Source organism: Aythya ferina (genome assembly GCF_964211825.1).
Source record: "Aythya ferina genome assembly, chromosome: Z".
Lineage (NCBI taxonomy): Eukaryota > Metazoa > Chordata > Aves > Anseriformes > Anatidae > Aythya > Aythya ferina.
In genome coordinates this window covers 3107700-3352304 of record NC_140299.1, presented here as the reverse complement: position 1 = coordinate 3352304, position 244605 = coordinate 3107700, and the positions used below count along the sequence as shown (strand labels likewise).

General features: G+C 44.2%; 3 protein-coding genes across 4 annotated transcripts in view; 1 reads left to right on the top strand and 2 right to left on the bottom strand.

Annotated features, from left to right (window-relative positions):
* Positions 1–3841: 3841 nt before the first annotated feature.
* On the top strand, positions 3842–46285 carry ARK2C (arkadia (RNF111) C-terminal like ring finger ubiquitin ligase 2C). Its single transcript, XM_084503646.1, has 8 exons — positions 3842–4158; positions 31022–31331; positions 33719–33844; positions 37386–37515; positions 38577–38681; positions 39081–39176; positions 40091–40197; positions 41251–46285. The coding sequence occupies exons 1-8, from the start codon at positions 4098–4100 to the stop codon at positions 41366–41368; spliced, it is 1053 nt and encodes a 350-aa protein (XP_084359772.1). The 5' UTR covers positions 3842–4097; the 3' UTR covers positions 41369–46285.
* A 3594-nt stretch (positions 46286–49879) lies between these two features.
* LOXHD1 (lipoxygenase homology PLAT domains 1) lies at positions 49880–205636 on the bottom strand (the record flags this gene model as incomplete). The annotated part of the gene is made up of 41 exons (XM_084503075.1): positions 205473–205636; positions 175671–175785; positions 165029–165109; positions 164038–164222; positions 150354–150452; positions 148487–148635; positions 145823–145946; positions 143853–144103; positions 142965–143100; positions 140283–140443; positions 139243–139329; positions 135464–135599; positions 133301–133455; positions 130204–130364; positions 123212–123288; positions 122202–122398; positions 121639–121831; positions 120696–120856; positions 117651–117948; positions 116975–117129; positions 115553–115686; positions 114504–114652; positions 113154–113258; positions 112324–112452; positions 111542–111706; positions 107922–108103; positions 104929–105045; positions 100336–100498; positions 97394–97548; positions 96331–96540; positions 94806–94929; positions 90487–90692; positions 85930–86115; positions 83397–83524; positions 78897–79014; positions 72433–72610; positions 66410–66595; positions 55720–55890; positions 54461–54599; positions 52839–53000; positions 49880–50360 (listed from the first exon to the last, which is right to left on the bottom strand). Exons 1-41 carry the CDS (start codon positions 205501–205503, stop codon positions 49880–49882), a joined length of 6540 nt encoding a protein of 2179 aa, XP_084359201.1. The 5' UTR covers positions 205504–205636.
* A 7891-nt stretch (positions 205637–213527) lies between these two features.
* The window catches only part of ST8SIA5 (ST8 alpha-N-acetyl-neuraminide alpha-2,8-sialyltransferase 5), a 65860-nt gene continuing 34782 nt past the window's right edge, over positions 213528–244605 (bottom strand). For both annotated transcript variants that reach the window (XM_084504080.1, XM_084504081.1), the window contains exons 3-9: positions 243738–243845; positions 231941–232033; positions 229711–229797; positions 227099–227243; positions 224708–224820; positions 221121–221213; positions 213528–220117 (exon numbers count right to left, since the gene is read on the bottom strand). In XM_084504080.1, coding sequence (XP_084360206.1) covers positions 219649–220117; positions 221121–221213; positions 224708–224820; positions 227099–227243; positions 229711–229797; positions 231941–232033; positions 243738–243845 — 1108 coding nt within the window. In that variant the 3' untranslated portion in view covers positions 213528–219648. The remainder of the gene's footprint in view (positions 220118–221120; positions 221214–224707; positions 224821–227098; positions 227244–229710; positions 229798–231940; positions 232034–243737; positions 243846–244605) is intronic.

The window sequence follows — 244605 nt, the reverse complement described above, 5'->3', positions numbered from 1 at the left end:
TGCTGAGTGCTTCACCACCATTTGCTGAAGTACTGTTTGTTTTTTCCCTCTCCTTTTTAGGGTTGCAGCTTGTGAATGCCAGATGCTTTCTCTCCCGAGCATTGCAGGGACGGAGCTGCAACTTCCCCTCTGCAGGGACAGGGGCAGCCCTCCTGCAAAGCACCTCCTTGTGTACGAACACATCTTGTTTTACTTCCAGCTTTGGTGCAAATAAGGTGGCTGCTCTCCTTTTATTGGAACTAAACAGTAGCTTACAGCTGGAAAAACAAAACAAATTAGAGCTCTGCAAAATTCATTTTTCATTACTCTACACCACGCAAATTGAATGCAGACCTGGAGCCTGGCTGCTGCCTCTCACGGCGGGTTTCCTGCGTGTGGCTCTGACAAAATCCCATCCCCTACAGCTGAGGATCACATTTGCTTTGCCCACAGCTTCACCCACTGATAGCTTTTGGCTGGCCCCTGATCAAGGGCACCCAAACCTTTCCCACCTCCTTTCTGCTGGGTCTTTGTGTGTCTGCATTAAGGCTGATGCCACCAAACCCCACTGCCACGTCTCACTCCAGCTCATCCACTTCTTCCCCTGCTGGCAGTGCTGCACGAGCCCGCCTGCTCAGCAGTTTTCAGTAGAAATCTCCAACTCTACGCCAAGGTCACTCGTGAAAACACCGAAGTAGCGTGGTTTCAAAGCCGGTCTCTCTAGGGGAGCCAACAGCTTGCGCAGCCACAGCTGAACCAGGCATCAGCTTCCTCAGAAACTCACCATGGGCAGATTTAATTACTCGCATGCTAAAATATCCTGATTGCTCCTGTCATTGCCATGTTAACCCCCTGGGTCCCCAGCCTTTGGCAGCTGGGACCTCCAGGTCCTTCCAAGGAAGCAGGGTGCCTACAAAGCCCCCAGGAAGGGGGTTTCATGTTGGAGTGGTTGGGCTGGAGCGATGCTGGTGAGACCCTGATGAGAAACGTGTCGCTCTTGCAGTGTGTTAGTCAAAGCTCGTCTCACATGGCATGGAATGTGACAGAGATCCACAACGCAGTAATTTTACTGCTTTTCCCCATGATCACACTTCCCACCCGGGTCCATTTAATCCCACTCTCCTCGGACCGCGTGTGACAAAACCTCCAATACAAATACCCCTGGCAGGAGCTGTGCCCACTGCACGGCCCCAGCTGGGCGCCCCGGGTCTATTTCGGGACATCTCCCCAACACCCTCCTCCTGCCAGCTCTCACAGCTCTTACAGGATCTGTCATCTGCACCAGGAGCACAGGCGAGGCTCTCCAGGACATGGTGATGGGCTGGAAACCACCTCCTTCACTGGGCTCTCCTCTTGGTCAGCAGCACGTCCCTGAGATGTCCCCTCCTTGTTCCTGTGCCTGAGAGCTGTGCTTTCAGGGAAGGGCACCCTAAGAAAGCTGCTTTGCACTTAAATAAAGCAGTGGTGAGGGTTAATGAATAGATTTGGGAAGATGGGTAGGTCTTTTGAGCGGTTGGGCTTGGCTCTTGAAGGTGGGCATGGAAAGCTGGGGAGCTTTGTGGGGATCGACCCGCCTTAGGGAAGTGCTTCTCTGAGTGATCTGAATGATTTTGGCCCATCATGACCCCAGATTCCTGAGGAATTGGTCATCTCCTGGTGGCAACTGTGGGGACCAAGGAATGGAGGAGGCTCCCGGAGAGCTGCCTGGAGAGGGGCAGGGCTGGTGTGTTACTGAGACGGGAGCAGTAACCAGACGCCTGCCCTTGAATTATTGAGGAGCTGCGGCGTGTGCCTCCGGGGCATCGTGAGTCACAGCATGGTGAGCTGGGGTGGGCGGCGTGGTGCTGCCACCAGCGTGCTTCCAGGTCAAAGCCACGATAAATCCCGATGAAAAGAGGGGAGCCTGCAAAAGGCAGCTCGCGGCATGGCTGGGACAAGGCTCAGCGTGTTGAAAATGCAGTTTGGGTCATCTCCATTGCAAGGAAAGGTTCCTGGGGCACACCAGGCCGTCCTCCACGCCCCGTGGATAATCCAAGGACCTTTTCTGTGTCTGGGAAGCATCAGGCCTTCATTAGGAGGAATTATTAGGGAAATTTTCACAGCAGGCCAACCTGGGCATTGCACAAGGCGGGGAGCACGCTTACCAGGGGGGGCTGAGCTCCCCACAAGGCAAAAAAAAACGTGTTATTAAAGTGCCTCACAGGCCGGTTAGCGGCGGTTTTTAATCCAGTTTGGCCACCGACATTTTAGCTCGGAAAATGCGGTCTGGAAGCAGCCGGTGGAAGGCACTAGATGGCACCAGAGCCGGAGGCACGGGCTGCAGCCGCATGCTGCGCTCCCATCCCCAGGAGCAGGGGATCAAGGCTCCAAAAATCACGCCAAAAAGGGCTGGTGGGTGTGAAAGCATCCCAGGCATCGGCAGGGTTGGATTCGCACCTGGCTGCAGCATCCTGGCTACAGGAAAAGTGAGCCCAGCGGGATTTACCTGCAGCTGGACAAATACAGGGTGTAAATGCCGCCTTGCAGCGCTTGTGTATGTCCTGGGGCGAGCTTTGGCTAAAATGGGCACATTTAAACACTGAGCACACACAAAAGATGAGATGAAATTATGGAAATAGCAAAATAAATGTAAATTTAGTTGAGCATAAGCCTCAAACAAAGCCTTGGGGTGACCTGGGTGTCAAAGCCCAGCTGGGGCTCCCATCGCACTGGGCCAGGCTGTGGTGCCACGGCACCACCTCTCCCTGTAGGATTTCCTCTGATCACCACCCTCCAAGCCCAGCGGGGTGTTTAATCCCCCAGCAAGACCTTGAGAGCCCCAAAACCCTGTCAGCGTGCCACCAGGCGTGCTGGTGGTGTGGACACCACATCTTCCCATCTGCAACCCGATGGCATTGCTGCTGTGGGTGTGAGACGTCCTCCTGGAGCCGGCTGTGGCAATTTCTGAGGGAAAAAAAATAAAATTAAACGATACATTAAATAGATATATATCTATATATCCGTGTGTGTGTGTGTATAGGTGTTCACCAGGGCTTTTCTGCTGCTGTGGTGGAGGTCTGCAAGGAAAAGCCAGCTTCGGATGATGTTGGCATGTGGGGTTTTGAGCTGGCTGATCCCACTCCCCTGTCCTGGAGGGTTTCACCCCATTTTTGTGGAGATGGCAGAATCCCTGCCCTGCCATCCCTGCTGGAGGACAACTCGGGACCCCGAGACGGGGCTGCAGGGACCCCAGGGGGAGCCTGTGGGTGCCGAACTTCAGCCGTGAGGACAGGTGGGGACCCAGGCCTCACTTTAATTTTAATTTCATTTATAATGCCAAGCCGTGGTGTTGGGGATCGGGCTGCTGTGTGTGTGTGTGTGTGTGTGTGTGTGTGTACGTGCCGCAGCCCCAGCCCCCCCTCCACCACCTGCCACCCAGGCAGTTGGCGTTGGGGCAGCCGGCAGAAACGGGCGGAAAGCGACGATTTTTTGTGCGTGCGTTTTACTTATTTTATTTATTTATTTATTTATTTATGTATTTACTTATTTATTTATTTATTTCCCACTCTACCGTTACCCTGCGTGCACAAACGGGGCAGACCTGCCACAGGATAAAGATTAAAACCAGGATGGGTTTTTTAATCTTTATTTTATAAATGTAGTCAGGAAGCTGATTTAGCTATATCCCCCCCACCCCCCTCCCCAAACCCCCCCTCTCCCAAAAAAACTCCCCTCAGCCACACTGCGCGCGTGCCCGCGCCCCCTCATCATCATCCCCCCCCCCTTTTTAGTGGGCGGGCACGCGCGGGCCCGCGCCGCGCTGCCATTGGCGGCGGCCGCCTTTGTGCCCGCGTGCGCGCGCGCGCGGGCGGGGAGCGCGGCCCGGCCGCCGCTGCAGCTGCTGCTGCTGCTGCTGCTGCTTCTGCTGCAGCCACCGCCGCGGGAAAGCAAGCAGAGAGCGCGAGCAAGAGCAAAGGGGGCCGGCGGGAAAGCGGGAAAGCAGCGAAGCAAGGAAGGAAGGAAGGAAGGGAGCAAGGGAGGAAGGAAGGGAGGGGAGGGGGGTTGGAGCTGGAGCCGCTGCAGCCGCTGGAGGAGCCGCTGGGGCCGGGGCCCGGGCCGCGCGCCGCCCCGCGCGCAGCATGGTCCTGGTGCACGTCGGCTACCTGGTGCTGCCCGTCTTCGGCTCCGTGCGCAACAGAGGTACCGCCACGCCGCGGGTTCGCGTCCCGGGGCCGCCCGAACCGGCTGGGGGTGGGTGGGGGGGGGGTTAAATAGGGTGGGGGATGCTCCCACACCCCCCTAAAACCCCGAAAACCTTGCCCCAAACCCCAGCCGGGCCCCCACGCCCCCTCCCCTAATTCCCTATATTCTTTTGTTCCCCCCCCCTCCTCTCCCCAGCATCCCGCTTGTTCCTCCCCCCCCCCCCTTGCCTGCGCTTCCATAGATCCATCCCCCTTCTTTTTATTATTATTGTTATTATTGTTTTGTTGTAAACGCCGATTTCCGTTAGTTTTCGTTCCGTTATTTAATTCACCCTTTTTTTTTTTTTTTTTAACCTGCCCCCCACCCCCGCCCCCACTGCCCCCCACCCCTCCGCGTAGCCTAGCGGCCACCCCCTGCCATCTGTGCCCCCATCCTGTGCGGCTGAGGACATGGCACTGTAAATCCCTGCCCCGGGGATTCCTTTTGCTGGTTTTTTTTTTTTTTTTTTTTTTTTTTTGGGGGGGGGGGGCTGCAGGGGGGTCCCGCTGCCAAAACCACGAGAAAATTAAAAAAAAAAAATCCCCCAAAATTAAAAAAAAAAAATTTTAAAAATCACAATTCGGTGCGATCCGTAACATCCCGAATCAAAGGGGGGGGGGAGGCGGGATGGCAATTGGGGACCCCCCCCTTAAAATAAAGCCCCCCCCCCCTTAGACACACACCCCACCAGCAAAATGGATTTCCATCAACCAGGGATAACATTATTTTCTGCTGTGCTGAATTACTTCCTGTTCTTATTTTGTGGGTAATTTTCTGTACCGAATACCCTTTGGTTGTGTATCTCCACCTTTTTTCTTGTACTAAAACTAAAGCATGGTCTGTATTTTTTTACATTACCTAGTTTCTGATGTAAATCTCTCTGTAGAGACATACCCTGCTGAAAAGTAATGTGCTGTAGCCTATACATCTGCTCAGTGTACGCTGCTTTTGTTCTGTTGCCCTTCCATAGCATGGTGGGCCTTGCCTTTTTGTATTGTGTGCATGATGACATTGTTACACACGATTCCACTAATACTAATATACGATCTCTCAATAAAGAAACTAGTTTTCCTATATTAACCTAGTGTGCTTTTTCTATTGCTGTTTTCCCATTTATTGTCGTATCCTGCTGTTTAGATTTTTTCCTTGCTTTCCCCCTCACCCCCCACCCCCCTCATCGTGAGGTCTGAGTGAGTGGATTTCTCCCTGGCGCACATAGGGGGGCTTTTTAACATAGATACATTTTTTTTCCCCATCCCATATCAACCCTCAGCATTACTCTGTGTATACATTGCTCCCGCAACGCACGCTCTGTGCTGCCAGTGTGCCGATGCAGAATCCTGCCTGACAACTGAATAGCCAAAAAAAAAACAAAAACAAAAAAAAACATAAATCCAAGCTATTAATCAGAAAAGATGGATAATTAATGAAGGGTCCGCCACTGATTTTATCTTAGTTCTGTTACACCTTCCTTAGCAGACTGGTACCAAACCGAGGGACGGCCTCTGGATGGACGGGGGGAGTTCTCTCCCCCCTTAACTCTGATTAACAAGAGGTGAATGGCCCTGGGAAATAAAAAATCCCCCCTGCCCGTGGCCCTATATCTGAGCACGGATGCGTGCTCGCCATCTGCCAGGCGAGAAGTCTCCGTGCCTTGGTCCCAGGGCTGTAAATATCCCCGCCGGGGCCCTAAAACCGTCCCGGCTGCTGGTGCCCTGGCTGCCTCTTTCTGCTCCGGGCCCTCCATCTTCTGACGCCCGCTGTGGTCACGGAGTCGGCCCCCGGGCTCGTGAGACATAAAATCTGCCCCAGGCCCGCAGAAGGGTCCTGTAAAACCCTCAAATTTTGGTTGCAGGGCGGTGCATGGGTGCCAGGGCCAGCAGGAGAGGGGCTGGGGCGTGGGGGGGGGACCTTGTCCGAGCGGCGCCCTGAGGAGACGGGGAGCCGCAGGGCCGGGTGCTCATCCTCACCCAGGGCAAGGCGGATTTCGGCAGCTCCCAGCGCTGAAATCCCCTTGCCACCATCCCCACAGAGCTGCCCTAGCCAGCCAAACAAAAGCAAGCGGTCCGAGGCGCCCCCAGCACCCCTCCAGGAGCCGCATCATTCTGCAAAGGCCGTGCCTTTCCACCTCCCTCCTGGCTTTTCCCTCAGTTTTTTCTTTTGTTTTGTTTTTGTTTTTGTTTTTTTGTTTTCTGTTCCGTTTTTGAGTCACGACCTCCTCCTCCATACTTCCTCCTCTGTCTCTCTGGGTGCCTGTCGGGGCCCCCCCGTCCCTCAGCGGGCCCCCCTGGGTGCAGTGCGTGCCGTGCCCCTTTGTTCTCCTCCATCCTCGCCCCGGGCCAGCGCTGAGCTCCGCACACATGTCCCCGCGCACACCCCGAGGAGGGAGGCTGTGCTTCTCGCTTGCATGAAGGGAGACGTGCATGCCTGTTGGGGCTGATCATTTTCTGATGTGACCTTTTTTTCTTTTTATTTTTCCTTATTATTTTTCTTTTTCCCCTTCGTTTCTTACAGTTACTCAACCCCCCCCCCCCCTCCCCACCCACCCCACATGAAACAATGAGAGTTTTGGTCATGGTGTAAAACAACAGCAAAAAAATGAATCCCTTCCACCCCACCCTGCCCCAAAATCCTGTCGTGGATAAACCCTGTCCCCCCTGGACCTGTGGGTGGCTGCAGCCCCTGAGGTCCTACCCTACAAAGCGGTGCTGGTACAGAGCAAAAGGGGGCGGTCAGCGTGCTCTCTAATCACACCTCAGTAATCTGGTAATAAAAAGCTGCTGGGTTAATGGCGACATGTCCTAAGCTATTGATCACCCCCATCATATTTTGACCTGTCTTGTTAGAAACACATCCATAGGAGAGGAAACATCTCCCCCCCTCCAGCTCCCAGCGTTATTAGTCGGTAACCAGCGGGCTTCCGCGGCTCATAATCCATCAAACACATCTGCACTTTAACGACTTAATTCCTTTGACACCCTGAGTCTTGAAAAGCCACCTGGACAGAGAAAAATAATCTTTTTTTTTTTTTTTTAATTTTAGCATCTGCGGGCTGAGGAAAGCCCAGACAGATCCCGTGCGGGTGCTGCTGTGGGTGTGGAGGCACACGCAGCGCTTCTGTCCCTCCAGCACCAACCCCAGCCCGCGGGCTGCTCTAAATAACCTCTTTCTGTAACAGGGAGGAGGATAATCCCGAACACGGACAAAACCGGCTCTGAGATTGGTTTATGTAAGGGTTGTGTAAAGGTCTTAAACGCATCTGCGGGAATTTAATAACCGTGCTGCTGAAAGGGGGCCGGACCCATCTGGGCTCGGGCTGTGGTCACCATTTCCATCGTTTTTTAAGGAAAAGGTGAAGGGATGGTGGTCACGTTTTGCTGTTCCTCGTTTGGGGAATAATCAGCAAAGTCTGGTGAGTGTTGATGTGGACTTACCGTGTGGATCCAGCCCCATGGAGGTGTGTTAGTTAAGAAGTGGTGAGTTTGTGCCCAAGTGAAAAAGCAAATGTGGCTGGGATGGGATGGGAAGGGGGGTCCCAAAATCCCTCCTGGGGACCCCTCAGCCCTGGTGCTTGGTCACCAAAACCTGGCCCCATTTTTGGGGGGAGAGCAGGACCCCGAAACACCCACCTGTGGGCTTGGTCACTGCCTCCGCGAGCTGCCTGGAAGGAGCTCCACGGAGTAAGTGTGAGCTTGATTATTTTTGGATGGGGGGGAGATTTTTGTGGGGAAAATGTCTGGAAGTACAGAGCTGGGAGTATGTTGCAGGTCTCCTGTGCCTCAATCAGACTCAGCACCTTTAAGCCCCAAGAGCAGAGCTGACTTTGCAACTGGGGGAATCGTGACGGCACTGCCAGGCGTCAGGACTTTGGGGAATACCACGGGATTTGGGTGGTTTTACAAAACACGCAGCTCCCAGAGTCAAGCAATTACACCAGGGTTTGCTTTCCTGTTAAACGGGGGTCTCTGAAATAAAGCTTTGAAGCACTGCTTCCTGCAGGCTCCCTGCTCGAAGCCCAGGAGTTTGGGCCACCTGAAGTCTGGGACGGAGAAGGGCAATGTGTGGTTTGTGAGCACGATGTGTGTGGTGGGCTCGGGGCAGGGACAAGCACCCAGTGGGGAAAATGCCCGTTTTCCCCCGTTCTTGCTTCAGTTTGGGTCAATCTGCGGTAGGGCTGGGCACGGGGGTCACGGTTCCCCTGGCTGCCCACACAGGACCCCATGGGAGGCCCTAACTTAGTCCTTCCTTGGTCTCATCTTACTGCTGAACCTTCTTAGGGTGAAACTCAGGTCTGTGGGGAATGGCTCAGCTCTCCCTCTGACACAGCAGAGCCCCACATCGTGCTGGAGAGCTCGGGTCTGCAGAGCTCAGGGCAGGCAGCACTCAGATCAAGCTCACTTCTGCCCCGAGTCCCCTCTGCTTAACCCTTTTTGCTCCTCCTCTCCTAATTTTGCAGTCTCCAGGACCTTTTCTCACCCATTTTCCTGCCTGCTGCTCCTTTGCATTTCATGGCCCCAGCAGTGGCTGGGTTGTGCTGTGGGGCACATGCTATGGATGTCTCTTGGTAAGTGTCCTTAATCGCCGTCATTTTCTCTCCCTTCCTTTAAATGTCCCTGCAGGAAAGATGCATGCTTGTGGCTTGTAGCTCCTTAATGAAAATTATGGCTTTGGTTTGGGTGGATAAGCTGAGCAGGGTCCGCAGCAAAGCTGTGAAGGTTATGGGGAGAGGCAATTTGGGGCACCTTGGTGGGCTCTGACCCTTGGATGTGAGGATGTACCTGTAGGGAGATGTTCCTAAGAGGATTTTGTTAGCTTGGAGGAGAACCTTGGTGTCTCCATCAATAACTGAGGGAACACAACTTTGCATATGCCAGCGTGCACAAAAATCCTGGTGCTTTCTGGGGGGGTCTCCCCCTGAAGGAGGAATTGGAGGTGATGGCTCTGCCACCGTGTCCCCGTCCTCCTCCCTGCCTGGAGGTGACACCCAAGGAGTGGGTGCAGGGGGAGGTCTGGGTGCCCCTGTGCAGAGGACCTCTCAAAAGAGATGAAATCCATCATTTCAGTGAGAGGAGAGCCTCTTCCCTGACAAAGGACCGTCAGCCCTGCAGTGTTTGGCATCAGTAGATGTTGATTTCAGGTGGTGATCTTGGCCAGCTGCTTTGGTTTCAGATGGGTTTTGGCAAACGTTTCTTGCTCTGTGAGCTAACCGAAGCCAGGGATTTTCTTCTCTGCTTCGAAGAAACTGCTCTGAACGGTTCAGAAGGCACTGAGCAGGGACCCTGTGGTCTAGCAAAAGCCTCCTTTGAGTTTTATTGCTTCTGGGGATGGCTCACCGTGGGGTGATGTTTTGGGGGACTACCGGCCCTGATGGTGCTGCTGCCCATTGCTCATTTTCCTAGGAGGGCTCTGGTGATGCTGTGGAGCTGTTATCGTGTGTCTCTCTTCCTTGAATGGTGCAAGGAGCAGGCATTTCCCTAAAAGTGGAGAAAATGAGGCAATGTGTTCTTCATGGACATGGCCTTTCTTTGAAGGGCCCTCGAGGAGGACTCTTGGAGCTGGACAAGGCTGATGGTGGCTCTGGTGTCCAGGCACCCAAGGCTGGCTTTGGGTTAGGAGCTGCTTCAGAAAACTGCTCTCATCTTCTCCAGGCATAGGGAATCTCCAAAAGACGTCCAGAAGCAGAGTGCCCTGTGCTTCTGCCATGCTGTGCCTGCTCCCAGTGCTGGGCTCCTCCCGTGGGGGTCTCTGGGCTTCCTCACCCACCTTCTGGGGGCATCCAGCTCTTCCTCTGCTGCGCTGCGAGCCCAAACACGGATGGATATATCCAAAGGGATCTGGGTGGTTTTGGAAGCTGTGGATGTGTTAGGAGCCACCACTCGTGAGCACCCCAACCTGTTTCCATGATATTCCTGCTTATAATCTGGGCATCTACAGAAAAAGGAGGCTTTCTCCTGGTTTTGTTTATTTGTTTGCTTGTTTGTTTTGCTGGTGAGGCAATGCCTGTTCTTGTGCAGCCCTGCAGGGCTGGATGGGATCTCATTTGTCTGTGCCCCTTGGGCACTGGGGGACATTTGTCTGCTCCATTCAGACCATTTGTTGGCAGCTGGTGGGAGGTGAGGCTGAAATGGGCTCAGCTGTGAGCCCCAGACCTCAGAGAGGAGAAGCTGGAGCTGGAAACGAGTTTTGGGTTGGTGGTGAAGCTGCTAGGACACGGGACCTGGCTCTAAAGGTCTGAGCGTGCTGATACGTGCATAAAATCAAAATTACCCCTCAACCTTTAAAATAGTTGCTTGGGATTTATAGTGGGGTGAGTAAGATGAGAATCTAGTTTCAGGTGTTAAAAAATAATTGGCAGCAAACTGGCCCCAGCCTAATTATTTTGTTTTTGTGTGAGTTTGGCAGTCTTTGCAGGACTATCGGCATATTTTCAAAAATCATCTAACATTTGCTGGCAAATTTGAGCAAAGGAGCCCTGGGAGGAGCTTTTTAAACCTCAGAGAGTGTCTGAAGGTACTGGAGATGCTGGTGCTCGAGGAGAGGTGTCCATGTCCCCTGGGTGGCAGATGCCAAGTCTGCAACATGCCCAGTGGGAAGGGAGCTGTAAATCCCATGCCCATCGCCACGCTTCTTCTTCTTGTTGTTGTTATTGCTAAATCCACATTTCTCTTTCTTCTAGCCTGGCCTTTAATATTAATACCTTAATTTCATTTATAAATTCACTTATCAGCTTTCATTAGTCATCCCATTAATGATCCCCGGCAAGAAGTTTGTCACTTGACGTCAAAAGGCAGATTAAGGGACTGGTGGAGCCTTGGGAAGCGGCTTCGCTCCGCACCAGCACGACAGCGGCTGGCATCTGAGGCTAATGCCATGTATAATTTGCATCTGCTGCTCGGGGGGTGAGCGATTATTTCATATATTTAGCCGAAAACAAGAGCGTTTCTCCATCATGAATGGTGCTACGTCTCCCCCAGACTCGGCGGTGCTGTGAATCACCTGCCTGTTAGCATCCTGCTGCTGTGGTCAGCCCCGAGGGGATGGATCCTGGCAGCCCCGGAGGGGTGCTTTACTGCAGCAGCTGCTAATTGGAATTAAGAAGCTCCCTTGGTGCTCGGGACTGGGAGAGGATTAAGATCTGCATGGCCAAAATCAGGCGTCCTTGGTCTCTGCTCCTACCGGTGGGATGTAGGGTTTGGAGATGGGCATCTTGAGGCGTGAGAATGGGGGGAAAAATGCAAATTTTGCTCAAAGCATGTTGAAAAGAGCAGGGTTTCGGACTGGAAATCGATGAGATACAGCATCCCCTGGCACAGGTCTGTTCGGGGCCATTGTGGTGAGGCATTTTAGATGCTAGGAGCTGGCACGTTGGGAAAGCCTTATCTTGTCCAATCATTATTTGTGATATCCCACAGATCTCCAGGGGCCGAGATAAGGAACGAAGCAGCTTTCTGCACAGAAACAGCATGACATGAGCGGGCTTGGACGAACAAGCCCAGAGAACACGTTTTCTAATAGTTATTATCTCAGTTGCATGCAAGCCTATGAGAAAAGGACCAGAGCAGGGAGGTGCTGGGTCTGCACAAGGGCGACCCCAGCTCAGCGCCCCATTTCGAGCCATGCAGGCTGGTTTTGTTCAGCCCTCATTGACCTGAAAGGGAACTTCTGCATTGAGGGGAGATAATGGAGTATTGTGTTCTCTGGGAAGAGCCCTGCGGCCACAACGAACCCGGTGTGGGGCATTTTGATCACTGCCTCGGGTGGGAAACGGCAGTGTGGGCCAGCCTGGTGGGCAGGAGGCAGCTGGAGGTTGGGGATGAGGGGACACGGAGCCCCTCAACCCCAAATCTGCAAGGGCTGAAGGGTGACCAAGGGAAGAGCTTGGTGCTCTTGCTGAAGCAGCAGCACGCCCATCACCCGTCCTTGCTCAGTCTCAGCTCTTTGGCTTCTTCCTGCGTTAAATTCATTGCTGGGGGCTGGATGTGTGGCTCCGAGGTCACTGATAATGATGATTTTCCGGTCCACTGGCTGAAAACCTATTTTCCTGGCTTTATTTTATTTTTATTTTTTGCAATTTTCAGCAAAATGACAGGTGCTTTAACACCCTGTGATGCCATCCAGGCTTCTCCTGTAGGGTGCAGGGGTGTCCCTGGGCAGGACAGCATTTCCAGAAGGCTGTTACAAGCTTAGAAAAATGGGATGTGAACCAAGGGGAAGGGGGCAAAGTGAATCCCCCGTTCCTTGGCCAGAAGGAGGTTCCTCCTGAGCAGAGCTGGTTGCAGATCTAAGGCCAGAAGTGCTCGTTACCCTTGGTTAGTGCAGGGATTTGGACCGGGCAGTTTGGCAGCCAAACCCACACCACCCCGTGCCAGCGCAGCCGTCCTGGCCAGCACTGCTGGTGGGTTTACCCCCACGGTGCTCCCTCACCTTCACCTCTTTCCCATTTTTTAAGCACCTGCCACGCTTTTCCCTCTGGATGTGGTGGGTTTTTCTGAATTGCTGTCCATGGCACAGTGTGTCCAGGAGATGGGGAACCTCCTGGGGAGCCCTGTGTGGGCTGACGGGATGGGGAGGCTGTGCTTGCAGAGGCTGCAGAAGGAGCACCTGCCTTGGGAAGGGTGATGGATGCTGCACTAGCTGGTGCTGGGAGCACCATGGGGATGTTGGAGGCTTGCTCGTAACCTCAGTGCCAGCTTTAAAGTGTGGGCATGTTGGGCACTTCTAGAAAACGCTGCTTTTAGAGGAGGGAGGTCTGGACAGGTGCTTTCTATAAAATAATTTTGCAAAAGCGCTGCTGCTTTTTCACCACATTGAGCAGGGGGTGCTGGTGCCTCGCCTCCCCCCACCTCTTGGCACACTGCTGTTGTTGGTCACAGATTTTTGGTCTCAGTGATAGGAGCAGGGAAGCAGTGAGGGCCCCTGCCCAAATCCCTGCAATTCAAATGGGAAATGTAAAGATGGAAATCCTTTGCAGAAACCCAACTCACCAGCAACATCCCTTGATGGGAGGTGACATCCCTTGGAGGGAGGTGGCATCCAAGAGCCAAAAGCCTCAAATTGGTGAGTCCCTCCTGCAAGGGATGGCCACAGGGAGGAGAGAAGTGCCAGGGCACCCAATAACCCCACCTGGAGCTGCCACTGCTGCAGAGGACCTTGGTGAGTCCTCTCCAAAGGCAGTCCAATGGAGGTAAGTTCAATGTGGGCGTGCAGAGGTGGCACCCCAAAATGCTCCTCCCTGGATAGACCCAGCTCCTGGTTGCTTTTGTTTTTGTTTTCTTTTTTTTCAGTGTAAAGCCCAAGTCTGTTCCTAGCGATGCCGTGACGCACGCACTCCTGCACCACGCCAGGGAGCTGGAGCTTGGAGAAAGCCAACAAATATAATGAGACTTTGTGATTTAAAAAAAAAAAAAAAAAAAAGGGAGAGGGGGATAAAAGCCCAAAACACAACAGTAACATGAAAATGCAAATTGTTTGCCAAGGTCCAGGCACCAAAAGGCTAATGAAAAGGTGCTTTGTTCTTACTCATGCCTGCCGTGGGGGCTGCTCCCCGCGTCTCCCTGGGGTCTGGGTTGGCTGTGGTGCAGCCCCTAAGGCTCAGGAGTTGCTTTCTCTGTGTGTCCACACGCAGGATGCCTTCCCAGCATGGAAGGGGACTTTCATGCTCTTGTCAGGGCTCAGAAATCCTGGAAATCTTGCAGCTGTGGGAGAGGATTTGGCTTAGCCTTGGTGTGGCTTGGAGAGCCGTGGGTCTCCACCACGTCCAGTGCTGTGTTTCCACAAAACGCAGCGAAGTGGAAACTTGTCCGAAGTTGCTCTGAAGGACTGGGCAGCTCGGCTGAGCTGGACACAGCTCTTCACTGAGAAAACGAGGCTTTGCCCGAGCTGCATCCACAGTACAAGGGCATCCCAGCCTCCACAGCTGTGCGCAGGTTAATGCCAGTGGGGGCCACGCTGCTGTGCGGCTCTCCAAATCCCAGAGCAGAAACCCATACACACCATCAGAGCAGGAGAGCAAATGACCCGAACCCAGGGGCCCTGGGAGGAGGTTTTCCATCAGTACAGCTTGTGTTGTTACTCTGAAAACCAGAACGATCCCTCTGTAAAGTGTCAGAAGTCGAATTTTCTGCATGAGGGCACTTGGGGCTGGGGACAGCCCCTGGTCTCCTCTCTGGGCTGGAGGTTTGCAGACCTGCCACATCGTGGGGGATTTCTGAGCCTGCTGGCACCTCCTCGTGGGGCTCGGGTTGATTTGCTTGGTCAAAATGCTGCTTCTAATTGGAGGAATGGGCTTTTGTGCGTTGTAGTTTATCTTTCTCAAAGAACACGAGAGAAATTTTAGAAACACAGTGTGCAGCTCGGCAGTGTCCTAGGGACAGCGGGCTTTAATTAACGTAAACTTAAAAGTTCAGGTCCCAGCTTTAATTCCTTTTTGTTTGTTACTGAGAGCTCTGTGGAGTCAACAGGGTTTGTGGCTTGAGCAGATGGTATTTTTCCCCAGAGCTGGGCTGGGTCTGAAATACCGCATTGTAATCGCTGCTTTTCTCTCTTCTACTTGGTATCTGCCAGAACCACCAACCACCGGGCATTGCTTGGGTTGGTATCGCTTGTGCCCTCTTATTTCAACTCAGGCAGAAATGAGTTCTGCTCTGGGATTCAGCAGTTAGCACCACAAAAAAAAAACACAACAACAAAACAAAACAAAAATAAACAACCACCAACTAACCAACCAAAACCACTTATAATCTATTCCTGCCTTCCCTAAAGGTTCAGGTACGCTGCGAGCTGGTGGTATAAATGGAAAATGCACACCTAGTGCTATTTTTATTCCAGTCTTTGAGTGAAATCTGCACTGCTCATGATGCAGAAGTGCTGTGCTGCATGCAGGGGTGTGCAGTCACAGGCACGCCCCTTGCAGATGAGGAAGAGGAGACTCTGCCGTGCTGTCGGTGCTTTTGGGGCAGTAATGGGGAGGCGCACACGCCGCTGCCCCATCGTGCTGCTTGTGGGTGCTTTGTGGTTTTGCTAGAGCATCTTCTGCCAGCTGACAGAGCTGCTGAGTAATTAATTTGGGAAGGGACCTCTGGAGGTCTCCAGCCTCCTGCTCGGGGCAGGGTCCTGCCCAGCCAAGGCTGGGATACGTGCAAGGATGGAGCTGACAGCACCTTGCTGCTGCCTGCTCCTGGGCCAGTGCTCCCAGGGAGGACACCTTCTCCCAGGGCTGGCTGGGTGCAGTTTGCACCTAGGGCATCTTCCCCGAACCAAATGATTAAAAACATGATGGAAAAGCAACCGTTTCCCCCAATTCCCACCTCCCAGAGGGCAAAACTGAGCCCTCCTCTCTCTCCACCATAAAACTCAGCGTAGGACACCTCTTTCTGCTTGGCACCAGAGTCCAAACAAGGGGAATCCCCATGGGGATCCACAGCCACATCTGCCCAAACATCACCTGTGGGCGGGGTGGGCAATGGGTGTGTGGGCACGTCAGGCTGAGCCCAGCTCTGTGGGACCCTCTGGGCTTCCCTTGTGGTCTCCCACCTTCTTGCCTCCCCCTGTACAACATGTTGGTGTTTGTCTTATAGACCACCGGGTGTAAAATTTGGGGAAAGCGTGGATGAGTCTGCTCCTTGGTGGGTAAAGTTCCTGGGGAAAGGCAAATGGGGATGGGGAAAAGTGGATGCCTGGTTTTCATCCTCCTTTCCATGCTCCTCATGGAGGAAAGATAGAGGAGAAAGACTCTTCTTTAAAGAACGATTTTAACCTTATTTTGTTTTAATCCGAGGTCACGCATTTTCCCATTATCACCTATTGCAGCAGCTGGAAGAGTGACTCAGGCCACATCTTCTCTATGAAATCTGCTTAAAAATAATGATCTGGGGAAAACCCAGCTGCCAGCAGCAGCAGCCGTGTGACTTCCTCACCCAGCCGCGCTGATCAATAGCTTTGCTTTCCTCGTCTGGCCGACAGATCTCGGCTTTTTGAGCCCGACTGGTGCGGAGCCTCGTGGGCACCTCTCCATAGCAGGGGATTTGTCCAAGTCGATCAGATCTGGAGCCACCGAGAGGGAATTAATGCGAAATGCCTTGATGTTAGTTTTACAGTCTCTTTAATAGGCATAACTACGCTATTAAGCTGATCTGCCTATATTTAACTCTTATTTGTACTCAAGTGGAATAAATGTTTTGCTTTAGGAAGGATGAATTTTACGGAGTAAAAGAGCTATTGTAAATCTCCCAAATGCCTCGGCAGTGACAACATGACGGCTTCCAGCCTGCAACCCAGGCTTTCCATGCTGTGGTACTGCCCCAAGGCCCTACCTCCTCCTCTCCCCCACCTCCTCTTCTCCCCCTCCCCGATCACTCACAAAATGCCTCTGAAATGATGGCGTTGGGCACACGGCTGATTAGACGCTGGGTATCACAAATGACTAAAGTTTTCATCCAGCCCAAGGGGGCCCCAATTTTGGTGGCTGCCGGTCTGTGAAAAGCAGGTGGAGAATAGCAGCCTACAGGTCTGAGTGGGTGGGCATATCCAGACCCAAAGCCCATGAGTCCAGCAACAGGGGGGAAGCTGAAGCACCTTTAAATCCCCTCTGCCCTCTTTGTGGCAAGCAGGAATCTAACAGCAGGGTGGAAAACCTTTAACTTTGCTCATAAAGCGAGGGGCAGAAATTGAAACAGAACAGCCTTGCTGAAATCTGTGTCTTGCTTTTTCTCTCTTTCTTTATTTTTTTGGTGTTTTTGTTTTCCTTCCTCTCTTGGCTCTATCTTCCAGCTGAGGCTCGTGCTGATTTGTCACAGGTCAGGAAAAACGAAGCCGTGGTTTGCAGAAGATGAATGGACTTTTTAAATCAATTGCGTGGTCCCAGTGTCAGCAGGGTGCCAATCGCCCTGCATGGCGCTGCCTGGTCCCTCTGCTGGTGTCATTAAGGGGCGCGGGCAGCATCCATTACGTGGGGGCTGAGCCTCGCCACCCCGTAATGGAGCTGAGCTGCCTGACCTTAATGTGTGACTGAGATTTAATTTGAAGCTTCTCTGAGCACCATCAGGCTGTAATGGAAACAACGCCGGCCCAGCTCTGTGAAGCCGTAGCCCTGAGAAGACAGCAAAATAAATTAAATTTGGCAATCAGTAAAAATGCTTGGGGCTTGGAGGTCACACGCGGGGCTAGAAAAGGTGTATTTTTTTCCACTTCAGAACTGCAGGTTCTTGGTAGGCTTCTGTGTGCTGCTGGGAAGAGCGTGGCACAGTCTGTTTGCCCTGAGCTGGTGGGAGATTCCTCCAGGCTGGGAGCAGCACCCGGGTTTGTTGCCTGCTTGCTAAGGATGGGCTGTGGCACATCTGCTGTGGTGGGACGGGAGAGGCATGGGGCCTTCCAGAAGTGGGCTCCTGTGGGAGAGAGCAAAGCTGGGGAAGGAGTTCAGCATCCCAGCTGCTTGGCAGGAAAGGCTCAGTCCCTCCTCGGTCTGCAGCAGAGGGAGACGTCTCGCTGGAGCTAGGATGAGGCTCTGGGGTGGCAAAATGCCAGATAAAAAGGTCAGGTTACAAGTCCCTAAAGGCTTCCTGAACATCCAGGGCTGATGCTGTAGAAGGTGCTCCGAGATGCTTTGGGATGGCTGGGCCTTCACCCCCTGAGATGCAGGAGTGGCACACGGAGGTGGAATCGAGCTCTCGTGTCTGTAAATCCACTGCCCCCGCCCAGGGCTGACCCAGATGCTCCTGGGGTAACTTTTCCCATTCCTGGGCACACATCTGTATGGCTTGCTGGGCAGAAAACTGCCTGAGGCTGAGACAAAGGGGGAGTGTAAAGCAAAAGGGGCATCAAGCTGCTAATGGTAGGAACCCAGCCCTGCTGTTCTTCTTTGGTTCCTCTTACTAGCCATGGTAACACCCAAATCAGTGTTAGCATGGCCAGGATGGCATCCCTAAATGCAAACATGGGTGATGTAGGAGGTCTTGGCTGGCCATAGGAGAAAAGGTGGCTTTGGTCCTCGCTAAAGTGGGGAAGGGGATTGCATGGCATCAGCCTGTGGTTGTATGAGCACTTTCTCATTGGAGGTACTTGATCCGGCCACAGGTGTACCACCACCACCTCTGCTGCCCAGGCCAGGCTGTCCTCTGCCCCTCTCCTGTCCCCTCTGCAGAACAGGGTCCATAAACCAGCTTGGTCTACACCACACTGGGCAGGAGCTTTGCCACCTCCCTGTGTTACTTAAGCCCAGAATCAGCCAATTTGGGTGCGCTGTGATTTGCCACAGCACGAAAAATCCGCTTGAAGGTCCTGCGGAGGAACTGAAATCAAGCAAATTTCAGATGGCCTCACAAATGGAGCTGAAAGGTCATTGCAATACCAAGCAGGAGGTGGTGTGCTGCGCTGCAAGCCTCTGCTAAATATCAGCCAAAGATTAGCCCATCCCCTCTGAAAGGCCAAGAGCTGCAAAGGCTCCGAATTCTTCCTGTTGTGCGTTCGAGCTCGCGGAGTCTAAAAATGGCACCAGCCTCCTTATCAAAGGGAGATACAGCTTCAGGAACAGCAAATTCAAGGGAAAATGTCAGGCCGGTGAGGTACGTGAAAAGGAATTTGGGAGATTCTAAAATTTTTGAAGCCAAAAGGGAAGGTGTAGATCGTGTGGCTAGCACTAATTAACTTGGCATTGTGCTGATTAAACTTCATTCCAGTTTAATCAGCAGCTGTGGAGAGGAGCATTGTCGCTGCCAGCCTCCCGTCCCAGCTCCTGCTCCACTTCCCTTGGCTTTGATGGATGGACAGCCACGCTCAGAGAGGAATTTTTGGGGGTGGAGGAAAGCTTGAGCTGCTCTGAGGTTTATTCACTGCCCGGCTGAGTCTGCGATGAGATGGGAGCAGTCTATGGGCAATGATCTGCTGTAGGGTTGGATCTGCATGGCCATTTTGGGATACCCACCAGACGCATCACCAGATCTTATGTTTGTTTGGAAATCTGTTTTTTTAAAGGCTTCACCATACCTACATGTTGCCAGTTCAGGGACTCTACTAAATACAGATTTTATATGGGAAAAGCAGCATCAGAGTGTCAGTTTTACCAGGGGATAGGCTTGTGGAAAGAGCTCAGCAAGGCTGCAGGTGTCTCACCCAGGCCTCCAACCTTCCCTAATGGCATTTTGTTAATTTACCTGGCAAATTCCTCACCTCTTGTGCTGGCATGTCTGGCTGGTCTAACTGGGCTCAGCGGTTCTCCCCACACCCAGTTCCTGGTGTCCGACACTGGGGCCTCCTGCCACCGCCAGAGGTACAAGACCAAGAGTTTGGAGAGCTGCTGAATCTCACAGCAACCAAAGCCACTAAAAGCCTGGATGAGATAGTTTGCAAACGTGAAATAACCCATCTGCATGATGGAAATCTCACCTCCTATGTGGCAGGTAGTGCCTGGCCCCCCAAATATGTGGGTTGATGCATCAGTTGGGTTAAAAGGTGCCTGTTGTGCCAGCATCAGCAGGGCAGAAAGCCTGGGGAATGCTCGCCCAGCCCCGGCAGCAGTTTTGTTTCTCAAAAGCTTTGGGAAACGAGGTAAGAGCAGCAACCTGGTGTTGCTGACAGGCTTCCCTTGGGGGAGAGCTGGCTGAGGGCTGCAGGGCCCTCCCCTGCCCGCCGTGCCTGTGGGCTGTGCTGAACGGCAGCACGCAGGTTTCCGAGGTGGATGTAATAAAACAACATCCACGTGGGAGAGGAAAAATGTTTCTGTCTGAGCGGGCTTGGCAAAACCGCTGTCAGGAACAGTAAAACTCATAACGGGAGGTCAGCTCGGGTGCCAGGCAGGCGGCTCGCTCCCGCGCCGCACAGCGGGAGGAGGCCGTGCTTTAAAAGGAACTGGGAAAGGGAGATAAACTGGGCTGCCAGCGCCTTGGAAACCCTCCCTCCAGGTGACTTGAGGCCACACGGTTTGGCTTGTGTCCCTTGGGAAGTGCCTTCTTCTCCCAGCAGCTCCTCTGCTCCCCAGTGCTCTCCATCCCACGAGGTGCCCACCGTGCCACTGAGGCTGGTGCAGTGCGAGCACTCAGGACCCATTTCCCACCCCTGTGATGGATTTTCCAGTTTAGCTCTGCCTCACCTGGCTGAATCGTCTGACGGGGAGCAGGCTGCTGGAGGTTGTGTTTTGCCCAAAGGAGAGCACAGACCTTGCTGCTGAGGTCCTCCTGCTCCTCCCCATGCACCCTCCCCGCCTGCTCAAGCCCCTGGCTCCTCCCGTGGTAGCAAGGCTTTTCCCAGCCTTGGACCACGGCTGGTGCTTTCTTCAGAGACCCTTATGAGATGTCTTATGTGAACGAGAGGTGGGAAGACCCTGCTGTGGCTGGAGGTACCTCCAGGAGGTTTTTATTCCCTCTGGGGCAAGAGCAAGCTATGGACCTTGCTGCCAGCCAGCAACCTCCTGGTCCCTCTCTCTTGCAAGCAATTCTCCCCTGGGTCTGCCAGGATTTGAGGTCAGCAAGCTGTGGGGTAACTTCCTGGGGAGGTTCTCTGTGTGTTGTTGGGTTACAAGCCTGGCTTTGAAGAGGGGAAGCTGGTGGGAAGTTGTTTTGGGGGAAATTTCCACTATGTAGAGTCACCTTCAATCCTCACCCCAGCAAACAGGGACATGGCTCAGAGGGGATGAGGGATGTGACTCCACACCAAGGAGAGGACTTTTTCCTAAGGCAACACCTGCAGAGTCCTCCCCAGGCTGTGCTGCATGACCCTGAACCAGCACAACCTTCCCATACTCCTCCAAAAAAAAAAAACAGCCCTACAGAAAACGAAACATTCAAATAACAGCACCAGCTGGGCAGCAGCCCAGCACCCCGCTGGGGACGCTCTGACATCCAGAGCTGACCTCCTGAGCAAAACCACAGCTATTTCCCTCTGTCCCAGCTGGGGTGGACTTTCAAAGCCTGGCCAAGCCTTTGGGCTGAGAGGCTTGGAGCATCTGTTCGGCTTTTTGGCCGCTGGAAAGTAGCTGATCGATGTAGGGTAACCTCTGAGTGTGGAGTAAATCTGGAAGTGCTAAAATCCTGTCAGGTGCGTGGTGGAAACCGTGGGGCTGGGGTGCAATAACCAGAGAAGTGGGGTGTCATAGGGCCACAACTAAAACAGAAATCCTTCTCCAGCATGTTACTGACATGGATTAAAAGGCTTGGGGAATTTTGCTGTGTGGTAGCTCTTCCTGAACACCAGGCAGAAGGTGCTGGAGGTTGAACCACCCGGTGCTGCAGCCACTCCTGGAGGTCTCGGCCGAGCAAAGAGCTCTGGCAGCAAAGCTGGAGCTGAGCTGTGCGAAGGACATTGATCCCGCTGCAGGGTTGGGATTCAAAAGGCCAGGCCTTTGAGAAATAACACTGTAGGTCGTGCTCATCTGAAAACAAAAACAAAAAGCAACACCCTGCCATTCTTCAGAATAAGCTGCTTTTTCAAAATTTTCTGAACACAGCGAAAAAAATCCCAAGCATTTCTGATTTCCCATTTTACATTCTTAAGCTGGAAAAAATAAAAGTGGCTTATGAGGTTTAAGCTATTTATTACCAAATAAAACTGCATTTGGGCCGTCTGCTTCTGTGCCAAGTTTTGGTCTCCCGAGAGCAGGCATATGGAGAGTTACGAGCCCCTCTGAAACGAGGCTGATGACAGGAACATTGACTTGGTCTTAACTCCGTCCAGGCTGTCAGATGCTCCTGGGCTATTTTGGAAGCCCATCATGGGGACACCAGAGGCTGCCTGTGCTGTGGAGCCGTCCCCACAGCATCCCACCAGGATGCTGCCTTAGCATTATCCCTTATCCCCAGCCATCTCCTCTGGGTATTGCATTTACTGGTGAAATCGTGTATTTCTCTCTAAAGCTGTGTGTGAGCTACAGAGAAAGGATATTCTTGGTGGAATAAGCAGGAACATGATTTCTGTTCCCAGAAACATGATTTCTGTTCACACCATGGCTGGAAGGCAAGTTCCTTGCAGTCAGCCTCCTTTGACCTCAGCGGGAGGGGAAAATATCCACAAGCGGGTGGATGCTCAAGGTGTAAGTGAGAGCTGTTGTCACCTACTCCGTCATACCATCCCAAAATTAATCCCTGCCTGCGCCAGGGGATGCTCTTTAGGAAACCATCCAGCCTCAGCTTGGGCAACCCTGGTGCCACGGAGGGGATTTTGGCTGCAGGTACTGGGCCAGACCTGGTTTTGTTGGGCTTATTTGTTAGACCCAACCCATGCAAGGCACCATTTAGGCTGTCCTAAGCCACATTTTTTCCTCTTTTCTCAGTGCAGTGGGGCTGCTGTGGTGCTGCCTGTGGGGTGCTGGGTGCGAGCCCCTCTCCAAGCCCCCTCCCCATTTCTGGCACCCATGCAAGGGGCTTGTTGCTTCCCCTGCGTGCAGCACCAGCCTGGCATTTCCTAGGTGAATGACTTTACATTTCTCCCCATGAAATACATATTTCTCACTGTCTGGGTAGAGTTTTCCGCTCTGTGTTATTACAGCAGGACTCAGGCATTAGCTCACACCAGGATCGCGTGCAGAAATGTAAAGTAAGAGTGATTTCCACCCTGAGAAACTGATATTTTGTTTGTGCTTTAAACACAGCTCTCTTTCCTAGAGTGACACATACCTCTAAAATCAGGACATTAAGTTTAATGGACAGCAGGCTTCCAGGATCTTTGATTTCAGCTGCAGATTTCTTATTCACAGAGCATAAAAGAAGAATTGCCTGGGTGTAGTGGGGTAGGACCGGGGTTTCCCAGCCCTGAGTTCACCCAGCTCAGCTCAGGGACCTGCTGAGCTGCCCTGACCCGTGCATCTCTGGCTCTTGCTGTGGTGCTGGGGGTGCAAATGGGCCCCAGAACATCCCCTCCAGAGGATGCACGGTGATGGTCTGACCTGCAAAGTCCTTTTGGTTAATTGAGTGAGCAGGTCGGGGGGTGTGGGATGCTGTGGGCAGCAAAGTGTATTGGGTGTTGGGCACTTCCACAGGCTGGGGAGCCCTTTGGCCACAGGGCAAGCAAGGAAATATCAGACATCTGAGTGTTGGACTTGCTTCTCCAAGCAGCTGGCAGCACATTGCTGCCTGTCACAGCGGGGCACAAGCACCCAGACTTGTACATCACCAGCCCTGATGGGGACAGAGCTCACCTTGAGAGCTCCTCACTGCATGCGTGTATCATCATCTTACCTGCTGCTCTGTGCAGGCAGAGACAAGTAGCACACCTCTGGCATGTCAGGACTTTTATTATTTTGTTTTTTAAGTTAGGGGTAAACAAGCTCCCTAGTGTCCCAAAAAGGTGAGCATGGAGGAACAGGCAAGTTTATTGCCTCAGTTATCCCAAGTGTTTTCTGTCCCCCTCCAATTTATTTTATTTTATTATTTTATTTTATTTTATTTTATTTTATTTTATTTTATTTTATTTTATTTTATTTTATTTTATTTTATTTTATTTTATTTTATTTTATTTTATTTTATTTTATTATTTTATTTGGTGAATTGGGCTAATATCCCAAAACCTGGGGAAGAAATTTTGGGCCCAGGTGCCTGCCAATAATCTGGGAAAAACTCGTTTGCTCTGCCTTTCCTGCTGTATGGAACATAGAATAGGCTGGGAGACGCTGCAGCCCCCCTGCCCCTTAGCTCCCCCCCATGCTCCCCCTCCTTCCTCGCACCCAGATGGAGTGACATCAGGACCATTACATCTTGGGAAACATTTTTTTTTTCAGCTCATTTTGGCTTTTTATTGGTGTGATGATCCAAAAAGCATGCATACACCCTCGAACGCGAGGCATTAGAATAAAGCTATAATTAAAACATAGTGTGAAGTACAAAAGCAAAAAGACGACTTAGAGTGTAGCAACACCACCAAAGTGTTTCGCTTTCCTCCTCTGAAAACATTGCTGCATTCAACATGTTCTTGCAAAACAGCATCTTCAGTGGAAGGTTTTTTCCCTCCTGAAGCTATGGGAAAAATGTTGTAGGGAGAAAAATCATAGGAAGAGGTCCGGGTCTGGGCTGCCCGGCTGTATCTCATCACTGCTCTCACTGAATCTGGCTGCTCAGTACCAGTTCAGCCTTTCCTTTCATCCCTGATGGAAATGTGCTGAGGAGTGCTGGTTGTCACCAGCTGTAAACATTGTTTGCTGAATGCTGAACCCGGGCTCTGGAAGGAGTCCTGTCCTGGACTTTTTGGGGTCCAGCGGGGCTGCATGTGGTTCCTGCAGGAGAGGGGTTGCTCTGCGGGGGATGTGGAGGCTCAGGAGAGCTGCAGGGGTGTGGGTATGTGCATGAGTCTCTGCTCTGTTCCATGGTTTTGGGATGAAGTGAGCTCTGCTTTGCTGTGCCAGCACAAAGGTGTGGGGAGGTGGGATGCAAGGAGGATGGCAGCAACCACCAAACAATTAAAAGGCAACAAGGAGCCCTTTTCTGCCCATCTCAGTCCTTTTCCCCTTAACCCCTTTGCTGCTCTTTCCAACCAAATATGCAAGACCTTGAGAGGCACAACGATAAAGAAAACCCCACCCCAAAAACGTGGTGCTCCCACCCAGAACCCAACCACGCTTGACCATCAACCATCACATCAACAACGTGGAGCCCACCACGAGGGCTCAATCCCGACTGAGTCCTTGGTGCTGCACAGCACGGCCAAGCACATAAAGCAACCAAAAACCACTCCTTACCTGTCAGTAATGCTCACCAGGGCTGGAGCTATGGTCTGCTATGCTCGGCATGGCACTAGACGCGTGGGACGGCAGCCTGCGCCCTGGGCTGGGTTTGAGCCGGCTGCCTATTATTTTTGGCACAGCTCTTCCCATTTGCTAAACAAAATGACAAAGCTGTTGGCGAAGGTGCTGAAATCGGGACAGATTCCTTCCCATCTGATAAGCTCTTCTCCAGTTCTTTCCACCTCCTCGTCTGTCCTCCCCTCCCTGATCTCCTCTCCTCGCAGTTTGGTGTCCTACACTGGGAGGGAGAGGGCATGGTATCCCCTTCTGTGCAGGGACACTACATCTTTATGCACCTGAATATGTGGTGGTTTTGGCCTATAGATTTTAAAATTATTATTTATTTTATATTATATTATATTATATTATATTATATTATATTATATTATATTATATTATATTATATTATATTATATTATATTATATTATATTATATTATTTTATTTTATTTTATTTTATTTTATTTTATTTTATTTTATTTTATTTTATTTTATTTTATTTTATTTTATATGTTATGTTATATTATTATGTATATTTCTTCAGATTTATTATCTATTTGGACATTTTCATAAGGATTACATTCACAAAAAAAATTGCAAAGGGTTAAGACAAGACTGACAGCACTCACTCATGGTGCCAGGCAGTTGGTAGCTTGTTTGTAAACACAGTGTGAGCCCCGTGGCCACATGAACCTGAAGCTGCTCCCACAATTTCTGCCTTTCCTGGCCACAAACCGTCAGGACAGATGCTGACATCTGACCATGTCTCTCTCCATGGGGAATGTGAATACACAGCTACAGGCATGTCCAGGGAAACAAAGTGCAGGCACCGTGGCGGTGCTATTAAAAGCCTGGCTCTGGTTTTGGGGGGGTTATCTGCTTTCCCAGGAGGGCTCTAATTAGCCCCAAATGGCTGAGATGGTGTGTCTCTGGTCCTCATCTCGGCAGATTGCAAAGGGCAGACCTTCCGTGGTGGCAAAATTTGTCAGTGAGCAAAGCCAGGAGGATGTATAAATAACCCCAGCATCCCTGCCACCCCCTGCCCGCCCACCTCCCCCGGCCCCCACTGTTAGAGGCTCAGCGAGCAGGGCCAGGTTGCCTTTCCCAGGGGAACAACTTGCATGTACCGTGGCTGCTTAACCGCATCGGACAGATTTTGTTTTCCCTGCAAACGCTGCTGCAGCTGTCTGCTCGAGATGCCCATCTCCAGTGTGAGCTGCAGGTCCGATCCTGCCCAGTCCTCATTGCTCCAAAAATACCGCTGCCACGAGGAAAGGGAGTGGAAATTGTTCTGATTTCTGTTTTTATTTTATTTTATTTTATTTTATTTTATTTTATTTTATTTTATTTTATTTTATTTTATTTTATTTTATTTTATTTTATTTTATTTTATTTTATATTGTTCTTGTTTTTAGAAAGCTGTAGTATCTTCTGTCTCCCGCCACACATTACCCAGGGGCTTTGCATCTCCAGGGTGGGCCATCATTTAATTTTAATGAGCATTTGGATCCCTGCATCCTTACGAGGTGAAACATTGGATAAATCCACATGTGCATATGCACAGTCAAATCCTGCCTGCTGCCAAAGGAGGATCCCCAGGGACCGAAGCAGCCAGTAGCAGACCGGCACATTTCTAAGATTCGGTGTCACCTACAAAGCTGTAAAAATACATATGAGCTTGTCATTTGCAGGGGTTCACCTGGGAGTGCCAAGGAATTCACAGCATGTCTTGTTTCATGTTTTAATGAAAAAAAGGTCCAGGATGCTTCAAATAATGTATAGAAACAATAAATATAACTGTAGAACTGAGAAAAAAAATAGCTGTGGAAGAGAGAAAGAAGCTGTGAGGACACGATGAGTTTCCAAAACCAGATTTATATCTCCTAAATTTAAGTCCGCTGCCTGTAATGCCATCTTCCCACGAAGCACTGTGAGCACTTCCCAAATAGCTGCTGAGTGATCTTCCTGGCACGGATTTTGGGTTGAGATCATCTTCAGGGTGCAGGTAGGGAAAGGGGCTGTGGCATCACTGAGATGTGCAGCGATGGGACATACCCATCAATATCAGGGTCAGAGCAGGCCCAAGAATAAAAGTCCAAACTGCTTATGTCTTCTTTAACTCTCAGGAACCACCTTTTGGGCACTAACTTGTGCCAAAGAAAGCATCTGTGTAAAATCAACTGCATTCTGGTGATGTTCCCCTGTTCCTGCCCAGCCACCCAAACCCACGGTGCTGCTCCAGGGCTTGCTCCCGTGGTCACAGACCCAGACCCGTGCCGGGTCCTCAGCACCACTGCTGGGGGCCACAGCACCAAGGAGGTGAGCCCCCCTGGGGGGGGGACGCTGGTCTGCATGCCTGTTTTGGCAGCAGCAAGAGGTAGTGAAGTGCTGATTCCCCACCCTGTGGGCCCTCTCTGCTGGCCTTGGCTTTGGGGTGTGATGGAAGAAGCCAAAGAACAAGGAAAAAGTGCTTTTCTTTTTATTTTACTCCCTCCACTTTTCAGTGGCAAAGACCAATGAGGCTGGTGAACCTGCTAGGTGCCTTTGCAAAAGGTCATCAAAAACCTCCCAAGAGCTGGCCAACTCCTCTTCCTGCAAGGTCAAAGCATCCCAATGGAGAACCTAATCCTGCAGCAGGATGAGGACCAAAACTTGAGCCCATGGTGGTGGGGAGCTGGTCTCTGTCCTGCAGAGGGATGTTGCCCTCCTGCAGCAGCACTAGGACAGGCAGTGGGGAACAGCTTGTGGATGATGGAGGTGGTGGCTCTGGAGCTTGATAGACAGAGCTTCCAACTCATCGCCTTTGCTGTAGAAAAGTCCTCGGGGCTTAGCTGAGAAATGGAAATATCAGTCCTGCCTCTGTCACGGGGAATAGAAACAGAAGGTGAAGCGAGGTGCCTGGACTGGTTTTCAGTCAGTGATTGCTCTCTGCGGTGGCAGACATTACTGCCCAGATAAAAAGCAGATTAAAGACATGAATCAAATTTTCTTGAGGCATTTTATGGGCCTTGATTTTAAGTTAGAATGCAAATATGGTCTGGGACCAATCCGAGGCTCAGGAAAGAGAAGGAAGATGTGCTGGTGAGTAATCATTAATAGGCACGGACCAGGAGTGGGTGTCAGTGAGCCAGGCTCTTGTCTTGGTCACAGTGGGTTGTCTGGAGCAGTTCTGCTCAGCAGGGGTCACTGGGTTGTCCTCGTGTGTGCAAGATCAACTTGTGGCCTTGGAAACAAGTCTCCAAGATGCCCCCTCGCAGCTGGATATGACAAGCAGAACAGGGCAAACTTGACATAAGATAGCACAGGGATGAAATGTTCTTTTTTGTGTGCTTGTTGGCTTCCCAAAGCTTTCCAGGGTCCACCAGAGCTGTGTTTGGCAGCGACTGGCTCTGTTGTGCAGCCTGGCTCAGTTATGCCAGCTGCATGATTTGATGACAGCTAATAAGCACAGCTTTGCTGAAATATTCTCTGAAGACTTTGCTTTGCCATCAAAATCCTCATCAGCAATTGGATTAACTGTAGGAAATGAACAGCTACAACACAAGATAGTGAGTTATGTTAAGACAAATTGGTGGGGTTTATTTAATCATATGGTCTGCGTCTGGATAATATTATTCCTATGGAGTTAAATACATCATAGAACCTGTGGGTACAAGAAAAAAAAAACAACACTAAAAAATAGTTAATTCCAATGACTAGTGCCTAAAATAAGAAAGATTAACTCTATATCAAAAAACCCTACAGGGCTGGGCTCTTACCTTAGGTTATATTGGCTCTGCATGGGCTGTGCATGCCCTCCCACCCAAACATCAGAGATGTTCTGGACCACAGCGAAGGGTATGACCAAGTCCTTTGCCAAGATTGTTGGCATGGGAGTAAAAAATCAGGTCAAAAGCCCTGACTGCATGATCTGCCCACCCTGTGCCCTCTGGTCGTCATGCCTCTGGCATCAAAGACCCTGTAGACATTTTGCTAAGTCAGACTGAGGTTTCCCCAGACACAACAAAAGGCTGAAAATCCTTGGGTGATGTGGCACCAGACATCAAAAAAAAAAAAAAAAAAAAAAAAAAAGCCAGAGACACAAAGGATAAGAGACTGGCTTTTTCTAGTTTTATTTTGTGCTGCAAAATTTGGCTCAGTAAATGTGTGATGAAATATCTCTCAGCTTCATTGCCCTGTGCTTTGTCTGACCTACAACCAAACTGCTGCCCCAAGGCACAGGCTGGTCTGTTTGGGTCAGCAGTGGGATTAGCACTTTAACCTCCTCTTGCACCTTTTCTTGAGGCCCCATGAAGTCCTGAAGATGTTAAATCTGTCTCCTATCACTTGCTGTAGCTGTTTTCCATTGGGAGGAGCAGAGCTGAGCTATTCACCATGAGTGACTCTGCCAGTGTCCAGCAAACACAAGCGTTAGGAGACATCTCTCCATGGTGGTGGTGTTGCCCAGCTCGAGCGATGGGCCAGGTCCTCAATTCATTATTCATTTTTTACCTGGGAACTAGGGCAGCCAAAATAGCCTGTAGTATGGGGGGACAGGGTACACAGACACCTCTTGGATGGGGTTGGTAGCTCTGCCATTCAGGAATGGTGGGTCTGGTCCCACCTCCTCTGGTTTTAATTAATAGGGCAGTCAAATCATGCCATTACCTGACAGCATGAGAAATTATCACCTTCAGAAGCTCTGCTGCTGGTGGAACACAAATTTGTTCCCCATTGCCTCTCTCAGGGGGGCACTACGGAGGATGAGTTTGCATTTAAGAGAAATTGTGTATAATTACTTATGCACTGTTTTAAAAGCTTTTCATTTCCTCTAAATCCTCTCCTGTTCTTTCTTCTGCTGGCATCTGGCTTGCTTTGTGCACCCTCTGTTTCCATAAGGGTGTGAACAGAAAGAGCCTGGGGCTCTCCCAGCTCTTGTGCTGGCCTGGCCCAGCCCATGGGTGGAAGGGAGATGGAAGCAGAAGGGATCTGGGACAAGGAGGCATCACCTGCACACCTGGCCTGTGTCTTGGGATGACACTCAGTGTCTCACAGTGCTGTTACACCTTGACATCTTGTGCCAGTTCCAAAGATTAACAAAATTATAGGAATTTCCTTCCTAAAAGGAAGATGAGGCATTCAAAAAAGTGCATAAAAAGGCCGGTGTCCTATCTTGGGGCTGATACCCAGCAAAGAGCCTCTTCTAATGGTCTCTCTAGAGTCTCATCCTTCAGTGCTGAGCTGCCTCTCTCCTTAGTTCAAGAGCCAGAAGTTTTACCGTGGTGCCTGGAACTGTGCTGGGAATGTAGGAATTAACGTGCCGGGCTGGGCCATGGGCCCATCCAAGCAAAGACCTTGAGGGAGATGAAAGCCAGTGCCAGACGTTTGCAAAAAGCCTCCAGCACGGATATCTTTCACACCTCATTTCTTCCTCATCCCCACCAGCCTCACGGCTGATCTCACAGCAGCTCATGTTGTGTTTTCTGCAGCCATTCTCCATTTCCTGATGAGGCCGGGCTGCTGGAAAGGGTCTAGGCAAAGAAAAAACTATCAGCCAAAATCATAGCCCCTGCTTTCAAGGGAGGAAGGTGTCCTGTCCATCTCCTGCAGCCACTGAGAGGCACTTTCTCAGGGCAGAGATTATTTCCATGCTTTTTTAAGGGTCAGACAGGCAAATAAATACCTTTTTTAGACAGGCAAATAAACACTTTGATTTGCATGCATGGAAAGTCAGCGACTTTTGGGAAGTTCTGTTGGCTGTTAACCTGCAGAAACGCATTTCAGACAATGCATTTTTTCCTTCTCTAAAATGTTGAGCCTTTTGTTCCTTTTTTCTCTTTAAGACAGGCAAACCAAAACAAGCTGAAATTTTCCATCAGCATGCACTTCAGTTCAGAGCCAAAAGACTACTTTAAACCCAAACCCATATTTTGGTTCCAATGTTTTTTGGAGGAAAAAAAACCTATTAGTCAAAATCAACATTTTTTTTCCCCTGTGCAATCGACATTAGCTGACCTGCCCTTTTCCTCTGCCTTTTGGCAGGGGAGGCAAACAAACAGCTGCCTGCATAAAAATTCCTCTGGATCTGCAACTGGGTGCCTCGGCCACTGCCGGCCCCGGTGACGGCTGTGCTCTTCTCTTCCAGGTGCTCCTTTTCAAAGGTCTCAGCATCCCCATGCTACCTCCTGCCGGCACTTCCACCTGGGTCCCCAGCCTCAGCTCTCGGCCGACTTCGCCCTGCCTCACGCAGTGCAGCCCCAGCCGGGGCTGACCCCCCACATGGCCCCCGCGCACCAGCACAGCGGCCCCCTGCACCAGTCCCTGGCGCCAGTGCCAGCCCTGCCCTTCCAAGACGTGGCCGGACCCTCCTTCCTACCTCAGGCGCTACACCAGCAATACCTCCTCCAGCAGCAGCTCCTCGAGGCCCAGCACCGCCGGCTCATGCCCCATCCCAGGTAAGGTGTGGTCTGAAGGAGTCACAGGAACAGAAGGGGTTGGGTTGGGTTGGGTTGGGTTGGGTTGGGTTGAGTTGGGTTGCGTAGGGTTGGGTAGGGTTGAGTTGGGTTGAGTTGGGTTGGGTAGGGTTGGGTTGAGTTGGGTTGGTTAGGGTTAGGTTGAGTTAGGTTGGGTTGGGTTGGGTTGGATTGGGTTGAGCTGGGTTGAGTTGGGTTGGATAGTGTTGGGTTGGAAGGGACCTCTAAAGATTGTCCATCCAACCTCCTGCCATGGGGAGGGACACCTCTCACCAGACCAGGTTGCCCAAAACCCCGTCCAGCCTGGTCTTGAGCACCTCCAGGGATGGGGCATCCCACATCTGGGATGCTGGGAAGCTGTTAGGCTCAACTTTGCCAAGCAGCTTCTGGAAAGTCCTGTCAAAACTTGCTGATAACATTAGGTTGTCTTCCAAAGTTTGCCTGTGTTTTCCCCAAACGTATCCTCCAGGAGGCTGCAGGCCAGGATGCACTAGGGGGTGAACCCTTCCTGTGGGGATCCATGCCATGCTCACCTAGCACGTCCCAAGGCCACCTAGTGCCACCACTTGTAGGGGACTCACAGCATAACACCCCAGGGTGGCAGTGAACCTGTCCTGCATCCCAGAGAGAGGCAGACTGCATACATGAGCTGCTGCCTCAAAACCAAGTAGAAGATGAGATCCACGTGGCTCACAAGGTTTTGCACGTGCAGAGCTCACTCGTCTGGACCTAGGTGTGCTTCCCAGCTGTGATCCGCCTCTGTGAAGTGAGACAGAACAAAATCATTGATCTACAGCACATTCAATCAGGAAAAACAGCCTAAATTCAGACGGGGCTGAGGACTGCAGAGAGAATTACTGCAGCTCAGCAGAGGTGGGAATGGGTGCCCAGCCTCATCCTGTCAGTGTTTGTGGGGAGAGGGGTTTGGATAATGTGTAGGAGCAGCGTGCTTTTTTTGGAAGCATATGGAAGCTGCTTGTGGGCTGTACCCGTGCGCTGGGAACCAAAGGATGAGTCTTTGTGATAATACTTCGTTTGGAAAGCATGCTACAGACGGAAAATGCTTTCTTTCTGTATCCTTTCTGTCTGCAAATTGCGGATTCTTCTCATCCAGCTTTTGTTTTGCATAAGCTGGATTTCAGGTGGATTTAACGATTAGTTAATAATTGGGTAGCAAATATGTGCGAGGCTGAGGCACTGATGATACAAGTGTTTATCCCTTAGTCATAAGCCGAATTCAAACAAAACTACAGAGCACAGTTTCACATAGAAACTGCTCCACTACCTGCTGGCAGTGTTACATATGCAAACAGGTTGTCAGAGAAGAGGGACTGTGGTGTGGGAGAGGGTAGGAGCCTCTCACCCAGCCCTGTAGCCTGCTCCTGAAGGCATCCAGCACAGCTGCTTCACAGGAGGCTGCCAGAAACCCTTGGGTATGGGGCACGAGGTCCTGGTAATGGGAATATGGGGGTGCCCTAAAGATGAAGCCTCTTCATTGTGCAGTTTTCTTATGTGTTTGTCCAGTGTTTTCCTGTGGATTATCTTTGTGATAGCTCCGTTGGTGAGTGGGGACTCAGCAGAGAGTGTGGGGTCTTGGTCTGTAATGCAGAGCCTGCTTGTGCAGCCGCCTCGCATCTCTCCATGCACAGACAGTGACCAAGCAGCACATGCTCTTCCCCTGAGCGGAGAGTAGTTCAAATGGATAAAAATCACAGGAAGAAACTTGATTCCCTAGAAAAACCTCACTGTATTTCCTACTACTTACCTCTCCCTGCTCGCAAGGGTAGCTGGAGCAGAAGAAGCTGGGTCCCAGGCTGGCACTTCCATCACCCACAGAAATGTTGGCAAAGGCCAGCAAGAATAAATTCTGCTGTCAGTTACTCCTGAGTGATCCTGTTATGAATGAGGTTCCCTGGGAGTTTATGGACTGCATGGGGAGACAAGACAACCTGCCGCTTCCTCATGATGATGGATAACACACGTACCGGGAAGATGCTTTGTCCTGTCTGTTGTTTATGGGGCTGACTGTGGAGAAAAAGAAAATAGTGAGAGAGACACAAAGGTGCTAAGGAAGAAGTTTAGTCTCCTCTTTATTTTTTTTCCTTGTTGCCACCAAATAACAGCTCATGTAAACTGAGCACATGAGGATGATTCAGGGGGTGCAAGTGGAGGTCTGCATCATGTCAGTGGTGACCAAGAGCAAATGCCATAGCTCTGGGTTCCTCTTCCCATCATCCTTGACACCTGTCTGGGTTCTTCTGACTTGGATGCATGATAGCGATCCCAAATCTTTGGGTTTTCCCATTTTTTGTTGACTTGGGCTTGTGCCCACCCATTGTTAACTCGCTTCTGGTCTCTTCCTCCCGTAGGCGGGCTCAGGAGCGCATGTCCGTTCAGCCCCACCGCCTGCACCCCAGCTTTGACTTCAGCCACCAACTGCAAACTCCACAGCCCATGGGGCCCCAGCCCAGGTATTTAGCTGAAGGCACGGACTGGTAAGTCTTCCTCATCTCCCCAGTGTGTTGAACGAGGCACTTAAAAAGTCCCATGTGGTTTGCAAATGCCTTCATGGCTTGTGCTTCCATGAGAGCTGGTGGTTCAGTAGAACAGAAATAAAGTGGGGAGTGTGCAATGGGGAAACTCATCCCTGAGAGCCACAAGTCCATGCTAAAGCATTTATGCATGTCTACGATAACATCAAGGCATTGATATTGCCCAAACCTCTCCATACATGGATGCAGAATGCATCTAAACCATAATCTTCCTCAGGGGCTTGTCATGCTGCAGCCTCCAGGGCAGCACCTTCCATGGTCTGTTTCATCTAGACCAATATCTCTCTCTGAATGAGACCCTCTGCTGTCCACCAGGCACTCAAAAACAGTGTCCATAACTCTTCCAGAGCCTAAATTAGTGGGCACAGCCCTGTCCTGCCCCGAAGGGTGGGGTGAACGAATTAGTAGCTGTTAATCGTTCTCCCATCACATTGTCTGATGCCTTGGAAAAGCTGAGCAAAGCATCGATTGCTCTGTTTTCAGAGCAAGTTTTGAGCTCCTGCACATTTAATAAGGCACAGGGCCCTACTCGGAAGAAAAGGAGAATAAAAACATATTTCTGAGTAGCTCCTTGTTAGCTGAGCAAAGCCCATTCTGTGCGTTGAAAGGAAAAAATAGCATGTGAACATGTAATTAGAGACAATCGTAGTGTGTATGCACAAGGGGACCAAAATAAAATGGCACAGGAAATCTTAATTATGGCATTTCCTAACATCTGAGTGGTTTGCTCTGCAAATGGAGAGTTCTTTTAACACAGTTTTTCTTCCTCCTCTGGGGGAATAATATACAACCTAAAATATGGCCAGATCCTTCTGTCATTTTCTTCTCAGGTGTTCCCATTACTGGTATTGCCATGAGGTGAATTTGGCCGATGTGACATTGTTCAGATCAGGCTGCAAAGCGTTTCATGCTCCATCTGGGTAGAACCACTCTTTCTGCTTCTCTTTCTGTGCATATCGCTTAATTATAATCATTAGAAGGATCCGATAAAGCATCATTTAATCTTCCCCTCCTCCTCCCCTCTCCTTCTCCCTCTGTGTTGCTGCGTTGCCTTACAAAACCTAAGGAGTGGGCACGCCAGAAATCACATACAGTGTACACATATTGGGGTGACTCACTTCCCCTCGGGGCACATGTACAGTTTTGCCCAGTGATGGATATAAAAACTTCCCTCTGATGTGTTATCACCACGTGAGCTGTGACAGTGCTTGCTCAAAGGCAAGGGCAGCGAGGTGGGAAGTAGGGCTGGAAGCTGGGGCTGGAGGGTCATGGGTCATCTCAGACAGCCTAGCCTTGGTTAAAATCTTCTGCTGGAGGAGGAATAAACTCCCCCTGAGCTCCATTCTGCATAGGCATTTATTGATGACCATTCAGCCTGTTTTCTTGCCCTTATCCCTCAGTTTTTAGTTGTTGGCAGCCCACGGACTGTACGCATTGCAGCTCTTGAACCTCACCTCTTAACCTGATGATGCAGTACCTGTAGCACAAGGCAGAAGGTGATGGTTAGTTTGGGTTTTCTTTAGCTAACGTGCTCTGGATGCTTTACAGGGTTTGGTGCCCCAAACCCTGTAAAAACACTGTTACATGCAGTGTTCTGCATTCGGCAAGCATCACTTTAGGAGCTTCAGTGCTGGGCTTTTAGGATCCAGATGTAACACTGCACAGCAGTTCAGCAGTGCTGCTGTTGCAATTACTTGTGCAAGTTAATGATGCCCATTTGTCTTAAGGAAATCCCTTCAGCCCCTGGTCTCAAGGCGCTCTGCGGGTTATCACATCTGTCTGCAGGCAGGGAATATCAGCAGGCAGAGAGGAGATGGCTGGAGTCGTACATCAGGCCAGAGGCAGGGCTGCGATGAACCCAATATCTGATAATTTCCAGTTGAGCCTTTCATCCACCTGGGAACCATCTCAAGCAGCAGGATAGATCTCCAAAAATGTGACATGGGAGTTGGTAAATGCCCAGTCCTGTGGATTCCCACCCTGGCTCTGTTCCTGCCTGTCTCCTGCTGTGTCTTATCCTCTGCCAGGCTTTGTCTGTCCAGGATATGGCTAGCACACGGCCAGCACACAGCCAGCAAAGACAGACCCCCTCTTTGCTCCAATTTGATGTGGGGGGAATTATTAGGGGGCATGAAAGCACTGCAGTTATTACCTGGTATGCAGACCATGCTGGGTAAGAGATTTTTGCATTTAGAATCACAGAATAAAATTTACTGTCCCCTCCTGTCCATTAACTGCCGCTGGGCACACTGCTGCTGTTTCACAGCTGCTCCAGGACACGTCTGGGTTGCTCCTAACAAGCCGTGGCACTCGCTGCTGCTGTCCTCCGCGGAGAGAAGGAGAACTTCAGGCTGGAACGAGGAGCAACCCCTGTGCTCTAATTAGTTTTGCTTTGACAAATGCGAAGACAATAGCTATCAGAGCGCTGGCTTTTGTAATTACGATAAAGTGAATGACATTCGGAGCACTTGTTTGCTGAGAGACTCGGTGGCTCGGGGAGAGACAAGGGACCAGCTAATTGGGTTACAGATAGATGGATTATGGATAGGTGCTGTGCTAGGTCTCCTCCCATCCCATCCGTGCAGGCTGGGATGGGGTTTGCAGTTGTGGACTGGGCAGAGCTGCAGTGTTTGTTGGGATCTTGGTCACTTGAAGTGGCAGGGTTGAACTGGGCTGATTTCTGGAGGGACTAACCACCCAAACCCACAAAAATGAGCCTCAGGACAGGCTGTGTGCAGGGCAGTGGGACTGCCAGGGATGTCCTGCTTCACCAATGGTGATCTGCTGGTTGTGTGATGCTGTTTCCTACAGCTGTATCATCCAGAAATATCTTAGAACCTTTATTATTTTTTCTTTATTGTTATTACTATTATTATTGTTATTATTGTTATTATTATTTTGTACAAACAGCATTTCTGGGGTGCCCCGAGGCCAGGTTTGATGCATTCTCCCTTGCAGGCAGGGAATACCTCCCTTGTCCCCTCCAAACCTTCTTGTGACCTGGGCTGGGAGACCTCCAGAGAGGTCACAGGCACGGATGATGGGCCTAACAACCACCCAGAATGGCCCCTTGTTTCTTTGCCCTCAGGCATTTATCTGCATTCCTGCAAAATGAGGGCAAAATGTGATCATCTGCAATGATGGTGGCACAGGGAGGACCTGGCCAAGCTGAGCTACTGAGTCTGGGGATTGATCAGAGCCCTCAAAACACTGCTCTGCAATTTTCAGGCTACACCCTGCAGCTCTTGACCCCAGCTAGCACAAATGCTAAGTGCAATAAAATCATCCCCTTGCTCCTTCATTCTGCCCTGGTAGGGGGAAGGGTGATTGCCCAAATCCAAGGCTTTTAAAGCAGAAGCATCACCTCTTGTTGAGGCACCCCTGGCTGCTCAGAGCCCTCCCCTGCCGTGAGCGTGATTTATCACAGCCTGTACCATGCTGCTAGACAGCCACAGCTCCACCTTCCTCCTCCTCGTACCCACAGGGACCTCAGCGTGGATGCAGGCCTGACTCACGCCCAGTTCCAGGTCCGGCCGGTCCCTCAGCCCTATCAGCATTACTTGGCCACACCTCGGATGCACCACTTCCCCAGAAGCACATCCTCGACACAGATGGTAAGTGAAACGCCTTTACCGAGAAATGTTTTATGCATTGTCTGCCAGAAGGCAGTCAAAATAAAGGCTGCTATCTTTCTATCACCTGTCTTCTGCGAATCCCACTTATCTCCGGCCGTGGGAGGGAGTGTCTGAAAGGATAAGGTTGCATCATTGCACTCTGGGCTAGGGAAAGGAAAGAAAAGCTCAGCTGCTCTGGAAAGATTTGGTCCATTGCCTGCAGAGCACACACAGGCTGGTCTGCAAAGCCTGGGAGACTCAATAATTATCAATAATAATGTTATTAATGCAGTGAACTTTGGGTTCCTAAGGCTCCCTTTATGCAGAAGGACTGGAGTTAGGTGGCAATTCCCCTTGCCCAGCCCCCAAGACCATCCCTCCTCACATATTTGCCATCTGCATCAGCCTCGATGCCTCCTATTAAATTTGTGTGTGACCTGTTGCGCAGGTGGAGCTAGGATTTGACAAAAATATCTTAATAACATTAAGATGGGCAGACCAGGGTCATTTGCTGGTCCTTCTCCTAGCAGGGAGCTGCGTTTGGAGCTGAGCCACCCAGAGCCCCACTCATCTTTAAAGCAGCCTCAGAGATCCCACGAGGGTGCTCTTCTCTTGTACCCACAGTCCGACCCTGACACCTGCACACTGCTGCAAAGCTTTAAATACCAGAGGTTGGGTGAAGAGAAATCAACACATTTAAAAATGAAAATTAAATCTCTTTTTAAGCTAATCCATGTTGAGAGTTTGGAGCTGCAGTGTTATGGATGATATAGGAATAATTATAACAAAGAGTTTATTTGACATGTTTATAAGACATGTGAGTATGTTGTTATTATTTATAGGAGATCTACTTTTTTTTTTTTTTTTTTTTTTTTTTTTTTTTTTCCTAGTTATTAATCTACTCTTTCTTTTTTTTTGGTTATTAAAAGACTTCCATCGGGGAAGGTGTCAGCCTGCTCTCTCATTTTCAATTTTTGTAGCGCTAAATTTAAATCAGGGCACACGAGGGATTTCTTTGTGCTAGCACAGGTGGCTTTATTTTTCTCCCTCACTTCCTGCAGGTTGTTCATGAGATCAGAAATTACCCTTACCCTCAGCTCCAGTTACTTGCTCTTCAGGGACTGAACCCAAGCAGGCACACGTCGGCTGTGCGGGAGAGCTATGAAGTACGTATCTTGGGGACTGTGATTATTAAATTTTTAAGCCCTGGGAATCCATGCAAGCTCTGGCATAAACTCATAAGGCTGCCTTATGGCTTGGCAGCCGCAGATGGGAATGGGATGGAGACCTGCAGCCATTTGAGTAATAACCAGGCAGCAAAAGGGGTTGGGTGGCTTAGTGAAAGATGTTTTATTCCAGGGTGCCTGGGTCTGTCTCTGGCTGACTCTGGCTCCCTTCATGGCTGTAAGTGAAGTGCTGCAGTTCTACAGGGTTTTGTCTCCTGACCTGCCAAACGGGGCTCAAAATCCACCCCAGTTTCTGAAATATTGGGTATCCTGTGCTCCTCCACCACTGCCTCCTGTGAGCAATGCTGATGGCATTTTGCTGCTGTTCTTGTGCCGCAGGAGCTGCTGCAGCTGGAGGACAGGCTGGGCAGTGTGAGCCGGGGCGCTGTGCAGAACACCATCGAGAGGTTCACCTTCCCACACAAGTACAAGAAGGTGAGCTCCCCAAAAATATGGCATGGCTGCCACCCCCCTGCAGCTGCCCAAGGGTTGTGTGCATGGAGCGGGCAGAAGAAAGGATTTCAGGGGGTTGCAATCCTCAGGGGTGGCAAACCAGCCTCATTGACTGAAATATTCCCAAAAATGGACTGTGAAATCCAGAACTGGTGCTTTAGCATCTTGTGGGACTGCTGGGTTGACGTGGTGGTGTAGCTCAGCTCCCTGTCGATGGTGTGGGGGCAGCTTGCCCTCCTTTCTCTTTGCAAGGAGCATCTCCTCCATTGGAGCTGAACTCTTGCCCTTAAAAAACTCGATGCCAATTTTTTGGGGTAGTGCTAAAGAAAACAGGAAAATTGCTCATTTGGGTAGAAATGTCATGTTTGTCATCCCCTGTGACAATAAATATGTTTCATTGCCCAGGTTGGAAGGGACCCAGCTCCTGCTGCACTTATCTCTGACCACATCTCCAGTGGATGCAGAAAGAAAATAAGTCATTTGGAATGGGTGTGGGGGGAAAAGGAGAGGAAGGATCTGGCAGGCTAAGAGCTGCCACATGGTGCAGTAAGGGTCTAAGCCAGTGCCCTAGCTGACAAGGGGCACAGTGGTTTCTGTTCTTGCTGGCAGTGGTGACCCTACACATTTTGGGGTCTTCAGGAGAAGCACGCACCAAAGGAGACTGTGGCACTTCCATCAGCCCCACTGCCCCCAGTTCTGGGAGGAGGCGTGTGGCCCAGCAGCGTGCTGGTGGCATCCTCCCCCCGCTGGCTGTTTTGGCTGGGCTGGGTTCCCCAGGCTGGAGGATCTGGCTGATAGAAGAAGCTCTTACTATTTGCCTTCCTGCCACTACCCAGGCCTGGCAGAGCATTAGCAAATCAGTTCCCAACCAAATTATGTCTTTAACCTTGCTGCAGAGAAGACCGCAGGAGGGCAAAGCTGAGCAGGAGGACGGAGAGGAGTCGGACACTGATGAGAAATGCACAATCTGTCTGTCCATGCTTGAAGATGGAGAAGATGTCAGGTATGACCCTTCCCTCTGCTCCACTGCCTCTCAGTGACATCTGAGTTATGCTTATCCCAATAACACTGGCGTGCCTTGGTGGGGCTGTTCTTGCAGGGTTTAAGAAAGCACATGCCAATGTCCAACTGAAAGGGCCAGATTTTTGATTTTTTTTTTCATTGTATCTCCTGGGTTTGGATCACCTGCTTCAAAACCTTGTGTTGGGTGGCCAGATGTCCTAGGATAATGGGTGCCAGGCCTCAGAGAGCCATTGGGAGCTCATGGGCATCAATGTCTTGCCTTTACAAGATGATCAAAGTATGATAAAAGGGAGATTGTGTGTCAAGTACAGGGGAATGAGGCTTGTGGCTGGGGTGTAGCTGCTTTTTAACAGAACAAGGGAGATATCTCAGCCTGTATGGTCACAGCGAGCATCCGGGGCCACAGCAAAACCCCTGCTGTCAGGGTGCCCAGGCTCTTGGCTGGGTCAAGACTCTGCTTGATGGGGACAAGCAATTAGAAGAGCTGAGCTAGTGGTGAAGGAGCTTTGGGTGGGCAGTGCATCTGCACTAGTTGGTCCTGCTCCTCACCCTTTAGCTGCCTTAAGCTGTTGTGAAGAGCTCTGTTTTTTTTTTTGCTGTGGGCCCTTGTGGTTTAGGATCCTTCCTGGCTAATGAGAGTCACCAAAGAGATGGCAAATGTGATATGGATGAAAAGAAACCACATTGCCTGGGGCACACCAGACACATAAGTAGGAGCAGTGGAGACCCACTGACTGCTGGTGAGCCACCAGGATCAAGAAGCCAAGCGTATAACTTGACACTCTTGAAAGGATAAAAGCAGCAGCCAGGGTAGTTGGTCACTGCAACAGCTCAGCTCAGGAGGATGTGGGATCTTCTAAGAGGTTTTGGCCAAGGACACTATCTCTGCCCTTCTGCCCCAGGGTAAGCTAGTGTTCCAGTGCTGCTTCCCCATGATGAAAGCAGCCCCATTTGCACCTTTCTGGATGTCCTCAGTCCCCTGAACCCCCTCCACCCACGAGGTCCCTAACGGGTGGTGCTTCTCTCTCCACAGGAGGCTACCTTGCATGCATCTCTTCCACCAAGTGTGCGTGGACCAGTGGCTGGCCACCAGCAAGAAGTGCCCCATCTGCAGGGTGGACATTGAAACACAGCTCGGCTCGGACAGCTGAAAGGACTGGCTGGACACACCATTTTCCTTATCAGGTCGTATGGCCATAAACCCTTGCAGCAAAATTTTTGCCTTCTGAGCCATTTGATTGAGAGGAGAAGTCTGCAGGCACGTTAGAGAGGAGGAGGAGGAGGTGGCAGTACAATATCTAGCGGTAGGAGATATTGCACATACGCAGGATACGGGCCCGGTGAAAGGGAGCTGGCATTCCCGGAGCTCAGAGACCCCGTGCTGCAGAAGATTTAGTGTTGAACGTGAAGGAACTAGTTGTGGTAGTCTGGCCTGTCAATCCTGCATTTCATGAGGATTGTATATATACCTCTCGAATACGTAGAAACATGTTATAGGGGTCCTTTAGCTATTTCTATGGATGGCAGCTGGAGCATGTTAGCTTAAGAAATGTTGTGTTTGATGCCCTACTCATCTTGTGGTGGACATGTTGCTGTTACCTAATTTGCACCAAATATTTTTTCATAGATTCCTTATTTTGGTGCCTGATTAATACATTGCAGAGGGGGAATGAGGAGGTCAAGCTTTCCCACCCTTGGGGGGAAGAGGCGAAAAAGCAAAATCCTGTTTACAGTCAGAAGGGTTGCGCTCTTTGCCTCGGCCACGTGTGCTTCCTTTCCGTGCATTTACAGTGCTGCAAATTCAGAGACGCTTACAAAATAAAATGTAATTGGGAACAAAATGAGTGAAGCAATAGGGAAAGGCTTCCCTGTAAGCTTCCTGCTTATCTGCTGGTGCTGGATGCTTGCTGGAGGGGCACAATATCAATGGGGATGCTGTTTCTTTGCTTTCTGTATCTTAACAAAGTGGCTTGGCATGCCAAAATCTAAGGCAGGCCATGTGCTCTCTCCGTGCTTGCTATCTTCCATACTGCTTTCTCCTGTGAGCCAGGGGCTGGTTGGCTTCAGCACGCTGTGGCATGGCCCCCCTGGGGTTAGACACATCCCAGGCTCCTTGCTGGTCCAAAATGCTGGTTATGGAGCCAGCTCCTGTACCTGTGCTTTGGGGTATAATTGCTCAGAGGAAGCTCCAAGGGGACAAAGCCCAACGCCACATGATTTGGGGATATTGCTAACGCTGTGGCTGGGCTGGGGTAGAGCCGCAGACAAGATGCCCTGCTCCTGTTCCCCCTCCCAGCCCACAGCAGGGTGGGAGAAGGAGAGCAGGGCCTTTTTGTCACACACGGTCACCCTGCTTCACTGCTTCCCCAGCGATTTATCACAGCACAGGGAGGTTAAGCAGATATACGGCACAGGTGGGAACCTTTCTTTTCCATTTTTTTCCCTTAATCCGCTTGGGTTCATAGGCTGTGGGGTCTTTTGTGGGGTCAAGTCTCTCAGAGCAGGGATTGCAGAGACCCTTCTCTGATAAAGGGATGGGAGGAATTGTTGCTCATGAGACACCAGTGTGGGTGTTTTGGTGCAGGAAGGGAATGCCAGCTCTCAAGGGTTTGCTGCCTTCTGGAGGGGCTGGGTTTAGCCCTGTATCAGAGCATTGTTATACACAGATGCATTTCACTCCATATCCATATGGAGAAAAAGGTGATTATTAAAATGAAACCTAATTTACCACTTTCCATTATAAAAATGCACACAACTACATCAGGAGGCAGTCCTTAGAATAGAAGTATCACAGAACCATTAGGGTTGGAAGAGACCTCCAAGATCATGTGGTCCAACCATCACCCTACCACCACTGTCACCCACTAAACCATGTCCCTAAGCACCACGTCAAACCTTTCCCTGAACATCCCATGAAGGAGTGGGCCATTTTGACCCAAGCTCCCCCTGAAGTAAAGACCTCAGCTGCAGTGACACAGCTGAAAACCCTTTGGTGAATAGGCATTTACAACCAAAAAGCTTTTTTTTTTTTTTTTTTTTTTGGAAACTAGGAAAAGAGAGATGCGGAGGAGCCAGGGGAACAAATCCTGAACTTTATATATTTATTATGCAGATGTGGTGGAGCTGAATTGTGGCTCCCCAAGCACCCATTCTGCTGGAGCCAAGAGATGCTCTCCACGTAGAAATGATCATAAATTACCATCTGGGAGATTGCAGAATTCCCATGAGCTGTACCAGGAAAACACCGACCTCAGAGGACCCACAGAGATTAGTATTTTTATTTTTGCTAACCTGCTGATGAGAGTGAGGGAGGGGGCAAGGGGCAGCAGGCGACTTTCTCCCCTCTCACTGTGCCTGTGTCGGTAAAAAGGAGTGCAGGGGGGGTCACAGTGATATATATTTATTGTGGTGACATTTATTTGCCACCTGTGAGAGATGGTTTCACAGGAGATACAGTAGTCCCAGCCCTGATGTCCGGAGTGATGCGGACTCCTGCAGCAAGGAGTGACCCACTGGGACATAGGGGGCTTGCTCCAGCAGCAGCAGATTCAAGCAGCATTAAAAATAATCCTAATACTACCAATAACACGGACAAGAAAAGTGAGATGTTGTTCGTAAAGCACACTGTCAGCCGGGCTGGTGCACCCAGGTGTGAGCTGGGGGCGAAGCAGGGGAGGAGCGGGGCAGAGGGACCCTGGCTGTGCGGGGAGGGAAGGAGGAGCGCTTCCGAACCGCGCCTTTTCTTAAAGCCTATGCGAGAGTATTACTATCTGCCTAACGAACAAGCACAGTTTTTAGATATATATTTAAAAAAAAAAAAAGTAACAAAAAGACAAAAAAATCTGGTGAAGAAAAGCACCAAACTCCCGTGGTCTCGTGTGAGTGACTGATCCCGAGGTGCGTGAGAACCGTGTGTCAGGTTCCTCTTTGCATTGAAATCATTTCTACGAGTGGGTCGCGATGATAGGAGGAGTTTAAAAACAACAACAACAACAAAAAAAAACAAACCAACAACAAACAAAACAAATGAAACACACAGAAAATCTCTAGGAACAAAACATTGATAGTTTACAGGGTTTTGTGAGTTTAAATGCCTTATATTTAACAATCATAATTTATGACTAACTTGTAGATATTGTGGGTTCTTATTTAATTATTTTTATAGTTGTTTTTTGCATTTTTAATTATAATTTATTTATTTAGAAATTAATACTAATTTTTTTTATTACTCCTATTACCTCATTTTTGCATTGTTTCTGGGAATGGAATGCTTTGCATGCGTCGGTACTTAAAAAGAAATTAAACATGGGATGTGGGGGTAATGCTTATCTTGTCAAAAAAAAAAAAGAAAAAAAAAGAAAAAAATCAGGGTGTGTGATTACAAACTGTATTACTGTGGTGCTGTTACCTTGGATACATTCCATAAAAATGCAAACCTTTGATTCTGTATGCTGTGACATAGTGGAAAACTGCAATATAGTGACTGTGTTTAGCACATATATATGAATATTATTTGCACTCATAATCAAACTCTGGTGATCCTTTCACTCGTGTCCTTGAGCATTGAAGGCAGTTCGTAGTGCCCTGAAAAACCAAAATTTCAGTCAATTCCTGCCGCCACCCTGTCCCAGTGCCTGTGGTGATGCTCCTGCCCTTGCTGCATGTGTTACCTGCAATAACGCCTGCTGGGCCCCGCTGCAAGGCTGTGCTTGGGGCAATGCCTGCATTCAGTGCATGACTCTGCAAATTGTTTCAAAAAAATGCGGAGGGGAGTCCAGGTGCTGTGGTTCTGTTGTTTTTTTGGTGCTTGTTGGTCTGGCTGCGTGTCCCCTGCCAAGCCACCCCTGCATGCACCCAGCTGGGAGCTCCAGGGGGATGCAGGAGGGAACTGGTGGAGCCTGGGTTTGGACACCTCAAAACCAAGGGTCTGCCAGCAGTTTTTAGGGGATGACCCCCCTCCATCTGGTTTTGCATGGTGTGGTGCTGTCAGGGGAGGGTGGTGGGACCTCAGCTCCTTCACTGCTCCCAGACGGAGCTGGGAAATGGGGGCTGGATGGACAATTTGGGATCCTTTTGTCACACCAGGCCTTGACACTTGGCTATAATCCAACCGTAAAACATGCCTGGAGCAGAAGCCCTCAAAACTAACCTTCCTGTGAACCTTCCACTTGCTTTTGGCCCCTCTGTTGGGGCAGAAACCTTGACTTGAGGCTTGTTGAACTGCTGTAGGGCTGTGAGAGGTACTGGAGCCCCCCTGCCCTGTTACTCCCGGGTCATCCCCAGGGGACCAGCCCTGGGCTGATGTCTTGTTCCTGCAGCAGTGGCCAAGCATCCACGTCCCCATCCCCAGACACGACTGCACCGCTGCTAACACGCTGCCCCTTCCCAAAAGGCTCCCGAATATCCAGTGCTTGAACCATGCAGGAGGGTTTTAAAGCACCCCAGAAAACATTTTAAGCTTTAAGCCATAACTGCTGTGGGTCAGCACAGATGCTCAGCTGTGCATGAACGCAGAAGCAGGGCTCGATGTGTCCCCCCACCCCAAAAGGCTTTAGAAGCAAATGCCTTTTGGGGCTGAAAGGCACGACACGACTGTACCTTCATCCTTCCTCTTTGTCCCTTCAGGGTGCTGCTCTGCTTTGCTGCCTTTGCCTTACCCTGGGTTTCCGCGTCTTCCCTTGCTGCTCTGTAAATTTTCTCCCTTAAACTGTGTTTTTGGGCTGTATGGGGATAGGGGCTGGGTGTCACCCCACAAAGACACCATCAGAGGGACACGTAAAACATGGGGCAAGCAGACAGAAATCCTCCCCTTTAATGGCCCGGGCTGGTGAAAGGATCACCCACATTTTTGTACTCCTACTGCTGTTCTGTTGTGCTGTGCAACATTTTGCTACATAGACTATTTTATAGAAGAAAGCTAGAAAAATATTTATTATTAATATTAAAGCAATAGTGCATTGAAGAAATGAAAAGACATTAGAAATTGTGTAAATGCTTAGATTCACTTTTGGTGGATTTTTTGTACTTTATTTATAACTAATAAAATGAACTGCATTGCTAACTATAAACCTGTGCAAGCTGGCAGGACACTTGTATGGTCTTTATTTACCCCTGAATCCTGACCCCCACCTGTGGCCACCATGTGAAACCCACACAAGTGGGTGCCCAAAGCCTCCTGGAGAACCCCCCATTGAAGGTGAAGCCTTCAGCATGCAGAAAAGTGAACGCTGGTGGAGATTTTTCTGCCTCCTTCAGCCCTGAAGCAGGAGGAAAAGAAAAACCTACTGAAAAATGAAATAACAGTAATTAAAGAACTTTAAGGTGGAAAGAGTTGAGGGTATTTTCCAACCTTTTGTCACCCTTGGAGAACACAAGGGGTAAAACACTCAACTTCGCAACCCTTTTCATGGGTCCTCTTGTTTTTTTTTTTTTGCAATGAGTGGTGTCAGTCTCCCTCCTGCCTATTCTCCAGATGACTTTTCCTCCTCATGTGTTTCATGTCAAAAGGCTGTGACCAGTCTCAATTATGTGATTAGACCGAGCATGCCCTGGGGACAGACGCTGCTGATCAGGAGATTTGGTTCCTGCAGCTGGGCAGAACTGCTGGCTCCTCTAGCACCCAGTAAGGGCTGTGCTAGGGATGCCTCCTATTCAGGCAAGCTGAAACTCCTGTTATAGCAAGCTTTTACAAATTCTATCAGAAAGCAGGGAAAGCACACTTGCTCAACGAGATCTCGCTGATGTCCTTCAAAAGGGTTACAGCACTGAGAGCTGCTGGAGATCGCAATCGGTTTTGCTTCAAAGCTGCCACAGCAGAGCACAAATGTGCTGCTGAGATCTGATCACAGCCCCGCCAAGCACAACGAGCTGAAAGTGGCTTTGCACCCATTAGGGCACAACATCACGGCCACTGCAGGCATCCACTCTCCCCATTTACCTTTTTTTTTTTTTTTTTTTGTAGTAGTAGCTAAACCATCAGCTGGCCCAGGGGTTGGAGGTCAGAGCTGTACAAGCCCACAAGTAAATAGAAATAATAATAATAATAATAATTATTATTTTTTCAACGGGGCATCTTTTCTGTAGGGTGGATGCTTCACAGCCATGAGTTACCCTGACTTCATGCACATAGGGTTGGTGTGGGTGTACCAAATGCCATCGGATGTTTCACTGCTGCTTCCCAGAGATGCTTGGTTTAATTATCAGTGTCCTGCAACAAGAGACAGCCAGTCCCTACCCGTTAATCTGACACTGCGAAAGTCTCCTCGGTTATATTTGCTGTCACTGAGAGGACCAAAGTGCAGGATGTCATCGGGCTCCCAAAATGATGGGGACCACAGAGAAAACAGACAACCCATTTTTGCAGTTTCCTCCTGGGTGCCAAGTCCTTGTCCTGTGCCCTCACTTCTCATCCACATTCCTGTTTTTTTCTTTTTTTTATTATTATTATTATTATTATTATTATTATTATTATTATTATTATTATTTATTTATTTATTTATTTATTTTATTATTTTTTTTTGAAGGCATGTGCACTAAACCCACACCAATTAAGAAAAAAAGAGCAAAAAAAAAACAACGGTGGAAGGTAGGGGAGCAGAAGCTGTGCATCTGCCCAACACACGGCTTTGGGGAGCTCTGCCCCAGGAGGCAGACATGCCCTGAGCCCTGCACAAAGCACAGAGCTAGGGTGGTTTGGGCTTTTTTCCTCCCCAGTCTTCTGCTTGGCCAGGAATGTGTTGGGTTTAGCAGCTTAATGCAAATCCAGCCCTTGGAAAAACTCCACTCTGCTGATTACTTTTGTGGCGTTAGTAGTTGTAGCAACAGGATGACTCCCCAGAGCTGGGGTGGAGCTGGGTTTTGCACAAACAAAGGGTGTTTTTAGAGTCTTCAGAAGAAAAAAAGATTTTTTTTTTTTTTTTTTTTATGCTTTGCCAATATTGCCTTCTGGGGAGAGCGTGAAGTTGCTGACTCCATATCAGCAAACTCTCCCTTGACCCTCTTTTAGGGCAGCATAGCCTGGAGTTCAGCACAGATTTTGGGTTGAACGTGCCCATCCAGGGCTGGCAGGTGGTTTTGATGTCAGCCTAGGTATTTGCAATCCCTACACAGCAATTTGGTGGCCGCAAAGTTGCTCATTCCTGCTTCGACAGGACCTGTGATCTGTGAGTTGTGGCTGCAGCTACTTGTTACATGATTGCTTCCAGATGGAGCCTGTCCTGATGCCATGCCACCTCACAAACACGTCCTATGCGCGCCAAGGATTTCCCCGTTCTGCTTGCCCCACGCAGGAGGGTGTGGATCAGGAGGTGCTCCCAGGGGCTGGGAGCACGGAGCAGTGAAAATCCTACTCACACAGTAGTGAAATTCCTCCTGTTGCTGATAGAGGTCCAAGCGAGGTGCCCTAGTACACACTTCCAAGCTCGGCCATCAGTGCACGGGGAGTGGGGAGCACTGAGGGCTGCTGTTGTCCTTCCATCAGAGACCAGCAATGAGCTTTCCTGGGAGCACACACCCCACTCACTCTACTCCAAAACCATCAGTTTAACCCACTCTCAGCCCGTTTGATCCCTGTTTTCACAAAGGGATCCCCCTGGGAGGGAGAAGGAGCTCTCCTAGGACACAGTCAGGCTGTGAGGAAAGTCTTCTGAAGGCAGCTCAAACACTACAATCCCCATTCCAAGGTACATGTCCTACCACCTGGTAGGTGGACGACAGTCAGCTGAGTGTTGGTAGGAGGAAGGAAGCCTTCACCCCACCTGCTGAAGCTGCAACACTTGGCTGGGGGCAGCAGACCCCTTCTGTGGCTGCCTCGTTAACCATCCCGGTCTTGTTAGTGCACCCTGGGGGCTGAAGGTCTGCCTCCTCCTCCTCCTCAGCAAGCCTGGCTGCTGGGCAAACCCATTGCACTAAAGGCTGTGAGTTTAAAGATTAAAATGAATGACAGCTGCTTGGAAAAGGGGTTGGTGTTCAGGCTATTAAGGGTAAGATTGTCCCGAGCCGGCTTTGAATACAATTAGCACAGCTTCCTTGAAGAGGAATGGGTTGTCTGCTGGGTCCTCTGCTAATGTGCTCCCAGGAGCTGCTCTGGCTGCCAGAGCCCTTGGACCTTCTGAATCCAGCCTGGGAGCTGTGTCTGGCATGGGAGGAAAGCCCATGGGTGGAAAACAGCCCCCAAACCGCACCACCCGAATCCCAGGCAGTGTTCATATGTAGGAACATGTGCTGCAGTGATGTGAGACAAAACCAGGATGTCCCTGTTCAATTTTCTTAAATATTTTGTCTTAGTTTCATACTTCCCTTTATTCACCCCAAAAGGGAAGCAGACAGCGTGGAGGCCAGTGGGCATTTCCAGCCCCAGCAGGGCAAGGTGCTGAAAGCAGGAGGTGGCAGCTGAGCTGCTGCTGGGAGAGTTCATGGGCCAGCTACTGGCAACCTCCAATTGTAGATAAGAAAGAAATGAATTTATTTCGTTCACAATTTTATATCCATTAAAAAAAAAAAAAAAAAAAAAAGAGTATTACTTTTACAAAACTTTAGCCCAGGAAACACATCTTGCTACTAAAAATCTCTCCATACAAAAGGCAGCATTCCGAAAAGGAAAATGCAATATAAAACCACAAGGTGGGAAAAAAATGCATGTCCTGAATGGAGCAAAATGCTCCTCAGTACCTAGGGAAAAGCTCCCTCCAGATCAACCCATCGCCCCGGTTCTCATCCAGCCACTTCCCACAGGGAAATATGGTGGTGACACCGGTGGCCGAGTTGGTGATCTCTACCCGCTCCACCAGCCAGCCGGGTGCCAGCCCACTGTTGTCATGCTCGATTCGGACTTTTTTGAGCTCGCCCATGTCCAATGTCTCCAGGTAGAACCTGTTGGTTTTACCCCGCTCGAAGAGGTTCCTGAACTTCTGCTTCAGGGCGCGCTTGCCCGAGTCCCCGTTCAGCCCGAAGATGGTGATGAACACATTGGCGTCTGTCCCTGCCCCCTTCTCAAAGCCCGTGACCACGATGGTCTCGTATTTGACTGGCACCAGGCTGCGGGCTTTGCTGGCAAAGCTCTCGGTGACCTTGGCACACTCAAAGACTTTGTAGTCCCGTCTCTTGTACCGCAGCGGGATCTTCACATTGCACCTGAAGAAGTACCTGCCAGAGGGAAGGCACGTTAGTGGTGTGGTCACCTCCTTCTTGTGAGGGTGCTATGGACCTGTTGCAATACTTTTCCATCTACGTGATAGCACTTGAGTTCCCCCCCAGACAGACACCCAGGCTGAACACTGCAGCTGCTGGAAAATCCCCTATTTCCCTGCACAGACAAGGACAGGCTGCATTATGAGGGCTGGAGTGGGGCAGCTCTCACCTCTGCTGGCTGTGTGATGGCACGTCTAATTGCAGAGCCACCGAGGAAGGCAGCAATCAGCCCTGTACCTAGCACAGCCTGCCTCTGCAGAGCTCAGCCGGTCTCAGAGGTTGCATCCCTGCAGCAGCAGCACGTGAAGGGAGCTCAGCAGCAACCCTCACCCACACTGCAGTGAGGATTGGGTTAGGAATTGAGAAAAAAAGGACTGGGGAAGATGGGAGGAGGAGGTTTATATAGCCCCCTGTTCCTCCTCTATACCACCCAGCCCATCCTGAGCAGGCAGAAGAGTGCGGAGCATGGAGGTGATGGGTACCAGATGCTGAAAGCCCTCGGCTCTGTGCTGCTGCCCCTGGGGGTGTGCAGGGAGCACAGAACGGGCTCACAAATTGCTGCACACCTGGCAGCCAGCCAGAGGCTGGGGCACGGCGCTTCTAACGATGTATTTCATTTCCAGTGATGCAGATCATTTCCCAATGAGTTTTTCCCCCTCCTCCCTCTCCCCCCATGCCAAATTGCAGCAGGTCCTCCCGGGGGGGCAGCGTGGCTGGACTGCAGCACGTGTGAGTAAAACCAGCACCTGGAGGAAGGGTTGCTGCTGCTCTTCGAGCTGTAGTGCTTCTTAAGCACTTCCAACTCTTTTGACATTTTATGCAGCCAAAGAAAAGCTCTCTATTCCCTGGAAAGTGGGATTGTAAATGAAAAATTCTGCCGGGAGCAAAATTTTAGGCTCAGGGACAGAAAAATTGCATGAAAATGGATGGGGAGGCTGCCTGATGCTGCAGTTTTATTTCCTGAACTGCATTATTATAGTCTGGATTACGGTGGAGCAAGCCAGTCTTTAAGAGAGGCAGGAAGGAAAAAGATAATTTCTCTAGCCCTGGGATTTGGAACAAAAACCTTCCAAATACATACATTTTGCAAACTAACATTGAATACCAAAAGGAAAAACAAAACAAAACAAAAAAGCAGTATCATTCAAAACTATTGCTACAGCAATCTCATAACTCTTTTAATATAGTCTTTTTTATTATTATTATTATTTTATTTTATTTTTTTTACATTTGGAATCAGCAGTACCCAACATGAGAGCTCGCTCTCACGGTGAGATCTGCTCCAGTTGATGATTCGCAGCCTGCAAGCGCTACCTGTATCTCCTGGCTGCTCTCTTTTATATAAAACAACTTTCAAAGGCGTGGGTCTTTGTGAGAAAGTCTTTGTCCTCTTCAAAACATCCTCATTCAGCAGCTTCAGCATGTTCCCAGGGAGTTTCATGCGCAGACCTGACTGTGAAGCCAGGCACTGAGGGTTCCAGGTTTCCCCCCACCAGGAGAAAAGTGTTGTAGGTTATAATTGACTGAGTTTTCATTCAGCAAATGTTATTGTGGTTCTTCTGCTGCCTGATTAATTTGCTAGGAGAGACTCTCAGCATCTAAAAAATATATTCACTTCAAGGATTTCTTCTTAAACACTCAATTGTCTCAGCTGGAAAAAAAACCCTTACAGTTAAATTCCCTTGCAGCAGTGGAAATATCACAGTGCAGAAAAATCCATTAACGTTGTGGATATTTTCTCTGAAGAGGAGTTTGTTCTGCAAACAGCCAGTCTCCTCCAGTTCCTCCATATACCTCGTGCCATCTGCCCCACAAACCATGAACATCGCTCCTTCCACAGACAAGGATGTGTGGGCCCTGACATGCACAGAGCCCTTCAGAGATGTTCATTGTTCCAGCATGGAAGATTTCAGCCATATTTGAATCAGAGTAGCTGAGTATTTGTGAATCGGAAGCTACTTGTACCTTCCCAATGTGCTTTCAGATCATCCCAGAAGGATCATCCAGACTGATCTGAGGCTGAGGTCTTGTCTTACTCTCAACTTTCTTCTAGCAGCTGTATTTACAAGACTTACCTGGTGGCCAGTCTGTGCAGAGCATCCTTCACACCCCTTAAATTTCAGTCAGTATGTGTACTTCCTACAACCTGAAATGTTTGTCATAGCTGTAAGACTCAGCCCAGCTACCTTGTTCATGAATTTACTTGCATGTGCAAATGGCCTTGGTGACAACAAAATGGAACAGCAGGAGAGGAGGGGATATTGTCTACCTGACAACCCAAACAGCTTGCCCTTATCTTTCAGAAAAGGATTACGATTTTGTAAGAATTTCCACATTTGCTTAAGTTTGAGATGCTTTGGGAGGATGCATGCAGAGCTGCTCAGTGTCCTCCTGCCCTCCAGGAGCAGCTCCCTGCAGACAGCAGACACTTACTTGTTGCAAAGCTCCATCTCTGTTACGATAATCTCCTGGACATGCCAGTAGACATCAGCTTTTGCAGATGACTTCTTTCCATCCTTTGGACAGTGACCAACACAGATGGCTGCAATATCTCCAAGGTTCTTTGAAGAAAACTGAAACGTGTCTGTTGCTCCCCTATAGGAAACAGGGAGCAGTATCAGTCAATATCTTGAATGCTGGCAGTGCCTCGTCTCATATGGACATTAAGTAATTTGCACATGGCTATGGAAGATAGAAGATAAGCCTTCATTTAAAGTCATTTGAGTTAACCTACAATCATTCAACACAAAGTATAATTTCCATATTTAAATTCAGTATTTTGTCTGATTAGGGGTGACACTTTAAATTACTGCCACTAGGACTTTCTAGGATAAACTCAAGCAGTTCCACATACAAAATCAATTTGCCTCATTATAGATAAAGCTAAAGAATGACTAATTTCCCCTCCGGCACTTATTCATTCATTCTTGACAGTTACAGTATCTGTTACACATCTACCCACCATAGCTGTTTTAAATCTGCTAGTTCAGCCACCCTTCCTGCTTTAGGAGCCCAGACCAAAAATAGTTTAGAGAAACAATAGGTCTCTGTCAAACTCTTGTCTGGCTCCCCATCATGCCTCCTACATATCTGTTAGGTTTGTCTCCTTGGCTTTGGTCCTTATTCCAACCTGCCTCCAAGGATGGACTGTCACTAATGCTTTGAGGGATGGTGCCTCCAACTCCACTGTAGTCCCCAGCAGCTGAGTGTCAGGAGGAAACTCATTCATGTTTCCCATGAAATCTCAGCCATTCATACCAAAGTCCAGATCAGCTGTAATTTCACTTTCTACAGAGCTATAAAAAACAAATTTCCTCTCTGCAGAGCAACTGAACATCAGCAGCAGCTGTGACTTTGAATATGTTCTTGTCTCCTAAGGGTGTGCTGTGTCCTTAAACAAAAGAGAAAACCATCCCACATCTGGAGCACCTTGGCCCCACATGGGGAAAGGAACTTGCCCCACGTTACACAGATGTGCCTCCAGCCTGTCTGCACATGAGGCTGATACTCGGCTTTCCTCACACAACGGTGATCTTTCAGCCTTACCCCCAGATTTGGCTGGAAAGTCAGATCTGAGTGGCTCTGACAACATTTAGCCTCCAACTATTTTTACTTTCCATCTGATTCCCACTGCCAGTGAGATGCTGTAAAAGGAACTAAAACCACCTCCAGCTTCCTTCTGCTACTCCCTGCTCAAAAATACGCAGCCTCCCCAGAGGCTCACCAGAAGCCTGTTTGTATGTACTGATAAAAAAGGACACACATACACACACAGAGGTATGCATCATCTATATTGCCTTTTACCAAAGTTTTTTTTGTTTGTTTTGTTTTGTTTTTCTTGTCATTTTTAAAACCTGCTCTTCGTCTGCTCATCAAAAACTGATTTTACATCTTGCTTTTACTCCAGGTGACAAGTCTTTAGGCTTTTTTGAAGGGGGTTAAGAAAGAGCATGGCAAAAGTGCAGCTCTGTGGACTGTCCTGGAGAAGACATGGCATTTGTGGCAGACACACGGATGGTGAGGTATTCCTTTAGCCCACCACCCACTCCCACTACCTCTCAAATCTCCTTTTCTTGGAGGAGTTTTCCATTAGGAATTCTTTTGAGCGGCCCAGCTTCCCTTCTAAGATGATCCAGATGTTTTCCTTTGTTTCTGCATCCTCTCTGTCGCTTGTTACAGTGACAATTTCATAGGCTTTAAGGCATAATTAACACACGTGTTAAGCAGCACAGGAAGAGCAGATGGTCAAAGACATCTCTTCAGTTGACTGTCATTTTGGCTGAAAACCCTCTTCCTAATATTTATCGCAGCACACGAGACAGCATTTGCAAAACAAGGGTGGAAATGCACTGAAATCTGTGGGACTCATGACATCTTTGTGCTTAGGATTTTGTGCAGGGGTAGAGCACGTGGAAAACCTGAGTACTGCTTGGTCAGCTGGCAGGATTAAATGGAGCTGCTCTTGAACAAGCCGTGTCCAACTCCCTGCTGTGTGAAGAACCACTATTTTAACACAGCACAAATACTTCAGTTTTGGTGATACAGTTCCTAACAGCATAGAACAGCCTCACAGAGACAGTGAGGGTGTCCAGACACGCACAGGACGTGCTCAGATGCTGTGGTGGCATGTCATTACTCACGATGGCAGTCAGGGGGTTGTCGTTTTGCAGGGGCTGAGTGGAATCACATTGAAGTAATGTGATTCTCGACTCCCCGGGACTTTCCCGAAGAAAAGCACTGTGTTGCAGGAGTTTCTGAGGTGTGCTTAGCAAATTATCAGTGCGGTTAAATAACATTGCTCTTTTTCTCTCACTTGTTCACCACATTAGACACCAGTGTGATTACCTTGGAGCTGGTGGAGTTACCCAGAGCAGGGAATTACCCAGGTCTATGGGGTGTTAAGCTCAGCTGTCATCTTCAGCTGAGATATGGGAGTCTGTAGCCCACAGCATGTTCAAGAGGAAGCTGGAGAAACGTTACTTGCAATGCTTTAAGGACTGAACTTATTTTCCACCTCAAAGATTTTCCCAAGGCCCATTGTTTCTAATGAGACCGTAACCACGTATGCATACAGCTTACTGCTGGATTGAACCACAGCAGATGGGCCCTTCTTAAGTTTTCAGCCCAGAATGAGGTGTTTTTCTTCCTCATAAATCCTGATTTGTTTCTCTCTGATCACAGCATTGCACTTTTGAACTAAGGTGTACCTTAACTAATCCAACCTTCAGAGCCCCAGTGGAGCATCCTCCAGGAGATGTGGCCCTGTGGCCTCTGAGGACCCTCAGCAAACACCACAGGTCACCTGTAAACTTACCAGTCCGCTCCTTCAGTTCCAGGATGTCATTATTGGCACAAGCCAGTTCCCTTATGAGCTGCCCATCGTCTTCACCTTTAGCCAGCCAGCGGTCACACTGGAAGCGAAACGTCTTGTCCGTGGCAGAGTCCGTCACGTCGATGTATTCCAAGTGCCAACCCGGCGCAATTCCTTTGCAGTAAAACAAGAAAAAAAAAAAAAAGTTAGGATATTTTTCACATTGTTTGGGTAAGGAGGTGAGATACCCATTGCCAGGAGTACCTGACTGGCACTGGAAATGACTGGTACTTGTTTCAGATAACGTCACTGGTATACACAAGGTTCCTCTGATACTAAACCAACATGGACCGGCTCAAGACCATCATCTGATCCCCCTTCCACAATCAGGCCATGGTTTTGAGGGACTCACAGGCTTGAGATCAGACATAAAGGTGTTGGAGTGTGGTCCCAGAGAAGCTGGATTTCAAGGGGTCTGGGCAAGGGGCCATCCCTTGTCCTTGCCCAGCACGTTGCAGGAGATGCAGCTCTGCAATGAGGAGCAGCCTCTGCACCACTGTCAGCACATCACACCTGGGGATGTGGGGCAGGAGGAAGCCCTGCTGCAGTTTAGGGATAACAAAACCTTACAAAACCCCCACAAAATCAAGGCCCCACAGAACTGTTTGCCAGAGTGAAAAGAATGAAATCTCCTAAAATTCAAAGGGCTTGGAGCAAAAAATGGAGCAGCTTGTGTTGCAGAAACTGCTGCTGATTCTTCCTTCCACTTTAAAGGAAGTGTGAAGCCTTAAAGCCTAAAGAAAAATATGAGTACTAGATGGCCACAAACTGTAGGGTTTAATGTCTTTTCCTCCGGCCTGTACTACACCCCCATCCCTTCATATCTGCATTTGAAGGTCAGAAGGTAAATTATCACTGGCTCCTTTGACCCTGTCAGCTAACACATGCAAGGAAATCACCCATGCTATCCTGCTCTTGCCAAGCAACCAGAGTGAATTTACTAATGCTGTGGCTGGGCATGAAAGTAACACAAAGTGATGGATGCTCCTCCAGGGACTAACAGATCACCTAACTTTTGCCTCGGGTCCTTTGGAGGAGACATAGCTCCCTCTTAGTTTTCTATTTCCCCCCATTTAAAAAAAAAAAATATTATTATTATTATTTTATTATTATTATTATTTTTTTCCACAGAGGGAAGCAACTTGAAAATCAAGAACAGGGCATTTGGGAACATATTCCAGATTTCTTTGTTGAAATAGAAGAACCTCTTGTTGGTTTAGGGGGCATGGGAGGTTCTGACAGTTCTACTTACAAGTCTAGTTATTGTCAGACAAAGGGAGGTTATGTTCATGATGAGACATCTCTGCTGAATTATTACTTACATCCCATAGGCATAAAAGAGCTCTTGCTCTTCCAAGTGCTTAATGCCATGTGCCAGCTTCCTTAGTTTGCAAATATTAATCTTAATTAGCCTTTTAGCCCTGGAAGATAATGATGGCACCTTTCTGAGCTATGTCAACAAGTCACCCTGCCCTGTGAACTGCCATACAGTGTGTGTTAGCTGTTTCCTACCAGCCTCAGAGGCGTTCCTGATGTGTAATTTGGCTTTCTGAACCTTCTCTAGGCTAAGAAATCACCTTACAAAGAGCTCAAACCTCTACTGAAAACACTATTTGCTCTTTAAATTCCAATTTAAAGATTACAAGCCAGCTACAGGGGGTTGCTCAGGGCTGAGTTCAGCCAGGCTTTGTATGTCTCCAAGGACAGAGACTCCACAACCTGTCTGGGCAAGCTGTGTTTGATCACCTGTGTGAAAGGGAAAATAGCAAAAAACAAAACAAAACAAAAAAAGTCTGGCTCCATCTTCTTTACTCATCCCCATCAGGTATTTATACATATCAGTAAGATGCGCCTGGGCTTTGCCGTCTTGAGGCTGAGCCTCTTCTCACACAACAGATGCCCCAGTTCCTTCATTCTTCCAATTCCAGTCATATTCCTGGCCCTTCACTGAGCTTGCTCCAGTGTGTCCATGTGTCTATTGCATGGGGAGCACAGTGCCAAGGGAGCTGGGTGCACCTTGCAAACACGCCTGGCCCCATCCAGGCTTCAGCAGCAGAGCAAAGATGTGAAGGGTTTTTGGGGAAGGCCTGGCACATTGTACCCTTGCAGATCCTCATCAGTTTAGTGCCTGCTGGGCAGAGCTTATCAAGTTCCCTGGGGCTCCCACTGTGCTCCAGCCTGCTCTTTGGGGCTGGCTGGAAATTTATTCCGAGCACGTTGGCAGTGTCAGCCGTTAATCTTTTTGGCAGGCTCATTTCCATTTAAGTTGAATGAACATCTCTGCAGCATATTTGGGAGGCTGTTCTGCTTCCATCAAAACTTCAGTTAAAACAGTGCAGGATGAAAGGGAGAAAACATCCCATGGTTCTCCAGCGCGAGACATCAATGCCTGCAGACTAGGACGGAATAAATCGGTGATCTTAGTCCTGTTGCCAGCAGTGAACAGCTTGACAGCGGCGGGATCAGTGCTAAGCAGTGGTATCAGGAGATGGCTGAACGAGACCTGCATACCCTCCTCCCTTGTCTCCAGCCCAGCCCCAGCAGCTGCTCACCAGGAGAGCTGCAACAAACACCTGCACTTTTACCATGGGGAGAGATGGGCCAGGGCTGGCTTTCCAGCTTGTGTTGGAGTTAAGGGCAAAGAAAGCATGCAGTGCAACTTTTCCTGGTGTTCCCTGCAAAAAATGTATTTATCAGCTCTGGGATATCTAAAAAAAATCTCTGGGCTCTGTCAGGGGATTGATGCTGAAAAGCAAAAAACAACAGAACATCCCTTGCAGCACACGGGTACCTTGAGTCAAGGAGCTGGCTGGTCACCCTTAAAAAAGTGATGCTCCTGCTTCAAAGCATCCCCTGTCTGCTTTAAACAAAGAATGCTTCTCTTCTCTCTCATTAGAATTGCTCTTCAGTCTTTTCCTCTTTTCTTTCCTGATGATTAGCAGTTTAAATTAAATTGGGAGACCTGGAAGCTATAGACGTACCCTATGTTGCTTTCCAATCTTGAGAGAATTCACCCTGGATAACTTCTGTACTGCCAGCACCCAGGGCAGCACGTCTCCCTGCCCTGTCCTGTCCATCTGCCCTGGTGTCAGCAGTGGATGTCACATCAAGACCTTCAATGCCACAGCACTAAGCTTCATTTAAAACCTGATGTGAAAATGGAAGGATTTATCTGGGGCTTAAGAAATTCTGTTTTACCAGACAATTATTCTTCTCTTTTTTTTTTTTTTTTTTTTCCACACTGGGAAAAAATACATTTAATTTATTTTTGTATTGATCTAGAAAATAAATGCAAAGTCCTGTTATGAACAGAGTCTGAGTGTGAGGCTTGGCTGACCTGGCTCTGCGTGCCACAGCAGTGGAAGGAGAACACGGTTTTCTTGTCTGCAGAACCATTCCTCAGGTTGTGAAATCCTGCTTTCAGGAAATTCCTGCTTTCTGCACATCGGTGGCATTTGCAGAGCAATGGGCTAAGAGAAAGGGAAGTACACCCCATAAGGATGTAACCCCAGAGGCAGCAGATCTTCAGCACAAGCTGGATTATGGCATAAGCATCAGTCAGGGGGTGAGGAAGAGGAGACAGCAAAGTGCTGTGGGCATAGCCAAGGACTTGGCCACTGCTGGCAAAGCTGGAGGATCTCTTCAGCGATGGCTTATCGGCCTTTTCCTGGGTGCCAGGATGCTGCTGGATGGTGAACCACTGCAAAAGGCCACAGCCTCTACATCGCTCAACTTTCAGTGCTTGCACAAGAGCCAAAGCAGGTCTGTTCGTATCCCTTTGGCACCTCAGCCAACAGTACCAGGAATGCAAAAGCTCAGGCACAAAGCAGTGGCAAAAATGCCTCGGAGGATATCATGGGCTTTTCTGCAGGGACTCCAGGACAAACCAGGGCAACCACATTTGTCTCCGTTAATCTGTTATTTGACAGAGGGAAAGAAATAACAAATGTCTGGGCAGTTCCTGCTTGATTATGCAGGTCTTGGTCTTTAAAATAGTTTGGCCACCACTGTGCCTTTGTGGGTGATTCCCTATCTCTGTAACAAGTGTTCAATGTTTATAACAAAAGGAATTTCCCTCCAGGCCTGTTTCACTGCCATCGAAACCCCCAGCAGTAAACCTGCCCTAATAAAACCCGTGGCTGTGCCACGTAGACTCCTTAATGGTCCACAGTTGGAAGCGACATTTTCAATAGCATGCAAAACATTTCAAATGTAATTAGAGGAGGAGAAGAGCTTTGGGGAAAACAGAATCACTTTGCTTGCTTGACTCTGGCAGTTGTATAATTTAGTGTCATGTAGGGAAATGTATTCTCTTCCCAAGCGCCCCTATCCAAAAGAGCAGCAAGTTGTCCCATTTATCTTCCTTTTCAAAAGAGCCCAAGCTGGCAGCTGAGTGATGCTGGGCAGGGGTCCTCTGTGTACGTCTGCGAGGTCTTCACAGGAGCATCTTGCTTCTTTCCCAGGTGATGCTGAAAGCCCGTGCCTTGTGTAGTGAATTCCTTGCTAATTCACATCTGGGGGAATCCAATCTCTGCTGGTAGACCAGGGAGATGAACTACATCCAGGCTGGGGTGCCCAGGTGCCCATACAAATGAAAATCTCTCCCTTCTCTGTGACCATTCTCAATGATTTTCCTCCCTATCCCCTCTCTATTTGAAACATTTCATTTTATTTTTATTTATTTATTTTGTGAAAGCATTTGATGCCCAATTAAAGATAACCATTGTCATTACTGGTGTTTATGTTCTCGTATGAGTAAAAGAAAAATCCTCCTTGCGACACTGACTGCTCAAGGGTCAGTGCAGAGCTGCTGCTGCCTGGCTATTCACCGCCAGCAACCAGCACTGCTCAGCCCCTTAATTCCAATTTTTTCTTTCACTTTTCAGATGTTCTGAAACTCAAAGTAATGACCATTACAAATGCAGTTCATTGGCCTTGTGTCCTCTGATGTCATTTACCCCCTGCCTGGTTAGATGACTGCCCAGCCTTAAATTAAATCCCACCACGTGAGACATCACCCAGAAAGGGATGGGAGTTTTGATAGACATGCCAGATCACTAGAAAAAGGAGCATTAATTGTGAGGTGCTAAAATCATAGCATCTAGCTCTGCATCGGTACATCTCAAAACACCTTAGGAAGGTGAATAATTTTTATCCCTGATTTACATAATTGAAAATTAGGTACAGGGATGTGATTTACACAAGGTCATTCTGCAAGCCAGTGTCAGAATAAAAATAGATAATAGATGCATTTGTGTATTTCTCCTTGAGGATCATGTTAGTTCACACCACAACGTTTCTCATCAGAGCAGACAGGCAATGCAAAACCTCACGCAACCTTTGACAAAGCAAAAGCTTAGCACTCGGGACAGTTTTAGAAAATAGGTTCCCTGCCCCCCACCCGTGTTTTCTGTGCAACTTGTTCAGTGCGGGATTTGACTCAGGGCAAAAGCATCAGTAAATTACTCTCAGAAAAAAACAACACTAACAACAACAACAACAAAAACCACACATCTTACTGACAAACTACTCCTGTGCAAAAACACTTAACAGCTCAGAATGAAGATATAACAGTTTCTCAGAGAATATTCTTGTGATTGAAGCATATTTCACGTTTTATTGAAGCATACTTGATGCAAAAGCATTTAACAAGGGTGCAGGATAATTTGTCACCAAGAGGAGCAAAGGAGGCTTGTAGCAAAGGGAAAATTTTATGGAATTGATAATTTTACAGCTACTGGTTGGCCCTGTGGCCTCTTTCCATTCTGTAGTGAAGGGTTACAGGAAATTGGGATGAAATGAATGACTGTGCAAGGTCAACATTGAAGTCTTTGCCTTCTCTCCAAATCTGATGTTTTGTTTGCTTACATCTTTTATTTTTGTTTTTTTATTCTATTTTATGTCAACTCTGGACTATGAGATTTCTGCCGTGTCTTATGTTTCTGTTGTAATGACTGTAGCACATCTCTGTGATAAAACAGTTGAGTGTAAGGATGAAACCTGCAGTTGAAGAGATAGGAGGGCACATGGCACCTACAGGAAGGCTCTGAAGGGCATTTGCTGAGGACTGAGGATGGATTTGGGCAATCTGCAGGACTGAGCAGCCACAGCATGGTTGCTGGCATGTTACGCAGGTCTGTAGTTGGTGGACACCAACATGTCTTGTCTAAGGAGCTGAGTTCAGTCCATGCAGAAAGATGTAGAGTTTGAAGTTGCCTTCCTCTCTACTGAGCCATCAGTAAGACATGTGGGATGGAGCAGCCTCCTCTCAAGCAGCTCGGTGCATCTGTCTCACTTCCTCTTACTTTTTACTTAAAGCAGAAACTGTTAAACAAACCTGCCCCAAGGATCAGCAGAGTTTATGAAAGAACAGGCAAGCTCTGAGAAGAGGGCTTAAAAAGACCTTTTCAAGTCTGATAGCTGAGCCAATCTTTGTAGAGAGCAGAAAAGCAGATCTTTAAGTTTCTTTTAATAATTTATGCTCTACCAGTGCCCAAAGGGCTTGGAATCATGTCAGTGAAATGCAGAAACATATCTCTGGATGTGCAGTGTGCTAGGAGTTCAAGGCCTGGGCAATTTAAGACCTGGTCCTATACATTGCTCCTGAAAAAGGCAGTTCCTTCAGAGAAAAAAAAGGAAAAACAAGGGCATACTGACATTCCCCTATTGCATCCATCTCAAGAAAGGGGAATAGGATGCTTCCTTCTTTGGAAGATCCACCCAAAATGAGTCATTGGGGCAGTTAGGCTATTTAAAACTCAATTAGACAATGTCATTGCAATTGGTGTAATTGAAAGAAGGGCCCCGTTGAGGCAAAGAAGGAGTTGGGCTGCATAACCTGGTTATTTGCTTCTATCTTTGCTTTTATAATAACACAGAGAAGCCTGGTTTATCCATAATTAGACTGTTCCTGGCTCCCCTTGGCTGATGGCAACTGAGATAATCAAGAATCTGAAATTAATGACTTTAGAAAGACTGTTTATCGTCTGGGTTCAGATCTACTCAGGCAGATGAGGGAGCTAAATCCACATTTCCCACATCTCCTTGTTGCGAAGAGAAAATGGCAAAACAACACCAAAAAGTTTTTATAGTTAAATAATTTCATTACTGAGATACTGTGAAACTTTAAGCCGTTCTTCCAGAATGGTGATTTAGTCCTTAAACCGGAGGGGAAAAAAATGAGACCTACATTTAGAAAGCCAGCATTTCCACAGACCTACAGATACTGATCTTGCATAAATGTAGAAGTAAATGAACTGAGATATGAGAAAATACATAGTGCCTATCTGAGATCAGGAGATGGGGAGGCTGGAAATGATTAAATTTGCTCAGGGAGTCTAAATATATTAGATTGAACATCAGTATCTCAAAGTGAACAAGGGCAGGATAAAAAGACGTGGAGCAAAACAAAGCTAAATTTCATTCACATCAGTTCATTGTTACCAGACTTTTGCTGGTGAGCTCTAAACATCTGAAAAATCAGGAACAAGTTCCTTGAAACTGCAGTTGCCAAGTCTCTAAACAGCCTGTTTTCAAACGAGCACCAACTTCCTCCCTACTCAATCTTACTGGAGTGGGAGGAATTAGATGGGGGCTTCGTTCCTGCTTTATATCTCACACAGAGGTGCCACTCTGTGGGTTTGGTGGGGAAAGTGACATTTAAAAACATTAAAGTGGGTCTATAAAAACTGGCACTCTGATATGCTTTTCCTAAGGAGACAAATGTAGTGTTTATGTTTTAAAGACCTCCTGACAGCCTTTGCTATTGCAATTACTGTCTCTTCAACTCTGAACACTCCAGTACAGTCAAATTTCAGTGAAATGATAAACAAAAGGGGGATGTGAACTGCTGGCATATCGACTGCAGTGAAACTTCCCTGATGCTGAACTGGATTTCATGGCAAAAAGCCACCTTAGGCAAGACATTTAGGTGCATATTATCCCCAAATGGGGATCACCTGGTTGACTTATTGATGGGACCATACTATTTTTAAAAGAAAAGGAAGACATTGCTTAGCTGTTCCCTTAAGAAGCCCATGGGCTAGACTAGTAGCACCTAGTGTGAGTCAAAACAAGTTGATGCTGCCATTAAGGCTGATATATATCATAATATAATTGATATATAGATATAGATATATGGTATATCATAATATAATTGATATAAAGAAATTTAAGGGAAGAACATCATTCACATTCCAAGTATGCAGCCTGTGAAGAGTAATGGGATAGTCCAGCGTGAGGCTAAGTTTTCCACACAACATTGAGAGAGAACCATTTAGGCAAAAATAGGAAAAAAAATAAGGAAAGAATGAGCAAAATCTGATGCTTGAAATTAATGGTAAATATAAGCATATTTCTGTTTAATACCCAAAGTCCCCCAAGCATCTGATGAAAACCATACACGACCCTTGACCCCTGACCTCCCTACGCTTTTCCAAAAAAATGGAGCCAGGAATTTCTAACCAGTGGCAAAGCCAATCTATATAAATTATATAGAGAGAGCAGGCATGTATGCAAAGGACAGCTCTAGCCTGGGACCCCAGCAGTAATAAATACTCTACACACCCAACTAACTGTCATACTTTGTTGCGTGAAGCTGTAGATAGGATATGCCTTTCACATGACTAATGCAAGAACAATGAAGACAACATATGTTATGACTTAAACTACAGTTGTCCTCCTCACCGAGGGGAAAAACAACTACATTTATGCTGAACAAAACCTGAGCACATTGTTTGTCCAAGGCTTAACCCTACAGTCAGCTAGGTCTGGTAAAATCCTTATTAAATATTATTTATAAATGGAAACCAGAGATATCAGGGAAATAAGAGAATATGAGGTTTCAAAGTGTACTTATATTCATAAATATGCACCATTTTTCCAGGTTCTGGACACATGGTATACTATTTTAGGTGGTTTGTGGTGACTCTGACTACATACTCAGCCTACAGCAAAATTATACTAATTGAGACTATTTACTGCTTAGCCCAGGGCTAAGCTCTGTTAACTCCCTTTGCCACCAACCAAGAGTGTGTAAAAAGCAATTACCATAGCTCAGCTGCAAAGTGGTAGCTCCACAGAGTGCAACAATAAAATCACCAGTGGCAAGGAGAAGGTGAACCATGGTCACTCGTCAAGAAGGAAAAGGCAGCAGGTGTCCCATGCAAGACAAAGGGGAATTGCTCATCACAGAGCAGCGAGTAGACTCATTGGACTCAGTGCCATGGGTGCTAAATGTCTCCTGCAGAGTCTGGGTTAGCACGTGAATGAGAAAATCCACTGCACATTACTAAATGGACAAAAATGATAACCAGTGCAGGAGACGCCCTGAAGGATGCAGAGTGAGATGTGGAGGATGAGGCAGGATTACACACGCTTGCTCAGTTTCTTCCCCTCCTCAGGCACCCTGTGATGGCTGCTGTTGAAAACAGCTGCTGGGCTCGATGGCTCCTTGGTCTGACCCAGTCCTTGCCTTGCTACGTCCCAGCCTGTTCACGTGCCTGAGCCCTGAGGTTCAGCTCAGATCCGGTGGGTATATTTCATTCTGTTAGCATGATCGACCACTGGGAGCCACGAGGTCTCCTGAGGAAAATGCTCTCATTGTGGAAATTTTAGCTGGTAATATATTTACACAGGAATCTGCAAGTCCATGGTGGTTTTGTGCTGCTCTAAGAATGACATTGAAACCACCCCTGCAGCTGCAGAGATGCCTGTTTGCTGAGCTAAAACTCCAGTGGGAATTTTGATGGTCCTTTCCATTTCAGCATCAAAACAGCAGATTCAAAGAATTAAGTGTTTCTGCAACTAAGATCAGGTAAAACCAGCTCTCAAACCACCTAGTTAACACTGACTTGGTGGGTCCATGGGAGCCATCAACTTCACCTTTGGGCTGCAGCAAGGGCCTGCCATTAGCAACCCATTCATCATTAGTTCGTAATCACCTCCTTGAGACAAAGAATTCAGCTGGGTAGGGATGAGATGAGATGTCATCAGAGCAGTGTGGTTGATGCTTTTGTTACAAGATTCTGCCTGATACCTGAACACCACCACAAGTGACTATGGCAGCAGTACCAGGCACTGCTGCTCTTTGTGAAACCAGTTAGGGTGTCCAGCAGCAGGGAAACGTCAGCATCTCTCTCAGCAGGGCACTGCACACCCACCGTATGATGTACTGATTTTAATAAAGACAGACAGAGATCTTTATTTCTATCTTCCAAAGCTCACCGTGCTATGTCAGGCTGCATTACCCCATGTGTCAGCATCAGGCGGGGAGCATTAAATTGTGAGAAAAGTGCCATGCTGGCCTGTGACAAAAGTATTTCATTAAAGGAGCTGCTGTGTTGGGATAGCAGGCTGGATGCCCGTGCTTTGGAGGAGATATCATTATCTGTGCTGCAGCACTAGCTGTATGCTCTGAGGGAAGCTGGGGACCTGTTTGAGCAGATCCTACACCAGCATGGGAGGAGACAGACTCAGGCATGAAGTGAACAGGTCTAGATGAGCTAGGGCACAGGGTCCAAGGAAAATCCTTCAGGTTACCCAGTCTGCAGCAGAGCTGGGAACAATGCCCCCAGCCAACAAGGTGGCTGCCCCTCCTGGCAGGCTGTCCCAGACCCCATGTCACTGCCCTGACCTTTGTTGTCGTGCCAGATCCGCACTTTGCAGAGGTCTCCCAGGCTCAGCATGTCGGAGAAGTTGAATTCGTCCATCTGGTTCCTCTCGAACTTGTTGGACTTGTTGGACTCCTTCAGGGCAAGGATCCCGCTGTCCCCGTTCTCCCCAAATAGGACCAAGAACACGTTAGCATCTGTGCCTGCTCCTGGAAGACAGAGCAAGGCACATCATCACGAACTGTCCTGCCTACAAATGTATGGAAAGGGAGGCATCAAAGGCAGCCTGGAGCTGGCTGCAGTGAATCTGGGGTTTCTTTGGGCACAGCCAGAAAATTTCAGTGAATCTGTTCAGGATCCTAAAAGGAGGACATGCCATGGTATCTAACAAGCCAGCCCTTGGATCCTGTCCCCCAAATACAGCTGGAACATCTTGTCTTGTGGTCAAGGTATGGTGAGTGTGATGGTAACAGCACTAATTGTAGGCACAGATATGAACTTCTGACGGATTTGAAAGCAAAATGCAGATGATCAGCCAAAACACTGTGGCATTCTGAGGTCCACCCCCCTTTCCCTCTCCCATAAGCCTTCTCTGATATTCCCATTTCTCAAAATATTGTCCAAATTGAACCAATGGAAAAAGTCCCCTTTTCTCACACAACTCTCAGCCCTTCTCATGTACATGTACAGAAAATCCATTAAGATGATCTTTATTAACTAATATTGAATTTCAAATGTCCATATTTTGTAGAAGAAAACAGAAATGTTGCCAATTTTCATAATTTCTGGAGTCTATACCATCACCTGAAATGACCTTGCGAACATTTTAGCTGAAGACGTTACCACAGTTTTACAGGGTACTATTTAAAATTTGACCAAAATTATGAACTACCATTTTATTCCTTTTTATTTTTGATGCCACTATAAGGAAGCAGATTCATAGAAAGAAACTTGACTCCATGCGGGCAGATGTTCATTGGTATGTCAGAACTGAGACCCTTAAATTTTAGCAAATAAAAATAAGATCATCAAACCCAAATCTGGCTTACAAAGAAAGTCAGTGTCTGCTGCCCTTGGTTGGATATCCTAGCTCTGAAAACTCTAAGTGCCTGCCAAACCTTTCTTATATGACTGTATTGTAAATCCACTTTGGGCCACACAGACAGTATTTCCCACAGCTCCATTCAAAACACAACGCAGAGACAAAGTCAGGGGGGCTGAAAACTTTTAGACAAAGTTACCACTTCTTCAGGATAATCATTTGTATACTTAAATTAGGAAGAAATCACCACTTTTCTTATAGGACTAAAAAAATGCTAAAATAAAATTAAAAAGTGGGGGGAGGAGGTCATATGGACAAAAGGTAAAGCATCATTTGATGTCCACACGAAAAATTGTGTATGTTAAATTGGGGTTAATTTTCAGCAGTTCCCTGGAAAGGACTTAAGAAGGAAGATAAAACATCAGGGATTCAGGCAGTTCATCTGGCAGCATCTTTTATGACCCTAAAGCTTGTTGAGATGAGGGACAAAGCAAACTAAAGTCCATTTCCTTCCAAGGAGCAGGCTCCCAATTAATGCCAGGTCTCAAAAAGCACAGAACCAACCGTTTCCTAGCAAAACCTTCCCAGCAGGAAGAAGCTTATGGTGGCCTCATGCTGTGACATTTCCCTCACAAGCAATTAGCAGGAGATGCGAAAGAAAAGAACAGAAACTGCTGAATCAATGTACATTTCACCTATTTTGGTCTCTCTCTCCCTGCTACCCTCCCCCACTCCCCACCCCTCCTCCTTTTTTTTTTTTTTAATTTTAATTCCAGGAAACATCAGGCACACTTAGGAACTGTAACAAATTTGACAAATGAAGGGATGAAGGCCCTGTGGTTGCACAAGCTTTAGCTGGCAATGAGTGCAATAGTGCAGGGGTCGATACTGGGGTCTGTACCACTGAACTTCGTCATCAACACCCTAAATGATGACAGAGTGTATCCTCAGATTTGCAGATGACATTGGATCTGGGGCACTGAGTTACACACTGAATGGCAGAACTCCAACCCAAAATGGACCCTGAGAAACATGAGGGCCAGGCAAGTGGAAATCTCATGAAGTTTGGAGTGGAGAAAAGCAAAGTTCTGCATCTGGGGTGGAATAACCTCTGCACATGGGTGCGCTGGGGAGCTGAAGAGGACTCAGAGGTCCTCTACAACTCAAACCAGTTCTCAGTGTTCAATACAAATATGTAGCCCATAAATTGGGCTACATCAGGAGGAGTGACCAGCAGCTGAAGGAAAGATCTTACTCCTTTTGCTCAGTGCTGAGGAGCCTCCACTTGCACCGTTGTGTTAGTTTGTGTTCGCAGGTCAAGGGGGACATAGGGACAGCAGGGAGGGCCCAGCAAACGGTTGCCAAAATGAATGGGTGCTGGGACACATGGCCATGAGGAGAGGCCAGGAGAGATAAGCTGGCACAGGTGAACAAGGGCCCTGTAACCATGCAGAGGGAGCAATAAAACGATGAAAGGTCCAGGAGCTGTGGAGATGTCAGATAAACCCTAAGGAGCCACAGCCACAAATTGCAGCTAGGGACGTCCAGACTGGGCATTAGGAGAAAAAGCTTTCTTAGGAAAATGGTGCAGGTCTGGAACTGGTGCCTCGGGTGGCAGCAGCACCATCCCTGGAGGTGTCCAAGATCAGATGGGCAGAACCTTGGTCCATCCAGCCTAGTGCTGGCAATAGTTCTTTGAGGTGGAAACTGGATTAAATAACCTCCAGATGCCCCTTCCAACAAAAGTGTCTATGATTTTATGATTCTTACTGAGCAGCTGTGTAGTTTTTAACCAAACTGGATTTGAGTCATAGCCTTCTGAGGCCAAAGAATGTCCTTCTTTTGACTTAATGGGGACTTGGATACAGCACTAGGAACTGACACCAACTGTCTTAAATTATGTAATTTGTAGGCTGTAGCTGAGCTGACAACATACTAATTAATCTTATAACAGCAGAGATAAAAACCTCCTGCTTCGTTAATGTTTGGAAAATGAGAAAGCAGTATTTATTCTTCCTCAGTCTTTATTGCATTACCATGTGTATGATGCCTGCCTATAGAGCACAGAAAGGCTGCATAAGTCAAAATTAAATGGTGAGGACATTGCTGTGCCATTTCACATGCTCTGGCTGTAACTGTGGGTCATGCCTTGAAGAAAATGAGATTGTGTTGTACTTCTCTTACAAGATCAAAAGTAAATCCAGATCTTGGTTTAAACCAAGGATTCCCCACCTGGCTTAGGATGTGCCTGCTGTAACAAGCTCTTCTCCCCTTATCTGTGTGTATTCTGAGAGCTGCCATTTGAGGTACAGCTGGTGGCCTTTGAACTTTGAGACAGGAGTTGTTCTTTTTGCAGGATGAGCTTTTCACTGATGCAGCCTCTGTATGTTATGTGATCATCCAAGGTAAACCACTTCTGGAAAGCCAAAGTTTTTTGTTTGTTTGTTTTTTAAGACAAAGTGAAACAGGACTGCTATTGTGTGCATGGTGTATGGTGGAGAGGAAATGACTGTGGCTTTCAAGTTTGTTGCAGGACAGTTTTGGTGGTATCAATTTTCCCCAACTTTATCCATCTAGTTCAGCTTAGTTGTCTTGACTTTGTCTAAATCTAATGAAGGAGGGAGAAGGTTACTCCAGAGGATGCTCCAGCCCACTGGTTAAGAATCCTCTCCTGTATGAATTGGCCAGAAAGAATTTAGCCTTGTCCTGGTTTCAGTTAGGACAGAGTTAATTTTCCTCCTAGTAGCTGGTAGGGTGCTATGTTTTGGCTTAGGATGAGAAAAGTGCTGATAACACGCTGATGTTTTAATTGTTGCAGAGCAGTGCTTACACCAAGCCAAGGATGTTTCAGCTTCTCGCTCTGTCCTGCCAGCGGGCAGGCTGGGGGTGCAGCAGGAGCTGGGAGGGGACAGACCCAGGACAGCTGACCTAAACTGCCCAAAGGGGTATTCCATCCCATCTGGGGTCATGCTGAACGATATATAGGGGTGGCTAGCCGGGGTGGGGGGGTGGCTGCTCGGGGTTAGGCTGGGCATCGGTCAGCGGGTGGTGAGCAATTGCATTGTGCATCACTTGTTTGTACACATTAGTAGTAGTAGTACTATACCATCATTATTGTTATTATTATTATTGTTATTATTACTGTTATTATTATTTTCCTGTCTTAATAAACTATCTTAACTCACAGGCTTCACTTTCCCATTTCTCTCCCCCATCCCAGAGAGGGAGGGGGGAGGGTGAGTGAACGGCTGTGTGGTGTTTAGCTTCTGGCTGGGTTAAACCACAACAGAAGGAGTTAAGATCAGAAGTAAAATTTTTGGAGTGACAAATTTAACTCTGTGTTCTCTCTCTCTCTCTCTCTCTCTCTCTTTTTCTTTTCTTTTCTTTTCTTTTCTTTTCTTTTCTTTTCTTTTCTTTTCTTTTCTTTTCTTTTCTTTTCTTTTCTTTTCTTTTCTTTTCTTTTCTTTTCTTTTCTTTTCTTTTCTTTTCTTTTCATTGTCTCTGATGGACTGGGAAGTTGAAAGGAATTGCAGAGAAAAACTTTATATCTAGAAATAAACACTGTTGATTCTATTCTCAGTGGAGTATTGCTGTCCCTAGACAATATCAGCATGTCAGGAAATGATATAACATATTTAAACTGACTGTCAAGGATAAAAGGTCTTCTCTCCTCAATTGGTCAAACCAGGAGTAATAGTGGAATACATAATGATCAAAGAGGGGAGATGGTTCATGACTTGTACCCTCTTTAGATAAGCTGGATAAAGTTCAGCGCTATGTCAGTGAGCTGTATGATCTAATCATAAACAGACTCTCTGAAATCTCTCTGTAATCTGCTCCTTCCTACTGGTTGTCGCTGCTCATAATGAAATAAAATGCTTCATGATTAATACCCGTCATCCCTCATTCAATGGGAAGGGCAGATCTGTCTCCTGTTGCTGTCATCTTCCATTCTCCTCTCGTTTCCATTTCTATCGCCTTTGTGTGCTAGGGCTGAATTTCACAAAAAGGTCACAGAAAGATCTACCGTTATACTAGATGGATTGCCAGATACATAAGCAAGTCTTCCTCTCTTTTGTTTTTAGTATTTCACTACATGTTTTTCAGACAAGCAGCAGGCAGAGCAGATAGATAGGTAGATGAAAAATTGCGAGGTGGCACTAAGACACTTTGCCAGGAGAATTTTGGTATTCTCAGCTAAAACCTCACAAGCTGCATAAAATACCACTGGTAAAATTAAAAGAGAGAGAGGGAGAAGATAAAGAGAAGGGTGGAGATCAGGAGGTGATATGTGAACTGGTGTGGCAGAATACCCTTAGAGGGTCAATGTTTCAGACAAGTTCTCAGCAAGATAATGTGCAACATGCCCCAGGCTGGCATGAGGCAATTGTGTACATGGCTGTAGCTTTCACTCATCAACCTGACAGAAGTTCTCATGCAAAGAGGCAGTGATCCCAGGAAAAGACACAGAAATCCCATTTCTTGGCTCTTGAAGCTTTTCAGTTTTTACTTCTTCTATATGCATTTAGGGATGCTTTTTCATGGCTAGGGATAAACGGTTTCAAAACACTTACAAAGGGAGGGTGAATTACTGCTGTCCTCTTCGGACAAAGCTGATGGTACCAGCCAAAAATCCAGAGCCCAGAAACTTTGCCATTAGCCTGTTCATCCACCCTGTGTGGTCACTGGACCTGACCAAAAAGGAAAAGTGGGCTCCTGACTATTGCAGCATGGTCTGGCAATTCCTATGATTAAGGTTTCTTCAGAGGAAGCAGTCCTAGTCAAATCTAGACTTTGTGTCTAAACATTTCACTGCTCAGATGAGAACAAATCCCGTAGAGTAACATTGCTAAGATGAACATACAGCCAAAGTGACTCTTCCAGCATAGTAGGGTTAGATCATGCTTTTCTTAACATAGCTTCTAATTAATCAGGAGATTTTTTTCATTGTTAAAAATTGAGCTTCATACTTGAAAAGTCATAAAATATCCACCATGGACATACCTCCAATATCACTGGTTTTAACCTGAATAGTGTACGTTGTGTCCTCCATCATCTGCTCGTCATTTATCATGGCTGGCATCTCGCACACAAGGCTTCCCGTGGCATTTTTCACCTTTGACAGCCATTCACCATAAGTAAATGTGGCCACTTCTTGATTAGTCAGGTTCCTCATGACTATCTGAGAAGAGCCAAAATAAAGGAAAAAACACTACAGTTACAGTTTGAAGGAGAGCAAAGATTAAATTTATAAAGTGCACAGTGTGGTATAACATGGATAGAGCTTGGTCATAGTTTGAAAGCCTGTACTGAGTTCTTCCAGGATAAACTCAACTCTCTCTCATGGACAACATTTTCTGTGGTGACTTGTCCCAAGAAACAGTCTTCATAGATGATTCTGTAATATTGGACCTTTCCATGTATGGCCTAAAGCATAGGAAGAAATTTGGTCTTCTGACATAAATTATGAGCAGAGCTCATCTCTATGAGAGTCAGACCTTTCCTGGATGTCTGTACGTTACTAACTCCAAAGAAGAAAGAACAGAGAGTTTTTAAAAACCTCATTAAGCTCTCCCTGAAATTCATAGTACCTTTCTTTCACCTGTCTCTTCTGTGCAAACACACAACAATCACTGTAGAGATATGCAAACCAACTCCAAACAAGTTAAGGAAATGCATAACGAAAAATTAGGCCAGGAGAACTTAATGCTTTCACACACTTTTCCCTCTGGGGAAAGGTGACAGAACAAACAACATGCAACAGATATTAGTCATACTGCCTCATGTGTCCCTGGCAGGAGCTCAGATGCTGTGGTGATAAGAACAGAATAAGGACTTATTTAGAACATCGAAGACAGCTACTCCAGCACATAGCAAGTAAAATACCCGTCTTTCCACGTCTTGGTCAAACTGGGCTTCTGCAGAGCATCAGTCGACTGGAAAAAAGGCATTGCCCTTGCCTACAGCAAAAATCTGGCAGTAACTTGTTGATAAATGGGGGGTGCTGGAGCAAAGGGAAGAGACAGGGATGGAAAGTATTATGTTACCATCTGACAGAAACAGAGACCATACCTAAGTGAAGCAGTGCATCAAGAAACAATATCTTGCAATGCACATCTCTGCAAAGGCCATGGAAAGACCTATCAGTGAAGTGTGACATGATATTAGGAAGAGAAAAATCATGGAATTGGGGAGAGTTAAGTCAAAAGGGCGTCTAGACCCACCTGCTACTCCAAGCAGGGCTAACTGCAAAGCCATGTCCAACTGAGTTTTGAAAATCTTCAAGATCAGAGGTTCCCCAGCCCTCTGGACCCCATCCCAAAGCTCCACAAGTCTCATCGTGAAGACTTTTCTCCTTATATCCGACTATGATTTTCCTTGCTTCAATTTGTGTCCCTTGCCTCATGCCCTTTCACTGCCCTCCTCTGAGAAGGGACTCTGTGCCTTTCTTTCAAGCAGCAGAAGTCTGCAATTGTGTTCTCCCTTAGCCTTTTCTCCTCAAGGCTTAAAAGCCCGATCTACCTTAGCCTCTCCTAGCATGTCATAGGTGTCCACCCTTGACTATCTTTGTGACCTGCTACATTCTCATATCTCAGCCTAAGAAACTTAAAAATCCTGAGAGAAAATATGCTTAAATTCTGTCCTCAAACTGCATCTGCTGACCGCAAGTAAGCTTTGCTAGAGCCTTCAGCAATTCCAAAGAAGAATATTGTTCCAGGTTATAAAAAACATTTTTAAAGAGAGCAGAAGCTGCTCTGAAGCTGAACAAGTGCTATGTGTGTATTGAACAATTCTGTGGGTAGGACACTCATCTGGGGTTTTCTCTCTGCCTAATGCTAACCAGGGACCCATCACACAGCACCTTCACCCCTACAGGACATTTTGCTTTGTTGAAGCTCCCCCGCTTTTCTAAATGGATGCTTTGACACTATTTGTGGTCAGAGAACTGTTCTCTGAGCCAAGAGAAGTTGACCCAAAACCCTGCTTTGACCCAGGTGTCTACCTGGTCTCACCACCTCAGGTCTCCTCCAGCCTGGCCGGGGCACCTCTGCTGGGGTACAGAGCAGAAGGAAGTCTGCTCTCTCACGGGTGCATGAACCACAACTACATCCTCTTGGGAGTCCAACCTGGAAACTTCACTTTGGCTGAAATTTGCAAATTTGAACCATGAATAACCTTACATCGAATTAAAATGTCTTTTTTTTTTTTTTTTTTGTCTTTTTTTTTTTTTCATCCAGGTGTATAAACTCTTCACTGGAAAAAATTCAGCCAGCTCTACCTTTGCCCTGTTCAAAAACGATAGCGATCCTGTCAGTAGCAAAACTTCCTGGGCACAGCTTGCAGGGAAATGCCAGGGAAGCAGCAGGGGGTAGGAGCAGATCAGAGCTGCTAGCTGGAGCACTCTTGCAGCCCAGGAGGTCAGACCTCTCACAAACAACCTGCCCAGTGCTCCAGATGCTGTCTAAGGGAAACCGTCTGGCTACTAAAATGCCCTAAATACTAAAATGGGCATGCAGTGAACAGGAGGCCTATGGCAGCTGGCTGCTAAATCCCAGTGTGGCTATGTTGCTACCTGACCTAGCATGGGTGCCCAACCCGCACATCACTCCTGTGTTGCTGTCCAAGCTTGGGACAAGTAAATGGCCATTCAAGGCACCTCTCCGACCCTCAGATGTCTCCCTGCTGACTACAAGAGGTCTAAATAATTTGGCAGAAAAGACAAAAGCTGAATGTAGCTTTTCATTGACTAAAAGGGCACAAAAATGAATCCAGTCCTAGAAGGAGATGTGCTGCACACATGCAGGCTGATGCAGAATTGTGATTTGGATGATGAGGGTCATGCTTCCATATAAACTATTATTTTAGGATACCTAAAACTCACTGTGGACATCCTGCATGCTTTTAAGCTTAAGCGTTATTGCTAGTTATGCATGGATTTTAACCGGGCTGTAGAACACCTATAAAACATGAAAAGAAAGTGGGAGAGGTGTGTATGAATAAAATGCTGATAATTTGCTTTGTAGCTGAGCAAATATTGCAGCTGCCAGGAACTTTAAGCCAGTGACTTGAAATTAATAGTGTGTTGTATGCTGTAACGGGAAGGTTTGACATGTCCATTCATTTGATTTACCTCTCGCCAGGCTTCTCCAAGCTGCAATAAAAAATAAGCTCCCCAGGGGTTCACACCCTGCTAACACCAAAATAAGTAGGTCCTGGATTTCATCTTTAAAGACTCAACCACACTTTTTTATGGTCCTGCTGCATGTCATTAGTCTTCACTTAAAGACAAGGTCCTCTGACTGTAAAACAGAAAGACTTTGTGGCAAAGAACAACAATCAGCTTCAGCTATAATGAATTGTCTCAAATTCTCTTAATCTTCATATAAAGGAAGAAGAACAGAATAAAGACAAAGTCCCACATTCAGGATTATCGGTGACGTTTGAATGCAATGCAATTAGTGCTTCATTAAGACAGCTTCTTATCTGCCTGGCTTTGACAGCACAAAGTAACATTAAAATGCCAAGGGAACCAACTCTGCAGAATTCAAGTCTGACAGTTCCTGTTACTTCATTTGGAAAGCTCTCATCCCTTCTTATTCCTAGCTTTTCAACTCCCTGTCTAAGGCTCTGGGCAGCAGGTGAAATCTTCATGTGGCCTGAGGAACTGGCTAGTCCAGGAGGAGCTTTCCAAAGCATTCATTTCAATGTCCCTGAATTAGAATCACATATTCTCTGATTTTTTTTCAGAAACACCAAGCAGTGTAGTCATAGCTTGATGTGGCAGAATATAAGATTCAGCAATAGGTCAGAGAGAAATATCCAAACTCCATGTCTCTCCCAGCACTGGTGAAGTCAGGAACTTGTTCTGCTTTGGAGAGCTTTCAGCATGTTTCTGTGCATGCTCCAGCTCATCAAAGTGCAGCTTTTGGGCGGAGGGGTTTTCTGTTTGCAAAGTGTGGCACCACATCTATAAAATGTCATACAATGTACATAGATATAAGTAGCTGTAGCAATAATAGCAATAATCTAAAGCATTCACTCTGGCCAGGCACATCACTAATTTTGTCCCCTCTCATAGATTAAGTACCAGCATTTAAATCTTATTGACACTTTTGGTGCAGTTGGAGTCTTTGGCTCCAAGTTCATTGCATTACTGAGATTCTGAATGAAATTTCAATGTATTTTATATAGACAGAAAAAAAAAAAAAAAAAAAAGAATATATGACGACTTCTCTGCTTGTAAATTGAATCTTTTGGCTGTGTACAGAATCATTGATAATTCATGCATTTTAATTGGTATTTATGCACTTCTATTTCTGGTAAACCAAAAGCAGTATAAATTATAGCCAGCAAATAGTGTACAAAAAGACCAAAGAGAATTAAAAAGATCATTTATTGTTATTTTAATAGAACAAGAAAACTGAGAATATCCTGTAGATAAATGGAGCAACAAATGGTTAATTACGGGGTTGATAGCTTAATCTAGCTTCTCATTTCACTGTGCTAGTTAGCACTAACTGTGAACCATCTGTCTGAGAGTTTAGCACTACCCCCACAAGTATTTCATTATGCAGTTTTAATATGCACTTTTGACAGAAATGGAAATGGGCTTAGATCAGTTTTCATGTCACACCAAGCTACATAAGTTTTCAAGGCTGGAATACAAATCAGGGAACACAAATCCTTCCTCCCCTCCTCCAGAGCGCTCCTGTCCCGACTCGCTGCCTGCGAATGCCAATGCTGTGTTTACCTTTGCAGGGAAGGTGGGAATGAAAACTAATAAATAAAGTTCTCTACTTATCACTGGAGCAAGGAGATGCTGTGTTTCTCTAAGAAAAACAAACTAGAGGTACGGTTTTCAAAAGTTTCTAAAATCTTTTTCCTCCAAGAGTTGCATGAGAGGTCCACCAGTTGCTTCTGTACAGCTGTCAGAGGGCTATAAACACATCAGCTGTCTCCAAATGAGAGTATGCTTTGCCTACACCTTTGGGAAAGCCTCACTTTGTGTGGGTTCCAGCAGGTTGAGGTGTTGGAAGAGCTGGACAGAGGTGGCAAGAGGAACGTGGGATATGCTACCTGCCCCTAGAGGTGCTGGCCCTTGCCTTTGAGCTATTGCTAATACATGACTGTAAGATCTGGAATGTCCCCTGGGTGAATTAGCTTTATATGATTTCACTTTATATGAATACAATTTATAAAACTCAGGGGGAGGTACAAGGGAGCAGGCAAAGGGAACTTGACCAAGACGACAGAATCAAATCAGAGAACAGATTGAGTTACTCCACAGCCGCAGGGAGATAAAATGTGTGTCTGTGACATCTATTTGGAAGACATATGCTGAAGGCCTACTGCTTTGGAAAGATGCACAAGAGTCACTATGAAAAAAGTTAGAAGTGGTAATGTTCAAAAAGCAAAGCTTTGTAGACCTTGGTAGGTGAATTCATCATTGCACTAGAAACTAGAGGCCACCAAGGACCAATATTTAGAAACTTATTATTTATGGGAAAATTAAAGACAGCTTCAGAGTAGCCAAAAGGATAAAGGAGCCAATTAAAAAAAAAAAAAAAAAAAAAAAAAAGGTAAAAAAAAAAAAAGTGTGCTATTCTTTCTGGCCATGGGTTAAGTCATTGGGTTTTTACCTATTCTTATCAAAAAGTTAAGCTACAGCAGTCCAGCAGGATACCTGCTCCATAAATAGCACACTAAATAAACATGGCAGAGATGCCTTCCTTCCTTAATGACTTCTGATTGTGTGGAATTGGCACGTTACTCTGTCTCTATCTTAGAAATACAATGATAGGCCCATAACAAGGAAACTACATTTTACTACCCAAACATAAGTGCTGTTTACATGGAATTGGTGGTTGGGTAGAGAAGATAAAGGCAAGCACAGAGCTTTTTTGCAAGATAGGGCACTAGGGAAAAATACAATCAGCAGAAGCAGTCGGAGACATTTTGCATGCTGTATTCAAAACTCAGAAAGAAAATGACAATTTGCTTTTACGAACTGGAAAAGAAAGAAATCAGCCTGCATGTTAGATGAACAGAAAGGGAGAGATAAATTTGCCTGAAAGGATGGATTATCTGGACATTTACCACCCATCCCAGACTGCCTGGCAGAGGGGTAACCACTCTCCCATGGGGTCAGAGCAGGGCAGGGGACTGCAGAGCTGGGGATAAAACACCAGGACCAGAAAAGAGTGCAGGTGCCTGGTGGCAAGCCAAGGCTCTTTTGCAGGGAGGCAGAGTCTACCAGCAAAGCCTGCTGAACAGCTGTACAGCACTGCTTTGCCCTTGCTCCCCCTTTTTTGGACTGAACTCCTGCAGGAACAAAACATGAGCAAATTAATAGAAAAAGGCAAGAAATGAATAAAAGCAAGTCTTTTGCTGTCTTTCTCCTGTTTCTCAAGTCCAGAGAGACTTCAACACAAGAGGTACACGAGGAGATGAGGTGTGAGGCACATTACCCTTTCCAGGAACCAGTGTGGGCGCGTCCCCTTCCCATCCGTCCGGATCCTCATCTTCCTCAGGGGAGCGATGTCAGCGATCTCCATAATGAAGCTGTCCTCTTGGCCTCGCTCAAATCTGGAGGGAGTGAAAGACCGAGGAGCATTCATGCTGCCTCACTACACCACGGTCCCCTGCTCACGCTGCAGCTTACACCTTGCCAGCAGCCTCACATCAAAAGTTTATGAGTGCACTTTACGGGACTCGAGCTCTTCTGCCCTGCAATCTCCAGCTACTGTGTTTTTGGCAAGACACCTCAGCCCAGATTTGACAGGGATTCCTCCTCCCCTGGAAAATCAAGCCCATACGAGGTACCTGGAGCCTTTCCAGGCAGCCTGCAACGTGCCTTACCATTCTGATTGTAACCAGAGCAGCAGGCAGGGACTCACAGCCAGGTTCCTGCACATCGCCTTTCTCTTGGCATCTGCCCACGTGCCTGCCCTTAGCCCATCCCTACAAGAAGGCGAAGCAGTTGTGCTTAATCTTCTTTCACTAAGATACATCACATAACTCTGCATTTGCCGTGGTGATAGACAGTTACTGCAGCTCAACTATATACAGCAACCTTGCGACTCAGAGCCCAAAGCCTACATTTAGTAAGTTCAGGCAAATGGTGTTAGAGAGGGGCCCAAACCATCCCACATCCTCTTCCTGAATTTGGGGAATTAGGATTTGCAAACAAGCTTTGTCTTTGGTGAGAACCAAGATGGGTTTGTGCAATGTTGCTTCAAACATCTTACCCTGTGCATGGCTGCTGCGTACAGACACAAGGAGGTGTGGGAACTGCTTGTCCACAACAATCAGCAGAAAGAAGGGAAAGGGAAAAAACATCTAACATATGCTTCTTGAAGAAGATATTACACTGGCCAGGACTGCAGGTACCTTACCTCTCTCTTAATGATGACAAGAAGAAACCCTTGTAGCCCTTGCTCCTCTGCCTGTGCTGCCTGAGGCTCAACATTACTCTGTTCAGAGCAAATGTGCCTGACAGTTTGCCCACAGGTACTCTGGCAGACCTGCTGCAGCCTCAGAGATGGGAATCCAGCCCTAGCAGGGCAGAAGGGCAGCCAAGTGCATGGGTCTGCCAAGTACCAGCGTGGCACTCTGCTGCTGAGGTTCCTCCTTTGCACAAACTTCTCCAGGTCAGTGATTTACAAGGTGGGACCTGGGTCTTCTGAGAGGCTTGGAGAGAGCTCTGCAATCTGTGGGCACTGCCATTCTACAGATAATCCATAATGATGCTGTCTCATTCCTGGCAATGTACTCAGCTTCCTACAGCTGTGCAGTGCCAGGGATGTGAAGAAAAAAATGTTTCTTTACCATCCCCTGCTCAGATTACACCCTGCAGCATGAATGTGATTATCCTCACACCATTATCTGAGCCGGCATGGCTGCAGATGTTAGCAACAAGGATTGGCTTGAGCTTCTCAGTTTTCATCCAGGCATTGCTTTCTCTCCTCTTCCGGAGGCTTTTGGATGGGGCCTTTTGGTCCCAGTCCATTCCTAGTTATTAAGGGTTATGTCTGCTCTTTGAAAAACTCCCCTCTCCATTTTTTGTCTCTTTGTGGTACTGGATACCAAGACAGCCTTTCACCATGAGAAAGAGAATGTGCTTTTGTGTCCAGGTTGGATTAATTCCCATTTCCATGTCAGAAAAAGGTGTGACCCTTCCAACTTGAATTACCCCATGATCCTGTGATCAGTTTTCATTACCATCACTGTTTCCTACAAAGCTTCATTGAGACCTCTCACTCCACTCCTTTCCACGCTGAACAACTCTAAGCTAAACAATCTGTCAGCAAAACAAACCATCATTTATCTTCAGTGAATGCCCTGTTTACAGCTTGTGAGGCTGATGCTCACCTGTTACATCCAAGAAGTCATTATACGAGACGGTAACAATTGCTAAAGCGACAAACTGTGTGACCCAGGAGCACATTTCTATCCTAAATTTATATGAACATGACCAGGAAAAAAATTGAGAAGGGACAAAGTGACGATATGAGCTGTCTGGCACCTTGCCTTTTCCAGAACAGTGAGGCATTTATCTGAGGGATTTCATTTAGCTTTCCTGCCATGTCTATGCTTATAAATATTTCTATTGCCCAGAGGCCTTGGCAATAGCAGTAATGTAGCTAAAATTGCCTTAAATCTGTGACAGGTTAGACAGACAGTTCTTCACAATGCCCTAAGCTGCTGTGAGTGAGTTGGACCCTGGACAGCCCTGGTGAAGAGGCAGAGCCTTCTCGGCAGCTCTTGCCCAGCCCTCACAAAAAGGCTGGTGAGATTTCCATGTGGAACAGGAGCCAGGGAAGCCTCTGTAGTTACCAGCTGGAGGAAGACACGTGGGAGTGGTGTGGAAATCAGTAATACATGTATTTGGGCACACACATGTCCTCTGCAGAGGATAGTGAAGAGATGATGAAGCTCCATACTCTTGGTGTCCGAGGTGTGGTAAAGAGACCCTTTAGCTAGTGGAGATGTGCCAGTTCGTCCCCAAAGATATTAATACATCACTAACTGTTTTTTACATGTCCTTCTTCTTTATATGACCCCAACGGATTTCCATCATCTTTTGCAGATCTTCTGGCAGAAGACAGCCCAGGCAACTAACACCCCACAGACTGTGTGCAATCCTTTACTGTGTCTTCATATTCTTATAGTAGAGTTTATCCATCCCACACAGATAAACAAGTGGGAATTTTTTGATAGGCCACACAGTTACACATATTGCTCACCTGGCCACAGAGAGCAAAGCTGAGATCCCTCTTTTGAGGTCTTGAAGCTGCCTCAGTCCCTTTGGATATTTTTGGTGATGCACAGTGATACGACCCCTGCTTTGCTTTTAAATATGGGCACTCACAATCAATTTTCCCACTGACCAGAACTGAATGCTGGCCTTAAAACACTGGCAAACAGCCCAGTGTGGGGTTGCGTGGGGTCCTGAAGCAGGGATGCCCCCAGTACTGGGACATGCTGGTGGCCCAGGTGCATTGCCCACACGTGGGATGCCTGCGGTGGGGAGCGGAGCCCAGAGCTCTGGCTGCCTGCGTGACTCAGCCTCCCTTCTCACGGAGATTTTCATCAGCAGCACCCTTGCTACATTTCCCTCAGAGCAAACAAGACCACATGAAGGATTCGAGCCTAGCTGAACGTGCTTGCCCAGACACCCACTCTGCTGTGACAGCAGCGAGTGAAACATCCCCTCAGCAAACAGCTCGACGCAGGGAGCCTTGTCTTCAGCTACCCAGCCCACACGTGGTGCCCAAAGCTGCAGCGGAGGAGCTGCATTGCCTGGAGCTGCGAGGAGAGCCCAGCATCACCTCCGCAAGATGAGCTGGAATCGCGTGGCTCAGTGCTCAATCTCTCCTGACACTCTGCAGGTGCTTTGCTGAGAACATCAAAATCAGAGGTCGTCAGCTAATTAAATTAAAGCGTGACGAAAGCCTGCCTCTGAAAGATGCCTAGTGCCATGCTCATTCTTCAGCACGCCAGAGCTTTCTGTACTGAGGGAGGTGTTAGGAACAGGAAAGCTTCAGGAAATGAATTGGTAGCATGTGGGTTTTTTTGGCTTGCAGAAGTGCTGGCGTCAAACTAGGGTTACAGCATTTGTTAGCTCTTTCTGCTGCAGAAAACAGGAGATTTCACCTTTTTAGCAAAATCAGAGCATGCCGTGCAGCACTCCATGTGGTTCACACCCTGTTTGCCTCTCTCTGCACAGTACAACCACATCTGTCCAGAGAGATTTTGTCGCGTGTCCCTTTAGTGCCAGCTGCAGGCAAGCCAGCCCCAGTTCCCAAACTGGGCATCTGATGTAGCATGGCACAGAGCCCAAACTAAGAAGCCCCACTTCTCAGCAGGGCCTGGAGCTTACTATCTCAGCTCTGGCTCCCCTCACGCAGCTTCAGGTCCCAGGTTGGCTCACATCTGCCCAGTGCAGCAGACGGGAGGAGCAGGCAGAGCAGAGTCAGCACCTTCCCAAGGCACGTGTGTGAGGGTTGGTTTGTCTACCTTTCATTATACAGTTACATTCCCACCACAGCCACTAAATTATGTTGAAATTAAATCACTTGTTTTCCACAGAAGATGCATTCTGCAGAAATTGTACCTGTGGTTTCCATGCAATGTCCAGAGCTCCTCTTGGAGTTGAAGGGGGTCTCACCATTCATTCAAAAAAAGTTCATGTTTTTGTTAGCAATGTTTATCTCTTAAAGCTACTGAGGGACAGGTTAAACAAAATCCTTATAGATGACACCAGATTATTCCCCTGGCAATACAGTGCACTCCTTTCCTCCACTCTACTAAACACATTACAATAGCACTTAAAAAGAGCCCAGTTCAAAAGCAATAAAATCAATGAATTGCAGTGGGAGCATGATCAAGCCCCGGAAGGCTCTTGCCCTGAAACCAGAATCTGTCATCACTCCACTTCTAAGCAACAAAAATGACAGCTACTGTACCTGTCTCCATTTTTTTCCAGCTGTATCTCCTCGGTGTTCCCATTGGATCCAAAGACAGTCATGAAAATACTGGCATCCGTACCACCGCTTTCAATGTCTCCAGTCACAACCGTGACTTCATAGAGGATCTGGGGAGGATTTGAAATGATCAGATCTCATGCAAACAGCTGTCCTTAACCCACACAAAAGCCTGGGCAAAAGGCTAGACAGGCTCTGAGGGAGACCTGCTTCTTTGTAGGAAATAGTCACAACATGGATTCTTGGGTTTTCTCCATACTAATGCTTTCTGAGGCAAAGTGAGAGAATGAAACTTGCTATGGGACCATCACCTTTGCATAATTTAGGACTTTTGGGGCAGATTTTCTCAGCCTACACACACTCCAAGAGAAAGAGACATTCATTAGGATGAGAAAATGCTTGTGGCATGATGAGGACCTGATAAACATTCAATGAGAATTGAGTGTGCGGGTCTCCAGCACTCGGCTACAGGCTTCTCCTCCCACCCCTTCAGACCTTTGCCCAGCATTATTGAAAAATGCTCATTATTGAAAAAAAAAAGCTCCTAAAACCACATTTCTTTCTTTCCCTTGGCTGCAAAAGTGCTTCCCCCAAGTTCTTGGTGTCCACCTGAGTAACATTTAATCCAACACCATTAACAGGTTAAACACTTTTTATGGCAGAAAAATGCAGCTACCCTATCTCCCAATGGGATGTGTAGCACTGCATCTGGGAACACATCAGATTTCCCAGATCTCACACTTGAAAGGTATGCCAATTTGTAAAAAGCTGCTTGGCATCATTTTCACCTTATTAGCCTAACTTTGTTCTTTCCTCCTGACATGTGAATAATAAGATTCAGAATAAAATATTTCAAAAGCGTGCAAATCCCAGTGACTGTCAGTGGCATTAAGACTTCTGGGCCACTTAGAGGCTTTCGAGCCTGTGCCTATGGTAACAAGACCTCCAGACTTAAGAGGTGGACGAACATAAAAAATTAGCCCCAACAAAACTTTTCAAACAGTAAGCTGTTATGCAGATTTTATTGACCCGAATTGTAGCTGCCAGATAAATCAGCAGTGCAAAGGAATAATGCCATGGTAAAATTACTTTTCATGTTTGTTCAGACCTGAGCAACTTGTCCATCACATATTCATCCACACTTTTAAAATCGTAGTAGGGCAATATATTTGCTATAGGTAGGAGAAATACTCTAAACTATTTTAAATGTAGATTAAAGATTTTTAAGGACTGCAATGGATGTTATTTTCTTCACATTTGGAAAGCCAGATAACTCAGTTTAAAAGTACAGGAGTGAATATCAAGGCAAGAAGAAAATTAAATTGAAATGGGTGCATATGACTGTGTAGGGTCAAGCAAGAGCAAAGCAAACAAACAAACAACAAAAAAGCATGAACTTGTATTTGTCTTCTTTGAACTCTATTTAAAAACAACAACAACAACAACAAAAAAAAAACTAACTCACTTTCTAACTACACTTATTTATGAGGGAACAGTCCCAAGTTCCCTCAACTAGGAGACTGATCAGAAAGTCAAATGTGTACTTCTGATTTCACGATTCAAACATCTCCCCTGGTTTCCTACAAACCCTTCAGTGAGTTTCTGGCTCAACATCACAGAAAAAATGTTAGTTAGATGTGTCTATTTGTGGCATGCTTATGAAAATAAATATTCAGGACTGGGCTTTTAAAGGAAGACTGAAGTCCTCATTAACATCTATCTCAATCTAGAGGCAAGCCATCAGATCACTGATAGGGTTTTCAAACCTTATCCAGGAGGTTAAACAATCAATGTGAAGTTTTTAAGCTGTTAGATTTTAACCTTGGTATTCAGTCTGAAGGAGTTTATTTCCCCACTTACTGAAATCTGTGCTGAGTTGTTGAATCCTCCACAAATGCTAAAAATGTTAGCAAGCTTTTGTGCATGTGTGTAACAAAATATTTCAGGAGAATATATTTAGCTTGGGGATCAAGAGCAGCGTAAAGAAAAATTAATGTCCTTTGAAAGTGCAACCTCACTGCAAACAGAAACAAAACTATAGAGATTTAAAATTGCCATACAGGTATTAAACAGGGTATTATTGTCCCATTCATCTAGACTGGTATTTCTATTATAAATCTTACCTCCAAATTCAGCATAGCTCAGCTTTCCAATTTGTCCTTTGTTGAAATATGGCATAGCACACATTACATCAGATTTCTTATATTTGGATGGAAAGACAATATATTTTTCTACTGTTTGTTCAACTTTAATGTGCTATTCATTTTAAAGATCAAATTTACGAATGTCTCCATGTTTCAAGAGCTTCCTATTATTATTATTTTCTAACTGAATTAAGGTTTCCCAATCCCAGATTAGAAAAACTGATGTGTAGCCACACTATGCAGAGATTAAAATATCTTTCTCTGTAAGTAAAAGACAAACCACAATCATCAACCAAAGGATGACAACTGCTTGCACATGACCTATATCAGCACAGGGCTGTGCAACCACTACAGATGAGCCTAGAGCTTACCTTGAGACCGATGTTAACACAGTCTGCATCCAGGATGTTGAGAATTCGGGAGGTGAGACCATCGCCTTTGTCTCGGGCCAGCCAGCATTTACAGACAAAGTTGTACATGACACCCTTGGTGGGCACGACGATGGTGAGCTCTTCCACCAGCCAGCAGCTCTCAGGGGTAGCACCATCATGCCCCACCTGCAGAGTCACAGGGAAAACACCTGCTGGTTAAATGGAATTTCTTTGGAGGAGAGACGTGAATGCTGGTTTTAACCAGTGATGAGGGGTTAATGGCATTGACTACATACATTTTCATGTAAACCAATTCCACAGTGGAACAGAGCGAGCTGTGAAATAGTCTGTGCCACCCCTGCTCAGCAGGCAAGGCATCAATGTACAAGGTAGCCAATATGGGCAAGGGGGTGCAGGAAATCTGCTGCCATGCATGAGGAAAGGCAGGATGCTGCTATCCCCTAATGTAAGCAAAGGGATCATGAAATAGGCAGGCTGCCCTGACTCACATGAAAACATGTCCATCCTCTGACTACTTTACTTCAGCCCCTCTGACCACCAACCACTGTTGGCCAGTTCCTGGAGGCATCCGCTTCCATCTGTCCAACCCCTTCCACTGCTGTAGCAATGCTTAAAAGTGACTGTCCGAGGCTTCATAGACAAGATGAAAGATGCGTCTAGGCGAACATGCACGTGTATTATTCAAGCCCTTCTTCCCTCGCAAATCCGCGTCAGCATAAGTTGAATGCACGTATCAGGCTGTTTCTCTGTTTCCTATTTCCCCTGCCAGACCTAGTAAGGGCTCAGTGTGAGATGGAGAACTCCGTGTAACAGCTGATGGGCAGACTTCTCCAAAGACCCACACAAGTCCCTGTAAAGGATGCAAGAAATCCATCTCCTATTCAGATTTACAAGGAAGATTATGTATCTTAGCTGCTGTAAGAGACTCTTTCAGTCATGCAGTCATTCCAGTGAAATCTCTGCACATGAGAGGTTGGATAAAAGACCTCCCTACAGATCATTATTTTCAGAGCAAGTGTTATTCATGCCATTACTTGGAAAATGAGGCTCTTAGCTTTCATTTTTAAAAAATTAGGATATTTAGGGTTGCTCAGGAAATAATTTTAAATAACAAGTTCATCTAGGGTGATATATCTGCTATATCTAGGGTAATATATCTGCCATATCCTTTTTTTGCCCCCAAACAAGTGATCTTTTTTATCTGTCTCAGCCATCACTGCTATTAGGAATATTATTACTATACTAATGTCTCTGCAGCTGCAGAAAATTAAAGTTAACCACTAGGGAAATTTCAAGTCTACAATGGATGCATTAATTCTCCGATTCCAGGGGTGTGAGGTGAATGGGAATATCAACACTTACTTTCCTATTCCCCCTCTGCCAGGGTGGCTGCCCTTTTCTACACTGAAAGTTCCTCTGATAGTTTGTTTTTTCTAGACCCATTGCAGGATGGTGTGGACAAAGTGGTGGACAAGGTTCATGGCAATGGCTCTGCAGTGAAGCAGGGATGGAAGAGCTGGAGGTAAAATCGTGATTAATCCATTGAAGTCTGTTCTCCTGAGTTCATTACAGCCACCTCCTAATGCATTGTTCCAACACATGGCCAGGCACCAGATTTTCACAGCAACCTGTAACTCCAATGGTGTCAGTGGTGGGCCAGAAGAAAACGTCCTGCATTCTGGCTGCCTTGGGGAACCTGCACACAAGCAGATTTTCCACAGTCCCCAAGAATAATATTATAAAGTCACTGGGATTCATGAGCTCATTTCTGAATTTAATTTTAAGCCTGGTAAGAACAAATACCTGAATCCACCAATGTAGTTTGGACATGCATGCTGATATCAAGACAAGTTGTTTAGGCTGAGATATCTGAAGAAATTTGAATGCATTTCAGTGGCAGGTAAATCCTTGTTCTGTTTTGAAATTTTTTGTAACTCACACGCAGTGTGCTCTGGAGATTGCTGGGTTCTTCATCAAAAGTAAGGCACATTTTTTGTGCAGAGCAGCTGACACACACGTTGACCACAATAGGGGAAAAATGGGAGATAATCTGAAGGTGGACAGAAGGAAACAATGCCAAAGAAAAGAAAAAGAAGGGGAGTGGGTGGGAGGGTTTCTGTTAATTCTGAAAGGTTCTGAGAGTATTAGAAAGACCTGGTGGTCTTCCAGTATCAGGTCTCCCTATTCAGTGGACAACTGGACTTATACTTAATATACTTAATACTTCTATCTCCTTGGCTTTACTCTGTGCCTGTGACTGAGAAAGGCACTGAACCAGAACTGGTTTGGAAACACACAGAGCAGTGCAGGACTCTTTGAACACACCTGTGTCTCTCTGCAGCAGCTGCAGTCTAGGGACAAAGACACCTTTGTTCGATAAGAGAAAAAAATACTAAAACTGATTTTAAGAAGACAGCATAAACTGCCTGTAACCAATAACTCATATTACTTATTTTCGTGTCAGCACGTCTATTAAAGTACACCAGTAGCAAATATTATATCTGTAGGTTTACAAGACAGGTACAAATGGGCCCCTTTCAACTTACTTCATGCTCCACTGTTTCTGCTTGCACTGTAGGATATTTGCCACAGGAGGATAATGCCAAACTAAAAATGACATCACACTGCAAATGTTACAATCCTGCTAAATCCCAGAGTCTACTGCCTGGATTATACAGAGCGCTCCTGGAACCTTAATCCCCATGCTATGCTGTTTTCACATGGTAACTCATATTCACAACCTCCTGCCTCCTTCCAGAAGCAGCCAAATGCCAAATCTGAGAACGAACTGTTCCTCACTTTTCCCAAGTAGATAACTAGCAATTTTCTGTAGTGGCCCTGAACACTGCAATTTTCTACAAGGAAAATATGGACTGGTTCCATGGCAACCAATGCAGACTGGCATGTGGATATCATCACTGGGGTGTGGATGGACAAGAAGAGACCTTCCAAGCATAGGGCACTGCAGGAAGAAAGGCATAAAACCGGGTGCAGATGGCTCCTTCAGCCATGAGCCTGGGGATTACAAAATAAAAAGGAAAAATGAGCAAGAGATGAGGCAACAGACTGGTGGGATCACTGAGGTTAACAGTGAAAGAGTGCAGAAGAACATCATCCATCTTGAAAGCTACATGTTAATTATTTTTTCTAACTCTGCATTTCATTTGCAACTTTTTCTCTTCTTTCCCATTTGTAATCCTTGCCAAATAATTTCTTTTTCCTTCCTTCCCTCTATTTCCAAGTGTCTGCTCCTATTTTCTCCTATTCTCCGTCCTTTCCTCACCCTAATCACTGTTCCTTTTGCAGCTTTCTTGCCCATTTCCTTCCCCAGCCACCTCTCCCTCCCTCTCTGACACTGAGGGGTTATATGGGCTTTTTTCTCCTGCTCTGTGCCAGGCTAAGCAGGCTGGAAGAGATGCACATGCACACAGTCTGGAAGAGAAGGATTTATGCACTGGCTTCACTTTCAAGTTTGACCCAGAAATGGCTAGATAGAAAGTGCCTCTAATACCCATAATAACCATGCACTTGGAGTGCATTAAGGAAATATCAATGGCTTGATAATAAACTCAAATCTAGTATGGAGATTTCTCAAGTGTCAGAATCCATTGCATGAATGAAAATGAGTGGGAATGCTTCAGTCTATCGGCTGTTACAACTGCAAAGATTTTTTAATTAGTTAGGATTTCTCTATGTATTTCTTTCACTTGTCACTGTCTGAATACACAAGTATGCTCACCAATATATAGGTTTACTGTAACCCAGGGCATGGTGTAAAAATAAAATAAAATAAAAATGAGAAAATAAAATTAAAGAAAATAGGCTCACGAAGTCTTCAGATGCTCTTGTTTTCAGCACTTGGGGGCTGAAACAGGCGTTCAGGAGATGGAACTGCCATATGAAACAAGAATGATGTACACAAACTGTCTGGAAGATTCATGTGAAGTTTAGGCTCAGTGATGGAGAGTCTATGCAAATTCTGTCTCCCTAAGCCATAGCAGAAAAAATGGCTCCTGTTCTGAAATCCATTTGTGCACGTTACTTATGAATGATGATTAATTTTCTTCTCTAAGCCTGGATCCTCCAAGCTGTGAAAACAATTTTCATGTTTAGCTAGAAAATTATACAAGATGTGTTCTTCACTGCAGGCAATTTATGAAACCCAACTGGAAGTACTATAAGAATCAGCTAGGAAAAAAGACTGACAGAAGACTGCATCCTGGGAACCTTCACTGCATCTGTCAATAACAGGGCTTGGCTAAGAAAAAACAGTGCCAGAGATAGGACAGAACTGCAACATGTTACAACTTCCTTATATTTCGGGTTTATCTTCTGCCTCCCAAGGATGTCAGTTTTGCCAGACATAAAGAGTACTTCTTTCAGGTTTGGGTGCATATGAAATCTCATTAGCACATCCTCATTTACATTCATTTCAGACCCAAGTGTCTTTCTGTCACCAACTATGACAGGAACATGTAGTTTCCTTGGCTGTGCGTTTCATATGCCCCCCATGCTCACACTGCATTCACAAAGTACCTCCACTTTTTTGATCTCCCCAACGTCCAGGCCCCAAACAGAGAATTTCTCTACGGAGCCATCTGCAAACTCATCTTTTCCTTCTGGGAGATCCAGCCACAGCCTCTCCGTCTTCACTTTCTGGCCCATGATGATGATGTACACTCGGCTGTCGGTGCTGGAGTCGTACTCCGTGCCCGTCGTGACAGTGATGTGATATGGGATCACTGTAACAGACAGGTTTAATCATCAGAAAAGCACCACATATACACATGTATGCAAGACTTCAGAAAACCAGGGACTAATCCTATCAGAGAAAGCAGTTTTGCATGCTAAATAGCTTCATGTCCCATTGAATTCATTAGGAGAAGGGATAACACCATGCTGCACTGAGCTACAAATGAGTATGGAAAACCACTTTCACATGCACATTTCAGACTGAGTTCTGCAGGGGTTAAATTCCCCTGACAGCCCTGCTGGCTGCAAGGAGTTTATACAGGTATAATGCTGTCCAATTTCCTCCCTAATAGGCGACAGAACAGCAGAGGGCTTGAATTTTTATTTACACTGTGAGACCCTCCTGAAGATAAGAGGCTGAGGACATAAATCTTAAGTAGGCTGTTAGACGAAAACGATCTCACACTCACCATTCAATAAAGGCAACTAAGTCTACGCTGACTCCAAGGTAAACCATCACTGCCTGAATATCCCAGCACAGCTGCAACTGTTCTCTTTTGTGCTTTGCCCCAGGATGGCTGTGATCTATGGGGCAGCTCAGGGTTTCAGCCTCCCTTTGCAAATCCAGACTCTTTGTACTAAAGGCAGGCCAGTCGATAATTTTATGCATTACAAAATAATATTGATTGGAGGAAAAACCTTCAGGCCAAGGTTTAGGACTTCGTTTAGTTTTTCTCTGTGTGTGTGTATGTGCTTGTGTGTGTACGTGGTTTTCAGAAATTTCAGTTCAGCTGTTAAAAGGGAGGAAGTGCCAGACTGCTTTTCAAGTGCTTTCCAAAAGCTCATTTGGGTAGGCCGAGCGGGTGGTGCAGAATTAGAAGCTGAATACTCGTCTGATTTCTCAGAACATTTCTGCAAGGCTATCCAAGCTATTCTGAAAAGACTCCGAAATCTGAAACTTGCATTGCCACAGACTCAAAACTCAGCCCAGCTTCATCATCACTTTTCATTTTTCATGAGAGTTCATAAACCTTGACTAAAGCTTGGTTGGCTTTCAAATTACCATGATTTAAATCTAATTTTGCTTTATGATAACTAACAGTATTTTGAAGTGGAGATTAGAAACTTAATGAAAGCTCAGAATATTTGAACAATATCAGGGAAGTCATGAACTCATGCACACCAAATCTGCCCACCCTTCTGGACTGAGCAGAACCCAAAAAGGTTCATTCAGCCCCAGCCTGAGGCATCTGTGTACCAGCACAAAATGAACTGATGATTAGGCAAGACTTATTTTCTTCTTTATGGTATCATTTACATTTCAGTATGCACATCAGCATAATAATATGTGATGCCTTCTTCACAAAGTAACCATTGGAGCATCTGGTGTTAACAAGAGGAAAGGTTTAGCTGTAGGCAAGAGATTTTATAAGAATATTAAGGGTCCTGTTTAGAACAGCTCTAAAACAATATTTCTTTTATACAGTTTTTATCCTATCCTGTGACATACAAAGTTCACAGAACTATCAACTTTTCCAGCTGATGTTGAATCCTGGGACCAAAGTACTAGAAGCACCTATGTTGAAAATGTGAAGGCTATAAGAAATTATCATGCCCCACTTTAAATAATGGGCACAAATTATAGAGCAACCAGGCAGCAGGAAACATCTTTTGCTTTTTTTTCCTTTAAAGCAATGAAAGCAATCCTTTAATGTGTTTATATCCCTTCTCCATCGTCTTCTTCTTCCTCTGGGACTCTACAGCCCTACTTCTTAAATACCAGGAAAATGCAAAACCTGGAGTACATGGCCACACCTGAAGACAAGCCTGGGGCCAACCACAGATTCTCCAGCCCTTTTCCATGTGATCCCTGTGCCCTTAAGTCCCTGCACAGATTTTAGGTTGTTCAGGGGCACATGTCCTCCTTGCAGGGCACTAGGTTTCATGAGGGCTGTGGAGCAGGGTTCTTAGTCCAGACCTGAGAAGATTACTAGTCAACAGGGCTTGTCTCTATACTCCATCCTGACATCAACCCTTACCCTCAGAAGTATTCACTCATCTTGACCATGGGAGAGTCAGAACCAGGCTGCTCAAACCATCACTCCCTTTCCCAGGCAGCTCCCAATACCACTTCCCTAATCGACTAATTAACAGCTGGGTCTTTATACTGCTCAGGAGGTGCCTGTCTAGCTCACACAGCCCATCTTATCTGACATTCCTTCGAAATGCATTTCCTTAATGAGGCCATGTCACTGCGACAGGGATAGAGGTGGTGACAAGCTCCAGGACTCAAGGAAGAAGGACCACCCTGGCACAATGGGGAGGATGGGAACTATCTCAGCGCTGCTGGAGACAGGTTCTCATGGGAGTAATGCTGAAGCTTTACCCATTATTTGAGAAATGACAAGGAATGCCAACATGGCAGATGTTACCCATTGTCTCACCACAGAAGTAATATCAGAAAGAACATGGGAATCACTTATTTTTCGTTTGAGCACAATATGGGATTACAAAAAAAGCGTTGCCCCAAGACACAGTTACAGCCTGCGTTAAACAATGCACAGCAATATGTCGGCTTCACAGCTTAAAGCCTGGAGACATGCAACTCAGATAGCACATCACAGCAGCAGCTACGGGGCATCAGCTGAGCTGCAGTAACCAGCTCCCTTGGTCCATGTAAGTGAAGCCTACCTTAAACTCCTAAATTAAATTACATCATTTTGTACTTGGCTCACCATAGAAGTTTAAGGCAAGGCTAATTATTTTCTGTTCAACATGGACTAAGTAAACATATACAGACAGTAACAGCAACTCATCTGATACTCAGTTCCCTGTTAAAACACGTCTGAAATCTTGATTTAAGCTAAAAGACCTGCTGGAGGATAATAAAACACTATAAGTATAATTTAAATGGTAAATCAGCATACAGGAACTTAGAAGTAATCAAAAGGTATACAAACACAGAGAAAAAGACCTGTATCATACTGAGATTATAAAGGAAAATCAACGGACTGGGAAGTTTTCCACAAAGGCCAACTTCAGCTGACCAACACTGGTCTTCTGGTTTTCCTTCAGAGCCAGGGCAGAAGCAAAACCTGTGCAATTTTTTAAACTGCAATCCAGAAACAGACTTTTGTATTCAGCTTTATTTGTCTTAAGAACCAGAGCCTAACAATGCAACTTTACACCAGGTCAATCAACTGCTTCCATCAGCTATTTCAGCAGAAACCTCAGCCCAGGTTGCCTGGACTTCTTGGAGCAACAGCACTTTCAGACTCTCCTCTGCCACACAGTTATAAGAACCCTCATTCTAACAACAAGGTCCCAGACAAAGCTGGTTTTCTGAGAGCAGAGAGACTTTTCTGTGCTCTTGCTCAGCTCTCTGTATCCCACTCTCCTCTCTACCTGACAGCAGCTGTAACGCAGCTATGTGTTGCAAGAAGAAAAACTGCGGAGATACAAAGCTAATCACACTCAAATTCATACTAAACAAACACCTTGGTGATGAGGCACTACCAGTTTGATCCTGAAATGGGAAGGTGGCTGAAGCATGGTAAATAGGGTCTCAAGATATTTAAAGCCTTCTTTGTTAATTCATGTCTAATATGCTGCATGAAACAACATCTTGAGTAAGTCAAAGAAGAGATAAAGGAGGAAAAAACATCTGATATCAGCAATGAGAGCTATATTAAGGAATCACATAGAAAAGTACCTCTTATAGTCCAAGAGAGGATCTTTTGGTGATAATGGCTGACTTTTCTATGGTCCCTCCCTTTAGATACTTTAAAGGATACTTCAGACAAAATTATACAATACTTGCATAAGCTGTATTCCCTTCACTGTATCAGTCCCCTTTATTCAGAGTGCACCACCACCCTTTCTTCTCCCCAGCTCTGAAGTGATGTATGCAGTGGTCATTGGTGGAAGGGGAGGGAGTATGAGTCTTCAGGTCTATGGGTTTTTATTTTTATTTTTTATTTATGTTTAGTTCTGAAGAGTCCTTGTGACACTTCAGCCATTCCCAAAGTGGCCACACCATAAGGTGAAGGGAAGCAATTTGCTGTTCTGCCTCTCCTTGCTCTTCACCAGGACAAACACATCTCCTCGAGGAGGGAAAGCCAAGAGCACACGCATGCATGCAACCAGACACGTTGCTCACTTACATAATCCTTCTTCTGCTGCCTTGACCAAACGGGATTTTCTCTTTTCCTTCATGTCTGCGTTGCTATCCTGACTTGACAGGCTGAGAGACGAACCACTCAGGCTGTTCCGTTCACCATCATAGCTCTAATTAGAAAGGCATGTTAGGCAGGGTAATGAGGTTCAGTGCTCACCATGTTGTCAGCTGTTCCTATGTACCTCAGAGAACAACTTGATGAGAAATGCCTCTAGTTCCCCAGGTAGCTTTTGGCTCAGTGTAGCTCAAATACATACAGCTTGTAATATACTTCAGGTCATTTATTTACCTTATTGTAGTAACTTTGACAGGCTGTTTTGGATGTGTGTTATAATAAAATAAAATATAATGGACCTAATAGACTTTAATGGTATGTTTGACTTTTCTTCTACCTGTGTGAGCAATAACAACAGAAAATTCAGACAGATGGAACAGTGCCAGATTTGCTTATCAGGTGTCAGACTAAATTTCCTAGCACAGGTTAAAGAGTGTAAGAGGGAGACTACTCCAAAACTGGATGATGCAAAACATCTATTGTATTAGAAAGTTATTGCAGACGTGTTCACTGTCACTGTACAATAAACGTGGTGATTTTACCACACAGTCACATAACTAAAAAAAAAGTGATTATTTTTTCCTCACTATGAATTAATATCAGCAATGGGGTAAGCCTGACCACAAAAATTCATAGCATTGTCTGCTGCAGTTTTATGAGAGGGCATATGGCAATACTCATCCATGGTGTAACTCTTCTTACATCCATTCCAGATGAGACTGGCACAATTTCATTGATGATAATTTTAGTGGTAACTTTCAATTAAAATGTCACTGTGTTTTGCTAAGTGGACTCCTTAAATACTATACACTTATAATCAGCTGCTTTATTATGCATCACTGTATAGAAGGAAGAGAGGTCTATTAATCTTGTTTGCTAATTTTAATTAGTGCATGTACCTTGAATTTCAATTAGTTATATTAGCCTGATAAAACAATATAGAATGTGCAACTAGAAAGGGCATTTCACTAAAAAGCATTTGGTGCTCTGAAAGGTAGCAGCAGAACTAGTCTTTTGATGTTCAGCATCAGTGGAAAAAGAAGATGAAAAGTTAAAGTCCATACAGTCCAGTAAGAGTGAAGCTGAAGGACCCAGTATTTTGGCTTGAGGACTTAGAATGGTGGGACCTGTAACTAACCTACTTTGTGGGCACAGCAAGGAGAGCAGCAGGGAAATACACTCTGCTGTGCACTAGAAAGGCATTTTGACCCTCAGCTGAAGAGTTTCATTTACAGTCCTTGATTTTTCTATTCATATTTCAAATTACAGTACTAGCGATACTGAGCTGAGAGTGGCCACACTTTCAGTTCTTGTCTGAATGTCACAAATTCAATTTGGATAAGCTAAAAACCATAAGTCCCTAACAAGCCATCATGGACTTCAACCAAATATTCAACTGTTTTATTTTTATTAGTAGCAATTAGGCTGGGATTGCAGCTTTGAGCTGTAACTGTACCTGTTCATAAAGAGTACGCTCTATCTTTTTGTCCTCTTTCTTTTTGGAGAGCCAGCGTTCGCACAGGAACACGAACGATTCCTCTGTGGTCTCGTCCAGGATCTCTACTTTTTCCAGGAACCAGTCAGGACTGAACATGCTATTGTCGTGACGAATCTTGATCTTGTACAAAATGCCGAGGTCCACAGCCTGTATTGTAAATGTGTCCTCCTACAGGGTGTTCAACAGCAGTTGCTTCTGTTAATGAGCTCTGCACAGATCATCTACCAGACAAAAGCAAACGGAGTCTATGCTGCACAACATGTGTTTAAATTCTGTCTCACCTGATGGCATTTGATTAAAAGCTTTACAATGGTATGTAGAGGCATCTCTGTGCATTAAAACTGTTCTGCAGGGGAGCATTTTGAAGCACTCTTCTGCTATGAGGGCAACTGCACAAAATGTTACTTCCACAGTGAATTAGAATATCCTGGAATTTTACCTCTTGATTTTTAAGTCTAAGTAAGACTTCCCTTTCTAATCCAGTTAGATTTATATGGACTGTCCAGATAAGACAATCTTTGCCATCATTTTATCTGAGTATCATCATATGAGGCTGTGAATATGATTCATGGACTTTCTGACTGCAGAAAACCACTTTTGGAGTTATTTTGCCAAGGACAGGCACAGTTTAAGATCCATTAATTTATTATGCTCTAAAGTAAATTATAATATACAGCATGTATGTGCAAACCAGTTGCAGATAGGGTAGAGGAATGAGAGACCTCAGGTTTTGTGTGGTTTCAAACCTGCAACTAAAAATTCAAGACAGTCTGTGTAGACAAAGCTCAAAATTGGTCTCTACCAGCAACTTCACAGAAACACCTACCTATTTGCTGCAGTGCCTGCCAGTTGTAATACATAGCTGACAATCCACACAAAGCATTTTAAGAGGTAATGAAGATGGTAAATGGAATCAATCAATTCATCCCTCATAGGAAATCTCAGCCTATAAAGACAGTCATGCAGTTGGTAGGTTAAAGGCTGCAAAACATCAAGTGTTATTAACCCGTTGCAATCATACCTGTCCTCTTTCAAACTTGTTGAAGCTTGTTTCAGATTTGCTGAGTTTCCTCTCTCCAGTGTCCCCCAGATCTCCATAGATATTCAGGAAAACATTAGCATCTGTCCCAGCACCGTAGATATCTCCAGTGAACACGCTGATTTTGTATGTGTGAACTGCAGTAGGAAGTGGAGATGTGATTTCTGGCCAGGTGAGTTCTCAACGTCTATCTTAGATACTGAATTTGCCTAAGAAGGTGGTCCCCAGACTTTCTGCTAATTACTCAGTTCCTGGGGAGTTAAAATCCCATATGCTTTATCCTTCTGTGCTTCTGATAATGATCCCAAGGTTGGGGAAGCACTCGACTGAAATTTGCTGACTTTCCTTTTCTCCATCTAATCAATGCCTGCATATTGCTTTGATCACACAGTATGTAGTTAAAAATGCAAAGAATCATTATGGTTATTACTGGATGCGAAGTCAATAGGAGGTGAGGAAACTCAACACCTTTTTGTACTGAGGCCCAAGGGACCTACATCTGAGAAGAAGTGGTTCAGTGTTGTGCATCCTTAATACTCCATCTTCCATAAACAAACTCCAGGGATTCAGATGTGCAATTATTACTAGAGTTAATGGCATGTATCTCTATAAATTCCCCAAACAGAAAGAGAACATGTTTCTGGGTACTTTTTTTTTCAGACAATATTTAATTAAGGAAGTGTTGAGATGTGTTGTTTAAGTATCCTTTCTCTTTTTCTTGCTCAATGATGATCCAATAAAGCCCCATCAAATCTTTAATAATGTGCTTTAATAAACCTGTTAAATACTCCTTTTTCTATTTTGCTACTCTTTTCCTAATTACATAGGGAAAACAAATCAAGAACATCTTCTCAAGGAAAACAATTAGGAACTGTGCAAGTCTCTGATTACCCTGGTGACATGCAAGCCCTAGAGAATGCCTCCTTGCAAATCCAATGGCAATACAGATGAGGAAGAGGGACAAAGTCTTAGTCATGGAGATTTGCTACATATGTTGTTAATATTCTTCTTTGTACCTTAACAACATCATAGAAAATATAAATCATGTTTTTTCCTTCTTTCCCAATAAAACAGAGATTATTCTTCTTAGTACATGAAATATTTCCATTTATTTCTCTAAAAAAAGTATCAAAATCTTCACATGAGAGCATTTATAGGTTAGATACAATGCCAGACTTTCTGGTTTGCCTCTCCATATTATGTTTATACACAGCTGCAGCTTTGTGTTTGAGTGACAACTGCCACATTAGTAATGAAGGAAGGAACGCATACAGTCTAATTAGTCACTTCATCTCTCTTTGTTTTTTGCTTGTCATTTCCGGACACCTTCAGGACTGAAATGCAGACTTAACCCTAAATCTCAGCCAAAAGAAATATTCAGTTATTCAAATACCTATCCCATAGTTTGTAGAACTTGTTTTAAGGATTTGGGTTTAGCAAGAAAAAATGGGCCACCCAGATTAGTTAACACATGATAGTGACCACAAGGCAAAATGACATGGGTTAGTAGGTTAAAGTATGTCATGAAGATATCTAGCAGTCATGGTGCTTACTAACTGATAATACAACTGTCTTTTCCTCCATCAGAAAAAATAATAATATAGTTAAATAAATAAATAAAATATCACATAAGCTACCAAGTAGTTCCTAACAGATGGAAAGAGTACACCTTTCTCTTCTAAAGGAACAGCGCAAAGGCTGCACTCCATACAAAGTGCCTCTACAGACACCACACAAAGCACCTCTATACTTCCTTGACAGTAGAAAACGCTTAGCATTCATATATATTCCACCCTGACAATGGTGTACTGTAAATGCAAATCAGGCTGAGAGAAAAGAAACAGAGGAATGATTTCCTCTGTTGAATCATCTTGTTACCAGATGCAAGAACCAAGAATGAAGATGGCAGCTGCATTCAATTTGCTCTGCTCAGGATACAGGAAGGTTCACAACTTCTTCCAAGGGCAGAGGAGCTCAATGAGGGAAAAGGAGGTCCTAGCGAAAGAAAGAGTTAGGAACAGCCAGGCATACAGGGAAGCAAAGAGTTGAGGATGAAATATCAGTTGTTTCAGGTACTTGTACCATGAGGGTCAAACACGGAATCTGAACACTTTATAAGATTGAACAGTAAATAGAGCTGGTAAATAAATTATTCTGCTCCCCAGAAACATTTGAATGAGGTGAGGGTGGCTGCCTAGAGCCAAATTTTTAGAGGGTATTTGTATGTACAGAATCACAGAATCACAGAATTTCTAGGTTGGAAGAGACCTCAAGATCATCGAGTCCAACCTCTGACCTAACACTAACAGTCCCCACTAAACCATATCCCTAAGCTCTACATCTAAACGTCTTTTGAAGACTTCCAGGGATGGTGACTCCACCACTTCCCTGGGCAGCCTGTTCCAATGCCACCACTTCCCTGGGCAGCCTGTTCCAATGAAAATGTACCTGGAGAGCATTGTAAAAATAGCTTTGGGAGGAAAGAGGAGCATGAATCAGACTGACAGGGTAGGATAAGAATGGGTGGAGTGCACAAGACAGGTGAATTTGGGCAAGCATGTAAAGATGTTTGCAGAGTCTAGAAGACAAGGTCAAGATATTGCGAATTTGCTGTACATCAAAAGAGATGTGCTAACTATGCCTGTGTGGAAGGGTGGCTGCAATGGGCTTTTAAATACCCTACAGGAAAACAATACAGTTATTACATGGGAGTGCTTCAGGTGTAAAGTGCTTCAGACCACGGGATGGGAAGAGAAAGAATAGTGAACAGGCAGTATCAACAGTACATTTGCTTGAACTACACATCCAAACACTTCCCCCCTCCCCCCCCCAAAACAAAACAAAACAAAACAAAACAAACAAACAAACAAAAACAGATAAATAACAGATAAATACACCTCTTTCTACTCCTACCATAGTATTACCTTCTAATGGGTCTTCAACCTCTTCCTCTATCTGTTTGAGTGTCCCGTCCTTCATGAGCTTTTCAGTAAAGATATCAGATGGTACCAGTTCTCTGACAATCTCACCATCATCTTCAGACTTTGCAAGCCATCTTTCACATGGAAATGTGACAGTTTCTGAGCCCTTAAGTAGACAGGACAGAGAAGCTTCTCAAAACAAAGCGAACACGAGCTAGCATTCCTCCTTTGAAAACACTACCCTGACATGCAAGCAAGGATTTTCAATTCATGTATGCATGCCTGTGTAAGTATACACAGACCTGAAAGAGTAGGCATGGCAGCAAACAACCCACACAGGTATGGTTGTTGAGACAAAGCAGAACAGAGTGCATCTTTACATGACAAAATATTTCAGTCATTCAGACTCCAGGAAGAAGATATCTGAGGACGCTGAGAAGAAGCTCTGAACATGTAGCAGAGACCAGTATTCCCAAAGGCTGTGTGAGACTGGCTACACGACCCAGTAGATCATTGTCCTCTACGATAACCTGTGGGTTCCAGTTTTTGATCTTGCACATTCCTAATCAGGACTGCACCATTTCCACTGAAGCTATGTTTTATTGAGACTCTGCAGTCCCTCTTCTATCCTTACTCAGGCAGCATTCTCTTTGAAGTCAGTATTTTTTTATTTTTATTTATTTATTTATTTTTCTGAGTCAATACTTCAAGATTTTGCCATGCAATTTTCTGACTCAAGCTGGTTTCCAGGCAATTCCCATACGTGCATTAAGAGGACAAAAATACCGAATTTTTGATCCTTTGTTTTGACTCACTTTGGTGGAAACAAATATGATTCCTATCATCAAAGAAACAAAAACAATAGAACATGTGTTTTCCACTTAGTAAACAAAATCAGTCCCAGGCTACTCATTAGGAACAGACTCCTGTAAGGCCTCCAAGATGGTTGGTAAGAGGCAGGAGATGTTCTGTGTGCTGGGCACCCCAGGCTATGTCTCCGTAAAGGAATGGGCATGAGCCATCACGCAAATTGCACAGACCACAAGTCTGAACTGAAAAAAATGTTCAGCTCACAGCAACAAAATAGAAAAAACGGCCCTTTCCTTACTGACCACTTCAGCATTTCTATTCTTTAGTAGCACAGGGGCTTTCTGCTGTGTCCAGTAGCTTATCTGTCACTGAGCTGTTACTTATAGAGTACTGTCCCCCTTAATTATTCCCACGGTTATTTATCAAGTTAACATAGGGCCACTTCTTCATTATTTATTTTTTATTATTTATTATTTATTTTTTATTATTTATTATGTATTTATTTTTTTTGCTATTTAAAACTACTAAAAAGTTATATAATTTTATATAATATTTTTGTTATTTATTTTTTATATATATGTAACATAGTTATATACTAAAAAAGAAAGCTCTGTCTGTTACAATATCGAGCATCGTTATTGCTGGATAATATCACAACAGTCTTGAGCAGCTGGCTCCTGCCCTCCCAGACATGCTCACTGGGGAGGAATGGGCTGTGCACCTCAGATCAGTCCCCGCTAACCTGGTATGACCAGGTCATCATGCAGATCCCTGAAAAGATGAGGAGCAGGTGAGAAGCAGGAGCTGAACACCCCCAAGGGGCTTGTGTGATACAGCCGTTAAGTGTCCTGCTGGAGCCTGCTGCAGAACTATCCTTTGAACCCAGATAGCCCAAATCTGTCAATACAAAACAATTTATCCTCCTTTCTGCTGCTCCATGTGATGCTGGTAGTTAACCCCAGACTTGAAATCCTTAAGCCCATAAGGTATTTTGGAGCATGACTTTTTACACAGTGTCAAACAGTTTGACACACAGTACGTTAGATGATTTCAAATATTTTACTCTGAAGTGATTTTTGTGCTGTATAAACAAAATACAGTGCTTAACATCTGGCCACACCGCTACTTCTGCATCTTTATTTCTGCACTGTCTCTCTGACCACATAACCCATGTTACCTCGCTGTACGCCAAGCCAACAAACAGCAATTGCAGTCCTTATCTCCCCACTTACATTTTGGGAAGAGAGGCCTTTCCAGAGCAATGTTTCAGTGATGAAACTCTCTCCTCCCAGTAGAGATCCCACTTCAGTCACTTCTCTTGCTGAAGCTTTTAACTGCTCCTTAAAGCTGATAATGTTGTTCATCCATGCCATTGATACGATCCCTGTTTATTTGGTAATAGGACATCTAGGGACTTGAGTGCCTGCACAGTTGTGCATAATGTGCAGTTACTGCAAGAGTTAATTGTGTCATTATTGTTAATCACCATGACATTGCCGCGGTTTTTATTGGAGCTTCCTTGTTAGTGATTGCATTAATATTTAAGTGACGTTAAGTGCACAGTTTTATGTTAGCCACAGTAAAATCCTCTTGCAGCTCCAAACAGAATTTGTTTCATTAGAGTTTGAGCCTGGCCCTAAGCTAGAGGCAGGGTGTGACAGTGTGTTAACAGTCAGTTCTTTGCCCTTCTCCAAGTTGTAACAAATGAAAATAATTATCAGATATAATTGGCATGCCAAGACAGAGCTTTATTGGCATGCGACAATTCTAGTTTCTTACCCAAGTGCTTTCAATTTAATCTGAAAAGTTACTGACCTCATTTTTCTTTTGCAGCATTACAGATACATCCAGACACATCTTAGCAGTCTAATCAGGTAGCACAGCTTTTAGAAGTGTTGGCAGCATATTGCTATCCTGTGGCAGGTCATAATATCCTGCGGCTGATCAGCGGCATCATGCAGTGCTCTGCTTTCTTCTTTTTTTCCCATGCCATAATCAAAAGATCAGCGGAATTGTAAATCTCTCCATTTTTAAGGTGTTAGTCGCTTTCCTCCCTTCCTCCACCTCCCCAGGTTTCTTGCTGTCTGTCCTTCAAAACCTCTGTAATGACTGCACAGCCGTGGAGCCCTGAGCACCTTTCTGGGGTGATGGCAGAGCACTTCACACTGAACTGTCAGAGTTTCCCAAAGTGTTTGGTCAACCACAGGTATAGAAAGAGGGAGCCCAGGAATCTCTTTTCACTTGGTTTCCATGCCTTTGCAGAGCACACTCTTTGTTTTTCCTAGTCCCTGACCAAGAACACATCATCGTCTTGCTCAACAATGTAATCCAGCTGTACAAGATTAGGGTTAGTCAATACACAGGGAGAGGACCTGACAACAGCAGACTGGCAAAAAATATGATCAGGAGCAAGCAATGAGTACTGGTTTGTGTGGAAACTTGTATAACAAGTATAAACAAGCTTGAGTGTAATGAGAAGGTTCAAGGCAGTTGTTTTAGTCGCTCAGTGAGGCAAAGAGTAAAGTCTACCCCTGAAATTATGAAGGAGGAAACAAGATGAACAGTAAGTTCACCACATCTGAGCACACCAATGCTAGATATCAGAAGCTGCTTGAGGAAGGGGCAGACCTAAGCAATGGGATAGAGATGAAAGCTTAAATCCACTCAATGAGGGGAGGAAGGACAAGGCAGAGGACAGAGCCCAGGTGCTCCCAAATACAGCCACTGCCCAGAATTCTGAACTGGCCCTGAAAGAGGTGATTTTCTTCTGAATCTTCTGATTTTCTTCCTGGCAGCCACACTCATTCCTGTTCCTACAGCCAGCACCCAAGGCAGGGCCAAGGAACAGCTTCTTGTGTGGAGAGGTTCAAGACCTCCAATTTGGCTGCACTCTGTTAAACCTGTTGGCACGTGCAACCATAAGTCCTGTGGCCTAACTCAATGATTCTTACAAATGATTATGGGACTTACACTGCTGGGCCTTTTGGTTGCCCTCATTGTAATATTCCCTGCATTTACTCTGCCAGAATTAGGGGACTGATTAAAAATTTATTGTCCATGTTTAGCATCAATACTATTTATTTTTAAATGATGAATCTAATTTCTTCACTGTGATTGGTCAAAACAAATCTATTCATGAAAATATGTAGCTTTGGTCTCTCATATTACTCAAATCCACCATTATTTGAGCCCTGAAGAAGATATATGACCCTTGCACACAGATATCTGATCAAGTCTTTGGCAGTCTGCGATGCCTAGCCACAAAGGTGGAGTTGTCCACAAGGACAACTGTTCAGGCCCATAGTTCCTTGGCTGAACTTGCACAGCAGTAGGTACAAACTCAGGAATCTCCCCTCTCAGCCCAGCAAGACAGCCAGCACAATGTTGCTTCCAAATCCAGCAGGCAGATCGCTCCTTCAAACCAAGGACAGTAGCAAAAACAGTAGCAAAAACCCCCAAGGGTTAAGGAAAAATATCACTGCTATCCTCCCATCCATTGCCAGGAGAAAATACCTTTCATTCTATTAAAAAGTTACAATGACAACAGCACTTTTGAAAAAAAGCAATGATTGCACAATTGTATAATCAACTTTTTAAGAATAAAACATGATAATAAATGGTTGTTGTCCCCAGATCCCCAAGCTTGAAGAAGTTCATTAATGTACGTTGTAGTTTAGGGAGTATTTTTCACTGTTAATCACACTTTGTGTACTGAAAATCCTCTTTGTAAAATGGAAGCAGCTGCCAATGGAAGTGTATTCCAGAGCAACATGATTCACAGCCTACCTTCCCATTTGGTAACAGTCTTCGAATTGCCACACGATCCAAATGCCATCCAGAGTTCAACCCTCCACCGTTGTGTCCTATGCGAATCTTTTCAATAATGTCACCAACATCCTCCAGCTAATAAAATAAAATAAAAGAAAATGAAAGAAAAATATGGCATGAACAACAGGTGAATTTTGAGACACTACTAATAAATCCTATTTCCTATTTCCAGTCTGTATGAAGTCCCTTGGGAGCAAATACTAGTGCTGATGCTAAATATGCCCTAACTTGTATTTTAATTAAAGCTGAGCATCTATCCCCAAAACAGAGAGAATTTTGCACTACGTAACTTACCCTCTGTATCAGATAGCTTTGGTTGCACAGCAGCAATCCTGCATCCCAAGCTTTTTGTATTAGTGGGAATGAAGGTAGTTTGGGGGAATTGCAGTGCTGCTGCATCTAGAATTGTTCTTTCTATATCCCTTTACCTTTGAAAAAAGCTTATGTGATTAGATGGTTGTGCACTGTTATAACACTGGGAAAATAGCCTTGAGATCAAAGCACAATATTAACAACCTGGCATTTTATATTCCCTCCCTTGTTCTGCCACAAAACCCAAGTGCCATTCTGAGCAAGTCAACAGAATCGCTACCTTATGAAATGGCTACTATGTTTTTATGCCTCACCTTATTACTGGAGTAATTTGTCACTAGTATATTATATTTAAGACACTTTCCTTCCAAAGGCCTGAACAGGAAAATATATGTCTGCTGCTAAGCAATACCTTTTGGTGATTCCAGTGCACACTTTTGCATAGTTGGCCTTTGAAAAACCAATGCTGACTGCAAGCTTCCTTTGCACATAGGAGAAGGACATCCAGCTTTCCAAAGGGACTTGGAAAATTTTGTTCCTGGAGACATTACAAAACTGAACTTCTCAGCTTACACCACTGGAGACCACTCCCTTGTCTTCCCAACTAACAAAATTGTACCACACTAAAGTAAAGACATCATCATTTTTAGGACACTCCTCAGCACAGTAAGATTTCAGACAGCATAAGCATCAATTGCAAAATAATTAAATACTTATAATTCATTTCTAAACCTCACGCATGCACTCAGGTATACACTTGGGGGAAATTACATTCTTCCTCCTCCCTCCTGCCCAACTACTCATCTTTCAATGAAGCTTTCAATCAATACATCGCAATGAAGTGATGCATGACAGGAAAGGTTCATGTTAAATAAGAAAGGTTCCTTACTCTGCTGTAGGCATCTCCAGCAAAGCATCACTTTGGAATGTAGCTGAGGCAAGTTTAATATTTTTGTGCCTCTTTTGCCAAATACAAAATGGCAGAGGCAGTAAAAACACTAAAACAAATGGGCAAAATTCAGTTTGTGTTTCCTGAGATCCCCAAATTGTTTACAAGTTCTATTGAACTCCAAATTATGGATCTATACAAGCAAGTGAAAGAAGAATATATTTTGTCTCATCCTTCCCCTCTGCTGCAGCAAGAGGAACTGGTGAAGAGACAATGAAGTTCGGGGACAGGTTAATATAATGTTATAAATCTGAAGAACAAACTGCATTTTCACTTGCTTCATATAAGAAAACTACTGATGTTTCACATTCTGCCAAGCCTGAAATAAATCCTACGGAAAAAAGAAATAACAATAACACTCAGTTTAAGATTTATACCTATGTATTAATGCAACCTCTGCTTTAAAAAACTCCGTGGAAGCTCTGCCAAAATAAGTCATATTATTTGTTTTTAAGGAATCACGTTGGAGGTGTATTTTACAAAATTCATGCCATACAACAACACTGTGGGCTCAAATCATTTTGACTTGTTAAAAAGCTTGTTTTAAGATTTGCCTTCAATTATTTTGCAGAAAAACAAACAAACAAACAAACAAAAACCAAAACAAAACAAATTCAAAGCACAGAGAAGTTTGTAAGGCCCTCTACAACGTCAGTGTCATTTTTGCACCCAAGGAATGAAGGTGAGTGTATTAAGTAGTACCAAAAGAGCAGGCCAGGGCTGAAGTTCCTGTATTTTTGCCTCTGATAACTTCTCAGACATACGAATATATTATGAATAGGAATTGCTGAGTACTGTAGATGTAAATGAGAGTCATACACATGCAGTGGTTTACTATCTGTATACATGTGCAAATACTTCAGTAAACACTTGATAAGATCTTTCAAAAAGTTAGTCCATGTATTCAGAAAATCCTGGGGCCTGCAGCAAAGTTGCAATCTCTCTGTTGTAGGACACAGAGCAGGAAAGCATGATGCTGTGATGCTCAGCATGCTACTGAGTTAGAACAAAAAACAGACTATCCACCCCAAATGGAGCACTTTGCAAGCAGTGAGCACTATGGACTAGACACTTCAGCATGATCTGCTGAAACAGGAGTGTGAAACAATGTATAGCGTTCTTAAATACTAGGCCACCTAGTTTCAGAGATACTTCAAAGATTTGGTTCACTTCAAAATCTTGCAAACTGTGAGGGAAAGGAAAACTACAAGCAAATAAGGGTGGTAGAGAAAGGGACACATGATAGACTCAGCACACACTTAGGCTGGTGCCAGGAACGGTCTAGGGAATGGAAAATGTAAAAACTCCTATGCACTGACCTTCCAAAAAAAGTTGCCTTTCCATGTCTCAAAATGACATGGAAAGGCAACTCTCTATGTCTGTGCATGGGTACATCTCACCTCCATGATAAAACTGAATTAGCCCTTACAAGGTTTAACATGGCTTTAGGCCACAGGGACACTCAAAGTTGATAACTTTGAGTTGCTACTAAATTTGAGTTGCTCAGTGAGAAGTGATTTGCTCCAATACATGGTGAGTCTGTCGTAGAACAGGGATTTAAACTCACATTCTGTGAGCAAAAGAGCCAAATATCTTTCCTTAAAAGAGGAAAAATTCCCACTTTGTTACATTTTCTCTTCCTAATCCCCTCAGGGCAATCCAAGATGAGAGCAAAAGTCTTTGATTTTACCTCCACGATGAACTGATTCACTGAGTTCCTTTCAAAATACATCCTTTGCTCTCTCTTGTTGAGGCACAGGGATTTCTGCTGAGTGCAGATTGCATCACTTCCATAGAGGACAATGAAGACATCTGCATCTGTGCCAGCTCCAAAGATATCGCTGGTGTAGACGGTGATCTCGTAAGGAACAACTGGTTTAGAAATTGGCAGAAAATAATAATAATTTTAAAAGTTAGCAAGCAGCAGATGAATGTTCCTAAAATAAAATCTGGGTTAGAAAACTCAACTATTAAAGAGGATGGGGTAGTAATTACACTTCTGCTCATTTAGTTATTATGCTCATCTGTATTATGAGAATCCAGAGGAATTTCTTTTAACCCTATAAAACCAACTGACCATGATTCAAGTCCATTTACTGAGATTTTGGGGCTTATCAAATGATCAGAAAGTGTTCAGGATATTTATATCAGCCATCTAAAATTACTGAAAGAGGATTTACTTCAGCAGCTCAAGTCTTAAAGTAAATCATGATTTGACAAATTTTTGAGCAACTAGGCAGATGGATGAAGTTAAGCCAACTGGATGCATTATATAAATATTCAAGATAGCTTTGTTTGTAAAAAAAAATCTCCCGTTTCTTTCAGTACTGAACAAGTAACAAGAATCAGTTAGAAGGAAAAGAAATGAAACATCTTGCTATCCACTCTGATCTAGTTTTCTCATACCTTATCCTTTGACAGCAGATAGTCCTTAACACCCAGGCAAATGAGGTAAAATACCTGCAGATCAGTGGGGAGTGCAGGACAATAAGGATCAAGCCCCTACATACTTCCTGACTCTGTTCCCTTGCTTTCACCAGAATGTCCCATTACCCAAGATCTGACGACCCTTCTTGTCCTTCTCCATCTTCACAGTCCTGACTCCAGATGGAACCTGACTCAGACTTGCAGAGAAAGAAGACTGGCCCAGGAATAAGACTGGGACTCTGTTCCTGGCTCTGCTAGCTGAATATCCTTGGTCAAGTCCCTTCCCACTCTTTTTCCAAGGTGAGATGCTGTTCAGCTCACAAATTTGGAAACCAAAATTCAGATGTCCACACATCAAATAAGTGTCTAAATCTCCCTTGAAGCCAAAGGAGATGTAATCACTAAAGTCAATGAAGTTTGGAGAAAGAGAGAGAAAAATAAATAAATAAATGCTGGCATCTTTATCAGGATTAGCTGAATCGTTCTGCAAATCCACCACTTGTGAGTGACCAAACATCTATTGATAACAGTGGGAAATCAGACACTCAGTGTCGTGAGGACATGTAAGTTCAGGGGTGCCATTTCGCAGACTGAGTCAAACATCTGTCTCTCTTAACTCCTTTCTGAAATCTATAGGTAATAAATATCAGGTGAGACTTATGCACTATTTATTAGCTTCAGGAACTTCTCTTTACTTTGGATAGACATAATCCCAGTATCCACATTGCTACCTGCAAGCACTGCACTCAACACCCTGGCTCTGTCACCGGGATCCCTGCTGTCCCTCTCCCATACACCACCCACCCACCTTCCACCATTTCACGTCCCTCACCAAGATCTTTTCAGCTGCTTGTCATCTGCACCCTCCTACGCTGCAGCAACTTCAGTCATCTTTGCTATTCTTTACACAACAGTGCTTTGTGCTGTATTTCAGATTCAGCATCTCTGTAAGGGTAGAGGGAGGGTTTCTGGCACAGTGTCTGTTACTGTTGGAGTAACTCTGATTATGCATATTGGAGGCTAATCATTCATTAAAAACACAGGCTCTCTACTTACAGCCCTCGGGAGAACAGAGATGAAGAAGTTTTCTTTTACAGAGAGTCAGCCTGGAGGTACTTAATATTCTTTCTGCCCAATCCAACAAAATCTGCTCTCCTGTGTTCCAGGTAAATTAGACTAGTTTCTCCAATATGTAAGGGGGAAAAAAAATTAAATCCTGGAGACCAAAAATCACATGCTATGCATTATGAATTAAAAATGATTTTCTCTACTGAAATCTGTGGTGCTTGCTTTTGCTGTTTGAATATTAACATCAGCTTAGAACTGAATCAGCAAAGCAGCACGTAACAAGGTCACTAGCAGCACAACTTTCGGTTGTCAGACTCCCGTCCCATTCACATGGCACTTTTAAAGCAGTATCCCCACAGGCATGATTTTAATTGCACTGCCAATGACATGTTTTCATCTTTCGTTCTTCATGAGACAAATCGACCAGGAGTCATCGTAAAACAAATCCAACCATTTTAGTTACCTCTGGCACACTGAAACCACCAGGTTAATAGTTAGGAAACTAGAATACGGTAAATAGTATGGTGGGAATGGTTTGAGTGAGGAAACTGCCAGGTCTGGTGTGACTCTTTTGCTAGAGGTCTATTCTCAAATGCTGAACGTGGACTGCTGACAAAAATCAGGTTTACATACACTGTGTACTCAAAGGCACAGCATTCCAGAAACTATTACATCATTGTTATGTACTGGGACATTAATAAATTATATAGTCAACGTCTGCATCCAAATGTGTATTGACTGGGATAACAGGGAAGAACCTGCTGAAAAGCACGTACAAGGTCTCTGATTTACATTCACTCCCATGAACAAGTTCACTATATTTACAAATTTATTCTTTCAAACATAAGGACTATATCATATTCCAGGAGACCGATGAAAGCAAGGAGGGAGCAAAGAGCGTCTGTTCTTCCACTCCAGACAGTTTAGGGAAAGAAAGCTATGAGGAATACCTCAGTCAGAGCATCGTGGAGGTACAAATGGCAGATATCTTCAGAAAAGAAAGTTGATTTTAGCTTAGAGACTGCAGGATATGTTCATGTGGATATGTGGATAGCTGGCCATTATGAAAGAGACATTCAGCATCAACCATGGTTGACAACTGAAAGCAAAGTGGTTGACAGTCTTTATGTAGTTATTCTTACAATTACTTCTGAAGAAGGAAACTGAGGCAGAGAAAGAGAGTTTGGGAAGCTGTAAATGTTGATATCTAAGTAACTGCAGGCAGTAGATTTTCATACCAGCACTTTAATACCAGTTTACCCCAAACATTAATTTAAAGGGGAGTGAAGTGAAGATTAAGGAAAAATGGAGAATCCTAAAGAGTCAGGCTGCTGCAATGCTGTGAGAAAAGCACCACACTGACACAAGTGTGGAAGAGTGCCCTTCAGCAAGACTGGGGTGCACAGTGCCAAAGGCACTGGTGGGACCAAGGCTAGGAAGTGAAACCACAACTGTCTGCTTTGACATCAGAAGCAGCAACATTAGCATGGAGGGAGATCAAAGGGAAACTGGAGATGGGGAAACCAGCATGAAATGGGCTAAGGACTTGGAGATGAAAGGACAAGAGGGAGCAAAAAGGCAGTCATACATGGTCACATAGCTTCTAATGACACTTCAATTTGGAAAATACAGGAAACATTACTCTAGAGAACCCAGGGGAACTTTCTTGTAGTAATTGGAGAAACTGGCATATTATGTTTTTATAAATTTCTCAAAGACAATTTCAGGGAGAAGCCAAGCCAATAAAACATGAACTGGTGAGATTTTATCTTCTGTAATGATGGGTGTATCCTGGGGAAATAGTGTTCTGCTCACATGGGATATATTCTGTTGTCTGCAGTTCTGCAGGGAAGATAATTCTCTCAATGGCTCCATCATCCTCTGATTTATCCAGCCAACGGCCACAAGGGAACTTGAGGCATTGGCCCAGGGATGGGGCATCGATTTCCACCCACTCCAGAAACCAGCCAGTTGAATTACCTGTGGTTGGAGAGATACAGGCAATAACACACAAAACCTTTACTGACAACAGCAAATGAATCACTGCCTTCCAGGCCTCCAACAATAAATTTTCCTCTTTTGCCAATGGAATAGAATTTGTAAAGACCATTGCAAATGGATTGGGCAGGTTTGAATTAATGTATTTTATTTCTATATGCAACAAGTTAAAGACGCATGTGTGGAAGTGCCATTTACTGCATTGGTTGGATTAATTTAGATTAACGGGGAAGTTATGAACAGTTATCCCTCAGTGCCCCATAAGGAAGGAATCAGTGTGTCTTTTCAGTGCTTCCCTTGTTTGTAGTTGAGACACATCTATGTCTGAAAAGCAGTTAGCACCTGATAATGAAAACAACAAAAATATTGATAAATAGATGAGACAAGTCTGTAGGTCCCATGTGGAACAAGAAAAACTCTCTCTCTCTTTTTTTTTTTTTTTAATAACATTAGCAACAAAGATAATGATAGCAACAGACGAAGTGACAGCAAGGATCCATCACCAAAAGGTAAATTACATTTGGGGTCTTGGAAGAGATTTTATACAGCAATGTGCTGAACCCCATAGAAATACTAAATTACAAAACAGATTATCTTACCTTTATTGTCATGGCCTATCTTGATTTTTTTTAGGTCTCCAATGTCCACAGACTCCACTGTAAACTCATCTACCTTCCCACGCTCAAATTTGTTCTTGTTAATCTTTGAGGCCTTTAGGCTGACTATCCCTGTTGTGGTGATGCAAAAGGACATTGTTCAGTGTGTGAAACAAATCCTCTGGGAACGTCTGCAGTGGAACATGGGAGATGGCTAAACGCATGAAAAATGGCTTTTCATCTCGAGATCTGAGCTTTATCCCCCCTGCCCTCTGAACCCAAACCTCTATCAACACCCGCACCCAAGGAAACTCTTTGCTTGAGTGATCCACTGGCTATGCCACAGGGACAGTGCTGCCGTGCTGTGTTTACAGCTAAGGAAAGGGGTCCTACCCCTCGGTTCCCTGCCACAGCCACCGGAGTCCCTGCACAGAGCTCATCAGCTGATAAATGCTCCTGGGCCACTCGGAGAGGCAGAGCAGGGCTGGTTTTCAGGAGCATGCTGATTCACTGCTGAGGAAAGCAAATCAGTCACCACATTCACTGCTCAGCAATGTAGTCCCAGGCAACTGTGCTGTTTCTATAATTGAAATTAAAGCCTTCAGACCGGCAGCTGGTGCAAATCAGCATCTCAAAGTTCGGCAATGATTTACAGCAGCTGGTGGTATGCTCCCAGCTATCATGTTGTATGCAGAGACAGCGAGAACATGAAGTTGTCCTAAAAAAGACTGAGGAACTGGCATTGAGGAAGCAAAAAATGACCGTGACCTGTCTTCTCAGACAGCTATATTCATCCATGAGGTGCCACCCTTTTCCATCACATGGAGACATACCTGTATCATCTTTACTTCCATAGAGAGTAATGAAGACGTTGGCATCTGTCCCAGCATTCTTCTTGTCCCCAGTCTTCACTTTCACAGTGTATGTAGTTGATTTAGCTGTCAGATAAAATTTCTTAATTTAAGAGTGTGAAGTCTGAACAGGAATTAACTCTACTTTTACTGCATATGCTTGAGTCTGGTTTGAGTTTTATTTTGACTGATTGCAGCCATGTTGTAATCTCTAATTCCTGCCATATGCTGTGAGCAGGGCTATCTGGTTGCACAGTCTTCTGCTGCTCCAGTCAGTCAGAACATTGTCTGCATATTTACAGATGAGAAATGTGCTCACCCTTCCTATTTGCTGCCTGGGCATCTCTAAGATGCCTCAAAGCTGCCTTTATCTACAATATTTCTTGGGGGGAGGAGGGAGAACAAACTGCTTATTCTAATAGCACCAAATAATACAAGGGCATATAACATATACCAGAACATATGCATACTTTGACATACACAGTTCATATTCACAAACACATTCTTCACAGCAGCATCAGTAGGGAGGTTCCTACTGCATCATCATCTAGCAAGTTCAGTAAATTCATTAAAAATATGGAAAAGTCTAATATAGCCTTTACTGAGCTACAAAAACCTGCTCAAGTTTTCCAGAACAGCACCTTTCTGCTATAGTGAGATATGCATTTTCCAAGATGCTGCTCAGCTAGCAGGTCCTACGCAATTTGTGGAAATTATTCATGTATTCAAAAGCTTTTGGAGGGCGAGCTAAGGGAGAGCTTAAGACCTTTTGCAGGCAGTGAAGCCAGTGGAAGTGCTGGACATTCGGCACCTTGACACATCAGACCCAGGAAACCACACTGTTCTGTGGTTTCTGTGTAAAATTATGTACAGTAGAGACAAAATTAATTTGGAGGATAACAGACACAAGATAGAAACGGAAACAAACTTAGGTCTCTTCCCCTTCCCTGATTATGCTTGCTCTCTGCTCAGTTTCTTGTTAAAACATTTAACCATTATAGTCCACCATGTGACTGTATACCTGGCATTTATGCCTTAGGTGTTAACAACTAATGTATGTTTCAGATGAGAGATCATGACTAAAGACATGATCCATCTTCCTAGCTTTCTGTCTTTGGGTCGGATCTTGCAAGATGATAAAATCACCTAAAAATGAGGAGTGTCCACCCTTTACTGGCTGACATGCACTTCACACTTCATTCACACCTGGAAACTTCATGGTTGGGGCTGAATTACAGCCCAGCCAATGCTAACCGGTAATGCCCTTAGCACTACTAACACCTTGGTTCCTTTTCAACCCCATACTGGAAGAAATACAAGGCTAACATAGACCTTTCTGTTCCAGGCCCAGCGTTGCAAGAGACTGGCCATCATTCTCCGAATCTTTCTTTACAAATGCTTCATCCACTGGGACCAGCTCCCTGACAATCTGACCGTCATCTTCCTCAACTGCTAACCACCGCTGGCAGGGAAAATAATACCTACAAGAATGACAGCAGCACCCAGCACTTACACAGGACTTCACAGGCTTTAATAACAGAAATATGCACAGATCAGAGCTTAGTTTAAAAAAAAATAAATAAAAATTGCTCAGAGCTGAATAATACATCCATTTCCATTCTTAAGCTTTGGTATTATTTGTTTATTATTTACTGGAAAGTTAATCCATAAACAGGTTAGCAAGCATTTACTGAAAAGTGCTGTTTCTGAATTGCCAGCACAATATGACTGAATCCTTTTCACTTTTCACTTCCAGAAGTTAAGTAACTCAAGGAAAACTGCAGTCTCCCAAGCATTCTATACTTACGAAGAGTGGACCCATCCTTATGAGCAGTCCCACCCACCAACACATTGTGAAACTTTTAAATAAGCTCCAGCTCAAAGGTGAGCATGTATTTAGGATTTCTAACACCTTAAGTTTTGTCTGTGAAAATGATTGGAGTTTGGTTAGATCAGGACTTGGTTGTAACCCAGCACTTTGCATTAGGTACAAAATACAAAGGAAATGTGAGGTGAGGAATTTCCATAGCAGAGCCTTGGAAAGAGGCACGCAGCTACAGGCTCTGTGAGGGAACCTCTTCAGGAGGGAGAATACTCCCAGGAAAAACAGAAAAGGTGAGCTTTCCTTCAGAACACAGCTGGTTCCCAAACTGCAGAGATGCTGGGATGGCAAAACCCCACACAAAGGTTCCCCAGAAAGTCCCTGTGCTCACTGCAACTGCACAAAGACACAAGACTCCCATGGGATGCCTGCTCCCTGTGAGCTGGTGAGGAGCTACAGTGATGTCCTTCTGCATCTCCTCTGCCCTCCCACAGTTCTGCAGTCTCCTGAAAAAATGCCCCCTTCTCTGACCACAGAAAAGGTGCTACAGGCTGCTCACGTGGTGCTCTCCTTGAGGTCAACAATCTCTACCCTCTCCAGGAACCAGCTTGGGCTACCACCAGAGTTGTCGTGGCGGATCCGCAGTTTCTTCAGCTCGCCCAGGTCGATGGCTTTGATGGTGAACACGTCCACCTACACAGGAGGCAAGAGGCAAGTGACTGTGCTTCCCAGAAAGGGGAAAGGAGAGGCAGGAGCCAGAGTAATTTTTTCCCCACTAAAATTAAAGGTGCTTGTAAGTCTTCCTTGTATTCCTAGGGTGGATGTATAACTCCAGAGCTGTGGGTTGTCCCATTAGCACTCATGTTTGGCTCCTACAACACAGTAACAGCGTTGGAGCTACACAACCCTTCATTTCTTTCTTTACCTCATCTCAATGTCAGCCTCCTGTAGGTTTAACTCATCTCTCTGAAATCTCATTCCTTTCAGGGTTAGCATTTCCCTTCAGTTTCAGTCTGGAACTGAACACAAACACTAACTCCTAGGAAACTCTCATCTGTGCTTCCATGTGCTTTACTTCAAACTGCAGTATTATTTTTTTTTTTCCTTTTGTCATTTACTACAACCAAGAGGTTCATTTATTAACAGTATTAGTGTGACAGAATGGGTCTTGTTATGATAACAATTTAAACATCTTAATGTGATTAACTTGTTGGTAGACTTTGGGTTTCTACTCCCAAGAGCAGAGGGCAATACATTTGCAGCTTGGAGCTCTTCCCACCGAATGAAGAACCACACGCAGGTTGCAGACTCACTAGTGCCAAGCTCATAAATCACAGCTAACAGCTTATTTAACAACCTTAGGCTCTCTTTTTCTTATTGCAAGTTTTCCACAACAGCTTACTGTCGCCATGATTTTTCATTATTCAAAATAATTCCCTCAATAATGTCTGGTTATAATACTTGCTTGTTATTTGTTCATAAGCATTTTTATGGCAAATATTCAACCTACAAGAGATGTTATTTAATTGGATTGGATTATAACCAAATTATAGCACACCACACAATACTGCTTTTATTCTCTGACTGGTTTAATCAAGAATTTAGAATTGTATTTGCAATCTAAATACTAACGTGGCTTGAACTGCCTCACAAATGCTCTCCAATATTAATTTACAGTTTGTGGTTTTCAAGTATTCCTGGCAGGAAATGTTGTTACCAGAACACTTGCAGGAAGCAGATGCAAAAGGTGGCTCCAACACAGAAGAGTGTTCAGCTTATTATTCAAATGAATTTCCTCTGGAAAATATTTTGAGGTGTTTTGCTTTAAATATAAATTTCAGAAATAAAACACATCTGAGCTTTAAGCTAGAAGAAGAAACATAGACTCACAGGGAAGAAACAGTAATGATTGACCAGCATGATAACTAAGAGAGCTCTGCCACCCTTCTGCTTGCTCCAGTGAATTGAGTTCATGCATTACCTGGCCCTTTTCAAACTTGTTGAGGTTATTGGACCTTTTCAGCTGGCGCTCACCCGTGTCTCCTCTTCCTACACCATAGATGCTCAAGAAGACATTAGAGTCCGTCCCAGCCCCCCATACACTGCCAGTGAGAACGTGGATTTCGTATGTGTTCTCTGCAAGTGAAATTGCAAAGAGAGATCAAAGGACCCCAGAAATAGCCATTTATTGTCAGATCTCTGGCTCACCATAGCAGTGTGTGACCCAAAAACATTTGGCAATTGGCTCTAAGAAAGCTTTTATCTGGAATGTATTAAAACACTTGCATCTATCTTAAAATATGAGGGGCATCATCTTTCTCTATCCCTTGGCATTAACCATATAAATAGTTAAAACTTTATAAACTCTCAGCTACGGTGGCAAATCATGGAACTCACAGCCCAAATTCTCCAGAAATGGCTTGGAGAATCCTGTAGCCGTTCCCTAGGATATTCACATTTCAGTCTGTCTCCAGTTTCACCACTGTCCTCCTCCCCAGAGCTGATCAGCCAATCCATAGAGTAAGCCATGCTGCAGGCCTGGGGCAGTGGGATGGCTGAGGAGCCATAAGTGGTCATGCAAAGCACTGCAGCGTGGTTATCGACCTTCATGTCACTGCTGTATCCATGCACACATGCACATTCCCTCTGATATTTACCCTCCAGGGCAGATTCCCCATCAGGAACCAGTTCTACCACAAGCTCCTTGTCACCTTCATCTTTAGCCAGCCAGCAGTGCGCCACAAACGTATAGACATCCATTACTTCCTCCACCTTAGCTTTCTCTTCTTCCACCTCCTCAGACTTTTTCTTTTTCTTCTTCTTTTTATCAGACTCATTCATCTTCACAGCAAGCCGCTTCAATGTGACACTTTCCAGAAACCAGCCATCTCCAATGCCTTTCCCATCGTGGCCTATCCGAATCTTATAAATCTTGCCAACATCTGCAGCCTCTATCTGCCATCAAAGGAAAGGCAACACCCAACAGGACATAAGACATCTTCATTTCAGAAAATGCATTCATAAAAACAAGAAGCATCAACCAGAACAGCTACTTGACTGGAGAAATGAGAATAAGCCCTTTTTTTTTTTTTTTTTTTTAACTTGTTTACCTTTACTTTCTCCTTCCTGTTTTATGCTTTCATTAACAAATCACATTGGAACAGACTGATCTGAAGACATCCAGAACAACTGTGGATGGGATAGGATGGGATTCTTATTTACTGGGCTCCTTACTTCTTAATTTCTCTCTTCCCCAGCATTGTCTCCATATAATAAATAAAAGTGAATATGCCAAATATCATATTACTTCATGAGCTCCGAGGTGCCTGAGTTCTTTTTGAAAGGAATAATAAGATATATTTAATATCTAGCGTGAGATATGAACTGTGGGGAGCAATAATAAGCAGTAAACTTGGACTCAGATAACCTAAGCTCTGATGTGGATCTTGGGTTTGGACTGTCCTTCTCCTTATATCTCATCTGGAAAATGTGATGTAAGAAGAGTATCTTCTCACATTTCTAGTGTTGCAGAGAGGATACAACCCATTCACGATTGCAATACATCAGTGACAGAAGGCTGAATAAGAAGGAAGATTTCCATTTGTCTAGTCAATACAGCAGATACAAAACCTTGTTGGTTTAGATTATTTGTCTATACTATTACCTAATGAAGTTGGATCGAAGGCTTTTATGCCATGCAATCCTTCAACAACCAATCACTTTTTTCTGATGATTGCTTATGCTGATAGGAAGTGCATATGTTATAAAACTTGCAAACATTTGTTTCAGGCTGAAATTTGGCAACTTGGCAAAAAGGTTTCAGTCTAGAAGCATTTTTTTCTGTAGTAGATTAAAACAAAGTCAACTGCACAAAAGATGCTTATCAGAAAACTAAAATTGATCCAGCTGTCCTGGCATAAAGAATGCATCTCTCTTTATACTCTTTACTGTTAGATTTGCTGTAATCATCCTGCATTCCCTGTCTATAACTGATGACATTTCCTATTAACATTTACCTCACACAATCTTATTCTTGTCTATATCTTTCTGTAAATATTCATATCATGAACAAGGTAGAGGCTATGTCTATTAATGCTTCACAGCTTCTGCCTCGCACATACAGGAGAAACAAACAAACAAACAAAAACAAAACAAAACAAAATAACAAAAACAAACAAACAAACAACAACAAAAAACAAACAAACAAACAAAAAAACCACCAACACAGAAAATGGTCAAAACTTTAAAGTACAGCAATAAACATGCTGGAGAGCACAATTAACGCAGCTATGTAAACAGAAGACTGTACATATGGCTTCATTATAAATCTGATATTGGATTTAATCCTCATTATGTCCTTTAAAATCAGAGAAATCTAATCTTAAAATTATAAAGTTTTAAATAGACAAGCGTTTATAAGGTGTTAAGCATTTTTGGTGCCAAAGAACTCAATAGAAATAGATAAACATCACTAACTCCATTCTAAAAAGCAACAAACTGAGGCAGGAAGAGATTAACTGAACTCCAAAATACACACTACAAAAACATAGAAAAGCTTGTGAGAAGGGCAACTCTGTTGACCTCTGGCAATGGGAAGGATATCCCACTCTTGATGTTTCAGGGCAGGTTACACAACTAGATTGCAAGTAGGTGCATAACTTTGTGCTGAGGTGGATCAGAGACCTCAAAGCACCTCAGTGCTTATCTTTGTGCTGTTAACACTTACAACAGATATGCCTTACATTCTGCTTCCATCTGGACTTTGTTTTTTACCGTCCAAATGTTGGTCCCTCCTGAGGTTACATCACTAGAGAAGGATGTGGCTCTGACATGCCCTGATGGCACATGTCATCTGACTCCACATCAGGGCAAGAACCAAGACCATTCCTTTGCCTCATATCTCAGTTTCTTTGGAAAGAGAACCCAAGCAAGTGAGTAAGCAAGCCTGAAGAAGATGGTAGTCCAACATAGCCAGACCTGACTGTGGAGAAAATGCCCAACCACATTGTGGTGGTCAGCTTTGTCAGTCCAGGATCTCTTGCTGGATTAGCTGGGTCCTGGCTCACACACTGCTTACTGTTAATTAAAAAGATGTTATGGACACTGCTGTACAGATTTCAATGCTGGCCAGACTGATAGCTGGAGGAGCATGTTGTGTACCTTATTCACCATGACCATGCTGTGCATGTTGGACTAATGTTATAGGTAGTAAAAACCATGGGGCAGTCATACACTTGCAGAAATCACAGCAGCAAATCCATGTAGGATTGGGCCAACAAATTATACTTGTCATAAATAGCATGTGTGATTTGAGGCAAAGCTGAAATTCCTTATATTTTGTTTCCTTTTTCCCTACTGGATAAATAAAAGGGACAATAACATGTGGTCAGGCACAAAATGTAAGTTTACAATCTTTTGAAATCTAACATAAGTATCTCCTTTTGAAAGGAAAGGTAAACAAAAGCAGCTACTGGACTGTTTTTCTATGATACCTTTGCTATCAGTCCCTGAGAATATAAAAGTCACTCCATGAAATACAGAACTCCTCAAAAAGATGTAGAAGTCAGCAGATGCCAACAGAGCTGTCAGTTTTTTTGAAGTCAAATACTTTGATGATTGTGGCAATTATTCTTCGAATATGTCTGTATGGGCTTGTCATATCTTTCCCCTCACAGAAGCAGCAAAGACTGTCTTCACCATACCTTGAAGATATCTGTGGCTCCCCGCTCAAAGTTGTTCGATCTGTTTTCTAAGATGATCAATTCAGTTTTGCCAGTCTCGCCGTAAATCTGCATGAAGACTTTGGCATTGGTGCCTGCAGCCCGCACATCTCCAGTAACTACAGAGACCTCATAGTTTATCACTAGTCCAAAAACAAATAGTTAAATCAGAATAGAAGCTCATATAAAATGATCCTGAGGGCTTAGGTTCAAAATTAAACTACCTTGTCTTAACAAATGACCATGTAGCTGAGGTGACTACATTTGCTCTTATCCAAACAAAGTAAGAGATAGCACAGCTCTTCACTGAGGACTAACCTAATAGTTTTCCTTTCTACAACTATAAAGCCATTGTCAACGGGCTGCAAAATAGAGCTTTAAAATGGATTTTAATTTCAGTATTAACTATAGGGTGGTTAAATGATGTTCATAATGTAACATGAGGGAGTGAGTTACACAGAACAGAGGAAAAACACTTATTTTACCATGATTCCAAGGCAAATTTTAACCTTAGCCTTAAAAGAGAACAAATCTGCTGATATAAGTCAAATGAGCTGCACAGATTTGGTCTACATATATCAAACAATGTGGTAATACAGGCAGGACAGGATGTGTGCTTCTCCAGGCTTTGTCCAGAAAGACACATAAAGGTGAAAAAGGCAGAGCCCACTGATATTGTAATGAAGATGCATGGGAACAGGGGAAGGAGCAGTTGGTAGTGTTTTTCCAACTGTTTTAGGAAAAAACAAACAAACAAACAAACAAACAAAAGAATAATTTACTTTCCTCACTAATATAAGCTCTTTGGGACAGGGACTTTTTGATGTCTAACACAGGGGTGTTCTGGTCCTTAAGAAAACTAATAACATGAACTTAATCCTATCTATTAAAAAAATTACACTCTTCTCAACGTGTCTTCTCTCACATTTCTCAATAGGCACAATCTCACTTGGGTAGACCTCCACCTCCACCCTGCCATCAGCCTCATCTTTGTCGAGCCATCGGTTGCAGGGGAACATGTACTGCCTTCCCTGGACTGGAACTGTGATCTGGACACTGGCCAGGAACCAGCCAGATCGGAGACCCACATTATCGTGTCCAATCAGTATTCGGTTGATCTTTAAAATAAAGCACACAAAAACCAAGAAGGCAGGAAAAACACAAAAAAAAAACCAACAAACAAAAACAAACAAACAAACAAAACACCAGAATTTACTTAATACATACAAATCTACTTCTCCTGGCACTCTGCTCTTCCACTGTGTTCACAAATAATTTCTATCTATATTTGAAAACAATCTCAAAACAGGCATTTCACATGCCTGCATATACCCTAGACCGCCAATTTAATAGTCTGTACCACATGCATTTCTCAATTTCCGATGTAAAGGTCAGAGCTTTTTACATCACACTCAGTCCTTAGCTATATATTGATCCTGAATTCAGCCACTTGCATGAAGCACAGAGCCACCTGCAATTAATTCTTACCTTCCCAATATCCATCGTGTCGAGAGTAAACTCATCCACTCGACCACGTTCAAAATAATTGCCTAGATCATTATCCGAGACTAGCAGAGGCTCCTTGCTGGTGTCTGCTTTTTCACCGTAGAGTTTGATGAAAACTTTGGAGTCTGAGCTGGCACCTGGGATATCTCCTGTCTTCACACTGATGTGATAACTGACATCTGAAGTGAGATCAATGTACAAAAAACAGATGCATGAGTGACATTTCCAGCTATGCAAACCACACAAGACGGCTGCCACATCTTGGAGATATCTAATATATATAAGAGATGCAATAGTTGCATTAGTAAACACAAAATATCTCATCTTCTTCCCTCTTACCATTAGATGATTACCAAGCCATAAAAATGAGCTTAGGCAAGTGGGGTGATTTCACTTTTTTTTTTTTTTTTATACTTGCAGTTTAGTTCAGTAGGTTTAACTTTCTTTTTTTTTTTTAGCCAAAAAAAAACACATCTCAATCTGATTTCAGTAAGCATTGTTGTTTTTTTTTAAGAAATTTATACTATTGAAGTGCTAGTTTTCTAGAAAAATGTCAGTGTAATTTTTTGTCAACAGCTTCCAGGAACAGAGCATCATTCAATGGAACTTTCTCTAACAAACCAGTGACAATTCAAAATCCTTCAGAGAAAGCTATACCACAAATAAATAAATAAATAAATAAATAAAACACAATTCTTCAACTAATCAGAACATTAAAAATCAAAGTTCTTTTCTACATATGCAATGTAACAATTACTTTCTTTTATGTAACTTAATTCCACCCATAAGCTAGGATTTAGGGGTCAGAGGCATTTCCCTTGAGTGATCTACTACAGCTCCCTGCATAAGAATGGCAAAAAAAAAAAAAAAGCCCAGTAGAAGTGTCATGAACTGACATGAATTCTTAAGAATAAAATTCTTAGAATAAGACAGGTAATTACGTGCATACACAGCTCAAATCCAGATCTTCCTTTTTTCAAAGCTAAACTCACTTTTTAGCATTGGTGACTCCCCAGCAGGCACTAATTCTCGGACAATCTGACCATCATCCTCATTTTTGTCAAGCCATCTGGTTTACAAAAAATAAGTTATTTTTGAATAATTAGGACCTAATAGACCTTTTAAAACCCAGTCTGGCTCCATACATAGTAAAAATCCACACCATAGTAAAAATGATGTTTTTACACGGCTCCATATTTCTGTGAAGTTTGCAGGAGTTTGACCAGACACTACAGCAGTTGTGTTTCCAACCTACAGTTTTCCAAGAAGAGAGATCACCAGAACCCTGCTCAGAGCACAGTAGATAAGCATTGCCTGTGACTTCCATCTGTCCGGCAAGATCAAGCTCTGCAGCCACAAGTTATTTCTGTAAATGGGCAGTCTTGGTTTCTTGAAAGCATTGGCTGTTACTGACTGGAAATACTTGCAGCCTTTATTACCAGCTGCCATGATTACAATCTTTATGACATCAAAGTTACAGAAACCCTTTTTCTTTTTTTTTTTTTTTTTCTTCTTCTTTTTCTGGCTAGTGTTTGTTTACTCTAGTTTATCATCACTTTTCCTTTTCTTACAGATAAGCATATAACCCTTCTTAAGAGAGGAGCCGAGTCTTCTTATTCCCATTTTCAGGGCTGGGTATGTGGAGGTAGCTGGTACCAGCAAAAGGAAGGGTTTCCTATTTTCTCTCAGTTTTTATCTAATGATATGACTAGACTGGACAAGAAGAGGAGACAGGCACAAAGCATAATGCAGCCACAGTCTCAAGGGAAAAAAATCCAAAAGGAAAATGGAGGGGAACCAATTGGTAAACTGGTACCTCCACAGATGTCCCTTTCACAGCCCCAAATGCATCATATGAAGTGGAAAGCTTCTTACTTTCCACTTCAAAAAACCCTTTTTCCCAGACTGCTGCAGCACACATTTTATTCCCATGAACATCCATGTAGGGTCAGGTTTCCCACACTGGTGTAGCAGGGCCATTTCTGTCCCCAGATATTATGCCATGAGAGCAGGAGCAGTTCACAGAAAGCCCTAGTACACAGCTATCTACAGCAGCATCTTTTGCTGTCAAAAATACTACCTAAAACCTATAAGGTTTTAGGTAGAATTGCATGAAGAATAACTAAGCAAGCTCTGGCAGGTCACACAGTGTATTTAAATTGCTATAATAATTCCAAGAACTAGAAATTGAAAAAACAAATTCTCAGAAGTGACTTCTTTTTAAAGAAGACCACAGCGCTATGTGGATGACACCAGACCACAGACGACCTGCTTCTGCACAAACACATGCAGCGTAGGTGTACCACAGGCTTCTTGCAGTGACCCCGTGCCACATGGCCTCCGCCTTGCTGACCCTCACACCACAAAGGAGGTTGCCTTCTCAATTAAGTTTCCACCTTTGATTTTGCTGATGAGTGAAACAGAGAGAAAAGAGTGAATTGACATGAACAAATACCACTGATAGCTAGATCAAACACCTTTATGGCATCTGCTGGTAATAAAAAAAACAGATTACAGTCATGACCACTTGGACTTGCCATGGCAACAAGGAGGTAGCCAGGTATTTTGTGAGACTGAGGATGGATGCCAGGTGTCCATTTCATCCATCTGAAGGAATGTTATCTTTTTAGTCTCCTCTCCCTTCCCACACCCAATGTGCCCAAAGAAAACACACAGAAAACCTGCAGCAGGAAAGAAATCCAAACAGGAGCTGGAGACAGCCAGTCCCCCAAACAGCAGCAATAAAGTCCCCATGCAAAAGAGAGGTGCATACATTCCCCACCACACAGACACACACATCTACAGCTCCCCTATACACTTGTGCTGGTTGTCGGGTACGCAGACTACCCCGTATTCTTCCCTTTCACTCTAAAGCAGGTGGCCATGTGCAGGTGGCTTGAAAAGGGCTAAAAGCTAAGGGGATCAGCACAAGGGTTTAACACAACATGTGGGCATCAGGTGTCATGCCCTGGTGGAGTCTGAAAGGTGCAGTAGGGATGGAGGAGCAGAAGAATCTGTGGGGAAGACTGGGAAACTAATTACAGGAATTGAGCAAGGGTGGAGTGCAAGGAGGGAGAAGAGGAGCATGCCAAGACATCAAGACCTAAAAGAGGAAGACTTTACATGAGTTGACATTTTTGGGGTGGGGGAATTATTTTTACCTGGTAGAACTGGTCCTTAATACCTTTGTATCATGTAGTTCTTGATGCTGGCTCAGGATTCACATCCTTGGACAGGTATCCAATGGATAGGGGATCACATCATCCCAAAAGTCAAGGTTCTTCTGCACACATGGAAGTTAACTGGGAAGACCAACTAAATCTGAGCCTGACCTCTACCACCCCAGGACCACTGAACTCAGCATGGCTTTCATGAAGGCAGAAGCCCACAAGGTGGTATAAACTTCTGCTTTCTAGTGCTGTTTTTTTTTTGGTCCTGCAAGCTGATGTTTCTGCTGCCAGTGTACATGCTGCTGATTTCACCTTTGCTATTGTTTTAGGGACACATGTTTTGTCACTCCATTTGCTGATGTTTTAGGGAAGCGTGGGATGAAGCAGGATGAACCACTTCTGCACCAAGGTGGCAGGATGAAAATGCATTCCACAAGAAACAGATCTCTGTGTGCAGCATAACAAATGCTAACTGCTTCAGCAGTCAGGAATCCAATAAAGGAGGACACATCCCTAGGTAAATAATTTCCCTCTACCAACATTGGCAGCTACTGATGGCAAGGGAAGGAGTTTGCCTTGGAAGAAGTGGGTTAAAGCTGCTGCTGTAGAAGAAGCTGATTACTTTTTTTTTTCAGCCAAGAGAATAGTACTATTTTCTCAAGAATATGACTTTAACTAGTGACAGAGAAAGTGTTTGGATGAGCAATGCAATTGTATTCCTTTTCTTCAGCACATATGTTGCAATATCCTAAATTTACTCCAACATAATTCCAAAAGCATATCACTGAGCAGCAGATTGCAACCAGGGGTTTATAGTTGTACACTGAACACAAATGGATTGACACATTATAAACACATCGGGCAACAGAAAATGGATTTTTTCTGTATAGTGCTATCATATTCCTAATACAAAAGACCTGTCAAAACATTCTTTCATTTTACCAAGCCTCCATGCAATTTCCGTGCATGTAATTCTCACACCAGTACAGATTTTGGAATGGTGTGCATGCATCTTGTGTCACATGCTTGGTTTTACAGGGTTATTGCATGCCCAATGCTCCAAAGTGGACACAAATACAACATGAAAGATACTCCAGCACAAATCTCTAGAGGATCAGAGAATCAGGGAAGCACTGGAAAAATGTAATATGGTATCACATATAGCATTTGAAATCCTGTAGATAATAGCCTATGTGCAACAAGAGTGATTAACATACCCAGATAAATTCAGACATGCAAGCATATCTGCATGTGTGTCTTTAAATTCAACTTATATATATAACTACGTATAAAATACGCAGAAATTACAGAGTATTTAATGCAACACAAGGAGGTTTCTCTGGTTCCTTTGCATGATGAGCACTTTTGGCATCTGATTGAATAAATGTTCTTTTACAGGGACCTCCTAGTGCATCATCCCATTCATAGTCTCTGTTCTTCAGATAATTCATGATATTCCTTATGCTGGAGTAAAATTAGGATGTTGCAGTCCATATGCTTAGAAAAAAAAATATAACAAAGTATCATTAAAGGTTTCAGTAGAGCTGTAATGATTTATAACATAAAAAAAATCTATCCTATCATGAACTCATGACTGCCTGATTGAAAATTCATTTCTGGCTGGGATATAAATATTATGAAAAATAGGCTACTTTAAAGAATGTCAGCTAGTCCATTCCTGGACTTCCACAGAGCCTTGAGAACAAAACTGAAAACTGAAACACTCAGTCCTGAGCTTTGGAAAGGTTTGTCTCCACTTCTGGGGCAAAAGTTGAACTCCTTCATTTCAAATTTTTCAGTGTTATTTATTATCACAATAACTACTTCACATCAGCTATTATAAGGCGTATATATAGTACAATTGTATCACTGAATGATTCAGGGTTCAGTTCCAAAAAACATGATATTATAATATGATGTGCTCATAAGGGAAAAATAACACTGCAGTGCATCTGAGTGAGGTATACTAATTCTGTAAATAACACTTGGAGAAGTTGCATTTTCTCCTTGCGTGCACAGATCAAATGACCGCTTTAAACATCACTGACTGTAGGAAGAGCTACAAGCCTTTCTCTTTACAGCCAACTGTTTTAAGAGTTGAAAGCACAGGCCTGGGAGTCATTATTTCTGGATGCTCTTCCTGAACCTGACACAAATTCACGCTTAATCCACTTAGCTTCTCTTTATCTCTGTTGGCTCCCTTGTAAAACGAAGACTGTTCTTCTCATAGAACTGTTGTGACTATTAGGTTATAGATGTTCCTATAGAACCATAAAAAAAGCTTTCAAATTAAAAGACAAAACATAGCCATGCATATGAATACGTAAAAAGTAGGAACAGAGACTTCAATGAGTCACATACAGTAAAGATCTATATGGGTATCCTACGGGCGTTAGATATAATGGAGGCTGTTTAGCAGCTCTCAGCTGTATTATGTGTTTTTATAGAGGTAAGAAGCCTCTGGAGCTTTCTGCACATGTGAGATCTGTTCCTGCTGGAAAGCATTTTGTCCTCTAGCTGACTCAGAGGAACAGCTAAGCTGCAGCAAGTCTGCAAGAGCAGCTTTCAATAAGGATGCAGCAGCAGAAGCTGTTTCCTCCAGATCATGCAACTGTGCTGCGTGGTAGAGTTGAAGTTTATCAGGTCTTGGGGATGAAGGCAATGAGAACATCAGCATGTCCACTGGCTGGCCAGAGTCTGGCCAAGCAGAAAAAGAAGATTCCCCAGTGTACCCTGGATGGAGACTTGCATTAGCTAACTAACCCCACTTGCATTGGCTCACCAAAAGAAGGCTGCTCTTCTTGGACAAGCCTACTTCAGCCTCTTGGCTCTGAAAAAGCAGGCAAAGAAGGTCCTTCTGAGCACCCTCCAAAGCAGTGAGGATGTAAGCTGTCCTTGGCCCACAGGGCTGGAGGGGAACATCCAAACACTGCAGGTCATGGAGACATGTATCCCTCAGATGGAGGATGCAGTGGGTGAGCACCTTCGCCCTCAGATATCTCCAGAACCCATGACGACACCCGTATACTGCGATGATGCCCCAGTCTCCCCAGAGACAAAGGCACCAAAGATAGTGGTAGGGAGCAGCAATCCCCTGTGGTTGGAGGTGATCAGTCATGTTACCTTCTCAATCTGAGGGGAGGAGATAATGCTGGCACAAGGACAGCAAACAAAGCCGCACGAACAGCACAGACTTACTTGGAAAAAGAGACTGTAAGAAAGGTAAGAAGAGTGGAATTCCATCATTTGTGACTTGGAGCCTGAATGCACCCTATATATCCTAGGGATAAAGTCATTTTATTATTCTTTGTTGTTGTTGTTGTTGTTTTTCTCCCTCTGTTTTTTTTTTTTTAAGTCCCTGGCCTGAGGGGAACACCCTGTGGACTCTTTTGATCCACTAGAGTAAACCTAGGGGGAACAGGGTCATCCTGCCAAGCTGAGGGAAGACACATAAGCAGCCAAAAAAGGAGGCAATTCAAAATGAAATCTTAAAAAGGAGCCAGTTGCACAGTGCATTTAGATATGGAAATATCTCTGAAGAATCTGAGCAAAACAGCTCTTCACGTGGACACTTCATGTCCAAGCAAAAACCTGTCTAGCTGGGTTGCTTAACTCAGTAAAACATATGGTTGTTAAATATGTATCAAAAGGCAGCAATGACATAACATCGTGGTTTGTTCTTTGAAAAGGGAGAGGCTGGCTTGCTTTTCACAACCAAGATGACACTGCATCTGCTGCTCAGTGCTGTCTCCCCAGTGAATGTGCTCTCTGATGTGATGAGGCTTAGCAATTCAGAGGGGCTGGGACTGGCTCCTGTTTTATATTAGACTGACTCCCCTGATTATAGTGGTGTTCTGTCTGATTTATAGTGACAAGAGACAAGTAGCCAGCTTACTGGGTTTACCCCTGTTTGCAATTTAAGAATAATTGTGTTTGCATTTTACAATTCCACTTGTTTCCCTGGAGAAGACTTTTTACAACAGCTACTTGATGTGGTTAAGTGGAGCTCAGTGGACTTCCATCCTACAGGGTGGACATTCTTCAAGGGCAAGTGGGACTGCACAGGACACTGAACTATGCTGAATGTCTGTCTCTTATGTTTTCACCCAGTTGTCTCTGGTTTGTGCTAGGACGTGGAGGACCCCAGGTAATGCCAGAATGGATGTTCCATCTGGCTCCCCATGGGCAGCCTCTCTACCACATATTTCTTTTGGCCACTTGATTGTCTGGGAAAGAGAAGAATACATTTATAACTACCGAAGGGTTGAGTTACAACCCTTCACTCTACAACTATCTCTGTCTGCATGATATGCATTTCCCTTCATGCAAGGAGCTCTTAGGATGGCAGCATAACGATTTTACATTCTCCCAACACGAAAACAGCATCCCATTGCTCCTGGAAAGATGGGATGTGCATGCAAGGGAGCAAAACCTTGTCCCTCACATGCAATAAAGCTAGCAAACTGCAGCAGATTGCAGAGCGTGTTTCTGCAGCAGGCAATTGCAATGACACTCTATGTGGGACTGGAAGGTTGTGTTTTACCTTTTGGATATTCTCTATATTACAGAACTAATTGCTGAAAAGTTCACAATTCAGATTGCTGTTCATTTGGTAAGGGGAGTTAACAGTATCTTAAACCTCCCAATCCACACTCTTTGCTTTCAGGCTTAGCAAAAATAAATGAATGCATAAATAAAAAGGATTAAGCTGTGCTCAGAAAATTCCAGTCTTGGAACAATAGCTAGGCTCTTTAAATGCTGGCAAATGCATAGCTGGAGGCATGATTTGCAAGCACAAGCATTGTTTCCAGTACCTGTAGCAGGGGAATTCCACAGCCTCGCTTTCTGGCTGTCCTTCTTCCCTCACTATCACTTTGGCAAGGTACCAGCCACTGCTTCCTCCTTTGCCATCATGCCCTATCCTCACCCTCCTCACCTGCTTCAGCGTTACTGCTTCAACGAAGAATTCATCAGCCTTTGAGGAGGAGAAAGACAAAAAGGTAAAGCAGTATTTCTCCTTAAAAACAAACAACCCAAATTTATTACTGCAATCAAACCAACATCATCAGCATGCTGTAAGATAATTCTTCACGAGATGAAGGGGTAAGTACAAATTAATTTACCAAAGCATGAAAGCTTGAATATTTGTGCTAGAAGTAAAATATTAGATTTACAAATATACGATCTGCCAGCATTTTAAATCTTCCATGTCATTGCTTGCCCTCCACAACTGTAAAAAAGTAAATAAATAAATAAATACTAATTTGATTATTAAGAAGTTCACACAGAGAACCCCCATTTGGATATCAGCTTTCTGGGAGAACCTGGGCAGGTCACTGTAGACCAAATCCACAGAGGTATTTGGAGGTACAATCTGAGGACACCACCCAACATTAAAATGAGCTGACATGGACTACTGGGCACAATCTGATCTCCCAACATTTCCTCGCATGCAGGTGTCAGACGTGGATACACAGGGGTATTTCCAGGTGCTCAGGAGCCTGCTCCCTATGTTGTATTCAGAAGCTGGTGTGAACCTAGCCCAGGAGCTAAATACCCTTAAATTCCCATACAGACCAACAAACAGGCAAACTGCCATGGCTACCTCTGGCTGAGATGCTGTTTTAGGTAAGAGAAAGCTAACCAAATGTGGCAATCTGCTCATTCTTTATCATCTCCCAAAAGCCTGTGAAGCATATATGACAGTAGCAAATATCCAGTTAGCTCCTGGAAAACATGGTGGCCTGATAATGGGGGAAGAATAATAATTATAAATAAAATCATAATTTCTTCCATTATTCAGGACTCAAAACTGACTTTTAAAATACAGACAACTAAACATACTACCACTGTTTCAAACCTTAATGATGGGCTCCTATTCACAAACAACTGTTACTTACAAACTCAAAACTGCTGTATGGGGATTTAAGTTATCCAGACCTCACTGAGTCAGACTAAGTCAATGAAGTCTGATTCATTAGGTCTGATGTTCATCTTACTTATTAACGGCTGATATAAATTAATGAGTAAGTAAATGGATGGAACTGAAGCAGGGCAAACACCTAATTTAAAGACATCTTTAAATTTTACCATCTATACAGGCTGTTAGTTTGCATCTGCAAGCAAACTTTTCAAGTTAAATTGGTAATCAAGGTGCTATTGGTTTAAGTGGTTGTAGATTAAAGACTGCACTGACTTAGCCACATTTATTTAATGGTGTATCTGAGTTAATCAGTGTAGATATACTTGTTCAGTCTCTTGAACACATGAGATCCACGTTTGTCAGGATCAATCCATAAACAGCTTTCAATTCATTCGCCAGCTTTCAGCTCCTCGTGCCATAAGACCAGTTATTCATTAATAGATTCCAGTTTGGTTTATATCATCTGGATACTATTAATCACACAAACTGATTTCTGAAATTACTCTTCCTATTTTCTTGGGTATTTTTTTGTTGTTGTTGTTGTTTTGTTTTTTTTCTTACTTCATGAAGCTACCATATAGCTCATTTTGTTGGGATTAAATAATACAGTAATAATAATTATAATAATAAGTAATAATAATAGTCTGTCTTCAGTCTTCTGTGACCAAGACTTCAGTCTTCTGTGACCAAGTATTTTTTTTTTTGGACTCCACTGAAACAGTCTTCAAACCAACGTGGCTCATGACTCATTAAGACTTCCCCAAATGACAAAATGACTCTCTTTTATAGTTTGGACCTACTTTTTCAAAATAAATAATCTTATTATGCAAATGCATAGGCAAAAATATAATGTTTGCAGTGCCTATGTCTGCAAACCTTTATATCATGTAGAAGCAGAATAAAATTTACCACTATGTAAATATCATGCATTTCCACAGACAGGTCTTACCAGCACAAGAAAAAACTAATAAAAGTTATTTTGAAGTCAAAAAACCTCAGTGATCTTAGTGAAGTATTGGAATTTCTGAACACTCAAAGGTAAATCCAAAGCATTAATGTATATTTCAGAAGCTTAAATTCAATGGTCAATTTAGAAAATATGACCTCCTTTCATCTTCATTTTCTTTCCTTTCCAAAACTTCAGTCAAATAATGACACAGAAGAAGGGAAATCTGCAGAGTTCTGTGATCAGATTCTCAAACTCTCCTCCTCCAGGAGATACTGATTACATTCTATCAGTTTAAGTCAGACCCTAGAGATCCAATGTGCGCCTCGTAATTGAGTATATATTAAGTAGGTTGAACCCTTAGATCAGATCTGCACATTATTTGCTTGTTAATGTAGCAGGGGCTTAGCTACAGATTGACTTCTTCATTATCTCAGTTTTTCAGTGGAAAAGGCTCAGCCTTCATTTCAGGCCATTTCCCCCTCTTCTCAGGACCCGACCATACAAAACATGTTGACTAACAGACTGAATATAAGACACAGAAATTGAGTGCAGCACTGTTGAGGTGAGACTGGTGGAAAATTGAAAAACACATTAAGATTTTTGTTCTGATTTTCACATTAAATTAGATTTTTTTTTCCTTCCTTTGCCCCAGAAGCCAAATTTGTGCAATCTTAGATGGAGGGGGACAGGCTTCCCCTTGTTCTTGGAAGCCAGACAGCTTTCCTGGAAGCCTTCTCCAGACTGAAGACACAACTTCAACAGCCGCTACTTAGCTGGGGAGCAAATCAGGATGCTTATTTATGAAAATACCATTGTCAAGCAAGGGTACGCTGTCCCTAACCTAACCCCCCTTCCCAAAGCAACCAGTATGACACCCTGCAGCTGTGATTTCCTTCTCCCTGCTGCCCTAGGCCAAACCAGCAGGGAAGTCAGCCAAGATTGCAAATGCACGTCTTCAAAAACAAAAACATCTACAAACCATCACAAGCTTTGTTTGGCACTTTCAAGCCCACCTTAAGGAGCTGCTGCATGAACTTACGTTGCCTTTTTCGAATTTATTGACGTTGTTGATGCATTTGTAGAGAACCCGTTCTCCCGTGTCTCCCTGGTCACCGATGAGGCAGACGAAGACATTGGCATCTGTGCCGCTGCCGCTTACCATCCCTGTGCAAACTGTCACTCGGTATTTTATCACTGTGGAAGCATAAATTAATAAAGCAATTTCAGCAACACAGTTAATTGCCATTTAAATTTACAGCATTTTCCCACAAACTTGCAATTAATTTTAAGTGTTCACACTTCCAATTGGTAATCCTGTATGTGTATTGACTTTTATACTTCCATGCTATCACTTGGAAAAGAAAAAAAAAAAAAAGAGGAAAAAAAAAAAAAAAAAAAAAAAAAAAAAAAGAGGAAGGCCTGAAATATTAATAAAGCCTATAAAACCCCTCCAAAGAAGCATATGGAAGTGCCCTTCCCTTTGTATAAACCTCACAAACAGGGGTGCACGGTTCCCTTGAGGCCTTGCCCTGGCTCTCCTGCCTCCCCTTCCTGAGGGGCCTTGTTCAGTAAAAGCCTTGGTTTTGGCATCCAGGGGCATGGCCAGCAGAGGAAATGAGTTACAAAAAGTTAAATGTTACACTGATACATGGTGGGGGCAACATGGCCAGCTGGCCCCATCTCCTTGGGCCTTCTTGCAGTGCAGGAGACTGGATCGTGCCTTGTCTCCTTGTTACCTCTGAGATATTTCTTCAGGATTTTCTGGTGGGATTTTGGGTCACCACTTTCCTCCCCCAACTCAATCCTCAGCTGTGACCTCCCATTCTGTTGTGGGAAGGACTTCCAGAAGAGGTTTCGACATGAAGAACCAGCCCACAGACCGACCTTCTTGAAAGTGAGACCAGAAGTCCAGCATCACTGAATTTCAGAGGGGTGCAGACATCCCTGTGAGCAGCTTGGCAGAGGGAGGTGTGATCTCTTCTCCATGGCAGACAGGATCACGTTATTACCCTGTGTCTGACCTCTTTATACTCAAACCCTACGTTTTTTCTCTAACACTGAGTGAGAGCCTATCCTTTAGAAAGGGACTTGCTGATGGCACAGGCCAGCACTGAGCTCCTTCAACAAGCCAGGAGGCAGCACAGAAGAACCCATGTTTTGGGTGGTTTCAGGGACTTTCTACCATTCCTCCAGGCGGGATGAGAAGCAATGTTCCAGCCCTGCCTCCCAAACCCCCACGTGCGAGTGTCACGTCTTGCCTCCTCTCAGCACAATTGCTTCTTACAGGAGAGAGCCTGCATTTGAGTTCAAGCAGCCCTCTCCACAGCTGATTAAAAATACATTTCAAAAACAAATTTATTTACATTTTAATAACCTCTGTAATTACCATTACTCTTCCTCTTCTGAGGAACAGTTCAGCTGCATGCAGATCACTGAGTTTGTCAGAAATTTCAGAAAAGAGGGGACTTGTGGTCTGCAGAGGGTGGAGCCCCACTGGGTGCTTCAGCAGAAATGAAAGAAAACCCAGTGGCCATCCTGAGCTGTGCTGCTCTCCAAAATTTTCCCTACAAGTGCATTTAATTCTTGTGACCCGAGGTCAAGATAGAAGTGACCACTTCAGGAAGCCAACACAAAGTTCTGTGGCTTGCCTTAATTAAACTTCCAGTTTGAGCATAATTTACCCAATAAATATTTCTGACTGCTCATGCATACTGAAAGATACTTAATGCTCTTGCATGACTGTTCTCTGCATCTATCTATACATTTATACATTTAGCTGAATAAATGTGCATATATCTAAATAAAATTGTAAAGTGCAAAAATGATTGTGAAATTTTAGATAGGCTTTCAGCTAGGCATGCAATCCATGAACTTCCCTTCAAACCTAGCCTTTCATGTTTTAAGGGAGACTGGAGAAAATATGAATTAGAAAAAAACACAGCCCTGGAAACTGCAATGCTATGGCCAGATCTCTCCCACCTCCCAGCAGAGAGAAATCTGCTCAGAGTCAGAGCCTGGGATTTCTGATGCCTCATGCAGCTAATGATGCACACAGAAAATACTGCAGAGAGAAAGTGCCAGAAAGAGGAGCTAATTGAATGGCACCGCTCTGTCCGTGCATCCCTTAGACAAAGAGTTTTTTTTTTTTTTTTTTCCTTTTCAGGCCTCAAGTGAGCCCCTGCACAGAGCCCATGGCTCTCACCTGGCATGACTTCAGTCACCAGAGTCCCCTCTGCAGGGAGCTCCCGCACGATCTCATTGTCGTCTTCATTTATATCTAGCCAGCGGCCGCAGTTGAATGAGTATTTTTCTTTTGTCAGCGTTTTCAGCAGAGTTACCTTCATTAAACCAAAACACCGCGTGAGTTCAGAGTCTTAGAGACAAAAAGCAACCAGCTCCTGACAGGTCTGTGCCTGGGAAGCAAGAGCAGGTCGCAGCAGAGAAATAACACACATTAATAACGAGACTGTCGCAGCTCGCCCGGGTGCCTTCCGAAACGAGCACAGGCTGTCATAGCTGAAGCCTTTTTGTTCCTCTTTCCCCCCATCACTCCATCGTCCTGTGAAAGTTTTGATGGATACCGTGGCCCTGAGTAATTGCTTGTCATATGCCACATCGTGCCCAGACAAAACACAGGTAATCTGTTTCCTCAAATGGAGATGGAGAGAGGCAGAACAGGCAGGGTGTGCTGCCTAATGCATTTATTTCTAAAGCATGGTTATTGTGATAACTTTGTTCATCACCAAGGAGAATGCATTTTTGTAGGGATCTTATACATTTTGGGTAGGCCTTGATGACCTACACATTTGCCACTGAGAGCCTGGGTCCTAACATTTACCCTACCCAAAGTAAAGGGCAAAAATAATAAAGGAATTTTATGTAAAATTAAGTTTTCTGGCTGCTTTGCAACACTATAGTCCTGTTTCTCCAGCATGAACAAATTGAAGACCTTGGTTCTAGTTCTCAAACATTAAGTCACAATGCAGAATGGAAATACCAGCTCAGTCCTGAGTAGAGATTAAAAAATAATAATAAAAATATATATATATTAGGGATTATTAGGGAAAAAAAAATAAACAATGAAATGGAAGCTGTTGCTGTGCTACTGTATAAATCCACAAAACAAATCTTGGACAGTATTTGCACTTCTGGTCCCCTCAGCACAAAATCAGTGCACAACATGTTTAGGAAACACACCAGAAATGGCAGCAAGGATGATCAAAGTTGTGGAGTGTCTTCCAAATGAATAAGCAGCAAATAAGGTAAGAACCTGCTGATGGCTGGAAGAGCACCTAAAGAGAGGGTATGATGAAGGTGTGAGAAACAAAGTTGTGTTTTTGTAGTAGAGAACTAATTTTCTGTATTCAAAGGTAGTTGTGTAGTCATAATAAGGAGAAATGCTAAGTAGAGGAGTGGACAGTAGAAGGTCTCACTGTTACAAAATAAGGGAGAAGCTTGAGAAAAACAGGATGAGCAGTGTGAGAACAGTAAAACAAAGACCACAAGTTCTCAAAACATAAGAAAGGAGAAATTTAAGGGTTGAAAAAAAAAAATAAAAATGGTACATATATGTTATAGAGCAGTGTTGAGTGGCTTGTGAACCTGTAGTTCTCAGCCAATGAGGAAACAGGGGAGGTGATCAGACGTCGGGTAATAGGGAATAAAAGGTTATGATTGGTTATGATTTGTTTACTAAAATGCGCTCCTAATTGACAGGATGCCCGCCATTGCAATCGCAAATAAAATAGCTTCACAGAAGGTCCTGTCTGAAGAAAATTATGTGAGATTTTTCTCACAAAGGTCTCCAAAATCACAGGTGGAATAGAGAAGGCAGAGGGGGTTCACTCTCTCTTTGCTACGAGGAATAGCAGGCATCAAATGATCCTAGTAGAGCAAAGTTCAAAGCAAACAGAAGGACATCTTCAACCTCTGAAGTCCTTGCTGAAGCCATTATGGTTGCTAAAAGTTTAAATGTTCAAGGGGAGACAGAAACTTTTGGGCAAATAAATGGAAGAGAAACCTGCTAAACTCTTTGTATTTAGTAGATCTGCTCAGGAAGTACATCTCCAATTGGGAAAAGTCAAAAGATGGGAGAATATTAGGGGAATATAACATAAATGCTTGTCCTTTTCTAATTGTTCTCAAATCATGCACTTATGTGACATATGAGAGAAGACGCTGGGATAGATGGAAGTTTGGACTGAGTGGTATGGTTCTTCTTGTAGTAGAAAATGTACGCTTGCCTGAAAGTAGAGTAAGCCCAGCATGACATGTGAGAGGACTGAAACCTGTTAAGGAACCATTGTTAAGTATTCAGCTGGAAGTTCTGGGATGCTGTAATGTACACACAAGCAGTGGGATTTATGTGCTCTCAGCCTGATGCATCCAGAAAGTGTCAGACTTGCTGTCTAGAGGCAAACTGAGTTCCGGCATCATCACCATGTTTGGTCAGGCAGTTTGGCCTCAGATGAATCCTAAATACATTATGAGATCCTTTTTTTCTTCCCTGAACACAGTTGCTGTGCAGGAAAAGAAGACATACTTAGGGAAATGTAAAACTGTGACAGGACGAGGGGGAATGGGCTTAAGTTGAGCCAGGGGAGTTTTAGGTTAGATGTTAGGAAGAACTTCTTCACTGAAAGGGTTGTGAGGCACTGGAACAGGCTGCCCAGGGAAGTGGTGGAGTCACCATCCCTGGAGGTCTTTAAAAGACGTTTAGATGTAGAGCTTAGGGAAATGGTTTAGTGGGGACTGTTAGCGTTAGGTCAGAGGTTGGACTCGATGACCTTGAGGTCTCTTCCAACCTAGAAAATTCTGTGATTCTGTGATTCTGTCTAAGCATTCTTGCTTATCATCTGCGAACAAACTGTTCAACAAAATTGCACTGGCCTGATGTCCGACCAGCACTTTTTTTCTGATAAATACCATAGCCAGGCACCTTCTCCCACCATGTGGAGGACACCACAGTGCTTGATGTGCTCCCCAGACTAGAGCAGCGTTTGGCTGTGTATGCTTTCACAGCTCCCTGGCCATGCAAGAGAGTAGAATCTGTCAAAGCATGTCAGAGGCATGCAAGACAAATCTCTAAGTGGTAAATTGTGATTTATCATCACAGTTATTTATGGCTGTGGAGCAAAAGTGTATGTTTTCTTGAGTGCAGAGAAAGCCTTCCAAGCACTACATAAGAAGTAAGGGTGAAGCTCAGAGATGAACTTGCTGTTCTGCAGGCCTAGGTGAGGGTTGACAGTGTGGTAGATTGTTGCTCGTGCAACAAAGAAAATGTGACTGGAGTTCAAGCAGATCACCATGTTTATCCCCCAGGCAGCACAGTGCTGCTCTCTGCTGAATGGCCTCCACAGGCTCCTCCAGTCTGCACAGGTCCATTTCTGGCAACAGGGCTGTCATTGCTTCATGGCAGGTTACACTCCACTGTATAGTAGGAGTCTCCCATAAGTCAGTCTGTCTCTCTGACCAGCCTAAATAGGCCATAAAAGGACCAGTTTGCCACTCTTTACAGTAGCAATCTCAAACTAGAAAGATTTCTGAGAGGCAAGGGAAAAACCTTCTGGCAGCAGTGAGGGGGGACTACAATGGTCTGACACTGGAAAGAAGGGGGAATGCACTTTTCACCATCAATCTGGGCCGTCTGGAGATGCCCTTTCACATTGCTCCCATTTTCCATACAAATCTTGGCTAAACTGAGAGGGATAGGAAGGAATGTCCTCACAGAATCATGCATTGAATCCATCTCTCCCTGCATGTTCTTGCCCAGGCTTCAATGTGCTCTCCTTTACGTCTTGTTTTCATGCACGATTTCCACTTCCACCCCTCAGCCAGCACAGTCTGTAAATGGATTCACCTTTGACCACTGCACATCAAACTCAGCTGCCAGCTGAGGAACACAGCGACCCAGGACTGACACGACACACCTCTGTGACCAATGTACTTTGTCAGGTGTATCCTTCCTTGCTGTCCTCTCACCTTATTCAGATGCCAGCCAGCAAAAGGATTTCTTTTCTCATGCCATATCCGAAGCTTATAAAATGTGCCCAGATCAGGGAGCTCAATCTATAGAGGGGGAAACAAAAGAGCTTTATACATGTACATTTTTGTAAGTTAGCAAAACATCCATACCAAGGACACCACTGATCACTTTTTAAGAGACAAATGAGAGAGAAGTTGAAAACTAGACTAAAATACTATTGTTCTTTAAAAATAATGAACCTTACCCCACAGAGACGACGTGTGGCCTCTCTTTTCAGGAGGGGAGAACACAGAGACTGAATTCAGACACTCTTGATCATGAGAGCTGCTTAAAACCATTAAAAGCTAATAAGAACTAAAGCCTGATCTCAAGCAGGGCCTGCAAAGCAGAGCCATGCTTCCTCCAGAAGGCAGCTGTGGATGTTGGTGCAAAAGGGGTAAATATTTTTGCTTCAGCCACAAATTAAAATCTCTTGTTTCTCAAGGTTTCCCTGACAAGCCCCCAATTAAATTTGGGAATGTATTTTTTTCCTAAAAGAAAACGGAGATGGGAATGAAAGAAGACCCTCACCAGCATCCAGACTCAATGTGCCATTTAAGTTCAGCCCCTAACATTCATGGAGGCTGAAGACCAGATCACAAAGGAGAGGAAACACCTCTATAAATTCTCCTGTACATAGCTAATTCTTATTTAAAAAGACATGGCCTAAATGGGTGTGAGTGAGTTTGAAGGTAATGACTATTTCCTTCAGCAGCCACGGAGAAGATGTGGCAATTAAGCACAACCATAACTTGAAGTCATCACCACCTGAGCAATGTGGAACACCAGCCTAAGCCCTGTTTGGAGAAGACAGGTCACATCCACAGGTGAGGAAATCATTTTGCATCACCAGCAAACTGAATGACTTCATGTCCACTTCAGAACGATAGATATATAGAGGTAAAGGTCTCACGCTGGTGATTTTCTCTACAGGACTGACTCTAATACCCCAAAAAACAATGCTAAGCCAAATTTATTACTAACATCAGATTCATACCATGAATTTGTCAGTCTGTCCAGTTTCAAAGTTGTCTGAATTGTTGTCCAGTTTCATCTCATCTGACTTCCCCTTGTCTCCATAAATCTGGAAAAAGATGGTGGCATCTGTCCCTGCATTCTTAATGTCACTTGTCCAGATCCACAGAGACCAGGGACTTTCTGAAAGCAAATAAACAAACAAATAAAACAGAATTCTTTCTTTCTTTTCTCTGGGTGGTAGAGAGGTCTGGATGGTAGCAAAGCAAATCAGGACATTTTATCCTGTTCTGCACAAACATAATCAGCTGCCACTTGGCATACAGAAATGAGATTGCCTAGAACTATAATTCTGTGTTTTCATTTAAAATAAAATGTGAAAACACATAAATCACCTTTTTGCAGGTGAGCCATATTCTTTCATGTCATACATTACTAACAAAGTAAGGACCCAAGGATGTGCTCCATCTGTGTAGTTTCGGTGTACTTCTCCAGCACCCACAACTCTAGCTTCCAGCACAATTACCTCCAGTGACTTTACATTGGTTTTCATCAGAGGATGGTTGCACATATGAAAAAGTGAAACTATTTCTTCTGGAGAGACCCTCATCTGCATTCTTTATTGGTAATACTGTATTTCATATCTGCAGCACCTACAGGAAAAGGAACAGGTTTCTTTCCTGACTCATACATCAACTGAATTATTAACAAATCCTAATGAAAGAGTTGCTAACCCTTTCAGTATGCCCCAGCCCGCATGAGTGCAGATTGACCTTCAGAGCCCAGAATGGAATGTAAAAGTATGATGACGTGCATATAAATTAGACTTTTACTGATCTCCTCAGCATTTGATTGCAAAAAGGAGATGACAGCTACCAAAAAAATAAAAAAAAGGGATAAAAGTAAGTTTTCTTTTTAAAAAAAGTTTCACCTCTATTTTAATAAAATTCAAAATGTTCATGAAGACTCTCCTCCGAAATCAGCAGCAAGCTTTATCTGAGCAGCAATGAAGCAGAGCCAAGTCAGTGCACAGCACGTGATGCAGCAGCCTGGCCTCCCCAGGGAAGAGAGCAAGGGCAACGGGGACACCAGAGACCTCTCTCGTCTGCAGGGTTTGGCCCCTCTGACCTTTTGCTGAGGGAAAGGAGAAGCCATGTGTGCAGGGAGGGGCAAGGGGAGCTTGTACAGGGATTAAATGCAGATAGAGGGTTGTCAGAGAGAAACCACACAGGGAGAAGTCGGTGTGAGACAGGTCTGCAGGGACTGGGTGTCCCCTAGGCACACATCACCAGCCTTCTGGGGCTCATGGGCACCTTCCCCCATTGCTTATCTGCACGTCCCTTCACATCCAGGCAGTTGGGGAATTCTCAGAGCCAAAGCAAATATTCCCCCAGGGTACAAGCACCAGGGAGAGCTAGACCTGACACAACTGTTTCCCGATAACATTGAAGATAAGGGGGCAAAAAAGAGACTGTGGATAAACACGAGCTACACGCCGAGCTCCAATCTGCTGGGGGAGCAGCCTGCAGACGCTGTGCAGGGACTGATTTCACCATGGATACCCAAAGCGAGGATGAACCAAGCTTTGATCAACTTGCAGAAAGGGACAGTCCTGCGTGCACAGGGAGATAGGCGAGATGACATAATAGGTCTTGTCTAACGCCGAGTCTTACGCTTCCATAATCTGGCAGCTAAAGGTCACGGATTTCTCAGGGCTAATGCTCTCTGTCTATCTCCTGCACTGCGGCAGCAGGGGAATTAGCCTGTCAATAACAATCAGAGCTGATAATAGCGGGTTAAAGGTTGCAGATGCTTTAGTTAAATGGACCGAGGCAGAGGCGCAATGTGGTTGTAACACCGACTAACATTTAGATAAAGCTTATTTAAATGAACTGCTGCTTAAGCAGGAGCCCACCCGAAGCATCCGGATTAAACTGTGTCTATTATCCTAATTAAAACGTTCTGCTCACACATGCACACCGACGCAGGCGAGAGAGCAGCGACCCAGCGTTTCCCTTCAACACAGCCGGGTGCCAGAGTGGTGCGGGTAGACCACTGCCCTGCACCAGAGCTGCACGTCCGTATAATACATGAGCCTGCATCCTGCTAGAGAAAAGGCTTCAAAAGCCCTGCACACAAGCCATATTTGGCAGCTGGACAGGACTAAGAGATGTTTTTGTCTTCAATGACCAGGAGTAAAAAAGGTTGACTTCAGCAGGAAGGATGAACCAGCACCATCTAGACTGGTTGCACAATTCCCAGTTTGTGTTTTGCTGCCTGTTTTCCTCCAGTTTTGTCCTTTTAGGTTTTGTTTCATCTGGAGCAGCCATTCTTTGCTTCTGTAGTGGTCAGACATGTAGCCCTGCTTGTCTGCAAAGGTGAGGTGGTGGCTGCGGCAGCCCCAGCCCAGTGACCCTAGGTCACTGCTAGGTCCAATTCCTTTCTGTAAGGAAATGAGTGCTGTTCTTCAAAATCATTTTAAAGTTTCATTTTTATTTTATGTTTTGTTCTTTGTTTTTTTTTTTTTTTAAGTGCCCAAACAGGATGTTCAGAACCAGAACTCATACAGGACCCTGTTCATTTATACATCTACTTTATCATAAGTCTACCCATGTCATGGTAAATGGGTGGCATGCAAGGTGTTGTTGCTTGGTGGGGGGGGGGGGGGGGGGTGTCACAGGAGATCGTGGGCACTTGTACCTACTTTTCAGTCTTCTTTGGCGCAGGGACACCATTTCATAGAGCTCCCTCTCTATGAGGCCATCTCCTTCATCTTCATCCAGCCATTTCCCACACGGGAAGGTTTGCTCAATACCAGTGAATGGACAGTAAACCACCACCTAGGGAAAGAGATTGGAAAGGTGAGTTTATATTCAATCTCTGGCAACCCACAGGACCCTGGTACTGAGGTAAGTAACTGATGCAGACAGAGTTGGGGAGCTTGGTCCTGATTTCAAAGCCAAATTTTCTTAGATTTTCTGGCCGGTATTAACTATACTGGTTGCACAATTCCCAATCTGAAACATGTCTAAGACCTTTCTGTCTTGTTATTCACACCTCTCCAGAATTACACCAAAATGAGTCATCCAAGACAAGGCAAAACAGCTGATGCTGTACTCTTCCCCACATCCCATCGTGCTCCACTACCTCCCAGTAACAGCTGTGACCAGTCACTTCTTTTCTGGGCTCCAAAGCAGCATCTAAAAGCTTCAGGAAAGTCTGAATTTAGATGATAACTTTGAAATGCTCAGCACAATCCAAGACTGCATTTTTGCCTGGCCTATTGGGCAAACATCTGAAGGTGCTTTTGGTGCTGAGCAAAAAATAATCTCTGCCTTTGTGACTGCAAAGAGACAATCAGCCCAATTAGTAGGTGATTGATTTACACATCTAATGTGCCTTTGAGGCAATCAGCTACTTCCATGCATTATGTATAATATTGACTTGCTAAACTGCGGATATTGTCATCCAAATAAAGGCAGACCATTTTTTAAATTATTATTTTTTGTAATGAACTTATTTGGTTGTTGGGGTCAGGTTATGAATGAATAGGAAACAGCCTGAGAGCTGTCTACAGACGTCTTAGTCTCACCTTCTCACAATACCAGCCAGAACTGACGCCACAATTATCATGCCCAATGGTGACCCTGCTGAGAGGGCTGAGAAGAGCTGCTATCTCCACGTTAAAGAGATCTGTCCTGGCACGCTCAAATTCACCTCCTTCCAAGAAAATCTTCCCACTGTTCTTTAAGCCTTTGGAGCCATGGAGGATTACGTGGATCTTGGAGTTTGTGCCAGCTCCTCTGATATCTCCTGTCACTACAGCAACGTTGTACACAATACCTGAAGGAATCAGAAATTCAGTTAGGAAGAAAAAGAAAAGCTGAATATAAGATTTTTTATTATTATTATAGGATTTACATTGGGCCGTACTGATTTCCCACTGGTCTTTTTAACTTTCAACTTGCAGTGCAACGCTTCACTTGTTTTTGTTCCACGCATACTTCTGAGAAACGCATGGCTACCTTCAGAGAGTCTGAGAGGAACAGTTTTTTGCTGACAAACTCCCTGTCACATGGCCCAATGGAAAAATACTTTATTTTTAATCACCATATGGTGACAATTAGGTGAAGGAAAAAATGAATTGGCAGTTACATTGCTTGAATTTGAGAGGTCTCAAGCATCAGATATGTCAGAAGATGCTTAAAGGATGGAGTGGTGTTGCTTCAAACAGTGGTGGTGAGATTTGTAGCAGCACAAAACTCTGGAAATGTGAGAGAGAGATCTCAGCAAAGCAAGACTCGGGAGAGATATTGTCCCAGCTAGAAAAAATAAAAATATTTCTGAAAGGAAGTCTATTTGCAAAGACGTTTGCTCTTTTTTTCCATTGTAACTTTTAGGCTAAGAAATGTACCACTTCTTCTTACAAGCCTTATTTCTCAGAAAGCTCTTTGGCAGGCAAATCTTAGATCTATATAGTGGTGAATAAGGAGACATCTCTGTAGGCATAACAATGTTTAAGGGACCAAGTTAAAACAGTTCAGGTCCAGTATAAGTCCTTCCTTTGCTAACTTCACCCAGAAATTTCAGTATGGACTTTGGACTAAGCAAAAAGATCAGAACTCACTCTTTTCTAAACAACCATCTCTTTCTTTAAAGGTTACAATAAAAATTATATTCAGGCATCTTTTACCATGCATGTGGAATGTCTTCAACAAAACTCATGAGAGGAAGAGTACATATTTGCAAATGGTAAAAGAATAAAAACAGTTTTTAGTAAATTATTTACGTATTAATTGGAAGATTTCTTTCCCCCCATCTTCTTCCCATTTTTCGCAGCATGTGCCCTGCAGTCAGGATTCTGCACCCAAATCATTTTCTTTGCACACATGCAGGGAGCAACAAAAAGACCACAAGTGTTGTAAAAACATAAAATAAGAAAGGAACTCCATAGTCAAAGTGTTTACCTTTATACTGCTGAATAAAAACAGGTCGTGTAATATCTAAGACATCTTCTGCATCACAGTAATTTATTTTATTGACTTTTCAGGCAGGTTTCCTTTAACAATGACATAGCATTTTGTTTCCTCTGCTTTTTTTATCCATGCTGGATAATGAAAAAGCCAGTTCTGGGGCTCAGCATCACCCTTCTTGATTTGTAAAAGGATGCATGGCTCACAAGCCTGAAGTATAACATGCCTTACTGTGAGGCACCTTGGTGTCTGTGGGATTAGCAGCTGTCTGCCTTCTGGAGGCTGGTGAGTGCCTTGCACAAACACATGCTGGACCTTTCATCCTTTGCCCATCATTCTCTTATCCAGGTGTATGGGGTGACAGATCAGCGTGTAGGTCCTGCACAGCTTCACCAGTGAGACATGGAGGGGGGAAGGGGAACTACAGTTCAGGGACCTTTCAACAAAACTGCCTGTCACCAACATCTGGCCCACTGTAGGTGTCCCTGAGCACAAGGCATTCAGTCTTCTAACAAAAACATGGCTAGAAGCAGCAATTAGACCTTTGTATCCTTGCATTTCCCACCATGGATTCAGCACATGCCTTTACCTGTGGCTTCAGTGCCCCCTACAAGGATGTCCCTCTGGATTTTTCCATCATCTTCATCTAAAGCAAACCAGCGCCCAACTGGGAATTGGTACACGCATTTATTGCCAATGTCTTCAATGATCACCTAAGAGAAAAGAAACAGCACTTTGCAAAATACATGTGGAAAAAACAAAGGTGTTAGACATAGAGACAAAGGTGTTAGACAAAGAGGTGACAGAAGAGCAGGAGCTCGATGTACATGCTCTCACCTGACATTTAATATATTCAACACTCAGGCAGATCCCTCACCACTCCCTAATTAGCACAGATAGAATTTCAGACAATCAGTGAGTAAAAAACAGGCACTTTTCTTTTTTCTTTCCTTCTTTCTTTTTTTTTTTTTTTTTTTCTTTTCTTTTTTTTTTCCCCTCCAGTGAACTCAATCTGCATCTCTCACAGTGTACGAGACCAGATGTCTCTGCTAGCAAGACCAGCTGGCTGGCCTGTCTTCCTTCTCTCCAGAGCCCCTTTGCTGGCTACTCTTCTCCAGCAGCTGAATGGCAGCTCTTTGTTCTGCTTTGGGAACAGGCTGTCTCCGTTCTCTCTCAGCTTCAGAGCCTTGTTATGAAATAATACCAAGGAATTTTAGGACAAATCAAGACCGTTGGATCAGCTTGTGTGACCTAGTAATACCTTCTTATCCCACTCAGTGACTCCGAGATGGAAACACTTGCAAAGACAGCCTTGAAACCCTGGGGTAGAAATAGTTTCTCATTTGGAAGGGTTTGGCTCTGGGCTGTACTCTAGACATATTTTGCTGCAACAAGGCAGGGAACAATCTTCCTCCTTAATATTAGATTAAGCCAGTGTTAACCACTTGGAGTTTCTTGCACATCCTGCTGCAAGGCATTTCTTACCACCATTCCTGAAGCTTGCCATAGAGTTACTGCAGTATTCTTTTGATTTCTAATTTTGATTTCACAGTGAAGAGCAAAGAGTACTGAAGATTTTCAGCCGGAAAAGAAGAAATCAAAATCTCTATTTACCTGTATGGCTTATGTCTCAGAGAAAAAAAATCACTATTAGGGATAGAAAGTCAATGCTTTTTTTTTTTTTTTTTTTTTTCCACACTCCCCCCCCCCCCTCCCTTAAGAGCAAAAAGGGAGAATCTGAAATCTGTTCTTCCTGATAGACTTGTGAGACCATTCTTTGGGAACCAGTTTCCTGTTCTGTCTCTCATCCCACAGTGTACTATTGCCGGTAGCATCACAGACTCTTGTTGCACCTCCATAGACGTGGACAGTAGTGTCTGCTGGGGTACTAGCTCATCCTCTTGGGATTTCTGTTAAAGGATTAATTCTATTCATTCATTTATTTAGAAAAACAGCACTGAGTATAAGCTACACAGAAAGCACAAGAAAAATGAGAGGAACCACTAATGATGCTTAGCAAGTTCATCCAGGAGTGACCATGCTAGAGTCCCCAGTATTAGAGCAAGTTAGAATAAAAACATCAACCAACAGTAGAAAATAATGGAGTTATGGTTTAGCTTCTTCCTCCAAACTTCCAACTAAATTTGTAAAACAAAAGCTGCCTTTTACTTAATTACAAACATTTCAGAGGTTTTGTTGCAGAACATGGGATAACCCCTTGGCTGCAGCTAGTCACTGCTTTGGGTGACTTAACCTACCTAACCAGCATCAAAAATAATATCATGCAGACCACACCTGTTCTGTGAGAATGAGTTTTTTTTTCTCTATTTTTCCCTCCTCTGTTTATTACAGGGACCACAACAGCTCTGATTTTCATCTTCTGCATTTTTCATGGACAGTCAACATAATAACTTTTAGAGCTGCATATCATGATGGTGAAAAAGCATGTGCTAATATTTGCATTGGTAATACATCAAACCACCCTGCTATCTAGGTTTTACAAATCTGGGGTTAGATTAAAGCCAGCTGTGTTAAACTACACCAGCAGAGGAAAAAAAAAAAGAAAAAAAGGAAAAAAAAAAAAAAAGAGAGAGAGAGAGATTAGAGGAAAGAGTCATTTATTTCTTCTTTTTAAATATTCTTTCAGCCATTTCACTAAAAGCTGCAATACCTTCACTCCTTAGAGCAGGAGATTAAAATGTGGAGGAAAGTGGGAGAGGAAGGAAGTGATCTTTGTGGCAAGTCTATATTTTAGTTGTGCCAGAGACAAATTACTTAAATTTTCCCAACCTATAAGTCTCTGCAAGTTTCCAGCGAGAACAGACTCAATATATATTTCTTAGTCTCTGGTATCATTACTGTCTGAGTAATGAGTTAAGTCAATAAAGAGGGGGGGGAAGGTGGCTTGGAGGCACTGGCTTGGAGAATTCCCCCTCATCAGTCAGAGAAACCACAGTGATAGAGACAAGAGAAATATTATTAGAGCGGGTAAATTCCAGTATTAACAACTGAATTTTCTAACTACCACAAAGCCCTGTGAGGTGCTGGACAATTTACCCAGACCCAGAGGTCCCTCGCAGTTGGAAACTGCTGCACCTGATTCGCAGGAACCGTATGCACGCACAGCTAAAGGATGCACCATATTGCCACCAAACATCCTTGCATTTCTGGGCATTGGGCCATTAAAAAGGTAAAAAGTGAGACATTTTGATCCCACATCATGCTTACATTAAACATCTAAGGAGTAACTAACCTTTGCAAGGAACCAGCCAGCAGAGCCACCCTTGTTATTATGGCCTATATTAATTTTTCTTAACCTTCCCAAATTTGGAGCATCAAGTGTGAACTTGTCCTCTGCTCCCTTTTCAAAGTTGTCTTTGTCGTTGTCCAGTTTCCTCACACCTGAAAAATATAAAAATACAAAAGCTGAGGAGCTGTTGGCACAAGTGTGATTTTTAACTGAAGAAATGTTAAGGAATGCCACTGCTGACTGAATCAAATATTCTCCAGGTACCAGATCTCTCTCAGGATCCAAGGTAAAGGCAGAGGACTTTATATTCTAATAAAAAGGCACCCTTCCTTGAGCACAGAAAAGACAAGGATTTTCACTCTAATGTCACAGTTATTTACAGCTTTCAGAGTTTTCAGAAATGTATATCCAGATGGCTCTTGCATCTTTTTTTTTTTTTTTCTTTTCTTTCATTTTTTTCCCTACCACCACATTTTCCTTTTATATTTTTAATGTCTTTTAAAATCTCCAAACTGTTTAAAAGAGGCTTGCTCACATGCGGCAGATTTTGACATTTCAGGACGCAGGATTCTTCACCACATCACACAGGAAGGATTTATTTTCAAATTAAGTCCTGACCAGGGGCATTGGCTTTTCCAGATCTTGCAGGTGCTTATCGTTATGAAAAGAATTAAAGCACTGACCCGGGTTGCAACCAGCGCTGCTTCTGTGCTAGTGGCAAGAGGGTAGGACAGAGTCTGCCTGAGGCACCCGGCCAAATCTGTGCAGGAAAGGCATCAGAGGGCAATGCATCCCGCTTACATTTGTAGGGGATGAATCATTTTCTAGAGGTGTTATTCCTCTGTGTAGATTTGACAGGGTGCCTGGACAACGGGCTGAGATTTGGACACCCACTTTCAAAAGTCTTTGGAGAGATCAAATGAATCCCCTTGTAAAAGTCTGGAGAATTAATCAAGAATGAGACCTCTCTGCTAGGTTTCATAATCTGCTCAAGGACACTTGGCAGGCATCATACCATTATTTCTTGACTTTGACAGGATATGTGAAGTACAGAAGAGAGAGGATATTTGCTAGCTGAGTCTCCAGGAATTTCCACCTGTTCTTCCCCATGGTGTGAGCCAGAGACTTTGGTCTGGGCACATCTTGTTAGTATTCAGATAACAGTATGTTATTTTTAAAAAATTTGAGTTCTTGGACCACTGTTGTAATATATTCTGTATTAAGGAGTAGCTACCACCATCAATTTAAAGCAAGCTAGTAAAAAATGTGGACAAATTATTTTTCTAAATGACCAGACAGGCTCAGCCACAACCTATGCCAACTGAAGGAAGAACGTTATTCTTCCAGGGTCAGAGAAAGGATGGAACATTTGACCAGAAAAGTTTTCCTCCTTGGAGATCTCCAAAAGGTGCCTGGATGTGGTCCTGGACACCCATCTCTGGATGGTGCTGCTTGCACAAGGGGCTTAGACCAGATCACCTCCAGAGGTCCCTTCCATCCTCAGCCATTCTGTAATTCTGTGACATTCAGCACACATTGCATGCACTGTAAATAACACATTGGTGTTGGGACCCCTGGTGGCCTGGTGCCTATCACACTGGTTTCTGCTGGTGGTGCATTTTCTCAGGTTTGGGATTTTTGGTGGAGGGTGACCACTGCCATGCTCACAGCCCCGCAACAACTGCTGCCCTGCAGACCCCTCTTCCAGGAGCTGCGGATGTGAGAAACCCCAGCACTAACAACAGCATTTGTTGTGCCTTTCGCTCAGCCAAATTATTCTGCATTTGCCAGATTGCTGCTGTGCGTTGTTCAGATCGCAGGCCTGCAGAGCAGGAAAGAGTATTTTAGGAAACGATTTGCATTTGAATACCTGTGTCTCCTTTCTCACCGAAGATATTAATGAAGACATCCGCATCTGTTCCACTGCCGCTGACTTCACCCGTGAACACTCGGACCACGTATTTGTTGACTGCAAGGAGAGAGGCAGAAATCCCAACTCATTAATAGCTGAATGGTTAAAAAACATAATAGTACAAATCAATTCAGGCTGTGCTGTGCTATCTTGAGAGCACATCTGAACCACTGCTCCTGGATCCTTTACACTGACCCTCAAACCTTTTTTTCTCTTCTCCATAAGAGAAATAAAATCCACAGACAGAGACCCTGTCACTGACATTGTCTGTGGACAGATACGAAGAGCTCTGGTACTTTGGGTATTCACTGCCCATGGCAATAGACAGAGATCACTCAATTTCAAGCCCTGACATGGCCTTTTTTCCCAAAAAAAGTTGAAATAGGTAAGAGGAAGGTGCAAATTTTGATGCTGATACGTGGCCATTAAGTGATCTCAGACCTACACACAGTCTTTGCTTTTTCAAAAACATTAGTGAATTACAGAGCCAGCCATCTGCTCCAGCTCAGACCTGACCCCTGTGGTCCAAATGCTGTCCTAGAGCTATTTTTGCAGCTCAGCTTGTATTAAGCCTGGCTGGTGACACCAAGTATTTTGAGGAAAGGTCAGTCACACTTCAGGAGCCCCAAAACCTTGAGGGCACCACCCTGCTACTCTGTCCAGTTAAAAATAAATAAATAAATAAATAAATAAATAAAAATCCTTTTCCATTTAATGGAAAAGTATGAGTAAAGCCTAGTAGCTGTGACACTACAAAGCTACATCATGTGTGGCACAAAGGAACACAAAAATGACACAGGTGAACCACACCACGAACATTTCTCACTCCCCATGTCAATGAGTTTGAGATGCAAGCTCTTCCAGGGATCAGGATGGGATTAACGTAGCTCCAAAGGACAGCAAGGGTTTGCTCTGCTTCTTCTAAAATCGATAAGAAAACTGCCATGGCCTTCAGTGTGACCATACGTGGGGCAAACTTGAGCAACTTTCAGAATCTACCACCAAGGTCTACCTTGCAAACTCCACCATGACACACCTAGTACCATATCTTCTGTGCAGCTCCAGGGCTGGAAACAGGCAGCAAAACACAAAATGAAAATTACAGAGTAATGCAAAGTCTACGGTACATGCCCTGATCTATGCCCTCAGCAAAGCCTCTGTGACAGCCTGTGTTAGTGACCACCACCTCCTCCCATCCGACTCCTGGGCACTCTGCATGTGCAAAAGGGACAAGTGCACAAACCACATTACCCACATCTCCCCTGCAAAAATAAAGCTTTTTGCACCATGATCCACGGTAAACAATTTTTTCTCTTTTCCAGGTAAAAAGTTAGTGGAGAAGCTTGTTTGGGCCTCCAGTCAGCACCAGAAACCAGTTAATTCCCTCAGAAGCTATGGACCACCACAAACCCTGAGCTGCTACTCTCAGAGCAGGTCACCTGCCTCCTCCACCTTGATCAGTGTATAGTAAAATTATTCTAAAAGACAGCAGACACTTTGGTGCACATGCTCCCCTGAGGCAGAGGATGTGAGAGCAAACGTATGAGGAGAGGTTGTTGGACCATTCCCTGAATTATAAAGATGCGCTCAGCTGCCGGGGTGAAGAGAACAAGGACAGAGCCCAAAGAGAAGAGAAAATCACCTGTCATGGTTTAATGAATGTGCTCTGAAAAGGCTAAAAATCGAGCTGACATTCTTGGCGCCCCATCGCAAAACATGCCGTTACAAATAAAATGATAATGATAAAAGTGCAATAAATACTAAATAACAAGAAAGAGGAGGGCAGAACCTCCTCTTTCAAGGGAGCAATGTGATAATATTTCTCTTTAACTCTTTTTCTTCAGTTTGAAGAGCTCTCACAACCTGCTGGAGATACACCAACACCAACAGATTTTGTTTGCATTAGCCAAGGATAGGGACGCTGCAATTTACAGCTCCCATGTGGTTACTGAACTGCTCCAACTAAAAGTGACCCACTGTACACCGGGATCGTCAATCACAGACCACATTTTTCAAGAAGCTTTGCTCTGTGCACCTCCTCTAAATTATTTATTCTGGTGTCAGTGATTAATTTTCCACTCCGTTTTCCAGGGGCCAGAAGAGCCCGATAGGATAAAAGGATCCACAGAAGGGCAAGCGTCAGTGGCCAAGGTTAGATTACTCTTGTAGGATCAGGCTTTATGCCTCCAACGAATAGTCTGGAAGGATGCCTGAACACATGCAGCAAGGGGGACAGGTAGGGAGCAAGCCAACGAAGAGCAATCAGCAGCAGTGCCCAGAAACAGGGTAGGAAGGGCACCTTGAACAGCTTCTGCAGGAACAGAGCTAATCAGCAAGCAAAACCCTGGCAAAATTCTTGGCCCCATCTGATGCCTTGAAAAGGTTTTTAACATTGCTATATCTCAATTCTATGACATACAATGTCATGACAACTGCAACAGTTTCACTCTTTTGCCCTTACAGATATTCATGGCATACACTTGGATGCCTCTCCTCCATGCTCCATACCTGCCCCTTTCAGCTCTAAGTGCAGGACCAGGTTTAATTCCATCACATTCAGAGAACAAGCAGGATCAAGCTGAGCCATGCTGGATTTTTGCCATCACCCTCTCCCTCTCTGCAATCCAGGACTCAGTTACAGCAGAGGGAGCAGCACTTCACGCTGCTCAGGGGTCCTTCTGTGCTTCGTACATCAGCTCGTCTTGCAGAATTACATGGTGGAGATGCAAATTTAAACAGAAAGAGATGCTACATCTCAAAAAGGCAGGGAGGATTCAGCTGCTGGGAGCATGCAGAAAAAGGCTCTCATTGCACCCAGGCAGAGATCTGGCTGAAGTCAAGCACCCTCCATTTCGAGCATGGGTGGATGTCGTTCCCGACTCTGCAAGCCCTTAATCATGAATTATTTAAAACAGTAACATCATCTTTTCAAAAATACCCACTTGGCTTTTTTTAATCTCAATACATGGCTCCAAGTTCATCTGCAAAACAGACATCAAGATGTTGCCTGGGTTTTTATTTTTTTCCTGAATGCTTCTCCTAGCACCGGGAACATGCAAAATGCTAATGTAAGGCTGGTAAAAGCTGTGACTCCATCTAGCAGTGCAGGCTCGGCACAGCTCAGCAGTGCAGACACAGAGAGGAGAGCTTTCCTGGAACTGAAATTAGCAGCCTCAGAGGCATGAACCAAGAGAAAAACAGCTAACAAAAATGTAGCAGGAAGAGCATTAATTATTTTCTGCTGCCTTTCCTCTTCCCATCGCAACACACTATTGCAATTGTCCTGTATAGTTACAGCACCTTCCTTTTCTCTGCCATGGGTTGTCTGCTCAGTTATGGGCCATCCAGCTGCCCTGACACCTCTCATCCGACACACTGACGCGCACAAAGCTGCCCTGAGAAGGCATTTGGAAACATTTCCAGGATGCCCTCTCAGGGAAGCAGGGGGCTGGCACTAACTGATATGACCTCACTGCATTAATTTAGCAGAGGTGTGATAGTCTGTTACTAACCAACTCAGACACAGCTGCTAGAAGCTGTGTCTGAGTTGGTTAGTAAGAGGGAGGATGAACATTGCACCATGGACACCATTGCACCATTGCACACTCAGGCTCTTTCCAGTGAGAGCTAAGAGTTATATTTTTGGGGAGAGCAGTGGAGCAGTGTTGCATTCCTCATTGGGGGGGAAGGGGTGCACCCTCCTGGTGCACCTCCTACAGGCTGGTCCCATTGCCACCTCCACCCCAAGGAGACAGGGTGCAGCACTAACCCTGCACCCTGCCCAGGATCTTTTTACCCAGCCCCACCACCCCAAAATGCCCTCATGCATCCTCACCCCTGCCTGCTGAAGTGGGAAACTCATGGAGGCATCGCAGCCAGATCCTTCCACCTGCAAGCTGCAGCTGGCTGCTCAGCCATGTGAGGTTCAGCTGTTAGTGCCGTTTATTTGGCAATACAATGTCGTGGTCAGCTGAAGCACCACAGGATGGAGTCGCCTAAGGAAATCTTGTGGCTAAAATTATTTGGGGCACTAGATAAGGTGTTTACGCACAAACTGCTGAATTTGTAGCAGCAGGAGAACCAGATTTAGGCAGGGAAACCAACTCAATTGTGCTTCATTACGGAGAGTTATCACCTCCTGCGGGGCGCAGTGAATTCTCCGCTAGACATCTCTGCCTCCCTCCCTGGTGCATGACCTGCCGTGCAGCAGGTTAGCAGCACAGCATGCAACAACCAGGAAACGTCACAGCCTTCAGAAGCGACACACGCCGGGTTAAAAGCTGGGAACTGAGTCGTAGGCAGAGACAGATTCTTCTCATAAGGCAACTTTTAGCAATTATCCTTCTGTTTTCACAGCGCTCCCAAGGGTGGCAGTGTCTAAGATCCATCCTGCACTACTCCGTGCCGAGCAGGCAGATTTCAGAGCAAAGAGGGGAGGGGAATGGATAGGAAAGAGGCAGCACTGATGTCCCTGAATTGCTGCTGCCAAAGAAATACATGTGTGGCTAGTATGAAAAGCAAAAAGAATTGCTGCTTTGGGGAGAGGCAGGGGCTGGATCCATGGATAAGAAGCAGTTTCAACCTGAGCCCACCACAGCCTTTCTGCACGAGCTCAGGAAGGTGGTTGAATGTCCATATGCCTCAGTTCCTCGCTGTCAGATCGAGTCAGTCATTCCAGCCCACCCAAAACACTCTGGCAAAATCTCTCTGTGATGACTTGTCAAAATGGGAGCTCGTTTCTACCACTTCTGACAGCATATTCCTCGGTGACAGCTGGTCAGAGCAACCTTAAAGGTCAGACAGCCTATGGTTAGGCACGAAGCCTGTGGCTTCCCAAGACACTAGATTCAGAGCAAACATTTGAATTTCTCTCTCCTGACTGGAAAAGAGCCCATCTCTACCTCATAGATGCTCTTCTGGTGGAGATGCCTCACTGCATGGCCATCCAACATCCTGCCTCAGGAGTTTATACAAACACTGCACAGAAAATTAGCCTGGTCCTAGTCATTATACCTCTCTCTACTACAGTAGCTAAGACCCTAGAGATAAGCGTGCAGAGCAAGACGTAGTAAGAGCCTAAAGCAACCCCTGTAAGAGCAGAGGAGCTCATCAGGTGCTACATCTGCCTCCAAGGCACGGCCCACCGCTGCATAAAGCAACCCCACACAGTTAAGATTTTTACCCCATCCAGCAAAAGGCTGAATTCAAAGGATTGGTTTTGAGCTTGAGAATAATTAAACTGTCAGGAGTAATTGACAGCTATCTTTCTTAATGAGCTGCACCCTCGTTGGTGGTGAGCATCTTCTTAAACCAAGGGTTCAGGCTGGAAATTACATGCATGCTTGGAGTGCAGGGATGCTGATGAAAGAGCTTTACACTGCTTTTTGGCCATCAACACCCCAACAAAAACATGGTGTTAGTGGGGAGAGATGCTAAGGAGCCTTTGCACATCTGAGATGCTGAAGAGCCTTTGGGGTGCACATCAATAAGGGCAGCATCAAGGTTGTAAGGTTGGTGTGACCCTGTGTTAACATTTTGATAGTCTCAGAAGAGCTCTCTGAAACCATGTTCTGAAGAAGGAGAGATTATTGCTGCTACCCAAGGAGTCATAACACAAAGGAAAAGGAAATGAGTATGTTTGCTCTGCTGAATATTACATTATCCTCAATCACTGCCTTGTGCACCTTCTGTAATGAACTCAGCTGCTTGGGCTCCCCATCCAGCCTAGAGACCACAAGGTTCAGTCCCATTATGCATGGATCTTACAGGAAATCAAAGCATGCGTCAAAACAGTTAATATATTAGGATTCAGCCCAGATCATCCCTCTGCAAAGCTTGTGAGAGGCAATCTACCACATGCAGGAGCCTTTGGTTGTAGGATATGTTAAACTGATGTTCCTACTGTGACTTCAAAGTGATGATGATATTTTGAAGTGAGCTTTAAATGACCTTGCTCAAGAGACAGTAGTTTAGTTGCAGAGGCATGGAGCTTTGCACGGGGCAACCCGTCTTGTTACAGCGGCATGGAAGCCCTTGTTCATCTAATTCTCCAAGATTTCTCATTATTTTTCATTAGTTCAGCCCCAGGGTGGGAACCCATTAAAAAAAAAAAAAAAAAAAGGGAAAGAAAACAGACCAGACTTTTCAAAAAAAAGAAACATTCACTTCCAGCTTTCTCTGGGTCTGTTATATTCAGGTTTGGGGAAATCACTGAAAAGAACCTCTTGGGTAAAATATTTTTACTCAAACTGAAGAGTGATGTAATTTTAGAGGACTGTTTACAATCATATTGCTGTCATTGTACTTCAACTTTATTTGTATAAATCACATTTTAATTTTTTTTCACAATACCAGTTTAAATAATTACAATATCTAGACATAATTGGTGAAAATTATGCCCATCTTCACAGCTGTGCTGCACTGTTCTGTGTTGGATACACATAGATCTATATATACCAGCTATACATAGAGATGTCTCAACCCTCTCCAAACTTTTTTCCCTTGAAGCATGAGATCTTTTATGTGAATTACAAATCTCTATTTACATCCTACATGTATTTCTGACCTCTGTGTATCTCATCTTCCTTGTGGTTTAAAAGTCACTGGTGTTTCTTTTTTTTTTTTATTTTTCTTCTAACATTTTAACTCATTTGACTCATTTTTAAACATATTTTTTTTCCTAACATTTCCACTTGTCCAGTTTTAGAGACAAAACAAGAAGCAAAATAGACATGACAAATGAAATGCTCACAGATGACTCGTTTAGCGAGTAGTGACTGAAATGTACAAAAAAGACAGAGTCCATAGGAAGAGAGTAAAATCCTTATTAGATTAACTGGTTAATATTGGGTGGAGAAAAGGGGAAAGAACAAAAACCAAAAATTGTTGAATGCTCAGTCTTCCAGGTAACAACTTGACAGGTTTTTCTTTCTTCTTTATTTTTTTCCCCAGTGATATCAATTGGGTAGTAAAAGGTATTACTCACTCTATAAACGTTTGTTGAATATTGCAGCATGTAGCAAAGCTTCATCCTTAATACAGTGAATATCTGTCATTATTCAAAAGTAAACAATTCATATTTATTTCATAAATATATTTAGCTGCATTTTCATGTGCTGATTATACACTTCCAGTTCTCAGCACAAAGAAAGATAAGTTTCAATGAGCTGGTAACACCTATTAATATTTAATTTCTCCCTTTCACATTCTCTAAAATAACATTTTTTATTTTTTATTTTATCTGATCATGAAAGTTTCCAAAATGTGACATTTTGAACCATGACAGAGGGTAAACAGGAGGGGGACCAGTCCTACTCTCCAGGCCTGATGTAAAATGAGGCTACAAAGCCCATAGGACATCACCTAGTGCTGCCTCTTATCCAAAACTCTCTTTATCAGTGCTTTTAGCAGTAGTACATTATTGAGAAATACTGGCCACCGCTTCAGTTCAGATCCAGTCCAGCCCTTAGGCACACGTGGTTCCCACTGGGTCAGGAAGGATTGAGCTACTGACTCAAAGCCAAGTGTGAGCATCAATACCTGCTGCCCCAAGTGTCTCCTCAAGGCACAGCCAGGTCCTCATAAGTCTTCAAGTCAGACAACATTGAAACTCTGAACAATGAACGGTGAAGGCTTAACGCAAGCCTCCTTTGCAGAAGAAGGAATTAAAACAGCTCACATTCCCAGCTCAAATATATGAGTTTTAGGTCCTTGAGGATCTAAAAACCTCAGAGAATTTCTTGGGCCTGTTAACTCTACCTGTGCTCACACAGATGCTCTCAAAAGCACACCAGGCAGAGAAGCCTAGTGCAGGCTGCTGCTTTGTGTGCACAGACTGTCTTATTTTTGTTTGAAGGGAACTGTTCTGTACTTCTTTGTGCCCGTGGTCTTCTCCTCTGACCTGCCATGAACACAAGCTGTCCAAACCTCCTCGGGTGATCTCATTAACTCTGCCCCAGATGAGGACAGACCGGTGGGTCAAGGAAACTCATGAAAGACTAATGGATTGGGGCTGACCTGCAACTTGATCAGCTGAACTTCTCTCATTTGTAAGTATAATAAATATTGTTCTCATTCTGTAAAGGCGAGGCTACCCTCTGCATGCACAAACACACGGGCATGTTACACGACCAATCTGCCTTCACAGGACTCCAGTTGGTCCTTCCAGCGTGACCTCCCAGGCATTACCTCTTAGGATGCATGTATTCAGGGTGCAAAATCTCATAGGCACCATATAGCAACCCAAAATCAGGCCAGAACTGACACAACCACCAACCTTCTAGTTCAACACTCATTCTTGTCACAGTGAGGAATAAAACTTGTGTCTGTATGCATAAAACCATGGGGATTAAGCCCTAGATACAGCACAGCTACCCCTAATCTGGACTTGCAATCCATTTTTTTGGACACAATATTAATAATAATTAAAAACAGTAAGTGACCAATTCTTGGCAATTTTAAGTATGGTAAAAATCAAACGTAACACAACCCCATTGGATGCTCCCATTCTCAAGGTGTGGGTATACAATGCGCTGTGACTGCCCTGCTGCTCAGAACTGTGCTGCAAAACACATCAGTTTAAATACCCTCCTTTATTACTAAACTAAATAAGATTAAACTTTACACAGAAAAAAAAAAAAAAGTGCTATTATCAGCTAAAGGAATGGAGCAGTTTTACAGTTTGACGTCGCATGCATGCAGTTCTGTCCTACTGTAAATAAAATGTCTTGAAATAGTTTCACATGAGCTGCCATCCCATGAACATTTTTAACCCATCACGTCCAATCTTAAATAAATTTAGACTGCTGATGGCCAAGGAGCCAACTGGAAAGCAGTCCTTGGCTCTGAAACTCATTTGCAACAGACAAGTTGGCAAGACTTCACCAAAATTTGACAGGTCAGTATAAATTACAATTGCATGGAAATCTGAATTACTTTTCAGGTATTTGTGCTATTTTGCATGGTTTTAAGGGCCAGATGAGAAAAAGACCCTTTGCAAATGAATGTTTCTGCTTTCTCTTGATAAACAGACTGTTGTTACCCCAGAAAGAAGATGGCTCATGTATAACTAACACATCACCTGACCCTACTTAATCTCAGCTTCTTTTAAGAATGATGAAAAAATAAAGCCTTTGTACTGGGTCTGGCTGGGATGTTAACCTTCCCTGCAGCAGCCCACACAATGCTGTGCTCTGCACTTGTAGCTAGAACAGCAGTGTTATCACACCAGGGTTGTGTCTGCTACTGAGCAGCACTGGCACAGCATTGGGCCTCTCTCAAACCCTCCTAGGGGGTGGGCAAAAAGTGAGAAGAGAAGCATCACCAGGGCAGCTGACCTAAACCAACCAAAGGGATATTCCATACCATGTGGTGTCACACTCAGCAATAAAAGGTGGAAACAGGAGGAAGAGGGGAGGGGTGGGCTGTCATGAAAACATCGGTCCTCCTCCCAAACACCGGCTACGTGCGTTGAGGCCCTGCTTCAAGGACGTGCTCAAGCATCGCTCATTTGTGGGAAGTAAAGAGTAATTTCTTTCCTCTGCACTTCCACATAGCCTTTATTTGTTTTGTTCTTTCCCTTTTTCCCTTTCCTTTTTTTTTCCCCTTAAGCTAAATTGTTCAGTTAATAATAATCTTTCAGTAATATTTTTGTTTCCTTTATTTAAATTATCCTTATCTCAACCCATGAGTTGTTCTTTATTTTATTTCTTCCCCTCCTCATCTAGGGAGGGGAAGTGTTTAGCTGCCAAGCATGGTAAAACTACCAAAGCCTTGTAGAAATATTCCAGTATTACATATCTTGAAACACCCAGGCTCAGACTGGAGCTGCAGAGCAGCCCTGGGGCTGCAAACCACCAGGGAAAGAGTGGCGAGGCCCAACCAAAGCAGCCTCACCATGGGGTGTGGGACATAACTGTCCTTCCAAGGACAGCACAAGTGATTCTTGTCTGCTCTGCAGGTATCAGACAGCAGGCTGGGAATAGGCTCCCAAATTTCCTTTGCTTTTGCATCTCCACTGGGTCAGTAGTTCTTATTAGTGCTGCTACAAGCTATTATTAATGCTCTCCTCCCCCATCACTTAGGCAGGACATCAGACACCCTTGGAGAGATCCAACACCTGCAACGCTCAAATAAAACCCAAAACCCACCAGATTAAATCAGTTTTGAGCCAGTCCCTTGCATTAAGGCTAAGCCACAGACATACAAACCCAAGGTTTCATAAACACAAGTGAAGCAGCATAAGGCTGAACAATAGTCCTTGTAATTAATACCTGTAATGTAAATTAATCCAGGCTGCCAATAGCAGCTGCTGGGTAAATAAGAATCTGTGACACCATCACTATCAAAGCACGATGGGCATATGATGCCATGGATGTGAATACAGGGAACAGAGAATCATTCAGGCAGGAGCACTTAAAACGTAACCTGTTCTCCTTGAAAAATGTGTGGCATTCAATGGGGAACCTAACAGGAGTCATTTTATCCAGTTAAGCAAATGCAATCATTCAGCTGTCTGCAATCACTAAGTCTTCCTGCCTTCTGTTTTTTTTTTGTTTGTTTGGTTTTTGTTGTTGTTGCTGTTGTTGTTGTTTGCTTTTGTGTGTGTGTGTTTTTTGTTTGTTTGTTTGTTTTTTGTCAACTTTTTCATTTATATGTTGACAATTTCTAGAGTACATATTCTTTTCTGTCTTTTTAATAATGCCATTATTTTTTTACTTTAAATTAACCTCTTCAAAAGCTCATAGCCCTACAGGGATTCCCCAGCTGGACTGCGCTCTGTACCAAGAAAGAGACCAAATCTCCCCATGGCTTTAGGCTTTGGTCCAAACACCAACAATCCCCTTCAAATACAAAGCCTCTGCAGAACTTCAACAAAACAAAAACTTGACAAAATAAATCACTCTACTTTTCACCAATCCACATCCCACACACATCACAGAAATCATGCACGTCCCAGCAGTGACCTTCAAGAAAGGAAAAATAAATCCTCACAACAAAGATGTGAAAGTTCTTCTCCAGCAGAAGATCAAAAGCTGAAGATGTTGAAGGAGAAGGGACCTGGACAAAACTCATTTGGTTACCTCCAAAACATAATGGACTGTGGCAGCAAATGGAGCATGAAAGCAAACACAGGACTAAGGTCTTTAACATCAGTGCCCAGATGGTTTACAAAGAAAAACTAAAGAAAAAAGGGAAGCAATGACTGAAGATCCATGACTAGAAAGAAGAGTACAGCAGTAAAAGCTGCTAATGGGAACACAGACTTGAGAGGGAGAGACCCATCTTTCTCTACAGGCACATAAAATCACCAAACTACATAATTATTCATTTGTCTAGTAGAAAATATGAATACTCAAAGAGTAAACACAACCGTTCAATTCATTTGAAATAAAAATAACAAAATAGGGCAAATTACTTGTATGTATGAAGAAAATCATATCACAATCTCATTTCAGATCTTTATGAATTCAGAAGGAGCCAAATGAATTCAGATGAATTTACATTTGCAGCTGACAGTTCACCTCAGCAGCCTGGGAATGTTTATCCTTCATTAATTATGGTTCAAGGGGAACTGCAACCTGAGATAGCTGAGCTAACCCTCTCCTCTTACAGCTTCAGACCTGCCGCCTGGAAGGCGTCCAACCCTTCACCCGTGCCTCTGGCCTCAGCCCAGCTCCCTGCATTTATGGGGGCAGCTGCAGAGCTCCTAGGCTGTGGCACTCAAAAGTGGCATTTTCTATCTGATAAAGGTGACAAGAACAGATGCATTTCTGACAAATGCCTGCTTGAATCTCCTCTTTCACACCCTTAAGGCCAGGGACAATCTCCCTTGTATATTTCCTGGACATCCAGGGCCAAGCACAGCATTAACAGCTGATCTATAACCCAAAACCACTCCTCCAGAAGAGCATGTGCTTTTCTGCAGCTGAAGTGCAAAGTCTCTCCAGCAGTTTCATTGTAGCTGCACTGATTTTTACCAGCTGAAGGTTTAGCCCACCAATCTTTCCCTGCTGAGAGACAGGTGTTGAACAGGATGGAGGAAATCACAGGCATTCATTTGAATCAGCTCTCCCAGGCAGGAGCAATAATAAGTTCAGAGAAATTGTTGTGTCATTTAAAGATCTATTAAGATTGAGTAGTTGACTTCCTCCTCGAGGGAACCTCTCTTTAATTGTGTCTTGCTTTGACTCATCCACTACCTTCTCCAGATCCCTCCTTCCCCACCCAGTGCAAGTATGCTGAGCTCTTCTTTTTAATAAACTGAGAAGATAAAAGAGCAGTGAAACACTGTGGTGCTCTCAGTCCCACAGCCACTGGGTGGGTGGGGTTTTGGCAGAGCATCTCCAGACATTATCTCATCCCCCGATGGCATCCACCCTGGAGAGGTCTGCATCTGTAAAATACTTCCACATACATTTCTTGTCAATGTGCATTATTTGTGTATGATAAACATAATGCAGACTTTCATACATTTCTCTTCAACACACCGAAACTGTTTTAGGAGATCCCATCTGAGCAAGGAGAAATCATTTAACAATTCTGGGACAAACAGCATCACAGTATATTGTTTGACTGTTAACTTCAGCAGGATATCAATAAGATAACAATGCTTTGCCCTTCCAGAGCATCCATCAATACTTAAAGCACTCTATTAGGACTTCCAATAACCTGCTTTACCCTCTAAAACACTGCTAAGTGGTCATATCAACAATGGCAGTGCAACTCAAAAAGACGTGATACTAACAAAAACACAAGTTTTCCCTCCTTTTTTTTTTTTTTTTTTTTTTTTTTTAACACACCTTTCCCTTACTTCAGACTTATGGCTAATGGTGGGTGCACTTCACTTTCCATGCCCGAAATTAAACTCCCATAAAGAAGTGGTGCACTGGTGAGGTGAACAGAGGAATACAACTTGGTTTCCTCGTTAACACTCGCAGACAAACTGCTGACCACCTGAGGCTGGTTTGCTGGCTCCACTTTCACATCTTGCTCGCCTCCCCACTCACGTTACATGCGCTGTACATCACCACATGGCCTACACGCTGATATCAATTTGGGAGTACATGTCTGGTTTGCAAGCTGTTCTGGCTCCGTTTCAACATCATTAGCTTAAAACCACTCTGAAAAATAGGCACTGGTTCAATATGGATATCATACACATTCAGTAAAGCGGTGTAGGATTGCAGTCAGAGGGTTGGCTTGTTTGTGGAAATTTCTGGCAGGTCCTCACCAGGACCTGGAAACACTGAACCTCAGGCATAGGATGTATCCACAGTGCCTCTTCTGATAACACTCACCGTGCCGGCTACATCTTCTGGGGTGGGATGCCACGCATCCCTTTGCAGATATTTAATCTAATTTAAAGCAGTCATCATGTATTATCCTCCTGCATTCAACCAACAAGTGGAGCTTCTCCAAACAGTGATTTATCCTACCCTGAGGTGTCAGGTGTAATGCTGGAAGAAGGAATTACCCTCTGGAGGCATCTTGCATCTTCCTATTTCCCTCTCCACTGACTGTAACGAAAACTTAAATTAGCTTAGGCCACACAATTACTTTTTGTATGGCTGAAGCAATCTGAAAGCAACCTTGTCCTTTCTGACAAGGCACTGGGAAGCCAAGCCCATTGGAAAGCACTTACTTTTGGGTACATCCATGGGATTCAGGCTGCCTATGAGGTCCCTGACATACAGCCCGTCCCCATCCTCCTTGCTCAGCCAGTTGTTGCAGGGGAAGTAAAACCGGAGGTGAGGTCTGTTCATGTCAGTCACAATCACGCGGTCCAGGAACCAGCCTGCGTTCAGTCCGGTGTTATCGTGCTCAATCCTGGAGGAACAGCAACCCACATGTGAGGGCCCGGATTTGACATTTTGGTTCAGGGTGGCCACCAGAACTATAATTTGGGGGAATATTTAATATTAGACAAGGCTAGGGTGACTGTACACAATATGCCTTCTTACACCAGGCTATTGAAAGTGTTTCACAGGATTATGGGCTTCTATGGGGTATTCTGCAAATAACAACCTTCCCTATGTATTTGTGTGAAGATGCCAGGTATGCTACTATCTGCTAAGGAATGCACACATATGCACACCTGCATGTTCATTCAGCATATGCATTTATTCACCTTCTACTGCATTTCAAAAATATATGTGACTCTACCCCCTACCCTGGATCTTTTCTTTTTTCTTTGCTTTAACCACCTCTTCCAGTCTTACCAGCTTTCTTTGCACTCCTTCCTGATTTTTAATTTTATATAGGTCAGTCAGATGGTGGTTAAACATAATAATTATCATTTACATTACACTAATTCAGCAGAATGGAACAACAAACCCAATTCAACTCCATCAGAACATAAAAACAGCCTTAAATCCTTTCCTCTGTGATTGCGTATGACAGGAATACAGTTCTTGATGGGGAGCGTGGATAGTTATAAGCAATACCGTAGGTGATTTCATGCTTCAGTTCAAATCTTAGGCAGTAAACAAGCTTTTACCACCCCTTAACTTCACCTTGATGGGAGCGTGTTAACAAATAATGAATAAAACATGGCAAGACTAAAACCCCTGCAGCCTGTCATTCGATTAGCACCTCACAGAGCACGTCGTCTGGTGGCAGTGTTATGCGGTTACCTTATTTTCTTTATTTGTCCAACATTGTTGGTTTTCACTCGGAACACATCTGTTTTGCTCCTCTCAAAGGCTGTGCTGCTCCTGTAATAAACATACAACAAAAGCTGTGGTAAGAAAATTACCTTGCCAGCCAGCCCGCTTTGGGGTTTCAGGACCAAGTGTCATTTCTAACAGTGGGCAGACCTAATTTTCAATGTCCTCTTTGCCATAGTATGTTTCAGATAGCTCTACATGCTGGCGTTTAACAGACCTTTTCCTTCTCGAACTCTAAGCATCCTCTCAGAAGCTGAGACCAGAGCTTTGGGGGAAATGCAATGCTGGCCCAAGTAGATGCAAGCCTTGGATCACATTCCATATCGCCTCCAAGAGTAAAACATAACAGACGTTTTCAAAATCCTCAGCTAAATCCCTGTACAGGTAAGAGCTGGGGGAGACTGTAAGCCTTTGCTGCTGGCAAGTGGCTTTCAGAGATGTCTGAAAATAATTTTTGGTGAAAATATATCAAGGCAGCACTAAGGAGGCCAAAAATATTTTAAGAGCTCCGACTCTAAGAGCTCCAAGTCTTTTTGGTAATACCTCATCTGTGGTTGCTCAATTCCACCAATCCACCCATCAGCTACTAAAACACAAAGGCAATAGCAGAAACAAAGGTATGTTTCCAGCTGCTGCCCTCGGGGGTGGCTGCAAAGTGCTCATTTGGAGAGGTCGAGCAGGAGCTTCATTTCACCCTTATCAACCAGCCCTTGTTGGCTGAACCAGGAGGAAGACTGGTGGATCTAGACTCATGCACACCCACATTAATTGCTTCACTGCCCTCAGTATGCCTCTCATCTCTGTTTCCCACTCCCAGAGGTGTACTTTCCTGATAGCCTAGTCCCTGGGCACTGAGCAGATCCACTCTGGGTGATAGAAAAAGGACTCCATGGTTTGAAGGTGCTCCACAGCCCAAAGGTGCTCCCTGCAGGCCTGCCCAGAGCTCAGCCAGAGACAAAAGCATCCGCCTGCCCCAAGGGTTTCTTCCCACTCCCATCTCCCAGTGCTTTTGTAATAGTCAGTGAAACTTCCTTTGCAGCTTTCTCCTGCAGATTGTATCCCATTCAAAGCCAAATGTCTGTAGGACAGGGACCCATTCCATTATTATTTTTTTTTGTGAAGTGTGCAATTACTATTTCACAGGTGCAAGCAGAAGGCAAAATGAAGTACATTGGCCTAGGTCAAAAGATGTAGAATTTAATTCCCTGTTCTGTCTTCAGCCTTTGGCTAGCACCTCCATCATTTGCAGATCATACTTTCCACTGTGAATAATATCAAGGCAAAACCCGCCCTTGCTCTCAAGATACAGCCTCTCCCACCTGTGCTCCCTGACCAGCCATGATTTCACCTGGATGCTAATCCTAGAGTCATTAAGGCTGGAAAAGGCCTCCAGGATCATCTGGTCCAACCACCGCCCTACCACCAATGTCACCCACTAAACCATGTCCCTAAGCATCATGTCCAACCTTCCCTTGAACACCCCCAGGGACAGCGACGCCACCACCTCCCTGGGCAACAAGTCCTAAGCATTGCTGAAGATGATTAAACACAGCAAAATCCAGAAGTCATATTAAAAGGAACAAGAAACTGCCGTGCTTCAGCAGCATAAAACCGCAGTGACAAGCAGCTTGTACTTGGGAAGTTAATGAATATTAATAACCCAAGCAACGGGCTTTGGTTTTGCTCAGCACTCTTCTCCACATCATTAAAGGATGTGCACATGCCTTTGTTTAAAGGTTATTTCACGTGTTCTCCTTCTCCATCCTGCTGTCCTGGGCACTGTGCTAGGACCATCGCTGCTACATGAAAAGGCTAAACTGGTTAACCTTGCCTCGCAGACAAGAGGCGATTAAATCCATCCCAGCTTCCCCCAGCCTGGCTGTCAGAGGAAAAACAGCCAGCAAGCGCGAGGCAATTAGTTTGCCAGGCTTGAGCAAACGCCGCAATGACAGTGGCTTCTCAACGGAGATCGATGCGGCGCTGCAGACAGCATATGGAGCTGTGGAGATGGCTCAGAAGTAGTAAGTGGGACTAATTAGCCCAAAGCTCACCACGCGCCAGTCCTGGCGGCTGCTGGTCTAATGGAGGAAAGGTGGAGCACAGCCCCACAGCGCCCAGCAGAAAGATGCTCCAGGAGATGCTTCTTGAGACAAATTCCTACTGTCAAGGGGTAGGAAGAGTCTGAGCTGCTTAAGAGTGAATGGCTTATACCGAAATTTATCCAAACAGAGAAAGGAGAAAGAGAGATTTCAGCTGGGCCATGTCAGAGGCTGGTCCAGGCTGGGCTGAGAAATACACAGCCTGATTGCCATGAGGAACTTGTTACGCCAAACAATGCAGCACATGGGGTAGCATAGCTCTGGTGACAAATAAAGCTGAGAAAAATCTGACTTGGAAATGGTAGCTCTAAATCCCCAGTGTTCAGGCTTCACTGGGTTCAAACCCAGGGCTTGGGCATGGATTGCCATAATCAAAGGCTTTATCTGGATCTTGGAAGAATTTCATTCTAACTTTTGGATGGGAATTCAGGCCAGGGTGACTTCAGAAATATGTTTAAATCATTGTGTTTTTTTTTTATTTTACATATTTAATTGACTTTAGCAGCTCTATTTTTATTTTTATTTTTTAATTATCTGCTGTAGTGTTTTACCCATATGCAATGTAAAAAACATCTAAGGAAGCTCACTAGATATTAGTGCATGAAATGTTCGGTATATTTGGTATCTGAAGCCATTTTCAGATTAATTTGGTTGAATGACTGCCTGCAGGTTGCATTCAGTACTCACAGCACTGTAAATGTACAAACAAGGATTTAGAGCACTCTGTCCCTACCTGGGCAATTCACAGTGCTAAAACGCACCACAAGACCTGGTGCATGCTCAGGCGTGGTATTTATAAATCTCTGCATGGATCTCCTCTGTAGACCATCAGTGCAGAGGACACAGCCAGTGCCATGAGAGTTTCATTGCTACTTGGTGTGCTGACAAAGAGAAACTACTATTTGTAGAAAATAATCTTCACCTCTGACCAGCTAACAAAACTCTTTCCAGAGGTGGCCTCAGAGGAACAGAGGAAAAACCTGAGTACTGATCATAGCAGAGGCATAAAAATAAAAACCAGAACCTTTAGCAGCAACACAGCAACCTGAACCAACAGCACCAAACCACTGCATTAATGACAATTTACATTGCCTCCATGCTCAGTGTTTTAGCTGATGACACTCTGTACACACAGAACTGCCTGCAAAAGCCCATGGAGACCATGGAGGCACAGAAGCACAAAGTGTTCTACCATGGATGTTTGTTCAAACAAAATTGTAAAGAAGCTTCATTAAAACACGGGGAAGAGCCAGCTCCCAAAAGCATCTCCCCATGGGTCTGTCTGCTCCTGCCACCAATGTTCAGAAGCAGCAGCAGGGAGCAGAGCACCAGGGGAAGATCTCAGAAAGTCACTCAGGGAAAATCATCCTACAGCATGCCACTTACTAGGGAAACATTCTGTTTGGTTTACCTGTACTCTCACAAGAGGAATGCTGCTCATATACTAGAGGTGGGCAACAAAGTTTTTACATATACAGGTGTCAGGACTGAGTAATCTCCAGTTCTTGCTGGTTTTCCTGGCCCAGAACAACAGACAGCTTTGCTCATCCTCATTCTATATATCTTGTAGGCTGGGCATCTCTGGGTTATCAGGCTCCAATGGAGAGGGCAGCTTGCCAGAAGATGCAAGATAGTGGGAAAACGCCTACAATGCATTCACCTTATTCTTCTATTTCTCCCTATGCAACCACTATCAATCACTGCTAGAGAGAGGACACTGCCTGGATGGACTTACAGACAGCCTCACTGAAGAAAAACACATGTTCAAGGCATATTTACTCTTAACGCAAAGCTCCAATAGCAGCATCATTAACCTCCTTCTTGGAGTGAGTGAATACTCCAGAGAGTTTGGACTGCAAATATTTTGCCAAGACTGTTGCCATGAAGCTGACAACATCAGTCAGCGAGCGGCTGGAAATACCGCATAAGGCAGCATGCATCTAAAAATACTCCAGATGGAAAAGAAACCAGCCGAAAAGAACAGTGACAGCAAATGTCTCCATACAGAGGACATGATTTTCCTTTTTTTTTTTTTTTTTTTTTTTTTACTACAAATAACCTGACCAGCAGAAGAAATTCTGCTTAAAGAAGCACAGAAGAATTACCAAATAATGAAAAAACAGTCCCACCTGAAGAGATTTAATTGAATGAGATAGATTACTATGGAACACTGATGACACCCAGGAACCAAACACCAGCCCAACACCATGGGAGCCCACATCTGAGCTTACCCTGAAACTTTGCAAAGTGCCATAGGGCACATTGAAATGGCCCTTGTTTTATCCATAAGCATCTACATAACAGATTTCAACAGCCTTAATAACACTCATTGAATAGCTCCTTCACTTTACATCACAAGGAGCAACAATTAATTTAATGTCAGTTTTTCACGTTCAGTGGCATGATTTGCAGAGAAAACAAAAGTTGTATTTAATTTAGATAATATCAGCTATACGGTGTGTCTTTGTTATCTATACATTGTCTGTTATAGACAAACTCTATACAAAGCAATCTATAATGTTGCAAAGCCCACTCAGCATTTCCAAATATTAAAGTACATTTTGATTTACATCTACTTCAGCAGATTTGGGGGCAAATTTTTCTCTGCTGAAAATTTCTATCTCATTCCCCTGGGGAAATATTCTGCAAAATTTTATTAAGAACAAGCTTAGACATTCCTAAGGCTGAGATTAATGTCTTCTATATGAAAACATTCTTTCATGTTTCTATTGAGAACCAAACTCGCTGTGTGTTGGGGTAGGGACAGGATTTTGCACAGGACAAAAAGGTTGGGTTTGTTCCAGGAACACATCTTACACTCATCTCATGGAGAAAACCAGACAGGTTTTACAGTAGTTGATGTTGACACTTGACCAACAGGGAACTGATCAAGCAGCTGAACTCCCTGAAATATCTGAGTAAATTCCTGTTCCTCCCTGTAAGTCCTGACCTGGCTGTAGCTGGTACCGTGAATGCTACTTGCATTGTTGCACATGGATTATATCTATACGTACACCAATCACAGAATCACAGAATTTCTAGGTTGGAAGAGACCTCAAGATCATCGAGTCCAACCTCTACCTAACGCTAACAATCCCCACTAAACCATATCCCTAAGCTCTACATCTAAACGTCTTTTGAAGACTTCCAGGGATGGTGACTCCACCACTTCCCTGGGCAGCCTGTTCCAATGCCTCACAACCCTTTCAGTAAAGAAGTTCTTCCTAACATCTAACCTAAAACTCCCCTGGCGCAACTTTAGCCCATTCCCCCTCGTCCTGTCACCAGGCACGTGGGAGAATAGACCAACCCCCACCTCGCTACAGCCTCCTTTAAGGTATCTGTAGAAACCAATAAAATTGCCCCTGAGCCTCCTTTTCTCCAGGCTGAACAAGCCCAGCTCCCTCAGCCGCTCCTCGTAGGACTTGTTCTCCAGGCCCCTCACCAGCTTCGTCTCCCTTCTCTGGACTCGCTCAAGCACCTCGATGTCCTTCTTGTAGCGAGGGGCCCAAAACTGAACACAGTACTCGAGGTGCAGCCTCACCAGAGCTGAGTACAGGGGGATGATCACCTCCCTAGCCCTGCTGGTCACACTGTTTCTGATACAAGCCAGGATGCTGTTGGCCTTCTTGGCCACCTGAGCACACTGCTGGCTCATATTCAGCCGACTATCCACCATCCCTCCCAGGTCCTTCTCTGCCTGGCAGCTCTCCAACCACTCATCTCCCAGCCTGTAGCTCTGCTTGGGGTTATTGCGCCCCAGGTGCAGGACCCGACACTTGGCCTTGTTGAACTTCATGCAGTTGACCTCAGCCCATCGGTGCAGCCTATCCAGATCCTCCTGCAGAGCTTTCCTACCCTCAAGCAGATCGACACACGCACCTAGCTTGGTGTCATCTGCAAACTTACTGAGGGTGCACTCAATGCCCTCGTCCAGATCATCGATGAAGATATTAAAGAGGACCGGCCCCAGCACCGAGCCCTGGGGAACGCCACTAGTGACTGGCCTCCAACTGGACTTGACTCCATTCACCACGACTCTTTGGGCCCAGCTATCCAGCCAGTTTCTAACCCAACAAAGCGTGCACCAGTCCAAGCCAAGAGCAGCCGGTTTCTTGAGGAGAATGCTGTGGGAAACGGTGTCAAAAGCCTTGCTGAAGTCAAGGTAGACCACATCCACAGCCTTTCCCTCGTCCACCCAGCGCGTCACTTTGTCATAGAAGGAGATCAGGTTCGTCAAGCAGGACCTGCCTTTCATAAATCCATGCTGACTGGGCCTGATCGCCTGCTTGCCCTGCAAGTGCTGCGTGATGACTCTCAAGAGGATCTGCTCCATGAGCTTCCCCGGCACTGAGGTCAACCTGACAGGCCTGTAGTTTCCCGGGTCTGCCCTCCTCAATCCTACAGGCTCTAATCTTCAGAATGTTGAACATCACTAAACATCCTCTCAGGTGGCTTTGTTGATGAAATACATGCTCTATCTAGGCTAGAGGCAGTGTGAATGGGTGGGAGAGTGAACAAATTTCCCTCTTGGTGTCTTTTTCAGAAGCAAATTCAGACTCCAAAGTGCGCTGTCAGGTCACTCTGCCCCAGATCATTAAGTCTTCACAGTGCGGTGTTAAGTGCTGCAGATTTGTACCAGCATAAATTAGAGGGAGGTTAGATACATACATAGCTTTAACACAGAAAACATCCTGTGCTATTAAAAGTATTGCAACTCATTTCTGAAGTGCTTCTGCAGCTATGCAAGAAGTATTCCTCCACTGCTCTTGTGGTTCATAGGAAACCTCTTCTTTTGCTTTCTAGCTGAGCAGCCCTTTCCATGCCAACTTTCTAATACTTTCCAACTTACTGTTTGTATTATTGAGAGTATTTGTTCATTTATTCCAGAGCTGTTAAACAACTAAATCAGATCTTCTGCAACGTGGTACAGCTCAGTAGCAGTAGGGCCACACAGATGAACATGCTCTTAAGTCTGCCACGTAGATACTCTGCAATTTGTCTGTACTTACTGGCACTGGGAACTGGAAAAGCTCTGTATAGTAACTCAAGACTCGGTGGAAGGGATGGTCAGTTTAAGGTATTCAGCATGGGAAATAAAAATAAATAAATAAATAAACCTACTATACAGCTATACAGCTCTCAAATTCAGTGGCACTGCAAGAAGCCAGCTGTCACTTAGCATTTATTTCATCTTTCTTTCAGAGTGCCAGAGCTACTAAATCTTTTTTTTTTTTTTTTTTTAAGGTGGCAGGGGATCATGAGTATTTATCACAGTTGCTACATGCACAAAGTGTAAACCTGTCACTGAAAAGTGAATTCCTTTACATTAAACACACATAAATTTGCTGCTGAACACTGTGACTGGCTAAGTTTCATAATCAGTCCTATCCATTCTTAACCCCGAAGTGGTAGAGAGTACACAAGCAAGAGGAAATAAAATGCTGGGGAGGATCAGCACTGCTGGTTGGTGTTGTGTTGGACCACAGAGAAGCAGCTCATAGCCGCAGGAGTGGCCACAGAGGATTCTGAAATGCCACCAAGCAATGCACATACAGCTGCCTTGGTGTCCACTCATGCTGGTGATGGAGCTCATGAAAAGAAGCCTATGTTCAACAATACTTTTAGCCTCTGGCTGAACTGTAACTGGTGCAGGATGGCAGGTGGGAATCTGGAGAGCTCTGTGAGCTGGGTTTTTTGCCGAGTGCAGCTGGGACCAGTACCCAGCCACCACCTCAGGCACCAATGGGGACCACTCACAGAGATGGTGCCATCCCCAACTCAGAGAGAGCAAATACAAGGATTTATTCCAGCCCCCCTAGACCCAAACATTACTTGGCTAAACCTCTTGGCCTAAATAACTACATCTTGTTGGACAGAATTTGGGTGCTGCCACTTCCAGAGGCGATGTTCCTTCAACAGGCCATTATGAAGATTTGTGTCTGTTTTTCACAGTTACCTTATTGTTGGCAAATGATAAAAACACATGATATTTCAACAGATTGCCATGTCTTCCTTTCACTGTACATGACAAAAAGAGCTGAAATGTCATGTATTTCACTACCAGCACACAATCACAAAAGAAGTAAGAAAAACCTATTCTAACCAGAAGCTGAAAGGGTAGTACCATCTTTAGTCAATGCAGGATATGTTGTCTTTCTATCATACACTGGGAAATGGAAACACCTAGAAAAATGTCATGCATTTGCAGTCATGTCATAAGTGAAATCATGTAAACATTTAGTTGAAAGATGCATGAGATTCCATCCTTTTGCCATATTCACAAAACCGCATAATAAACTGGGGGCAAGTAGACTCAATATTTAGAAGACAAGACTATCAGTTAAACAATTTCTATGTTCAGAGGAGCTTTTCTCATGTTCTTGCTTGATCACTGTGATGCATGAGGCTTTGCTTTCAGATGCAGAAGCATTGCTGATGTTTGGGAAACCCCCAGTGGAAAATTATAGTTGTAGTTCTAACGGGCACCTCCTACAGGGCTGGTTTCAAGAGCCCTGAACTACAGAAGGTTGGCTTCCCATCCTTTAATCCTTTCTTACCAATGCTTCATCAATCTTCTCTCCGCAGCAACAGGGACCAAGCTAAAATGCTCACCCAAATCTGGACAGGCTCAGACTGATGCTGCCCCAACCTAAAATCAACCCTGTGCATCCTTGATTTTGGTCACTCACAAAAAACAGTAAGTACAAGAGGAAAGAGTAGGCTGAGATGACTCGTAGAACCATTAACTCATTTATGAGTTAACTCATCCTTAACTCATTTAAGGTTATGGCTGATTAAGAAATCTATTACGGGTTCTCCTGACTTCTTCTCTAAAGGGCATGCAGTATTGTATTTTAATTTTGGAAAGATAACAATTGGGTGCTTTCCACAGCCACGTGCAGAAGAGCACTTTCCCAATTAAGTGGCTCTTTATGTAAATGCTGACCACAAGAAAACTCCCTGGAAAGCAGACGCTGCTTTGATGGCTTTGCCAAGCACTTGGAGGCAGGTCTGGGCACAAGCAGCTCTTCCCCCAGCAGAGCTGCTGCTGCTTCCAGCTCAGCCACTGACCTGCCATGGGGCCACAGCATCTTTTACTTCCTCACCTCAGTTTCCTTCTCTGAGAAATAGAGAAAAACGGTACTCCGTTTTATACGTTCATTGAGATATCTGGATGAAAATCACAGAACAAAGCATACTGATTAGATATTTTATTATATATATATTAGATATTTTATAATTAAATTCTATTAAATTAGATCTATTATATAATTAAGTTCTCCCTGGTGTTTCTGAGGATGATGGGATAATAAAACTCCTTGGGCTAGCTCTGATTTCTGAGTTTCAAATATGGCAAACAGGGCTGAAATTTCATGTATTTTCTTTACCATTCCCATATCATTTTCTTTACAGACTCTCATGTTTGAGTTGCTTCACTGGGAAGAGAAGCTCTTTTGAGGGTAAAATTTAAAATAGGTGCAGGTACCTCTTGTCGGTGCTGTAGAAATGGAGAAAATGTGAAGTTACCGTGTGACATTAGCATAGGCTTAATAATTTCTGAAGCACATTTTCAAGAAAACCAAAACAATAAGAACACAGAAAAGCAGAGACACACAGCCTGTCCTAGACCCCGTGGAGAAGGACTTTGTACTTTCTTAGTGCAATTATCTGGCTGAGGGGAAATTAGTGTATGCAGACTTTTAATAAAGTCACCTTGTTTTCATGGGAGGTGAGCAACTGCTGACCCTGATGTTATTCTTTTTTAAAAAAAAATTGTGGACTGAGTCAAAAGCCTCATAATAGGACCTTAAGTTATATAATATGTTTTCCACCACATTCAGTGCAGTGATAGGAACTGGGAAGCTGCATACAGAAGATGGCATTGGCATCAGCTGGAGAAAAACAGAATGGTGGGACCACAATGGGTGTGCAACTATGCACAGAGCAGAGAGGCTGTTTCCTAAATTACACTGTTTTCACCCTAAATTATTCCATTTATGCTTGCCTCCAATTTTCTACAGCTGGGTGTGGGTGGTTACCCATCAAATTTACTTTAGACCCACTGAATTACTCTTCAGAAACCTTTAAGGACACTTATCGCTCTGTACCTGATTTCACACAGGCTTCAGTGGGATTTAGGCATATGAATTTGGACCATCATGCCCACTCTGAAAAAGTGGCAAACATTCTCAGCTCCTAAATTGGGAGCTCCTAATTTAAGCTTTAAGAAAAGCAAGTATCCCCACACCTTTCAAGTGTGAGCCTTACATAATATGGATCTGAACACACGTTTCCACCTACAGAAGGGAATACAGGTTTACAAGAGATTTGGTAGGAAGCATGTAACAGCAAAAATTCAAATTTCCTTGGTGATCTCAAAATACCTTTTAGATTTATTCCCCCTATATCCATCATACACATATCCACAATATTATGTTTCATCAAAAAGCAATAAAAGTTACTGAAGAACAGGCCTGAAGGGTACAGATTTCCTTCCAAATACTCACTTGCTTGTCAGATGAGTCTTGGGGGTAATCCCATGCTCTCCAAAAAGAGTAACAAAGACGTTGGCATCTGTTCCAGCTCCACGGACATCTCCTGTCACGGTCACCACTTCATAAACTGTGGAAGGAGAAGAGAAATATCAGGACAACAGGAGAAATTCCTTAACCCATGCAATGTAGATCCAAGACATTTCCCAAAATGAAGCAGATCTGCAAACCCTGGAGATGGATCTCGACACCCACCTTGAACAGAGAACATCATCGCTGCTAAGAATCCGCACAACTGGTGAAAATCACCACATCAAGCTGACACACAGGCAGACAGGGGTTGAGTTAGGACAGATTTTGCTGAAAATTGAACACTTCTGTCTGCGAACACACACTACCTCACCTCCCATCCCATAATGTATGTGCATGTATTATATGTAACAGACGAATTTATGTGAAGTGTTAGAGTAAAGCTGTTGAGCCATTTTTCATTTATGCACATGTCAAGGCAATACACACTTCCCTGTTTGCTTTGGTAATATATTTGTATGAAGCTGAGAAATCACTACAGCCAGAAAGTTTGCTTTTCAGATGTTCTGGAGATTTTACCAAAGACCAAATGGTAAATCACAATGAGAATAAGACAGGAAAATGTTTAAATTAGACTCTAAATTTGTGGAGCTTTGAGACTCTCAACACTCTGCTTTCTGAGCAGTAGATTGAGTGGTGACTTTATCACCACACATCAGTACCTTCTTGGGAGAAGCACAATTAGAAAAGAGGCTTCTGCTCAAGTGGAGAAAGGTATAATAAGATCCGATGGTCAGAAAGTAAAGCAAAATAACTTTGGATTACAGTCAGACACACATCTCTCGAGCAGGATGGTAAGTACAGTTGGAATAACACTTTGGGCTTGAAAACAGGTCACCTTTCTGAAGGACATGTCTTGGGGGGCTCGGTACAGAAGGAACTAGATGAAGTTATAAAACTCTGCTTATAGCAGACCAAGTATCCTGACAGCTCTTTTTGGCTTTAGGCTATACGAAGGTCATTAGTTGGTAACAGTATTTTACTTCAGGCTCAGACCAATAGGCTAGAGGAAAGGCGAAACTTCATTTCATCTTGCACAGCCTGACTGGTAAGTATGTGATTTCTCAGACCTAGCAATGTAAAAATGTCTTTCTTCATGGATGCATCAGAATCACGTATTTTATTAGGGCCCATTTTTTACTTATAATATTACACATTTATTAAGAAGACATCATAAAGGACTATCTACTTCGAGCTTCACAGCTCTGCCCATTCCCCCGCCCCCCCCCCCCCCACACACACACAGTTTGCTCAAAGCATCCTGGAGAGGAAATTAAATCAGAATGTTAACTGAAAGGTTTGGAGACTGAGTGCTAGAGCAAAGCCCAGGCCACTCAGGTACAACTGATTGGAACTAACTCTTCATTTACAGTAGAAATGCACTGCAGTGAGACAGAATGAAATACCACAATATTTTCCTAACCACACCTTTCCACAAATGCAAACAAGACAGAAAGGGGATAGTATCATAATAACTGCAGTAAGGTATAGCCTGTGCTCAGCTAGATTTTAAGAATGTTTTGGTGTGGCATATTTTATTTATGGGCTCAGGGAGGGAGAGATTTCTTTGCAGCAGTGCAAAGAAGAACATGAAATCCACAGCTTCCATATAAGATGAAATGAGAACACTGTACATAAATCTTCCTCCTGTTAGCATTCACACATGCCAATGGGGGATGTTTGGCACAATGTAGACAGACAGTGGTCGCCTTAACTGTTAACAGAAGGACATGCAATCCACCTTGCCTTTGTGATTCACTGTGAATTAACTTCATGGTTTTCAGTGCTGCATCATTTCTGCTTTGGAAACTGCTAGCATCATTAAGCTCCACTCATTTATAGCAGCTTTTTATGTTCAGTCATCTCAGAGCTTATTACAACATGTCTGTTTCATGTAAGTACATTTCACCATCAGTACTTCTCACCCTCAGCCACCAGCAGAGACACAGAGCACTGGGGAAACTCGTGCATCAACAGTGTTGCATGCAAAACTAGCCACCAGCCAACACAACGCATCTAACACCATCAACAACCCACAACACTCCTCCCTTAAAAATCAAGACCCTTCTCCAGTCCCCACAACAAGAGTCACACAGCTGTCAGAAGCCTCAAAACACAAGTGGGTACAAATTTGCACTTCAGGTTCACAACCCCAAACTCAGCCTCTGTGCACGGAGTGAGCAGGCAGCAGGTGGATCAGCAGTTTTCACCATGAGCAGATCCGGGAGTGGAGGACAGATGTGCTGGAGCCCAAGTAGCTCATGTTATTACTGAGCATATGCTGTGGTTAGCACTGATTTAATTAACTGTGCACAGAGGGACAAAGTGACGGCTAGATTGGTGACATCAGCACATCAGCACACTTCAGACATGTCACAGCGTGCCCCTGGGAGAGGAAAGAAGCCTGGCCACCTCCTCTCCATCACTACAGCTGTGCTGCCAGCTGTGCAAATAAATGATGTCACAGCTTTCCAGCAATGCCATGGGAGCAAGGCCCAGGACTCCCCCTGGGGGAAGAAAATAAAAGTTAAATGCTACTACTGATGCTAAATCTTTCTAGAAAACACACCTGGGAGATGCCGCTTATTCATCTGCTTCCTTCAAATGCAAGGAGCCTGAGAGCTCAGTGGTCTGGATCCCGGGTCTTTTTCTTTCTTTGCATTTATTTTTGATCAGCCTGATCTGACAGCTGATGGGTGTGATCCTGACAGGGAGTATGTCTGCAGCTTGAGGACCCAGCAGGTAGAAAAGGTCAGGCAGCTGTTGGGGCAATGTTTTGTACACCAAGCCTCTTCACTGGGCACAGCATCCGTGGCATAAGACAAGAGCTGCAGAGTACTGACATTTCTCAACCACCCCAGGAGTTTTCTCCTGAATAATTGGATATTCTGGCTTTGAGAGAACATGTCCAACCTTAGCAAATCCCAGGCATAAACATCTTCTACTTTACAATTTGAGACAATAAAGCTGAATTAGCTGAAAAGCTTGAAATTGGATTTCTGTGGAAGTCACACTTCTAACCAAATGTGGAATCTGGGCAGAAAAGATCGATTTTGCTACTTCAGTGCCCCTGCTGAGAAGGGGAAGATTAACAAAAGACAGAAATGAAATATCTCAAGTATAATATCTATTTCATCATAAAAGTTAGGTCTCCCCCTTCCCACCAAGTCCCTTACTTTCTTTTGGGGTGCCATCACAGGCTTTCCAAGCTTCTTCCCTGTTTGAATCAATTTCCACATTCCTCTTCCCCACTCAGTTGTCTGAATTTGCCTCTCATTGCTATGATTATCAGGAACGTGGGCTGTTTTCACTTATAAGAGTGTATTTACACTCAAAGGTTTGCCTCTCTAGTGCAAAACTGCCAGCCCCTAAAACCTTCCACAGATAGAAAATATCTGTCCAAATTTGCCAGAAACTGCTAACTCATTTTTAGAAGGACTGCTGTGTAAATACCTCTGACCACATATTTATTCAGTCTTTCTATCACCATGCATCAGTCTCTCAAGGAATACATGCTTATTACCAAAGAAAATTTTATGTTATAAAGTAAAAAGGAAAAAAAAATGCAATATTTCTTTGCAAAGTAATAAGCTACAAAGGTTGCTGTTTTCCCATCCTTTGACGATGATGCTCATTGTCATTTCAGGGTATCTCCTGGGGCTGTTGTGTGGTCCTACAGCTGAAGACAAATTATAGCAAAGTTTTTCAGAAGAGAACAAGGTTTCGGTATATCACTCCAGATTTGGCTGTGTCCTGCCATTTAGACTCCTGCTCGACAGAAGCAATCACTGAATGCAAATAAAAAGAACATCCATAGGGATTTTATAGTTACCACTGAAGCTTCCAAGTGCATCCACGAAATCTCCCTCCTCCCTTTCTAATTTATGGGATGTCAGCATGTAATGGCTCTGCTTCCAGCTAACACCGATGAGAGTAATAATGAGGAACCACTGAGCTCCTCAAAGAGTTTTGCTCTTGGAGCAGAGTCTGGGAGGGCCAGCTGAACCACGCTGACATCTCCACAGGGTCAGCAGAGGCAACACTCCTAAACAGGCACCATAATGTTTTGTCAGCTGCACACCTCGAGAGTTTCTGACTTTCCCATCCTGGTCAGCAGGATTTGAAACACAAACTTTCTTCAGAGTTTTGCAATAATTTTTTATTTCCAAAATATGAAAACCTCATCTTATACAGATTTCTGCCTGTCTTACACATCAAGACCTACTTCAGCAGAAGGCTCTATTCACAGATAGATATTTACATCTAGCATTCTCCTATTTCCCTCTTGGTCAAATACAAGGTGCAAACAACGACATTCCCCAAAACAAATATTGACATTGGTCACCCACTTCCCTTCAGATAGGGACAGGATGTCCCAAATGTCCCTGCCTCTTCTTCCAAGCTGATACTTGGTCAGGCCATTCAGCCAGTCTTAAGATGCTCCTGTCTATTTGTGTTGTTCCTACCAATGTTGGATGAATTCATCACACAACATGGGCAGGGGCCACCTAAGGAGAGGTGGGACTGTCACAAAAGCAAAAGGGAGAGTACCAGATCCCGGTATGAACATTAATCTCCATGTGGGACACTGCTCACAGGAAGACAGCTACATGTGGGTGCTTTTCGTTGACAAACAGTCTCACCTCTAAGGTCAATGTCAGCCTATTCTGAGTGCCAAGACACAGTCAAGTTACAGTAATCTACAGTGTTATATATGGGAATGCTTGGTTTTCAGGCTAGTCTCCAAATCTTGCTTTTCTCCCAATGGGCTAGGCAAAGTCAATACAAAGCTTTTAATACAGCCACTGATACAGACTCTTGTTCCAAATATTATCTCAATCAAATGGAATTTGGTTCACTTATCTCATCTGGTAGATACCAAATCCCCAGCTGACTCCACTCTTCGGCTATCTGGCATTAAGACTTCAGAAACTGGTGAAAGTTTCAGCAAGCAGAGCAGAGCTGATTTGCTATGGACTACAAACCCATTACTACTTTTCATGGGCATACACAAGAGCAAAAAGGGAAATAATCGACACTAGATTCTATTCTGAAAATAAGCATTCAAAACCAGTCATTTCAAGCACAAGACACAGACAGCATAAAATCAGTATCAGGTTACATTGCAACGTTGCTGGAAGAACTTACATCTGTTTTTCTGTCTTGCAGAAAGAGCAGATACTATTAACTGTCCATTCAACAGCCAGAGAAGAAAAACACTTGCTTCAAAATGGTTGCTAAAATATTACTGTAAATACCAGCAAGCAGAGACTGAGATCTTCTAGCCAAAAGGCATGTAAAAGTTCCTTAGCTCAGTAGGGAGGGAATTTCTTCAGGGTTGAAGAGTGCTTTGACTGATTAATTTGGCTTTCTCTGGCTCCAACTACGTGGGACTGCTTGGCACCAATTATAGCAGTGACTGCAGATCCCCTAGGGTCACATTCTTATACTGCGAGTAGTGAGAACTGAGTTAGAGGTTATAATGGTGCCTAAAACTTTGTCTAGCAAGATTAGTGGCCCTGGGTAAAAATAAACAAATAATAAGGGTTATGTCAGAGGAATGTTTTAACACATGGAATAGGATATCAAAGCTAGTGGGGAGTCAAAGAGTTTAGGTAAGGAAGAAGGAAAGCAGAAAAGAAGCTGAGCCATGCTGTGAGCATGAGTAAGGAAACAGAGGATGCAAATGCTCCAGGGCAACTGCAGACATGAAACGCTGGCATCCTGGAGGCAGCCTGCAATGCACTGCCACCCTTCAGTACCTCTGCCTTTTATCCCTCCCTGAGCTCACCTATCAAGCACCATCACACACCATATCCATCACAGCTCTCATCTCCATCATCATTACCTACTGCCTCAAAGAGATCTGCAACCCCAGCCTGTACTTCTGGGCTGCATGCACAAGGCGAGCAAGAATTAAACCCTCCTACACCACAGCAGTACAAGAAAATAAACAGATGTTGCCTTTATCTTGCCTATAAACCCAAAACAACACAAACTGCTTTGAGCCTGTGGCTATCAGACCTACCCTCATCCATTTATCAGGATGCATTTACCTCAGCAGCTGTAATAGTTGTTTGTACTTCACGCTTTCCAGTTGGGAATTCACTGATTATCCTCAATATTCACACATTCTCAAGACTTGCCTAATGCTGATTCATGCAATGCACCTATCACCCTGGCTGATACTGAAGCACTTCAGTATGTTTGTCTTAGAGCACCTCGACATTTATGCAAAATCCCTTGGAAGTTTCTAAGCACCTGTGCTGCCTGCTTCAGGTTATAGCTGCCCAAATGATTCTTGATGCACATGAACACACTGGTTATACACTTGTTGAGGTTAGAGTCTCATTGAGGGACCATCCTTTAGCCACTGTGAAGATGGGCCTTTGAAATTATTTTGTTTGTTTTTATCAGGTCACAGTTTGAGCGATAATCTCTTGTCATACACAAAATGAGTCAAATTCTTCTCTCGTTCTCTTTGGGGCAAATCCTGACTGACTCCATTGACTTGAACACAATGGCTATGGATTCATATTGGCTAAACCGTGAACAGATTTGGGCCTCACACACTATGAGAGATCTCTTGCTCTTTTTATGCTCTAGCAAAAGCAGCTTTTGAGTCTGGCATGGATGCCAAATTAATTACTCAAAGCAAAAGAGAAGGATTTTTTCCACAACTATTTGGACTAGTTACACACTGTTATCCATTTTTCCCATTCATAGATTATATAAAGAATTGTGAAATTATTCTATCTTGCATTCTGAGACGCTTCACAGACATGAATTAGGGAAGCTGCCCCACAGACTTACCACTGTCTGTTCGTACTGGTATTATCCTGAGCTCCAAAACCTCGTTTCTCTCTCAGAACTGAAATCCAAAGCTGAGTACTGTCCCACCAACTCCCACAGGCGGGGTAGCAGTATTTTGGGGTTTGTCATGCTTCATCATCTATTGCAAAATCAGCGATTCATTCTCATGCACCATGGGAAGCCAAACTTGTTTCATCTGGTGCTCAGGCTATCACTTAAAAGTGCTTTTGCTTTCATACCACCAGGAAAAAACATCAGTTCTTTGCTGGAACAGCAAATTAGAATTAGCTTAGCAATCGACATCTTTGTTATTCAAGTTTAAATTGCACTGGAGGAAAACACTGTGCCTCAGGGGAGAGAAACATTTGCGAGAAAAACCTGTGCAGCTTCTTTCATTATCTTTGGAGGCAGGGAAGGCCAGCCAGAGCACAGGGTTTCTCTGAATCATGACCAAGAACAACAATGTTAGATGTTACTGTCCAGTGGAAAGTAATGCAGCCCAGATAAAATTTAATATTGATTTTATTTGCAATACTGAGCAAGCAAAGCCTGCAGCAGAACAACGCATCTGCAGAATGCAATGGAAACCTCTCCCCACCATTTGCTCCAGGACCAGACTCCAACAAGAGCCCCGTTTTCTTCTAGCTGTCCAGGCAGCCGGACAACCATGATTTAGAAGAAATGCTCTCCTTGCTGCCAGCTCCTTTTCCCAATACCCAGAAGATGCCAGGTAGCAGGAAGGGCGATTCCACCACAGGTCCCTTTTGTGGCCCCCTTGGCCTGAAGGCACTGAGGGGCTGGATCCTTCATCTTCCCCAGGGTGAGCAGAGCAAGGCCTTTCTCCTGATTAGTTCCTGGAGAACTGAGTTACTTTTACAGACAACAAGGTGCTGACAAGGAGATGTTTCAAAACCACTCATCCTAAGGCAGAGAATTGCGTAGGGTTGTCTTCAGTGCTGTGAGCCAACAGCTGGCAAAGTCATCAGCACACAAGGACCGGGCGATGCCTCGAGCAGGGACAAGGCAGAGGGTGGCACGGTGCCATCTGAACATCCCAGCTGAGGAACCGGCACCTTTTGCTCCTCAGACACAGTTTCCAGCTCCTGTTGATGCTTTGCATTAGCAGGGCCTGATACCTGCCAGAAGCTTGTTATAAACACAAGCAGCATGTGTTGCTATATTTACACACACACACAGGTTGTTGGATGTCATTATGAATTGATCATAATACCCTAACTTAATCATTCATGAAAGACTGTTGCTACTCCCCAAATAGCACTTTTAAAAAGAATTTTTTTAGCTTGAATTGATAGAAACTATGACCTTCCAACCTCCTATCTCTTCCTTTTCTACCTTTCTCTGTTAACTGAGTGTTAATCAGACAAGTCTGATACTGTTATACAAACATATATCAAGTGAAGTGAGTGTACCAAACCAATGCAGAAAAAATATAGAAGGTCTGAACATCCAGGGTGAAGAGTAGGAAAGATTGATAGCTTCCACCAGCCACCACCACTGACAGCAATGAACCACCAGTGCTTTCTGATATCTGTCCAGTGACACTTAATTCACCAGCAAAAAAAAACACAATTATTTTGCATTCTCTGAAGTATCATCACAAATGTATTTGTGATACTTAGATGGATAAACCACCCCATTTGAAGCTGCATGGGGATTAATTAAACCTGGAATTTAAAAAATAAAAAATAAAAATGGTTTACCCTGGTTCCCTCTCTGCTTATAGTTCATAGTGCTATAGTGCCTTACAGTTCAGCACAACTTTCTGCCTGGGCTTTCCATACAGATGAGGGCATTTCTGCCTTTTTAATGGCACAGTATTCAGGCAATGGACCAAGTGCCCTGGGACAGGATGATAAACAGCTCAAAAGACACATTTAACAAAGCATAAGCAGGACCAAAACTCACAACCCTTAAATCACAAGCGTGATGCTGAAATGGGGAATTTGATACACCAGTGAAGGGGACTGCTGTACCTGTGAACAAGAGCAGCTGCTCAGTTTTCTTTCTTCCAAACAAAGAGTGAAGGACTGCCTAAGAAAAGCTTGGATTAAAACACACACATCCCACACTAATTGCAATCAGCTTAAGAGTTTGAAATAATTCAATAGTGTTTTTTTTTATTTTTATTTTTTATTTTTAATGTGATTCTACAGCCTTCCCCAGAGGACACCTTGCCCTACACCTTGGATGCTACATATAATTAAATCCAGGCTGAAGGGACACAAGGGCTGGAGGAAGCACGTTCAGACTTGAATACATTAATCTACATTTAACATCTGCTTCCCAGTGAAATCTTGCTCAGTTTCTCTTCAGAAACTCTCTTCTAGTAACGTCCAAAAACAAAATATTCATCCTAAAGAGCAGCCACAGATAATTAAGGATATAAAACTGAACTGACCATTCTGCTCCCATTTAAATATTTAGGGTATGAGGAGAGCAGTACTGCTTGAAAGCTGCGGCCCTTGCGCCTGTGGGTTTTCCAGGCACCAGCCGGCACACCAGCTGCGGGGGCACTTGGCAGCCCGGCACGTACAGCTGTTCCCCGATGCTGTTTTTGGTGCTGCCAGCTGGGCTGAGCTGTCCCCAAAGGGTCACATACATGTGGCAAGGATGGCTTCTGCATGTGCCTGAGGCTGCTGAGTCCTGCCCAGGCAGGGAGGGGGACACACAAGTGCTCAGCACAGGAGCCAAGCTCATCCCCTCCCCAGCCCCTCACACACACAGTTGGCACAAAGCTGCACGTAAGAGGGGACATCTGCAGGGGCCCAGACCCTAGGCTGGTTCTTCCCACAGAGGATTTGCTCCAAAAGCTTTGTGATGCCAATTTCCCTTAGTATGACTAGCGGCAGAGCCATGGCAGGTGGAAGGTCGACCACAGAGGACAAGGACCCATTGCAATTCTTTCCACAAAGCCCCCACAGCATTTTAACCATTAACTACTCCTTTAACTACTCATTTCCAATTCATATGTCTTCATTTCAGCAGGGCACATCCAGACATTTCCAGCTTTCCAGTGGAGCTATTCAGGTATACAGTGGGGGGAGTCAAATAACCAGACCCAAATATTTTTGGTGCCCACATTAAAATATCAAAGTGTTCCTGCAACTTAACCAACACTTTAGTATCATATTTAGTTTAATACTAGCTTGTTTGTCACACAACCAGATAGTTCCTGGGTGTACTCACCTAGCAAACTCCAGAAGTGATCTAGAAACTTATATTTCACATTTCAAAATGTATATTTCACACCATCATGTATAACTACGGAAAACACTGATATGTAAACAAGGGCAATCTTCAAGGCAGGTATGACACCATCTCTCAGCAGCAGGCTTTGCATGTCCCGCTGCATCACAAGCCATTAAATTGCCACTGGTACTAAATGTTTCTCTGAATATTTTACACCTAAAACCTAAGCTCATCCTAGAGGTGAGGAGAAAAATCTGTCTTCTGAGGAAGATTCTGGTTTAGAATATTAATCAAAACCTCAGTTCGGGAAGATCAGTGGGTGCAGGGCACAGATAAGGCAATTCTGCAACTGCTGATCATCTGTCATAGAAGTATGTGATACATCTGCCCAGTCCTGAATATAGCACAGGGAGAGCCAGAGCTGGCCACCGCACAGCACTTGCTCTCCTCCTCCATTCTGCTCCTAAATTACATTCAAGAGAACTCAGCAATAAACTCAGCATGTCCTGAACACTTTTTCTGTGCAACCCTTCATTGCAGTTGCTAAAGGAACACAGTGTGATAGATGTAATACAATAAAATGGATGGTGCACATCCAGAAGGAAGGATGAGCTGCTCATAGATCTACTCACAAATCAACATCGGCCATTTCCCTCCTCCCATCACTGTTTGAGACAATGTGTTAAATAAAACATACATTTCTAGAGTAGCTTCCTTCATTTTATAATTATTAACCATCACTGCCAAGATCACTGAAGTCTGGCATCCCCATCATCGTGCCGTGTGGACAAACCAGCAGTACTGCATACAAAGTGCTCAACATCCACTGGAAGAGAGGACTGCAGCCTCAAAGCCCTACTTCTCCTGGGAGCTGATCAAAGCCTTGCTTCCTCGCATGTGAGCATACATTTCTCATGGACCTCTGCAGTGTCTTTATCATCATGAGCCACCTCGGCTTTCCTAGTCATTTACTGTCACGCAGACCTGTCATTTAAGCAATCGCATGTGTGGAGTTGCCTTATCTTTCATCCTTTATGAAACACTCCTGGGAACCCTGGAGATGGAGGCTGAGTGAGCACAGCATGGCAGATCTGGCTGCACACTACAGCAACACTTCCAAGAGACAAGGAAAACTTGCTATGGGATTTGCTACTCTAAAGGGATGACACCCAGTTCTGAAATTCTGGTGGGAGAAAGAGGGGTTAAAAAAAAAAAAGTTTCTCACCAATTGGGCATAGAAAATAGTGTTCAGTGACAGCTATGCAAGCAGAGAAGCCCTGAGAGGTCCCAAGCCAGGGGCACTTCCATGTGAATCAGCACAGGAGAGACACAGCTCCCCAGCCTAGGCTGGGCTCTCCCCCATCTGCCACAGCCCCTGGATGGCTCAGGATGGAGTCACCAGCCAGCAGCTCTCAGTTCAGCCAGGAGGAAGACTTGGTTCATGGAACAAAAGGATCTGGGAAAAGAAACATTTTCTTTCTTCCTACCAACCCATAGATACATAGGCTTTGGGAGAAGTGATCCTGAGAGCAAATAGTGACACTTGGTCCTCTGACCCCAAACATGAGCAGGAGGATAAATAACCATACCAGCCTCCCTCCTCTGTATCACAGGGCAGTCCCTGGAGATATCCAGAAGACAGCATGGGGAAAGAGATGTTGTTCCTGCAAGGACTGGGTTTCAGGCCTCTGACATCCATGCTAAGCCTCAGCCAGCTGGGACCTACAGAGCCTCTAGTGACAGGTAGGCAGCCAGGTGGCAATATCAACAGCCTCTGGATGCCTGCTTCACTTTAAATCTACTGCTTGCACCATTAACCTCACTTTACGCAGCGTGTCCTCTTAGGAGCATTATTGGTGATTCGAGATGTTCTGCAGTAGAAACTTTGCAAATACTTATTAATAACTGTCCTGGTTAACACCGGGATCACAGGAACAGGCAGAAGCTACAATGGAGTTAAAAATGCCTGCTATAATTTCCACACTATCACACAGTCACCGTGTCTTTTGCTTTTCTGTCCCTGGGAACCAGATTCACCTTGTTCTTCAGTCATCAGTCGAATGCGACAAAGGCAGGGGGAATCCTCCTCTTGCTTGCTAATACAATAAGAGGACATCAGATGACACAGACACCACCAACTCCCTGCTTATAAAACATTTACAACATCTCCCTTCTTTTCACAGCAAAAGAAATTGTGGCTCATGAACTGAAAAGCATCCCTACTGCATATTCACCAGTACCAAGGGCAGCCCACATCTCCAGAGCAGCAGGGAGGCTGTTTGCATGGTTTACACGTTTCCTGGAAGCATGACCAACATCAGTCCCTTCAGTTAGTGATCCCTTTGGAAGAAAAACAGCAACAGCCTCCAGAACCAAGTCACAAATAAATAAAAAAAAAATAAATAAAATCTTCTGCTTTGAATCAAAATGCGAAGAACAGCATTGTGCATGGCAAAGGGAGTAGCTGCAACGCAAGCAAGAGAATAGGAAGTTAGAGCTTGCTCCTAAGCTTTTGCTTTCTGTGCCAAATGGCCCATAGAAGGTTTTCACTGAGGAAAACCTCAGTGGGTCATTGTTTGGGTGCATCCTACCCAATGCCTTTCTCCCCTCCCTGCCCTCACTTCCATAAATATCTGGAAAATGAGCGTGCAAAAAACCCAATCCACAGCTAAGGAAGGAGAGGCCCTGAACTAAAGCAGCCACCAATGATTCACTCTTGGGATGTCTGGCCACATGAAAAGTCTCTTGGGGGTCCTGGAACTGTCACAATAGTAAGTGTCACAGCTTTTGGCCCAAGTTTTTTTAATTTCTGATGGGAAGTATGAGAATCCATTCCCTGCTTAATTCATTTCTCAACATACTTAACCACAAACTATTACCTCCCCTGGAGAAACTGTTGACAAACTAAGCAGAAGACCATGGGGAAACTGTTACAGATTTTTGCTGGAACTTCTCCCTTTGCATCGTGCAAAAGTTAATAGCCCTCTATTATTAAAAAATAAGATGGTGGTATGAGGGGGGAGAAGTTGTCTCAGAGCCATCACAAATGAAACGGATTAAGTGTACAGCCTGAATATTGTACTCATACGGGCTTTGCTTTACCTGCATCAGAGCTTTTGCATCATTTTCCCTTTCCCAGTGCATCCAGAAGGCACCATTACAGAAGTCATCAATTATATTTAATATATATCCAACCACAAGTGTGAGATACTTCACAAGACTCCTTAGGCACACCCTGTTCTCCAAATTGGCATGCACAAGGTGTGTTATTACCCCAATTAACACAGTGCTGAGAGGCTAAGCACCTTGCCAAGATCCAGTTACACAGGTAACGTGCAGCTGGTGTCACCCCTTGGCAGTCCTTTACCTCTTTGCTGCCCACCCCGATAAGGAGATAACCCCACTGTGGTTGGGAGCACCCTCCTTCCTACCCAGGGCTCCCAGATAAAGCGCTCAAGTACAGATACAAAGAGACAAAATGCTCAAGCCCAGCAGATAAAATGCTCAAGTACAGCCTTTTTCCAGAAGCTAACTCAGTGTAGATGGCTACGAGCCTTCTCTAGACCATGTATTGATCTAAAGTACCCTGTGCATATAAAACAGACTATTTATCATACAGAGTATTAATGTTTAGATACAACTAGACATATTTCCCCACCTATTTGGTTACTGGCAACAGCAAGAGAGACTGTGTGCTGAGCATCCTGCTACTACACCCACCCTAAGTGGTGCACTGCCTGCCTGATCCAGTGGCTGCAGTCACTGGCATACTCCTGCTGCGTGCACATGAGCAAGAACACACATCTTGGCTACACATCGTGCTTACACAGGGGAGTCTGACTGCTGATCCAGCTTCTGAGCAGCACCACAGTGCAAATAATGTTAATTAGGAGAATGCAATTACAGCAGTACCATGCACACAGCAAAGAGACTTCATAAACTGGAAAGCTAATACAGACACAATCTGTCGGTGCCATCTCACACAGCAAAAATTCTCATTTAATTAGAAATGTTCTCTACAGAGGAAAGACAAGTGCCTGCACTGCCAGGAAGGGTCCTGGGATGGACATCCACAGGGCTAACAGCACCACTGCCTGCTCAAGGGGGGAATGGGAAACAATGGAGCTGACCTTTTTTTTTGTTGTACTCATCCTCTGTTGCATTGGAGGAGTCTGAGTGGTAGTCCCGAAGCTCCTGTTCATACAACTCCAAAAAATTGTCCTCTTTCTTTCCTTTCTTGGACTTGTCACCTTTCTTCTTTTCTTTGCTCTTTTTGCCTTTCTTCTTCTTTTTCTTCTTCTTCTTCCTGTGCTCATAGTCCTCCTCTTCCTCACTGCTGTACTCTCTTCGTTTCTTTTTCTTCTTCTTTTTCTTCACTTCCCCATCATCCTCTGAGTCCTCAGACTTTGATTTCTTTTTGCTTTTCTTTTGGTTTTCATCATCTCCATCTTCCTCCACTACTTCCTCTACTACTTCTTCTTGCTCCTCTTCCTCCTCCTCCTCCTCCTCTTCTTTGTTCTTTTGGGTCTTTTCTTTCATAGCATTGTTTTTTACCCCTACACTTTAAACAACACACCACAATTGCCTTGACTTGACTTCTACAGCCAGTTCTGCCTCCTCTACCAATTGTTGAAGTCCTCCTGACCTAGGGCCAGGCTGCCCTCATTTCAGTGTCCTTCCTCCTCTGTGGCTCACCTATGTCCTGGAGTCCCGTGTCCTTCCCAACAGCTCTCCTCCTTCTGACTCCTCCTGCCTTACTTCACCTCCTTGAAGGAGGCACCTTCCTCTTCCTCCCCTTCTGTCTCTTCTGATCTTTGGGTTTTCTTCTTTTTCGCTATTATTTATTCATCGGTCGGTGCTGAGACCTCTCTCTTTCCAGTGCCACCTTGGGCCGTGTTCAGGTCAGTTAACAATCTGGGTCTACTCTATCCGGATGTGTCGGTCACGGTTGTAGCTCTTTGGAAAATGGCTCGGACAAGGGCACATTGTCCTCTTGATTCTTCCCTTCACGTGCCAGCTGCCAAGGGGCAAGAACAGGGACATTTCTCCTCCTCACAGCCTGTAGCAGCTTCAGGAACCTCATGAAAAATTACTTAGTGTTACCCAGACATGTGATTGTAAGACAGACAGGCAGGTGAAAAAGGAGACCCACCAAGCAACCATATCATGCTGGTCTGCATTTCCTTTCCATTATTCATGGTGTCAGGATCACCTTACTGATAATGGAGGTCTCAACTTTACTTTTTATTTTTTGGACCAGCCAGGCCAGTGGCCATTAAAAGCAAACATCTCCAGGATCTGTCTGGAGACCTTCATCCCATCAGCAACACGCTACTGCTTCCAGCAACTCCATCCCCTAAATAGCAGGCCATGCCTCCAAGCAAATGAAATCAGCATTCAGTAAAATAAATACAACAAGCAGAAGGTGACACTGTGTGGGCTGTGCACAAGGTGTCCTTATAACTGCCCATCTTGGTCAACCAAATAAATAAAACTTAGATGAATAACCAAGGACAAGCACAAATATACCCATCTGGCAGCTCTGACAGGCAAACGTTGAGGTGAAATAGGTGGAGGAAAGGAAAAATAAATGATGCAGCATGGTCAGAAGGACACTGCAGCACAAAGCATGCCCAGCACCTGGAGATGTCAGCATCGGGCTTGCCCAAAACCCAGCACGTGCAGCAGGGGATAAACGTGCAGCTCCAGCTGCTTCCTCTCCCAGGACAAGTAAGGGAAGGACAAACAGGACTGGGTCACTCCCAGCTGCAGTCCAGAGCAGATGATTTACAGCCTGACAGCAAGTGGGAAGAAAAAAAAAGAAAAAATATTTCTTATTCAAATTTGCTTTTTGTTCTTTCCATAGAAAATGGAGCTTAATTAAGAACTGACATGGAAAACTGTACTCACTTTCTCCAGCATAGCTCAAGCATACACCAAGCAAGGCAGGCAGCCTGTCACTAAATCACACTAAAGGAAGGAGCCAGAGCTGAATTTACGGCAGGGCTGTGGAAGGATGATACAGAGCCTCCTGCCACCACTCACTCTACCTGTGGGACAACTCAGCCACATGCTCCTCAAGTGAGGAATGAAGTGTGATGTGCTGGATGGTTTGCTGCTCAGATCAAGGATATGGGAAGTCCTGAGTGGTACATCAGAAGGTTCTTAGATAAGCCTTTTAAAAGTCTTCTTGGATACATTTTGAGGTTTTCAGCAGCCCACCCTCTCCAGCAGCATTCAACAGGCACCAGTCTGCAATAATTTGAATCGAATAGTTAAAAATGCAACATATATATTTTATGGCCTCTGTTAGAAAGGGAAATCTTTCTATAAAACATCATAAAACAAATTATTCAGAGACAGCTTCCAAGTAGGTTAAAGCACAGGTTTGAGATGAAACAGAAGCATGGCTTTTCCAAGGTCTCAAAATCATACCAAGGATTTAAAAAAAAAAAAAAAAAAAAAAAAAGTCCTAAAGTCCTTTCTTATGATACAGCTTTCTCTCACTGAAATCCTGGGACATGCCTGAAATCTGCTGCTTTATTTACAGGTCTCTATTTTATGGAAAGCAGCAGAAAGGCACACAGAGCCCCTTTACGTGGCACCTCTGATAAACATGGGTGCTGTCAGTCCCTGGAGGCTCAGGGTCCAGTGGGGTGGACGATGACCCAGAACATTTTCCCAGTTGCTTTGCAGCAGTGCATTCACAACCACTACCTTTCCCCCTCAGGAACAGCCCACAGCAGAGAGAATCGGGCAGAAGCATTTCAGCTGGAAGCCAAGTATAGGCTGGGGTTGCAGAAAAGCCCAGCCTGTCTGCCAAGAAAAATAAATAACTATCAGAACAAAAGTGAGCCTTCAGAAAAAGAAAAATCATGGGGGCTGTGAGAAAAGCAGAGCTCATCTCCCTGTTATGCTTCCAGAAGGTAAACACTTCATCAAGCTGAGTCCCCAAGTGCTGCTGCTCCAAACGGCTGCAGTTCACAGCAAAATGCTGACAGCACCAACCCCTAGGGTCCAAAGGCAGTGCTGTGATGACTCAAAGCAAGCCATCCAGCTGCAGGACTGGCCCCTTTTGCCCTAAAAGGCTTCTCCTAATGTTATGTCCTGGCCATCCCATAGTAAGTTACCCACCCTTGACAGTGGGGCTGTTGGGGGAGGATGAAATGTCACTTCCCCACAATGCTTGGAGACTTGGATGTAGTGTTGGGATGCTCACGGCATCTCTGGGAGCAAACAACACCAGCCCAGGCTGCATTTTCAGGGTCACCCTATTTAATGAGTGGCATGTTAGAAAAAAGCAAATCCCAGGTGCTAAAATTCACCTTTCGGACACCCTGTGACCTACACAGCAGCTGCCCCAGTGGGATCCATCTCTGAGCTTCCCCAGGCATCTCACTTTGCTTTCTCCTGGTGCAGCAGAGAAGGACCCCAGGTATAAGCCAGGGGAAAAGAAAAAAAAAAAAAAGAAAAAAAAAAAAAAAAGCCTTTTATCAAGTAGCTAAAATGATTGGGGCTAGGGGTGAGAAAAGATATTTACAACGTCTCATTCAAACTTTGCTCCATATGCTTCCCTTTTCTGTTGTTTTAATTAAAGAAATGTGCCAAGAAAGCTCCAGCTCGCTTTTGTTCTTTTGGTGAATAACAGCTGGGAGAAGAACAATAGGGTTTATTGGTGCATAAAGAACTACTGGGAAAACAACCAAGCCATTGGTGAGGACCATTAGTTACAACTGTCAACAGTATTTATGCTGGTTTAGATTCTTACCATGCATTCAGCAGGAGCTTCCCCCAAAACAGGAGGTTCTCCCCAATGGGCTGAGGCCAGAAGCCACCAGAGCACCAAGAGCAAATTGCTGCAGACCAAGAAGTTGGAGGAGGGCTCGTTGAGCACTGACCTTTTTTCCTGGAGTGCTAAAACCTGTACAACAATTGACAGTGGGAATTATCCCATCACTTAAGGAAACCTTTTCTTTAGTTCATTTTTATGTTTTTCCTGTTTTGCACTTATCACCATAAAAGGCAGATACCCTGTAACCAGGCATAACGCAAAGAAATCCCACATCCCAAAGAAATATTTGTTTCAGCCTCTTTCCCAATGCAGACACAGTGACACCTCTTGCTCCAGGAGAGGTTATTTTTCAATATATGCAGCTCTGCACTGTCTGATTCTCATTGCACAGTTGTGGGTTAACTTAAAGAAAAAGTTGGTTTCTGCATGCAGGGCCCATATTAAGGTGTTCTTTTGGTTAGCAACATGGATTTGGTTACCCATAGGGATAAAGGTAAAGAGGTGCTGAGCCCAGGGCTCCAGCCAGCCCCAGGGGCTCAGCAGTGTAGGCAGTCACTCCCTCAGCTTTAGCACTGCAGGATTTTCTTTTTTTGTGCATACGCTTGGCAGTAGAGCAGGATCTTCCCCCATCTCTGGATAGTTTCTTGAAAGTGTTCCCTGCAGCCCAGTATGCCATATGCATATAATAGATGTATACACACAGCACATCTCCTTTGGAAAATAAATGTATTTAACGCCACAGAAATAAATACCAAAGGATTCCTTTAATGGAGCCATTTCATTTCCCTCTCATGTACATGAGTAATGCACAATATTACACCAGGCTGGAGAGAGGAGGTGCTGGGGGAGCCCCTTGCCAGTGTTGCAGCACCAGTCATTAGATTTAATCAGACCTCACGATGCCTAGAAAAGCTTTCCTTTTTCTTCCAGCCCCCAGTTGACTACTCACTTTTTTTTTTTTTAATAACATTCAAATAACAACAAAATCTGCATCTGCATTGCAATCCCATCAGCCCAACAGATCACCGAGGGGTGGTTTGGGATGCCGGGTTACAGGATCCAATCCATCTCAAAGACAGGCTGGAAAGGTTTAATATGTCCATGGGCTTCGGGGGAGCTCGCTGCCTTCAAGCATATGGGCATAACGGCCTCTGCTGGTAAAACAGCGTTTAGCCAGGAAAAATGTTTTCCCCTAGCAAAACACCAGGGAGATGCTGCGTCCCATCACAGGAGCAGCCTTCCCTGGTGCTCAGGAGCAGCAGGAGTCCATCAGCAGGGACGTACTTACAACCCTTGAGCCCTCAAAAGCCTGAAACAGCAGCTCCTGTAGCCATCTCGGAAGCAGGACTGGAGAAATTGCTTTACAAAAGGTCATTTTTATAAAGCCTTGAAAGCAGGAGGGCTATTAACAGAATTTGCATGAAAAAGGAGCCAGTTATTAACCCTCAGAGACCCAGCTGTTAAACTGAGCCATGTATACCATCTCTTTCAAAAACAGGTGGTTAAAGTTGGTGTATTAAATCCATGTCAGGACAGGTATTTGGGCAACTTCCACAGTGCAGAACAAAGTAGCTGCCATTGCCCAAACAAGCAGATGCCAACCCTGTGTGCACAGACCCCACCAGCACCCCCAAGGTGACACCTCGGGGAGCTCCCCTGAACCCCCAGGACACAGCCAGGCAGGTGTTAAACATCCCCCGTCCAGTTTCAGCTGACAAATGAGCTGCAGAGCTCAACATCAGCTCAATACCCAAACATTTCCCAGAGGTTTTTAACCCTAATGGCATTTCTGATTGAAGCATGGAGGTGCTGGAAGAGTGCAGTGCTCCCACCTACTTCTCCATGGGGCCACAGCTCCTCTGATTTAGGGCACCTGCCAGACCTCTAGGATCTACCCCAGATACTGCAGCTGGCAAGTTATGCTCGCAGAAACCCATTAAGGTTTATTCACACACAAAATATTTTAAAAGCCACAGAAGAAAGCAGCATCTTAACACTGCTGGTATAAAACAGCACCCTTACAAGAACAAGTGGGTAATGCTGGTGGAAGAGATGTTTTCCTTTATCAATTTAATTCACAGGGCTTGAACTCAGCTAAGAATTAATTAGCAACAATTAAAATAGATTGAAATGTGATTATGGCTTATCATGTGTCCTTAGAAAGTCAAGCTGAGCCCACGCGCACTCAGCAAATGCAAGCAGCTCAAAACGTCTCCCCGCAGCTCTTTGCATAAACAGAGGGGTCTCAACACTGATAAACCAAAACTGAGTGCTAAAGTAGACATGCAGTGTGGGATTGGGAAGAATGTAATCCAAGTCTTCTTGTTCAAGAGAGTTTTGCAACATGAGAAAGTGTGAAGGGAGCTGACCGCATTTACACCAGCTTCTCCGACTGCCTCTTAACAAAGTGATAAGGAAATAAGCCCCACAGAGACCAGGAATTTCAAGTGGACATCGATGCACAAGGGACTAGATTAGCAGCTGGTTTAAACTGCTTATGGGACATTGCTTCTCTTTATCCCAGTTATGCATCCAGCCTTAATTACGGCATTAACTACAATTATTTGTGTTGCCCATGATTTCCAACCAAAAAGGCTTTTCCTTTAAGATTCGGTTCAAGTCCTGCTGTTTCCAGAAGAATGAGAGATTCAGCCCCAAGACCTCTTATTCTTCTACCCTTTTTGAAGACAGTACACGTTAATCTGGCCACAAAAAATGGGAAGAGAGCTTCTGGCCACTTCTGTATGAAGTGCTAAGCACCTCCGTAGATGGCGATGCTCCTTCATCTTGTGCAGGAGTTATTTTAAAACTTCTCCCAGAAGGGAATCAAGCTACCTCTTCATATCCTAAAGCTTTCTGATCTATCTGTCCTGCCAGGTGGCTATAAAATCCAGTGTTTCTTAAAAACTGTGACTCACATCAGCTTTAACTATTTCAAAGGATGCTATTATTTCTCCCACCAGTGAACACCACCCCAGATCACAATAAGAGGCAGCAGCAGCAACAGGGACACCTGGAAAAAAGCAACAATCTGCAGGCACTGCATGAGTGTAAAGAACCAAAACCATTCAGTTTTGCAAGGTATTGAGGATGGTGAGATTTAAAGCATGAGTAGAAATGCTGAAGTCAATGGGATCAATGCCTGAAGCTCTATCTGGAGCAGGGCAGACCAAGCAAACCCAAGAGCTCTGCTCCCATCGCAGTGGCCCAGAGCACGTCACTGCTGCCTGCATCCCTGAGGGTGGTTCTCCTCATGGAGCCCAAGCACTGCTCCGCCTGCTCTTGCCCAGACCCACACTCCTGCTAACTCCCAAAGGACAAGGCTGCATTTCCAACTATCTTCTACCAGTGTCTTGAGGAACATCTGCAGCACTTCTTTGCCATTTGGCCCTCACCTGCAAAGAAGATCATCCATTTCACTGGCCTGACTGCTCCAGGGACTACATCTTCTCCCAAATAGTACTGGGGAAACAAGTTACAAGCTGAAAGGCATGTTTAGGGAGCTCAGATGTGGACAACTCTTCTGCAAAAGACTTCACCTGAAATTGCCTCCTCATTTAAAGGCAGGAAGAGGAATTTGGGACCGCACAGTGTAATGGCATTAGACTGAGATGCACAAACACACAAAAAAAGGATTTTCACATTGGCTATGAGAAACTAGGTCAAGAAGGGAGAAACATCAACCACCTGCCATCTTTGCTAGGGCAGATGTTACTCATAAAGGACTAGAGATCAGAAAAGAGAGGGAACAGGAGTCGGGCAGGGCAGGCCAAGGAAAGTGATTCTCCTGTGGATTAAGAGCAAAAACACCTTCTTTGAAAAACACAATAATTAATGGCATTCATTAGGGAGCTAGCCAGGAAACTAGGTAATTTAATTTCTCAAGTACACAATGTCAGGAAAGATAATGGGCCAAAAGCCAGTGCTGCTAACAAGGTGAAACCTCTTTCATTTATTATCTGAGAGGTGGGGAAGTCAAGCATGAACATCAGAGTGCCGCTAGAGAAACCAGATACACTGAGCAAGTACTAAATTATCCAAATGAGTCCATTATACCTATTGCTGTCACACACCACCCAAGGGAGATGGGAAGCTCTCCCAGCTCACCAGTGATGCCAGGGCAGAGGTTTCACTGGGCCAAACATCACACAGAACAGGTTCTCAATTATAGATAAGGTGGTGGTAAAAAAAAAAAAATTAAAAAAAAAAAAAAAAAAAATTGCAGAGGGAAATCAAGAGGAAATAATTAAATTCTAATAACATTCCTCTAAAAGATGTTGATGCCTATGAAATGCTGATTTAACCAATAGTAAAAAAAAAAAAAAAAAATCATTTAAAATCTGCAGGCAAGTTTGAACTATTAAATACACAGGGAAGCTGTGTCAGTTGTTCTTATCAAGGGATACTCTATCTTGACTGTTTTGGGAGAATATGGGGAAAAAAAAGAAATCACTCAGGTCAACTTTTTTGCCCTCAAACATAGTAGTGCTGGAGAAAATCAGGCTTTGTCATTTTTGCTAGGCATCTCTGATTTTCTTCCAAATACATTTAGAAAGCTTGAACAGAAATCAATCCTTACAGAATAGGAAGCAATCACATCAGAGAGTTTTGCCACCCTCTAAAAACATAGTCTGAGGCTTGGGGAGATACCAGATTTGTTGCAGTACTTGCCCAGGAGCCAGATCTCACCCTTCTTCCTCAGCCAGAGAGCTCGGAGCTTATGCCTGGGTTTGACCCAGCCTTTCCTTGCCAGTAACCAGGGAAGAAACCCCAGAGAACCAGGGAGGCACCTGGCCAGAGCTGGGAGGCTTGCTTTGATTTGGCAAGGCAAGACCTCAGCTCCACATGTGCCTTAGAGGCACACATTTATTTATTTATTTTAAATGAGCTTAGAAACGGCAAAAGGCTACCAGCACAATCAGTCTAGGACACCATAATGCTTTAAAAGGAGCATTGAACCAAAAATAAGGCTCTGGGACAGAAAAAACACACACCCCCCAATTTCACAAGGTACCAGAGCAGTGTAAATATTTCCCATATTCTTTATGGAGAAGCCCAGGATAGTTTCACTGTGCTTGCAGCACAGGCTACAGTGATCAGCAGGAATGGAAGTGCCCCCAAATCAAGTACAAGGCAATTCCATTCCTTTTCCAGCCCTAGAGAAACGTAAACATTTTTCTCTTTTAAAAAATTGTCATCCATGTCAGTACATTATTTTTTGTAATTAACATGATGGCGCACCATTAAGCTCTCCTAATTCATAAAGAGAAATTCACCGTAACATTATAACCAACAGGGAAAATGTTTTCTTTTGTTTCAGACAGATTTTAAATTACTTTTGGATATGTCTAATCCCTCTAAAATTGCCTGAATTCAGGCAATCTCACTGAAACCCCATTTCATTTTTATATTCAGGAACAGAAACCCTATTCAGTGCTTACCTCCAAGGGAAAACATTACTGTTATCCAAAATGGCATTAAGATTTAATACAAACAACACAGTAATTCAGCCTTTTAAAATTCAATAATGGCTCCTCTGATTTGACATATAGTGAAGCTGATTGCAGTACTACCATTAACTTCAGTGATTTGGCTGTGAGCTTTCTGACAAATTCAAAATTACATCCAAATCACACCACATCATTTATTATGATGTAAGCTATTATACAGTAAATTAAAACCAAAGCTAACAGATGTTTCTACAGCTCAGTTTACTTAAAAGTTACACAACTAAAACCCACCATTTTAAATTTTTTATTTAAACCCAGGTACAGACTACTGAATCTAAGTACATTTAATATTTAATACAAACAGTGTGATCCCTAAGAGAATTTAGTGCTGCCAATGAAGCCAGTGCTGCTGTTGACATTGCTCAGCAGGAGGGAGTGTTTGCAGAGCTCAGGCCCATAACTGATGTACCGACAGCAAACACACGGACCCCAGCACATGTCCTCCAACTGCAGAGTTCAATTTCTGGGAATCAAGCTGGGATCTCAATATCAGATTCATACCAGAGACCAGAATGGCAGCAATGATCATAGCAGAAATGATTAAGGCCCATAGTACACGGCTTGTTGTCGAATTTGGGGACACTTGCAGCAAATGTGTCAGTTCTGTAAGTGTGCCAATTTCTCCACCTCCTTCACTGAAAGACAAGGATCTAAGTCAATAAATGCAAAAGGGTTCAAACACCCAGCTGCTGCCAAATCAGCCCTGGAACTGTCACAGGTTTCCTCTCCACAGCACACCTACAGCCTCCCCAAAGCCCATGGCAGGGCTGCCAGGATGTTGCTCAGCATCCTGTGCATCCTCTGCTCCTCCTGCCCTGCGCAGAAGTGTTTGCCCAGGCACACCTCTGCTTTACCACTGTGGAGCACCTAAATGTCTCCTGCGAGTGCTGCTTCACCTTTTCAAATAGTCATTAATGTAATCAGCTTCAAAGAAGCCTCTGCATACTCTTTCCCCAAGTAATTGGGGAAAAAATGTTTTTATTTGTTATTTCTTATTAGCTTTGCAATGACATTAGCATTCCCAGCTGAGGCTGGTCCCTGCTGTGCTGAACACTGCAATAACCACATTGAGAAGCAAAGTCCTTGCCCCAGGGGCTGTATACAGACAGAACATATGGGATTAATAGGACAAACCAAAGCCACCAAGCAGGTGACACTTCCCTCTAATTCCCCACCCTGTTCTGGGAACCACAGGGGCACCAACAACCCAACATTTGCTGTCTTTACACAACTCCCCAACTGCACACAGCCACCTGTGTGCTGGAAGGCAGGCTCAGAAGTGACAGAGATGCTCCTGACAAACCCCAAGGAGGTAAACGCCAACTGAGGAACCATTTAAGCAGTGGCAGGTCATGAATAAGTCAGTCACGAGCAAGTTAAAGATTCTTACAAGAAGGTTTTAAACCTTCAGAGGCAGGAGGGTCCCCAGAAGCAGCCCAACAGCCCCCAGAAGCAATGGTCTGCTCCTGTGGTCACATACACTGGCTTTAATATAGCAGCACTTGTCCCCACCCTAGGTCTTCCCTTAGGGCGGTACAGGTGGGCTGTATTTCTTCCTTTTTCCTGTGGGGAGGGTGACATCCCATCACTGATAACAGGGGGCAGCTTACAGCAGCAGCTCTGACCACAGCCAGCCTGCTGGCAGGCAGTCTATTGAGTCAAAAGCCCTACAGACACTTCACAGACAGCTGCTAGTGCCTGCTGGAGGACCTAGAATTACACAGCCACTTTCATCTAGAAGCCCCAGCTTTCATCCTAAACCCACAATTAGCAGCTCTGTGCAGACAGGACTCAGAGAGAGGAAGGCTGAACATCTTGCCAACAATCTGGGCCAGAGCTGGGATGCTTTTTCGGTACACAGCGCTGTCTGTGCTGTTAAAAAAGCAATCCTCTCCCCTTGCACAGCACCTTGGAAGCAAACACACCAAACATTTGATGTTTTTCTTCCAGATGTTGGTGTTCAGCACAATACCTCAGGCCCTGACTGACCACAGCTGAAAGTCCTGTGCGTCAGCTCTGCTGGAGGAGGTGTAGGTGTACTGAGTCCTTAAAAATATGAAGAAACAACAGGAGTCAAAGCTGCAGCTTCACAGTCCTGTATAAACATGTGCATTCTCTTCATCTTGTCACTCCTTCAAACACCAATCATCCCCAAAAAGCTTGTGACACAGGTAAGGGATGAATTTCCGTGACCCTGTGTTAGAAAGCAACCAGAGACTGGATTTTGCAGTGCTATCACAGGCTGGGAACACCATCAGTCCTACAAAAAACATCTAAACTATGATATGGGATTTCAAGTGGTACCTGTGAGTCTGCCTGCACATGCATGGGCTGTATGGATTTATTTCTCTTCTCTTGTTCACACTCAGTCTGAGTCACCCAAGTGGCATTGCCTACCTTCCCAATATCCTCCTCCCAAGGGCCTTATCTTGAAGCATTAAGGCTCCACAGCACACAAACTAGACAGGCACCAGAAGAAAAATCAACTTCTGGCCAAAGTTTCTTGCCTCGGATTATTTTATCTCTGATGCAAGAATGGAAGAGGAGGAAATATCACCAAGGTTTTCTTATGCTAAAAGAATTATTTCAGAAGATTTCTGCCAAGGAGGATTAGAGACATTGTTACAAGCTGCCAAGAAACAAGAGGGCATGTGTACATATGCTCATCTGGGAAAGGATAAAAGTAAAATAATTGCAGCTGAACTTGCCCAGATAACACAAAATAAATACAAAACTTTCTATTAAGCTGACATAAAAATAGAAGAGCTCCAGGAGTTACAGGGATCCAGACCTAGCCCAAGAAATATTAATACTCCTTATCTGTCTGTGCCATGGATTTACTCTCAGGCTGTCAGAGTTGATCTAGTTATTTCCTGCAGGAGTTGCCACTTGCCGTACTTTATCTGAATGTGGCTGTAAGCAGCTGTCAGCATGCAAATAAACTTCCCCAGCATGCACTACAGCACTTGAATTTCCTCCGCAAGCATCCTCTGCATTATTTGTCTACAGGTGACTCTGTCCTCAGCTGCAGAAGTGCTCTCCATCCCAAGACAGCAAACAAAATGCAAACAGGTCTGCATGCATTGCTAGTGAACCAGGCAGCCAGCCCCGCCTTGGTTTCATTTCTGAGCCTGGCTGGATTTCAGAGGGGATGGGGAATCGGTCTCCCTCCACCATTACAAACCCAAAGGGCCATTCAGAGACAAAGCCGTGTATTGAGACAAAACAGGCCTGGCTACCTCCTACTGGCAGAGAGGCTCCTAACTTACCTTACAGCACCCTGAGGTTAATTCCTATTTGTACTGGTACCTCCACCTCCCACGGCATATATCTGTATTTCAATCTGGTGATCCCAGGCCCTATTGCCTGCACAGCACAGAGGCAGGGCAGATGGGATGGCAATTTTCACACCTGCTGTTAAATGGCTTTAGAAACAAAGCTTCCACTGTTGGAGAACTCAGCACAGACAATAATCATTCATCGCCTCCACTGGTGAATCTCAGCTGTTCATTTCTTGTTGGAGTTTGTCAGATTTCAATGTCCCACAGCACCTTTTGCGTGACTTTTGATGCCTGCTAGGCTGAAGCAGGACCAAGCCTGGGTGCCCAGGAAGGCACTGCAGTAGTTCATGCTAAGCCTGCTTTCATACCTCTGGACTTCTTTCAAGTCGCTGCATCTATTAAAGATGAGCAGATAGAGTTTTCAGCCCATGAAAAGTGGATGAAGATCCAGAAGTACCTGAGAGCCTGCCCCAGGTTTTGCTCCAGCCCGGGTGTGCTTTGCCTGCAGAAGTACCTGGGCAGAACCCCCTGCCGCTCTGCACTGTAGCATCAGGCACACAGCTCTCAAGAGGAAAACAAAGAGTGATTTTTGGAAATGAAGGAGTGATTTTTCATGCTCTAAGCTTTGAAAGTCAGATTTCTGGAGATGTTGTTTAAAGCCCTGCTATGACTCTCTTTGCAATGGGCTGCAGCACACAGGACAAACACCAAAGAATGAGGCAGGTGCACGATATCAACCAGGTGACATAATTCACTACAAAAAATTAGAGGGCACCTTTATGAGGAGGAGAGGGGGAAGGAAGTGTTATTATCACACACTCCCAGTCTGGGAGTCATAAGTCAGTCCTAATCCATGCTGAGAGCAGCTCTACCAACTAATTGAACTGAAAAGCAAGCTGAAAGCAATCTAAATCCTAGCATTTTCCAGGGGGCAAAGACTCCATTCAGAAAGCACGTTCACAGCTGATCAGCTCTAAGCATGTAATTAGAGCCACAGGGTAAAGTCCTGGCCTTCGCAGCAAGCTCCTGCTGAGTGGGATCCAGGCAGGATTTTGCCTTTCAGATTTCATGAGTGCTTAGAGACTTCCCTGAATCCAGGCAGGAATTTCAGCTCCTCACAGAGAAAGCATGTGTGCAATTTATTTCTATTCCCTTCACAAAGAAGTTGCACAAGGCCAAAACCTCCAAATGTTGGTGTCCTACACTGAGGCACGTTTTGAAGCTCTTTTGCTAGAGCTGGAGAAACACAGATAAGCATCCCCTCTGACCGTCCCTGCCACAAGCCCTGGTTCCCAGGCTCAGCATCTCAAGAGTGAATTTGAGACTTGGCTTGAGGCTTAACTTCCCCAAGCCTTCAAAATGCTCAAGCATCTCCTTCACTGCAAACCTGTCAGCAGTCTCAGTGGAGCCAGTACTTGCCCAATAAAGCAGCTCACTAATTGTTATGGTGGATGAAGTTTGCGTCCTTCGCAGGGGATGTGATGCTTTTTGCAGTACAAATACTGTTGGATAGGCAGTCACTTTGTGTATTCAGCAGTTTAACAAGACAATAACTAGCTTTTTGCTCTTTGTTTAAATTATCAAAGAAGGAGATTTTTCTATTTTTTCTGAAAAATTCCCCAAGAAAACAACTGGTGGTTTTCCAGACAAAGGCCACCAGGACTTGTTGGTGTCACAAGTACAGCAGCCAGCATATGCCTGAGGGGCTCCAGGCAGAGTTGAGGACATGCCTCCCTCCATTTATCCCTTGCAAAAGCGTGGAATAGTCTCCAAGAATTAAAACTGACCCCCCAAAAAAGCTGCCTTTGAGGTTACAAATAACATACAATATTTTGTTGAATTTATAAAGTCAAGATATCAGAGAAAAAAAAATTAGTCTCATGCGTGCATGCTTAAGCATTAGTATTTTAACCAAAGATTAATGCAAGTATTTTAACCAACGTTAGCCCAGACCATGGTACCCCATGCACCATGGGAGGTCAACTACTGTGACCATGCAACACCATGAAGATCCCATCCTCTGCATGGGACGGAGACTGGCAACACACCTGAGATGTGCTAAACCTTAAGCCTCAGACCCCAGATTCTAAATTAGGGATTTCAGGTGTAGCATTGAAGCTGTTTAGGAACTGGGCGTTGCTCCAAAGTTCAACAGTATTTTGTCTGCAACACAAAGACAAATCTTGCTGTCATTTGAAAGGCATCTTTTCATGAGAAATTACAAAGCAGAATAATTCAAATACACAGATGATAAAAGACTTGTGAAAGCATAACTCTTCTTGGTCTTTTGACAGAGATTGTTAAAATTCACTAGCACATCACTTCATATGCAAATAAATGAAAAGAAACGGAGCAGGAAAGTACAAAAGGCTCCTCACCCCTGATTTACTGATCTACTGTCAGGACTTCCAGCACAGTTCAACACTCATTGCTAGGGCCAGATCTGCAAGGTTCTATTAGACCACATTTTTTATTTTTTAATTTCAAATATCAAATTATAAACCTCTTACTTCACAGTGCAGCAGCTTAGCCTATGTTTCCCCAGTCCACATGAATTTGGGAGAGTTTATTAGAAGAAGAAGTTTTCAAATAATCATCAAAAAGTTTTTAATTCTCCATTATTAACTGAGGTCAATTCAGCTGCTCTGAGAGTGAAGCTGTGGCAGAGGAGCAAACAGCACTCCCTGCTCCTCCCTAACCCAATTTCTCTTCTCAGGGATTTCCTCCACCTGTGCTAAGAAGCAGCAATCTTTCTTATCTCTTTTCTCCCACAGAGGACAAAGTGAAGAGCTAGCAGAGTCCCTCAGCCAACATGCTGCTAGTTTAGGTTTTCTACCTTGCTGTTAAACATTGGCATCAGGCTTGAGATAAACAGGAGCTGTTATGGCATTTCTTTGCACACAACCAGCCTCAGAAATTTTTACCTGCATATTCTAACTGCTCTTATTGATTTTATTTTTAGCTTTTTAATTACATCAGGAAGAAAGATTTTAAAACTTTTGGATACACCTCAAATTGTTGTTGGGTCTTATTTGCTTACTTTCTGTAGAGAAGGGAAATGGGGCTATATGCATCTACAGCTTAGAGAATAAATGACAGAAAAGTGAATATCACCACCCACCAGCAGACTGGAGCTTCTCTCCCCACTGCATCACAACTGTGCCTGCAGAGCTCAGCCTGTTCCCTTCTTGAGCTGCTGGTTGCAGATTGCTAAGTGAAGCCACCTGGGGGAGAAAGCTTTCTTCCCAAGGCTCAGGTGTCCTCAGCAGAACTGGCCGAGGCAGCCAGGAGGTGAGGCGGGGGGGGTACAGGCACTAGCACGGTGGGTATTTATGCACCAAGGGCAGTCAGCTGAGAGCCCTTTCACAGTTAATGAGGGCTTTAAAAAAATATGAAGCCAGAAAGGACCTATTGACCTCTGAGACATGGAGGGGAGATGAAAAGAGGAAAGAAAGAAAAAAATAAATTAAAAAAAAAATAACCAGTTGAACATTAACCATTTTTTCTGCCATCATAGGGCTTGCCCATTTTTGTTTCTCCCATTTAGCTCACCCTGCCTTTCTCTATATAGTAAGGACTAGAGTCATTTTAACTTTTTGTATGAGAGAGGAAGAAAACTCCACTTCTAACATCGGTACAAACCATAGCAAAAGCCTCCTCTCAAGGCACAGACCACGTTTTTTTGATGGAGTCAATCCTATATAATGAAGAATGTCTTGAGTCCCTAAGTTAAATAAACCTCAAAGAAAATTTTGCTTTTCTTTATTCAGACTGGTAGATTTACTCATTTTTCTCCACATGAGCACAGATATCCTCCCTCTTTCCCGAGTATTTTTTAGTTGGGTAAAGGAAACCAAGGGAGAGCTGCACGTGATGTCCAGCTTTGCCTGCACAGGACCATCAATCACTTCACCTCTACTTTGCAACAGAAGCAGATTTAGGTCAGTGCAGAATGCTCAGAAAAGTCTTATCAAGGAACCCTGGTTTGAAGACACCATCTGCAGATCTTCCTCAGGTCACAACTTGCCAGATGCATTTTCTTTAAAAGAAAAAAAAAAAATTACAAAAAGATTTCACTGAAGTTAAAATGCTACCTAAATAAATCTGGTTCTGGTTTCATGAAGACCTGGTCATCACTGCCAGCCAAAAGCAAACTAAAGTAAGTGACGTCTCATGAAGCCTCTTTGGAAGAGCTACCTTTAAGGCTTAAAATTGAGCTTTGTCAACTGATGTTGCCTCAGTTACCACTGATCTGATCACCTTTTGAGTGCATGTCCTGCTCAGTTTTCCCTCCAAGCCCTTCTCCTGAAGAAATACCCCTAAGAAACCTGCAAGACGTATCTCTGTGTTATAAATAAAGCAGCAGCATTAATACTTAAAGCACTTAATAACCATCTGTCAGGATATGACAATAAAGTAAATTAATACTCCAAAGTCCTGATTTTGATCTCACTTTTACTGGTTTTAGAGCACTAAAACTATTGGTATCATTTGTGTCATTTACGGTCAAATAGCTGTGATTAGTCTGACCTTGCATTGTTCTAATAAATACATTACAATAACAACAGATCTGGAATCAAAAGAAGTTTCCCACTGTTTGCAACAGTAGCACGGTGTAAATAATACATGGATATTAGAAAAGCAATTACAACCCAATATCAGAGCCCTCATCAGGAGCACATACTGCTCTGCAACACAAGCTGGCCCTGTCAGGATGAACGCCCATGCTAAATTACTGTGTTACAGGTCAACCAGATATTCACTTTGTTTCTGTAGTTATGCATAACAGGAGACTGCTCCAAGGTTAAGGTCAGCCTGATATATACGTCTATGTATACATATTTAATAGATCTCCTTTAGGACATGAGCTCATCCGTCAGAGAACACAGAACCCAACCTTGGCCTTGACAGGTGCAGGGGGATGTCTCCGTTTGACTCCAGTCCCTTCTGGGTGATGCACAGGGTGGAGAGGGAAGGCACAAGGAGGCTGTCTCAGAAAAAATGCTGTCAGTCTGATGTCATTTTAGAGGAACAAAGCCAATCCCCGCCCTCAGCCCATAAACTGGGATGTGTTTCTACAAACAGAGCCCTGGCAAGGAGCTCATCTGTGTAGACCTACACTGGAGATGCCTAAAATTAGGAGAGGTGAATCTCACACTGAATATTGTTCCTTTTTATGTGTGGGGAGTGCGGACTCACCTTTTCTCTGTCCCTGTTTTTGCACCTCTAAACTGAGAATACAAATACAAGATGCAGCTGAGTTCATTAATGCTGCTCAGGCCGTTGGAGATCTGTGGCCAAAGAGGGAGCCCAAGGTCTCACCGCTCCATTTGTCGGGGTCTTACCACCTTGGAGGTGCTTCTCATAAGGTCAGCAAGCAAAACCTTGACCTCAGCTTTGGTCAAAGACATTTGCTACTTGGCAGAGATCTCATTTGCCGCTCAGAAAGGCTGAAAGGTTGCACTCTGAGATGAACCACATTCAGTCTTCTCATGCAAAGGTTATGATTGGACTTAAAGAGAGGCGGTCAGGTCTAACAACCCAGCTAACCCATGTTATTGTCCATGATTTATGGATGGATTAGAGGGAGCTTTTAACAAATTTCCATCCTTTGCAGCAAGCAAAGCCTGTAATCTGCCTGCCCCTTTAAATTGCCATAATAATGGTGTAAAATTATGGAGCAGAAAACAATAAACACAATTTACGAAGCCCTTCAGTGATAGTTATCATAATAATGCTGGTTTAAATAAGGGAGCAGTGCCAAACTACTTTAATGTTGTCTGAAGCATCCGCTGTAATATATATATATGTGTTTACAGATGTTAGTATTGATAGAAAATTATTCTAGGTGCATATTTTTGTTCAAACAACAACAACAAATACAAACAAACAAACAAAACCCAGTATGAGCTGAATGAACCAAAAGCAAAAGAGAAAAAAATGCTGTTTAAAAATCAATGTCAATATGCTTTCTGGAGGAAAGGAACAGGCAGGTTACTTAAGACCTTGCAATGCAGCAGTATAATATTGATACCTTATGGGTAGTAAAAATATTTAAGCATTATTGCTACTTCTTTATAACTAAAAATAAACAGAATCAAGTATTTCTGATTCATTATATTTAAGTTATTGTTAATTGATTATATATTATATGATACCAGGTAGACAGTCCAGCACCCAACATTCAGGCTGCGGAAAGAAGATGGAAAAAATAAAAATAAAACAAAATTCATAGCAAGTATGTGAATACTTCAACAAATTGCACAAAGTCCTCAGTACAGGACAACAAAATCTCATTTTTCCTCCCAATTCTCATTTTCCTACACCTCAGGCAGTGTTGTGCATGGGATGTGCATGCACCAGTATCTGAACTGGTACATGTGGGAGAGATGTAACCACATTAGCACAAAGTTCCACTATAGGTAATTTATTGCTATATTTGCAATTATTTTTTTCAGCTACTCATGCTTTGTTTAATTTAGAGAAAAGAAAAATTAAGTCGGCTTAGAATTAATAACTCTTAAAGCAGCTCCACCAGCTGACACTCTTTTATCTTTCCTCTGGAAGAAGCTGATTTATGTAGCCACCAGTTTTTACTGCTCAGTGAATGCATTTTGTTTGCTTTTCCTGTTATTTTTTAGTATGAAATTAAGTCAAAAGGCTAACAAATGAAAAGCTGTTAGGGTGTAGGTTAATTAATCCCCAGAAATTGTCTTGCTCCTGCAGCTACAAGGTTTGCTAATCATAAAAGTATATTTTTCAAGCTAACGCTTAGCAATATTTCCTTAAAAATTGCAGTAGCGAAGGTCAAAATTGCTGAGCACAGGAGATGGAAATGAGCTGTGCCACGAAGACAGTTTGTGTTGAACACCTCGCAGGGCACGTTCACTTCTGATGACCTGGCTGAAAACTCACCCAAAAAACTGAGTTGTAAAGATGCAAATGATCACTACTTTTCCAACTGACATCACAGAAGGCAGAGGTTGCCACAAAGCCCCAAAATTATTTTTGTGGGTGTTTTATCAACCTGCTCCCCACGGCAGGAAGATTAGTGTCGGCCTGGCACAGTCTGTGAACTCACTGCAATAAAAAGATGTTGAGATAGCAGGGCATGTCCTGGGGAGAGAGCACGCAGGGGACAGCAGTGCTGGCTGGCATCATTTTTTGTGGAAGGCCGTGTGTCTGTCTGTCAGTCCATCCCTTCTGCTCCTGATGTACGTGCTGAATTTCAGCCTCAGCTGACAGCAAGTCATTGCTCTCTAGGACAGCCCCTCCCTGAATAATTTATGGAATGTTTTAGGGAAATACAGAGCTCCTGTGGATAGCACACGTATGCTTGTACCTTCATCATTCCAGAGAGCTTGGCAAAGGGTGAAATTCCAGCCACAAAGTGGGTTGTCTGGTGTCTAACATGGCAGAAAACCTCATTTAAACTCTTCTGCTTACCCAAGCATTTGCAACATCTCTTTGCTAGGTCAGTCCTCCAGGGTGTTAGACAAGAACATGGGTGCAGCCCACTGCTGCACTTGTTTAAAAAAAAAATAAATTAAAAAACCTATCCACCATGATCCACAAATCCAGAGGAAGATATTTTTCCTCAGCTCCACTGCTCAGAAAACTCTTTTGGATGTGTTGTGAATGTTTTTATCTCGGCGACACGCATGGTTCCTCCTGTAGCCATGTGTGAACTTTTAATTCTGCTAGCAGCCTAAAAACAGTGACACCAGCAGGTTTATTTTATATAGTAAGAGGCCTGTGCTGACATAGAGTCAAGATTTGGTCTCCAATGATTTTTGCTAATTATTTATTATGCAAATGAGTGAGGCAATACACTGATCAGATAAAATGCTATAAACAAATCCAGATAGTGTGAGTGTAACAGGCAATAAAGAAATACTGAAAGTCAAAAGGCGCCAGTGTAAAGTGTCTGTGATTTGAGAGGACAAAACTACAGACTTTAAGCAATACAAGCAGCTGTTAAATGTGAAATACATTTTTATATCATTATTGCTGCCCTCTGTAACCCCTAAGAGTTTATAAAAACCAAGAATGACAAATGGCTCTGGGAGAGCTGGGGTTTTGGGGTGAGTTGGTGGGGTGCAGGTGGTTGTGCCCCTACAGCCTGCGTGTCCCTGCAAGTGGACAACATTCAGGAGAAAAAGATGCATTAGAAAAATGCATCTTCATTAGAAAAGAAGGCGGCTTGAGCGAGAGCAGGGGCCTCCTGGGGAAGGTGCAGGGGTGCCAGGTGAGAGGGGATTTTCAGCTTTGCCAGCTGCAGGCAGCTTGGCAGAAGGACAAACCAGGTCTGGTCTGTGTAGCCTCCTCCTGTCACCCTTCAGAAAGAACCAGGGAGATCCCCCCAGCCATACACAGCAGCCAACAGATTGCTGTGGAATGAAGTTTCTCTATTTGTATCAGTTTAGAAATAAGAAGACTGTTATCAGTTTAGGAATTACAGGGTCTGGTTGCAGGGATAGTGGCAGTCCTGCATAACTGGTGCTCCACGAGGCTGAAAAATAAATCGCTGGCGGTGATCGATTTATTCTCACCATCATTCAAAGGACCTACTCAATCAGTTTTCCAAACAGTGTGATACCGAAATCCATCACTGCAGCACAACCTTTCCAGAACGTTGCCAGGTGAAACAAGGCTTCCAAGAGATTTATTAAGGATGTGATTGAAGAGACACTGCTGAAATATGAAAACATTTACAGTACAGGCTACTTCATGAAACACCTACATGGGAACTCAAAAATATGACCTAATCTTTTCAAATGCAAGGGATGCTTATTCTGTATTTATCATCATGATCTGCTCATCCACAGAAACATCCGAGGAGCATGGCATCAGGGAATTGAGTATTTTGTTTTATCACCTGATTGCTTTTGCATTGAGCAGCAAAGAAAGCAAATTATTTGCAAAATTATCAGGCTCCCTCAGCGCCTCAGCATTCCTCAAGGGAAATAATGTGCTCAGAAACATGAATGTTCCCAAGATTAACTTCCACTGCCTGAAAGGCTTTTGCCTGCCTGACCTGACTGCAGCCCATGGTTTTATCAAGTGCTGCTGAGCCAGCAGGCAGGGAGATGGAAACGCTGCCATGAAGGGAGATGGAAATGCTCCTGCCCCACCTGGGGAAAGGGTGGCTTCTTTTCCCAGATGCTTACCTGGAGTCTGGCAAGGTGGAAAGATTGCCAAGACTGGCAGTGTGACAGTACTGGCTGTCAGTACATCTGACAAGATAGAGAATTGATGCTGTATTCTCTCTTCCTTGCAAAAATAAATTAAAAAAAAATGCCCTGTGAATGGGTAATACTGGATTTGAGCAGGACAATCACTTCCCTTTACTGGCTAGCAACACTGTGCCTGATGCACGCCAGGTTGGCCCTCCTGGCTGCCAGGGCACACTGCTGGCTCATATTCAGCTTGCTGTCAACCACAACCCCCAGATCCCTCTCTGCGGGGCTGCTCTCCAGCGTCTAATCCCCCAATCTGTAAATACAGCCAGGGTTGCCCCTTCCCAGCTGCAGAATCCAGCACGTCTCTTTTTAAAATTCATATTGCTGGTGTCCACTGCAGTAGTTATAGGTACTTACATAAGATTTTCCCTCTCTGTGATGGACAACAGCTCCTTTGTGGATTTATATGGTTTACTTCTCTATCCAGACCACTGGGAGATGACTGAAATCTCGTGTGCTACCAGCACCTCACCAGCCAGCAACAGATCCTGGTCACCACAGCTGTAGGGTTGGTGGGCAAAGCCAACCAACAACCAAACAAAAAAAAAATAAATTAAGATTTATGAAAAGATTTTATTTCAGGAGATGCTGCCTGTGATGCAAGAAGGGGGGTTAGGATCGGTGTTGCCTCCTCCCAGCAGGTCCCACAACCCAAAGGCATCTTGCTGGGCAGCCTGAAGGAGCGAGGAAGCAGCAGTTCCCAAAAGCAAAAGGATTCATTTTTTAAAACCAGCACAGAGCTAAAATTTGACACTCAGTACCACACTGCACCGCCAAGGCCAAAAATACAAACTGGCAGTTGCAGTTTGAGGGAATACCCGCAGAAGGGCCATTTACTGCTTTTCCTTTTTTCTTCTGCTCTTTCCTCAAGAATCCACTGCTGGGCACTGTCAGAGACTGGCTGTGGTGAAACATCCCTCTAATTCACTGTGGCCTTTTATTTATCCTCTCTCAGAGGAAAGGCTGCGAACGCCACTATGGAAAATGACGGATGCTGTGATCTTGAGGAAATGAACCATTCCTTGATTGCTTGCTTAGCTGAGCAATTTGGAACATGATAGACGCCAATTATATCATACAGTGTCAATTTGTCTATTCATTTTTCCCTCTCCACATGTTTCCTCTTCTTGATTGAATAATCACTGACAATAATCACAAGCAGCTGTGGGAAGGAAGTGCATCCATCGGGTTTAATGTCAGCAGGAATGAGAACTGATTTCTCCAGTATTCACCACAGCTCTGCATCTTCCAAGGAATTTACATTTTCCTTAGCAGAGTGCTATTATCAAGCTCAGCTTATTTCTATCACCCACTTCTATTTCAGTTTATGATCTGAAACAATAAAGATCCACAGGAAAATATCCAATTGCAAAAAAATATGGTTGCTTGGTCTACTATTCTGTACTCCCACAAATATTTTTGCAACTGAGCTTTAATTCTCCTGATGCTTAGAGTGTTGATGGGAGTAGAAGCTTGCAAGGCTGTGGCTGCATAAGGTTGCTCAGAGCCAAGGGAGATGGGTTTGCTCGTCACGTGAAGGTGAGGACAGTAAAGGACAGAGCTGTCAGGAAGGTGTTAAGTAGGCAAACCCAATGGGTTGCAGAGGCTTTTCGCAGCTTGTCTGTGTACGGATCGCTACTCCTAGTAATAAATCACCTTACTGTGTCTGTATGTGTTGTAGGCAACAATCCAGTACCTAACATTGAATATCAAGTGATCGAAATACCAAATTCTCAATTTATATCATCGTATAACCCTGCATTTACTTTTATGTGTCTGTATACATTCATGATGTTATATCATCACATAACTCAGCAGTGGTGTTCCCCAGTTACACGAACCGATTTCTCCCAGCTGAGCTTCCAGCTCTCCCTGTTCAGAGACGCAGAACAGCAGAAAATACGAGTCTGAAGGCACGAAAAGTGACACAAAGATTGCCTTTCCCATAAAACTGTTAAAGTGGTTTATTCAATAGACTTAAATCATCTTTCAAACACAGTGACACAGACCAAAAAAAAGATACCCTGATTACTGCTTTAGTTATGGCTTACATCAATTGATAGGCTTTCTATTACAACCATAATACAGCTACATAAACAGTAAGCAAGAATTACAGGGTGGAGGATGGAAAAAAGAAAGGTGACTCAATGGACACGATGGCATTAACATCAGCATGAAATTACCATGACTCCTCTTGGATTTGTCCACCCCCGCTGTCAGCGCCTTACCAAATAACAATCATGGAACAGGCTTTATTTTTGTACTAGCCCAAGCTCTCTTTGCACAAAGACACAGTTTTGCTCCAGCATTTCCAAAGTATTTGATTTCCACCAGGTGAAAATAGGGGACATACAGCACAAGCTGTAGGGAGCAATGGGGACACTTCAGTGTCCTGGTCCATCTCACTGCAGACAGCTCCAGGTAAAACAGACATTTCAAGAGCTAGCCAACACAGTTTCTGATTTTGCTGGCTTAATTTGTCACCATTTTACATGCTAACATATTTTACAGTGATTAGTACAGTTAAAAACACACATCAACTTACCCACAGATCAAACACCGAGAACATTTATGGCTTCTAAAGAGAAAGTCAGACACGTCAGTAACGTATTTACAGCTTTCAGTCCTTGAAGCGGTGAGGCAGCCCTGTCTTTCTTGAAGCTTCCCACTGCGGCCCAGTCCCACATTTCTGATGTTTCTCATGCTGAGGGCTTCGGGGAGCGCTGCAGGTGCTCAGGCCTGGGACTCGGGCTCCCCCACTTAGTGTACATTTGGGTTTCCCCTAGGGTTTGTTGAAAAAGCACTTGCGTACAATTGCTTGTTGGTTTGGGATCCCATGCAGACAACACGGCGATGTCCAGAAGCCTCACCCACGTTAGATGGGATGACATTAAGACATAAAATGATTATAGTCTGGGAGGGTGGGTTTTCGGAGATGCAGGTTATTGGCTTGCCTTACAAGCTTTGGACCCGATGCTTTCCTAGTGAAGCCAAATGCAAACAGTGCTGGCCTCAGAGGGAACGGGCTGAATCCCACCTTCACGGTGTTCACATCACTGACGAATTCCATGCTGGTATTTCCAAGCAAGCAGAAAAAAAAACTCGTCTCTTGAGGCATGTGATTCACACACATACAGCTGGGTACGGGGGGTTCGCTGTAGCCTCACACAGTGACTTACACTACCAAGATGAAATGCTTTGCATAGATGAGTTTGAAAAGATGGAAAGTGCAGGAATCTGGAAGGGAGAGTGACAGTCACAACATTTCTGCTTCCAGATAAGTTTGTTCTTTACACACGCCATTAAAAACACAGTATTGCTACTGCACCGTATCTACAATATATTAAAAAATGTATTTTTAAACAAGTAAGAAACAAGAGGCTGCTCTTCCTGCCCACAACCAGGGTCCATTTTGGAGGCTTTCTCTGAAGTACACTGAACTTTCCATAGATTTCACTGGATTTTGGAAAAGGTCCTAAGAATAAATACTGACTCCTTTATTCTGGAAACCTCATCTCACTCCAGAATTCCCCAGGGAATTTGGCCCCTAGGGATTGCTGAATATTGTCAACATTTCCTTCTCAACGTATGTGTAAAAGCTCCAAAGTTCTCTGCATGCTCAGATACAAACCAGACAGGGGCAAAGGGATCGTTTCCAAGCTTTCCATTTCCACTACCCAAACTTGTAAAATTACAGCCTCGCTGACAAGCCACTAGGCCTCAATTTGAAAGGACAGATTCCCTCTCATTTCACATCTTTTATCCGCCCCATCTTCCCTCACACACTAACCAGAGCTTGCTCCCTCCTGCCACGTCAAGCCTTTTCTTGCCAATTGAGCCCGCACAGGGGTAGTTTTTGTTGTGGACCGGGGTTGCTGCTCCTCACCATCGTGAGCTGTGAAGCTCCACGTGTCAGCTCTGTGGTGATACTCCACAGCACTAAGGGCTTGTACCAGAGCTGTGGTTGCAATCTCCCAAATTCCCCTTACGTAGCTTTTCCAGGTGATCATTACCTACTCACCACGGTGGCTCTCCTCCCAGAGGTCCCAGCAGAAGAAGCCACCACGGCATTGCTCCCCCTTTGCAATTCCTGAACTAGCTTTGAAAACTCCACTGCAATCACGGGAAATATGCTAAAATATTACAATGGACCTCTCACCACTTAATCTGTTCTGTCCAAGAGCAAAGTTGGATTCCATAAATCAAAAGCAAGCAGCTGAACTACTTTGACTAAATACTTCCTTCCCTCTGATGAAAGTGCTGGCAGGTTCATAAGCCTCCTCTGCCGACCTGACAATCAAGGAGAAGCAGGCCTAGTTATGTTTTTCTGACTGAATTTGCATCGCCAGTGTATGAAGACCCCAGGAGCTTCTTAAGAGATTCTCATAAATACTACCAGGAGTCGGTGATTAAACCATAATACTGTAATTTTCTCTCTCCCTGTCTCAGATCTCATATTCTCAACAGAGTGGGGATTACAGCTTGAGCTCAGGATGAGGTACCCGAGAGCTGACAGCATTTCTTCTTGGAGAGATCAGATTTTTGCATTGGGGGACTGATTCCTATAAGGATCATTGAGTCCAGCTCCTGGCTCCACACAGGTCTACCCAAAAACTCAGGCCATATGACTAAGAGCACAGGCTTTTGAACAGGTTCTTTGGGAAAAAAAAAAAAAAAAAAAAGGTTAAGATTGAACATTTGGAGCTTTGACCATATGGGTGGGAAGGAAACAAAATAGCCTCAAACTCAGATAAATTACTGACATCAAAAACAAACAAACAAACACAAAAAAACTACTAATGGCAGAAAATAAGGAGGGTCCTTCTTTCTGCAACAGCCCTTCTCATAGTCCGTTTCAGCAGGACGGGCAGAAGCTCAGGCTGGTCAGTGCTGGCTCAGCCGCCCCATGGTGACATTGCACAGGGAGCAACCTCTGCACAGGTGAAACCTCCTTGCACTATTTCCATCCTCCGCCCCCGCTCCTGCACACAGGACAGCAGGGATCTGAGCTTGCAGTGCCCACTGCGAGGCAAGGAGGCCAAGAAAAACCTGAAAGCTTCCACATATGGCGTTTCTGACAAAAATGCCATCGTTTTTCAACCTGTTTTCAAGCAACACCTGAAAAGTGAATCAGAAAGTAAACACGCCTCAACATGCATTTCATATTTTATAGATATTTCTTTAAGTATCTTTCTGGCTTGCTAATTGCTCCCTACATCTAACTATACACCTATGTACACCGTCACAGGCACGTCTGGGCCTGTTTCTGCAGTCCCTACACAAATAAAATACCCATCCACTTGAACGGGAGCTCTTTTCAGATAAATGTTGCAGGACTGGGCCTTTGGTGCACACGTGCAAGTATCCTGCACAGACATTTTTAACATCATTAAAAAAATATAGTAGTTATAGACTTGTAACCCATCAAAATCTAAACACAGTAAAACTGCACTTATTACAGTATCGCCTAGGTGAATTTACATTGCTCATTTATATGAAGCAAACAGAGGAAAGGAAATGTCTGTGTCCCTGTAATTACAGGATAGCCGTAATTACAGTTTTGCTTATCCTTTTGCCTATCCAAAAAGTCCAAAAGGATTTTTGCAACTAATCAGGGATTTGCACCACTATTTTCCAACATACCGATGCTTCTCAGGTGCCTCCCCTTCTTTTTGAAGTGTCTCTTTCAACAGATCAGACTCCTTTCAGATGCTTTTGTTCACTTCAATCAACATAGTGAAGAAAAACCCTTACCAAAGAATGTATCCTTAGCAAAGCAGCAGCAGCAAAGCAATACTGAAGACACTACCAGACCCTTACTCAGGAAGAGTAAGAAGTAAGGGCTCTACGTACCAGCTTCAGCATCATTCCTGTTATCATAAAGCTTAATACACAGCAAAATGGCCAACCTATGGGTCACGTTGCTCTCTACATAGCACTTCTGTTACAGCACTTCATTATCAAAGCCCTTTTCACATTATTTTACAAAACACAGCAAAGACAAAGATCTCTTTTGCATATTAAATCAAGGAAACCATTTCATCTACAAGTGCATCCTCGGTGTGCGGCACACCCCACAGCTAGCTGATACGAGGTGGTGCTCACCAACATGCAGCACAAGACCAAAAGCAAAAGACAAATACATAAAGCTTAAGCACAGGCCCTTCACCTACTCCTGGCTGGTATTTCCCAAGTGAGCTCTGACTCTTTCACGAAGAACATGGCTTGCTTTTAAAGTAATCAGACCTCTGGGTCTAGTGTAAAAGAAATACAGGCTCTTACATACCATCCCAGTCGCTGCTGGTCAGTAGGGACTTTTGAAACGGTGACCATCGTGCTTCACTTCCTTTTAGACCATTTTATCTATAGTGTGAGCAACTTTCAGAGCTCTCAGCATAGCGCAGAGGCTTTTAAAAGAAGCTTTGTGCATTCATGCATTACAAAATAAAAATCCAAGTCCTATTTGGATTCAAACACCCTCCCAAAAAAGAAAAGCATCCCTCACAGAGGATGAGTACTTTAAACCCCAAATCTTTGTAACCTAAATACGACAAGACAAGGCACTGGACAACAGCCCAAGTGCTTCAGACTAACAACGTACACGAGAAAACTGCTCATTTTAGTTATGCCAGCACAGTTGAAACAGCAAACCTCACCATCCTGTGTATGCAGTCATACCGATATCAAAGGGCATATGCCAGCAGCCTACTGCACCGTGGTTCAGCAGCCAGAATAAACTCTGGCAGCATGTGGCATCTTTTCTGAGTCAGGATTTTGTCAGTTTAACTGTATCAGGTGGAAAATCAAGCTTGACATAACTGAGTTACATTGGCAGCCTTTTAAAGAATACACCAGCCCTTTTATCATCCTAGTAACATTCTCAACACAAATAAATACCACATTAAGACACCTGAGGTCTTGAAATGCATAATTTTAAAATAAGCGTCATACTCCAAGCCACAAAGTATCTTCACTACCTTTTAACTTCCTTTCCTGCAAGTACTTACCACAGATACCTGAAAATATTTAACTCAACCTGCACAACAGCAGATCAACATCAGATACCCTCACAAAGTCTTTAATAAAATTGAAGAGGGAATGCTTTTTCTATCCAATGATGTGATATTTGAACCAAAAATCAATGCAGAACATCTAACCAGCATAATCCCCTTGTTATTTAGACCAAGAAAAGGTTGCAGAAGTGTGAAGAATCACATTTCTTCAGTAAAGACTTCAAACTGAAGCTGAAATGGTCACTGTAGGAGAAAGTGCACACATTGCACATATGTTAGCAAGAAGGAAAGCATTACGGACAATGAGAAAGAAAACATTATCAGCAGAGAAGACCAGAAAGGTAAGACACAGGAAAGAAGAATAAAGAAGCTCTAAAACAATTAGACATCATGATCAACACAGCTACCTGTTGCAGAGAATGGGAGCTTAACATTCTGTTCTATCCCAGCTGAATAATTTCATAAAGTGACCTTGTTTGTTCCTATCAAATCTATCTGCTATTTTTCACCAATACTCTGTGACATTACAGAACAAAGACCTCAAGTTATACAATTGCCCTTAAAACTATAATGCTAAAGAATATTTTCAAAAACCCAAATGCCAGAGAACAGTGCTTTCAATAAAATCTGGCAATGCCCCAAGGTACTTGACTCAGAAACCTACATAAAGTCATACAGTATGCTAAAATTCTCCACCACCAATTCTCCTCAAAAGTTTGGTGCTTTTCTTCATAGTGAAATGATAACTATATTTATGTGCTCTGTATCTCTAAACCTATTGGAAATGTGCTTCTTATCCAACTTGCTTTCCAGGGTAGCACATACCCTGGGGCAGAGGAGTTCTGCTTCACCCACACTGTTACGGACCCAACTCTGCTAGCAGGAAGGATGCTGGTATCCTAGATCCTATGGGATGCAATGCCTTGAGGAAATTTATATCAAACAATTATTGCATAATCTCAGGGTGTAATAAAACCTCCTACACCATACACAGGCTTTGAGTTTCTGTTGCACTGCTGCATCAGATGAAGCAGTGTCTTTGTCAACAGCAGCCGCAGGTCCCTGTATGAACCCGCAGGATCCCCTTGCTATGCATGTGAAGAAAGTTGAAGATTTCTGAAGGCATAGCATGAAAACCAGGGCGAGGTTTCACATTGTCATAGTAGTGGTGAGTTATGAAAATCCCTGAGGGGTTCATGGGGAAGGCCCAAAAGCCAAAGAGGTGGACCTCTTCACAGAGCTCCAGGGCAGCAGTCACCAGGATCAGTCCTGTGCTAATCCGCTTGGCCCGCACCCCTTGGCCTAGCCAGTAGCGTGAGACATTGATGAGATACTGGGGATGAAAGTAGTAAACAGCTTGCTGAGATTCAAAATCATCCAGGACGTATTTGACCCGGATCGAGACATCTGTGTTGCGGGTGTTGTAGAAAGCCGGCAGCAGCACAGAGGCATTTTCATAGACCTGGAGCACGTCGTAAAAAGGCTTCCTCCATTTCTCCAGCTTATGAAATCTAATTGGAAAAGAATAAGAGCAACAGTCAAAACAGTACAGACTCAGTTTGGACCAGCAGATAAGAAACCCGCAGCAGACTTTTACTGAGAAATTTCTGATACAGAGATAATTGAAATAATGTTTCAATTAATAAGGGGAATATATTTAGATCTGTAACTGAAATATCAGTATGAAATGTAAGGCAAAAATGCAGGGGATTAGAAAAAAAAAATATTCTGCCCTTTTTTGACAATATACTCATTCACTCATTACAGTAGATTAACTTTGTAGACATTTCTGATTATGGCTTATTTCTCCTTTTATTATGAGAAGTATGTAATTTTTCCAAGGTTTGGTCAACTATATAATGCACTATGCAGTGCAGGACACTTAAAAAAAAAAAAAAAAAAGGCAAATACCAAAGCAGAGGATAAACATTTCTAAATTCGAATGTCTTACTCTAACATCTAAAAGAAAACTGCAGTGCAAGAAAATGATGAAAAAATTAAATACATTCCCCCGCCAAGAAAGGTCAACAGGAATTAGGCCCATGGTCCCAAACCTGTCAGCAAGGTGGTGTGAAGATATTAACAAATTTAAAATTGAAATCACCTGGTCAATCCTGGCTCCAAAGTTTAACTGGCATTTTTGTAAAAACATATGATGATGTGTGTTTATTTAAGCATTTAGGGTGGGATCAAGCCAATTCCAACCTAATGAGTCCAAGACATTTTCCTGGGGCTTGCCAGCACCACACAGGAATTCCAGGGGAAGGATGGCTCTGCTGTTACGAGTTTAGTTCATCGGCTTCCCACTTTCTATTATCAATGTGAAGGCTTAAAAGTTTAACACATTTATTTAAGTTGTTACTGATTCCAAATAACTTCACTTCATAATGAGAAGTATGATTCCTAGTGTTAGTTCTAAATAATACTGGGATAAAAATTGTCTTTAACAGTTAGAATTTAATGAAAGGTAGATTTGGAAAAGCAATAGGAGACAAAAACACAAAGTGAAATGACCTCTCTGTAATTATGCTGGGATTGACTGTCACGACGTCCGTCTTTACCCCAACGTCTGTGAAGTATTTCTCAGATATAGGGGGCAAATTGCATCTATAAAGGAAAAAAAATAGTGAGAAGGTTAAACAATTCCTTACACCTTTTCAGCACTAGAAAGTAGAATTGATTTAAGTGTTTCTATCAGTCAAAAAATCTAGAAACACTTTGAGAATTTAAAATCATATCAAAACACGTTGATGTCAGGTCTGTGCATTAAAGTACCAAGTTCTTAGGGGCCATATAAAGACCTCTGTTCTCCCTGAAGTCTATCAAAGCTGTCCTCTTTTGGCAGATGTAGCCAATGTTCACTCATTTTGCTCCCTTAGTAGCAATTCAGCTATTTACTTTGGTAATTTAGAGCCAGAACTGGGACGAAACTCCAAGGACAATCACCATCTAAAATCACGGACTTCCTCAGCACCAGCTCAATTGTATTCCCTAATTAATACACAAGCTATACTTCTAACATTGTGTTTAACATGTTTTGTTTTACACCAAAGGGAATTTAGGGGATATGCTCCACAAGAGAGAAATCAGTCTAGTTCCTAATTAATCCAAACCAACCTGCTTCCCCTCCTCTTCCCTTTGTATCTCCCAGAGCAGTGTAAGAGCAGAGGTTCTGACTGTACAGATTTGACAGTGGATGTCAAAGCTATTAGGAGCAAATATTTGCAAAACTTGACCTCACCCTGGCCTTGACCTAGATTCATCACCTTACAAAATTTAGGGCATACCTCAAGAGATGCTGAAATTACTGAAAAACACACTTGCGCACAAGCTTCACTTCCATAGGAAACTCAACTAAAAACCAAAAAAAAAAAACAACTGCAGCTGTGCATTGTCAGAAGCAACATAAGGGGTCTTACACTCAGTTCAAGGTAATGTTAGCTATCTGCTGACATTTTCAAAAATTTTGAAGTGATATACAAGCCACAATAAAAGTCATCATTGTTTAGATCCTCACATCTCAAAACTACTGCTGTGCCTAATTCCCAAACACCTCTATACTACTTTTGAAGATCAGAACTCAGTAGTAGAAAACCAAGAAGGCACCTAGGGTAAGCAATACTCAAAGTTTTCACAGTGTTACAGAGCAGTTCAAGCTCTCAATATATAATTTCTCTGTCCCAGGGAGAGAGCAAGTATAGTGGAGCAAACAAACGCACAAAAATCCTTCAAAGTCCTTCTCAGACTCAGGAGGTTCATATCTGCCTCCCAGAGTCCTCCTTTATCAGGTCAGACAATTTTTTTTAAACAACCTTGTCCTCCTCATGGGCATTGTTATTTCCAGCACTTTTCTCTGCTAGGTCATGCAACATCCTTCTGAAGTCCTCTAGCATTCTCAGTTCCACCTAGCACTGGGCACCATATTCATTAGATTATATTTGACTAAGGTTTTCAAATATTTTGCTTTAATATTTTTAAACAGTCATCTCATATCAGGATTAAGAAAGGTTAGATTTGTTGAAGGTGATAATTCCTTATAAAAACTATATATAAAAACTATAAACTTCCTTATAAAAACTATGCCATCTGCATAATCTGTACTCTATAATCCAAAAATTCTTCCCTACAAAGAAAATAGTCACATTCCAGCATGCATCCAACATTTCATAACAGATCTCCACTCTGGCCAGTAGATGGAGATAGACAACAACTAGTAAATGCAGTTGGTGTCTGTGTTTTATACATTCTATTGTAGTATAATTAGTTGCTATAAGAATTCATTTCATAAAAAAATATTAGTTGCATGCTGATGACTACGAGCTTCCTGACAATACAAAGGTGTCCTGAAGGTATTGTTGAATGTTAGCAGTGCTCCATAGACAGTGTTTGCTATTTTAAATAATCATTTTGTTGCTGACCAAGAGGGCGATTCCCCACAGTTTGGTGAACTGGTGTCAGACTGGAAAGTGGATCAGTTAAGTGGATTAAGGACACCTGTCTTTAAACACAAGCTCTACTTTAAAATTGATGACAGCAGACATTAAGCTCTTAAACATTAACACGGCTTTGAGCATAACGCTGGTCCCATATGTTTTGGAGATGGTGAACCAGTTTTTTTGTTGCACAAGTACTGAGGTACTCATTCATATTTCAGTTCCATTTAAGTCTCTAATAAATTCCTGATACCAAAAAATACAATATCTATGTCCTGTACTGATCCGATCTGCTTTTTTAAGCAGGTGTGGTACTGTCCGAGAACGAGTAACAGTGGTAAGAAGGGACCTCCAATGAAAGTTCTTATACATAAATGATGACATTTGCTGCCCATATTTCCACTTCCACTCAATAGTTTGTCATCTCCAAGTGTAATGTGTCTTTCATTTCAATCATACTAATAGCAGTGATCAAACATAGTAAAAAGGAATCTACCATACATATTTAATGTATACAATGTAAAGCAGGCTTTTAAACTGAGGCAGATTATGTGAAGCCTAGATTGTTTCATGGAATAGAATTCAGACAATAGCTTAATACAAAGTGGGAACAGAAGGCAGAGAAAAGGGGGTATGAAATTAATGAATAGTGAAGGAAGGACCTGTAGAAAAATATTTTTCATTTGAAGCCAAATTAAGAATACAATGAGGCAAAATTTGGACTAATTTTTATGGTATTAAAACAGAGAAATTCACTGATTAATGAACAGTTACTTTAAGCTTACAAAAATATAGCTAAGGTCAGAAAATGGGCCAAGAGAAATAAAAAGATTTTCTTTTCTACAAAACAGGTCATGAATCTGTGAGCTAGCTGTCATATGCCATGACCCAAGCAAAGAACTTAATAGGATTCAGAGAGGGATTAGACATGCATATGAATAATAATTAAAACAAAACAAAACAAAACAAAACAAAAAAAAACTTTCCTTCATATTAAGGATGATGAAAATACTGCTAAATTCTGTTATCCAGAGATGCAGGTAACCCTGACCATAAAAAAACAGGGTAACTCCAGACAAAGTGGTGAGTGCAGTGTAAAGACACTGAAGCTTCAAAGTCACTTGGGTGTCTCTGCACAACCTGGAATCTGCGCTACTGATCAGCAAAACTTGCTTTATGCAGCACTTGAGCTCTGCATCCGAAGAGACTGCACCACTTTGCAAACACACCTCCGAGGCATGTGAGCTGTGTGGTGTGGAGCTCTTAAGGCCTTGCCAAGCCACTTTTTATGCAGAAGAGGTCCAGAACTGTCCCAGGAAATCATGGCCATGTTCACAGGACACTACGCCTGGGCTAATGTTCACAGAAGGATAAATCCACAACTTGAGTAACAGGGCAGGCTGAATTTGGACATTAAGCTTTGTCAATAAATCAATGATTAACTACATGAGGTTAGGGAGAAATAATTCCCCAGAGGCTAGGTTTTCAATAAATATTATATAGTGAAGTGTTTTCTTTGAAATATCACCACTTTGTGCAAGAAGCAGACTTGACCAGTTTGTAAATCCCAGGTTTGCATGTGGGAGAGAATAGCTTAGCAATCTTTTATTTGTTATTAAAACAGAAAACAGGCAAAACAAACAAACAAAATGGTGCTGTGGTGCTTACCGAAACACAAAGTCTGCACTGTCAATCTCTCGGCCACATCTGCTGTTCTTCAGAATTCCTCCATTCCCAACCACTGCACATTTCTTGAACTGGGAGCGGTGGTATGGCATATCCTGCAACATCAAGGCAAGGAAAGTTATTCTCCTGAACCATGGAGGGAAGAAGTCTTTTATTTATTATTATTTTTGGTGTAGCTGAATCTTGCTGCAGATGGACTAATCATAGGAAGCTGACGCTGTTTCTGGCCCATGGTATTCTCATGGTGTACATAAGCAGACAGGATTTTCTGTGCACTTAGAGATGTTGTGAACCATTAACTCGAAAAGAAAAATGTAATAACCTCTTTTTGGTCCAGACTTAATAATGGAAGAAGTCATTTAGAAACCTGCTTTCCCTTCTGACTTCCACAAGGGGGCATGAGCTGTAAAATCAGTGCACCCAAGGCATCGCCTTCCTAGCTGCCTGCATACTGCTGGCTGCCCAGGCGCTGATGTCCTGCTTTGGAGGAGTCTGCACGTTGTCCCAGAGCAGCCAGTAAAGCCCAGGAGGTCCCTCTAAACCAGATGGCACATCAGAGCTGTTTATCAGAACCTAGGCCAAATTTTAGTGCTTGCCACTACTGCCTGTACTAATAGAACTGATGATTATTAAACAGCACTTGTACCACCAGCAGCGCCTAGAGCCTTTGGTAAGGCATCTTTAAGGACTTGGATGTGACTCATCTTTCTGCAATCTTTAGGCAAAATTCTGTCATCATATGCACATACGCAGCTGCTGCAGAAGCCAGAAAGAGTGAAAATCACATCTCAGAGAGCAGAACTGGGCCATTGGGGTGAGAGGGCCGTGATGCTGCACTGAGCTGCACTACACTTTATGAATATGTAGAGGTGTGCTTATGTAAGCATGAGAGCGCTCTTTTTTGTACATACATATTTTATCAATAACTTCATACTGCAAACTACAGAGAGACGTGGTAACAGCGTGACATTTCTAGGTGATTATTTCCAGGATCTTCCCATAGCGTTCATAAATCATGAGGCAAAAGGGCACGCATGCAATTATGCCTGTTTGACAAAAGCAGCACCTGTCTAACAGAGAAGCATGACAGAGTTGTCTGTGCTTTATCCAGTGATTTCTTAACATGAAATACCTCAGCAGTTCTGTAAAAGGATCAAAAGCTAGGTCTTCATTCTTAGCACAAGGCTTTGGTCCTTACGCTCTTGCTCCCTTTCTTTCAGCCTTGCATCTCCTATACTTGCCATGCAGCATCCCTGCTCCTAGGCAGAGCATGGCTTTGGCCCCACAGCTGCTGCCCAGTGAATCCCAAAGGCAATTTGGCATATGATAGACCCTGCAGAGCACTTTTGAAGCAGTCTTGGATAAATACAACAGCAGCTACAGGACACTTCCAGCCAAAGCACAAGCATCTCTAGTCTTTCATGCATTCATCTGTGCAATTAGGCATGGATTTGAGTACTGTACTCCTGGATGTAGATGTACCCATTCTTTGCACATCTCCAGATGCCAAAGCACTTTCCTGGATCTGAGTCCTTCCCCTGCTCTGACCTAGTTTCCCATGTGCACATTTAGACAACAGCACTGCCCTACCTTTTAGTCGTGATCAGAGAGCAAATGGATTAAAAGTTGTTAGACCCTCCAGGTCAACATTAATGACAGAATCCCATGTACTCGAACTGAGTATTTTCCTCCCTTTCTGAAAGGGACAAATTGCAGTTATCCCCTCAAAATACAGCATTTTAAATTCATGACATGTGCCTCATGATAAGTCAGTAGTCACATAAGACCATTTCTGCACATCAGTCACAAAGTGCAGTGGGATTTACCCACCAGTTACAACATTTGCACTTTGGCCCTCAGGTCAAGGATTATCTGCTGAAAAGGTTTTGAATAATCTTTATGATGGATATATTTGAGAATTCTGCAGCCTGTTCACAGATAAGCTGCAAGTAGGAATAAGGATAAAAATAGTCAGTCACTGTGAATATGAATTATAAAATAATCATGCCCTGAAAAAGCAGATCTACCCCAAATGTTGGATTGATTTTATGTGAATATTGTACTTTAAAAAGTTCTGTTCACTAACTGGCTTTTTTATTCAGTTTTATTATGTTACTTCATTAGCCGCTTTGCAGGTAGGTCACCAATATTCTGCAGGAAAACGTATGTACATTGCACACTAGACTAGATGACCATTAGAAAATAGGATAACCAGTTGAAATATTGTATCAAAACTAAACATATTAAAAATAAAAGCAATGACATCTGCAGAAATGTCAAACTGCTAATTGCTAAATGCTTGGCTATAGCATATAATTTAATGCTGCAAGTAAAGTGAAGTTAAATCTGCAAATGGATTGAGACATGAGGCACCTTTGGAAACATTTTGAAGATTTCTTGGTTGATATGGAAGATTCCACTAGTATCCACTTCATATTTCAGTTTAGTTCCCAAGGGAGTATTCTTCTGGGTGGTGAACATAAACGCAGGGGCATTGCAACACCTTGACAAAGTGGACCTGTAAAATGAAAAAGAGATCAATAAAATCTAGGAGCTGACAGCATGCTTTAGGATTTGCAATTACTATTACTCCTAAAAAGGCATTTTTATAAAAAAAAAAAAAAAAAATCCCTCTCTGCTTTAGAGGTCTTCCATTTTTTGTAAATTTACTCTTCACTGGGCAGGAAACACAGGGACTAAAGTCTTCATTTGAGGATGTGGAAGTTTGACGGGGCAGGGACACAGCAATACCTAAAGTCACTACCACACTTACTGTGTAGCATGGCACATTCCGATTACTCAAAAACTTTAAAAGGTCTTAGTTTTGCTTTTGACCTCACATACGCACATCAGGGAGATGGTAAAGCCTTGACAAATGGGTGCTAGCCAGTCAGGTCATGGCTACAACTCCAGAATCTCAGACAAATTCCCCAAATTTCTTTGTCCCTGGGATAAAATAGGATATATTTCAATGCCAACAAGAACAGTTCTGACATCTCAAAAATGGGATTTATGAGAAAATCTCAAAAATGGGACATGAGAAAATATCCATTAAGCTCCGATCCCCTTACCATAAGTTTCATATGAAATGCAAATAGGAGGAGTAACTTTCCAGATAGGGATCCATTCCCCTGATGCTTTTCTCCTTTCACTGGTGAAAGCCCTGACTGAAGCTCACTCACTCTCTCTCCAGATATGGTTTGTTTCTCAATGTATCTTACACTTTTAATGAAAAATACGTCACAGCAAATGCACAAACATGAAGACAAAGCCAAGTGGCTAGATTATTTGCCTCTGGGGTATGTGGCCTCACTAGAAGCTGGAAAAATAAGCCACTCTTCTCTGGGGGTTTTATTACAAGAATCAGAAAGCAAATACGGAACTATGCAAATATTTCATGATGTCCAGTTGCTATTACATACTTGACTGAAACAGAATGACATTGTATGATGATCAGATCAAGGCAGCAACTGAGACTGAGTAAGCCAATGAGTCATTTCAAGTAACTAAATCATTAAATAATGAAAAGCATGTAGTGGGACTGAATTGTGGTATTTGAGATAAGAATGCCTTCTTTATTAGTTCTGCATTAAGGAATTGGAAGAGATGTTCTTTAATCTATCATCCAAATAGTTTTCCTGACTCATATTCCTTAACATAAATGTCTGACATCTGACGGAGGACAACCATCCAGGAAATTGTTTTCCCTACTCTACAGATACAAAAATAAGTGTGATCTTTGCTTATACTGCAGGTGTTACTGGCCTGAGAGTGATGTTCCTCCAGATAGTCTCTAGATGGTTGTCTCATCGCTCCCAACTCTCAGCTGGTCTGTGCTCCTTGCACTCAGGGCACAGTCATTAGGACCCAGTTCTCTCACTCCAAGGAGTCTTTATAATAGAAGGCTCTAATCCCATATAGCTCTTTTTTTTTTCCCCTCAAAATGGGTTTCGATAATTACCCATCAAATATTTTACAGAAAAATGCATTAAAAACATATGTGAGGAAGTTCATATTGGAAAAAACTGCTATGAATCTGGGGCTAACAATTAGTTATTTTAAAAGTTATTTTAAAGATGTTAGTGACTAACTCAGCACATGCATTCTCACATTCTCTCATTAACTCATGCCAGCTTTTTCCTGCAATTATTAAAGAGAATTTGGGAGAAATCTGTAGGGCCTTATTCTGAATCATTGCAGTGATTTACAGAATTAACCAGTCTGTATTCCACTTTGAAATTTTCAATAGACCTAGCAGTTAGACCTACTACATAGACCAGTATGGCCCCCTGAATATGTTAATACACAACATTCAAGTATTGTTTTGGCTTCATCCAACTATTGCCTTCACAAGACCAGTTTCATAAGCCATATCTTGAAAGAACCATGAAGGACCTTCAGCAAAGATGAAGGAAGGTAAAGTACTACAGAAACAAACTGCAGAGGTCTCTGTATACCAGAAGAAACATCTGAAGATGGTCAGGCAGTAATGGCTGAGAGGCCATTAAAAAAAAGTAACTAATAAACAAGATCTGGCAGTACCTAATACACCACAGAAAAAATCCAGTGTGAGTATTTTGTAGGCCAAATTTGCAGTGTCACCACTGATGGTACTGTTTTACACCAGAAGAGAGTTTGGCTGATGCATTATATATAGCTTTTACCTCTCTGCTCCAGCCCCATTTCTGCTCCTCATTTCTGCCCAAATCAAACCTGGAAAAGTCTTTTCCAAATCAAATTCCCTGCCTTTGTTAGGAAGACTGTCCCATATGCCACAAGAGCTCTCTTTCACTCTCCCTGCCGACCTTTTACAGTAGAAAAAAGGCAGTGTTTAGTCAAAAGGATGGCACTCCAACAGTTACAGTGCTTACTCTTGTTATCCATATTGAAGGTTTGATATCACTACAGGAAGCTTAACTCAAACTAAAACAAATCTTACTCAGTCCCATTAATATGGACCTTACTCAGTCCCATTAATGTCTTACTTGAATAGGTTAGCTTCTGTGACATTCATCTCCCATTTGCACATCTGGAGGCTCTTCCATCTGTCAAACAATTCAGTTTGCTTCACCCTAAAAGATAAAAAGAAAGAAAAGCAAAATTCTTTATTACATGGCATTCACCTCCTTCAGCTGCTGTAGCCAGGGTACCACGAAACAGGTGTTTGATAGGACTAACTAGTCAGTCCACCTAGTGCAAAACTTAGTTGTTTTTTTGTTTGGTTGCTTTTCCTACTCAGAGGTCACAACTCTAAGCCATGTATATATACCTCCTCAGATGCTCGGAACTGATTTTTCTTCATTGTATAAACTGCAATTTCACACATGCAGGGATAAGCATATTTGGGGAGAAGAGAACGTGAAAAGCTCCTTATGTAAGGAGCTCTCCTTCCTTCCCCCTTGTTAATAAATATACTTTCAGCTACATCAAGCAGTGACGCTCCTAATTCCACTAGTCTGGCAAAGGGTGACACAATTTTGGTGGTATTACCTTAAGAGTTCATACACACTTTTCTGCATTTGGACAATGGATATAACAAAGGCCTTACAAACACCTAGAGCTAGGCAGCAATGTTATAATATGGCTGGGAAATTTTGAACTCTGAGAATTATTCAAGACTGATAGGTATTAATGAGTTTTCTTCAACTTTGAGGGCTTTGAATGTTCTAATAAAACAAAGACTTTTAAGGGAAATATATATTTAAAGTGAGTAGAACTTAGGATTTCCCAGGCTGTGGAAGTTAGAGGAAGGAATTAGGTCATATTGTACTTTCTGTAGCCCACCAGAGCATATTAACTTGGAAATCTTCCATTACTGTAAGGGCTGACTTAGGAAATGTACCACATCAGGAGGAAGCACATCAGAAGAACCCAGCATTGTAAAAGAGCTTAATGTCAAATGGCATCTATCGCAGAAGTAAGGCTAACTATCCAACTGAGCAGGAGACCACTGCATTCTATATATCACTGGAAAAGATGAAGAGAAATGAGTAATTCTTTGTACCATGTGATAAGTATGCAGAAGAGCAATTCAAAGCTCACCACCTTCAGCAGAACACTGGCAGAAGTGTCACATTCTCACCCCTTCTATTTATTTTTAAGCACTGCAAGTCAGCAGGCAGTGCAAAGTTGCTACTTGTGTACCCTTCATCCAGTACCAAATACAGAAGACAAGGACATAACCTACATTTTTTTTGATGCATAAAGTCAGCAAGGGAGACATGCTTGAAATTCACACAGACCTGAAGCAATAACTTCTATTTGCTGTGGCCTTGATCACTTAAAGCTGTGCTCTTATACCGCTGCACTTTGAGCTGAGACTGTCAGACTTCACACACCTTAACAAACCTTATGGATTCTAGGTAAGATAACTACACCACTGGTTGTAGATATAGTAAGGGACTACACAACGCAAGCACCTAAATACAATGTGATGCCAAAAATGCAGAAGGACAACACAAAAACATCCTTCTTTGCTTTCCAGTCAGCTCCATGGGCAATCTTTTTTGCCTGACTCCATCTCTTTAGCTTCATGGCTACATCTCAGCCATCTCATTAGTTTCCTGATGTACATACAGTACCAGACAAGACAAAACACAGATATTTTATGACTTCTCATAAATGCATTTTTCACTGACTGTTATTACTGAAACTCAATGCTGCAGAAAATTAAAGCAGTGGGCTCAAAAGTACAAATGGGCTCAAAAAAGATCTAAACAAATTAACAGAGAGGTTTATTGTCCACTCTGATTACTGGAGTCTAGACACCACCTACTGCTCAGAGAGGCCCCATGCCAGAATTTGTTATCAGGTCAGGCTAACCATTTTGCCTCATTTCTTAGCCTTCACTACTGTCTGTCATCAACAACAGAGCATGAGGCTAGACAGACACTTGTCATGAGTCAGTCTGTCTGTTCTTATCTTCAGTAGAGTGCCTGGAATATAAAATTACACATAATATTGCAAACACTGCATTTAATTCCAAACTGGGAATACTGGGCCTGAACAAAATGTCTCAATGTACTTAAAAGGCTCAATTTTTTTTCAGATAGATCTTAGATCAAATTCAAATGTCACTACTCACCTCAGAAATCCCTGATGAGATCCCTATTGAAAGAATCTCTTGCACCTTAATACTTCCATAATTTCATCATAAATTATCATTTCTATCCTGCCTGAAAGCAACCTTTTTAGCAAACATTTATTCATACTTACATAGACAAAACCTTCACCTCGATGATGTCCTGTCGTAATTCCAGGCATTTGGTGGAGTTGTATTCCAAAGGCCCTTCATAAAACTCAAAATACCTGAAGAAGAACAAAGACAAAGACTATCAATGACCCTTATACTAGAACACTTGTCTTACACTTCAACAAAAACCTGCTTTAAGTTGTGATTTGTGATCCCTACCTAATGTGAGACTACAACAGTTGTCCCAAGAGCATGTTGTTACTTCACAGGAAAATTGGGGCCCAGCACAAGGACATGGAAGTATTGGAATGAGTCCAGGGGAGGCCATGAGGATGATCAAGGGGCTGGAGCACCTATTCAGTGAAGACAGGCTGAGGGAGTTGGGGTTGCTCAGCCTGGAGAAGAGAAGCCTCTGGGGAGACCTTACAGCAGCCTGCCAGTACCTAAAGGGGGCTGCAGGAAAGCTGGGGAGGGACTCTTTGTCAGGGTGTAGTGATAGGAGAAGGATTACTCCTTCTCCTATGGTTTTAAACTAAAAAAGGGTAGATTTAGATTAGATTTGAGGAAGAAATCCTTAACTCAGAGGGTGGTGAGGCACTGGCACAGGCTGCCCAGAGAAGCTGTGGCTGCCCCATCCCTGGCAGTGCCCAAGGCCAGGCTGGATGGGCCCTTGGCCAATCCGCTCTGGTGGGAGCTGTCCCTGCCCACGGCAGAGGGGTGGAATTTAACGATATTTAAGGTCCCTTCCAACCCAACCCATTCTATGATTCTGTGATTCTATGATTCTACGAAAATACAGATGTCATTGCTAATTTTAGAACAGCCACCTACGTCCAGTTTGTCCATCCCTACATGGACTCAAATGCTAATTTTGAGATGTTCAAGAGAGAGCACTCGGTTTCTATTTAACTGATTTAAACTAAGTGGACAGGTTTTCAAACAGCATCCAACACAATTCTCACTTCCTTAGGCATTAATTGGCTATGATTTCAGAAGAGTTCATCTCTCTTGTAGGCATGGTAGCTGCCAATGAAAGTCAAGGGAAAAGCACTGATTACTTAAGGTATATTGTTTCCATCCTTTGGTTGTCTGAATGTGCTGAGAATTTTAAAAACAGTTCCTTAAATTCTTAGCAAAGTGCTGGTGGTTTCATCATGCCTGTGGAGACTGTTGCCTACCTCTGAAATTGAGCTTTTCTTCGTGATTTGTTTTCTTGGGGTATATGGGGGGGAGAGGGAGCTGGGATTTTCTTCTCACAAAAATTGAGATGGTTTTGAGAACAAAAGGATTTGGATGCTCAGACACATCAGATATGACAATGCTAGTCTTAATTAAAATCTGACATAAATGTGTGCTTTTTCAGTTGAACTCCTCTACCTCCACCATGAGACTGGAGTTAAGGAGAAATAAAACACAATGGCAGCAACCCATGTTAGGGGCCAGAGAAAGCCCAGGCCATCCAATGAATTCTGCGAAACTGTACTGAAATGGCAAGAATGATTTAGGGTATAAACCAAGCTCTACATCACTTTCATCCCATCACTGTAAGTCTGTAGTAAAACTCGATTCCTAAGAACGGGACATACCCATGCAGCTGTTATGGGCATAATGGAGAAACACAAGTTGATGACCTGGGGGAATGGGTATTACAACAGAAGCTAGATCAAGTTATTTTTATGGATCCTTTAAATTGTCAGATTCACAACCCCGTAATACAACCTATCCTCTGAATTGTCAATAAGAAATAAAAGTACTAGATTCCCGTAAGAGCTTTATTCAAACCATCATCCAAAATGTAAAATTTTGATGTTGTGTCATTTGAAAATAACACCAAAAATCCTATTTGACCTGAATTTCTGTTCAGTTCCCAATATAAGACCCTTACATAGAAAAACCTTGTTATTTTTATAAGTGGTTCATGTTTACAGTTAACAACAAAATCTGGGGGGATCCAAACTTTGAGCTGTTCTGGAGAAGTTCTCATGCCACCCAGGGAAACTGTATGAAGAGAACGTGCCCAGAAAACAACATCTCCAGGTGTCTCCATGAGGGCCTCCTAAAGCCAGAAAGATCTAAAGTTTCTGAATGTTGCCTTTTAAGTAGTCAACTTGATAAAGCTAGGAAGAGAGAAACCCACAGGAGGGAGAAAGGGACTATAGTATGTGACTGGAAAAAAACCAAGAGCCTCCCAAAGCAATCTGCTACCAACTGGGAACATTTCTAACCTGTCAAAAACTGCTTTGAAGTGTTTCCTTCACCCCTCGCTGAGGTTTTTACCACCTCAACTTTGCCAAAACCCAAACCAACCACAGTGATCCAGCAAGGGACAGAAAACTTGATACTAAGAGGAAGAAGCCAATGCTAAGAAGATGGCAAGAGCAGAACATCAAAAATTCTTAATGAGGAAGTAAACTTATTACTGTCAAGAAATACAGTAACCCAACAATCTTTCAAGAATGTGACTATTTGGAAGTGTGTTCGCATATTTTTCAAGGAAACAAATACATTTTTATGAGTTCTGTAGAAGGAATTTTGTACTGTAAGTGTTTCATAAATCCTGACAAATCTGGGAAAAGGCTTCCTCAGCCCCCATAAAGGAGATGAAGGTCATGCAACATGGACCTTCCTCTGGTTTCTCACCAACAGCTTTGGGCTCTCCTTCTAACTTAATTGTTCACCTGGACATTCAGCCCTTACTAAAAAGCAGATGAAATCCATTGCACTTTTACATCTCCTTTGTGCTTGGCTTAGTGGAGCTGGGGCTGAACAACTTGTGTATTTTGAAAGATGCTCCAGCTGAAATTGGTTTAAGAGCTCCTCTGATACAGCCTTGCCAAAGCCCTGTGTGGATGTACTCCAGATGCATTTCCAAAACCAAACTGACTTCATAGGACTTCTGGCTGGTCACAGCATTTTACAGGGTGAAGGGGTCTTGTCTGGCTATCGGTCCAGATACAAAAGTAACTACACAATTTTTCACCCCCCTTCAGTACTCATTTTTCTTATTGTGTTTGGTGTTATCCATCCTTTACTTTGGCTCATTGAGTGAGACAAGACTGGGACCCTGAATGTTCACGTTTTACATGAAGGAATTGATAGAGGCAGGAATACATCCCCATGCAACACTCAGCACCTTGCACACCACTCCCACCTCTCCCACCTCACTTCAGGAGGAAAGCAATGGTGTATCAGCCTCGTGCTGTCTTTCAGCCCAACATCAGGTTATAGTACCCTGTGTGTGCTTCAGGACAGCTAAGAATGGTAAAAGTCTAGGTGAACATGCATTTTTACCTTTCCTGTGCACTTCTGGTTATGCTGCTAGGTTAGAGAGCCGCAGCCCAGATGTCAAACAGCACGTTATCACACGGCAAAGCTGGCCTCAGCGCGTGGCACAGCAGACAGAGTTGTTATTTTATGAAAGAGATGAAATTTTCTGAGTCCCAGAGGCTCCCTTTGATCATTGCCTGTTTAACCAATCCATGAACCAAAAAAAAAGAAGAAAAAAGATGTGCTACCAGAGAGGCAGAAGGGTAAGGGGGAAAGAATCACATGAAAAATAAACCATTTCTGGATCCGAAAGAAATCCACGAGGCAGTGATGCATTTCCTTCTCCAGGAACATTCATGTTCTTCATTTGCCCCACAGCTTCTCCTCCTCCTGCTTCAGACACCATGGCAGATTAGCAGAGGCAGCTCCCCGCAGCTCTGGCTGACCTCTTCCCACACACAGGCTTCCTGCTGTTCTTTCCCCCAACACCAAGCTCTATTACAAGGAACATGAGCTCCCTCAGCCCCTGCGGATGTCCTCTAAACCCAGCTCCTCTGCTCAGTGGGACCTGCAGCCTGGTCCTGCCAGGAGGATTTGGAGAGCAGCCCGCCTGCTCTCCCACAGGAGGCATCAGTCTCACCCACTCCCCGGGCTCCAAGTGCTGCTCCTGCCTATTAACTCCTACTCCAAACCACAGAGCTCCCCGTGAACAAAGACACATTCGCCTGCCAGCTTAATTAACACCAATGGAAACTGTCCTCCCCGTCATCTTCCTCAGTATGATATCCAGCTAAAATGTAAGGGTGTAGTGCAGTTTATTTTGATTTATGCTCTTGATTAGTGACAAGTGATACTCCTGACTACGCTACTCCTTTTGCTATGAGGAAGGGTTGCATTTTAGCTTTCCAGGAATGACAGGCAGGTTTCACATCCATGAAACAGTGTGTATATGTCACCCCAGAATCTCCTTTCTTACGTGTCACCCCAGAATCTCTTCTCCCTGTACTGCTTTCCCTTCCTTTGCTGAAATCTAAATTTTCATCCCTCAGAGGTCAGAAGTCAAAGGGAAAACCAGTCCAGGAATCCACGGTTCTTTACAAGAGGGAACATGACGACAACTGAGTCACAGCAAACCACACGTTTTCCCATGGCACTGGGAAAATGCACACAGCTCACTGCTCAATGTCCATTCAGGTCAGTTATACCTTCCAAATCTACATTTTTCCAGGATCAAATCCCATATCTTAACACCACAAGTGCTGGGAGAGGACTCTTTTCATACCCCTCAGTGCTGAATGTCCAGAAATGAGATGCTATTTGCTCTGTAATTTTCCCATTTTAAATAACCATGACTTTCTTCTTTTCTAACCTTCATGTCTCCCATTGCAATCTCACTTCCAGCTGAGCAGCTTACTGAGCTTGAGAGAGAGATCCGACTTCCCAATACACCAGCTAACGCTCAGGTCTTTGATCATCTGCAGTCGGGCTGCTCCTGCTTTGATCAAAAGTAAGCTTTTCTTGGTCGTGCAACATGAATTAAAAAGCCGGAGGCTTCAATCCTGTCTTCAAGTGACATTTGGATTGAGGCACTGATTTGTCTGATACATTGCACAAAGGTTTGAAAATATAATTGAATGTAATTGTCAGGCGTCTTTTAAGTGAAACCATTTTCTGCTGCACAAACGCCCTCCCGTTTTGCTCGTTCCTGCAGTGCTGGTTCTGCACTGCTCGTGGTGAGGCTGCAGCGCTTACACTGCAAGGGAGCAGAGTACCACAGGAAGGATTCCACCTACCCTGCAGGAAAAACAAAGATCTTTCCAAAAATACACATTATCTAGTGACTAAGAAATGAGAGCAAGTGAACTAAGCCCTGCAGGCTGAATACTTACTAAGAGAGATGTCCAATTTGTGGTGCTTGCACTCATCAGTATGGGCAGAGCCACGGCCAAGTTCAGGTCTAGAGTCACCTTCCTCACTCAGGAACCTTGCAAGTGTGCTAGGGCACAGTCCCCAAAGCACATGGGGACTCATATTCATCCAGGAGGACTAGCAGAGGATCCACAGAATTTTTTAGCAAAAGCACTGCTCAAGTGGAGCATATAGTGATTACAGGGGCTCTGGAAAATTCAGGCAAAACAAAGCCAAGTAGGTACTGACTTCATCACTCTGTTGTGAGTGAGGGACCAAATCCTGCCAGATTTTCCCTCTATTAATTATTCTATGTGACATGACGATGTGCAAGGTTTGGTCAAAAGGTTTAAGGGCCTGACATTTTGATATTTCCCCCCCCCCCCCTATAATGCAACCTATCACTTTGCAAGTCATATCCTCCTACAACTGCACACATGCACTTTGACCTTGGTTGGAAGGCACTTAGGTAAATCCCTGCTGGGCAGAAGAAGGTGATGTAGAGGCAAGTGAAAGGCAGGCAGGAACAGGGACCTCGGGTGCCACCCTCACAGACATTGCCTGGACCACAGGATTAGCTTGGAGAACAAGAGCAGGCCATGAAGCTGATGGAAACCATAATGACCTTTCGTACTACACCACGTAAAAGAAAACATCTGAGGATGTACTGGTGTTAAATGAGATCCAAGAACGAGCACGTGAAGCAGAAATGTTTGATGCACTCAGATTAATTTACACTTCTCTAGAGCTGTGGCAAAAAATATCTCATTGCTGTACGTGTTGTTTCTGCCCCCTGAGAGGCTGTGTTGACTTCTCCACACCAGGCTGTTGCTTGAAAGACTGAAGTGAGAGAGAAGTTGCTGTGGGCACAAAGGGAAGGCTGAAGAGGCAAGAGTCTTCATCTATAGAGGTTGATGAAACTACCTCCACCTTGGGGACAACAAATATGAAAATAGATGGTTCACATCCCTCCTGTCTGTCTTCTGACGATGCCAGGGGCACTAGCCTTACCTGGTTTAAATCTTTTACCATCTCCATCTCTAATGTTAATACATACTTGTGTCTAATTGATCACTAACTTTCAGTACGTGGCTGTAGCTACAAACAAAATGTGTCATGCAAAAAATGAAAATGTAAGTGTTCACAGAATGGCTAAGGTTGGAAGTGACCTCTGGAGGTCATCCAGCCCAACCCCTCTCTGCTCAAGTAGGGACACCTAGAGCGGGTTGCCCAGGAAATACTGCATCCAGTTCTGCTGCTTCAGCTTTGAGGGTCCAAGACATTGAGGACTTATGAAAGGAACTATAAGAATGGTTTGGGTTCCAAAAAGTATGAGAGACATATGATGCTTAATCTAAACATATGGTGACGAAGTAGGGGGGACCAGTGCTGCACCAGGAAGCAATTCCTAGTAGCAGAAAGCTTTTCAATGCAGAATACCAAGGAAAATAATATCCAGTGCTTTGGAAGATGAGGATAGAAATAGCATCTTTAGCTCACATATGCTTTTCTTTCTAAAAGAACTGGAATAATCAAACAAAAATAAGGAAATTAAATTCTTGAATAAGGACTCACACTTTCCCAACATTGTGTACCTGAGTTTAACAGCTATTAACTTATGAACCTCCTGAGTACCCAGCTAGGATATTTTGAAATGTTTGGCTAGATATCTCCTCACAGTGTCACAAGTTTGTCTGTGGTTTTGGTAACAGATAGCGCCAGAAGTGTCCAGAAATGTTTCAGGATCCCCTACCTATCTTCCAGATTTTTATGTTAAAACAAAAGTGCTTCCACAAACCAGACATAAATTCAAATATTTGATCTTTCACAGAGGAGGAGTAACTTTTATATTGCTGTCCCTTAAATTTAGTTTGTTGATAGCTCTACCTCCCAATTAACCTCAGAGAAGTGCATGCGTCAGTCTGCCATATCTCAGAAGTGTTCTGTTTCTGGAGTCCTTATCTGATCTGGTCGAGTGACTTCACAAGCACTTTACACATCTGTACAGATGAGATGATAGTTGTGATACCCTGGGGATGTGTTTTGCACCACAGCTATGAAAGTTTCTGGCTAACTAGTACTTGCTGCTCCCTGCCATTCTGCTTTTGATAACCTATCCTCACATCTCAATACAAAAATCATTTGGGATCATTTGGGATTGCCTGGCTCTGCTGTCCTAAACCACATTAGGAGCATGAACTGACCACACATCCACTCCTGCCAGTGCCACATCGTTCCCTTCTCATCCGTCCACTTATCCAAGACTAAGGTTTCCTCAGAATTTCCATCTAACATACTGTTCAGTATAGCACAGCTGGTGGTGAAATAGCAGGACCTAAAGCAGAAACAGCCCTAATTGACATAGCAAAGCCCCTGCAGTGTGTTCACTCACCGGGGATAAGCCCATCTCACAGACCACACTCCCAAACCACCACCACAGCTCCCTGTGCCCCCTGGGTCTCCTCCCCCAGAGACTGCCACACATCTCCATTTAGAGGCTTTTCCACTGCGCAGTGTCACCCTCAGAACAATTTATTGGAGAGCATACTGAATGGGCTTTTTGGAGGAGACTTTGTTGTTTCTTTTCTTTCCTGATCACCATATCAAAACAGCACCAGCTGCTGACAAGCAGCAGCGGGGTATGCTGCAGGGACTACTGTTTTACCAGATCCATTTCAGAGCTCTCCAGTTTTAATAAAACTGCTGTTCAGTTGTTTTAATCAAGCCCATTCCTATCACTCTGATTGAAATAAGCTGCTGATGTTGTTATCCGTACAACCACCTGGGAGGCATAACAAAACATATGACAACACTTATACATCAATAACATCTCAAAAACACATTTTAGCTTATCATCGCAAGCAATGGCTTATTTTTTTCTTGTGTTTCTCAAGATTTTAGTATCTTTGTATGATAAATACAAAGAGTTCAGCACTGTGACTTAAGGAACATCCTCAACTACCATCCCGGTCAATGAGGTCTGATGGTTCAAGCCCTGATTTGCATTCTTGTAAAATGTGAATTTGATGAAATCAGTGGATTACACTCTCTATTTTGTAGCCACTGGGACAAAGTTCCCTATTTGCAATACTGGAGAATTCAGTGTAGGAACCAGAAGGCCCAAAAGTATACAGCTCACTTATCTCACCCACCGAAGGCTCCTGTGGTCTTACTACCTATGTCCTATATTGAACCCCATCTTCAGCTCAGATGAACTGAAGGTGGCAGAGAACACCATAACCCAACCAACAGGCCAGGTCTATCATCACACCATTAAGGCAGTTTAATCTTGGCAACAATAAATGCTTTAAGCATGAAGGTTCACAATCCCAATAAATTGCAAAACATATTAAAAGGAGAACAGAGCACTCTGGGCTCTAGAAAAATGCCCAAATCCAGGGATGAATCTCTAGGAAAGTCCTCCTTAGGTTGAGTGTACACACCTACAGTTGGCCTCACCACCCCATGGCTTTGGAGGCTTACATGTTTTACTCAGTAAACTTTTCTTATGAATAAAGTATTCACAACTTTATTGCTTCCTGGAAGATGCACAGCAATGCACTATGCATGGAAATGAAGCTTTTGGTGTTCAGAAAGTCCGAGAAAACACACACCTCTGTGGGAAAACTACTCATAACAATGACAGCTGCCACAAACCTGAGCCACACTCTCTGTTGCACCACTTACTGAGCTGAGTTCATGATACCACTTTCTATCTATCTCCACGGAACAGTTCTGTGCAATCTAAAAAAGTGTCTCATGCCCTGGGATGAAAAGCCTTGGTGAGCTTGGTTACTCTGGGACAGTGGAGCTGTCTGCAATTCGAGTAGGGCTCATCTTCTGAAACTGTAGTGAACTCCCCTGGACAATAAAAAACATGCCAGCTTGTCAATGCCTGAATCTTTTCCTGTGGAAATCAGACAACATGATGTTCTTTACTTCTCAGCTGTTTGATCCTTTTTGCAGCGTTTGATCTTCACAGTTCATTGGTTTTGATGTGGCCACTACTCTTGTGAAGTCTGTCTGCCTTGCAATTGTAACAGAATTATTTTCTCAGTATGCCTTCTGCTTTGGAAGTCCTTCATTTGCATCTAATAAATCACTCTTATAGAATGAGTACTGAGTTGTTAATGTCTCAGCACCCCAGTTAAAAGACAAAGAGTAGTTATAGAATATACTTGGAACAATACCAGGCATGCATGAATAAAAACACACCAATGTACATGTAAATATATGAATTCTAGAACCTAATGAAAAGAATATTAGTATATATTTCAATTACTACCTCTAAACACAAAACCTTCTACAAGGAGGTGATGACACACAATAAACTGCACAGCCATGCAGTGAAAGGTATTTACTGTGCATATGCTGACATATAACTAGTTATGTGCTCTTTAGACATCTCTCTGGAGACGTCTAAATGTATACAAGTAAAATGAGGCCAGAAAAATTTAGTCTGGAAGTTTTCTTTTTGGTGGAAAGAACTATTCACTCGAGGAAGGGTTGCTTTCACATTATATCAACAGTTTGATGTTGGGTGTTATATTAAGATTCTCAGGAGAAGTCTCGTGGTAACAAAGTAAAAAAGGTGATCAAAGGTAAACAGCAAGCAGATTATGACATAGTTCTGCAGTTACTCACCACGGTCTCACCTCTACACGTATACAGTTCTTTTTTATTTTGCTGTATACTTAGCTTTCAAGCAGTAGACAAATTGGTAAATAACATCTTTAACACGTTTATGTGCAATGCATGTCACACCTAGATTTATCCCTAACTCAAAATCCCCATCTTTCAGCTCCACAGTCATTAACCTGACACTGACTTTGACATTTACATGTTTACATTGTTATTATAACCTTTGGAATGTACACCTAACTCATGCAATTAGATCCTGCTTGAATAAAAAACACTTGCATCCTGAACCTCTTCCTTGTTAAAGTGGCTAAACAGATTGAGAGGAGAACTGCTATTCAGTGTTGTTCATTATTAGCATGTATTTTTCACTCAAACATTTTGGTTTCCCATCCTGCACACCATGATGGTTCAATTGTCCCTGCCAAGGGTGCCTAGAGGGGGAAATCTGTGCTTATTAAACCTCCTCTGTCTTCAAGAAGATATCTGTCTTTGTGCCACATTTGGTCTTCTCATATGCCAAGTGCCTAGACTGAAGATTTTGAGTATACAGACTGTAGATGCACACACTTAAAATGCAACGAAATAGACAGACAGATAGATACACGCATACATAAATACAGACTTAGAAAGAATGAACCATCCTTCTCTTGCTCTGAGCTCAAAACTGCAGCTACTCTGGTTGTTTTCATAATGCTCCCTTAACTAGTTAGAGGAGCTGAGTGTTAAGCAGCACTGATAGGGATCACATTCCAGCTAAGAGCCCAACAAGAATTGCAGCATTGCTGTGGTTCAGTGAGACTGGGTGGTTTTTGGCAGGTCAGACTCTGTGCTTCCACTTGCCTTTGAAATGCTCTCAGCTCCACAGCTGTAGTGGCATATGGTTAACAAAATATAGTGTGATGGTATTTCCCACAAAATACGTAATTTATCCAGAGAGAGTTTTATTTATACATAGTTATTAAAAACAAGCTTTTTTTTATTATATGTTTTTCTTCAACTTAAAGTGTTCCTAAGGTTTTCCTGCTGTTTATTGAACTTGATACTACACGTGATTCAGGATTTTTGATTTCCCTCATGTCAATAGAGATAGGGAGTAAGTACTATGCACTGAAAGGTCCTTTTTTAACCATCCACAAGAATATTTTACCTTGTTCCTCTGTGCACTGAACTCACAAAGCTTTGATCCTCAAAGTAAAGGTCCTGGAGTTTGCCTTGTACAAAAGCTGAGGACTAAACAGTCTTCCCAGCAGGGCTTTTTTTATAACTGAGGTTCCAGAAGACATCCCAAATGTCCCCACACCTGACAGTGATTTATACAGATAGCATGTGATAGTCACAGAGCTCTTTGGGGACAACTGCAGACAGTTTCTTGCCTATGCAATATGGCCTTTCATGACCCTTCATATATATATGTCAGTCTAAAGGACCCTACTTCAAATTAATAAGCACCAAAAGCACAACGGCACATCAGCACTTCTTAAACCATCTCAGAATAGTAAATAAAGGGAATACTCTGCTCTTGTCTTGATACAACATTTCTCCCCTACTAGGCACTGTGGAAGGATTTCAAATTAAATTACATTTTTAATAAATATATATTCTATTATAAAGAAAGCCTTGGGTCAGATTTTCCAGCGTGCTCTGCTTGCATCAACACTAGTATGCTGGGACATTCCCCACTGCCCACCCAAGTCCCACTCTCCCACGCTGCCATATACTGACACATGGCCTTGGTGGACAAATGAAAATAGGAGAGGCCAGGACACAAATCACCCTCCAGCATACCCCATGGATGCTTAAGGCATGTTCCAAAATGGCCCTGGGACCTTGAAGGGGGAAAACAGCACAGCACTTGGGCATCCCCAGCATCTTATGTGCCATGGGGAGCAGCACTGAACAGCCAAAGCAAACTGTAAACCTGTTTGTTCATACAGCCTGTGCCCGCACTTGTGGTTCATATGGAGAGCACGAGATCTCTGTAGTCATTCCCTCTGGTGTTGGTACCTGGTGCCTGTGTCACTGCCACTCTTCACTGCTCCGTCATCCGTGAAATTAAAGGTGCCGGTCCAATTTGCCAACTCCTCTCCATTCTGCCAGCTAAACTGCAGCCCTCTAGCAAGAAAACGAGGCAGTTGATATTTGATAACATTCATTAGTTCACTATCAGCACGAGTTCTCGTGTCCTTTTTCTTAACACAGAAAGGTGACTATGACACAAACAGCAACAAAAACAACAAAAAGATACCAAGAACCACAGTTCATTATCTTACTTGTACAAACAGTTAATTTTCACTTCCCATAGACTCTACAAGTCCTTGTCTGAACACAGCAGCAGTCACCCCAACCAAACTGGAAGGCCAGTAACCATCTGTGCTCAAGGACACGCAGATGCATGAAGCAAGTCACAAGTACAAAGAGTTGGAGACTGATGTGATAAAACTCCAGGGCCAAAGAAGTAAACATTCCAAACTTGCAGTTTACATCTCCCGTAGTTGTTAAATGTGGTGGGCACTGGATCTTCCCTCTGATTTGTTGGCCATACTGGCAAAGGATTTATTAATTATCATATTTGATGACTTCACTAAATCACTCCATATTGCTGCTTCTCCCTACTTGGGAAGACGATATTTTTTAAGCAAATGCAAATCACAACCAACACAAGTCCCTGTCTTCGAAACTTTCACAAACCCATTGCAAGTCTCATGGTGACTGCCTGCAGTCTTCTGGAAACTCCACCTATAGCTGGGCAGAAATTTCACATGTATTTGAAAAAGCTGGGTCTGAAGAAACACTTGACAATACAAGCCAAATCCCTCCTATAGCTCAGAAGTCAACGAAAAAGAATCTTGCTGATTGTTATTTTTAAGCTTCT

Bases quoted from the DNA above. Each gene is read 5' to 3' on its own strand.
- ARK2C (XM_084503646.1), top strand. From the start codon at position 4,098: ATGGTCCTGGTGCACGTCGGCTACCTGGTGCTGCCCGTCTTCGGCTCC. The intron at 38,682-39,080 runs GTACGTATCTTG...CTTGTGCCGCAG, and splicing joins CTGTGCGGGAGAGCTATGAA to GAGCTGCTGCAGCTGGAGGA. The intron at 40,198-41,250 runs GTATGACCCTTC...CTCTCTCCACAG, and splicing joins GAAGATGGAGAAGATGTCAG to GAGGCTACCTTGCATGCATC.